The 288,358-nt window shown below is 44.2% G+C and overlaps 1 protein-coding gene across 1 annotated transcript; it reads left to right on the forward strand.

Annotated features, from left to right (window-relative positions):
- Window positions 1-8,457: 8,457 nt before the first annotated feature.
- On the forward strand, window positions 8,458-153,944 carry LOC139444463 (mucin-1-like). Its single transcript, XM_071225427.1, has 50 exons — window positions 8,458-8,588; window positions 9,302-9,361; window positions 11,944-12,003; window positions 14,586-14,645; window positions 17,228-17,287; window positions 38,341-38,400; window positions 40,983-41,042; window positions 43,625-43,684; window positions 46,267-46,326; window positions 48,909-48,968; window positions 51,573-51,632; window positions 54,215-54,274; window positions 56,857-56,916; window positions 59,499-59,558; window positions 62,131-62,190; window positions 64,763-64,822; window positions 67,395-67,454; window positions 70,037-70,096; window positions 72,669-72,728; window positions 75,311-75,370; window positions 77,951-78,010; window positions 80,593-80,652; window positions 83,235-83,294; window positions 85,877-85,936; window positions 88,519-88,578; window positions 91,161-91,220; window positions 93,794-93,853; window positions 96,436-96,495; window positions 99,078-99,137; window positions 101,711-101,770; window positions 104,354-104,413; window positions 106,996-107,055; window positions 109,638-109,697; window positions 112,271-112,330; window positions 114,609-114,668; window positions 117,242-117,301; window positions 119,883-119,942; window positions 122,525-122,584; window positions 125,167-125,226; window positions 127,799-127,858; window positions 130,440-130,499; window positions 133,072-133,131; window positions 135,710-135,769; window positions 138,352-138,411; window positions 140,994-141,053; window positions 143,627-143,686; window positions 145,965-146,024; window positions 148,598-148,657; window positions 151,239-151,298; window positions 153,881-153,944. The coding sequence occupies exons 1-50, from the start codon at window positions 8,458-8,460 to the stop codon at window positions 153,942-153,944; spliced, it is 3,075 nt and encodes a 1,024-aa protein (XP_071081528.1).
- The last annotated feature ends 134,414 nt before the right edge of the window (window positions 153,945-288,358 follow it).

Raw genomic sequence — 288,358 nt, forward strand, 5'->3', positions numbered from 1 at the left:
CTGCATTCCAAAGTCTCAATGATTCAAGTGAAACAGAAGAATCAATTTCTGATTCTGCATCAGATGAGCAAATACACCCCTGATACTGATGATGCAGATTTTGAGATTCCACATCCACCTGTTGAAACTTAAGTGATTTTGTAGGTCCACCAAATGCCACTCTGGGTGATAGTGGAAAGGTCGGTAGTGAAGAAGTCGAACCCGTGGAAAAAAAAAGGAGAGGCAACAGAAGTTTTTCTATGCATATTACGTGTTTATAGGAAGTAAAAGAGTCAGAGTGTGCAAAGAATTCTACCTGACTTACTCTAGGCATATCGGAAAGGCGAGTTTCCTATTTCCATGAGAAGAAATACAACCATGCTACTGACGTACCTTTAAGGGGGGGGAGACATGAGAGGGACAACATGCACGCATCACATAAACTCATTTCCAAGGATAGAGTCACATTACTGTAGATCAAAGACACAAAAAGAGTATCTGGATCAAAATTTAACCATGGCAGCCACGTATTTAAGACTGTATTGTGAGAGGTGTGATGCTGATGGACAAGAGCACATGTATCGAAATATTTTCAATTCGGACCTTAACATCGAATTTCACAAACCCAAGAAAGGTCGCTGCGACAGGTGTGAAGAATATATAGAATGAAAGAAAAACATGACTGTATTTGATGAGGAACTTCGGGAAGAATATCTGTCTCATTTCCAATCGAAGATGGCAACGCAGGAGGAAAGGAACAGGGACAGGCAGGACAAGACAAAAGCTGTTATATGTTTTGATTTGGAAAAGGTGTTGAGTTGTCCACAAATTTTCAAGTTTCTTTTATCGACTAAAGCTTAGCTTTTACAACCTTACAGCCCATTGTTCCCTGGATTCACAAGGGCATTGTGCTGTATGGAACGAAATCCAAGCAGGAAGAGGTGCCAATGAAATTGCCAGTGCACTGATTTTAATCCTTCAGAAAGTAGTAGAAAAACACAATCCAGATCACATCATACTTTGGTCAGACTCATGCGTGGCACAAAACCGGAATTCAGGAATTCATTTGCTGTAAAGGATTTCATGATGAAAGAGCAAATTTCTATCATCGAGCAGAAGTTTTGTGAACCTGCCCACTCCAGTATACAAGAGTGTGACAACATTCACAGCCAGATTGAACGAGAACTGAGAAAGTCTGATGTTCTTAGTCCTCTTGGAATTATGCGATATATGAAAAGGGTCAAACGCGAGATGATCACTTTCATAGATATATTGAAGGATCAATAAAACTTAATTTTACGATAGTGCCAAGGTCAAAAACTTGGTATACCACAAAAAGGATCCATACTCAATTGAGTTGAAGGACTCATTTGCTGATGCAGACCTGACCAGGGTATCAGTTCGTCCACGGGAGAACTTCCGGCGGATGTCATCACCCCCGCGTAGGCCAACTGTTATTTGAATGGCCTAAAGCCGTTATCTCATCAAAGAAACCTGAACTGTCACAAGAAAAATCAAAGGACATCGAGGCCATGTTAAAATTAATGACTCCTACAGACCAAAAGTTCAGGAGTGGACTAATCGACTTCTTAGACTTCTTAGTTATGTGCAACTTGATGGTCTATTGTGAAATGTTATGGGAATAATCTAAAGTTATAAAACTGATATTGTGCCCAGACCTGGACACTAAACTTTCAGTTAATAGTCTATTGTCCTTAAAATTGTTTCATGAACTGATGATCAGAGTAAGGTGTTTGGACTTAATATTACTTGTAGATTGATTGTTTTGCTCTGGGGCAGTTACAAAGTGTCAGTTACTACCAGGAAAGTGAAATTTATTTAGTTATGGTTGTATTGTTTAAGACTAAGTGATCTTTCTGTATTGATGATATGAGGAATTCATGTTTTGAAATTGTTCCTGGAACTGTTGAAGTGTTCATTTATGATGCTCTTACGAGTTTGTTTTGCTACGAGAATTATGTTGCTATGGACAAAATATATTTCTGCAACATCATACACATTCCGTGACAGGCACACTCAAGGGCTGCAAAGAGTTTTAGGTTGCTATCATATCTGTCCTTAAAATTAGGACAAAGCAAAGTGTCAGTTACAACCAGGATCGTGAACTTCGTTTTCTTTTGGTTGTTGAATGTTGATAAACGTTTCTTTTTAAATAAAATGTTACATGATATTGGTTGCTTTTGTTTTCAACGAAAAACTACAGTCAATTTCCACATATTTCTTCGCTTTTTGTACCAGACTGTCCTAACTCATAATGATTTAAACGCATAAAATAGAGTCACATTGAGATGAAACATTATGATTATGAAAATTTCACTTATTTCTTGACTGAAATTGTCCCATGTCAAAACAAAAATCGGCTCTTTCTGATATTTTATTAGTTATCACTGAAAATTAAACATATTATAAGTTACTTTTTAAAACCAGACAATAGTTCTTTTTATAATCAATAGCAAAATATAAGTAATAAACTAGATATCGATATGACAATGTTCAAATGGCAATATCTCGAAACTGAGTTTTGAGGACTTAGGACACTCTGGTTTTCAGGTGACGCCTTAATCACAAACACTGATGACGATGTTGAGATGGAGCCAAGTAATTGACTTTGATTCCCCTAAGGAGGCAACAGTTTCATTTACCACTGATGTTGATCTTCTGATTTAACTGCATTCCAAAGTCTCAATGATTCAAGTGAAACAGAAGAATCAATTTCTGATTCTGCATCAGATGAGCAAATACACCCCTGATACTGATGATGCAGATTTTGAGATTCCACATCCACCTGTTGAAACTTAAGTGATTTTGTAGGTCCACCAAATGCCACTCTGGGATATAGTGGAAAGGTCGGTAGAGAAGAAGTCGAACCCGTGGAAAAAAAAAGGAGAGGCAACAGAAGTTTTTCTATGCATATTACGTGTTTATAGGAAGTGAAAGAGTCAGAGTGTGCAAAGAATTCTACCTGACTTACTCTAGGCATATCGGAAAGGCGAGTTTCCTATTTCCATGAGAAGAAATACAACCATGCTACTGACGTACCTTTAAGGGGGGGAGACATGAGAGGGACGCGTACACGTAAACAACATGCACGCATCACATAAACTCATTTTCAAGGATAGAGTCACATTACTGTAGATCAAAGACACAAAAAGAGCATCTGGATCAAAATTTAACCATGGCAGCCACGTATTTAAGACTGTATTGTGAGAGGTGTGATGCTGATGGACAAGAGCACATGTATCGAAATATTTTCAATTCGGACCTTAACATCGAATTTCACAAACCAAAGAAAGGTCGCTGCGACAGGTGTGAAGAATATATAGAATGAAAGAAAAACATGACTGTATTTGATGAGGAACTTCGGGAAGAATATCTGTCTCATTTCCAATCGAAGATGGCAACGCAGGAGGAAAGGAACAGGGACAGGCAGGACAAGACAAAAGCTGTTATATGTTTTGATTTGGAAAAGGTGTTGAGTTGTCCACAAATTTTCAAGTTTCTTTTATCGACTAAAGCTTAGCTTTTACAACCTTCACAAGGGCATTGTGCTGTATGGAACGAAATCCAAGCAGGAAGAGGTGCCAATGAAATTGCCAGTGCACTGATTTTAATCCTTCAGAAAGTAGTAGAAAAACACAATCCAGATGACATCATACTTTGGTCAGACTCATGCGTGGCACAAAACCGGAATTCAGGAATTCATTTGCTGTAAAGGATTTCATGATGAAAGAGCAAATTTCTATCATCGAGCAGAAGTTTTGTGAACCTGCCCACTCCAGTATACAAGAGTGTGACAACATTCACAGCCAGATTGAACGAGAACTGAGAAAGTCTGATGTTCTTAGTCCTCTTGGAATTATGCGATATATGAAAAGGGCCAAACGCGAGATGATCACTTTCATAGATATATTGAAGGATCAATAAAACTTAATTTTACGATAGTGCCAAGGTCAAAAACTTGGTATACCACAAAAAGGATCCATACTCAATTGAGTTGAAGGACTCATTTGCTGATGCAGACCTGACCAGGGTATCAGTTCGTCCACGGGAGAACTTCCGGCGGATGTCATCACCCCCGCGTAGGCCAACTGTTATTTGAATGGCCTAAAGCCGTTATCTCATCAAAGAAACCTGAACTGTCACAAGAAAAATCAAAGGACATCGAGGCCATGTTAAAATTAATGACTCCTACAGACCAAAAGTTCACGAGTGGACTAATCGACTTCTTAGACTTCTTAGTTATGTGCAACTTGATGGTCTATTGTGAAATGTTATGGGAATAATCTAAAGTTATAAAACTGATATTGTGCCCAGACCTGGACACTAAACTTTCAGTTAATAGTCTATTGTCCTTAAAATTGTTTCATGAACTGATGATCAGAAAGGTGTTTGGACTTAATATTACTTGTAGATTGATTGTTTTGCTCTGGGGCAGTTACAAAGTGTCAGTTACTACCAGGAAAGTGAAATTTATTTAGTTATGGTTGTATTGTTTAAGACTAAGTGATCTTTCTGTATTGATTATCGGAATTCATGTTTTGAAATTGTTCCTGGAACTGTTGAAGTGTTCATTTATGATGCTCTTACGAGTTTGTTTTGCTACGAGAATTATGTTGCTATGGACAAAATATATTTCTGCAACATCATACACATTCCGTGACAGGCACACTCAAGGGCTGCAAAGAGTTTTAGGTTGCTATCATATCTGTCCTTAAAATTAGGACAAAGCAAAGTGTCAGTTACAACCAGGATCGTGAACTTCGTTTTCTTTTGGTTGTTGAATGTTGATAAACGTTTCTTTTTAAATAAAATGTTACATGATATTGGTTGCTTTTGTTTTCAACGAAAAACTACAGTCAATTTCCACATATTTCTTCGCTTTTTGTACCAGACTGTCCTAACTCATAATGATTTAAACGCATAAAATAGAGTCACATTGAGATGGAACATTATGATCATGAAAATTTCACTTATTTCTTGACTGAAATTGTCCCATGTCAAAACAAAAATCGGCTCTTTCTGATATTTTATTAGTTATCACTGAAAATTAAACATATTATAAGTTACTTTTTAAAACCAGACAATAGTTCTTTTTATAATCAATAGCAAAATATAAGTAATAAACTAGATATCGATATGACAATGTTCAAATGGCAATATCTCGAAACTGAGTTTTGAGGACTTAGGACACTCTGGTTTTCAGGTGACGCCTTAATCACAAACACTGATGACGATGTTGAGATGGAGCCAAGTAATTGACTTTGATTCCCCTAAGGAGGCAACAGTTTCATTTACCACTGATGTTGATCTTCTGATTTAACTGCATTCCAAAGTCTCAATGATTCAAGTGAAACAGAAGAATCAATTTCTGATTCTGCATCAGATGAGCAAATACACCCCTGATACTGATGATGCAGATTTTGAGATTCCACATCCACCTGTTGAAACTTAAGTGATTTTGTAGGTCCACCAAATGCCACTCTGGGTGATAGTGGAAAGGTCGGTAGTGAAGAAGTCGAACCCGTGGAAAAAAAAAGGAGATGCAACAGAAGTTTTTCTATGCATATTACGTGTTTATAGGAAGTGAAAGAGTCAGAGTGTGCAAAGAATTCTACCTGACTTACTCTAGGCATATCGGAAAGGCGAGTTTCCTATTTCCATGAGAAGAAATACAACCATGCTACTGACGTACCTTTAAGGGGGGGAGACATGAGAGGGACAACATGCACGCATCACATAAACTCATTTCCAAGGATAGAGTCACATTACTGTAGATCAAAGACACAAAAAGAGCATCTGGATCAAAATTTAACCATGGCAGCCACGTATTTAAGACTGTATTGTGAGAGGTGTGATGCTGATGGACAAGAGCACATGTATCGAAATATTTTCAATTCGGACCTTAACATCGAATTTCACAAACCAAAGAAAGGTCGCTGCGACAGGTGTGAAGAATATATAGAATGAAAGAAAAACATGACTGTATTTGATGAGGAACTTCGGGAAGAATATCTGTCTCATTTCCAATCGAAGATGGCAACGCAGGAGGAAAGGAACAGGGACAGGCAGGACAAGACAAAAGCTGTTATATGTTTTGATTTGGAAAAGGTGTTGAGTTGTCCACAAATTTTCAAGTTTCTTTTATCGACTAAAGCTTAGCTTTTACAACCTTCACAAGGGCATTGTGCTGTATGGAACGAAATCCAAGCAGGAAGAGGTGCCAATGAAATTGCCAGTGCACTGATTTTAATCCTCCAGAAAGTAGTAGAAAAACACAATCCAGATGACATCATACTTTGGTCAGACTCATGCGTGGCACAAAACCGGAATTCAGGAATTCATTTGCTGTAAAGGATTTCATGATGAAAGAGCAAATTTCTATCATCGAGCAGAAGTTTTGTGAACCTGCCCACTCCAGTATACAAGAGTGTGACAACATTCACAGCCAGATTGAACGAGAACTGAGAAAGTCTGATGTTCTTAGTCCTCTTGGAATTATGCGATATATGAAAAGGGCCAAACGCGAGATGATCACTTTCATAGATATATTGAAGGATCAATAAAACTTAATTTTACGATAGTGCCAAGGTCAAAAACTTGGTATACCACAAAAAGGATCCATACTCAATTGAGTTGAAGGACTCATTTGCTGATGCAGACCTGACCAGGGTATCAGTTCGTCCACGGGAGAACTTCCGGCGGATGTCATCACCCCCGCGTAGGCCAACTGTTATTTGAATGGCCTAAAGCCGTTATCTCATCAAAGAAACCTGAACTGTCACAAGAAAAATCAAAGGACATCGAGGCCATGTTAAAATTAATGACTCCTACAGACCAAAAGTTCACGAGTGGACTAATCGACTTCTTAGACTTCTTAGTTATGTGCAACTTGATGGTCTATTGTGAAATGTTATGGGAATAATCTAAAGTTATAAAACTGATATTGTGCCCAGACCTGGACACTAAACTTTCAGTTAATAGTCTATTGTCCTTAAAATTGTTTCATGAACTGATGATCAGAAAGGTGTTTGGACTTAATATTACTTGTAGATTGATTGTTTTGCTCTGGGGCAGTTACAAGGTGTCAGTTACTACCAGGAAAGTGAAATTTATTTAGTTATGGTTGTATTGTTTAAGACTAAGTGATCTTTCTGTATTGATGATATGAGGAATTCATGTTTTGAAATTGTTCCTGGAACTGTTGAAGTGTTCATTTATGATGCTCTTACGAGTTTGTTTTGCTACGAGAATTATGTTGCTATGGACAAAATATATTTCTGCAACATCATACACATTCCGTGACAGGCACACTCAAGGGCTGCAAAGAGTTTTAGGTTGCTATCATATCTGTCCTTAAAATTAGGACAAAGCAAAGTGTCAGTTACAACCAGGATCGTGAACTTCGTTTTCTTTTGGTTGTTGAATGTTGATAAACGTTTCTTTTTAAATAAAATGTTACATGATATTGGTTGCTTTTGTTTTCAACGAAAAACTACAGTCAATTTCCACATATTTCTTCGCTTTTTGTACCAGACTGTCCTAACTCATAATGATTTAAACGCATAAAATAGAGTCACATTGAGATGAAACATTATGATTATGAAAATTTCACTTATTTCTTGACTGAAATTGTCCCATGTCAAAACAAAAATCGGCTCTTTCTGATATTTTATTAGTTATCACTGAAAATTAAACATATTATAAGTTACTTTTTAAAACCAGACAATAGTTCTTTTTATAATCAATAGCAAAATATAAGTAATAAACTAGATATCGATATGACAATGTTCAAATGGCAATATCTCGAAACTGAGTTTTGAGGACTTAGGACACTCTGGTTTTCAGGTGACGCCTTAATCACAAACACTGATGACGATGTTGAGATGGAGCCAAGTAATTGACTTTGATTCCCCTAAGGAGGCAACAGTTTCATTTACCACTGATGTTGATCTTCTGATTTAACTGCATTCCAAAGTCTCAATGATTCAAGTGAAACAGAAGAATCAATTTCTGATTCTGCATCAGATGAGCAAATACACCCCTGATACTGATGATGCAGATTTTGAGATTCCACATCCACCTGTTGAAACTTAAGTGATTTTGTAGGTCAACCAAATGCCACTCTGGGTGATAGTGGAAAGGTCGGTAGTGAAGAAGTCGAACCCGTGGAAAAAAAAAGGAGAGGCAACAGAAGTTTTTCTATGCATATTACGTGTTTATAGGAAGTGAAAGAGTCAGAGTGTGCAAAGAATTCTACCTGACTTACTCTAGGCATATCGGAAAGGCGAGTTTCCTATTTCCATGAGAAGAAATACAACCATGCTACTGACGTACTTTTAAGGGGGGGGAGACATGAGAGGGACAACATGCACGCATCACATAAACTCATTTCCAAGGATAGAGTCACATTACTGTAGATCAAAGACACAAACAGAGCATCTGGATCAAAATTTAACCATGGCAGCCACGTATTTAAGACTGTATTGTGAGAGGTGTGATGCTGATGGACAAGAGCACATGTATCGAAATATTTTCAATTCGGACCTTAACATCGAATTTCACAAACCAAAGAAAGGTCGCTGCGACAGGTGTGAAGAATATATAGAATGAAAGAAAAACATGACTGTATTTGATGAGGAACTTCGGGAAGAATATCTGTCTCATTTCCAATCGAAGATGGCAACGCAGGAGGAAAGGAACAGGGACAGGCAGGACAAGACAAAAGCTGTTATATGTTTTGATTTGGAAAAGGTGTTGAGTTGTCCACAAATTTTCAAGTTTCTTTTATCGACTAAAGCTTAGCTTTTACAACCTTCACAAGGGCATTGTGCTGTATGGAACGAAATCCAAGCAGGAAGAGGTGCCAATGAAATTGCCAGTGCACTGATTTTAATCCTTCAGAAAGTAGTAGAAAAACACAATCCAGATGACATCATACTTTGGTCAGACTCATGCGTGGCACAAAACCGGAATTCAGGAATTCATTTGCTGTAAAGGATTTCATGATGAAAGAGCAAATTTCTATCATCGAGCAGAAGTTTTGTGAACCTGCCCACTCCAGTATACAAGAGTGTGACAACATTCACAGCCAGATTGAACGAGAACTGAGAAAGTCTGATGTTCTTAGTCCTCTTGGAATTATGCGATATATGAAAAGGGCCAAACGCGAGATGATCACTTTCATAGATATATTGAAGGATCAATAAAACTTAATTTTACGATAGTGCCAAGGTCAAAAACTTGGTATACCACAAAAAGGATCCATACTCAATTGAGTTGAAGGACTCATTTGCTGATGCAGACCTGACCAGGGTATCAGTTCGTCCACGGGAGAACTTCCGGCGGATGTCATCACCCCCGCGTAGGCCAACTGTTATTTGAATGGCCTAAAGCCGTTATCTCATCAAAGAAACCTGAACTGTCACAAGAAAAATCAAAGGACATCGAGGCCATGTTAAAATTAATGACTCCTACAGACCAAAAGTTCACGAGTGGACTAATCGACTTCTTAGACTTCTTAGTTATGTGCAACTTGATGGTCTATTGTGAAATGTTATGGGAATAATCTAAAGTTATAAAACTGATATTGTGCCCAGACCTGGACACTAAACTTTCAGTTAATAGTCTATTGTCCTTAAAATTGTTTCATGAACTGATGATCAGAAAGGTGTTTGGACTTAATATTACTTGTAGATTGATTGTTTTGCTCTGGGGCAGTTACAAGGTGTCAGTTACTACCAGGAAAGTGAAATTTATTTAGTTATGGTTGTGTTGTTTAAGACTAAGTGATCTTTCTGTATTGATGATATGAGGAATTCATGTTTTGAAATTGTTCCTGGAACTGTTGAAGTGTTCATTTATGATGCTCTTACGAGTTTGTTTTGCTACGAGAATTATGTTGCTATGGACAAAATATATTTCTGCAACATCATACACATTCCGTGACAGGCACACTCAAGGGCTGCAAAGAGTTTTAGGTTGCTATCATATCTGTCCTTAAAATTAGGACAAAGCAAAGTGTCAGTTACAACCAGGATCGTGAACTTCGTTTTCTTTTGGTTGTTGAATGTTGATAAACGTTTCTTTTTAAATAAAATGTTACATGATATTGGTTGCTTTTGTTTTCAACGAAAAACTACAGTCAATTTCCACATATTTCTTCGCTTTTTGTACCAGACTGTCCTAACTCATAATGATTTAAACGCATAAAATAGAGTCACATTGAGATGAAACATTATGATTATGAAAATTTCACTTATTTCTTGACTGAAATTGTCCCATGTCAAAACAAAAATCGGCTCTTTCTGATATTTTATTAGTTATCACTGAAAATTAAACATATTATAAGTTACTTTTTAAAACCAGACAATAGTTCTTTTTATAATCAATAGCAAAATATAAGTAATAAACTAGATATCGATATGACAATGTTCAAATGGCAATATCTCGAAACTGAGTTTTGAGGACTTAGGACACTCTGGTTTTCAGGTGACGCCTTAATCACAAACACTGATGACGATGTTGAGATGGAGCCAAGTAATTGACTTTGATTCCCCTAAGGAGGCAACAGTTTCATTTACCACTGATGTTGATCTTCTGATTTAACTGCATTCCAAAGTCTCAATGATTCAAGTGAAACAGAAGAATCAATTTCTGATTCTGCATCAGATGAGCAAATACACCCCTGATACTGATGATGCAGATTTTGAGATTCCACATCCACCTGTTGAAACTTAAGTGATTTTGTAGGTCCACCAAATGCCACTCTGGGATATAGTGGAAAGGTCGGTAGAGAAGAAGTCGAACCCGTGGAAAAAAAAAGGAGAGGCAACAGAAGTTTTTCTATGCATATTACGTGTTTATAGGAAGTGAAAGAGTCAGAGTGTGCAAAGAATTCTACCTGACTTACTCTAGGCATATCGGAAAGGCGAGTTTCCTATTTCCATGAGAAGAAATACAACCATGCTACTGACGTACTTTTAAGGGGGGGAGACATGAGAGGGACAACATGCACGCATCACATAAACTCATTTCCAAGGATAGAGTCACATTACTGTAGATCAAAGACACAAAAAGAGCATCTGGATCAAAATTTAACCATGGCAGCCACATATTTAAGACTGTATTGTGAGAGGTGTGATGCTGATGGACAAGAGCACATGTATCGAAATATTTTCAATTCGGACCTTAACATCGAATTTCACAAACCAAAGAAAGGTCGCTGCGACAGGTGTGAAGAATATATAGAATGAAAGAAAAACATGACTGTATTTGATGAGGAACTTCGGGAAGAATATCTGTCTCATTTCCAATCGAAGATGGCAACGCAGGAGGAAAGGAACAGGGACAGGCAGGACAAGACAAAAGCTGTTGTATGTTTTGATTTGGAAAAGGTGTTGAGTTGTCCACAAATTTTCAAGTTTCTTTTATCGACTAAAGCTTAGCTTTTACAACCTTCACAAGGGCATTGTGCTGTATGGAACGAAATCCAAGCAGGAAGAGGTGCCAATGAAATTGCCAGTGCACTGATTTTAATCCTTCAGAAAGTAGTAGAAAAACACAATCCAGATGACATCATACTTTGGTCAGACTCATGCGTGGCACAAAACCGGAATTCAGGAATTCATTTGCTGTAAAGGATTTCATGATGAAAGAGCAAATTTCTATCATCGAGCAGAAGTTTTGTGAACCTGCCCACTCCAGTATACAAGAGTGTGACAACATTCACAGCCAGATTGAACGAGAACTGAGAAAGTCTGATGTTCTTAGTCCTCTTGGAATTATGCGATATATGAAAAGGGCCAAACGCGAGATGATCACTTTCATAGATATATTGAAGGATCAATAAAACTTAATTTTACGATAGTGCCAAGGTCAAAAACTTGGTATACCACAAAAAGGATCCATACTCAATTGAGTTGAAGGACTCATTTGCTGATGCAGTCCTGACCAGGGCATCAGTTCGTCCACGGGAGAACTTCCGGCGGATGTCATCACCCCCGCGTAGGCCAACTGTTATTTGAATGGCCTAAAGCCGTTATCTCATCAAAGAAACCTGAACTGTCACAAGAAAAATCAAAGGACATCGAGGCCATGTTAAAATTAATGACTCCTACAGACCAAAAGTTCACGAGTGGACTAATCGACTTCTTAGACTTCTTAGTTATGTGCAACTTGATGGTCTATTGTGAAATGTTATGGGAATAATCTAAAGTTATAAAACTGATATTGTGCCCAGACCTGGACACTAAACTTTCAGTTAATAGTCTATTGTCCTTAAAATTGTTTCATGAACTGATGATCAGAAAGGTGTTTGGACTTAATATTACTTGTAGATTGATTGTTTTGCTCTGGGGCAGTTACAAGGTGTCAGTTACTACCAGGAAAGTGAAATTTATTTAGTTATGGTTGTATTGTTTAAGACTAAGTGATCTTTCTGTATTGATGATATGAGGAATTCATGTTTTGAAATTGTTCCTGGAACTGTTGAAGTGTTCATTTATGATGCTCTTACGAGTTTGTTTTGCTACGAGAATTATGTTGCTATGGACAAAATATATTTCTGCAACATCATACACATTCCGTGACAGGCACACTCAAGGGCTGCAAAGAGTTTTAGGTTGCTATCATATCTGTCCTTAAAATTAGGACAAAGCAAAGTGTCAGTTACAACCAGGATCGTGAACTTCGTTTTCTTTTGGTTGTTGAATGTTGATAAACGTTTCTTTTTAAATAAAATGTTACATGATATTGGTTGCTTTTGTTTTCAACGAAAAACTACAGTCAATTTCCACATATTTCTTCGCTTTTTGTACCAGACTGTCCTAACTCATAATGATTTAAACGCATAAAATAGAGTCACATTGAGATGAAACATTATGATTATGAAAATTTCACTTATTTCTTGACTGAAATTGTCCCATGTCAAAACAAAAATCGGCTCTTTCTGATATTTTATTAGTTATCACTGAAAATTAAACATATTATAAGTTACTTTTTAAAACCAGACAATAGTTCTTTTTATAATCAATAGCAAAATATAAGTAATAAACTAGATATCGATATGACAATGTTCAAATGGCAATATCTCGAAACTGAGTTTTGAGGACTTAGGACACTCTGGTTTTCAGGTGACGCCTTAATCACAAACACTGATGACGATGTTGAGATGGAGCCAAGTAATTGACTTTGATTCCCCTAAGGAGGCAACAGTTTCATTTACCACTGATGTTGATCTTCTGATTTAACTGCATTCCAAAGTCTCAATGATTCAAGTGAAACAGAAGAATCAATTTCTGATTCTGCATCAGATGAGCAAATACACCCCTGATACTGATGATGCAGATTTTGAGATTCCACATCCACCTGTTGAAACTTAAGTGATTTTGTAGGTCCACCAAATGCCACTCTGGGATATAGTGGAAAGGTCGGTAGAGAAGAAGTCGAACCCGTGGGAAAAAAAAGGAGAGGCAACAGAAGTTTTTCTATGCATATTACGTGTTTATAGGAAGTGAAAGAGTCAGAGTGTGCAAAGAATTCTACCTGACTTACTCTAGGCATATCGGAAAGGCGAGTTTCCTATTTCCATGAGAAGAAATACAACCATGCTACTGACGTACCTTTAAGGGGGGGAGACATGAGAGGGACAACATGCACGCATCACATAAAGTCATTTCCAAGGATAGAGTCACATTACTGTAGATCAAAGACACAAAAAGAGCATCTGGATCAAAATTTAACCATGGCAGCCACATATTTAAGACTGTATTGTGAGAGGTGTGATGCTGATGGACAAGAGCACATGTATCGAAATATTTTCAATTCGGACCTTAACATCGAATTTCACAAACCAAAGAAAGGTCGCTGCGACAGGTGTGAAGAATATATAGAATGAAAGAAAAACATGACTGTATTTGATGAGGAACTTCGGGAAGAATATCTGTCTCATTTCCAATCGAAGATGGCAACGCAGGAGGAAAGGAACAGGGACAGGCAGGACAAGACAAAAGCTGTTATATGTTTTGATTTGGAAAAGGTGTTGAGTTGTCCACAAATTTTCAAGTTTCTTTTATCGACTAAAGCTTAGCTTTTACAACCTTCACAAGGGCATTGTGCTGTATGGAACGAAATCCAAGCAGGAAGAGGTGCCAATGAAATTGCCAGTGCACTGATTTTAATCCTTCAGAAAGTAGTAGAAAAACACAATCCAGATGACATCATACTTTGGTCAGACTCATGCGTGGCACAAAACCGGAATTCAGGAATTCATTTGCTGTAAAGGATTTCATGATGAAAGAGCAAATTTCTATCATCGAGCAGAAGTTTTGTGAACCTGCCCACTCCAGTATACAAGAGTGTGACAACATTCACAGCCAGATTGAACGAGAACTGAGAAAGTCTGATGTTCTTAGTCCTCTTGGAATTATGCGATATATGAAAAGGGCCAAACGCGAGATGATCACTTTCATAGATATATTGAAGGATCAATAAAACTTAATTTTACGATAGTGCCAAGGTCAAAAACTTGGTATACCACAAAAAGGATCCATACTCAATTGAGTTGAAGGACTCATTTGCTGATGCAGACCTGACCAGGGTATCAGTTCGTCCACGGGAGAACTTCCGGCGGATGTCATCACCCCCGCGTAGGCCAACTGTTATTTGAATGGCCTAAAGCCGTTATCTCATCAAAGAAACCTGAACTGTCACAAGAAAAATCAAAGGACATCGAGGCCATGTTAAAATTAATGACTCCTACAGACCAAAAGTTCACGAGTGGACTAATCGACTTCTTAGACTTCTTAGTTATGTGCAACTTGATGGTCTATTGTGAAATGTTATGGGAATAATCTTAAGTTATAAAACTGATATTGTGCCCAGACCTGGACACTAAACTTTCAGTTAATAGTCTATTGTCCTTAAAATTGTTTCATGAACTGATGATCAGAAAGGTGTTTGGACTTAATATTACTTGTAGATTGATTGTTTTGCTCTGGGGCAGTTACAAAGTGTCAGTTACTACCAGGAAAGTGAAATTTATTTAGTTATGGTTGTATTGTTTAAGACTAAGTGATCTTTCTGTATTGATGATATGAGGAATTCATGTTTTGAAATTGTTCCTGGAACTGTTGAAGTGTTCATTTATGATGCTCTTACGAGTTTGTTTTGCTACGAGAATTATGTTGCTATGGACAAAATATATTTCTGCAACATCATACACATTCCGTGACAGGCACACTCAAGGGCTGCAAAGAGTTTTAGGTTGCTATCATATCTGTCCTTAAAATTAGGACAAAGCAAAGTGTCAGTTACAACCAGGATCGTGAACTTCGTTTTCTTTTGGTTGTTGAATGTTGATAAACGTTTCTTTTTAAATAAAATGTTACATGATATTGGTTGCTTTTGTTTTCAACGAAAAACTACAGTCAATTTCCACATATTTCTTCGCTTTTTGTACCAGACTGTCCTAACTCATAATGATTTAAACGCATAAAATAGAGTCACATTGAGATGAAACATTATGATTATGAAAATTTCACTTATTTCTTGACTGAAATTGTCCCATGTCAAAACAAAAATCGGCTCTTTCTGATATTTTATTAGTTATCACTGAAAATTAAACATATTATAAGTTACTTTTTAAAACCAGACAATAGTTCTTTTTATAATCAATAGCAAAATATAAGTAATAAACTAGATATCGATATGACAATGTTCAAATGGCAATATCTCGAAACTGAGTTTTGAGGACTTAGGACACTCTGGTTTTCAGGTGACGCCTTAATCACAAACACTGATGACGATGTTGAGATGGAGCCAAGTAATTGACTTTGATTCCCCTAAGGAGGCAACAGTTTCATTTACCACTGATGTTGATCTTCTGATTTAACTGCATTCCAAAGTCTCAATGATTCAAGTGAAACAGAAGAATCAATTTCTGATTCTGCATCAGATGAGCAAATACACCCCTGATACTGATGATGCAGATTTTGAGATTCCACATCCACCTGTTGAAACTTAAGTGATTTTGTAGGTCCACCAAATGCCACTCTGGGATATAGTGGAAAGGTCGGTAGTGAAGAAGTCGAACCCGTGGGGAAAAAAAGGAGAGGCAACAGAAGTTTTTCTATGCATATTACGTGTTTATAGGAAGTGAAAGAGTCAGAGTGTGCAAAGAATTCTACCTGACTTACTCTAGGCATATCGGAAAGGCGAGTTTCCTATTTCCATGAGAAGAAATACAACCATGCTACTGACGTACTTTTAAGGGGGGGAGACATGAGAGGGACAACATGCACGCATCACATAAACTCATTTCCAAGGATAGAGTCACATTACTGTAGATCAAAGACACAAAAAGAGCATCTGGATCAAAATTTAACCATGGCAGCCACATATTTAAGACTGTATTGTGAGAGGTGTGATGCTGATGGACAAGAGCACATGTATCGAAATATTTTCAATTCGGACCTTAACATCGAATTTCACAAACCAAAGAAAGGTCGCTGCGACAGGTGTGAAGAATATATAGAATGAAAGAAAAACATGACTGTATTTGATGAGGAACTTCGGGAAGAATATCTGTCTCATTTCCAATCGAAGATGGCAACGCAGGAGGAAAGGAACAGGGACAGGCAGGACAAGACAAAAGCTGTTATATGTTTTGATTTGGAAAAGGTGTTGAGTTGTCCACAAATTTTCAAGTTTCTTTTATCGACTAAAGCTTAGCTTTTACAACCTTCACAAGGGCATTGTGCTGTATGGAACGAAATCCAAGCAGGAAGAGGTGCCAATGAAATTGCCAGTGCACTGATTTTAATCCTTCAGAAAGTAGTAGAAAAACACAATCCAGATGACATCATACTTTGGTCAGACTCATGCGTGGCACAAAACCGGAATTCAGGAATTCATTTGCTGTAAAGGATTTCATGATGAAAGAGCAAATTTCTATCATCGAGCAGAAGTTTTGTGAACCTGCCCACTCCAGTATACAAGAGTGTGACAACATTCACAGCCAGATTGAACGAGAACTGAGAAAGTCTGATGTTCTTAGTCCTCTTGGAATTATGCGATATATGAAAAGGGCCAAACGCGAGATGATCACTTTCATAGATATATTGAAGGATCAATAAAACTTAATTTTACGATAGTGCCAAGGTCAAAAACTTGGTATACCACAAAAAGGATCCATACTCAATTGAGTTGAAGGACTCATTTGCTGATGCAGTCCTGACCAGGGCATCAGTTCGTCCACGGGAGAACTTCCGGCGGATGTCATCACCCCCGCGTAGGCCAACTGTTATTTGAATGGCCTAAAGCCGTTATCTCATCAAAGAAACCTGAACTGTCACAAGAAAAATCAAAGGACATCGAGGCCATGTTAAAATTAATGACTCCTACAGACCAAAAGTTCACGAGTGGACTAATCGACTTCTTAGACTTCTTAGTTATGTGCAACTTGATGGTCTATTGTGAAATGTTATGGGAATAATCTAAAGTTATAAAACTGATATTGTGCCCAGACCTGGACACTAAACTTTCAGTTAATAGTCTATTGTCCTTAAAATTGTTTCATGAACTGATGATCAGAAAGGTGTTTGGACTTAATATTACTTGTAGATTGATTGTTTTGCTCTGGGGCAGTTACAAGGTGTCAGTTACTACCAGGAAAGTGAAATTTATTTAGTTATGGTTGTATTGTTTAAGACTAAGTGATCTTTCTGTATTGATGATATGAGGAATTCATGTTTTGAAATTGTTCCTGGAACTGTTGAAGTGTTCATTTATGATGCTCTTACGAGTTTGTTTTGCTACGAGAATTATGTTGCTATGGACAAAATATATTTCTGCAACATCATACACATTCCGTGACAGGCACACTCAAGGGCTGCAAAGAGTTTTAGGTTGCTATCATATCTGTCCTTAAAATTAGGACAAAGCAAAGTGTCAGTTACAACCAGGATCGTGAACTTCGTTTTCTTTTGGTTGTTGAATGTTGATAAACGTTTCTTTTTAAATAAAATGTTACATGATATTGGTTGCTTTTGTTTTCAACGAAAAACTACAGTCAATTTCCACATATTTCTTCGCTTTTTGTACCAGACTGTCCTAACTCATAATGATTTAAACGCATAAAATAGAGTCACATTGAGATGAAACATTATGATTATGAAAATTTCACTTATTTCTTGACTGAAATTGTCCCATGTCAAAACAAAAATCGGCTCTTTCTGATATTTTATTAGTTATCACTGAAAATTAAACATATTATAAGTTACTTTTTAAAACCAGACAATAGTTCTTTTTATAATCAATAGCAAAATATAAGTAATAAACTAGATATCGATATGACAATGTTCAAATGGCAATATCTCGAAACTGAGTTTTGAGGACTTAGGACACTCTGGTTTTCAGGTGACGCCTTAATCACAAACACTGATGACGATGTTGAGATGGAGCCAAGTAATTGACTTTGATTCCCCTAAGGAGGCAACAGTTTCATTTACCACTGATGTTGATCTTCTGATTTAACTGCATTCCAAAGTCTCAATGATTCAAGTGAAACAGAAGAATCAATTTCTGATTCTGCATCAGATGAGCAAATACACCCCTGATACTGATGATGCAGATTTTGAGATTCCACATCCACCTGTTGAAACTTAAGTGATTTTGTAGGTCCACCAAATGCCACTCTGGGATATAGTGGAAAGGTCGGTAGTGAAGAAGTCGAACCCGTGGGAAAAAAAAGGAGAGGCAACAGAAGTTTTTCTATGCATATTACGTGTTTATAGGAAGTGAAAGAGTCAGAGTGTGCAAAGAATTCTACCTGACTTACTCTAGGCATATCGGAAAGGCGAGTTTCCTATTTCCATGAGAAGAAATACAACCATGCTACTGACGTACTTTTAAGGGGGGGAGACATGAGAGGGACAACATGCACGCATCACATAAACTCATTTCCAAGGATAGAGTCACATTACTGTAGATCAAAGACACAAAAAGAGCATCTGGATCAAAATTTAACCATGGCAGCCACATATTTAAGACTGTATTGTGAGAGGTGTGATGCTGATGGACAAGAGCACATGTATCGAAATATTTTCAATTCGGACCTTAACATCGAATTTCACAAACCCAAAAAAGGTCGCTGCGACAGGTGTGAAGAATATATAGAATGAAAGAAAAACATGACTGTATTTGATGAGGAACTTCGGGAAGAATATCTGTCTCATTTCCAATCGAAGATGGCAACGCAGGAGGAAAGGAACAGGGACAGGCAGGACAAGACAAAAGCTGTTATATGTTTTGATTTGGAAAAGGTGTTGAGTTGTCCACAAATTTTCAAGTTTCTTTTATCGACTAAAGCTTAGCTTTTACAACCTTCACAAGGGCATTGTGCTGTATGGAACGAAATCCAAGCAGGAAGAGGTGCCAATGAAATTGCCAGTGCACTGATTTTAATCCTTCAGAAAGTAGTAGAAAAACACAATCCAGATGACATCATACTTTGGTCAGACTCATGCGTGGCACAAAACCGGAATTCAGGAATTCATTTGCTGTAAAGGATTTCATGATGAAAGAGCAAATTTCTATCATCGAGCAGAAGTTTTGTGAACCTGCCCACTCCAGTATACAAGAGTGTGACAACATTCACAGCCAGATTTGAACGAGAACTGAGAAAGTCTGATGTTCTTAGTCCTCTTGGAATTATGCGATATATGAAAAGGGCCAAACGCGAGATGATCACTTTCATAGATATATTGAAGGATCAATAAAACTTAATTTTACGATAGTGCCAAGGTCAAAAACTTGGTATACCACAAAAAGGATCCATACTCAATTGAGTTGAAGGACTCATTTGCTGATGCAGTCCTGACCAGGGTATCTGTTCGTCCACGGGAGAACTTCCGGCGGATGTCATCACCCCCGCGTAGGCCAACTGTTATTTGAATGGCCTAAAGCCGTTATCTCATCAAAGAAACCTGAACTGTCACAAGAAAAATCAAAGGACATCGAGGCCATGTTAAAATTAATGACTCCTACAGACCAAAAGTTCACGAGTGGACTAATCGACTTCTTAGACTTCTTAGTTATGTGCAACTTGATGGTCTATTGTGAAATGTTATGGGAATAATCTTAAGTTATAAAACTGATATTGTGCCCAGACCTGGACACTAAACTTTCAGTTAATAGTCTATTGTCCTTAAAATTGTTTCATGAACTGATGATCAGAAAGGTGTTTGGACTTAATATTACTTGTAGATTGATTGTTTTGCTCTGGGGCAGTTACAAGGTGTCAGTTACTACCAGGAAAGTGAAATTTATTTAGTTATGGTTGTGTTGTTTAAGACTAAGTGATCTTTCTGTATTGATGATATGAGGAATTCATGTTTTGAAATTGTTCCTGGAACTGTTGAAGTGTTCATTTATGATGCTCTTACGAGTTTGTTTTGCTACGAGAATTATGTTGCTATGGACAAAATATATTTCTGCAACATCATACACATTCCGTGACAGGCACACTCAAGGGCTGCAAAGAGTTTTAGGTTGCTATCATATCTGTCCTTAAAATTAGGACAAAGCAAAGTGTCAGTTACAACCAGGATCGTGAACTTCGTTTTCTTTTGGTTGTTGAATGTTGATAAACGTTTCTTTTTAAATAAAATGTTACATGATATTGGTTGCTTTTGTTTTCAACGAAAAACTACAGTCAATTTCCACATATTTCTTCGCTTTTTGTACCAGACTGTCCTAACTCATAATGATTTAAACGCATAAAATAGAGTCACATTGAGATGAAACATTATGATTATGAAAATTTCACTTATTTCTTGACTGAAATTGTCCTATGTCAAAACAAAAATCGGCTCTTTCTGATATTTTATTAGTTATCACTGAAAATTAAACATATTATAAGTTACTTTTTAAAACCAGACAATAGTTCTTTTTATAATCAATAGCAAAATATAAGTAATAAACTAGATATCGATATGACAATGTTCAAATGGCAATATCTCGAAACTGAGTTTTGAGGACTTAGGACACTCTGGTTTTCAGGTGACGCCTTAATCACAAACACTGATGACGATGTTGAGATGGAGCCAAGTAATTGACTTTGATTCCCCTAAGGAGGCAACAGTTTCATTTACCACTGATGTTGATCTTCTGATTTAACTGCATTCCAAAGTCTCAATGATTCAAGTGAAACAGAAGAATCAATTTCTGATTCTGCATCAGATGAGCAAATACACCCCTGATACTGATGATGCAGATTTTGAGATTCCACATCCACCTGTTGAAACTTAAGTGATTTTGTAGGTCCACCAAATGCCACTCTGGGATATAGTGGAAAGGTCGGTAGAGAAGAAGTCGAACCCGTGGGAAAAAAAAGGAGAGGCAACAGAAGTTTTTCTATGCATATTACGTGTTTATAGGAAGTGAAAGAGTCAGAGTGTGCAAAGAATTCTACCTGACTTACTCTAGGCATATCGGAAAGGCGAGTTTCCTATTTCCATGAGAAGAAATACAACCATGCTACTGACGTACCTTTAAGGGGGGGAGACATGAGAGGGACAACATGCACGCATCACATAAACTCATTTCCAAGGATAGAGTCACATTACTGTAGATCAAAGACACAAAAAGAGCATCTGGATCAAAATTTAACCATGGCAGCCACATATTTAAGACTGTATTGTGAGAGGTGTGATGCTGATGGACAAGAGCACATGTATCGAAATATTTTCAATTCGGACCTTAACATCGAATTTCACAAACCCAAAAAAGGTCGCTGCGACAGGTGTGAAGAATATATAGAATGAAAGAAAAACATGACTGTATTTGATGAGGAACTTCGGGAAGAATATCTGTCTCATTTCCAATCGAAGATGGCAACGCAGGAGGAAAGGAACAGGGACAGGCAGGACAAGACAAAAGCTGTTATATGTTTTGATTTGGAAAAGGTGTTGAGTTGTCCACAAATTTTCAAGTTTCTTTTATCGACTAAAGCTTAGCTTTTACAACCTTCACAAGGGCATTGTGCTGTATGGAACGAAATCCAAGCAGGAAGAGGTGCCAATGAAATTGCCAGTGCACTGATTTTAATCCTTCAGAAAGTAGTAGAAAAACACAATCCAGATGACATCATACTTTGGTCAGACTCATGCGTGGCACAAAACCGGAATTCAGGAATTCATTTGCTGTAAAGGATTTCATGATGAAAGAGCAAATTTCTATCATCGAGCAGAAGTTTTGTGAACCTGCCCACTCCAGTATACAAGAGTGTGACAACATTCACAGCCAGATTGAACGAGAACTGAGAAAGTCCTCTTGGAATTATGCGATATATGAAAAGGGCCAAACGCGAGATGATCACTTTCATAGATATATTGAAGGATCAATAAAACTTAATTTTACGATAGTGCCAAGGTCAAAAACTTGGTATACCACAAAAAGGATCCATACTCAATTGAGTTGAAGGACTCATTTGCTGATGCAGTCCTGACCAGGGTATCTGTTCGTCCACGGGAGAACTTCCGGCGGATGTCATCACCCCCGCGTAGGCCAACTGTTATTTGAATGGCCTAAAGCCGTTATCTCATCAAAGAAACCTGAACTGTCACAAGAAAAATCAAAGGACATCGAGGCCATGTTAAAATTAATGACTCCTACAGACCAAAAGTTCACGAGTGGACTAATCGACTTCTTAGACTTCTTAGTTATGTGCAACTTGATGGTCTATTGTGAAATGTTATGGGAATAATCTTAAGTTATAAAACTGATATTGTGCCCAGACCTGGACACTAAACTTTCAGTTAATAGTCTATTGTCCTTAAAATTGTTTCATGAACTGATGATCAGAAAGGTGTTTGGACTTAATATTACTTGTAGATTGATTGTTTTGCTCTGGGGCAGTTACAAGGTGTCAGTTACTACCAGGAAAGTGAAATTTATTTAGTTATGGTTGTATTGTTTAAGACTAAGTGATCTTTCTGTATTGATGATATGAGGAATTCATGTTTTGAAATTGTTCCTGGAACTGTTGAAGTGTTCATTTATGATGCTCTTACGAGTTTGTTTTGCTACGAGAATTATGTTGCTATGGACAAAATATATTTCTGCAACATCATACACATTCCGTGACAGGCACACTCAAGGGCTGCAAAGAGTTTTAGGTTGCTATCATATCTGTCCTTAAAATTAGGACAAAGCAAAGTGTCAGTTACAACCAGGATCGTGAACTTCGTTTTCTTTTGGTTGTTGAATGTTGATAAACGTTTCTTTTTAAATAAAATGTTACATGATATTGGTTGCTTTTGTTTTCAACGAAAAACTACAGTCAATTTCCACATATTTCTTCGCTTTTTGTACCAGATTGTCCTAACTCATAATGATTTAAACGCATAAAATAGAGTCACATTGAGATGAAACATTATGATTATGAAAATTTCACTTATTTCTTGACTGAAATTGTCCCATGTCAAAACAAAAATCGGCTCTTTCTGATATTTTATTAGTTATCACTGAAAATTAAACATATTATAAGTTACTTTTTAAAACCAGACAATAGTTCTTTTTATAATCAATAGCAAAATATAAGTAATAAACTAGATATCGATATGACAATGTTCAAATGGCAATATCTCGAAACTGAGTTTTGAGGACTTAGGACACTCTGGTTTTCAGGTGACGCCTTAATCACAAACACTGATGACGATGTTGAGATGGAGCCAAGTAATTGACTTTGATTCCCCTAAGGAGGCAACAGTTTCATTTACCACTGATGTTGATCTTCTGATTTAACTGCATTCCAAAGTCTCAATGATTCAAGTGAAACAGAAGAATCAATTTCTGATTCTGCATCAGATGAGCAAATACACCCCTGATACTGATGATGCAGATTTTGAGATTCCACATCCACCTGTTGAAACTTAAGTGATTTTGTAGGTCCACCAAATGCCACTCTGGGATATAGTGGAAAGGTCGGTAGTGAAGAAGTCGAACCCGTGGGAAAAAAAAGGAGAGGCAACAGAAGTTTTTCTATGCATATTACGTGTTTATAGGAAGTGAAAGAGTCAGAGTGTGCAAAGAATTCTACCTGACTTACTCTAGGCATATCGGAAAGGCGAGTTTCCTATTTCCATGAGAAGAAATACAACCATGCTACTGACGTACCTTTAAGGGGGGGAGACATGAGAGGGACAACATGCACGCATCACATAAACTCATTTCCAAGGATAGAGTCACATTACTGTAGATCAAAGACACAAAAAGAGCATCTGGATCAAAATTTAACCATGGCAGCCACATATTTAAGACTGTATTGTGAGAGGTGTGATGCTGATGGACAAGAGCACATGTATCGAAATATTTTCAATTCGGACCTTAACATCGAATTTCACAAACCCAAGAAAGGTCGCTGCGACAGGTGTGAAGAATATATAGAATGAAAGAAAAACATGACTGTATTTGATGAGGAACTTCGGGAAGAATATCTGTCTCATTTCCAATCGAAGATGGCAACGCAGGAGGAAAGGAACAGGGACAGGCAGGACAAGACAAAAGCTGTTATATGTTTTGATTTGGAAAAGGTGTTGAGTTGTCCACAAATTTTCAAGTTTCTTTTATCGACTAAAGCTTAGCTTTTACAACCTTCACAAGGGCATTGTGCTGTATGGAACGAAATCCAAGCAGGAAGAGGTGCCAATGAAATTGCCAGTGCACTGATTTTAATCCTTCAGAAAGTAGTAGAAAAACACAATCCAGATGACATCATACTTTGGTCAGACTCATGCGTGGCACAAAACCGGAATTCAGGAATTCATTTGCTGTAAAGGATTTCATGATGAAAGAGCAAATTTCTATCATCGAGCAGAAGTTTTGTGAACCTGCCCACTCCAGTATACAAGAGTGTGACAACATTCACAGCCAGATTGAACGAGAACTGAGAAAGTCCTCTTGGAATTATGCGATATATGAAAAGGGCCAAACGCGAGATGATCACTTTCATAGATATATTGAAGGATCAATAAAACTTAATTTTACGATAGTGCCAAGGTCAAAAACTTGGTATACCACAAAAAGGATCCATACTCAATTGAGTTGAAGGACTCATTTGCTGATGCAGTCCTGACCAGGGTATCTGTTCGTCCACGGGAGAACTTCCGGCGGATGTCATCACCCCCGCGTAGGCCAACTGTTATTTGAATGGCCTAAAGCCGTTATCTCATCAAAGAAACCTGAACTGTCACAAGAAAAATCAAAGGACATCGAGGCCATGTTAAAATTAATGACTCCTACAGACCAAAAGTTCACGAGTGGACTAATCGACTTCTTAGACTTCTTAGTTATGTGCAACTTGATGGTCTATTGTGAAATGTTATGGGAATAATCTTAAGTTATAAAACTGATATTGTGCCCAGACCTGGACACTAAACTTTCAGTTAATAGTCTATTGTCCTTAAAATTGTTTCATGAACTGATGATCAGAAAGGTGTTTGGACTTAATATTACTTGTAGATTGATTGTTTTGCTCTGGGGCAGTTACAAGGTGTCAGTTACTACCAGGAAAGTGAAATTTATTTAGTTATGGTTGTATTGTTTAAGACTAAGTGATCTTTCTGTATTGATGATATGAGGAATTCATGTTTTGAAATTGTTCCTGGAACTGTTGAAGTGTTCATTTATGATGCTCTTACGAGTTTGTTTTGCTACGAGAATTATGTTGCTATGGACAAAATATATTTCTGCAACATCATACACATTCCGTGACAGGCACACTCAAGGGCTGCAAAGAGTTTTAGGTTGCTATCATATCTGTCCTTAAAATTAGGACAAAGCAAAGTGTCAGTTACAACCAGGATCGTGAACTTCGTTTTCTTTTGGTTGTTGAATGTTGATAAACGTTTCTTTTTAAATAAAATGTTACATGATATTGGTTGCTTTTGTTTTCAACGAAAAACTACAGTCAATTTCCACATATTTCTTCGCTTTTTGTACCAGACTGTCCTAACTCATAATGATTTAAACGCATAAAATAGAGTCACATTGAGATGAAACATTATGATTATGAAAATTTCACTTATTTCTTGACTGAAATTGTCCCATGTCAAAACAAAAATCGGCTCTTTCTGATATTTTATTAGTTATCACTGAAAATTAAACATATTATAAGTTACTTTTTAAAACCAGACAATAGTTCTTTTTATAATCAATAGCAAAATATAAGTAATAAACTAGATATCGATATGACAATGTTCAAATGGCAATATCTCGAAACTGAGTTTTGAGGACTTAGGACACTCTGGTTTTCAGGTGACGCCTTAATCACAAACACTGATGACGATGTTGAGATGGAGCCAAGTAATTGACTTTGATTCCCCTAAGGAGGCAACAGTTTCATTTACCACTGATGTTGATCTTCTGATTTAACTGCATTCCAAAGTCTCAATGATTCAAGTGAAACAGAAGAATCAATTTCTGATTCTGCATCAGATGAGCAAATACACCCCTGATACTGATGATGCAGATTTTGAGATTCCACATCCACCTGTTGAAACTTAAGTGATTTTGTAGGTCCACCAAATGCCACTCTGGGATATAGTGGAAAGGTCGGTAGAGAAGAAGTCGAACCCGTGGGAAAAAAAAGGAGAGGCAACAGAAGTTTTTCTATGCATATTACGTGTTTATAGGAAGTGAAAGAGTCAGAGTGTGCAAAGAATTCTACCTGACTTACTCTAGGCATATCGGAAAGGCGAGTTTCCTATTTCCATGAGAAGAAATACAACCATGCTACTGACGTACCTTTAAGGGGGGGAGACATGAGAGGGACAACATGCACGCATCACATAAACTCATTTCCAAGGATAGAGTCACATTACTGTAGATCAAAGACACAAAAAGAGCATCTGGATCAAAATTTAACCATGGCAGCCACATATTTAAGACTGTATTGTGAGAGGTGTGATGCTGATGGACAAGAGCACATGTATCGAAATATTTTCAATTCGGACCTTAACATCGAATTTCACAAACCCAAGAAAGGTCGCTGCGACAGGTGTGAAGAATATATAGAATGAAAGAAAAACATGACTGTATTTGATGAGGAACTTCGGGAAGAATATCTGTCTCATTTCCAATCGAAGATGGCAACGCAGGAGGAAAGGAACAGGGACAGGCAGGACAAGACAAAAGCTGTTATATGTTTTGATTTGGAAAAGGTGTTGAGTTGTCCACAAATTTTCAAGTTTCTTTTATCGACTAAAGCTTAGCTTTTACAACCTTCACAAGGGCATTGTGCTGTATGGAACGAAATCCAAGCAGGAAGAGGTGCCAATGAAATTGCCAGTGCACTGATTTTAATCCTTCAGAAAGTAGTAGAAAAACACAATCCAGATGACATCATACTTTGGTCAGACTCATGCGTGGCACAAAACCGGAATTCAGGAATTCATTTGCTGTAAAGGATTTCATGATGAAAGAGCAAATTTCTATCATCGAGCAGAAGTTTTGTGAACCTGCCCACTCCAGTATACAAGAGTGTGACAACATTCACAGCCAGATTTGAACGAGAACTGAGAAAGTCTGATGTTCTTAGTCCTCTTGGAATTATGCGATATATGAAAAGGGCCAAACGCGAGATGATCACTTTCATAGATATATTGAAGGATCAATAAAACTTAATTTTACGATAGTGCCAAGGTCAAAAACTTGGTATACCACAAAAAGGATCCATACTCAATTGAGTTGAAGGACTCATTTGCTGATGCAGTCCTGACCAGGGTATCTGTTCGTCCACGGGAGAACTTCCGGCGGATGTCATCACCCCCGCGTAGGCCAACTGTTATTTGAATGGCCTAAAGCCGTTATCTCATCAAAGAAACCTGAACTGTCACAAGAAAAATCAAAGGACATCGAGGCCATGTTAAAATTAATGACTCCTACAGACCAAAAGTTCACGAGTGGACTAATCGACTTCTTAGACTTCTTAGTTATGTGCAACTTGATGGTCTATTGTGAAATGTTATGGGAATAATCTTAAGTTATAAAACTGATATTGTGCCCAGACCTGGACACTAAACTTTCAGTTAATAGTCTATTGTCCTTAAAATTGTTTCATGAACTGATGATCAGAAAGGTGTTTGGACTTAATATTACTTGTAGATTGATTGTTTTGCTCTGGGGCAGTTACAAGGTGTCAGTTACTACCAGGAAAGTGAAATTTATTTAGTTATGGTTGTATTGTTTAAGACTAAGTGATCTTTCTGTATTGATGATATGAGGAATTCATGTTTTGAAATTGTTCCTGGAACTGTTGAAGTGTTCATTTATGATGCTCTTACGAGTTTGTTTTGCTACGAGAATTATGTTGCTATGGACAAAATATATTTCTGCAACATCATACACATTCCGTGACAGGCACACTCAAGGGCTGCAAAGAGTTTTAGGTTGCTATCATATCTGTCCTTAAAATTAGGACAAAGCAAAGTGTCAGTTACAACCAGGATCGTGAACTTCGTTTTCTTTTGGTTGTTGAATGTTGATAAACGTTTCTTTTTAAATAAAATGTTACATGATATTGGTTGCTTTTGTTTTCAACGAAAAACTACAGTCAATTTCCACATATTTCTTCGCTTTTTGTACCAGACTGTCCTAACTCATAATGATTTAAACGCATAAAATAGAGTCACATTGAGATGAAACATTATGATTATGAAAATTTCACTTATTTCTTGACTGAAATTGTCCCATGTCAAAACAAAAATCGGCTCTTTCTGATATTTTATTAGTTATCACTGAAAATTAAACATATTATAAGTTACTTTTTAAAACCAGACAATAGTTCTTTTTATAATCAATAGCAAAATATAAGTAATAAACTAGATATCGATATGACAATGTTCAAATGGCAATATCTCGAAACTGAGTTTTGAGGACTTAGGACACTCTGGTTTTCAGGTGACGCCTTAATCACAAACACTGATGACGATGTTGAGATGGAGCCAAGTAATTGACTTTGATTCCCCTAAGGAGGCAACAGTTTCATTTACCACTGATGTTGATCTTCTGATTTAACTGCATTCCAAAGTCTCAATGATTCAAGTGAAACAGAAGAATCAATTTCTGATTCTGCATCAGATGAGCAAATACACCCCTGATACTGATGATGCAGATTTTGAGATTCCACATCCACCTGTTGAAACTTAAGTGATTTTGTAGGTCCACCAAATGCCACTCTGGGATATAGTGGAAAGGTCGGTAGAGAAGAAGTCGAACCCGTGGGAAAAAAAAGGAGAGGCAACAGAAGTTTTTCTATGCATATTACGTGTTTATAGGAAGTGAAAGAGTCAGAGTGTGCAAAGAATTCTACCTGACTTACTCTAGGCATATCGGAAAGGCGAGTTTCCTATTTCCATGAGAAGAAATACAACCATGCTACTGACGTACCTTTAAGGGGGGGAGACATGAGAGGGACAACATGCACGCATCACATAAACTCATTTCCAAGGATAGAGTCACATTACTGTAGATCAAAGACACAAAAAGAGCATCTGGATCAAAATTTAACCATGGCAGCCACATATTTAAGACTGTATTGTGAGAGGTGTGATGCTGATGGACAAGAGCACATGTATCGAAATATTTTCAATTCGGACCTTAACATCGAATTTCACAAACCCAAGAAAGGTCGCTGCGACAGGTGTGAAGAATATATAGAATGAAAGAAAAACATGACTGTATTTGATGAGGAACTTCGGGAAGAATATCTGTCTCATTTCCAATCGAAGATGGCAACGCAGGAGGAAAGGAACAGGGACAGGCAGGACAAGACAAAAGCTGTTATATGTTTTGATTTGGAAAAGGTGTTGAGTTGTCCACAAATTTTCAAGTTTCTTTTATCGACTAAAGCTTAGCTTTTACAACCTTCACAAGGGCATTGTGCTGTATGGAACGAAATCCAAGCAGGAAGAGGTGCCAATGAAATTGCCAGTGCACTGATTTTAATCCTTCAGAAAGTAGTAGAAAAACACAATCCAGATGACATCATACTTTGGTCAGACTCATGCGTGGCACAAAACCGGAATTCAGGAATTCATTTGCTGTAAAGGATTTCATGATGAAAGAGCAAATTTCTATCATCGAGCAGAAGTTTTGTGAACCTGCCCACTCCAGTATACAAGAGTGTGACAACATTCACAGCCAGATTTGAACGAGAACTGAGAAAGTCTGATGTTCTTAGTCCTCTTGGAATTATGCGATATATGAAAAGGGCCAAACGCGAGATGATCACTTTCATAGATATATTGAAGGATCAATAAAACTTAATTTTACGATAGTGCCAAGGTCAAAAACTTGGTATACCACAAAAAGGATCCATACTCAATTGAGTTGAAGGACTCATTTGCTGATGCAGTCCTGACCAGGGTATCTGTTCGTCCACGGGAGAACTTCCGGCGGATGTCATCACCCCCGCGTAGGCCAACTGTTATTTGAATGGCCTAAAGCCGTTATCTCATCAAAGAAACCTGAACTGTCACAAGAAAAATCAAAGGACATCGAGGCCATGTTAAAATTAATGACTCCTACAGACCAAAAGTTCACGAGTGGACTAATCGACTTCTTAGACTTCTTAGTTATGTGCAACTTGATGGTCTATTGTGAAATGTTATGGGAATAATCTTAAGTTATAAAACTGATATTGTGCCCAGACCTGGACACTAAACTTTCAGTTAATAGTCTATTGTCCTTAAAATTGTTTCATGAACTGATGATCAGAAAGGTGTTTGGACTTAATATTACTTGTAGATTGATTGTTTTGCTCTGGGGCAGTTACAAGGTGTCAGTTACTACCAGGAAAGTGAAATTTATTTAGTTATGGTTGTATTGTTTAAGACTAAGTGATCTTTCTGTATTGATGATATGAGGAATTCATGTTTTGAAATTGTTCCTGGAACTGTTGAAGTGTTCATTTATGATGCTCTTTCGAGTTTGTTTTGCTACGAGAATTATGTTGCTATGGACAAAATATATTTCTGCAACATCATACACATTCCGTGACAGGCACACTCAAGGGCTGCAAAGAGTTTTAGGTTGCTATCATATCTGTCCTTAAAATTAGGACAAAGCAAAGTGTCAGTTACAACCAGGATCGTGAACTTCGTTTTCTTTTGGTTGTTGAATGTTGATAAACGTTTCTTTTTAAATAAAATGTTACATGATATTGGTTGCTTTTGTTTTCAACGAAAAACTACAGTCAATTTCCACATATTTCTTCGCTTTTTGTACCAGACTGTCCTAACTCATAATGATTTAAACGCATAAAATAGAGTCACATTGAGATGAAACATTATGATTATGAAAATTTCACTTATTTCTTGACTGAAATTGTCCCATGTCAAAACAAAAATCGGCTCTTTCTGATATTTTATTAGTTATCACTGAAAATTAAACATATTATAAGTTACTTTTTAAAACCAGACAATAGTTCTTTTTATAATCAATAGCAAAATATAAGTAATAAACTAGATATCGATATGACAATGTTCAAATGGCAATATCTCGAAACTGAGTTTTGAGGACTTAGGACACTCTGGTTTTCAGGTGACGCCTTAATCACAAACACTGATGACGATGTTGAGATGGAGCCAAGTAATTGACTTTGATTCCCCTAAGGAGGCAACAGTTTCATTTACCACTGATGTTGATCTTCTGATTTAACTGCATTCCAAAGTCTCAATGATTCAAGTGAAACAGAAGAATCAATTTCTGATTCTGCATCAGATGAGCAAATACACCCCTGATACTGATGATGCAGATTTTGAGATTCCACATCCACCTGTTGAAACTTAAGTGATTTTGTAGGTCCACCAAATGCCACTCTGGGATATAGTGGAAAGGTCGGTAGAGAAGAAGTCGAACCCGTGGGAAAAAAAAGGAGAGGCAACAGAAGTTTTTCTATGCATATTACGTGTTTATAGGAAGTGAAAGAGTCAGAGTGTGCAAAGAATTCTACCTGACTTACTCTAGGCATATCGGAAAGGCGAGTTTCCTATTTCCATGAGAAGAAATACAACCATGCTACTGACGTACCTTTAAGGGGGGGAGACATGAGAGGGACAACATGCACGCATCACATAAACTCATTTCCAAGGATAGAGTCACATTACTGTAGATCAAAGACACAAAAAGAGCATCTGGATCAAAATTTAACCATGGCAGCCACATATTTAAGACTGTATTGTGAGAGGTGTGATGCTGATGGACAAGAGCACATGTATCGAAATATTTTCAATTCGGACCTTAACATCGAATTTCACAAACCCAAGAAAGGTCGCTGCGACAGGTGTGAAGAATATATAGAATGAAAGAAAAACATGACTGTATTTGATGAGGAACTTCGGGAAGAATATCTGTCTCATTTCCAATCGAAGATGGCAACGCAGGAGGAAAGGAACAGGGACAGGCAGGACAAGACAAAAGCTGTTATATGTTTTGATTTGGAAAAGGTGTTGAGTTGTCCACAAATTTTCAAGTTTCTTTTATCGACTAAAGCTTAGCTTTTACAACCTTCACAAGGGCATTGTGCTGTATGGAACGAAATCCAAGCAGGAAGAGGTGCCAATGAAATTGCCAGTGCACTGATTTTAATCCTTCAGAAAGTAGTAGAAAAACACAATCCAGATGACATCATACTTTGGTCAGACTCATGCGTGGCACAAAACCGGAATTCAGGAATTCATTTGCTGTAAAGGATTTCATGATGAAAGAGCAAATTTCTATCATCGAGCAGAAGTTTTGTGAACCTGCCCACTCCAGTATACAAGAGTGTGACAACATTCACAGCCAGATTGAACGAGAACTGAGAAAGTCTGATGTTCTTAGTCCTCTTGGAATTATGCGATATATGAAAAGGGCCAAACGCGAGATGATCACTTTCATAGATATATTGAAGGATCAATAAAACTTAATTTTACGATAGTGCCAAGGTCAAAAACTTGGTATACCACAAAAAGGATCCATACTCAATTGAGTTGAAGGACTCATTTGCTGATGCAGTCCTGACCAGGGTATCTGTTCGTCCACGGGAGAACTTCCGGCGGATGTCATCACCCCCGCGTAGGCCAACTGTTATTTGAATGGCCTAAAGCCGTTATCTCATCAAAGAAACCTGAACTGTCACAAGAAAAATCAAAGGACATCGAGGCCATGTTAAAATTAATGACTCCTACAGACCAAAAGTTCACGAGTGGACTAATCGACTTCTTAGACTTCTTAGTTATGTGCAACTTGATGGTCTATTGTGAAATGTTATGGGAATAATCTTAAGTTATAAAACTGATATTGTGCCCAGACCTGGACACTAAACTTTCAGTTAATAGTCTATTGTCCTTAAAATTGTTTCATGAACTGATGATCAGAAAGGTGTTTGGACTTAATATTACTTGTAGATTGATTGTTTTGCTCTGGGGCAGTTACAAGGTGTCAGTTACTACCAGGAAAGTGAAATTTATTTAGTTATGGTTGTGTTGTTTAAGACTAAGTGATCTTTCTGTATTGTTGATATGAGGAATTCATGTTTTGAAATTGTTCCTGGAACTGTTGAAGTGTTCATTTATGATGCTCTTACGAGTTTGTTTTGCTACGAGAATTATGTTGCTATGGACAAAATATATTTCTGCAACATCATACACATTCCGTGACAGGCACACTCAAGGGCTGCAAAGAGTTTTAGGTTGCTATCATATCTGTCCTTAAAATTAGGACAAAGCAAAGTGTCAGTTACAACCAGGATCGTGAACTTCGTTTTCTTTTGGTTGTTGAATGTTGATAAACGTTTCTTTTTAAATAAAATGTTACATGATATTGGTTGCTTTTGTTTTCAACGAAAAACTACAGTCAATTTCCACATATTTCTTCGCTTTTTGTACCAGACTGTCCTAACTCATAATGATTTAAACGCATAAAATAGAGTCACATTGAGATGAAACATTATGATTATGAAAAGTTCACTTATTTCTTGACTGAAATTGTCCCATGTCAAAACAAAAATCGGCTCTTTCTGATATTTTATTAGTTATCACTGAAAATTAAACATATTATAAGTTACTTTTTAAAACCAGACAATAGTTCTTTTTATAATCAATAGCAAAATATAAGTAATAAACTAGATATCGATATGACAATGTTCAAATGGCAATATCTCGAAACTGAGTTTTGAGGACTTAGGACACTCTGGTTTTCAGGTGACGCCTTAATCACAAACACTGATGACGATGTTGAGATGGAGCCAAGTAATTGACTTTGATTCCCCTAAGGAGGCAACAGTTTCATTTACCACTGATGTTGATCTTCTGATTTAACTGCATTCCAAAGTCTCAATGATTCAAGTGAAACAGAAGAATCAATTTCTGATTCTGCATCAGATGAGCAAATACACCCCTGATACTGATGATGCAGATTTTGAGATTCCACATCCACCTGTTGAAACTTAAGTGATTTTGTAGGTCCACCAAATGCCACTCTGGGATATAGTGGAAAGGTCGGTAGAGAAGAAGTCGAACCCGTGGAAAAAAAAAGGAGAGGCAACAGAAGTTTTTCTATGCATATTACGTGTTTATAGGAAGTGAAAGAGTCAGAGTGTGCAAAGAATTCTACCTGACTTACTCTAGGCATATCGGAAAGGCGAGTTTCCTATTTCCATGAGAAGAAATACAACCATGCTACTGACGTACCTTTAAGGGGGGGAGACATGAGAGGGACAACATGCACGCATCACATAAACTCATTTCCAAGGATAGAGTCACATTACTGTAGATCAAAGACACAAAAAGAGCATCTGGATCAAAATTTAACCATGGCAGCCACATATTTAAGACTGTATTGTGAGAGGTGTGATGCTGATGGACAAGAGCACATGTATCGAAATATTTTCAATTCGGACCTTAACATCGAATTTCACAAACCCAAGAAAGGTCGCTGCGACAGGTGTGAAGAATATATAGAATGAAAGAAAAACATGACTGTATTTGATGAGGAACTTCGGGAAGAATATCTGTCTCATTTCCAATCGAAGATGGCAACGCAGGAGGAAAGGAACAGGGACAGGCAGGACAAGACAAAAGCTGTTATATGTTTTGATTTGGAAAAGGTGTTGAGTTGTCCACAAATTTTCAAGTTTCTTTTATCGACTAAAGCTTAGCTTTTACAACCTTCACAAGGGCATTGTGCTGTATGGAACGAAATCCAAGCAGGAAGAGGTGCCAATGAAATTGCCAGTGCACTGATTTTAATCCTTCAGAAAGTAGTAGAAAAACACAATCCAGATGACATCATACTTTGGTCAGACTCATGCGTGGCACAAAACCGGAATTCAGGAATTCATTTGCTGTAAAGGATTTCATGATGAAAGAGCAAATTTCTATCATCGAGCAGAAGTTTTGTGAACCTGCCCACTCCAGTATACAAGAGTGTGACAACATTCACAGCCAGATTGAACGAGAACTGAGAAAGTCTGATGTTCTTAGTCCTCTTGGAATTATGCGATATATGAAAAGGGCCAAACGCGAGATGATCACTTTCATAGATATATTGAAGGATCAATAAAACTTAATTTTACGATAGTGCCAAGGTCAAAAACTTGGTATACCACAAAAAGGATCCATACTCAATTGAGTTGAAGGACTCATTTGCTGATGCAGTCCTGACCAGGGTATCTGTTCGTCCACGGGAGAACTTCCGGCGGATGTCATCACCCCCGCGTAGGCCAACTGTTATTTGAATGGCCTAAAGCCGTTATCTCATCAAAGAAACCTGAACTGTCACAAGAAAAATCAAAGGACATCGAGGCCATGTTAAAATTAATGACTCCTACAGACCAAAAGTTCACGAGTGGACTAATCGACTTCTTAGACTTCTTAGTTATGTGCAACTTGATGGTCTATTGTGAAATGTTATGGGAATAATCTTAAGTTATAAAACTGATATTGTGCCCAGACCTGGACACTAAACTTTCAGTTAATAGTCTATTGTCCTTAAAATTGTTTCATGAACTGATGATCAGAAAGGTGTTTGGACTTAATATTACTTGTAGATTGATTGTTTTGCTCTGGGGCAGTTACAAGGTGTCAGTTACTACCAGGAAAGTGAAATTTATTTAGTTATGGTTGTGTTGTTTAAGACTAAGTGATCTTTCTGTATTGATGATATGAGGAATTCATGTTTTGAAATTGTTCCTGGAACTGTTGAAGTGTTCATTTATGATGCTCTTACGAGTTTGTTTTGCTACGAGAATTATGTTGCTATGGACAAAATATATTTCTGCAACATCATACACATTCCGTGACAGGCACACTCAAGGGCTGCAAAGAGTTTTAGGTTGCTATCATATCTGTCCTTAAAATTAGGACAAAGCAAAGTGTCAGTTACAACCAGGATCGTGAACTTCGTTTTCTTTTGGTTGTTGAATGTTGATAAACGTTTCTTTTTAAATAAAATGTTACATGATATTGGTTGCTTTTGTTTTCAACGAAAAACTACAGTCAATTTCCACATATTTCTTCGCTTTTTGTACCAGACTGTCCTAACTCATAATGATTTAAACGCATAAAATAGAGTCACATTGAGATGAAACATTATGATTATGAAAATTTCACTTATTTCTTGACTGAAATTGTCCCATGTCAAAACAAAAATCGGCTCTTTCTGATATTTTATTAGTTATCACTGAAAATTAAACATATTATAAGTTACTTTTTAAAACCAGACAATAGTTCTTTTTATAATCAATAGCAAAATATAAGTAATAAACTAGATATCGATATGACAATGTTCAAATGGCAATATCTCGAAACTGAGTTTTGAGGACTTAGGACACTCTGGTTTTCAGGTGACGCCTTAATCACAAACACTGATGACGATGTTGAGATGGAGCCAAGTAATTGACTTTGATTCCCCTAAGGAGGCAACAGTTTCATTTACCACTGAATGTTGATCTTCTGATTTAACTGCATTCCAAAGTCTCAATGATTCAAGTGAAACAGAAGAATCAATTTCTGATTCTGCATCAGATGAGCAAATACACCCCTGATACTGATGATGCAGATTTTGAGATTCCACATCCACCTGTTGAAACTTAAGTGATTTTGTAGGTCCACCAAATGCCACTCTGGGATATAGTGGAAAGGTCGGTAGAGAAGAAGTCGAACCCGTGGAAAAAAAAAGGAGAGGCAACAGAAGTTTTTCTATGCATATTACGTGTTTATAGGAAGTGAAAGAGTCAGAGTGTGCAAAGAATTCTACCTGACTTACTCTAGGCATATCGGAAAGGCGAGTTTCCTATTTCCATGAGAAGAAATACAACCATGCTACTGACGTACCTTTAAGGGGGGGGAGACATGAGAGGGACAACATGCACGCATCACATAAACTCATTTCCAAGGATAGAGTCACATTACTGTAGATCAAAGACACAAAAAGAGCATCTGGATCAAAATTTAACCATGGCAGCCACATATTTAAGACTGTATTGTGAGAGGTGTGATGCTGATGGACAAGAGCACATGTATCGAAATATTTTCAATTCGGACCTTAACATCGAATTTCACAAACCAAAGAAAGGTCGCTGCGACAGGTGTGAAGAATATATAGAATGAAAGAAAAACATGACTGTATTTGATGAGGAACTTCGGGAAGAATATCTGTCTCATTTCCAATCGAAGATGGCAACGCAGGAGGAAAGGAACAGGGACAGGCAGGACAAGACAAAAGCTGTTATATGTTTTGATTTGGAAAAGGTGTTGAGTTGTCCACAAACTTTCAAGTTTCTTTTATCGACTAAAGCTTAGCTTTTACAACCTTCACAAGGGCATTGTGCTGTATGGAACGAAATCCAAGCAGGAAGAGGTGCCAATGAAATTGCCAGTGCACTGATTTTAATCCTTCAGATAGTAGTAGAAAAACACAATCCAGATGACATCATACTTTGGTCAGACTCATGCGTGGCACAAAACCGGAATTCAGGAATTCATTTGCTGTAAAGGATTTCATGATGAAAGAGCAAATTTCTATCATCGAGCAGAAGTTTTGTGAACCTGCCCACTCCAGTATACAAGAGTGTGACAACATTCACAGCCAGATTGAACGAGAACTGAGAAAGTCTGATGTTCTTAGTCCTCTTGGAATTATGCGATATATGAAAAGGGCCAAACGCGAGATGATCACTTTCATAGATATATTGAAGGATCAATAAAACTTAATTTTACGATAGTGCCAAGGTCAAAAACTTGGTATACCACAAAAAGGATCCATACTCAATTGAGTTGAAGGACTCATTTGCTGATGCAGTCCTGACCAGGGCATCAGTTCGTCCACGGGAGAACTTCCGGCGGATGTCATCACCCCCGCGTAGGCCAACTGTTATTTGAATGGCCTAAAGCCGTTATCTCATCAAAGAAACCTGAACTGTCACAAGAAAAATCAAAGGACATCGAGGCCATGTTAAAATTAATGACTCCTACAGACCAAAAGTTCACGAGTGGACTAATCGACTTCTTAGACTTCTTAGTTATGTGCAACTTGATGGTCTATTGTGAAATGTTATGGGAATAATCTTAAGTTATAAAACTGATATTGTGCCCAGACCTGGACACTAAACTTTCAGTTAATAGTCTATTGTCCTTAAAATTGTTTCATGAACTGATGATCAGAAAGGTGTTTGGACTTAATATTACTTGTAGATTGATTGTTTTGCTCTGGGGCAGTTACAAGGTGTCAGTTACTACCAGGAAAGTGAAATTTATTTAGTTATGGTTGTATTGTTTAAGACTAAGTGATCTTTCTGTATTGATGATATGAGGAATTCATGTTTTGAAATTGTTCCTGGAACTGTTGAAGTGTTCATTTATGATGCTCTTACGAGTTTGTTTTGCTACGAGAATTATGTTGCTATGGACAAAATATATTTCTGCAACATCATACACATTCCGTGACAGGCACACTCAAGGGCTGCAAAGAGTTTTAGGTTGCTATCATATCTGTCCTTAAAATTAGGACAAAGCAAAGTGTCAGTTACAACCAGGATCGTGAACTTCGTTTTCTTTTGGTTGTTGAATGTTGATAAACGTTTCTTTTTAAATAAAATGTTACATGATATTGGTTGCTTTTGTTTTCAACGAAAAACTACAGTCAATTTCCACATATTTCTTCGCTTTTTGTACCAGACTGTCCTAACTCATAATGATTTAAACGCATAAAATAGAGTCACATTGAGATGAAACATTATGATTATGAAAATTTCACTTATTTCTTGACTGAAATTGTCCCATGTCAAAACAAAAATCGGCTCTTTCTGATATTTTATTAGTTATCACTGAAAATTAAACATATTATAAGTTACTTTTTAAAACCAGACAATAGTTCTTTTTATAATCAATAGCAAAATATAAGTAATAAACTAGATATCGATATGACAATGTTCAAATGGCAATATCTCGAAACTGAGTTTTGAGGACTTAGGACACTCTGGTTTTCAGGTGACGCCTTAATCACAAACACTGATGACGATGTTGAGATGGAGCCAAGTAATTGACTTTGATTCCCCTAAGGAGGCAACAGTTTCATTTACCACTGATGTTGATCTTCTGATTTAACTGCATTCCAAAGTCTCAATGATTCAAGTGAAACAGAAGAATCAATTTCTGATTCTGCATCAGATGAGCAAATACACCCCTGATACTGATGATGCAGATTTTGAGATTCCACATCCACCTGTTGAAACTTAAGTGATTTTGTAGGTCCACCAAATGCCACTCTGGGATATAGTGGAAAGGTCGGTAGAGAAGAAGTCGAACCCGTGGAAAAAAAAAGGAGAGGCAACAGAAGTTTTTCTATGCATATTACGTGTTTATAGGAAGTGAAAGAGTCAGAGTGTGCAAAGAATTCTACCTGACTTACTCTAGGCATATCGGAAAGGCGAGTTTCCTATTTCCATGAGAAGAAATACAACCATGCTACTGACGTACCTTTAAGGGGGGGAGACATGAGAGGGACAACATGCACGCATCACATAAACTCATTTCCAAGGATAGAGTCACATTACTGTAGATCAAAGACACAAAAAGAGCATCTGGATCAAAATTTAACCATGGCAGCCACATATTTAAGACTGTATTGTGAGAGGTGTGATGCTGATGGACAAGAGCACATGTATCGAAATATTTTCAATTCGGACCTTAACATCGAATTTCACAAACCAAAGAAAGGTCGCTGCGACAGGTGTGAAGAATATATAGAATGAAAGAAAAACATGACTGTATTTGATGAGGAACTTCGGGAAGAATATCTGTCTCATTTCCAATCGAAGATGGCAACGCAGGAGGAAAGGAACAGGGACAGGCAGGACAAGACAAAAGCTGTTATATGTTTTGATTTGGAAAAGGTGTTGAGTTGTCCACAAACTTTCAAGTTTCTTTTATCGACTAAAGCTTAGCTTTTACAACCTTCACAAGGGCATTGTGCTGTATGGAACGAAATCCAAGCAGGAAGAGGTGCCAATGAAATTGCCAGTGCACTGATTTTAATCCTTCAGAAAGTAGTAGAAAAACACAATCCAGATGACATCATACTTTGGTCAGACTCATGCGTGGCACAAAACCGGAATTCAGGAATTCATTTGCTGTAAAGGATTTCATGATGAAAGAGCAAATTTCTATCATCGAGCAGAAGTTTTGTGAACCTGCCCACTCCAGTATACAAGAGTGTGACAACATTCACAGCCAGATTGAACGAGAACTGAGAAAGTCTGATGTTCTTAGTCCTCTTGGAATTATGCGATATATGAAAAGGGCCAAACGCGAGATGATCACTTTCATAGATATATTGAAGGATCAATAAAACTTAATTTTACGATAGTGCCAAGGTCAAAAACTTGGTATACCACAAAAAGGATCCATACTCAATTGAGTTGAAGGACTCATTTGCTGATGCAGTCCTGACCAGGGCATCAGTTCGTCCACGGGAGAACTTCCGGCGGATGTCATCACCCCCGCGTAGGCCAACTGTTATTTGAATGGCCTAAAGCCGTTATCTCATCAAAGAAACCTGAACTGTCACAAGAAAAATCAAAGGACATCGAGGCCATGTTAAAATTAATGACTCCTACAGACCAAAAGTTCACGAGTGGACTAATCGACTTCTTAGACTTCTTAGTTATGTGCAACTTGATGGTCTATTGTGAAATGTTATGGGAATAATCTTAAGTTATAAAACTGATATTGTGCCCAGACCTGGACACTAAACTTTCAGTTAATAGTCTATTGTCCTTAAAATTGTTTCATGAACTGATGATCAGAAAGGTGTTTGGACTTAATATTACTTGTAGATTGATTGTTTTGCTCTGGGGCAGTTACAAGGTGTCAGTTACTGCCAGGAAAGTGAAATTTATTTAGTTATGGTTGTATTGTTTAAGACTAAGTGATCTTTCTGTATTGATGATATGAGGAATTCATGTTTTGAAATTGTTCCTGGAACTGTTGAAGTGTTCATTTATGATGCTCTTACGAGTTTGTTTTGCTACGAGAATTATGTTGCTATGGACAAAATATATTTCTGCAACATCATACACATTCCGTGACAGGCACACTCAAGGGCTGCAAAGAGTTTTAGGTTGCTATCATATCTGTCCTTAAAATTAGGACAAAGCAAAGTGTCAGTTACAACCAGGATCGTGAACTTCGTTTTCTTTTGGTTGTTGAATGTTGATAAACGTTTCTTTTTAAATAAAATGTTACATGATATTGGTTGCTTTTGTTTTCAACGAAAAACTACAGTCAATTTCCACATATTTCTTCGCTTTTTGTACCAGACTGTCCTAACTCATAATGATTTAAACGCATAAAATAGAGTCACATTGAGATGAAACATTATGATTATGAAAATTTCACTTATTTCTTGACTGAAATTGTCCCATGTCAAAACAAAAATCGGCTCTTTCTGATATTTTATTAGTTATCACTGAAAATTAAACATATTATAAGTTACTTTTTAAAACCAGACAATAGTTCTTTTTATAATCAATAGCAAAATATAAGTAATAAACTAGATATCGATATGACAATGTTCAAATGGCAATATCTCGAAACTGAGTTTTGAGGACTTAGGACACTCTGGTTTTCAGGTGACGCCTTAATCACAAACACTGATGACGATGTTGAGATGGAGCCAAGTAATTGACTTTGATTCCCCTAAGGAGGCAACAGTTTCATTTACCACTGATGTTGATCTTCTGATTTAACTGCATTCCAAAGTCTCAATGATTCAAGTGAAACAGAAGAATCAATTTCTGATTCTGCATCAGATGAGCAAATACACCCCTGATACTGATGATGCAGATTTTGAGATTCCACATCCACCTGTTGAAACTTAAGTGATTTTGTAGGTCCACCAAATGCCACTCTGGGATATAGTGGAAAGGTCGGTAGAGAAGAAGTCGAACCCGTGGAAAAAAAAAGGAGAGGCAACAGAAGTTTTTCTATGCATATTACGTGTTTATAGGAAGTGAAAGAGTCAGAGTGTGCAAAGAATTCTACCTGACTTACTCTAGGCATATCGGAAAGGCGAGTTTCCTATTTCCATGAGAAGAAATACAACCATGCTACTGACGTACCTTTAAGGGGGGGAGACATGAGAGGGACAACATGCACGCATCACATAAACTCATTTCCAAGGATAGAGTCACATTACTGTAGATCAAAGACACAAAAAGAGCATCTGGATCAAAATTTAACCATGGCAGCCACATATTTAAGACTGTATTGTGAGAGGTGTGATGCTGATGGACAAGAGCACATGTATCGAAATATTTTCAATTCGGACCTTAACATCGAATTTCACAAACCAAAGAAAGGTCGCTGCGACAGGTGTGAAGAATATATAGAATGAAAGAAAAACATGACTGTATTTGATGAGGAACTTCGGGAAGAATATCTGTCTCATTTCCAATCGAAGATGGCAACGCAGGAGGAAAGGAACAGGGACAGGCAGGACAAGACAAAAGCTGTTATATGTTTTGATTTGGAAAAGGTGTTGAGTTGTCCACAAACTTTCAAGTTTCTTTTATCGACTAAAGCTTAGCTTTTACAACCTTCACAAGGGCATTGTGCTGTATGGAACGAAATCCAAGCAGGAAGAGGTGCCAATGAAATTGCCAGTGCACTGATTTTAATCCTTCAGAAAGTAGTAGAAAAACACAATCCAGATGACATCATACTTTGGTCAGACTCATGCGTGGCACAAAACCGGAATTCAGGAATTCATTTGCTGTAAAGGATTTCATGATGAAAGAGCAAATTTCTATCATCGAGCAGAAGTTTTGTGAACCTGCCCACTCCAGTATACAAGAGTGTGACAACATTCACAGCCAGATTGAACGAGAACTGAGAAAGTCTGATGTTCTTAGTCCTCTTGGAATTATGCGATATATGAAAAGGGCCAAACGCGAGATGATCACTTTCATAGATATATTGAAGGATCAATAAAACTTAATTTTACGATAGTGCCAAGGTCAAAAACTTGGTATACCACAAAAAGGATCCATACTCAATTGAGTTGAAGGACTCATTTGCTGATGCAGTCCTGACCAGGGCATCAGTTCGTCCACGGGAGAACTTCCGGCGGATGTCATCACCCCCGCGTAGGCCAACTGTTATTTGAATGGCCTAAAGCCGTTATCTCATCAAAGAAACCTGAACTGTCACAAGAAAAATCAAAGGACATCGAGGCCATGTTAAAATTAATGACTCCTACAGACCAAAAGTTCACGAGTGGACTAATCGACTTCTTAGACTTCTTAGTTATGTGCAACTTGATGGTCTATTGTGAAATGTTATGGGAATAATCTTAAGTTATAAAACTGATATTGTGCCCAGACCTGGACACTAAACTTTCAGTTAATAGTCTATTGTCCTTAAAATTGTTTCATGAACTGATGATCAGAAAGGTGTTTGGACTTAATATTACTTGTAGATTGATTGTTTTGCTCTGGGGCAGTTACAAGGTGTCAGTTACTACCAGGAAAGTGAAATTTATTTAGTTATGGTTGTATTGTTTAAGACTAAGTGATCTTTCTGTATTGATGATATGAGGAATTCATGTTTTGAAATTGTTCCTGGAACTGTTGAAGTGTTCATTTATGATGCTATTACGAGTTTGTTTTGCTACGAGAATTATGTTGCTATGGACAAAATATATTTCTGCAACATCATACACATTCCGTGACAGGCACACTCAAGGGCTGCAAAGAGTTTTAGGTTGCTATCATATCTGTCCTTAAAATTAGGACAAAGCAAAGTGTCAGTTACAACCAGGATCGTGAACTTCGTTTTCTTTTGGTTGTTGAATGTTGATAAACGTTTCTTTTTAAATAAAATGTTACATGATATTGGTTGCTTTTGTTTTCAACGAAAAACTACAGTCAATTTCCACATATTTCTTCGCTTTTTGTACCAGACTGTCCTAACTCATAATGATTTAAACGCATAAAATAGAGTCACATTGAGATGAAACATTATGATTATGAAAATTTCACTTATTTCTTGACTGAAATTGTCCCATGTCAAAACAAAAATCGGCTCTTTCTGATATTTTATTAGTTATCACTGAAAATTAAACATATTATAAGTTACTTTTTAAAACCAGACAATAGTTCTTTTTATAATCAATAGCAAAATATAAGTAATAAACTAGATATCGATATGACAATGTTCAAATGGCAATATCTCGAAACTGAGTTTTGAGGACTTAGGACACTCTGGTTTTCAGGTGACGCCTTAATCACAAACACTGATGACGATGTTGAGATGGAGCCAAGTAATTGACTTTGATTCCCCTAAGGAGGCAACAGTTTCATTTACCACTGATGTTGATCTTCTGATTTAACTGCATTCCAAAGTCTCAATGATTCAAGTGAAACAGAAGAATCAATTTCTGATTCTGCATCAGATGAGCAAATACACCCCTGATACTGATGATGCAGATTTTGAGATTCCACATCCACCTGTTGAAACTTAAGTGATTTTGTAGGTCCACCAAATGCCACTCTGGGATATAGTGGAAAGGTCGGTAGAGAAGAAGTCGAACCCGTGGAAAAAAAAAGGAGAGGCAACAGAAGTTTTTCTATGCATATTACGTGTTTATAGGAAGTGAAAGAGTCAGAGTGTGCAAAGAATTCTACCTGACTTACTCTAGGCATATCGGAAAGGCGAGTTTCCTATTTCCATGAGAAGAAATACAACCATGCTACTGACGTACCTTTAAGGGGGGGAGACATGAGAGGGACAACATGCACGCATCACATAAACTCATTTCCAAGGATAGAGTCACATTACTGTAGATCAAAGACACAAAAAGAGCATCTGGATCAAAATTTAACCATGGCAGCCACATATTTAAGACTGTATTGTGAGAGGTGTGATGCTGATGGACAAGAGCACATGTATCGAAATATTTTCAATTCGGACCTTAACATCGAATTTCACAAACCAAAGAAAGGTCGCTGCGACAGGTGTGAAGAATATATAGAATGAAAGAAAAACATGACTGTATTTGATGAGGAACTTCGGGAAGAATATCTGTCTCATTTCCAATCGAAGATGGCAACGCAGGAGGAAAGGAACAGGGACAGGCAGGACAAGACAAAAGCTGTTATATGTTTTGATTTGGAAAAGGTGTTGAGTTGTCCACAAACTTTCAAGTTTCTTTTATCGACTAAAGCTTAGCTTTTACAACCTTCACAAGGGCATTGTGCTGTATGGAACGAAATCCAAGCAGGAAGAGGTGCCAATGAAATTGCCAGTGCACTGATTTTAATCCTTCAGAAAGTAGTAGAAAAACACAATCCAGATGACATCATACTTTGGTCAGACTCATGCGTGGCACAAAACCGGAATTCAGGAATTCATTTGCTGTAAAGGATTTCATGATGAAAGAGCAAATTTCTATCATCGAGCAGAAGTTTTGTGAACCTGCCCACTCCAGTATACAAGAGTGTGACAACATTCACAGCCAGATTGAACGAGAACTGAGAAAGTCTGATGTTCTTAGTCCTCTTGGAATTATGCGATATATGAAAAGGGCCAAACGCGAGATGATCACTTTCATAGATATATTGAAGGATCAATAAAACTTAATTTTACGATAGTGCCAAGGTCAAAAACTTGGTATACCACAAAAAGGATCCATACTCAATTGAGTTGAAGGACTCATTTGCTGATGCAGTCCTGACCAGGGCATCAGTTCGTCCACGGGAGAACTTCCGGCGGATGTCATCACCCCCGCGTAGGCCAACTGTTATTTGAATGGCCTAAAGCCGTTATCTCATCAAAGAAACCTGAACTGTCACAAGAAAAATCAAAGGACATCGAGGCCATGTTAAAATTAATGACTCCTACAGACCAAAAGTTCACGAGTGGACTAATCGACTTCTTAGACTTCTTAGTTATGTGCAACTTGATGGTCTATTGTGAAATGTTATGGGAATAATCTTAAGTTATAAAACTGATATTGTGCCCAGACCTGGACACTAAACTTTCAGTTAATAGTCTATTGTCCTTAAAATTGTTTCATGAACTGATGATCAGAAAGGTGTTTGGACTTAATATTACTTGTAGATTGATTGTTTTGCTCTGGGGCAGTTACAAGGTGTCAGTTACTACCAGGAAAGTGAAATTTATTTAGTTATGGTTGTATTGTTTAAGACTAAGTGATCTTTCTGTATTGATGATATGAGGAATTCATGTTTTGAAATTGTTCCTGGAACTGTTGAAGTGTTCATTTATGATGCTCTTACGAGTTTGTTTTGCTACGAGAATTATGTTGCTATGGACAAAATATATTTCTGCAACATCATACACATTCCGTGACAGGCACACTCAACGGCTGCAAAGAGTTTTAGGTTGCTATCATATCTGTCCTTAAAATTAGGACAAAGCAAAGTGTCAGTTACAACCAGGATCGTGAACTTCTTTTTCTTTTGGTTGTTGAATGTTGATAAACGTTTCTTTTTAAATAAAATGTTACATGATATTGGTTGCTTTTGTTTTCAACGAAAAACTACAGTCAATTTCCACATATTTCTTCGCTTTTTGTACCAGACTGTCCTAACTCATAATGATTTAAACGCATAAAATAGAGTCACATTGAGATGAAACATTATGATTATGAAAATTTCACTTATTTCTTGACTGAAATTGTCCCATGTCAAAACAAAAATCGGCTCTTTCTGATATTTTATTAGTTATCACTGAAAATTAAACATATTATAAGTTACTTTTTAAAACCAGACAATAGTTCTTTTTATAATCAATAGCAAAATATAAGTAATAAACTAGATATCGATATGACAATGTTCAAATGGCAATATCTCGAAACTGAGTTTTGAGGACTTAGGACACTCTGGTTTTCAGGTGACGCCTTAATCACAAACACTGATGACGATGTTGAGATGGAGCCAAGTAATTGACTTTGATTCCCCTAAGGAGGCAACAGTTTCATTTACCACTGATGTTGATCTTCTGATTTAACTGCATTCCAAAGTCTCAATGATTCAAGTGAAACAGAAGAATCAATTTCTGATTCTGCATCAGATGAGCAAATACACCCCTGATACTGATGATGCAGATTTTGAGATTCCACATCCACCTGTTGAAACTTAAGTGATTTTGTAGGTCCACCAAATGCCACTCTGGGATATAGTGGAAAGGTCGGTAGAGAAGAAGTCGAACCCGTGGAAAAAAAAAGGAGAGGCAACAGAAGTTTTTCTATGCATATTACGTGTTTATAGGAAGTGAAAGAGTCAGAGTGTGCAAAGAATTCTACCTGACTTACTCTAGGCATATCGGAAAGGCGAGTTTCCTATTTCCATGAGAAGAAATACAACCATGCTACTGACGTACCTTTAAGGGGGGGAGACATGAGAGGGACAACATGCACGCATCACATAAACTCATTTCCAAGGATAGAGTCACATTACTGTAGATCAAAGACACAAAAAGAGCATCTGGATCAAAATTTAACCATGGCAGCCACATATTTAAGACTGTATTGTGAGAGGTGTGATGCTGATGGACAAGAGCACATGTATCGAAATATTTTCAATTCGGACCTTAACATCGAATTTCACAAACCAAAGAAAGGTCGCTGCGACAGGTGTGAAGAATATATAGAATGAAAGAAAAACATGACTGTATTTGATGAGGAACTTCGGGAAGAATATCTGTCTCATTTCCAATCGAAGATGGCAACGCAGGAGGAAAGGAACAGGGACAGGCAGGACAAGACAAAAGCTGTTATATGTTTTGATTTGGAAAAGGTGTTGAGTTGTCCACAAACTTTCAAGTTTCTTTTATCGACTAAAGCTTAGCTTTTACAACCTTCACAAGGGCATTGTGCTGTATGGAACGAAATCCAAGCAGGAAGAGGTGCCAATGAAATTGCCAGTGCACTGATTTTAATCCTTCAGAAAGTAGTAGAAAAACACAATCCAGATGACATCATACTTTGGTCAGACTCATGCGTGGCACAAAACCGGAATTCAGGAATTCATTTGCTGTAAAGGATTTCATGATGAAAGAGCAAATTTCTATCATCGAGCAGAAGTTTTGTGAACCTGCCCACTCCAGTATACAAGAGTGTGACAACATTCACAGCCAGATTGAACGAGAACTGAGAAAGTCTGATGTTCTTAGTCCTCTTGGAATTATGCGATATATGAAAAGGGCCAAACGCGAGATGATCACTTTCATAGATATATTGAAGGATCAATAAAACTTAATTTTACGATAGTGCCAAGGTCAAAAACTTGGTATACCACAAAAAGGATCCATACTCAATTGAGTTGAAGGACTCATTTGCTGATGCAGTCCTGACCAGGGCATCAGTTCGTCCACGGGAGAACTTCCGGCGGATGTCATCACCCCCGCGTAGGCCAACTGTTATTTGAATGGCCTAAAGCCGTTATCTCATCAAAGAAACCTGAACTGTCACAAGAAAAATCAAAGGACATCGAGGCCATGTTAAAATTAATGACTCCTACAGACCAAAAGTTCACGAGTGGACTAATCGACTTCTTAGACTTCTTAGTTATGTGCAACTTGATGGTCTATTGTGAAATGTTATGGGAATAATCTTAAGTTATAAAACTGATATTGTGCCCAGACCTGGACACTAAACTTTCAGTTAATAGTCTATTGTCCTTAAAATTGTTTCATGAACTGATGATCAGAAAGGTGTTTGGACTTAATATTACTTGTAGATTGATTGTTTTGCTCTGGGGCAGTTACAAGGTGTCAGTTACTACCAGGAAAGTGAAATTTATTTAGTTATGGTTGTATTGTTTAAGACTAAGTGATCTTTCTGTATTGATGATATGAGGAATTCATGTTTTGAAATTGTTCCTGGAACTGTTGAAGTGTTCATTTATGATGCTCTTACGAGTTTGTTTTGCTACGAGAATTATGTTGCTATGGACAAAATATATTTCTGCAACATCATACACATTCCGTGACAGGCACACTCAAGGGCTGCAAAGAGTTTTAGGTTGCTATCATATCTGTCCTTAAAATTAGGACAAAGCAAAGTGTCAGTTACAACCAGGATCGTGAACTTCGTTTTCTTTTGGTTGTTGAATGTTGATAAACGTTTCTTTTTAAATAAAATGTTACATGATATTGGTTGCTTTTGTTTTCAACGAAAAACTACAGTCAATTTCCACATATTTCTTCGCTTTTTGTACCAGACTGTCCTAACTCATAATGATTTAAACGCATAAAATAGAGTCACATTGAGATGAAACATTATGATTATGAAAATTTCACTTATTTCTTGACTGAAATTGTCCCATGTCAAAACAAAAATCGGCTCTTTCTGATATTTTATTAGTTATCACTGAAAATTAAACATATTATAAGTTACTTTTTAAAACCAGACAATAGTTCTTTTTATAATCAATAGCAAAATATAAGTAATAAACTAGATATCGATATGACAATGTTCAAATGGCAATATCTCGAAACTGAGTTTTGAGGACTTAGGACACTCTGGTTTTCAGGTGACGCCTTAATCACAAACACTGATGACGATGTTGAGATGGAGCCAAGTAATTGACTTTGATTCCCCTAAGGAGGCAACAGTTTCATTTACCACTGATGTTGATCTTCTGATTTAACTGCATTCCAAAGTCTCAATGATTCAAGTGAAACAGAAGAATCAATTTCTGATTCTGCATCAGATGAGCAAATACACCCCTGATACTGATGATGCAGATTTTGAGATTCCACATCCACCTGTTGAAACTTAAGTGATTTTGTAGGTCCACCAAATGCCACTCTGGGATATAGTGGAAAGGTCGGTAGAGAAGAAGTCGAACCCGTGGAAAAAAAAAGGAGAGGCAACAGAAGTTTTTCTATGCATATTACGTGTTTATAGGAAGTGAAAGAGTCAGAGTGTGCAAAGAATTCTACCTGACTTACTCTAGGCATATCAGAAAGGCGAGTTTCCTATTTCCATGAGAAGAAATACAACCATGCTACTGACGTACCTTTAAGGGGGGGAGACATGAGAGGGACAACATGCACGCATCACATAAACTCATTTCCAAGGATAGAGTCACATTACTGTAGATCAAAGACACAAAAAGAGCATCTGGATCAAAATTTAACCATGGCAGCCACATATTTAAGACTGTATTGTGAGAGGTGTGATGCTGATGGACAAGAGCACATGTATCGAAATATTTTCAATTCGGACCTTAACATCGAATTTCTCAAACCCAAGAAAGGTCGCTGCGACAGGTGTGAAGAATATATAGAATGAAAGAAAAACATGACTGTATTTGATGAGGAACTTCGGGAAGAATATCTGTCTCATTTCCAATCGAAGATGGCAACGCAGGAGGAAAGGAACAGGGATAGGCAGGACAAGACAAAAGCTGTTATATGTTTTGATTTGGAAAAGGTGTTGAGTTGTCCACAAATTTTCAAGTTTCTTTTATCGACTAAAGCTTAGCTTTTACAACCTTACAGCCAATTGTTCCCTGGATTCACAAGGGCATTGTGCTGTATGGAACGAAATCCAAGCAGGAAGAGGTGCCAATGAAATTGCCAGTGCACTGATTTTAATCCTTCAGAAAGTAGTAGAAAAACACAATCCAGATGACATCATACTTTGGTCAGACTCATGCGTGGCACAAAACCGGAATTCAGGAATTCATTTGCTGTAAAGGATTTCATGATGAAAGAGCAAATTTCTATCATCGAGCAGAAGTTTTGTGAACCTGCCCACTCCAGTATACAAGAGTGTGACAACATTCACAGCCAGATTGAACGAGAACTGAGAAAGTCTGATGTTCTTAGTCCTCTTGGAATTATGCGATATATGAAAAGGGCCAAACGCGAGATGATCACTTACATAGATATATTGAAGGATCAATAAAACTTAATTTTACGATAGTGCCAAGGTCAAAAACTTGGTATACCACAAAAAGGATCCATACTCAATTGAGTTGAAGGACTCATTTGCTGATGCAGTCCTGACCAGGGCATCAGTTCGTCCACGGGAGAACTTCCGGCGGATGTCATCACCCCCGCGTAGGCCAACTGTTATTTGAATGGCCTAAAGCCGTTATCTCATCAAAGAAACCTGAACTGTCACAAGAAAAATCAAAGGACATCGAGGCCATGTTAAAATTAATGACTCCTACAGACCAAAAGTTCACGAGTGGACTAATCGACTTCTTAGACTTCTTAGTTATGTGCAACTTGATGGTCTATTGTGAAATGTTATGGGAATAATCTTAAGTTATAAAACTGATATTGTGCCCAGACCTGGACACTAAACTTTCAGTTAATAGTCTATTGTCCTTAAAATTGTTTCATGAACTGATGATCAGAAAGGTGTTTGGACTTAATATTACTTGTAGATTGATTGTTTTGCTCTGGGGCAGTTACAAGGTGTCAGTTACTACCAGGAAAGTGAAATTTATTTAGTTATGGTTGTATTGTTTAAGACTAAGTGATCTTTCTGTATTGATGATATGAGGAATTCATGTTTTGAAATTGTTCCTGGAACTGTTGAAGTGTTCATTTATGATGCTCTTACGAGTTTGTTTTGCTACGAGAATTATGTTGCTATGGACAAAATATATTTCTGCAACATCATACACATTCCGTGACAGGCACACTCAAGGGCTGCAAAGAGTTTTAGGTTGCTATCATATCTGTCCTTAAAATTAGGACAAAGCAAAGTGTCAGTTACAACCAGGATCGTGAACTTCGTTTTCTTTTGGTTGTTGAATGTTGATAAACGTTTCTTTTTAAATAAAATGTTACATGATATTGGTTGCTTTTGTTTTCAACGAAAAACTACAGTCAATTTCCACATATTTCTTCGCTTTTTGTACCAGACTGTCCTAACTCATAATGATTTAAACGCATAAAATAGAGTCACATTGAGATGAAACATTATGATTATGAAAATTTCACTTATTTCTTGACTGAAATTGTCCCATGTCAAAACAAAAATCGGCTCTTTCTGATATTTTATTAGTTATCACTGAAAATTAAACATATTATAAGTTACTTTTTAAAACCAGACAATAGTTCTTTTTATAATCAATAGCAAAATATAAGTAATAAACTAGATATCGATATGACAATGTTCAAATGGCAATATCTCGAAACTGAGTTTTGAGGACTTAGGACACTCTGGTTTTCAGGTGACGCCTTAATCACAAACACTGATGACGATGTTGAGATGGAGCCAAGTAATTGACTTTGATTCCCCTAAGGAGGCAACAGTTTCATTTACCACTGATGTTGATCTTCTGATTTAACTGCATTCCAAAGTCTCAATGATTCAAGTGAAACAGAAGAATCAATTTCTGATTCTGCATCAGATGAGCAAATACACCCCTGATACTGATGATGCAGATTTTGAGATTCCACATCCACCTGTTGAAACTTAAGTGATTTTGTAGGTCCACCAAATGCCACTCTGGGATATAGTGGAAAGGTCGGTAGAGAAGAAGTCGAACCCGTGGAAAAAAAAAGGAGAGGCAACAGAAGTTTTTCTATGCATATTACGTGTTTATAGGAAGTGAAAGAGTCAGAGTGTGCAAAGAATTCTACCTGACTTACTCTAGGCATATCGGAAAGGCGAGTTTCCTATTTCCATGAGAAGAAATACAACCATGCTACTGACGTACCTTTAAGGGGGGGAGACATGAGAGGGACAACATGCACGCATCACATAAACTCATTTCCAAGGATAGAGTCACATTACTGTAGATCAAAGACACAAAAAGAGCATCTGGATCAAAATTTAACCATGGCAGCCACATATTTAAGACTGTATTGTGAGAGGTGTGATGCTGATGGACAAGAGCACATGTATCGAAATATTTTCAATTCGGACCTTAACATCGAATTTCACAAACCAAAGAAAGGTCGCTGCGACAGGTGTGAAGAATATATAGAATGAAAGAAAAACATGACTGTATTTGATGAGGAACTTCGGGAAGAATATCTGTCTCATTTCCAATCGAAGATGGCAACGCAGGAGGAAAGGAACAGGGACAGGCAGGACAAGACAAAAGCTGTTATATGTTTTGATTTGGAAAAGGTGTTGAGTTGTCCACAAACTTTCAAGTTTCTTTTATCGACTAAAGCTTAGCTTTTACAACCTTCACAAGGGCATTGTGCTGTATGGAACGAAATCCAAGCAGGAAGAGGTGCCAATGAAATTGCCAGTGCACTGATTTTAATCCTTCAGAAAGTAGTAGAAAAACACAATCCAGATGACATCATACTTTGGTCAGACTCATGCGTGGCACAAAACCGGAATTCAGGAATTCATTTGCTGTAAAGGATTTCATGATGAAAGAGCAAATTTCTATCATCGAGCAGAAGTTTTGTGAACCTGCCCACTCCAGTATACAAGAGTGTGACAACATTCACAGCCAGATTGAACGAGAACTGAGAAAGTCTGATGTTCTTAGTCCTCTTGGAATTATGCGATATATGAAAAGGGCCAAACGCGAGATGATCACTTTCATAGATATATTGAAGGATCAATAAAACTTAATTTTACGATAGTGCCAAGGTCAAAAACTTGGTATACCACAAAAAGGATCCATACTCAATTGAGTTGAAGGACTCATTTGCTGATGCAGTCCTGACCAGGGCATCAGTTCGTCCACGGGAGAACTTCCGGCGGATGTCATCACCCCCGCGTAGGCCAACTGTTATTTGAATGGCCTAAAGCCGTTATCTCATCAAAGAAACCTGAACTGTCACAAGAAAAATCAAAGGACATCGAGGCCATGTTAAAATTAATGACTCCTACAGACCAAAAGTTCACGAGTGGACTAATCGACTTCTTAGACTTCTTAGTTATGTGCAACTTGATGGTCTATTGTGAAATGTTATGGGAATAATCTTAAGTTATAAAACTGATATTGTGCCCAGACCTGGACACTAAACTTTCAGTTAATAGTCTATTGTCCTTAAAATTGTTTCATGAACTGATGATCAGAAAGGTGTTTGGACTTAATATTACTTGTAGATTGATTGTTTTGCTCTGGGGCAGTTACAAGGTGTCAGTTACTACCAGGAAAGTGAAATTTATTTAGTTATGGTTGTATTGTTTAAGACTAAGTGATCTTTCTGTATTGATGATATGAGGAATTCATGTTTTGAAATTGTTCCTGGAACTGTTGAAGTGTTCATTTATGATGCTCTTACGAGTTTGTTTTGCTACGAGAATTATGTTGCTATGGACAAAATATATTTCTGCAACATCATACACATTCCGTGACAGGCACACTCAAGGGCTGCAAAGAGTTTTAGGTTGCTATCATATCTGTCCTTAAAATTAGGACAAAGCAAAGTGTCAGTTACAACCAGGATCGTGAACTTCGTTTTCTTTTGGTTGTTGAATGTTGATAAACGTTTCTTTTTAAATAAAATGTTACATGATATTGGTTGCTTTTGTTTTCAACGAAAAACTACAGTCAATTTCCACATATTTCTTCGCTTTTTGTACCAGACTGTCCTAACTCATAATGATTTAAACGCATAAAATAGAGTCACATTGAGATGAAACATTATGATTATGAAAATTTCACTTATTTCTTGACTGAAATTGTCCCATGTCAAAACAAAAATCGGCTCTTTCTGATATTTTATTAGTTATCACTGAAAATTAAACATATTATAAGTTACTTTTTAAAACCAGACAATAGTTCTTTTTATAATCAATAGCAAAATATAAGTAATAAACTAGATATCGATATGACAATGTTCAAATGGCAATATCTCGAAACTGAGTTTTGAGGACTTAGGACACTCTGGTTTTCAGGTGACGCCTTAATCACAAACACTGATGACGATGTTGAGATGGAGCCAAGTAATTGACTTTGATTCCCCTAAGGAGGCAACAGTTTCATTTACCACTGATGTTGATCTTCTGATTTAACTGCATTCCAAAGTCTCAATGATTCAAGTGAAACAGAAGAATCAATTTCTGATTCTGCATCAGATGAGCAAATACACCCCTGATACTGATGATGCAGATTTTGAGATTCCACATCCACCTGTTGAAACTTAAGTGATTTTGTAGGTCCACCAAATGCCACTCTGGGATATAGTGGAAAGGTCGGTAGAGAAGAAGTCGAACCCGTGGTAAAAAAAAGGAGAGGCAACAGAAGTTTTTCTATGCATATTACGTGTTTATAGGAAGTGAAAGAGTCAGAGTGTGCAAAGAATTCTACCTGACTTACTCTAGGCATATCGGAAAGGCGAGTTTCCTATTTCCATGAGAAGAAATACAACCATGCTACTGACGTACCTTTAAGGGGGGGAGACATGAGAGGGACAACATGCACGCATCACATAAACTCATTTCCAAGGATAGAGTCACATTACTGTAGATCAAAGACACAAAAAGAGCATCTGGATCAAAATTTAACCATGGCAGCCACATATTTAAGACTGTATTGTGAGAGGTGTGATGCTGATGGACAAGAGCACATGTATCGAAATATTTTCAATTCGGACCTTAACATCGAATTTCACAAACCAAAGAAAGGTCGCTGCGACAGGTGTGAAGAATATATAGAATGAAAGAAAAACATGACTGTATTTGATGAGGAACTTCGGGAAGAATATCTGTCTCATTTCCAATCGAAGATGGCAACGCAGGAGGAAAGGAACAGGGACAGGCAGGACAAGACAAAAGCTGTTATATGTTTTGATTTGGAAAAGGTGTTGAGTTGTCCACAAACTTTCAAGTTTCTTTTATCGACTAAAGCTTAGCTTTTACAACCTTCACAAGGGCATTGTGCTGTATGGAACGAAATCCAAGCAGGAAGAGGTGCCAATGAAATTGCCAGTGCACTGATTTTAATCCTTCAGAAAGTAGTAGAAAAACACAATCCAGATGACATCATACTTTGGTCAGACTCATGCGTGGCACAAAACCGGAATTCAGGAATTCATTTGCTGTAAAGGATTTCATGATGAAAGAGCAAATTTCTATCATCGAGCAGAAGTTTTGTGAACCTGCCCACTCCAGTATACAAGAGTGTGACAACATTCACAGCCAGATTGAACGAGAACTGAGAAAGTCTGATGTTCTTAGTCCTCTTGGAATTATGCGATATATGAAAAGGGCCAAACGCGAGATGATCACTTTCATAGATATATTGAAGGATCAATAAAACTTAATTTTACGATAGTGCCAAGGTCAAAAACTTGGTATACCACAAAAAGGATCCATACTCAATTGAGTTGAAGGACTCATTTGCTGATGCAGTCCTGACCAGGGCATCAGTTCGTCCACGGGAGAACTTCCGGCGGATGTCATCACCCCCGCGTAGGCCAACTGTTATTTGAATGGCCTAAAGCCGTTATCTCATCAAAGAAACCTGAACTGTCACAAGAAAAATCAAAGGACATCGAGGCCATGTTAAAATTAATGACTCCTACAGACCAAAAGTTCACGAGTGGACTAATCGACTTCTTAGACTTCTTAGTTATGTGCAACTTGATGGTCTATTGTGAAATGTTATGGGAATAATCTTAAGTTATAAAACTGATATTGTGCCCAGACCTGGACACTAAACTTTCAGTTAATAGTCTATTGTCCTTAAAATTGTTTCATGAACTGATGATCAGAAAGGTGTTTGGACTTAATATTACTTGTAGATTGATTGTTTTGCTCTGGGGCAGTTACAAGGTGTCAGTTACTACCAGGAAAGTGAAATTTATTTAGTTATGGTTGTATTGTTTAAGACTAAGTGATCTTTCTGTATTGATGATATGAGGAATTCATGTTTTGAAATTGTTCCTGGAACTGTTGAAGTGTTCATTTATGATGCTCTTACGAGTTTGTTTTGCTACGAGAATTATGTTGCTATGGACAAAATATATTTCTGCAACATCATACACATTCCGTGACAGGCACACTCAAGGGCTGCAAAGAGTTTTAGGTTGCTATCATATCTGTCCTTAAAATTAGGACAAAGCAAAGTGTCAGTTACAACCAGGATCGTGAACTTCGTTTTCTTTTGGTTGTTGAATGTTGATAAACGTTTCTTTTTAAATAAAATGTTACATGATATTGGTTGCTTTTGTTTTCAACGAAAAACTACAGTCAATTTCCACATATTTCTTCGCTTTTTGTACCAGACTGTCCTAACTCATAATGATTTAAACGCATAAAATAGAGTCACATTGAGATGAAACATTATGATTATGAAAATTTCACTTATTTCTTGACTGAAATTGTCCCATGTCAAAACAAAAATCGGCTCTTTCTGATATTTTATTAGTTATCACTGAAAATTAAACATATTATAAGTTACTTTTTAAAACCAGACAATAGTTCTTTTTATAATCAATAGCAAAATATAAGTAATAAACTAGATATCGATATGACAATGTTCAAATGGCAATATCTCGAAACTGAGTTTTGAGGACTTAGGACACTCTGGTTTTCAGGTGACGCCTTAATCACAAACACTGATGACGATGTTGAGATGGAGCCAAGTAATTGACTTTGATTCCCCTAAGGAGGCAACAGTTTCATTTACCACTGATGTTGATCTTCTGATTTAACTGCATTCCAAAGTCTCAATGATTCAAGTGAAACAGAAGAATCAATTTCTGATTCTGCATCAGATGAGCAAATACACCCCTGATACTGATGATGCAGATTTTGAGATTCCACATCCACCTGTTGAAACTTAAGTGATTTTGTAGGTCCACCAAATGCCACTCTGGGATATAGTGGAAAGGTCGGTAGAGAAGAAGTCGAACCCGTGGTAAAAAAAAGGAGAGGCAACAGAAGTTTTTCTATGCATATTACGTGTTTATAGGAAGTGAAAGAGTCAGAGTGTGCAAAGAATTCTACCTGACTTACTCTAGGCATATCGGAAAGGCGAGTTTCCTATTTCCATGAGAAGAAATACAACCATGCTACTGACGTACCTTTAAGGGGGGGAGACATGAGAGGGACAACATGCACGCATCACATAAACTCATTTCCAAGGATAGAGTCACATTACTGTAGATCAAAGACACAAAAAGAGCATCTGGATCAAAATTTAACCATGGCAGCCACATATTTAAGACTGTATTGTGAGAGGTGTGATGCTGATGGACAAGAGCACATGTATCGAAATATTTTCAATTCGGACCTTAACATCGAATTTCACAAACCAAAGAAAGGTCGCTGCGACAGGTGTGAAGAATATATAGAATGAAAGAAAAACATGACTGTATTTGATGAGGAACTTCGGGAAGAATATCTGTCTCATTTCCAATCGAAGATGGCAACGCAGGAGGAAAGGAACAGGGACAGGCAGGACAAGACAAAAGCTGTTATATGTTTTGATTTGGAAAAGGTGTTGAGTTGTCCACAAACTTTCAAGTTTCTTTTATCGACTAAAGCTTAGCTTTTACAACCTTCACAAGGGCATTGTGCTGTATGGAACGAAATCCAAGCAGGAAGAGGTGCCAATGAAATTGCCAGTGCACTGATTTTAATCCTTCAGAAAGTAGTAGAAAAACACAATCCAGATGACATCATACTTTGGTCAGACTCATGCGTGGCACAAAACCGGAATTCAGGAATTCATTTGCTGTAAAGGATTTCATGATGAAAGAGCAAATTTCTATCATCGAGCAGAAGTTTTGTGAACCTGCCCACTCCAGTATACAAGAGTGTGACAACATTCACAGCCAGATTAAACGAGAACTGAGAAAGTCTGATGTTCTTAGTCCTCTTGGAATTATGCGATATATGAAAAGGGCCAAACGCGAGATGATCACTTTCATAGATATATTGAAGGATCAATAAAACTTAATTTTACGATAGTGCCAAGGTCAAAAACTTGGTATACCACAAAAAGGATCCATACTCAATTGAGTTGAAGGACTCATTTGCTGATGCAGTCCTGACCAGGGCATCAGTTCGTCCACGGGAGAACTTCCGGCGGATGTCATCACCCCCGCGTAGGCCAACTGTTATTTGAATGGCCTAAAGCCGTTATCTCATCAAAGAAACCTGAACTGTCACAAGAAAAATCAAAGGACATCGAGGCCATGTTAAAATTAATGACTCCTACAGACCAAAAGTTCACGAGTGGACTAATCGACTTCTTAGACTTCTTAGTTATGTGCAACTTGATGGTCTATTGTGAAATGTTATGGGAATAATCTTAAGTTATAAAACTGATATTGTGCCCAGACCTGGACACTAAACTTTCAGTTAATAGTCTATTGTCCTTAAAATTGTTTCATGAACTGATGATCAGAAAGGTGTTTGGACTTGTAGATTGATTGTTTTGCTCTGGGGCAGTTACAAGGTGTCAGTTACTACCAGGAAAGTGAAATTTATTTAGTTATGGTTGTATTGTTTAAGACTAAGTGATCTTTCTGTATTGATGATATGAGGAATTCATGTTTTGAAATTGTTCCTGGAACTGTTGAAGTGTTCATTTATGATGCTCTTACGAGTTTGTTTTGCTACGAGAATTATGTTGCTATGGACAAAATATATTTCTGCAACATCATACACATTCCGTGACAGGCACACTCAAGGGCTGCAAAGAGTTTTAGGTTGCTATCATATCTGTCCTTAAAATTAGGACAAAGCAAAGTGTCAGTTACAACCAGGATCGTGAACTTCGTTTTCTTTTGGTTGTTGAATGTTGATAAACGTTTCTTTTTAAATAAAATGTTACATGATATTGGTTGCTTTTGTTTTCAACGAAAAACTACAGTCAATTTCCACATATTTCTTCGCTTTTTGTACCAGACTGTCCTAACTCATAATGATTTAAACGCATAAAATAGAGTCACATTGAGATGAAACATTATGATTATGAAAATTTCACTTATTTCTTGACTGAAATTGTCCCATGTCAAAACAAAAATCGGCTCTTTCTGATATTTTATTAGTTATCACTGAAAATTAAACATATTATAAGTTACTTTTTAAAACCAGACAATAGTTCTTTTTATAATCAATAGCAAAATATAAGTAATAAACTAGATATCGATATGACAATGTTCAAATGGCAATATCTCGAAACTGAGTTTTGAGGACTTAGGACACTCTGGTTTTCAGGTGACGCCTTAATCACAAACACTGATGACGATGTTGAGATGGAGCCAAGTAATTGACTTTGATTCCCCTAAGGAGGCAACAGTTTCATTTACCACTGATGTTGATCTTCTGATTTAACTGCATTCCAAAGTCTCAATGATTCAAGTGAAACAGAAGAATCAATTTCTGATTCTGCATCAGATGAGCAAATACACCCCTGATACTGATGATGCAGATTTTGAGATTCCACATCCACCTGTTGAAACTTAAGTGATTTTGTAGGTCCACCAAATGCCACTCTGGGATATAGTGGAAAGGTCGGTAGAGAAGAAGTCGAACCCGTGGTAAAAAAAAGGAGAGGCAACAGAAGTTTTTCTATGCATATTACGTGTTTATAGGAAGTGAAAGAGTCAGAGTGTGCAAAGAATTCTACCTGACTTACTCTAGGCATATCGGAAAGGCGAGTTTCCTATTTCCATGAGAAGAAATACAACCATGCTACTGACGTACCTTTAAGGGGGGGAGACATGAGAGGGACAACATGCACGCATCACATAAACTCATTTCCAAGGATAGAGTCACATTACTGTAGATCAAAGACACAAAAAGAGCATCTGGATCAAAATTTAACCATGGCAGCCACATATTTAAGACTGTATTGTGAGAGGTGTGATGCTGATGGACAAGAGCACATGTATCGAAATATTTTCAATTCGGACCTTAACATCGAATTTCACAAACCAAAGAAAGGTCGCTGCGACAGGTGTGAAGAATATATAGAATGAAAGAAAAACATGACTGTATTTGATGAGGAACTTCGGGAAGAATATCTGTCTCATTTCCAATCGAAGATGGCAACGCAGGAGGAAAGGAACAGGGACAGGCAGGACAAGACAAAAGCTGTTATATGTTTTGATTTGGAAAAGGTGTTGAGTTGTCCACAAACTTTCAAGTTTCTTTTATCGACTAAAGCTTAGCTTTTACAACCTTCACAAGGGCATTGTGCTGTATGGAACGAAATCCAAGCAGGAAGAGGTGCCAATGAAATTGCCAGTGCACTGATTTTAATCCTTCAGAAAGTAGTAGAAAAACACAATCCAGATGACATCATACTTTGGTCAGACTCATGCGTGGCACAAAACCGGAATTCAGGAATTCATTTGCTGTAAAGGATTTCATGATGAAAGAGCAAATTTCTATCATCGAGCAGAAGTTTTGTGAACCTGCCCACTCCAGTATACAAGAGTGTGACAACATTCACAGCCAGATTAAACGAGAACTGAGAAAGTCTGATGTTCTTAGTCCTCTTGGAATTATGCGATATATGAAAAGGGCCAAACGCGAGATGATCACTTTCATAGATATATTGAAGGATCAATAAAACTTAATTTTACGATAGTGCCAAGGTCAAAAACTTGGTATACCACAAAAAGGATCCATACTCAATTGAGTTGAAGGACTCATTTGCTGATGCAGTCCTGACCAGGGCATCAGTTCGTCCACGGGAGAACTTCCGGCGGATGTCATCACCCCCGCGTAGGCCAACTGTTATTTGAATGGCCTAAAGCCGTTATCTCATCAAAGAAACCTGAACTGTCACAAGAAAAATCAAAGGACATCGAGGCCATGTTAAAATTAATGACTCCTACAGACCAAAAGTTCACGAGTGGACTAATCGACTTCTTAGACTTCTTAGTTATGTGCAACTTGATGGTCTATTGTGAAATGTTATGGGAATAATCTTAAGTTATAAAACTGATATTGTGCCCAGACCTGGACACTAAACTTTCAGTTAATAGTCTATTGTCCTTAAAATTGTTTCATGAACTGATGATCAGAAAGGTGTTTGGACTTGTAGATTGATTGTTTTGCTCTGGGGCAGTTACAAGGTGTCAGTTACTACCAGGAAAGTGAAATTTATTTAGTTATGGTTGTATTGTTTAAGACTAAGTGATCTTTCTGTATTGATGATATGAGGAATTCATGTTTTGAAATTGTTCCTGGAACTGTTGAAGTGTTCATTTATGATGCTCTTACGAGTTTGTTTTGCTACGAGAATTATGTTGCTATGGACAAAATATATTTCTGCAACATCATACACATTCCGTGACAGGCACACTCAAGGGCTGCAAAGAGTTTTAGGTTGCTATCATATCTGTCCTTAAAATTAGGACAAAGCAAAGTGTCAGTTACAACCAGGATCGTGAACTTCGTTTTCTTTTGGTTGTTGAATGTTGATAAACGTTTCTTTTTAAATAAAATGTTACATGATATTGGTTGCTTTTGTTTTCAACGAAAAACTACAGTCAATTTCCACATATTTCTTCGCTTTTTGTACCAGACTGTCCTAACTCATAATGATTTAAACGCATAAAATAGAGTCACATTGAGATGAAACATTATGATTATGAAAATTTCACTTATTTCTTGACTGAAATTGTCCCATGTCAAAACAAAAATCGGCTCTTTCTGATATTTTATTAGTTATCACTGAAAATTAAACATATTATAAGTTACTTTTTAAAACCAGACAATAGTTCTTTTTATAATCAATAGCAAAATATAAGTAATAAACTAGATATCGATATGACAATGTTCAAATGGCAATATCTCGAAACTGAGTTTTGAGGACTTAGGACACTCTGGTTTTCAGGTGACGCCTTAATCACAAACACTGATGACGATGTTGAGATGGAGCCAAGTAATTGACTTTGATTCCCCTAAGGAGGCAACAGTTTCATTTACCACTGATGTTGATCTTCTGATTTAACTGCATTCCAAAGTCTCAATGATTCAAGTGAAACAGAAGAATCAATTTCTGATTCTGCATCAGATGAGCAAATACACCCCTGATACTGATGATGCAGATTTTGAGATTCCACATCCACCTGTTGAAACTTAAGTGATTTTGTAGGTCCACCAAATGCCACTCTGGGATATAGTGGAAAGGTCGGTAGAGAAGAAGTCGAACCCGTGGGAAAAAAAAGGAGAGGCAACAGAAGTTTTTCTATGCATATTACGTGTTTATAGGAAGTGAAAGAGTCAGAGTGTGCAAAGAATTCTACCTGACTTACTCTAGGCATATCGGAAAGGCGAGTTTCCTATTTCCATGAGAAGAAATACAACCATGCTACTGACGTACCTTTAAGGGGGGGAGACATGAGAGGGACAACATGCACGCATCACATAAACTCATTTCCAAGGATAGAGTCACATTACTGTAGATCAAAGACACAAAAAGAGCATCTGGATCAAAATTTAACCATGGCAGCCACATATTTAAGACTGTATTGTGAGAGGTGTGATGCTGATGGACAAGAGCACATGTATCGAAATATTTTCAATTCGGACCTTAACATCGAATTTCACAAACCAAAGAAAGGTCGCTGCGACAGGTGTGAAGAATATATAGAATGAAAGAAAAACATGACTGTATTTGATGAGGAACTTCGGGAAGAATATCTGTCTCATTTCCCATCGAAGATGGCAACGCAGGAGGAAAGGAACAGGGACAGGCAGGACAAGACAAAAGCTGTTATATGTTTTGATTTGGAAAAGGTGTTGAGTTGTCCACAAACTTTCAAGTTTCTTTTATCGACTAAAGCTTAGCTTTTACAACCTTCACAAGGGCATTGTGCTGTATGGAACGAAATCCAAGCAGGAAGAGGTGCCAATGAAATTGCCAGTGCACTGATTTTAATCCTTCAGAAAGTAGTAGAAAAACACAATCCAGATGACATCATACTTTGGTCAGACTCATGCGTGGCACAAAACCGGAATTCAGGAATTCATTTGCTGTAAAGGATTTCATGATGAAAGAGCAAATTTCTATCATCGAGCAGAAGTTTTGTGAACCTGCCCACTCCAGTATACAAGAGTGTGACAACATTCACAGCCAGATTGAACGAGAACTGAGAAAGTCTGATGTTCTTAGTCCTCTTGGAATTATGCGATATATGAAAAGGGCCAAACGCGAGATGATCACTTTCATAGATATATTGAAGGATCAATAAAACTTAATTTTACGATAGTGCCAAGGTCAAAAACTTGGTATACCACAAAAAGGATCCATACTCAATTGAGTTGAAGGACTCATTTGCTGATGCAGTCCTGACCAGGGCATCAGTTCGTCCACGGGAGAACTTCCGGCGGATGTCATCACCCCCGCGTAGGCCAACTGTTATTTGAATGGCCTAAAGCCGTTATCTCATCAAAGAAACCTGAACTGTCACAAGAAAAATCAAAGGACATCGAGGCCATGTTAAAATTAATGACTCCTACAGACCAAAAGTTCACGAGTGGACTAATCGACTTCTTAGACTTCTTAGTTATGTGCAACTTGATGGTCTATTGTGAAATGTTATGGGAATAATCTTAAGTTATAAAACTGATATTGTGCCCAGACCTGGACACTAAACTTTCAGTTAATAGTCTATTGTCCTTAAAATTGTTTCATGAACTGATGATCAGAAAGGTGTTTGGACTTGTAGATTGATTGTTTTGCTCTGGGGCAGTTACAAGGTGTCAGTTACTACCAGGAAAGTGAAATTTATTTAGTTATGGTTGTATTGTTTAAGACTAAGTGATCTTTCTGTATTGATGATATGAGGAATTCATGTTTTGAAATTGTTCCTGGAACTGTTGAAGTGTTCATTTATGATGCTCTTACGAGTTTGTTTTGCTACGAGAATTATGTTGCTATGGACAAAATATATTTCTGCAACATCATACACATTCCGTGACAGGCACACTCAAGGGCTGCAAAGAGTTTTAGGTTGTTATCATATCTGTCCTTAAAATTAGGACAAAGCAAAGTGTCAGTTACAACCAGGATCGTGAACTTCGTTTTCTTTTGGTTGTTGAATGTTGATAAACGTTTCTTTTTAAATAAAATGTTACATGATATTGGTTGCTTTTGTTTTCAACGAAAAACTACAGTCAATTTCCACATATTTCTTCGCTTTTTGTACCAGACTGTCCTAACTCATAATGATTTAAACGCATAAAATAGAGTCACATTGAGATGAAACATTATGATTATGAAAATTTCACTTATTTCTTGACTGAAATTGTCCCATGTCAAAACAAAAATCGGCTCTTTCTGATATTTTATTAGTTATCACTGAAAATTAAACATATTATAAGTTACTTTTTAAAACCAGACAATAGTTCTTTTTATAATCAATAGCAAAATATAAGTAATAAACTAGATATCGATATGACAATGTTCAAATGGCAATATCTCGAAACTGAGTTTTGAGGACTTAGGACACTCTGGTTTTCAGGTGACGCCTTAATCACAAACACTGATGACGATGTTGAGATGGAGCCAAGTAATTGACTTTGATTCCCCTAAGGAGGCAACAGTTTCATTTACCACTGATGTTGATCTTCTGATTTAACTGCATTCCAAAGTCTCAATGATTCAAGTGAAACAGAAGAATCAATTTCTGATTCTGCATCAGATGAGCAAATACACCCCTGATACTGATGATGCAGATTTTGAGATTCCACATCCACCTGTTGAAACTTAAGTGATTTTGTAGGTCCACCAAATGCCACTCTGGGATATAGTGGAAAGGTCGGTAGAGAAGAAGTCGAACCCGTGGAAAAAAAAAGGAGAGGCAACAGAAGTTTTTCTATGCATATTACGTGTTTATAGGAAGTGAAAGAGTCAGAGTGTGCAAAGAATTCTACCTGACTTACTCTAGGCATATCGGAAAGGCGAGTTTCCTATTTCCATGAGAAGAAATACAACCATGCTACTGACGTACCTTTAAGGGGGGGAGACATGAGAGGGACAACATGCACGCATCACATAAACTCATTTCCAAGGATAGAGTCACATTACTGTAGATCAAAGACACAAAAAGAGCATCTGGATCAAAATTTAACCATGGCAGCCACATATTTAAGACTGTATTGTGAGAGGTGTGATGCTGATGGACAAGAGCACATGTATCGAAATATTTTCAATTCGGACCTTAACATCGAATTTCACAAACCAAAGAAAGGTCGCTGCGACAGGTGTGAAGAATATATAGAATGAAAGAAAAACATGACTGTATTTGATGAGGAACTTCGGGAAGAATATCTGTCTCATTTCCAATCGAAGATGGCAACGCAGGAGGAAAGGAACAGGGACAGGCAGGACAAGACAAAAGCTGTTATATGTTTTGATTTGGAAAAGGTGTTGAGTTGTCCACAAACTTTCAAGTTTCTTTTATCGACTAAAGCTTAGCTTTTACAACCTTCACAAGGGCATTGTGCTGTATGGAACGAAATCCAAGCAGGAAGAGGTGCCAATGAAATTGCCAGTGCACTGATTTTAATCCTTCAGAAAGTAGTAGAAAAACACAATCCAGATGACATCATACTTTGGTCAGACTCATGCGTGGCACAAAACCGGAATTCAGGAATTCATTTGCTGTAAAGGATTTCATGATGAAAGAGCAAATTTCTATCATCGAGCAGAAGTTTTGTGAACCTGCCCACTCCAGTATACAAGAGTGTGACAACATTCACAGCCAGATTGAACGAGAACTGAGAAAGTCTGATGTTCTTAGTCCTCTTGGAATTATGCGATATATGAAAAGGGCCAAACGCGAGATGATCACTTTCATAGATATATTGAAGGATCAATAAAACTTAATTTTACGATAGTGCCAAGGTCAAAAACTTGGTATACCACAAAAAGGATCCATACTCAATTGAGTTGAAGGACTCATTTGCTGATGCAGTCCTGACCAGGGCATCAGTTCGTCCACGGGAGAACTTCCGGCGGATGTCATCACCCCCGCGTAGGCCAACTGTTATTTGAATGGCCTAAAGCCGTTATCTCATCAAAGAAACCTGAACTGTCACAAGAAAAATCAAAGGACATCGAGGCCATGTTAAAATTAATGACTCCTACAGACCAAAAGTTCACGAGTGGACTAATCGACTTCTTAGACTTCTTAGTTATGTGCAACTTGATGGTCTATTGTGAAATGTTATGGGAATAATCTTAAGTTATAAAACTGATATTGTGCCCAGACCTGGACACTAAACTTTCAGTTAATAGTCTATTGTCCTTAAAATTGTTTCATGAACTGATGATCAGAAAGGTGTTTGGACTTAATATTACTTGTAGATTGATTGTTTTGCTCTGGGGCAGTTACAAGGTGTCAGTTACTACCAGGAAAGTGAAATTTATTTAGTTATGGTTGTATTGTTTAAGACTAAGTGATCTTTCTGTATTGATGATATGAGGAATTCATGTTTTGAAATTGTTCCTGGAACTGTTGAAGTGTTCATTTATGATGCTCTTACGAGTTTGTTTTGCTACGAGAATTATGTTGCTATGGACAAAATATATTTCTGCAACATCATACACATTCCGTGACAGGCACACTCAAGGGCTGCAAAGAGTTTTAGGTTGCTATCATATCTGTCCTTAAAATTAGGACAAAGCAAAGTGTCAGTTACAACCAGGATCGTGAACTTCGTTTTCTTTTGGTTGTTGAATGTTGATAAACGTTTCTTTTTAAATAAAATGTTACATGATATTGGTTGCTTTTGTTTTCAACGAAAAACTACAGTCAATTTCCACATATTTCTTCGCTTTTTGTACCAGACTGTCCTAACTCATAATGATTTAAACGCATAAAATAGAGTCACATTGAGATGAAACATTATGATTATGAAAATTTCACTTATTTCTTGACTGAAATTGTCCCATGTCAAAACAAAAATCGGCTCTTTCTGATATTTTATTAGTTATCACTGAAAATTAAACATATTATAAGTTACTTTTTAAAACCAGACAATAGTTCTTTTTATAATCAATAGCAAAATATAAGTAATAAACTAGATATCGATATGACAATGTTCAAATGGCAATATCTCGAAACTGAGTTTTGAGGACTTAGGACACTCTGGTTTTCAGGTGACGCCTTAATCACAAACACTGATGACGATGTTGAGATGGAGCCAAGTAATTGACTTTGATTCCCCTAAGGAGGCAACAGTTTCATTTACCACTGATGTTGATCTTCTGATTTAACTGCATTCCAAAGTCTCAATGATTCAAGTGAAACAGAAGAATCAATTTCTGATTCTGCATCAGATGAGCAAATACACCCCTGATACTGATGATGCAGATTTTGAGATTCCACATCCACCTGTTGAAACTTAAGTGATTTTGTAGGTCCACCAAATGCCACTCTGGGATATAGTGGAAAGGTCGGTAGAGAAGAAGTCGAACCCGTGGAAAAAAAAAGGAGAGGCAACAGAAGTTTTTCTATGCATATTACGTGTTTATAGGAAGTGAAAGAGTCAGAGTGTGCAAAGAATTCTACCTGACTTACTCTAGGCATATCGGAAAGGCGAGTTTCCTATTTCCATGAGAAGAAATACAACCATGCTACTGACGTACCTTTAAGGGGGGGAGACATGAGAGGGACAACATGCACGCATCACATAAACTCATTTCCAAGGATAGAGTCACATTACTGTAGATCAAAGACACAAAAAGAGCATCTGGATCAAAATTTAACCATGGCAGCCACATATTTAAGACTGTATTGTGAGAGGTGTGATGCTGATGGACAAGAGCACATGTATCGAAATATTTTCAATTCGGACCTTAACATCGAATTTCACAAACCAAAGAAAGGTCGCTGCGACAGGTGTGAAGAATATATAGAATGAAAGAAAAACATGACTGTATTTGATGAGGAACTTCGGGAAGAATATCTGTCTCATTTCCAATCGAAGATGGCAACGCAGGAGGAAAGGAACAGGGACAGGCAGGACAAGACAAAAGCTGTTATATGTTTTGATTTGGAAAAGGTGTTGAGTTGTCCACAAACTTTCAAGTTTCTTTTATCGACTAAAGCTTAGCTTTTACAACCTTCACAAGGGCATTGTGCTGTATGGAACGAAATCCAAGCAGGAAGAGGTGCCAATGAAATTGCCAGTGCACTGATTTTAATCCTTCAGAAAGTAGTAGAAAAACACAATCCAGATGACATCATACTTTGGTCAGACTCATGCGTGGCACAAAACCGGAATTCAGGAATTCATTTGCTGTAAAGGATTTCATGATGAAAGAGCAAATTTCTATCATCGAGCAGAAGTTTTGTGAACCTGCCCACTCCAGTATACAAGAGTGTGACAACATTCACAGCCAGATTGAACGAGAACTGAGAAAGTCTGATGTTCTTAGTCCTCTTGGAATTATGCGATATATGAAAAGGGCCAAACGCGAGATGATCACTTTCATAGATATATTGAAGGATCAATAAAACTTAATTTTACGATAGTGCCAAGGTCAAAAACTTGGTATACCACAAAAAGGATCCATACTCAATTGAGTTGAAGGACTCATTTGCTGATGCAGTCCTGACCAGGGCATCAGTTCGTCCACGGGAGAACTTCCGGCGGATGTCATCACCCCCGCGTAGGCCAACTGTTATTTGAATGGCCTAAAGCCGTTATCTCATCAAAGAAACCTGAACTGTCACAAGAAAAATCAAAGGACATCGAGGCCATGTTAAAATTAATGACTCCTACAGACCAAAAGTTCACGAGTGGACTAATCGACTTCTTAGACTTCTTAGTTATGTGCAACTTGATGGTCTATTGTGAAATGTTATGGGAATAATCTTAAGTTATAAAACTGATATTGTGCCCAGACCTGGACACTAAACTTTCAGTTAATAGTCTATTGTCCTTAAAATTGTTTCATGAACTGATGATCAGAAAGGTGTTTGGACTTGTAGATTGATTGTTTTGCTCTGGGGCAGTTACAAGGTGTCAGTTACTACCAGGAAAGTGAAATTTATTTAGTTATGGTTGTATTGTTTAAGACTAAGTGATCTTTCTGTATTGATGATATGAGGAATTCATGTTTTGAAATTGTTCCTGGAACTGTTGAAGTGTTCATTTATGATGCTCTTACGAGTTTGTTTTGCTACGAGAATTATGTTGCTATGGACAAAATATATTTCTGCAACATCATACACATTCCGTGACAGGCACACTCAAGGGCTGCAAAGAGTTTTAGGTTGCTATCATATCTGTCCTTAAAATTAGGACAAAGCAAAGTGTCAGTTACAACCAGGATCGTGAACTTCGTTTTCTTTTGGTTGTTGAATGTTGATAAACGTTTCTTTTTAAATAAAATGTTACATGATATTGGTTGCTTTTGTTTTCAACGAAAAACTACAGTCAATTTCCACATATTTCTTCGCTTTTTGTACCAGACTGTCCTAACTCATAATGATTTAAACGCATAAAATAGAGTCACATTGAGATGAAACATTATGATTATGAAAATTTCACTTATTTCTTGACTGAAATTGTCCCATGTCAAAACAAAAATCGGCTCTTTCTGATATTTTATTAGTTATCACTGAAAATTAAACATATTATAAGTTACTTTTTAAAACCAGACAATAGTTCTTTTTATAATCAATAGCAAAATATAAGTAATAAACTAGATATCGATATGACAATGTTCAAATGGCAATATCTCGAAACTGAGTTTTGAGGACTTAGGACACTCTGGTTTTCAGGTGACGCCTTAATCACAAACACTGATGACGATGTTGAGATGGAGCCAAGTAATTGACTTTGATTCCCCTAAGGAGGCAACAGTTTCATTTACCACTGATGTTGATCTTCTGATTTAACTGCATTCCAAAGTCTCAATGATTCAAGTGAAACAGAAGAATCAATTTCTGATTCTGCATCAGATGAGCAAATACACCCCTGATACTGATGATGCAGATTTTGAGATTCCACATCCACCTGTTGAAACTTAAGTGATTTTGTAGGTCCACCAAATGCCACTCTGGGATATAGTGGAAAGGTCGGTAGAGAAGAAGTCGAACCCGTGGAAAAAAAAAGGAGAGGCAACAGAAGTTTTTCTATGCATATTACGTGTTTATAGGAAGTGAAAGAGTCAGAGTGTGCAAAGAATTCTACCTGACTTACTCTAGGCATATCGGAAAGGCGAGTTTCCTATTTCCATGAGAAGAAATACAACCATGCTACTGACGTACCTTTAAGGGGGGGAGACATGAGAGGGACAACATGCACGCATCACATAAACTCATTTCCAAGGATAGAGTCACATTACTGTAGATCAAAGACACAAAAAGAGCATCTGGATCAAAATTTAACCATGGCAGCCACATATTTAAGACTGTATTGTGAGAGGTGTGATGCTGATGGACAAGAGCACATGTATCGAAATATTTTCAATTCGGACCTTAACATCGAATTTCACAAACCAAAGAAAGGTCGCTGCGACAGGTGTGAAGAATATATAGAATGAAAGAAAAACATGACTGTATTTGATGAGGAACTTCGGGAAGAATATCTGTCTCATTTCCAATCGAAGATGGCAACGCAGGAGGAAAGGAACAGGGACAGGCAGGACAAGACAAAAGCTGTTATATGTTTTGATTTGGAAAAGGTGTTGAGTTGTCCACAAACTTTCAAGTTTCTTTTATCGACTAAAGCTTAGCTTTTACAACCTTCACAAGGGCATTGTGCTGTATGGAACGAAATCCAAGCAGGAAGAGGTGCCAATGAAATTGCCAGTGCACTGATTTTAATCCTTCAGAAAGTAGTAGAAAAACACAATCCAGATGACATCATACTTTGGTCAGACTCATGCGTGGCACAAAACCGGAATTCAGGAATTCATTTGCTGTAAAGGATTTCATGATGAAAGAGCAAATTTCTATCATCGAGCAGAAGTTTTGTGAACCTGCCCACTCCAGTATACAAGAGTGTGACAACATTCACAGCCAGATTGAACGAGAACTGAGAAAGTCTGATGTTCTTAGTCCTCTTGGAATTATGCGATATATGAAAAGGGCCAAACGCGAGATGATCACTTTCATAGATATATTGAAGGATCAATAAAACTTAATTTTACGATAGTGCCAAGGTCAAAAACTTGGTATACCACAAAAAGGATCCATACTCAATTGAGTTGAAGGACTCATTTGCTGATGCAGTCCTGACCAGGGCATCAGTTCGTCCACGGGAGAACTTCCGGCGGATGTCATCACCCCCGCGTAGGCCAACTGTTATTTGAATGGCCTAAAGCCGTTATCTCATCAAAGAAACCTGAACTGTCACAAGAAAAATCAAAGGACATCGAGGCCATGTTAAAATTAATGACTCCTACAGACCAAAAGTTCACGAGTGGACTAATCGACTTCTTAGACTTCTTAGTTATGTGCAACTTGATGGTCTATTGTGAAATGTTATGGGAATAATCTTAAGTTATAAAACTGATATTGTGCCCAGACCTGGACACTAAACTTTCAGTTAATAGTCTATTGTCCTTAAAATTGTTTCATGAACTGATGATCAGAAAGGTGTTTGGACTTAATATTACTTGTAGATTGATTGTTTTGCTCTGGGGCAGTTACAAGGTGTCAGTTACTACCAGGAAAGTGAAATTTATTTAGTTATGGTTGTATTGTTTAAGACTAAGTGATCTTTCTGTATTGATGATATGAGGAATTCATGTTTTGAAATTGTTCCTGGAACTGTTGAAGTGTTCATTTATGATGCTCTTACGAGTTTGTTTTGCTACGAGAATTATGTTGCTATGGACAAAATATATTTCTGCAACATCATACACATTCCGTGACAGGCACACTCAAGGGCTGCAAAGAGTTTTAGGTTGCTATCATATCTGTCCTTAAAATTAGGACAAAGCAAAGTGTCAGTTACAACCAGGATCGTGAACTTCGTTTTCTTTTGGTTGTTGAATGTTGATAAACGTTTCTTTTTAAATAAAATGTTACATGATATTGGTTGCTTTTGTTTTCAACGAAAAACTACAGTCAATTTCCACATATTTCTTCGCTTTTTGTACCAGACTGTCCTAACTCATAATGATTTAAACGCATAAAATAGAGTCACATTGAGATGAAACATTATGATTATGAAAATTTCACTTATTTCTTGACTGAAATTGTCCCATGTCAAAACAAAAATCGGCTCTTTCTGATATTTTATTAGTTATCACTGAAAATTAAACATATTATAAGTTACTTTTTAAAACCAGACAATAGTTCTTTTTATAATCAATAGCAAAATATAAGTAATAAACTAGATATCGATATGACAATGTTCAAATGGCAATATCTCGAAACTGAGTTTTGAGGACTTAGGACACTCTGGTTTTCTGGTGACGCCTTAATCACAAACACTGATGACGATGTTGAGATGGAGCCAAGTAATTGACTTTGATTCCCCTAAGGAGGCAACAGTTTCATTTACCACTGATGTTGATCTTCTGATTTAACTGCATTCCAAAGTCTCAATGATTCAAGTGAAACAGAAGAATCAATTTCTGATTCTGCATCAGATGAGCAAATACACCCCTGATACTGATGATGCAGATTTTGAGATTCCACATCCACCTGTTGAAACTTAAGTGATTTTGTAGGTCCACCAAATGCCACTCTGGGATATAGTGGAAAGGTCGGTAGAGAAGAAGTCGAACCCGTGGAAAAAAAAAGGAGAGGCAACAGAAGTTTTTCTATGCATATTACGTGTTTATAGGAAGTGAAAGAGTCAGAGTGTGCAAAGAATTCTACCTGACTTACTCTAGGCATATCGGAAAGGCGAGTTTCCTATTTCCATGAGAAGAAATACAACCATGCTACTGACGTACCTTTAAGGGGGGGAGACATGAGAGGGACAACATGCACGCATCACATAAACTCATTTCCAAGGATAGAGTCACATTACTGTAGATCAAAGACACAAAAAGAGCATCTGGATCAAAATTTAACCATGGCAGCCACATATTTAAGACTGTATTGTGAGAGGTGTGATGCTGATGGACAAGAGCACATGTATCGAAATATTTTCAATTCGGACCTTAACATCGAATTTCACAAACCAAAGAAAGGTCGCTGCGACAGGTGTGAAGAATATATAGAATGAAAGAAAAACATGACTGTATTTGATGAGGAACTTCGGGAAGAATATCTGTCTCATTTCCAATCGAAGATGGCAACGCAGGAGGAAAGGAACAGGGACAGGCAGGACAAGACAAAAGCTGTTATATGTTTTGATTTGGAAAAGGTGTTGAGTTGTCCACAAACTTTCAAGTTTCTTTTATCGACTAAAGCTTAGCTTTTACAACCTTCACAAGGGCATTGTGCTGTATGGAACGAAATCCAAGCAGGAAGAGGTGCCAATGAAATTGCCAGTGCACTGATTTTAATCCTTCAGAAAGTAGTAGAAAAACACAATCCAGATGACATCATACTTTGGTCAGACTCATGCGTGGCACAAAACCGGAATTCAGGAATTCATTTGCTGTAAAGGATTTCATGATGAAAGAGCAAATTTCTATCATCGAGCAGAAGTTTTGTGAACCTGCCCACTCCAGTATACAAGAGTGTGACAACATTCACAGCCAGATTGAACGAGAACTGAGAAAGTCTGATGTTCTTAGTCCTCTTGGAATTATGCGATATATGAAAAGGGCCAAACGCGAGATGATCACTTTCATAGATATATTGAAGGATCAATAAAACTTAATTTTACGATAGTGCCAAGGTCAAAAACTTGGTATACCACAAAAAGGATCCATACTCAATTGAGTTGAAGGACTCATTTGCTGATGCAGTCCTGACCAGGGCATCAGTTCGTCCACGGGAGAACTTCCGGCGGATGTCATCACCCCCGCGTAGGCCAACTGTTATTTGAATGGCCTAAAGCCGTTATCTCATCAAAGAAACCTGAACTGTCACAAGAAAAATCAAAGGACATCGAGGCCATGTTAAAATTAATGACTCCTACAGACCAAAAGTTCACGAGTGGACTAATCGACTTCTTAGACTTCTTAGTTATGTGCAACTTGATGGTCTATTGTGAAATGTTATGGGAATAATCTTAAGTTATAAAACTGATATTGTGCCCAGACCTGGACACTAAACTTTCAGTTAATAGTCTATTGTCCTTAAAATTGTTTCATGAACTGATGATCAGAAAGGTGTTTGGACTTAATATTACTTGTAGATTGATTGTTTTGCTCTGGGGCAGTTACAAGGTGTCAGTTACTACCAGGAAAGTGAAATTTATTTAGTTATGGTTGTATTGTTTAAGACTAAGTGATCTTTCTGTATTGATGATATGAGGAATTCATGTTTTGAAATTGTTCCTGGAACTGTTGAAGTGTTCATTTATGATGCTCTTACGAGTTTGTTTTGCTACGAGAATTATGTTGCTATGGACAAAATATATTTCTGCAACATCATACACATTCCGTGACAGGCACACTCAAGGGCTGCAAAGAGTTTTAGGTTGCTATCATATCTGTCCTTAAAATTAGGACAAAGCAAAGTGTCAGTTACAACCAGGATCGTGAACTTCGTTTTCTTTTGGTTGTTGAATGTTGATAAACGTTTCTTTTTAAATAAAATGTTACATGATATTGGTTGCTTTTGTTTTCAACGAAAAACTACAGTCAATTTCCACATATTTCTTCGCTTTTTGTACCAGACTGTCCTAACTCATAATGATTTAAACGCATAAAATAGAGTCACATTGAGATGAAACATTATGATTATGAAAATTTCACTTATTTCTTGACTGAAATTGTCCCATGTCAAAACAAAAATCGGCTCTTTCTGATATTTTATTAGTTATCACTGAAAATTAAACATATTATAAGTTACTTTTTAAAACCAGACAATAGTTCTTTTTATAATCAATAGCAAAATATAAGTAATAAACTAGATATCGATATGACAATGTTCAAATGGCAATATCTCGAAACTGAGTTTTGAGGACTTAGGACACTCTGGTTTTCTGGTGACGCCTTAATCACAAACACTGATGACGATGTTGAGATGGAGCCAAGTAATTGACTTTGATTCCCCTAAGGAGGCAACAGTTTCATTTACCACTGATGTTGATCTTCTGATTTAACTGCATTCCAAAGTCTCAATGATTCAAGTGAAACAGAAGAATCAATTTCTGATTCTGCATCAGATGAGCAAATACACCCCTGATACTGATGATGCAGATTTTGAGATTCCACATCCACCTGTTGAAACTTAAGTGATTTTGTAGGTCCACCAAATGCCACTCTGGGATATAGTGGAAAGGTCGGTAGAGAAGAAGTCGAACCCGTGGAAAAAAAAAGGAGAGGCAACAGAAGTTTTTCTATGCATATTACGTGTTTATAGGAAGTGAAAGAGTCAGAGTGTGCAAAGAATTCTACCTGACTTACTCTAGGCATATCGGAAAGGCGAGTTTCCTATTTCCATGAGAAGAAATACAACCATGCTACTGACGTACCTTTAAGGGGGGGAGACATGAGAGGGACAACATGCACGCATCACATAAACTCATTTCCAAGGATAGAGTCACATTACTGTAGATCAAAGACACAAAAAGAGCATCTGGATCAAAATTTAACCATGGCAGCCACATATTTAAGACTGTATTGTGAGAGGTGTGATGCTGATGGACAAGAGCACATGTATCGAAATATTTTCAATTCGGACCTTAACATCGAATTTCACAAACCAAAGAAAGGTCGCTGCGACAGGTGTGAAGAATATATAGAATGAAAGAAAAACATGACTGTATTTGATGAGGAACTTCGGGAAGAATATCTGTCTCATTTCCAATCGAAGATGGCAACGCAGGAGGAAAGGAACAGGGACAGGCAGGACAAGACAAAAGCTGTTATATGTTTTGATTTGGAAAAGGTGTTGAGTTGTCCACAAACTTTCAAGTTTCTTTTATCGACTAAAGCTTAGCTTTTACAACCTTCACAAGGGCATTGTGCTGTATGGAACGAAATCCAAGCAGGAAGAGGTGCCAATGAAATTGCCAGTGCACTGATTTTAATCCTTCAGAAAGTAGTAGAAAAACACAATCCAGATGACATCATACTTTGGTCAGACTCATGCGTGGCACAAAACCGGAATTCAGGAATTCATTTGCTGTAAAGGATTTCATGATGAAAGAGCAAATTTCTATCATCGAAGAAGTTTTGTGAACCTGCCCACTCCAGTATACAAGAGTGTGACAACATTCACAGCCAGATTGAACGAGAACTGAGAAAGTCTGATGTTCTTAGTCCTCTTGGAATTATGCGATATATGAAAAGGGCCAAACGCGAGATGATCACTTTCATAGATATATTGAAGGATCAATAAAACTTAATTTTACGATAGTGCCAAGGTCAAAAACTTGGTATACCACAAAAAGGATCCATACTCAATTGAGTTGAAGGACTCATTTGCTGATGCAGTCCTGACCAGGGCATCAGTTCGTCCACGGGAGAACTTCCGGCGGATGTCATCACCCCCGCGTAGGCCAACTGTTATTTGAATGGCCTAAAGCCGTTATCTCATCAAAGAAACCTGAACTGTCACAAGAAAAATCAAAGGACATCGAGGCCATGTTAAAATTAATGACTCCTACAGACCAAAAGTTCACGAGTGGACTAATCGACTTCTTAGACTTCTTAGTTATGTGCAACTTGATGGTCTATTGTGAAATGTTATGGGAATAATCTTAAGTTATAAAACTGATATTGTGCCCAGACCTGGACACTAAACTTTCAGTTAATAGTCTATTGTCCTTAAAATTGTTTCATGAACTGATGATCAGAAAGGTGTTTGGACTTAATATATCTTGTAGATTGATTGTTTTGCTCTGGGGCAGTTACAAGGTGTCAGTTACTACCAGGAAAGTGAAATTTATTTAGTTATGGTTGTATTGTTTAAGACTAAGTGATCTTTCTGTATTGATGATATGAGGAATTCATGTTTTGAAATTGTTCCTGGAACTGTTGAAGTGTTCATTTATGATGCTCTTACGAGTTTGTTTTGCTACGAGAATTATGTTGCTATGGACAAAATATATTTCTGCAACATCATACACATTCCGTGACAGGCACACTCAAGGGCTGCAAAGAGTTTTAGGTTGCTATCATATCTGTCCTTAAAATTAGGACAAAGCAAAGTGTCAGTTACAACCAGGATCGTGAACTTCGTTTTCTTTTGGTTGTTGAATGTTGATAAACGTTTCTTTTTAAATAAAATGTTACATGATATTGGTTGCTTTTGTTTTCAACGAAAAACTACAGTCAATTTCCACATATTTCTTCGCTTTTTGTACCAGACTGTCCTAACTCATAATGATTTAAACGCATAAAATAGAGTCACATTGAGATGAAACATTATGATTATGAAAATTTCACTTATTTCTTGACTGAAATTGTCCCATGTCAAAACAAAAATCGGCTCTTTCTGATATTTTATTAGTTATCACTGAAAATTAAACATATTATAAGTTACTTTTTAAAACCAGACAATAGTTCTTTTTATAATCAATAGCAAAATATAAGTAATAAACTAGATATCGATATGACAATGTTCAAATGGCAATATCTCGAAACTGAGTTTTGAGGACTTAGGACACTCTGGTTTTCTGGTGACGCCTTAATCACAAACACTGATGACGATGTTGAGATGGAGCCAAGTAATTGACTTTGATTCCCCTAAGAAGGCAACAGTTTCATTTACCACTGATGTTGATCTTCTGATTTAACTGCATTCCAAAGTCTCAATGATTCAAGTGAAACAGAAGAATCAATTTCTGATTCTGCATCAGATGAGTAAATACACCCCTGATACTGATGATGCAGATTTTGAGATTCCACATCCACCTGTTGAAACTTAAGTGATTTTGTAGGTCCACCAAATGCCACTCTGGGATATAGTGGAAAGGTCGGTAGAGAAGAAGTCGAACCCGTGGAAAAAAAAAGGAGAGGCAACAGAAGTTTTTCTATGCATATTACGTGTTTATAGGAAGTGAAAGAGTCAGAGTGTGCAAAGAATTCTACCTGACTTACTCTAGGCATATCGGAAAGGCGAGTTTCCTATTTCCATGAGAAGAAATACAACCATGCTACTGACGTACCTTTAAGGGGGGGAGACATGAGAGGGACAACATGCACGCATCACATAAACTCATTTCCAAGGATAGAGTCACATTACTGTAGATCAAAGACACAAAAAGAGCATCTGGATCAAAATTTAACCATGGCAGCCACATATTTAAGACTGTATTGTGAGAGGTGTGATGCTGATGGACAAGAGCACATGTATCGAAATATTTTCAATTCGGACCTTAACATCGAATTTCACAAACCAAAGAAAGGTCGCTGCGACAGGTGTGAAGAATATATAGAATGAAAGAAAAACATGACTGTATTTGATGAGGAACTTCGGGAAGAATATCTGTCTCATTTCCAATCGAAGATGGCAACGCAGGAGGAAAGGAACAGGGACAGGCAGGACAAGACAAAAGCTGTTATATGTTTTGATTTGGAAAAGGTGTTGAGTTGTCCACAAACTTTCAAGTTTCTTTTATCGACTAAAGCTTAGCTTTTACAACCTTCACAAGGGCATTGTGCTGTATGGAACGAAATCCAAGCAGGAAGAGGTGCCAATGAAATTGCCAGTGCACTGATTTTAATCCTTCAGAAAGTAGTAGAAAAACACAATCCAGATGACATCATACTTTGGTCAGACTCATGCGTGGCACAAAACCGGAATTCAGGAATTCATTTGCTGTAAAGGATTTCATGATGAAAGAGCAAATTTTTATCATCGAGCAGAAGTTTTGTGAACCTGCCCACTCCAGTATACAAGAGTGTGACAACATTCACAGCCAGATTGAACGAGAACTGAGAAAGTCTGATGTTCTTAGTCCTCTTGGAATTATGCGATATATGAAAAGGGCCAAACGCGAGATGATCACTTTCATAGATATATTGAAGGATCAATAAAACTTAATTTTACGATAGTGCCAAGGTCAAAAACTTGGTATACCACAAAAAGGATCCATACTCAATTGAGTTGAAGGACTCATTTGCTGATGCAGTCCTGACCAGGGCATCAGTTCGTCCACGGGAGAACTTCCGGCGGATGTCATCACCCCCGCGTAGGCCAACTGTTATTTGAATGGCCTAAAGCCGTTATCTCATCAAAGAAACCTGAACTGTCACAAGAAAAATCAAAGGACATCGAGGCCATGTTAAAATTAATGACTCCTACAGACCAAAAGTTCACGAGTGGACTAATCGACTTCTTAGACTTCTTAGTTATGTGCAACTTGATGGTCTATTGTGAAATGTTATGGGAATAATCTTAAGTTATAAAACTGATATTGTGCCCAGACCTGGACACTAAACTTTCAGTTAATAGTCTATTGTCCTTAAAATTGTTTCATGAACTGATGATCAGAAAGGTGTTTGGACTTAATATTACTTGTAGATTGATTGTTTTGCTCTGGGGCAGTTACAAGGTGTCAGTTACTACCAGGAAAGTGAAATTTATTTAGTTATGGTTGTATTGTTTAAGACTAAGTGATCTTTCTGTATTGATGATATGAGGAATTCATGTTTTGAAATTGTTCCTGGAACTGTTGAAGTGTTCATTTATGATGCTCTTACGAGTTTGTTTTGCTACGAGAATTATGTTGCTATGGACAAAATATATTTCTGCAACATCATACACATTCCGTGACAGGCACACTCAAGGGCTGCAAAGAGTTTTAGGTTGCTATCATATCTGTCCTTAAAATTAGGACAAAGCAAAGTGTCAGTTACAACCAGGATCGTGAACTTCGTTTTCTTTTGGTTGTTGAATGTTGATAAACGTTTCTTTTTAAATAAAATGTTACATGATATTGGTTGCTTTTGTTTTCAACGAAAAACTACAGTCAATTTCCACATATTTCTTCGCTTTTTGTACCAGACTGTCCTAACTCATAATGATTTAAACGCATAAAATAGAGTCACATTGAGATGAAACATTATGATTATGAAAATTTCACTTATTTCTTGACTGAAATTGTCCCATGTCAAAACAAAAATCGGCTCTTTCTGATATTTTATTAGTTATCACTGAAAATTAAACATATTATAAGTTACTTTTTAAAACCAGACAATAGTTCTTTTTATAATCAATAGCAAAATATAAGTAATAAACTAGATATCGATATGACAATGTTCAAATGGCAATATCTCGAAACTGAGTTTTGAGGACTTAGGACACTCTGGTTTTCAGGTGACGCCTTAATCACAAACACTGATGACGATGTTGAGATGGAGCCAAGTAATTGACTTTGATTCCCCTAAGGAGGCAACAGTTTCATTTACCACTGATGTTGATCTTCTGATTTAACTGCATTCCAAAGTCTCAATGATTCAAGTGAAACAGAAGAATCAATTTCTGATTCTGCATCAGATGAGCAAATACACCCCTGATACTGATGATGCAGATTTTGAGATTCCACATCCACCTGTTGAAACTTAAGTGATTTTGTAGGTCCACCAAATGCCACTCTGGGATATAGTGGAAAGGTCGGTAGAGAAGAAGTCGAACCCGTGGAAAAAAAAAGGAGAGGCAACAGAAGTTTTTCTATGCATATTACGTGTTTATAGGAAGTGAAAGAGTCAGAGTGTGCAAAGAATTCTACCTGACTTACTCTAGGCATATCGGAAAGGCGAGTTTCCTATTTCCATGAGAAGAAATACAACCATGCTACTGACGTACCTTTAAGGGGGGGAGACATGAGAGGGACAACATGCACGCATCACATAAACTCATTTCCAAGGATAGAGTCACATTACTGTAGATCAAAGACACAAAAAGAGCATCTGGATCAAAATTTAACCATGGCAGCCACATATTTAAGACTGTATTGTGAGAGGTGTGATGCTGATGGACAAGAGCACATGTATCGAAATATTTTCAATTCGGACCTTAACATCGAATTTCACAAACCAAAGAAAGGTCGCTGCGACAGGTGTGAAGAATATATAGAATGAAAGAAAAACATGACTGTATTTGATGAGGAACTTCGGGAAGAATATCTGTCTCATTTCCAATCGAAGATGGCAACGCAGGAGGAAAGGAACAGGGTCAGGCAGGACAAGACAAAAGCTGTTATATGTTTTGATTTGGAAAAGGTGTTGAGTTGTCCACAAACTTTCAAGTTTCTTTTATCGACTAAAGCTTAGCTTTTACAACCTTCACAAGGGCATTGTGCTGTATGGAACGAAATCCAAGCAGGAAGAGGTGCCAATGAAATTGCCAGTGCACTGATTTTAATCCTTCAGAAAGTAGTAGAAAAACACAATCCAGATGACATCATACTTTGGTCAGACTCATGCGTGGCACAAAACCGGAATTCAGGAATTCATTTGCTGTAAAGGATTTCATGATGAAAGAGCAAATTTCTATCATCGAGCAGAAGTTTTGTGAACCTGCCCACTCCAGTATACAAGAGTGTGACAACATTCACAGCCAGATTGAACGAGAACTGAGAAAGTCTGATGTTCTTAGTCCTCTTGGAATTATGCGATATATGAAAAGGGCCAAACGCGAGATGATCACTTTCATAGATATATTGAAGGATCAATAAAACTTAATTTTACGATAGTGCCAAGGTCAAAAACTTGGTATACCACAAAAAGGATCCATACTCAATTGAGTTGAAGGACTCATTTGCTGATGCAGTCCTGACCAGGGCATCAGTTCGTCCACGGGAGAACTTCCGGCGGATGTCATCACCCCCGCGTAGGCCAACTGTTATTTGAATGGCCTAAAGCCGTTATCTCATCAAAGAAACCTGAACTGTCACAAGAAAAATCAAAGGACATCGAGGCCATGTTAAAATTAATGACTCCTACAGACCAAAAGTTCACGAGTGGACTAATCGACTTCTTAGACTTCTTAGTTATGTGCAACTTGATGGTCTATTGTGAAATGTTATGGGAATAATCTTAAGTTATAAAACTGATATTGTGCCCAGACCTGGACACTAAACTTTCAGTTAATAGTCTATTGTCCTTAAAATTGTTTCATGAACTGATGATCAGAAAGGTGTTTGGACTTAATATTACTTGTAGATTGATTGTTTTGCTCTGGGGCAGTTACAAGGTGTCAGTTACTACCAGGAAAGTGAAATTTATTTAGTTATGGTTGTATTGTTTAAGACTAAGTGATCTTTCTGTATTGATGATATGAGGAATTCATGTTTTGAAATTGTTCCTGGAACTGTTGAAGTGTTCATTTATGATGCTCTTACGAGTTTGTTTTGCTACGAGAATTATGTTGCTATGGACAAAATATATTTCTGCAACATCATACACATTCCGTGACAGGCACACTCAAGGGCTGCAAAGAGTTTTAGGTTGCTATCATATCTGTCCTTAAAATTAGGACAAAGCAAAGTGTCAGTTACAACCAGGATCGTGAACTTCGTTTTCTTTTGGTTGTTGAATGTTGATAAACGTTTCTTTTTAAATAAAATGTTACATGATATTGGTTGCTTTTGTTTTCAACGAAAAACTACAGTCAATTTCCACATATTTCTTCGCTTTTTGTACCAGACTGTCCTAACTCATAATGATTTAAACGCATAAAATAGAGTCACATTGAGATGAAACATTATGATTATGAAAATTTCACTTATTTCTTGACTGAAATTGTCCCATGTCAAAACAAAAATCGGCTCTTTCTGATATTTTATTAGTTATCACTGAAAATTAAACATATTATAAGTTACTTTTTAAAACCAGACAATAGTTCTTTTTATAATCAATAGCAAAATATAAGTAATAAACTAGATATCGATATGACAATGTTCAAATGGCAATATCTCGAAACTGAGTTTTGAGGACTTAGGACACTCTGGTTTTCTGGTGACGCCTTAATCACAAACACTGATGACGATGTTGAGATGGAGCCAAGTAATTGACTTTGATTCCCCTAAGAAGGCAACAGTTTCATTTACCACTGATGTTGATCTTCTGATTTAACTGCATTCCAAAGTCTCAATGATTCAAGTGAAACAGAAGAATCAATTTCTGATTCTGCATCAGATGAGCAAATACACCCCTGATACTGATGATGCAGATTTTGAGATTCCACATCCACCTGTTGAAACTTAAGTGATTTTGTAGGTCCACCAAATGCCACTCTGGGATATAGTGGAAAGGTCGGTAGAGAAGAAGTCGAACCCGTGGAAAAAAAAAGGAGAGGCAACAGAAGTTTTTCTATGCATATTACGTGTTTATAGGAAGTGAAAGAGTCAGAGTGTGCAAAGAATTCTACCTGACTTACTCTAGGCATATCGGAAAGGCGAGTTTCCTATTTCCATGAGAAGAAATACAACCATGCTACTGACGTACCTTTAAGGGGGGGAGACATGAGAGGGACAACATGCACGCATCACATAAACTCATTTCCAAGGATAGAGTCACATTACTGTAGATCAAAGACACAAAAAGAGCATCTGGATCAAAATTTAACCATGGCAGCCACATATTTAAGACTGTATTGTGAGAGGTGTGATGCTGATGGACAAGAGCACATGTATCGAAATATTTTCAATTCGGACCTTAACATCGAATTTCACAAACCAAAGAAAGGTCGCTGCGACAGGTGTGAAGAATATATAGAATGAAAGAAAAACATGACTGTATTTGATGAGGAACTTCGGGAAGAATATCTGTCTCATTTCCAATCGAAGATGGCAACGCAGGAGGAAAGGAACAGGGACAGGCAGGACAAGACAAAAGCTGTTATATGTTTTGATTTGGAAAAGGTGTTGAGTTGTCCACAAACTTTCAAGTTTCTTTTATCGACTAAAGCTTAGCTTTTACAACCTTCACAAGGGCATTGTGCTGTATGGAACGAAATCCAAGCAGGAAGAGGTGCCAATGAAATTGCCAGTGCACTGATTTTAATCCTTCAGAAAGTAGTAGAAAAACACAATCCAGATGACATCATACTTTGGTCAGACTCATGCGTGGCACAAAACCGGAATTCAGGAATTCATTTGCTGTAAAGGATTTCATGATGAAAGAGCAAATTTTTATCATCGAGCAGAAGTTTTGTGAACCTGCCCACTCCAGTATACAAGAGTGTGACAACATTCACAGCCAGATTGAACGAGAACTGAGAAAGTCTGATGTTCTTAGTCCTCTTGGAATTATGCGATATATGAAAAGGGCCAAACGCGAGATGATCACTTTCATAGATATATTGAAGGATCAATAAAACTTAATTTTACGATAGTGCCAAGGTCAAAAACTTGGTATACCACAAAAAGGATCCATACTCAATTGAGTTGAAGGACTCATTTGCTGATGCAGTCCTGACCAGGGCATCAGTTCGTCCACGGGAGAACTTCCGGCGGATGTCATCACCCCCGCGTAGGCCAACTGTTATTTGAATGGCCTAAAGCCGTTATCTCATCAAAGAAACCTGAACTGTCACAAGAAAAATCAAAGGACATCGAGGCCATGTTAAAATTAATGACTCCTACAGACCAAAAGTTCACGAGTGGACTAATCGACTTCTTAGACTTCTTAGTTATGTGCAACTTGATGGTCTATTGTGAAATGTTATGGGAATAATCTTAAGTTATAAAACTGATATTGTGCCCAGACCTGGACACTAAACTTTCAGTTAATAGTCTATTGTCCTTAAAATTGTTTCATGAACTGATGATCAGAAAGGTGTTTGGACTTAATATTACTTGTAGATTGATTGTTTTGCTCTGGGGCAGTTACAAGGTGTCAGTTACTACCAGGAAAGTGAAATTTATTTAGTTATGGTTGTATTGTTTAAGACTAAGTGATCTTTCTGTATTGATGATATGAGGAATTCATGTTTTGAAATTGTTCCTGGAACTGTTGAAGTGTTCATTTATGATGCTCTTACGAGTTTGTTTTGCTACGAGAATTATGTTGCTATGGACAAAATATATTTCTGCAACATCATACACATTCCGTGACAGGCACACTCAAGGGCTGCAAAGAGTTTTAGGTTGCTATCATATCTGTCCTTAAAATTAGGACAAAGCAAAGTGTCAGTTACAACCAGGATCGTGAACTTCGTTTTCTTTTGGTTGTTGAATGTTGATAAACGTTTCTTTTTAAATAAAATGTTACATGATATTGGTTGCTTTTGTTTTCAACGAAAAACTACAGTCAATTTCCACATATTTCTTCGCTTTTTGTACCAGACTGTCCTAACTCATAATGATTTAAACGCATAAAATAGAGTCACATTGAGATGAAACATTATGATTATGAAAATTTCACTTATTTCTTGACTGAAATTGTCCCATGTCAAAACAAAAATCGGCTCTTTCTGATATTTTATTAGTTATCACTGAAAATTAAACATATTATAAGTTACTTTTTAAAACCAGACAATAGTTCTTTTTATAATCAATAGCAAAATATAAGTAATAAACTAGATATCGATATGACAATGTTCAAATGGCAATATCTCGAAACTGAGTTTTGAGGACTTAGGACACTCTGGTTTTCAGGTGACGCCTTAATCACAAACACTGATGACGATGTTGAGATGGAGCCAAGTAATTGACTTTGATTCCCCTAAGGAGGCAACAGTTTCATTTACCACTGATGTTGATCTTCTGATTTAACTGCATTCCAAAGTCTCAATGATTCAAGTGAAACAGAAGAATCAATTTCTGATTCTGCATCAGATGAGCAAATACACCCCTGATACTGATGATGCAGATTTTGAGATTCCACATCCACCTGTTGAAACTTAAGTGATTTTGTAGGTCCACCAAATGCCACTCTGGGATATAGTGGAAAGGTCGGTAGAGAAGAAGTCGAACCCGTGGAAAAAAAAAGGAGAGGCAACAGAAGTTTTTCTATGCATATTACGTGTTTATAGGAAGTGAAAGAGTCAGAGTGTGCAAAGAATTCTACCTGACTTACTCTAGGCATATCGGAAAGGCGAGTTTCCTATTTCCATGAGAAGAAATACAACCATGCTACTGACGTACCTTTAAGGGGGGGAGACATGAGAGGGACAACATGCACGCATCACATAAACTCATTTCCAAGGATAGAGTCACATTACTGTAGATCAAAGACACAAAAAGAGCATCTGGATCAAAATTTAACCATGGCAGCCACATATTTAAGACTGTATTGTGAGAGGTGTGATGCTGATGGACAAGAGCACATGTATCGAAATATTTTCAATTCGGACCTTAACATCGAATTTCACAAACCAAAGAAAGGTCGCTGCGACAGGTGTGAAGAATATATAGAATGAAAGAAAAACATGACTGTATTTGATGAGGAACTTCGGGAAGAATATCTGTCTCATTTCCAATCGAAGATGGCAACGCAGGAGGAAAGGAACAGGGTCAGGCAGGACAAGACAAAAGCTGTTATATGTTTTGATTTGGAAAAGGTGTTGAGTTGTCCACAAACTTTCAAGTTTCTTTTATCGACTAAAGCTTAGCTTTTACAACCTTCACAAGGGCATTGTGCTGTATGGAACGAAATCCAAGCAGGAAGAGGTGCCAATGAAATTGCCAGTGCACTGATTTTAATCCTTCAGAAAGTAGTAGAAAAACACAATCCAGATGACATCATACTTTGGTCAGACTCATGCGTGGCACAAAACCGGAATTCAGGAATTCATTTGCTGTAAAGGATTTCATGATGAAAGAGCAAATTTCTATCATCGAGCAGAAGTTTTGTGAACCTGCCCACTCCAGTATACAAGAGTGTGACAACATTCACAGCCAGATTGAACGAGAACTGAGAAAGTCTGATGTTCTTAGTCCTCTTGGAATTATGCGATATATGAAAAGGGCCAAACGCGAGATGATCACTTTCATAGATATATTGAAGGATCAATAAAACTTAATTTTACGATAGTGCCAAGGTCAAAAACTTGGTATACCACAAAAAGGATCCATACTCAATTGAGTTGAAGGACTCATTTGCTGATGCAGTCCTGACCAGGGCATCAGTTCGTCCACGGGAGAACTTCCGGCGGATGTCATCACCCCCGCGTAGGCCAACTGTTATTTGAATGGCCTAAAGCCGTTATCTCATCAAAGAAACCTGAACTGTCACAAGAAAAATCAAAGGACATCGAGGCCATGTTAAAATTAATGACTCCTACAGACCAAAAGTTCACGAGTGGACTAATCGACTTCTTAGACTTCTTAGTTATGTGCAACTTGATGGTCTATTGTGAAATGTTATGGGAATAATCTTAAGTTATAAAACTGATATTGTGCCCAGACCTGGACACTAAACTTTCAGTTAATAGTCTATTGTCCTTAAAATTGTTTCATGAACTGATGATCAGAAAGGTGTTTGGACTTAATATTACTTGTAGATTGATTGTTTTGCTCTGGGGCAGTTACAAGGTGTCAGTTACTACCAGGAAAGTGAAATTTATTTAGTTATGGTTGTATTGTTTAAGACTAAGTGATCTTTCTGTATTGATGATATGAGGAATTCATGTTTTGAAATTGTTCCTGGAACTGTTGAAGTGTTCATTTATGATGCTCTTACGAGTTTGTTTTGCTACGAGAATTATGTTGCTATGGACAAAATATATTTCTGCAACATCATACACATTCCGTGACAGGCACACTCAAGGGCTGCAAAGAGTTTTAGGTTGCTATCATATCTGTCCTTAAAATTAGGACAAAGCAAAGTGTCAGTTACAACCAGGATCGTGAACTTCGTTTTCTTTTGGTTGTTGAATGTTGATAAACGTTTCTTTTTAAATAAAATGTTACATGATATTGGTTGCTTTTGTTTTCAACGAAAAACTACAGTCAATTTCCACATATTTCTTCGCTTTTTGTACCAGACTGTCCTAACTCATAATGATTTAAACGCATAAAATAGAGTCACATTGAGATGAAACATTATGATTATGAAAATTTCACTTATTTCTTGACTGAAATTGTCCCATGTCAAAACAAAAATCGGCTCTTTCTGATATTTTATTAGTTATCACTGAAAATTAAACATATTATAAGTTACTTTTTAAAACCAGACAATAGTTCTTTTTATAATCAATAGCAAAATATAAGTAATAAACTAGATATCGATATGACAATGTTCAAATGGCAATATCTCGAAACTGAGTTTTGAGGACTTAGGACACTCTGGTTTTCTGGTGACGCCTTAATCACAAACACTGATGACGATGTTGAGATGGAGCCAAGTAATTGACTTTGATTCCCCTAAGAAGGCAACAGTTTCATTTACCACTGATGTTGATCTTCTGATTTAACTGCATTCCAAAGTCTCAATGATTCAAGTGAAACAGAAGAATCAATTTCTGATTCTGCATCAGATGAGCAAATACACCCCTGATACTGATGATGCAGATTTTGAGATTCCACATCCACCTGTTGAAACTTAAGTGATTTTGTAGGTCCACCAAATGCCACTCTGGGATATAGTGGAAAGGTCGGTAGAGAAGAAGTCGAACCCGTGGAAAAAAAAAGGAGAGGCAACAGAAGTTTTTCTATGCATATTACGTGTTTATAGGAAGTGAAAGAGTCAGAGTGTGCAAAGAATTCTACCTGACTTACTCTAGGCATATCGGAAAGGCGAGTTTCCTATTTCCATGAGAAGAAATACAACCATGCTACTGACGTACCTTTAAGGGGGGGAGACATGAGAGGGACAACATGCACGCATCACATAAACTCATTTCCAAGGATAGAGTCACATTACTGTAGATCAAAGACACAAAAAGAGCATCTGGATCAAAATTTAACCATGGCAGCCACATATTTAAGACTGTATTGTGAGAGGTGTGATGCTGATGGACAAGAGCACATGTATCGAAATATTTTCAATTCGGACCTTAACATCGAATTTCACAAACCAAAGAAAGGTCGCTGCGACAGGTGTGAAGAATATATAGAATGAAAGAAAAACATGACTGTATTTGATGAGGAACTTCGGGAAGAATATCTGTCTCATTTCCAATCGAAGATGGCAACGCAGGAGGAAAGGAACAGGGACAGGCAGGACAAGACAAAAGCTGTTATATGTTTTGATTTGGAAAAGGTGTTGAGTTGTCCACAAACTTTCAAGTTTCTTTTATCGACTAAAGCTTAGCTTTTACAACCTTCACAAGGGCATTGTGCTGTATGGAACGAAATCCAAGCAGGAAGAGGTGCCAATGAAATTGCCAGTGCACTGATTTTAATCCTTCAGAAAGTAGTAGAAAAACACAATCCAGATGACATCATACTTTGGTCAGACTCATGCGTGGCACAAAACCGGAATTCAGGAATTCATTTGCTGTAAAGGATTTCATGATGAAAGAGCAAATTTCTATCATCGAGCAGAAGTTTTGTGAACCTGCCCACTCCAGTATACAAGAGTGTGACAACATTCACAGCCAGATTGAACGAGAACTGAGAAAGTCTGATGTTCTTAGTCCTCTTGGAATTATGCGATATATGAAAAGGGCCAAACGCGAGATGATCACTTTCATAGATATATTGAAGGATCAATAAAACTTAATTTTACGATAGTGCCAAGGTCAAAAACTTGGTATACCACAAAAAGGATCCATACTCAATTGAGTTGAAGGACTCATTTGCTGATGCAGTCCTGACCAGGGCATCAGTTCGTCCACGGGAGAACTTCCGGCGGATGTCATCACCCCCGCGTAGGCCAACTGTTATTTGAATGGCCTAAAGCCGTTATCTCATCAAAGAAACCTGAACTGTCACAAGAAAAATCAAAGGACATCGAGGCCATGTTAAAATTAATGACTCCTACAGACCAAAAGTTCACGAGTGGACTAATCGACTTCTTAGACTTCTTAGTTATGTGCAACTTGATGGTCTATTGTGAAATGTTATGGGAATAATCTTAAGTTATAAAACTGATATTGTGCCCAGACCTGGACACTAAACTTTCAGTTAATAGTCTATTGTCCTTAAAATTGTTTCATGAACTGATGATCAGAAAGGTGTTTGGACTTGTAGATTGATTGTTTTGCTCTGGGGCAGTTACAAGGTGTCAGTTACTACCAGGAAAGTGAAATTTATTTAGTTATGGTTGTATTGTTTAAGACTAAGTGATCTTTCTGTATTGATGATATGAGGAATTCATGTTTTGAAATTGTTCCTGGAACTGTTGAAGTGTTCATTTATGATGCTCTTACGAGTTTGTTTTGCTACGAGAATTATGTTGCTATGGACAAAATATATTTCTGCAACATCATACACATTCCGTGACAGGCACACTCAAGGGCTGCAAAGAGTTTTAGGTTGCTATCATATCTGTCCTTAAAATTAGGACAAAGCAAAGTGTCAGTTACAACCAGGATCGTGAACTTCGTTTTCTTTTGGTTGTTGAATGTTGATAAACGTTTCTTTTTAAATAAAATGTTACATGATATTGGTTGCTTTTGTTTTCAACGAAAAACTACAGTCAATTTCCACATATTTCTTCGCTTTTTGTACCAGACTGTCCTAACTCATAATGATTTAAACGCATAAAATAGAGTCACATTGAGATGAAACATTATGATTATGAAAATTTCACTTATTTCTTGACTGAAATTGTCCCATGTCAAAACAAAAATCGGCTCTTTCTGATATTTTATTAGTTATCACTGAAAATTAAACATATTATAAGTTACTTTTTAAAACCAGACAATAGTTCTTTTTATAATCAATAGCAAAATATAAGTAATAAACTAGATATCGATATGACAATGTTCAAATGGCAATATCTCGAAACTGAGTTTTGAGGACTTAGGACACTCTGGTTTTCAGGTGACGCCTTAATCACAAACACTGATGACGATGTTGAGATGGAGCCAAGTAATTGACTTTGATTCCCCTAAGGAGGCAACAGTTTCATTTACCACTGATGTTGATCTTCTGATTTAACTGCATTCCAAAGTCTCAATGATTCAAGTGAAACAGAAGAATCAATTTCTGATTCTGCATCAGATGAGCAAATACACCCCTGATACTGATGATGCAGATTTTGAGATTCCACATCCACCTGTTGAAACTTAAGTGATTTTGTAGGTCCACCAAATGCCACTCTGGGATATAGTGGAAAGGTCGGTAGAGAAGAAGTCGAACCCGTGGAAAAAAAAAGGAGAGGCAACAGAAGTTTTTCTATGCATATTACGTGTTTATAGGAAGTGAAAGAGTCAGAGTGTGCAAAGAATTCTACCTGACTTACTCTAGGCATATCGGAAAGGCGAGTTTCCTATTTCCATGAGAAGAAATACAACCATGCTACTGACGTACCTTTAAGGGGGGGAGACATGAGAGGGACAACATGCACGCATCACATAAACTCATTTCCAAGGATAGAGTCACATTACTGTAGATCAAAGACACAAAAAGAGCATCTGGATCAAAATTTAACCATGGCAGCCACATATTTAAGACTGTATTGTGAGAGGTGTGATGCTGATGGACAAGAGCACATGTATCGAAATATTTTCAATTCGGACCTTAACATCGAATTTCACAAACCAAAGAAAGGTCGCTGCGACAGGTGTGAAGAATATATAGAATGAAAGAAAAACATGACTGTATTTGATGAGGAACTTCGGGAAGAATATCTGTCTCATTTCCAATCGAAGATGGCAACGCAGGAGGAAAGGAACAGGGACAGGCAGGACAAGACAAAAGCTGTTATATGTTTTGATTTGGAAAAGGTGTTGAGTTGTCCACAAACTTTCAAGTTTCTTTTATCGACTAAAGCTTAGCTTTTACAACCTTCACAAGGGCATTGTGCTGTATGGAACGAAATCCAAGCAGGAAGAGGTGCCAATGAAATTGCCAGTGCACTGATTTTAATCCTTCAGAAAGTAGTAGAAAAACACAATCCAGATGACATCATACTTTGGTCAGACTCATGCGTGGCACAAAACCGGAATTCAGGAATTCATTTGCTGTAAAGGATTTCATGATGAAAGAGCAAATTTCTATCATCGAGCAGAAGTTTTGTGAACCTGCCCACTCCAGTATACAAGAGTGTGACAACATTCACAGCCAGATTGAACGAGAACTGAGAAAGTCTGATGTTCTTAGTCCTCTTGGAATTATGCGATATATGAAAAGGGCCAAACGCGAGATGATCACTTTCATAGATATATTGAAGGATCAATAAAACTTAATTTTACGATAGTGCCAAGGGTCAAAAACTTGGTATACCACAAAAAGGATCCATACTCAATTGAGTTGAAGGACTCATTTGCTGATGCAGTCCTGACCAGGGCATCAGTTCGTCCACGGGAGAACTTCCGGCGGATGTCATCACCCCCGCGTAGGCCAACTGTTATTTGAATGGCCTAAAGCCGTTATCTCATCAAAGAAACCTGAACTGTCACAAGAAAAATCAAAGGACATCGAGGCCATGTTAAAATTAATGACTCCTACAGACCAAAAGTTCACGAGTGGACTAATCGACTTCTTAGACTTCTTAGTTTTGTGCAACTTGATGGTCTATTGTGAAATGTTATGGGAATAATCTTAAGTTATAAAACTGATATTGTGCCCAGACCTGGACACTAAACTTTCAGTTAATAGTCTATTGTCCTTAAAATTGTTTCATGAACTGATGATCAGAAAGGTGTTTGGACTTAATATTACTTGTAGATTGATTGTTTTGCTCTGGGGCAGTTACAAGGTGTCAGTTACTACCAGGAAAGTGAAATTTATTTAGTTATGGTTGTATTGTTTAAGACTAAGTGATCTTTCTGTATTGATGATATGAGGAATTCATGTTTTGAAATTGTTCCTGGAACTGTTGAAGTGTTCATTTATGATGCTCTTACGAGTTTGTTTTGCTACGAGAATTATGTTGCTATGGACAAAATATATTTCTGCAACATCATACACATTCCGTGACAGGCACACTCAAGGGCTGCAAAGAGTTTTAGGTTGCTATCATATCTGTCCTTAAAATTAGGACAAAGCAAAGTGTCAGTTACAACCAGGATCGTGAACTTCGTTTTCTTTTGGTTGTTGAATGTTGATAAACGTTTCTTTTTAAATAAAATGTTACATGATATTGGTTGCTTTTGTTTTCAACGAAAAACTACAGTCAATTTCCACATATTTCTTCGCTTTTTGTACCAGACTGTCCTAACTCATAATGATTTAAACGCATAAAATAGAGTCACATTGAGATGAAACATTATGATTATGAAAATTTCACTTATTTCTTGACTGAAATTGTCCCATGTCAAAACAAAAATCGGCTCTTTCTGATATTTTATTAGTTATCACTGAAAATTAAACATATTATAAGTTACTTTTTAAAACCAGACAATAGTTCTTTTTATAATCAATAGCAAAATATAAGTAATAAACTAGATATCGATATGACAATGTTCAAATGGCAATATCTCGAAACTGAGTTTTGAGGACTTAGGACACTCTGGTTTTCAGGTGACGCCTTAATCACAAACACTGATGACGATGTTGAGATGGAGCCAAGTAATTGACTTTGATTCCCCTAAGGAGGCAACAGTTTCATTTACCACTGATGTTGATCTTCTGATTTAACTGCATTCCAAAGTCTCAATGATTCAAGTGAAACAGAAGAATCAATTTCTGATTCTGCATCAGATGAGCAAATACACCCCTGATACTGATGATGCAGATTTTGAGATTCCACATCCACCTGTTGAAACTTAAGTGATTTTGTAGGTCCACCAAATGCCACTCTGGGATATAGTGGAAAGGTCGGTAGAGAAGAAGTCGAACCCGTGGAAAAAAAAAGGAGAGGCAACAGAAGTTTTTCTATGCATATTACGTGTTTATAGGAAGTGAAAGAGTCAGAGTGTGCAAAGAATTCTACCTGACTTACTCTAGGCATATCGGAAAGGCGAGTTTCCTATTTCCATGAGAAGAAATACAACCATGCTACTGACGTACCTTTAAGGGGGGGAGACATGAGAGGGACAACATGCACGCATCACATAAACTCATTTCCAAGGATAGAGTCACATTACTGTAGATCAAAGACACAAAAAGAGCATCTGGATCAAAATTTAACCATGGCAGCCACATATTTAAGACTGTATTGTGAGAGGTGTGATGCTGATGGACAAGAGCACATGTATCGAAATATTTTCAATTCGGACCTTAACATCGAATTTCACAAACCAAAGAAAGGTCGCTGCGACAGGTGTGAAGAATATATAGAATGAAAGAAAAACATGACTGTATTTGATGAGGAACTTCGGGAAGAATATCTGTCTCATTTCCAATCGAAGATGGCAACGCAGGAGGAAAGGAACAGGGACAGGCAGGACAAGACAAAAGCTGTTATATGTTTTGATTTGGAAAAGGTGTTGAGTTGTCCACAAACTTTCAAGTTTCTTTTATCGACTAAAGCTTAGCTTTTACAACCTTCACAAGGGCATTGTGCTGTATGGAACGAAATCCAAGCAGGAAGAGGTGCCAATGAAATTGCCAGTGCACTGATTTTAATCCTTCAGAAAGTAGTAGAAAAACACAATCCAGATGACATCATACTTTGGTCAGACTCATGCGTGGCACAAAACCGGAATTCAGGAATTCATTTGCTGTAAAGGATTTCATGATGAAAGAGCAAATTTCTATCATCGAGCAGAAGTTTTGTGAACCTGCCCACTCCAGTATACAAGAGTGTGACAACATTCACAGCCAGATTGAACGAGAACTGAGAAAGTCTGATGTTCTTAGTCCTCTTGGAATTATGCGATATATGAAAAGGGCCAAACGCGAGATGATCACTTTCATAGATATATTGAAGGATCAATAAAACTTAATTTTACGATAGTGCCAAGGTCAAAAACTTGGTATACCACAAAAAGGATCCATACTCAATTGAGTTGAAGGACTCATTTGCTGATGCAGTCCTGACCAGGGCATCAGTTCGTCCACGGGAGAACTTCCGGCGGATGTCATCACCCCCGCGTAGGCCAACTGTTATTTGAATGGCCTAAAGCCGTTATCTCATCAAAGAAACCTGAACTGTCACAAGAAAAATCAAAGGACATCGAGGCCATGTTAAAATTAATGACTCCTACAGACCAAAAGTTCACGAGTGGACTAATCGACTTCTTAGACTTCTTAGTTATGTGCAACTTGATGGTCTATTGTGAAATGTTATGGGAATAATCTTAAGTTATAAAACTGATATTGTGCCCAGACCTGGACACTAAACTTTCAGTTAATAGTCTATTGTCCTTAAAATTGTTTCATGAACTGATGATCAGAAAGGTGTTTGGACTTAATATTACTTGTAGATTGATTGTTTTGCTCTGGGGCAGTTACAAGGTGTCAGTTACTACCAGGAAAGTGAAATTTATTTAGTTATGGTTGTATTGTTTAAGACTAAGTGATCTTTCTGTATTGATGATATGAGGAATTCATGTTTTGAAATTGTTCCTGGAACTGTTGAAGTGTTCATTTATGATGCTCTTACGAGTTTGTTTTGCTACGAGAATTATGTTGCTATGGACAAAATATATTTCTGCAACATCATACACATTCCGTGACAGGCACACTCAAGGGCTGCAAAGAGTTTTAGGTTGCTATCATATCTGTCCTTAAAATTAGGACAAAGCAAAGTGTCAGTTACAACCAGGATCGTGAACTTCGTTTTCTTTTGGTTGTTGAATGTTGATAAACGTTTCTTTTTAAATAAAATGTTACATGATATTGGTTGCTTTTGTTTTCAACGAAAAACTACAGTCAATTTCCACATATTTCTTCGCTTTTTGTACCAGACTGTCCTAACTCATAATGATTTAAACGCATAAAATAGAGTCACATTGAGATGAAACATTATGATTATGAAAATTTCACTTATTTCTTGACTGAAATTGTCCCATGTCAAAACAAAAATCGGCTCTTTCTGATATTTTATTAGTTATCACTGAAAATTAAACATATTATAAGTTACTTTTTAAAACCAGACAATAGTTCTTTTTATAATCAATAGCAAAATATAAGTAATAAACTAGATATCGATATGACAATGTTCAAATGGCAATATCTCGAAACTGAGTTTTGAGGACTTAGGACACTCTGGTTTTCTGGTGACGCCTTAATCACAAACACTGATGACGATGTTGAGATGGAGCCAAGTAATTGACTTTGATTCCCCTAAGGAGGCAACAGTTTCATTTACCACTGATGTTGATCTTCTGATTTAACTGCATTCCAAAGTCTCAATGATTCAAGTGAAACAGAAGAATCAATTTCTGATTCTGCATCAGATGAGCAAATACACCCCTGATACTGATGATGCAGATTTTGAGATTCCACATCCACCTGTTGAAACTTAAGTGATTTTGTAGGTCCACCAAATGCCACTCTGGGATATAGTGGAAAGGTCGGTAGAGAAGAAGTCGAACCCGTGGAAAAAAAAAGGAGAGGCAACAGAAGTTTTTCTATGCATATTACGTGTTTATAGGAAGTGAAAGAGTCAGAGTGTGCAAAGAATTCTACCTGACTTACTCTAGGCATATCGGAAAGGCGAGTTTCCTATTTCCATGAGAAGAAATACAACCATGCTACTGACGTACCTTTAAGGGGGGGAGACATGAGAGGGACAACATGCACGCATCACATAAACTCATTTCCAAGGATAGAGTCACATTACTGTAGATCAAAGACACAAAAAGAGCATCTGGATCAAAATTTAACCATGGCAGCCACATATTTAAGACTGTATTGTGAGAGGTGTGATGCTGATGGACAAGAGCACATGTATCGAAATATTTTCAATTCGGACCTTAACATCGAATTTCACAAACCAAAGAAAGGTCGCTGCGACAGGTGTGAAGAATATATAGAATGAAAGAAAAACATGACTGTATTTGATGAGGAACTTCGGGAAGAATATCTGTCTCATTTCCAATCGAAGATGGCAACGCAGGAGGAAAGGAACAGGGACAGGCAGGACAAGACAAAAGCTGTTATATGTTTTGATTTGGAAAAGGTGTTGAGTTGTCCACAAACTTTCAAGTTTCTTTTATCGACTAAAGCTTAGCTTTTACAACCTTCACAAGGGCATTGTGCTGTATGGAACGAAATCCAAGCAGGAAGAGGTGCCAATGAAATTGCCAGTGCACTGATTTTAATCCTTCAGAAAGTAGTAGAAAAACACAATCCAGATGACATCATACTTTGGTCAGACTCATGCGTGGCACAAAACCGGAATTCAGGAATTCATTTGCTGTAAAGGATTTCATGATGAAAGAGCAAATTTCTATCATCGAGCAGAAGTTTTGTGAACCTGCCCACTCCAGTATACAAGAGTGTGACAACATTCACAGCCAGATTGAACGAGAACTGAGAAAGTCTGATGTTCTTAGTCCTCTTGGAATTATGCGATATATGAAAAGGGCCAAACGCGAGATGATCACTTTCATAGATATATTGAAGGATCAATAAAACTTAATTTTACGATAGTGCCAAGGTCAAAAACTTGGTATACCACAAAAAGGATCCATACTCAATTGAGTTGAAGGACTCATTTGCTGATGCAGTCCTGACCAGGGCATCAGTTCGTCCACGGGAGAACTTCCGGCGGATGTCATCACCCCCGCGTAGGCCAACTGTTATTTGAATGGCCTAAAGCCGTTATCTCATCAAAGAAACCTGAACTGTCACAAGAAAAATCAAAGGACATCGAGGCCATGTTAAAATTAATGACTCCTACAGACCAAAAGTTCACGAGTGGACTAATCGACTTCTTAGACTTCTTAGTTATGTGCAACTTGATGGTCTATTGTGAAATGTTATGGGAATAATCTTAAGTTATAAAACTGATATTGTGCCCAGACCTGGACACTAAACTTTCAGTTAATAGTCTATTGTCCTTAAAATTGTTTCATGAACTGATGATCAGAAAGGTGTTTGGACTTGTAGATTGATTGTTTTGCTCTGGGGCAGTTACAAGGTGTCAGTTACTACCAGGAAAGTGAAATTTATTTAGTTATGGTTGTATTGTTTAAGACTAAGTGATCTTTCTGTATTGATGATATGAGGAATTCATGTTTTGAAATTGTTCCTGGAACTGTTGAAGTGTTCATTTATGATGCTCTTACGAGTTTGTTTTGCTACGAGAATTATGTTGCTATGGACAAAATATATTTCTGCAACATCATACACATTCCGTGACAGGCACACTCAAGGGCTGCAAAGAGTTTTAGGTTGCTATCATATCTGTCCTTAAAATTAGGACAAAGCAAAGTGTCAGTTACAACCAGGATCGTGAACTTCGTTTTCTTTTGGTTGTTGAATGTTGATAAACGTTTCTTTTTAAATAAAATGTTACATGATATTGGTTGCTTTTGTTTTCAACGAAAAACTACAGTCAATTTCCACATATTTCTTCGCTTTTTGTACCAGACTGTCCTAACTCATAATGATTTAAACGCATAAAATAGAGTCACATTGAGATGAAACATTATGATTATGAAAATTTCACTTATTTCTTGACTGAAATTGTCCCATGTCAAAACAAAAATCGGCTCTTTCTGATATTTTATTAGTTATCACTGAAAATTAAACATATTATAAGTTACTTTTTAAAACCAGACAATAGTTCTTTTTATAATCAATAGCAAAATATAAGTAATAAACTAGATATCGATATGACAATGTTCAAATGGCAATATCTCGAAACTGAGTTTTGAGGACTTAGGACACTCTGGTTTTCAGGTGACGCCTTAATCACAAACACTGATGACGATGTTGAGATGGAGCCAAGTAATTGACTTTGATTCCCCTAAGGAGGCAACAGTTTCATTTACCACTGATGTTGATCTTCTGATTTAACTGCATTCCAAAGTCTCAATGATTCAAGTGAAACAGAAGAATCAATTTCTGATTCTGCATCAGATGAGCAAATACACCCCTGATACTGATGATGCAGATTTTGAGATTCCACATCCACCTGTTGAAACTTAAGTGATTTTGTAGGTCCACCAAATGCCACTCTGGGATATAGTGGAAAGGTCGGTAGAGAAGAAGTCGAACCCGTGGAAAAAAAAAGGAGAGGCAACAGAAGTTTTTCTATGCATATTACGTGTTTATAGGAAGTGAAAGAGTCAGAGTGTGCAAAGAATTCTACCTGACTTACTCTAGGCATATCGGAAAGGCGAGTTTCCTATTTCCATGAGAAGAAATACAACCATGCTACTGACGTACCTTTAAGGGGGGGAGACATGAGAGGGACAACATGCACGCATCACATAAACTCATTTCCAAGGATAGAGTCACATTACTGTAGATCAAAGACACAAAAAGAGCATCTGGATCAAAATTTAACCATGGCAGCCACATATTTAAGACTGTATTGTGAGAGGTGTGATGCTGATGGACAAGAGCACATGTATCGAAATATTTTCAATTCGGACCTTAACATCGAATTTCACAAACCAAAGAAAGGTCGCTGCGACAGGTGTGAAGAATATATAGAATGAAAGAAAAACATGACTGTATTTGATGAGGAACTTCGGGAAGAATATCTGTCTCATTTCCAATCGAAGATGGCAACGCAGGAGGAAAGGAACAGGGACAGGCAGGACAAGACAAAAGCTGTTATATGTTTTGATTTGGAAAAGGTGTTGAGTTGTCCACAAACTTTCAAGTTTCTTTTATCGACTAAAGCTTAGCTTTTACAACCTTCACAAGGGCATTGTGCTGTATGGAACGAAATCCAAGCAGGAAGAGGTGCCAATGAAATTGCCAGTGCACTGATTTTAATCCTTCAGAAAGTAGTAGAAAAACACAATCCAGATGACATCATACTTTGGTCAGACTCATGCGTGGCACAAAACCGGAATTCAGGAATTCATTTGCTGTAAAGGATTTCATGATGAAAGAGCAAATTTCTATCATCGAGCAGAAGTTTTGTGAACCTGCCCACTCCAGTATACAAGAGTGTGACAACATTCACAGCCAGATTGAACGAGAACTGAGAAAGTCTGATGTTCTTAGTCCTCTTGGAATTATGCGATATATGAAAAGGGCCAAACGCGAGATGATCACTTTCATAGATATATTGAAGGATCAATAAAACTTAATTTTACGATAGTGCCAAGGGTCAAAAACTTGGTATACCACAAAAAGGATCCATACTCAATTGAGTTGAAGGACTCATTTGCTGATGCAGTCCTGACCAGGGCATCAGTTCGTCCACGGGAGAACTTCCGGCGGATGTCATCACCCCCGCGTAGGCCAACTGTTATTTGAATGGCCTAAAGCCGTTATCTCATCAAAGAAACCTGAACTGTCACAAGAAAAATCAAAGGACATCGAGGCCATGTTAAAATTAATGACTCCTACAGACCAAAAGTTCACGAGTGGACTAATCGACTTCTTAGACTTCTTAGTTTTGTGCAACTTGATGGTCTATTGTGAAATGTTATGGGAATAATCTTAAGTTATAAAACTGATATTGTGCCCAGACCTGGACACTAAACTTTCAGTTAATAGTCTATTGTCCTTAAAATTGTTTCATGAACTGATGATCAGAAAGGTGTTTGGACTTAATATTACTTGTAGATTGATTGTTTTGCTCTGGGGCAGTTACAAGGTGTCAGTTACTACCAGGAAAGTGAAATTTATTTAGTTATGGTTGTATTGTTTAAGACTAAGTGATCTTTCTGTATTGATGATATGAGGAATTCATGTTTTGAAATTGTTCCTGGAACTGTTGAAGTGTTCATTTATGATGCTCTTACGAGTTTGTTTTGCTACGAGAATTATGTTGCTATGGACAAAATATATTTCTGCAACATCATACACATTCCGTGACAGGCACACTCAAGGGCTGCAAAGAGTTTTAGGTTGCTATCATATCTGTCCTTAAAATTAGGACAAAGCAAAGTGTCAGTTACAACCAGGATCGTGAACTTCGTTTTCTTTTGGTTGTTGAATGTTGATAAACGTTTCTTTTTAAATAAAATGTTACATGATATTGGTTGCTTTTGTTTTCAACGAAAAACTACAGTCAATTTCCACATATTTCTTCGCTTTTTGTACCAGACTGTCCTAACTCATAATGATTTAAACGCATAAAATAGAGTCACATTGAGATGAAACATTATGATTATGAAAATTTCACTTATTTCTTGACTGAAATTGTCCCATGTCAAAACAAAAATCGGCTCTTTCTGATATTTTATTAGTTATCACTGAAAATTAAACATATTATAAGTTACTTTTTAAAACCAGACAATAGTTCTTTTTATAATCAATAGCAAAATATAAGTAATAAACTAGATATCGATATGACAATGTTCAAATGGCAATATCTCGAAACTGAGTTTTGAGGACTTAGGACACTCTGGTTTTCTGGTGACGCCTTAATCACAAACACTGATGACGATGTTGAGATGGAGCCAAGTAATTGACTTTGATTCCCCTAAGGAGGCAACAGTTTCATTTACCACTGATGTTGATCTTCTGATTTAACTGCATTCCAAAGTCTCAATGATTCAAGTGAAACAGAAGAATCAATTTCTGATTCTGCATCAGATGAGCAAATACACCCCTGATACTGATGATGCAGATTTTGAGATTCCACATCCACCTGTTGAAACTTAAGTGATTTTGTAGGTCCACCAAATGCCACTCTGGGATATAGTGGAAAGGTCGGTAGAGAAGAAGTCGAACCCGTGGAAAAAAAAAGGAGAGGCAACAGAAGTTTTTCTATGCATATTACGTGTTTATAGGAAGTGAAAGAGTCAGAGTGTGCAAAGAATTCTACCTGACTTACTCTAGGCATATCGGAAAGGCGAGTTTCCTATTTCCATGAGAAGAAATACAACCATGCTACTGACGTACCTTTAAGGGGGGGAGACATGAGAGGGACAACATGCACGCATCACATAAACTCATTTCCAAGGATAGAGTCACATTACTGTAGATCAAAGACACAAAAAGAGCATCTGGATCAAAATTTAACCATGGCAGCCACATATTTAAGACTGTATTGTGAGAGGTGTGATGCTGATGGACAAGAGCACATGTATCGAAATATTTTCAATTCGGACCTTAACATCGAATTTCACAAACCAAAGAAAGGTCGCTGCGACAGGTGTGAAGAATATATAGAATGAAAGAAAAACATGACTGTATTTGATGAGGAACTTCGGGAAGAATATCTGTCTCATTTCCAATCGAAGATGGCAACGCAGGAGGAAAGGAACAGGGACAGGCAGGACAAGACAAAAGCTGTTATATGTTTTGATTTGGAAAAGGTGTTGAGTTGTCCACAAACTTTCAAGTTTCTTTTATCGACTAAAGCTTAGCTTTTACAACCTTCACAAGGGCATTGTGCTGTATGGAACGAAATCCAAGCAGGAAGAGGTGCCAATGAAATTGCCAGTGCACTGATTTTAATCCTTCAGAAAGTAGTAGAAAAACACAATCCAGATGACATCATACTTTGGTCAGACTCATGCGTGGCACAAAACCGGAATTCAGGAATTCATTTGCTGTAAAGGATTTCATGATGAAAGAGCAAATTTCTATCATCGAGCAGAAGTTTTGTGAACCTGCCCACTCCAGTATACAAGAGTGTGACAACATTCACAGCCAGATTGAACGAGAACTGAGAAAGTCTGATGTTCTTAGTCCTCTTGGAATTATGCGATATATGAAAAGGGCCAAACGCGAGATGATCACTTTCATAGATATATTGAAGGATCAATAAAACTTAATTTTACGATAGTGCCAAGGGTCAAAAACTTGGTATACCACAAAAAGGATCCATACTCAATTGAGTTGAAGGACTCATTTGCTGATGCAGTCCTGACCAGGGCATCAGTTCGTCCACGGGAGAACTTCCGGCGGATGTCATCACCCCCGCGTAGGCCAACTGTTATTTGAATGGCCTAAAGCCGTTATCTCATCAAAGAAACCTGAACTGTCACAAGAAAAATCAAAGGACATCGAGGCCATGTTAAAATTAATGACTCCTACAGACCAAAAGTTCACGAGTGGACTAATCGACTTCTTAGACTTCTTAGTTTTGTGCAACTTGATGGTCTATTGTGAAATGTTATGGGAATAATCTTAAGTTATAAAACTGATATTGTGCCCAGACCTGGACACTAAACTTTCAGTTAATAGTCTATTGTCCTTAAAATTGTTTCATGAACTGATGATCAGAAAGGTGTTTGGACTTAATATTACTTGTAGATTGATTGTTTTGCTCTGGGGCAGTTACAAGGTGTCAGTTACTACCAGGAAAGTGAAATTTATTTAGTTATGGTTGTATTGTTTAAGACTAAGTGATCTTTCTGTATTGATGATATGAGGAATTCATGTTTTGAAATTGTTCCTGGAACTGTTGAAGTGTTCATTTATGATGCTCTTACGAGTTTGTTTTGCTACGAGAATTATGTTGCTATGGACAAAATATATTTCTGCAACATCATACACATTCCGTGACAGGCACACTCAAGGGCTGCAAAGAGTTTTAGGTTGCTATCATATCTGTCCTTAAAATTAGGACAAAGCAAAGTGTCAGTTACAACCAGGATCGTGAACTTCGTTTTCTTTTGGTTGTTGAATGTTGATAAACGTTTCTTTTTAAATAAAATGTTACATGATATTGGTTGCTTTTGTTTTCAACGAAAAACTACAGTCAATTTCCACATATTTCTTCGCTTTTTGTACCAGACTGTCCTAACTCATAATGATTTAAACGCATAAAATAGAGTCACATTGAGATGAAACATTATGATTATGAAAATTTCACTTATTTCTTGACTGAAATTGTCCCATGTCAAAACAAAAATCGGCTCTTTCTGATATTTTATTAGTTATCACTGAAAATTAAACATATTATAAGTTACTTTTTAAAACCAGACAATAGTTCTTTTTATAATCAATAGCAAAATATAAGTAATAAACTAGATATCGATATGACAATGTTCAAATGGCAATATCTCGAAACTGAGTTTTGAGGACTTAGGACACTCTGGTTTTCTGGTGACGCCTTAATCACAAACACTGATGACGATGTTGAGATGGAGCCAAGTAATTGACTTTGATTCCCCTAAGGAGGCAACAGTTTCATTTACCACTGATGTTGATCTTCTGATTTAACTGCATTCCAAAGTCTCAATGATTCAAGTGAAACAGAAGAATCAATTTCTGATTCTGCATCAGATGAGCAAATACACCCCTGATACTGATGATGCAGATTTTGAGATTCCACATCCACCTGTTGAAACTTAAGTGATTTTGTAGGTCCACCAAATGCCACTCTGGGATATAGTGGAAAGGTCGGTAGAGAAGAAGTCGAACCCGTGGAAAAAAAAAGGAGAGGCAACAGAAGTTTTTCTATGCATATTACGTGTTTATAGGAAGTGAAAGAGTCAGAGTGTGCAAAGAATTCTACCTGACTTACTCTAGGCATATCGGAAAGGCGAGTTTCCTATTTCCATGAGAAGAAATACAACCATGCTACTGACGTACCTTTAAGGGGGGGAGACATGAGAGGGACAACATGCACGCATCACATAAACTCATTTCCAAGGATAGAGTCACATTACTGTAGATCAAAGACACAAAAAGAGCATCTGGATCAAAATTTAACCATGGCAGCCACATATTTAAGACTGTATTGTGAGAGGTGTGATGCTGATGGACAAGAGCACATGTATCGAAATATTTTCAATTCGGACCTTAACATCGAATTTCACAAACCAAAGAAAGGTCGCTGCGACAGGTGTGAAGAATATATAGAATGAAAGAAAAACATGACTGTATTTGATGAGGAACTTCGGGAAGAATATCTGTCTCATTTCCAATCGAAGATGGCAACGCAGGAGGAAAGGAACAGGGACAGGCAGGACAAGACAAAAGCTGTTATATGTTTTGATTTGGAAAAGGTGTTGAGTTGTCCACAAACTTTCAAGTTTCTTTTATCGACTAAAGCTTAGCTTTTACAACCTTCACAAGGGCATTGTGCTGTATGGAACGAAATCCAAGCAGGAAGAGGTGCCAATGAAATTGCCAGTGCACTGATTTTAATCCTTCAGAAAGTAGTAGAAAAACACAATCCAGATGACATCATACTTTGGTCAGACTCATGCGTGGCACAAAACCGGAATTCAGGAATTCATTTGCTGTAAAGGATTTCATGATGAAAGAGCAAATTTCTATCATCGAGCAGAAGTTTTGTGAACCTGCCCACTCCAGTATACAAGAGTGTGACAACATTCACAGCCAGATTGAACGAGAACTGAGAAAGTCTGATGTTCTTAGTCCTCTTGGAATTATGCGATATATGAAAAGGGCCAAACGCGAGATGATCACTTTCATAGATATATTGAAGGATCAATAAAACTTAATTTTACGATAGTGCCAAGGTCAAAAACTTGGTATACCACAAAAAGGATCCATACTCAATTGAGTTGAAGGACTCATTTGCTGATGCAGTCCTGACCAGGGCATCAGTTCGTCCACGGGAGAACTTCCGGCGGATGTCATCACCCCCGCGTAGGCCAACTGTTATTTGAATGGCCTAAAGCCGTTATCTCATCAAAGAAACCTGAACTGTCACAAGAAAAATCAAAGGACATCGAGGCCATGTTAAAATTAATGACTCCTACAGACCAAAAGTTCACGAGTGGACTAATCGACTTCTTAGACTTCTTAGTTATGTGCAACTTGATGGTCTATTGTGAAATGTTATGGGAATAATCTTAAGTTATAAAACTGATATTGTGCCCAGACCTGGACACTAAACTTTCAGTTAATAGTCTATTGTCCTTAAAATTGTTTCATGAACTGATGATCAGAAAGGTGTTTGGACTTAATATTACTTGTAGATTGATTGTTTTGCTCTGGGGCAGTTACAAGGTGTCAGTTACTACCAGGAAAGTGAAATTTATTTAGTTATGGTTGTATTGTTTAAGACTAAGTGATCTTTCTGTATTGATGATATGAGGAATTCATGTTTTGAAATTGTTCCTGGAACTGTTGAAGTGTTCATTTATGATGCTCTTACGAGTTTGTTTTGCTACGAGAATTATGTTGCTATGGACAAAATATATTTCTGCAACATCATACACATTCCGTGACAGGCACACTCAAGGGCTGCAAAGAGTTTTAGGTTGCTATCATATCTGTCCTTAAAATTAGGACAAAGCAAAGTGTCAGTTACAACCAGGATCGTGAACTTCGTTTTCTTTTGGTTGTTGAATGTTGATAAACGTTTCTTTTTAAATAAAATGTTACATGATATTGGTTGCTTTTGTTTTCAACGAAAAACTACAGTCAATTTCCACATATTTCTTCGCTTTTTGTACCAGACTGTCCTAACTCATAATGATTTAAACGCATAAAATAGAGTCACATTGAGATGAAACATTATGATTATGAAAATTTCACTTATTTCTTGACTGAAATTGTCCCATGTCAAAACAAAAATCGGCTCTTTCTGATATTTTATTAGTTATCACTGAAAATTAAACATATTATAAGTTACTTTTTAAAACCAGACAATAGTTCTTTTTATAATCAATAGCAAAATATAAGTAATAAACTAGATATCGATATGACAATGTTCAAATGGCAATATCTCGAAACTGAGTTTTGAGGACTTAGGACACTCTGGTTTTCAGGTGACGCCTTAATCACAAACACTGATGACGATGTTGAGATGGAGCCAAGTAATTGACTTTGATTCCCCTAAGGAGGCAACAGTTTCATTTACCACTGATGTTGATCTTCTGATTTAACTGCATTCCAAAGTCTCAATGATTCAAGTGAAACAGAAGAATCAATTTCTGATTCTGCATCAGATGAGCAAATACACCCCTGATACTGATGATGCAGATTTTGAGATTCCACATCCACCTGTTGAAACTTAAGTGATTTTGTAGGTCCACCAAATGCCACTCTGGGATATAGTGGAAAGGTCGGTAGAGAAGAAGTCGAACCCGTGGAAAAAAAAAGGAGAGGCAACAGAAGTTTTTCTATGCATATTACGTGTTTATAGGAAGTGAAAGAGTCAGAGTGTGCAAAGAATTCTACCTGACTTACTCTAGGCATATCGGAAAGGCGAGTTTCCTATTTCCATGAGAAGAAATACAACCATGCTACTGACGTACCTTTAAGGGGGGGAGACATGAGAGGGACAACATGCACGCATCACATAAACTCATTTCCAAGGATAGAGTCACATTACTGTAGATCAAAGACACAAAAAGAGCATCTGGATCAAAATTTAACCATGGCAGCCACATATTTAAGACTGTATTGTGAGAGGTGTGATGCTGATGGACAAGAGCACATGTATCGAAATATTTTCAATTCGGACCTTAACATCGAATTTCACAAACCAAAGAAAGGTCGCTGCGACAGGTGTGAAGAATATATAGAATGAAAGAAAAACATGACTGTATTTGATGAGGAACTTCGGGAAGAATATCTGTCTCATTTCCAATCGAAGATGGCAACGCAGGAGGAAAGGAACAGGGACAGGCAGGACAAGACAAAAGCTGTTATATGTTTTGATTTGGAAAAGGTGTTGAGTTGTCCACAAACTTTCAAGTTTCTTTTATCGACTAAAGCTTAGCTTTTACAACCTTCACAAGGGCATTGTGCTGTATGGAACGAAATCCAAGCAGGAAGAGGTGCCAATGAAATTGCCAGTGCACTGATTTTAATCCTTCAGAAAGTAGTAGAAAAACACAATCCAGATGACATCATACTTTGGTCAGACTCATGCGTGGCACAAAACCGGAATTCAGGAATTCATTTGCTGTAAAGGATTTCATGATGAAAGAGCAAATTTCTATCATCGAGCAGAAGTTTTGTGAACCTGCCCACTCCAGTATACAAGAGTGTGACAACATTCACAGCCAGATTGAACGAGAACTGAGAAAGTCTGATGTTCTTAGTCCTCTTGGAATTATGCGATATATGAAAAGGGCCAAACGCGAGATGATCACTTTCATAGATATATTGAAGGATCAATAAAACTTAATTTTACGATAGTGCCAAGGTCAAAAACTTGGTATACCACAAAAAGGATCCATACTCAATTGAGTTGAAGGACTCATTTGCTGATGCAGTCCTGACCAGGGCATCAGTTCGTCCACGGGAGAACTTCCGGCGGATGTCATCACCCCCGCGTAGGCCAACTGTTATTTGAATGGCCTAAAGCCGTTATCTCATCAAAGAAACCTGAACTGTCACAAGAAAAATCAAAGGACATCGAGGCCATGTTAAAATTAATGACTCCTACAGACCAAAAGTTCACGAGTGGACTAATCGACTTCTTAGACTTCTTAGTTATGTGCAACTTGATGGTCTATTGTGAAATGTTATGGGAATAATCTTAAGTTATAAAACTGATATTGTGCCCAGACCTGGACACTAAACTTTCAGTTAATAGTCTATTGTCCTTAAAATTGTTTCATGAACTGATGATCAGAAAGGTGTTTGGACTTGTAGATTGATTGTTTTGCTCTGGGGCAGTTACAAGGTGTCAGTTACTACCAGGAAAGTGAAATTTATTTAGTTATGGTTGTATTGTTTAAGACTAAGTGATCTTTCTGTATTGATGATATGAGGAATTCATGTTTTGAAATTGTTCCTGGAACTGTTGAAGTGTTCATTTATGATGCTCTTACGAGTTTGTTTTGCTACGAGAATTATGTTGCTATGGACAAAATATATTTCTGCAACATCATACACATTCCGTGACAGGCACACTCAAGGGCTGCAAAGAGTTTTAGGTTGCTATCATATCTGTCCTTAAAATTAGGACAAAGCAAAGTGTCAGTTACAACCAGGATCGTGAACTTCGTTTTCTTTTGGTTGTTGAATGTTGATAAACGTTTCTTTTTAAATAAAATGTTACATGATATTGGTTGCTTTTGTTTTCAACGAAAAACTACAGTCAATTTCCACATATTTCTTCGCTTTTTGTACCAGACTGTCCTAACTCATAATGATTTAAACGCATAAAATAGAGTCACATTGAGATGAAACATTATGATTATGAAAATTTCACTTATTTCTTGACTGAAATTGTCCCATGTCAAAACAAAAATCGGCTCTTTCTGATATTTTATTAGTTATCACTGAAAATTAAACATATTATAAGTTACTTTTTAAAACCAGACAATAGTTCTTTTTATAATCAATAGCAAAATATAAGTAATAAACTAGATATCGATATGACAATGTTCAAATGGCAATATCTCGAAACTGAGTTTTGAGGACTTAGGACACTCTGGTTTTCAGGTGACGCCTTAATCACAAACACTGATGACGATGTTGAGATGGAGCCAAGTAATTGACTTTGATTCCCCTAAGGAGGCAACAGTTTCATTTACCACTGATGTTGATCTTCTGATTTAACTGCATTCCAAAGTCTCAATGATTCAAGTGAAACAGAAGAATCAATTTCTGATTCTGCATCAGATGAGCAAATACACCCCTGATACTGATGATGCAGATTTTGAGATTCCACATCCACCTGTTGAAACTTAAGTGATTTTGTAGGTCCACCAAATGCCACTCTGGGATATAGTGGAAAGGTCGGTAGAGAAGAAGTCGAACCCGTGGAAAAAAAAAGGAGAGGCAACAGAAGTTTTTCTATGCATATTACGTGTTTATAGGAAGTGAAAGAGTCAGAGTGTGCAAAGAATTCTACCTGACTTACTCTAGGCATATCGGAAAGGCGAGTTTCCTATTTCCATGAGAAGAAATACAACCATGCTACTGACGTACCTTTAAGGGGGGGAGACATGAGAGGGACAACATGCACGCATCACATAAACTCATTTCCAAGGATAGAGTCACATTACTGTAGATCAAAGACACAAAAAGAGCATCTGGATCAAAATTTAACCATGGCAGCCACATATTTAAGACTGTATTGTGAGAGGTGTGATGCTGATGGACAAGAGCACATGTATCGAAATATTTTCAATTCGGACCTTAACATCGAATTTCACAAACCAAAGAAAGGTCGCTGCGACAGGTGTGAAGAATATATAGAATGAAAGAAAAACATGACTGTATTTGATGAGGAACTTCGGGAAGAATATCTGTCTCATTTCCAATCGAAGATGGCAACGCAGGAGGAAAGGAACAGGGACAGGCAGGACAAGACAAAAGCTGTTATATGTTTTGATTTGGAAAAGGTGTTGAGTTGTCCACAAACTTTCAAGTTTCTTTTATCGACTAAAGCTTAGCTTTTACAACCTTCACAAGGGCATTGTGCTGTATGGAACGAAATCCAAGCAGGAAGAGGTGCCAATGAAATTGCCAGTGCACTGATTTTAATCCTTCAGAAAGTAGTAGAAAAACACAATCCAGATGACATCATACTTTGGTCAGACTCATGCGTGGCACAAAACCGGAATTCAGGAATTCATTTGCTGTAAAGGATTTCATGATGAAAGAGCAAATTTCTATCATCGAGCAGAAGTTTTGTGAACCTGCCCACTCCAGTATACAAGAGTGTGACAACATTCACAGCCAGATTGAACGAGAACTGAGAAAGTCTGATGTTCTTAGTCCTCTTGGAATTATGCGATATATGAAAAGGGCCAAACGCGAGATGATCACTTTCATAGATATATTGAAGGATCAATAAAACTTAATTTTACGATAGTGCCAAGGGTCAAAAACTTGGTATACCACAAAAAGGATCCATACTCAATTGAGTTGAAGGACTCATTTGCTGATGCAGTCCTGACCAGGGCATCAGTTCGTCCACGGGAGAACTTCCGGCGGATGTCATCACCCCCGCGTAGGCCAACTGTTATTTGAATGGCCTAAAGCCGTTATCTCATCAAAGAAACCTGAACTGTCACAAGAAAAATCAAAGGACATCGAGGCCATGTTAAAATTAATGACTCCTACAGACCAAAAGTTCACGAGTGGACTAATCGACTTCTTAGACTTCTTAGTTTTGTGCAACTTGATGGTCTATTGTGAAATGTTATGGGAATAATCTTAAGTTATAAAACTGATAGAATTATGTTGCTATGGACAAAATATATTTCTGCAACATCATACACATTCCGTGACAGGCACACTCAAGGGCTGCAAAGAGTTTTAGGTTGCTATCATATCTGTCCTTAAAATTAGGACAAAGCAAAGTGTCAGTTACAACCAGGATCGTGAACTTCGTTTTCTTTTGGTTGTTGAATGTTGATAAACGTTTCTTTTTAAATAAAATGTTACATGATATTGGTTGCTTTTGTTTTCAACGAAAAACTACAGTCAATTTCCACATATTTCTTCGCTTTTTGTACCAGACTGTCCTAACTCATAATGATTTAAACGCATAAAATAGAGTCACATTGAGATGAAACATTATGATTATGAAAATTTCACTTATTTCTTGACTGAAATTGTCCCATGTCAAAACAAAAATCGGCTCTTTCTGATATTTTATTAGTTATCACTGAAAATTAAACATATTATAAGTTACTTTTTAAAACCAGACAATAGTTCTTTTTATAATCAATAGCAAAATATAAGTAATAAACTAGATATCGATATGACAATGTTCAAATGGCAATATCTCGAAACTGAGTTTTGAGGACTTAGGACACTCTGGTTTTCAGGTGACGCCTTAATCACAAACACTGATGACGATGTTGAGATGGAGCCAAGTAATTGACTTTGATTCCCCTAAGGAGGCAACAGTTTCATTTACCACTGATGTTGATCTTCTGATTTAACTGCATTCCAAAGTCTCAATGATTCAAGTGAAACAGAAGAATCAATTTCTGATTCTGCATCAGATGAGCAAATACACCCCTGATACTGATGATGCAGATTTTGAGATTCCACATCCACCTGTTGAAACTTAAGTGATTTTGTAGGTCCACCAAATGCCACTCTGGGATATAGTGGAAAGGTCGGTAGAGAAGAAGTCGAACCCGTGGAAAAAAAAAGGAGAGGCAACAGAAGTTTTTCTATGCATATTACGTGTTTATAGGAAGTGAAAGAGTCAGAGTGTGCAAAGAATTCTACCTGACTTACTCTAGGCATATCGGAAAGGCGAGTTTCCTATTTCCATGAGAAGAAATACAACCATGCTACTGACGTACCTTTAAGGGGGGGAGACATGAGAGGGACAACATGCACGCATCACATAAACTCATTTCCAAGGATAGAGTCACATTACTGTAGATCAAAGACACAAAAAGAGCATCTGGATCAAAATTTAACCATGGCAGCCACATATTTAAGACTGTATTGTGAGAGGTGTGATGCTGATGGACAAGAGCACATGTATCGAAATATTTTCAATTCGGACCTTAACATCGAATTTCACAAACCAAAGAAAGGTCGCTGCGACAGGTGTGAAGAATATATAGAATGAAAGAAAAACATGACTGTATTTGATGAGGAACTTCGGGAAGAATATCTGTCTCATTTCCAATCGAAGATGGCAACGCAGGAGGAAAGGAACAGGGACAGGCAGGACAAGACAAAAGCTGTTATATGTTTTGATTTGGAAAAGGTGTTGAGTTGTCCACAAACTTTCAAGTTTCTTTTATCGACTAAAGCTTAGCTTTTACAACCTTCACAAGGGCATTGTGCTGTATGGAACGAAATCCAAGCAGGAAGAGGTGCCAATGAAATTGCCAGTGCACTGATTTTAATCCTTCAGAAAGTAGTAGAAAAACACAATCCAGATGACATCATACTTTGGTCAGACTCATGCGTGGCACAAAACCGGAATTCAGGAATTCATTTGCTGTAAAGGATTTCATGATGAAAGAGCAAATTTCTATCATCGAGCAGAAGTTTTGTGAACCTGCCCACTCCAGTATACAAGAGTGTGACAACATTCACAGCCAGATTGAACGAGAACTGAGAAAGTCTGATGTTCTTAGTCCTCTTGGAATTATGCGATATATGAAAAGGGCCAAACGCGAGATGATCACTTTCATAGATATATTGAAGGATCAATAAAACTTAATTTTACGATAGTGCCAAGGTCAAAAACTTGGTATACCACAAAAAGGATCCATACTCAATTGAGTTGAAGGACTCATTTGCTGATGCAGTCCTGACCAGGGCATCAGTTCGTCCACGGGAGAACTTCCGGCGGATGTCATCACCCCCGCGTAGGCCAACTGTTATTTGAATGGCCTAAAGCCGTTATCTCATCAAAGAAACCTGAACTGTCACAAGAAAAATCAAAGGACATCGAGGCCATGTTAAAATTAATGACTCCTACAGACCAAAAGTTCACGAGTGGACTAATCGACTTCTTAGACTTCTTAGTTATGTGCAACTTGATGGTCTATTGTGAAATGTTATGGGAATAATCTTAAGTTATAAAACTGATATTGTGCCCAGACCTGGACACTAAACTTTCAGTTAATAGTCTATTGTCCTTAAAATTGTTTCATGAACTGATGATCAGAAAGGTGTTTGGACTTGTAGATTGATTGTTTTGCTCTGGGGCAGTTACAAGGTGTCAGTTACTACCAGGAAAGTGAAATTTATTTAGTTATGGTTGTATTGTTTAAGACTAAGTGATCTTTCTGTATTGATGATATGAGGAATTCATGTTTTGAAATTGTTCCTGGAACTGTTGAAGTGTTCATTTATGATGCTCTTACGAGTTTGTTTTGCTACGAGAATTATGTTGCTATGGACAAAATATATTTCTGCAACATCATACACATTCCGTGACAGGCACACTCAAGGGCTGCAAAGAGTTTTAGGTTGCTATCATATCTGTCCTTAAAATTAGGACAAAGCAAAGTGTCAGTTACAACCAGGATCGTGAACTTCGTTTTCTTTTGGTTGTTGAATGTTGATAAACGTTTCTTTTTAAATAAAATGTTACATGATATTGGTTGCTTTTGTTTTCAACGAAAAACTACAGTCAATTTCCACATATTTCTTCGCTTTTTGTACCAGACTGTCCTAACTCATAATGATTTAAACGCATAAAATAGAGTCACATTGAGATGAAACATTATGATTATGAAAATTTCACTTATTTCTTGACTGAAATTGTCCCATGTCAAAACAAAAATCGGCTCTTTCTGATATTTTATTAGTTATCACTGAAAATTAAACATATTATAAGTTACTTTTTAAAACCAGACAATAGTTCTTTTTATAATCAATAGCAAAATATAAGTAATAAACTAGATATCGATATGACAATGTTCAAATGGCAATATCTCGAAACTGAGTTTTGAGGACTTAGGACACTCTGGTTTTCAGGTGACGCCTTAATCACAAACACTGATGACGATGTTGAGATGGAGCCAAGTAATTGACTTTGATTCCCCTAAGGAGGCAACAGTTTCATTTACCACTGATGTTGATCTTCTGATTTAACTGCATTCCAAAGTCTCAATGATTCAAGTGAAACAGAAGAATCAATTTCTGATTCTGCATCAGATGAGCAAATACACCCCTGATACTGATGATGCAGATTTTGAGATTCCACATCCACCTGTTGAAACTTAAGTGATTTTGTAGGTCCACCAAATGCCACTCTGGGATATAGTGGAAAGGTCGGTAGAGAAGAAGTCGAACCCGTGGAAAAAAAAAGGAGAGGCAACAGAAGTTTTTCTATGCATATTACGTGTTTATAGGAAGTGAAAGAGTCAGAGTGTGCAAAGAATTCTACCTGACTTACTCTAGGCATATCGGAAAGGCGAGTTTCCTATTTCCATGAGAAGAAATACAACCATGCTACTGACGTACCTTTAAGGGGGGGAGACATGAGAGGGACAACATGCACGCATCACATAAACTCATTTCCAAGGATAGAGTCACATTACTGTAGATCAAAGACACAAAAAGAGCATCTGGATCAAAATTTAACCATGGCAGCCACATATTTAAGACTGTATTGTGAGAGGTGTGATGCTGATGGACAAGAGCACATGTATCGAAATATTTTCAATTCGGACCTTAACATCGAATTTCACAAACCAAAGAAAGGTCGCTGCGACAGGTGTGAAGAATATATAGAATGAAAGAAAAACATGACTGTATTTGATGAGGAACTTCGGGAAGAATATCTGTCTCATTTCCAATCGAAGATGGCAACGCAGGAGGAAAGGAACAGGGACAGGCAGGACAAGACAAAAGCTGTTATATGTTTTGATTTGGAAAAGGTGTTGAGTTGTCCACAAACTTTCAAGTTTCTTTTATCGACTAAAGCTTAGCTTTTACAACCTTCACAAGGGCATTGTGCTGTATGGAACGAAATCCAAGCAGGAAGAGGTGCCAATGAAATTGCCAGTGCACTGATTTTAATCCTTCAGAAAGTAGTAGAAAAACACAATCCAGATGACATCATACTTTGGTCAGACTCATGCGTGGCACAAAACCGGAATTCAGGAATTCATTTGCTGTAAAGGATTTCATGATGAAAGAGCAAATTTCTATCATCGAGCAGAAGTTTTGTGAACCTGCCCACTCCAGTATACAAGAGTGTGACAACATTCACAGCCAGATTGAACGAGAACTGAGAAAGTCTGATGTTCTTAGTCCTCTTGGAATTATGCGATATATGAAAAGGGCCAAACGCGAGATGATCACTTTCATAGATATATTGAAGGATCAATAAAACTTAATTTTACGATAGTGCCAAGGGTCAAAAACTTGGTATACCACAAAAAGGATCCATACTCAATTGAGTTGAAGGACTCATTTGCTGATGCAGTCCTGACCAGGGCATCAGTTCGTCCACGGGAGAACTTCCGGCGGATGTCATCACCCCCGCGTAGGCCAACTGTTATTTGAATGGCCTAAAGCCGTTATCTCATCAAAGAAACCTGAACTGTCACAAGAAAAATCAAAGGACATCGAGGCCATGTTAAAATTAATGACTCCTACAGACCAAAAGTTCACGAGTGGACTAATCGACTTCTTAGACTTCTTAGTTTTGTGCAACTTGATGGTCTATTGTGAAATGTTATGGGAATAATCTTAAGTTATAAAACTGATATTGTGCCCAGACCTGGACACTAAACTTTCAGTTAATAGTCTATTGTCCTTAAAATTGTTTCATGAACTGATGATCAGAAAGGTGTTTGGACTTAATATTACTTGTAGATTGATTGTTTTGCTCTGGGGCAGTTACAAGGTGTCAGTTACTACCAGGAAAGTGAAATTTATTTAGTTATGGTTGTATTGTTTAAGACTAAGTGATCTTTCTGTATTGATGATATGAGGAATTCATGTTTTGAAATTGTTCCTGGAACTGTTGAAGTGTTCATTTATGATGCTCTTACGAGTTTGTTTTGCTACGAGAATTATGTTGCTATGGACAAAATATATTTCTGCAACATCATACACATTCCGTGACAGGCACACTCAAGGGCTGCAAAGAGTTTTAGGTTGCTATCATATCTGTCCTTAAAATTAGGACAAAGCAAAGTGTCAGTTACAACCAGGATCGTGAACTTCGTTTTCTTTTGGTTGTTGAATGTTGATAAACGTTTCTTTTTAAATAAAATGTTACATGATATTGGTTGCTTTTGTTTTCAACGAAAAACTACAGTCAATTTCCACATATTTCTTCGCTTTTTGTACCAGACTGTCCTAACTCATAATGATTTAAACGCATAAAATAGAGTCACATTGAGATGAAACATTATGATTATGAAAATTTCACTTATTTCTTGACTGAAATTGTCCCATGTCAAAACAAAAATCGGCTCTTTCTGATATTTTATTAGTTATCACTGAAAATTAAACATATTATAAGTTACTTTTTAAAACCAGACAATAGTTCTTTTTATAATCAATAGCAAAATATAAGTAATAAACTAGATATCGATATGACAATGTTCAAATGGCAATATCTCGAAACTGAGTTTTGAGGACTTAGGACACTCTGGTTTTCTGGTGACGCCTTAATCACAAACACTGATGACGATGTTGAGATGGAGCCAAGTAATTGACTTTGATTCCCCTAAGGAGGCAACAGTTTCATTTACCACTGATGTTGATCTTCTGATTTAACTGCATTCCAAAGTCTCAATGATTCAAGTGAAACAGAAGAATCAATTTCTGATTCTGCATCAGATGAGCAAATACACCCCTGATACTGATGATGCAGATTTTGAGATTCCACATCCACCTGTTGAAACTTAAGTGATTTTGTAGGTCCACCAAATGCCACTCTGGGATATAGTGGAAAGGTCGGTAGAGAAGAAGTCGAACCCGTGGAAAAAAAAGGAGAGGCAACAGAAGTTTTTCTATGCATATTACGTGTTTATAGGAAGTGAAAGAGTCAGAGTGTGCAAAGAATTCTACCTGACTTACTCTAGGCATATCGGAAAGGCGAGTTTCCTATTTCCATGAGAAGAAATACAACCATGCTACTGACGTACCTTTAAGGGGGGGAGACATGAGAGGGACAACATGCACGCATCACATAAACTCATTTCCAAGGATAGAGTCACATTACTGTAGATCAAAGACACAAAAAGAGCATCTGGATCAAAATTTAACCATGGCAGCCACATATTTAAGACTGTATTGTGAGAGGTGTGATGCTGATGGACAAGAGCACATGTATCGAAATATTTTCAATTCGGACCTTAACATCGAATTTCACAAACCAAAGAAAGGTCGCTGCGACAGGTGTGAAGAATATATAGAATGAAAGAAAAACATGACTGTATTTGATGAGGAACTTCGGGAAGAATATCTGTCTCATTTCCAATCGAAGATGGCAACGCAGGAGGAAAGGAACAGGGACAGGCAGGACAAGACAAAAGCTGTTATATGTTTTGATTTGGAAAAGGTGTTGAGTTGTCCACAAACTTTCAAGTTTCTTTTATCGACTAAAGCTTAGCTTTTACAACCTTCACAAGGGCATTGTGCTGTATGGAACGAAATCCAAGCAGGAAGAGGTGCCAATGAAATTGCCAGTGCACTGATTTTAATCCTTCAGAAAGTAGTAGAAAAACACAATCCAGATGACATCATACTTTGGTCAGACTCATGCGTGGCACAAAACCGGAATTCAGGAATTCATTTGCTGTAAAGGATTTCATGATGAAAGAGCAAATTTCTATCATCGAGCAGAAGTTTTGTGAACCTGCCCACTCCAGTATACAAGAGTGTGACAACATTCACAGCCAGATTGAACGAGAACTGAGAAAGTCTGATGTTCTTAGTCCTCTTGGAATTATGCGATATATGAAAAGGGCCAAACGCGAGATGATCACTTTCATAGATATATTGAAGGATCAATAAAACTTAATTTTACGATAGTGCCAAGGTCAAAAACTTGGTATACCACAAAAAGGATCCATACTCAATTGAGTTGAAGGACTCATTTGCTGATGCAGTCCTGACCAGGGCATCAGTTCGTCCACGGGAGAACTTCCGGCGGATGTCATCACCCCCGCGTAGGCCAACTGTTATTTGAATGGCCTAAAGCCGTTATCTCATCAAAGAAACCTGAACTGTCACAAGAAAAATCAAAGGACATCGAGGCCATGTTAAAATTAATGACTCCTACAGACCAAAAGTTCACGAGTGGACTAATCGACTTCTTAGACTTCTTAGTTATGTGCAACTTGATGGTCTATTGTGAAATGTTATGGGAATAATCTTAAGTTATAAAACTGATATTGTGCCCAGACCTGGACACTAAACTTTCAGTTAATAGTCTATTGTCCTTAAAATTGTTTCATGAACTGATGATCAGAAAGGTGTTTGGACTTAATATTACTTGTAGATTGATTGTTTTGCTCTGGGGCAGTTACAAGGTGTCAGTTACTACCAGGAAAGTGAAATTTATTTAGTTATGGTTGTATTGTTTAAGACTAAGTGATCTTTCTGTATTGATGATATGAGGAATTCATGTTTTGAAATTGTTCCTGGAACTGTTGAAGTGTTCATTTATGATGCTCTTACGAGTTTGTTTTGCTACGAGAATTATGTTGCTATGGACAAAATATATTTCTGCAACATCATACACATTCCGTGACAGGCACACTCAAGGGCTGCAAAGAGTTTTAGGTTGCTATCATATCTGTCCTTAAAATTAGGACAAAGCAAAGTGTCAGTTACAACCAGGATCGTGAACTTCGTTTTCTTTTGGTTGTTGAATGTTGATAAACGTTTCTTTTTAAATAAAATGTTACATGATATTGGTTGCTTTTGTTTTCAACGAAAAACTACAGTCAATTTCCACATATTTCTTCGCTTTTTGTACCAGACTGTCCTAACTCATAATGATTTAAACGCATAAAATAGAGTCACATTGAGATGAAACATTATGATTATGAAAATTTCACTTATTTCTTGACTGAAATTGTCCCATGTCAAAACAAAAATCGGCTCTTTCTGATATTTTATTAGTTATCACTGAAAATTAAACATATTATAAGTTACTTTTTAAAACCAGACAATAGTTCTTTTTATAATCAATAGCAAAATATAAGTAATAAACTAGATATCGATATGACAATGTTCAAATGGCAATATCTCGAAACTGAGTTTTGAGGACTTAGGACACTCTGGTTTTCAGGTGACGCCTTAATCACAAACACTGATGACGATGTTGAGATGGAGCCAAGTAATTGACTTTGATTCCCCTAAGGAGGCAACAGTTTCATTTACCACTGATGTTGATCTTCTGATTTAACTGCATTCCAAAGTCTCAATGATTCAAGTGAAACAGAAGAATCAATTTCTGATTCTGCATCAGATGAGCAAATACACCCCTGATACTGATGATGCAGATTTTGAGATTCCACATCCACCTGTTGAAACTTAAGTGATTTTGTAGGTCCACCAAATGCCACTCTGGGATATAGTGGAAAGGTCGGTAGAGAAGAAGTCGAACCCGTGGAAAAAAAAAGGAGAGGCAACAGAAGTTTTTCTATGCATATTACGTGTTTATAGGAAGTGAAAGAGTCAGAGTGTGCAAAGAATTCTACCTGACTTACTCTAGGCATATCGGAAAGGCGAGTTTCCTATTTCCATGAGAAGAAATACAACCATGCTACTGACGTACCTTTAAGGGGGGGAGACATGAGAGGGACAACATGCACGCATCACATAAACTCATTTCCAAGGATAGAGTCACATTACTGTAGATCAAAGACACAAAAAGAGCATCTGGATCAAAATTTAACCATGGCAGCCACATATTTAAGACTGTATTGTGAGAGGTGTGATGCTGATGGACAAGAGCACATGTATCGAAATATTTTCAATTCGGACCTTAACATCGAATTTCACAAACCAAAGAAAGGTCGCTGCGACAGGTGTGAAGAATATATAGAATGAAAGAAAAACATGACTGTATTTGATGAGGAACTTCGGGAAGAATATCTGTCTCATTTCCAATCGAAGATGGCAACGCAGGAGGAAAGGAACAGGGACAGGCAGGACAAGACAAAAGCTGTTATATGTTTTGATTTGGAAAAGGTGTTGAGTTGTCCACAAACTTTCAAGTTTCTTTTATCGACTAAAGCTTAGCTTTTACAACCTTCACAAGGGCATTGTGCTGTATGGAACGAAATCCAAGCAGGAAGAGGTGCCAATGAAATTGCCAGTGCACTGATTTTAATCCTTCAGAAAGTAGTAGAAAAACACAATCCAGATGACATCATACTTTGGTCAGACTCATGCGTGGCACAAAACCGGAATTCAGGAATTCATTTGCTGTAAAGGATTTCATGATGAAAGAGCAAATTTCTATCATCGAGCAGAAGTTTTGTGAACCTGCCCACTCCAGTATACAAGAGTGTGACAACATTCACAGCCAGATTGAACGAGAACTGAGAAAGTCTGATGTTCTTAGTCCTCTTGGAATTATGCGATATATGAAAAGGGCCAAACGCGAGATGATCACTTTCATAGATATATTGAAGGATCAATAAAACTTAATTTTACGATAGTGCCAAGGTCAAAAACTTGGTATACCACAAAAAGGATCCATACTCAATTGAGTTGAAGGACTCATTTGCTGATGCAGTCCTGACCAGGGCATCAGTTCGTCCACGGGAGAACTTCCGGCGGATGTCATCACCCCCGCGTAGGCCAACTGTTATTTGAATGGCCTAAAGCCGTTATCTCATCAAAGAAACCTGAACTGTCACAAGAAAAATCAAAGGACATCGAGGCCATGTTAAAATTAATGACTCCTACAGACCAAAAGTTCACGAGTGGACTAATCGACTTCTTAGACTTCTTAGTTATGTGCAACTTGATGGTCTATTGTGAAATGTTATGGGAATAATCTTAAGTTATAAAACTGATATTGTGCCCAGACCTGGACACTAAACTTTCAGTTAATAGTCTATTGTCCTTAAAATTGTTTCATGAACTGATGATCAGAAAGGTGTTTGGACTTAATATTACTTGTAGATTGATTGTTTTGCTCTGGGGCAGTTACAAGGTGTCAGTTACTACCAGGAAAGTGAAATTTATTTAGTTATGGTTGTATTGTTTAAGACTAAGTGATCTTTCTGTATTGATGATATGAGGAATTCATGTTTTGAAATTGTTCCTGGAACTGTTGAAGTGTTCATTTATGATGCTCTTACGAGTTTGTTTTGCTACGAGAATTATGTTGCTATGGACAAAATATATTTCTGCAACATCATACACATTCCGTGACAGGCACACTCAAGGGCTGCAAAGAGTTTTAGGTTGCTATCATATCTGTCCTTAAAATTAGGACAAAGCAAAGTGTCAGTTACAACCAGGATCGTGAACTTCGTTTTCTTTTGGTTGTTGAATGTTGATAAACGTTTCTTTTTAAATAAAATGTTACATGATATTGGTTGCTTTTGTTTTCAACGAAAAACTACAGTCAATTTCCACATATTTCTTCGCTTTTTGTACCAGACTGTCCTAACTCATAATGATTTAAACGCATAAAATAGAGTCACATTGAGATGAAACATTATGATTATGAAAATTTCACTTATTTCTTGACTGAAATTGTCCCATGTCAAAACAAAAATCGGCTCTTTCTGATATTTTATTAGTTATCACTGAAAATTAAACATATTATAAGTTACTTTTTAAAACCAGACAATAGTTCTTTTTATAATCAATAGCAAAATATAAGTAATAAACTAGATATCGATATGACAATGTTCAAATGGCAATATCTCGAAACTGAGTTTTGAGGACTTAGGACACTCTGGTTTTCAGGTGACGCCTTAATCACAAACACTGATGACGATGTTGAGATGGAGCCAAGTAATTGACTTTGATTCCCCTAAGGAGGCAACAGTTTCATTTACCACTGATGTTGATCTTCTGATTTAACTGCATTCCAAAGTCTCAATGATTCAAGTGAAACAGAAGAATCAATTTCTGATTCTGCATCAGATGAGCAAATACACCCCTGATACTGATGATGCAGATTTTGAGATTCCACATCCACCTGTTGAAACTTAAGTGATTTTGTAGGTCCACCAAATGCCACTCTGGGATATAGTGGAAAGGTCAGTAGAGAAGAAGTCGAACCCGTGGAAAAAAAAAGGAGAGGCAACAGAAGTTTTTCTATGCATATTACGTGTTTATAGGAAGTGAAAGAGTCAGAGTGTGCAAAGAATTCTACCTGACTTACTCTAGGCATATCGGAAAGGCGAGTTTCCTATTTCCATGAGAAGAAATACAACCATGCTACTGACGTACCTTTAAGGGGGGGAGACATGAGAGGGACAACATGCACGCATCACATAAACTCATTTCCAAGGATAGAGTCACATTACTGTAGATCAAAGACACAAAAAGAGCATCTGGATCAAAATTTAACCATGGCAGCCACATATTTAAGACTGTATTGTGAGAGGTGTGATGCTGATGGACAAGAGCACATGTATCGAAATATTTTCAATTCGGACCTTAACATCGAATTTCACAAACCAAAGAAAGGTCGCTGCGACAGGTGTGAAGAATATATAGAATGAAAGAAAAACATGACTGTATTTGATGAGGAACTTCGGGAAGAATATCTGTCTCATTTCCAATCGAAGATGGCAACGCAGGAGGAAAGGAACAGGGTCAGGCAGGACAAGACAAAAGCTGTTATATGTTTTGATTTGGAAAAGGTGTTGAGTTGTCCACAAACTTTCAAGTTTCTTTTATCGACTAAAGCTTAGCTTTTACAACCTTCACAAGGGCATTGTGCTGTATGGAACGAAATCCAAGCAGGAAGAGGTGCCAATGAAATTGCCAGTGCACTGATTTTAATCCTTCAGAAAGTAGTAGAAAAACACAATCCAGATGACATCATACTTTGGTCAGACTCATGCGTGGCACAAAACCGGAATTCAGGAATTCATTTGCTGTAAAGGATTTCATGATGAAAGAGCAAATTTCTATCATCGAGCAGAAGTTTTGTGAACCTGCCCACTCCAGTATACAAGAGTGTGACAACATTCACAGCCAGATTGAACGAGAACTGAGAAAGTCTGATGTTCTTAGTCCTCTTGGAATTATGCGATATATGAAAAGGGCCAAACGCGAGATGATCACTTTCATAGATATATTGAAGGATCAATAAAACTTAATTTTACGATAGTGCCAAGGTCAAAAACTTGGTATACCACAAAAAGGATCCATACTCAATTGAGTTGAAGGACTCATTTGCTGATGCAGTCCTGACCAGGGCATCAGTTCGTCCACGGGAGAACTTCCGGCGGATGTCATCACCCCCGCGTAGGCCAACTGTTATTTGAATGGCCTAAAGCCGTTATCTCATCAAAGAAACCTGAACTGTCACAAGAAAAATCAAAGGACATCGAGGCCATGTTAAAATTAATGACTCCTACAGACCAAAAGTTCACGAGTGGACTAATCGACTTCTTAGACTTCTTAGTTATGTGCAACTTGATGGTCTATTGTGAAATGTTATGGGAATAATCTTAAGTTATAAAACTGATATTGTGCCCAGACCTGGACACTAAACTTTCAGTTAATAGTCTATTGTCCTTAAAATTGTTTCATGAACTGATGATCAGAAAGGTGTTTGGACTTGTAGATTGATTGTTTTGCTCTGGGGCAGTTACAAGGTGTCAGTTACTACCAGGAAAGTGAAATTTATTTAGTTATGGTTGTATTGTTTAAGACTAAGTGATCTTTCTGTATTGATGATATGAGGAATTCATGTTTTGAAATTGTTCCTGGAACTGTTGAAGTGTTCATTTATGATGCTCTTACGAGTTTGTTTTGCTACGAGAATTATGTTGCTATGGACAAAATATATTTCTGCAACATCATACACATTCCGTGACAGGCACACTCAAGGGCTGCAAAGAGTTTTAGGTTGCTATCATATCTGTCCTTAAAATTAGGACAAAGCAAAGTGTCAGTTACAACCAGGATCGTGAACTTCGTTTTCTTTTGGTTGTTGAATGTTGATAAACGTTTCTTTTTAAATAAAATGTTACATGATATTGGTTGCTTTTGTTTTCAACGAAAAACTACAGTCAATTTCCACATATTTCTTCGCTTTTTGTACCAGACTGTCCTAACTCATAATGATTTAAACGCATAAAATAGAGTCACATTGAGATGAAACATTATGATTATGAAAATTTCACTTATTTCTTGACTGAAATTGTCCCATGTCAAAACAAAAATCGGCTCTTTCTGATATTTTATTAGTTATCACTGAAAATTAAACATATTATAAGTTACTTTTTAAAACCAGACAATAGTTCTTTTTATAATCAATAGCAAAATATAAGTAATAAACTAGATATCGATATGACAATGTTCAAATGGCAATATCTCGAAACTGAGTTTTGAGGACTTAGGACACTCTGGTTTTCAGGTGACGCCTTAATCACAAACACTGATGACGATGTTGAGATGGAGCCAAGTAATTGACTTTGATTCCCCTAAGGAGGCAACAGTTTCATTTACCACTGATGTTGATCTTCTGATTTAACTGCATTCCAAAGTCTCAATGATTCAAGTGAAACAGAAGAATCAATTTCTGATTCTGCATCAGATGAGCAAATACACCCCTGATACTGATGATGCAGATTTTGAGATTCCACATCCACCTGTTGAAACTTAAGTGATTTTGTAGGTCCACCAAATGCCACTCTGGGATATAGTGGAAAGGTCGGTAGAGAAGAAGTCGAACCCGTGGAAAAAAAAAGGAGAGGCAACAGAAGTTTTTCTATGCATATTACGTGTTTATAGGAAGTGAAAGAGTCAGAGTGTGCAAAGAATTCTACCTGACTTACTCTAGGCATATCGGAAAGGCGAGTTTCCTATTTCCATGAGAAGAAATACAACCATGCTACTGACGTACCTTTAAGGGGGGGAGACATGAGAGGGACAACATGCACGCATCACATAAACTCATTTCCAAGGATAGAGTCACATTACTGTAGATCAAAGACACAAAAAGAGCATCTGGATCAAAATTTAACCATGGCAGCCACATATTTAAGACTGTATTGTGAGAGGTGTGATGCTGATGGACAAGAGCACATGTATCGAAATATTTTCAATTCGGACCTTAACATCGAATTTCACAAACCAAAGAAAGGTCGCTGCGACAGGTGTGAAGAATATATAGAATGAAAGAAAAACATGACTGTATTTGATGAGGAACTTCGGGAAGAATATCTGTCTCATTTCCAATCGAAGATGGCAACGCAGGAGGAAAGGAACAGGGACAGGCAGGACAAGACAAAAGCTGTTATATGTTTTGATTTGGAAAAGGTGTTGAGTTGTCCACAAACTTTCAAGTTTCTTTTATCGACTAAAGCTTAGCTTTTACAACCTTCACAAGGGCATTGTGCTGTATGGAACGAAATCCAAGCAGGAAGAGGTGCCAATGAAATTGCCAGTGCACTGATTTTAATCCTTCAGAAAGTAGTAGAAAAACACAATCCAGATGACATCATACTTTGGTCAGACTCATGCGTGGCACAAAACCGGAATTCAGGAATTCATTTGCTGTAAAGGATTTCATGATGAAAGAGCAAATTTCTATCATCGAGCAGAAGTTTTGTGAACCTGCCCACTCCAGTATACAAGAGTGTGACAACATTCACAGCCAGATTGAACGAGAACTGAGAAAGTCTGATGTTCTTAGTCCTCTTGGAATTATGCGATATATGAAAAGGGCCAAACGCGAGATGATCACTTTCATAGATATATTGAAGGATCAATAAAACTTAATTTTACGATAGTGCCAAGGTCAAAAACTTGGTATACCACAAAAAGGATCCATACTCAATTGAGTTGAAGGACTCATTTGCTGATGCAGTCCTGACCAGGGCATCAGTTCGTCCACGGGAGAACTTCCGGCGGATGTCATCACCCCCGCGTAGGCCAACTGTTATTTGAATGGCCTAAAGCCGTTATCTCATCAAAGAAACCTGAACTGTCACAAGAAAAATCAAAGGACATCGAGGCCATGTTAAAATTAATGACTCCTACAGACCAAAAGTTCACGAGTGGACTAATCGACTTCTTAGACTTCTTAGTTATGTGCAACTTGATGGTCTATTGTGAAATGTTATGGGAATAATCTTAAGTTATAAAACTGATATTGTGCCCAGACCTGGACACTAAACTTTCAGTTAATAGTCTATTGTCCTTAAAATTGTTTCATGAACTGATGATCAGAAAGGTGTTTGGACTTAATATTACTTGTAGATTGATTGTTTTGCTCTGGGGCAGTTACAAGGTGTCAGTTACTACCAGGAAAGTGAAATTTATTTAGTTATGGTTGTATTGTTTAAGACTAAGTGATCTTTCTGTATTGATGATATGAGGAATTCATGTTTTGAAATTGTTCCTGGAACTGTTGAAGTGTTCATTTATGATGCTCTTACGAGTTTGTTTTGCTACGAGAATTATGTTGCTATGGACAAAATATATTTCTGCAACATCATACACATTCCGTGACAGGCACACTCAAGGGCTGCAAAGAGTTTTAGGTTGCTATCATATCTGTCCTTAAAATTAGGACAAAGCAAAGTGTCAGTTACAACCAGGATCGTGAACTTCGTTTTCTTTTGGTTGTTGAATGTTGATAAACGTTTCTTTTTAAATAAAATGTTACATGATATTGGTTGCTTTTGTTTTCAACGAAAAACTACAGTCAATTTCCACATATTTCTTCGCTTTTTGTACCAGACTGTCCTAACTCATAATGATTTAAACGCATAAAATAGAGTCACATTGAGATGAAACATTATGATTATGAAAATTTCACTTATTTCTTGACTGAAATTGTCCCATGTCAAAACAAAAATCGGCTCTTTCTGATATTTTATTAGTTATCACTGAAAATTAAACATATTATAAGTTACTTTTTAAAACCAGACAATAGTTCTTTTTATAATCAATAGCAAAATATAAGTAATAAACTAGATATCGATATGACAATGTTCAAATGGCAATATCTCGAAACTGAGTTTTGAGGACTTAGGACACTCTGGTTTTCAGGTGACGCCTTAATCACAAACACTGATGACGATGTTGAGGTGGAGCCAAGTAATTGACTTTGATTCCCCTAAGGAGGCAACAGTTTCATTTACCACTGATGTTGATCTTCTGATTTAACTGCATTCCAAAGTCTCAATGATTCAAGTGAAACAGAAGAATCAATTTCTGATTCTGCATCAGATGAGCAAATACACCCCTGATACTGATGATGCAGATTTTGAGATTCCACATCCACCTGTTGAAACTTAAGTGATTTTGTAGGTCCACCAAATGCCACTCTGGGTGATAGTGGAAAGGTCGGTAGTGAAGAAGTCGAACCCGTGGGAAAAAAAGGAGAGGCAACAGAAGTTTTTCTATGCATATTACGTGTTTATAGGAAGTGAAAGAGTCAGAGTGTGCAAAGAATTCTACCTGACTTACTCTAGGCATATCGGAAAGGCGAGTTTCCTATTTCCATGAGAAGAAATACAACCATGCTACTGACGTACCTTTAAGGGGGGGAGACATGAGAGGGACAACATGCACGCATCACATAAACTCATTTCCAAGGATAGAGTCACATTACTGTAGATCAAAGACACAAAAAGAGCATCTGGATCAAAATTTAACCATGGCAGCCACATATTTAAGACTGTATTGTGAGAGGTGTGATGCTGATGGACAAGAGCACATGTATCGAAATATTTTCAATTCGGACCTTAACATCGAATTTCACAAACCAAAGAAAGGTCGCTGCGACAGGTGTGAAGAATATATAGAATGAAAGAAAAACATGACTGTATTTGATGAGGAACTTCGGGAAGAATATCTGTCTCATTTCCAATCGAAGATGGCAACGCAGGAGGAAAGGAACAGGGTCAGGCAGGACAAGACAAAAGCTGTTATATGTTTTGATTTGGAAAAGGTGTTGAGTTGTCCACAAACTTTCAAGTTTCTTTTATCGACTAAAGCTTAGCTTTTACAACCTTCACAAGGGCATTGTGCTGTATGGAACGAAATCCAAGCAGGAAGAGGTGCCAATGAAATTGCCAGTGCACTGATTTTAATCCTTCAGAAAGTAGTAGAAAAACACAATCCAGATGACATCATACTTTGGTCAGACTCATGCGTGGCACAAAACCGGAATTCAGGAATTCATTTGCTGTAAAGGATTTCATGATGAAAGAGCAAATTTCTATCATCGAGCAGAAGTTTTGTGAACCTGCCCACTCCAGTATACAAGAGTGTGACAACATTCACAGCCAGATTGAACGAGAACTGAGAAAGTCTGATGTTCTTAGTCCTCTTGGAATTATGCGATATATGAAAAGGGCCAAACGCGAGATGATCACTTTCATAGATATATTGAAGGATCAATAAAACTTAATTTTACGATAGTGCCAAGGTCAAAAACTTGGTATACCACAAAAAGGATCCATACTCAATTGAGTTGAAGGACTCATTTGCTGATGCAGTCCTGACCAGGGCATCAGTTCGTCCACGGGAGAACTTCCGGCGGATGTCATCACCCCCGCGTAGGCCAACTGTTATTTGAATGGCCTAAAGCCGTTATCTCATCAAAGAAACCTGAACTGTCACAAGAAAAATCAAAGGACATCGAGGCCATGTTAAAATTAATGACTCCTACAGACCAAAAGTTCACGAGTGGACTAATCGACTTCTTAGACTTCTTAGTTATGTGCAACTTGATGGTCTATTGTGAAATGTTATGGGAATAATCTTAAGTTATAAAACTGATATTGTGCCCAGACCTGGACACTAAACTTTCAGTTAATAGTCTATTGTCCTTAAAATTGTTTCATGAACTGATGATCAGAAAGGTGTTTGGACTTGTAGATTGATTGTTTTGCTCTGGGGCAGTTACAAGGTGTCAGTTACTACCAGGAAAGTGAAATTTATTTAGTTATGGTTGTATTGTTTAAGACTAAGTGATCTTTCTGTATTGATGATATGAGGAATTCATGTTTTGAAATTGTTCCTGGAACTGTTGAAGTGTTCATTTATGATGCTCTTACGAGTTTGTTTTGCTACGAGAATTATGTTGCTATGGACAAAATATATTTCTGCAACATCATACACATTCCGTGACAGGCACACTCAAGGGCTGCAAAGAGTTTTAGGTTGCTATCATATCTGTCCTTAAAATTAGGACAAAGCAAAGTGTCAGTTACAACCAGGATCGTGAACTTCGTTTTCTTTTGGTTGTTGAATGTTGATAAACGTTTCTTTTTAAATAAAATGTTACATGATATTGGTTGCTTTTGTTTTCAACGAAAAACTACAGTCAATTTCCACATATTTCTTCGCTTTTTGTACCAGACTGTCCTAACTCATAATGATTTAAACGCATAAAATAGAGTCACATTGAGATGAAACATTATGATTATGAAAATTTCACTTATTTCTTGACTGAAATTGTCCCATGTCAAAACAAAAATCGGCTCTTTCTGATATTTTATTAGTTATCACTGAAAATTAAACATATTATAAGTTACTTTTTAAAACCAGACAATAGTTCTTTTTATAATCAATAGCAAAATATAAGTAATAAACTAGATATCGATATGACAATGTTCAAATGGCAATATCTCGAAACTGAGTTTTGAGGACTTAGGACACTCTGGTTTTCAGGTGACGCCTTAATCACAAACACTGATGACGATGTTGAGATGGAGCCAAGTAATTGACTTTGATTCCCCTAAGGAGGCAACAGTTTCATTTACCACTGATGTTGATCTTCTGATTTAACTGCATTCCAAAGTCTCAATGATTCAAGTGAAACAGAAGAATCAATTTCTGATTCTGCATCAGATGAGCAAATACACCCCTGATACTGATGATGCAGATTTTGAGATTCCACATCCACCTGTTGAAACTTAAGTGATTTTGTAGGTCCACCAAATGCCACTCTGGGATATAGTGGAAAGGTCGGTAGAGAAGAAGTCGAACCCGTGGAAAAAAAAAGGAGAGGCAACAGAAGTTTTTCTATGCATATTACGTGTTTATAGGAAGTGAAAGAGTCAGAGTGTGCAAAGAATTCTACCTGACTTACTCTAGGCATATCGGAAAGGCGAGTTTCCTATTTCCATGAGAAGAAATACAACCATGCTACTGACGTACCTTTAAGGGGGGGAGACATGAGAGGGACAACATGCACGCATCACATAAACTCATTTCCAAGGATAGAGTCACATTACTGTAGATCAAAGACACAAAAAGAGCATCTGGATCAAAATTTAACCATGGCAGCCACATATTTAAGACTGTATTGTGAGAGGTGTGATGCTGATGGACAAGAGCACATGTATCGAAATATTTTCAATTCGGACCTTAACATCGAATTTCACAAACCAAAGAAAGGTCGCTGCGACAGGTGTGAAGAATATATAGAATGAAAGAAAAACATGACTGTATTTGATGAGGAACTTCGGGAAGAATATCTGTCTCATTTCCAATCGAAGATGGCAACGCAGGAGGAAAGGAACAGGGACAGGCAGGACAAGACAAAAGCTGTTATATGTTTTGATTTGGAAAAGGTGTTGAGTTGTCCACAAACTTTCAAGTTTCTTTTATCGACTAAAGCTTAGCTTTTACAACCTTCACAAGGGCATTGTGCTGTATGGAACGAAATCCAAGCAGGAAGAGGTGCCAATGAAATTGCCAGTGCACTGATTTTAATCCTTCAGAAAGTAGTAGAAAAACACAATCCAGATGACATCATACTTTGGTCAGACTCATGCGTGGCACAAAACCGGAATTCAGGAATTCATTTGCTGTAAAGGATTTCATGATGAAAGAGCAAATTTCTATCATCGAGCAGAAGTTTTGTGAACCTGCCCACTCCAGTATACAAGAGTGTGACAACATTCACAGCCAGATTGAACGAGAACTGAGAAAGTCTGATGTTCTTAGTCCTCTTGGAATTATGCGATATATGAAAAGGGCCAAACGCGAGATGATCACTTTCATAGATATATTGAAGGATCAATAAAACTTAATTTTACGATAGTGCCAAGGTCAAAAACTTGGTATACCACAAAAAGGATCCATACTCAATTGAGTTGAAGGACTCATTTGCTGATGCAGTCCTGACCAGGGCATCAGTTCGTCCACGGGAGAACTTCCGGCGGATGTCATCACCCCCGCGTAGGCCGTTATTTGAATGGCCTAAAGCCGTTATCTCATCAAAGAAACCTGAACTGTCACAAGAAAAATCAAAGGACATCGAGGCCATGTTAAAATTAATGACTCCTACAGACCAAAAGTTCACGAGTGGACTAATCGACTTCTTAGACTTCTTAGTTATGTGCAACTTGATGGTCTATTGTGAAATGTTATGGGAATAATCTTAAGTTATAAAACTGATATTGTGCCCAGACCTGGACACTAAACTTTCAGTTAATAGTCTATTGTCCTTAAAATTGTTTCATGAACTGATGATCAGAAAGGTGTTTGGACTTAATATTACTTGTAGATTGATTGTTTTGCTCTGGGGCAGTTACAAGGTGTCAGTTACTACCAGGAAAGTGAAATTTATTTAGTTATGGTTGTATTGTTTAAGACTAAGTGATCTTTCTGTATTGATGATATGAGGAATTCATGTTTTGAAATTGTTCCTGGAACTGTTGAAGTGTTCATTTATGATGCTCTTACGAGTTTGTTTTGCTACGAGAATTATGTTGCTATGGACAAAATATATTTCTGCAACATCATACACATTCCGTGACAGGCACACTCAAGGGCTGCAAAGAGTTTTAGGTTGCTATCATATCTGTCCTTAAAATTAGGACAAAGCAAAGTGTCAGTTACAACCAGGATCGTGAACTTCGTTTTCTTTTGGTTGTTGAATGTTGATAAACGTTTCTTTTTAAATAAAATGTTACATGATATTGGTTGCTTTTGTTTTCAACGAAAAACTACAGTCAATTTCCACATATTTCTTCGCTTTTTGTACCAGACTGTCCTAACTCATAATGATTTAAACGCATAAAATAGAGTCACATTGAGATGAAACATTATGATTATGAAAATTTCACTTATTTCTTGACTGAAATTGTCCCATGTCAAAACAAAAATCGGCTCTTTCTGATATTTTATTAGTTATCACTGAAAATTAAACATATTATAAGTTACTTTTTAAAACCAGACAATAGTTCTTTTTATAATCAATAGCAAAATATAAGTAATAAACTAGATATCGATATGACAATGTTCAAATGGCAATATCTCGAAACTGAGTTTTGAGGACTTAGGACACTCTGGTTTTCAGGTGACGCCTTAATCACAAACACTGATGACGATGTTGAGATGGAGCCAAGTAATTGACTTTGATTCCCCTAAGGAGGCAACAGTTTCATTTACCACTGATGTTGATCTTCTGATTTAACTGCATTCCAAAGTCTCAATGATTCAAGTGAAACAGAAGAATCAATTTCTGATTCTGCATCAGATGAGCAAATACACCCCTGATACTGATGATGCAGATTTTGAGATTCCACATCCACCTGTTGAAACTTAAGTGATTTTGTAGGTCCACCAAATGCCACTCTGGGATATAGTGGAAAGGTCGGTAGAGAAGAAGTCGAACCCGTGGAAAAAAAAAGGAGAGGCAACAGAAGTTTTTCTATGCATATTACGTGTTTATAGGAAGTGAAAGAGTCAGAGTGTGCAAAGAATTCTACCTGACTTACTCTAGGCATATCGGAAAGGCGAGTTTCCTATTTCCATGAGAAGAAATACAACCATGCTACTGACGTACCTTTAAGGGGGGGAGACATGAGAGGGACAACATGCACGCATCACATAAACTCATTTCCAAGGATAGAGTCACATTACTGTAGATCAAAGACACAAAAAGAGCATCTGGATCAAAATTTAACCATGGCAGCCACATATTTAAGACTGTATTGTGAGAGGTGTGATGCTGATGGACAAGAGCACATGTATCGAAATATTTTCAATTCGGACCTTAACATCGAATTTCACAAACCAAAGAAAGGTCGCTGCGACAGGTGTGAAGAATATATAGAATGAAAGAAAAACATGACTGTATTTGATGAGGAACTTCGGGAAGAATATCTGTCTCATTTCCAATCGAAGATGGCAACGCAGGAGGAAAGGAACAGGGACAGGCAGGACAAGACAAAAGCTGTTATATGTTTTGATTTGGAAAAGGTGTTGAGTTGTCCACAAACTTTCAAGTTTCTTTTATCGACTAAAGCTTAGCTTTTACAACCTTCACAAGGGCATTGTGCTGTATGGAACGAAATCCAAGCAGGAAGAGGTGCCAATGAAATTGCCAGTGCACTGATTTTAATCCTTCAGAAAGTAGTAGAAAAACACAATCCAGATGACATCATACTTTGGTCAGACTCATGCGTGGCACAAAACCGGAATTCAGGAATTCATTTGCTGTAAAGGATTTCATGATGAAAGAGCAAATTTCTATCATCGAGCAGAAGTTTTGTGAACCTGCCCACTCCAGTATACAAGAGTGTGACAACATTCACAGCCAGATTGAACGAGAACTGAGAAAGTCTGATGTTCTTAGTCCTCTTGGAATTATGCGATATATGAAAAGGGCCAAACGCGAGATGATCACTTTCATAGATATATTGAAGGATCAATAAAACTTAATTTTACGATAGTGCCAAGGTCAAAAACTTGGTATACCACAAAAAGGATCCATACTCAATTGAGTTGAAGGACTCATTTGCTGATGCAGTCCTGACCAGGGCATCAGTTCGTCCACGGGAGAACTTCCGGCGGATGTCATCACCCCCGCGTAGGCCAACTGTTATTTGAATGGCCTAAAGCCGTTATCTCATCAAAGAAACCTGAACTGTCACAAGAAAAATCAAAGGACATCGAGGCCATGTTAAAATTAATGACTCCTACAGACCAAAAGTTCACGAGTGGACTAATCGACTTCTTAGACTTCTTAGTTATGTGCAACTTGATGGTCTATTGTGAAATGTTATGGGAATAATCTTAAGTTATAAAACTGATATTGTGCCCAGACCTGGACACTAAACTTTCAGTTAATAGTCTATTGTCCTTAAAATTGTTTCATGAACTGATGATCAGAAAGGTGTTTGGACTTAATATTACTTGTAGATTGATTGTTTTGCTCTGGGGCAGTTACAAGGTGTCAGTTACTACCAGGAAAGTGAAATTTATTTAGTTATGGTTGTATTGTTTAAGACTAAGTGATCTTTCTGTATTGATGATATGAGGAATTCATGTTTTGAAATTGTTCCTGGAACTGTTGAAGTGTTCATTTATGATGCTCTTACGAGTTTGTTTTGCTACGAGAATTATGTTGCTATGGACAAAATATATTTCTGCAACATCATACACATTCCGTGACAGGCACACTCAAGGGCTGCAAAGAGTTTTAGGTTGCTATCATATCTGTCCTTAAAATTAGGACAAAGCAAAGTGTCAGTTACAACCAGGATCGTGAACTTCGTTTTCTTTTGGTTGTTGAATGTTGATAAACGTTTCTTTTTAAATAAAATGTTACATGATATTGGTTGCTTTTGTTTTCAACGAAAAACTACAGTCAATTTCCACATATTTCTTCGCTTTTTGTACCAGACTGTCCTAACTCATAATGATTTAAACGCATAAAATAGAGTCACATTGAGATGAAACATTATGATTATGAAAATTTCACTTATTTCTTGACTGAAATTGTCCCATGTCAAAACAAAAATCGGCTCTTTCTGATATTTTATTAGTTATCACTGAAAATTAAACATATTATAAGTTACTTTTTAAAACCAGACAATAGTTCTTTTTATAATCAATAGCAAAATATAAGTAATAAACTAGATATCGATATGACAATGTTCAAATGGCAATATCTCGAAACTGAGTTTTGAGGACTTAGGACACTCTGGTTTTCTGGTGACGCCTTAATCACAAACACTGATGACGATGTTGAGATGGAGCCAAGTAATTGACTTTGATTCCCCTAAGGAGGCAACAGTTTCATTTACCACTGATGTTGATCTTCTGATTTAACTGCATTCCAAAGTCTCAATGATTCAAGTGAAACAGAAGAATCAATTTCTGATTCTGCATCAGATGAGCAAATACACCCCTGATACTGATGATGCAGATTTTGAGATTCCACATCCACCTGTTGAAACTTAAGTGATTTTGTAGGTCCACCAAATGCCACTCTGGGATATAGTGGAAAGGTCGGTAGAGAAGAAGTCGAACCCGTGGAAAAAAAAAGGAGAGGCAACAGAAGTTTTTCTATGCATATTACGTGTTTATAGGAAGTGAAAGAGTCAGAGTGTGCAAAGAATTCTACCTGACTTACTCTAGGCATATCGGAAAGGCGAGTTTCCTATTTCCATGAGAAGAAATACAACCATGCTACTGACGTACCTTTAAGGGGGGGAGACATGAGAGGGACAACATGCACGCATCACATAAACTCATTTCCAAGGATAGAGTCACATTACTGTAGATCAAAGACACAAAAAGAGCATCTGGATCAAAATTTAACCATGGCAGCCACATATTTAAGACTGTATTGTGAGAGGTGTGATGCTGATGGACAAGAGCACATGTATCGAAATATTTTCAATTCGGACCTTAACATCGAATTTCACAAACCAAAGAAAGGTCGCTGCGACAGGTGTGAAGAATATATAGAATGAAAGAAAAACATGACTGTATTTGATGAGGAACTTCGGGAAGAATATCTGTCTCATTTCCAATCGAAGATGGCAACGCAGGAGGAAAGGAACAGGGACAGGCAGGACAAGACAAAAGCTGTTATATGTTTTGATTTGGAAAAGGTGTTGAGTTGTCCACAAACTTTCAAGTTTCTTTTATCGACTAAAGCTTAGCTTTTACAACCTTCACAAGGGCATTGTGCTGTATGGAACGAAATCCAAGCAGGAAGAGGTGCCAATGAAATTGCCAGTGCACTGATTTTAATCCTTCAGAAAGTAGTAGAAAAACACAATCCAGATGACATCATACTTTGGTCAGACTCATGCGTGGCACAAAACCGGAATTCAGGAATTCATTTGCTGTAAAGGATTTCATGATGAAAGAGCAAATTTCTATCATCGAGCAGAAGTTTTGTGAACCTGCCCACTCCAGTATACAAGAGTGTGACAACATTCACAGCCAGATTGAACGAGAACTGAGAAAGTCTGATGTTCTTAGTCCTCTTGGAATTATGCGATATATGAAAAGGGCCAAACGCGAGATGATCACTTTCATAGATATATTGAAGGATCAATAAAACTTAATTTTACGATAGTGCCAAGGTCAAAAACTTGGTATACCACAAAAAGGATCCATACTCAATTGAGTTGAAGGACTCATTTGCTGATGCAGTCCTGACCAGGGCATCAGTTCGTCCACGGGAGAACTTCCGGCGGATGTCATCACCCCCGCGTAGGCCAACTGTTATTTGAATGGCCTAAAGCCGTTATCTCATCAAAGAAACCTGAACTGTCACAAGAAAAATCAAAGGACATCGAGGCCATGTTAAAATTAATGACTCCTACAGACCAAAAGTTCACGAGTGGACTAATCGACTTCTTAGACTTCTTAGTTATGTGCAACTTGATGGTCTATTGTGAAATGTTATGGGAATAATCTTAAGTTATAAAACTGATATTGTGCCCAGACCTGGACACTAAACTTTCAGTTAATAGTCTATTGTCCTTAAAATTGTTTCATGAACTGATGATCAGAAAGGTGTTTGGACTTAATATTACTTGTAGATTGATTGTTTTGCTCTGGGGCAGTTACAAGGTGTCAGTTACTACCAGGAAAGTGAAATTTATTTAGTTATGGTTGTATTGTTTAAGACTAAGTGATCTTTCTGTATTGATGATATGAGGAATTCATGTTTTGAAATTGTTCCTGGAACTGTTGAAGTGTTCATTTATGATGCTCTTACGAGTTTGTTTTGCTACGAGAATTATGTTGCTATGGACAAAATATATTTCTGCAACATCATACACATTCCGTGACAGGCACACTCAAGGGCTGCAAAGAGTTTTAGGTTGCTATCATATCTGTCCTTAAAATTAGGACAAAGCAAAGTGTCAGTTACAACCAGGATCGTGAACTTCGTTTTCTTTTGGTTGTTGAATGTTGATAAACGTTTCTTTTTAAATAAAATGTTACATGATATTGGTTGCTTTTGTTTTCAACGAAAAACTACAGTCAATTTCCACATATTTCTTCGCTTTTTGTACCAGACTGTCCTAACTCATAATGATTTAAACGCATAAAATAGAGTCACATTGAGATGAAACATTATGATTATGAAAATTTCACTTATTTCTTGACTGAAATTGTCCCATGTCAAAACAAAAATCGGCTCTTTCTGATATTTTATTAGTTATCACTGAAAATTAAACATATTATAAGTTACTTTTTAAAACCAGACAATAGTTCTTTTTATAATCAATAGCAAAATATAAGTAATAAACTAGATATCGATATGACAATGTTCAAATGGCAATATCTCGAAACTGAGTTTTGAGGACTTAGGACACTCTGGTTTTCAGGTGACGCCTTAATCACAAACACTGATGACGATGTTGAGATGGAGCCAAGTAATTGACTTTGATTCCCCTAAGGAGGCAACAGTTTCATTTACCACTGATGTTGATCTTCTGATTTAACTGCATTCCAAAGTCTCAATGATTCAAGTGAAACAGAAGAATCAATTTCTGATTCTGCATCAGATGAGCAAATACACCCCTGATACTGATGATGCAGATTTTGAGATTCCACATCCACCTGTTGAAACTTAAGTGATTTTGTAGGTCCACCAAATGCCACTCTGGGATATAGTGGAAAGGTCGGTAGAGAAGAAGTCGAACCCGTGGAAAAAAAAAGGAGAGGCAACAGAAGTTTTTCTATGCATATTACGTGTTTATAGGAAGTGAAAGAGTCAGAGTGTGCAAAGAATTCTACCTGACTTACTCTAGGCATATCGGAAAGGCGAGTTTCCTATTTCCATGAGAAGAAATACAACCATGCTACTGACGTACCTTTAAGGGGGGGAGACATGAGAGGGACAACATGCACGCATCACATAAACTCATTTCCAAGGATAGAGTCACATTACTGTAGATCAAAGACACAAAAAGAGCATCTGGATCAAAATTTAACCATGGCAGCCACATATTTAAGACTGTATTGTGAGAGGTGTGATGCTGATGGACAAGAGCACATGTATCGAAATATTTTCAATTCGGACCTTAACATCGAATTTCACAAACCAAAGAAAGGTCGCTGCGACAGGTGTGAAGAATATATAGAATGAAAGAAAAACATGACTGTATTTGATGAGGAACTTCGGGAAGAATATCTGTCTCATTTCCAATCGAAGATGGCAACGCAGGAGGAAAGGAACAGGGACAGGCAGGACAAGACAAAAGCTGTTATATGTTTTGATTTGGAAAAGGTGTTGAGTTGTCCACAAACTTTCAAGTTTCTTTTATCGACTAAAGCTTAGCTTTTACAACCTTCACAAGGGCATTGTGCTGTATGGAACGAAATCCAAGCAGGAAGAGGTGCCAATGAAATTGCCAGTGCACTGATTTTAATCCTTCAGAAAGTAGTAGAAAAACACAATCCAGATGACATCATACTTTGGTCAGACTCATGCGTGGCACAAAACCGGAATTCAGGAATTCATTTGCTGTAAAGGATTTCATGATGAAAGAGCAAATTTCTATCATCGAGCAGAAGTTTTGTGAACCTGCCCACTCCAGTATACAAGAGTGTGACAACATTCACAGCCAGATTGAACGAGAACTGAGAAAGTCTGATGTTCTTAGTCCTCTTGGAATTATGCGATATATGAAAAGGGCCAAACGCGAGATGATCACTTTCATAGATATATTGAAGGATCAATAAAACTTAATTTTACGATAGTGCCAAGGTCAAAAACTTGGTATACCACAAAAAGGATCCATACTCAATTGAGTTGAAGGACTCATTTGCTGATGCAGTCCTGACCAGGGCATCAGTTCGTCCACGGGAGAACTTCCGGCGGATGTCATCACCCCCGCGTAGGCCAACTGTTATTTGAATGGCCTAAAGCCGTTATCTCATCAAAGAAACCTGAACTGTCACAAGAAAAATCAAAGGACATCGAGGCCATGTTAAAATTAATGACTCCTACAGACCAAAAGTTCACGAGTGGACTAATCGACTTCTTAGACTTCTTAGTTATGTGCAACTTGATGGTCTATTGTGAAATGTTATGGGAATAATCTTAAGTTATAAAACTGATATTGTGCCCAGACCTGGACACTAAACTTTCAGTTAATAGTCTATTGTCCTTAAAATTGTTTCATGAACTGATGATCAGAAAGGTGTTTGGACTTGTAGATTGATTGTTTTGCTCTGGGGCAGTTACAAGGTGTCAGTTACTACCAGGAAAGTGAAATTTATTTAGTTATGGTTGTATTGTTTAAGACTAAGTGATCTTTCTGTATTGATGATATGAGGAATTCATGTTTTGAAATTGTTCCTGGAACTGTTGAAGTGTTCATTTATGATGCTCTTACGAGTTTGTTTTGCTACGAGAATTATGTTGCTATGGACAAAATATATTTCTGCAACATCATACACATTCCGTGACAGGCACACTCAAGGGCTGCAAAGAGTTTTAGGTTGCTATCATATCTGTCCTTAAAATTAGGACAAAGCAAAGTGTCAGTTACAACCAGGATCGTGAACTTCGTTTTCTTTTGGTTGTTGAATGTTGATAAACGTTTCTTTTTAAATAAAATGTTACATGATATTGGTTGCTTTTGTTTTCAACGAAAAACTACAGTCAATTTCCACATATTTCTTCGCTTTTTGTACCAGACTGTCCTAACTCATAATGATTTAAACGCATAAAATAGAGTCACATTGAGATGAAACATTATGATTATGAAAATTTCACTTATTTCTTGACTGAAATTGTCCCATGTCAAAACAAAAATCGGCTCTTTCTGATATTTTATTAGTTATCACTGAAAATTAAACATATTATAAGTTACTTTTTAAAACCAGACAATAGTTCTTTTTATAATCAATAGCAAAATATAAGTAATAAACTAGATATCGATATGACAATGTTCAAATGGCAATATCTCGAAACTGAGTTTTGAGGACTTAGGACACTCTGGTTTTCAGGTGACGCCTTAATCACAAACACTGATGACGATGTTGAGATGGAGCCAAGTAATTGACTTTGATTCCCCTAAGGAGGCAACAGTTTCATTTACCACTGATGTTGATCTTCTGATTTAACTGCATTCCAAAGTCTCAATGATTCAAGTGAAACAGAAGAATCAATTTCTGATTCTGCATCAGATGAGCAAATACACCCCTGATACTGATGATGCAGATTTTGAGATTCCACATCCACCTGTTGAAACTTAAGTGATTTTGTAGGTCCACCAAATGCCACTCTGGGATATAGTGGAAAGGTCGGTAGAGAAGAAGTCGAACCCGTGGAAAAAAAAAGGAGAGGCAACAGAAGTTTTTCTATGCATATTACGTGTTTATAGGAAGTGAAAGAGTCAGAGTGTGCAAAGAATTCTACCTGACTTACTCTAGGCATATCGGAAAGGCGAGTTTCCTATTTCCATGAGAAGAAATACAACCATGCTACTGACGTACCTTTAAGGGGGGGAGACATGAGAGGGACAACATGCACGCATCACATAAACTCATTTCCAAGGATAGAGTCACATTACTGTAGATCAAAGACACAAAAAGAGCATCTGGATCAAAATTTAACCATGGCAGCCACATATTTAAGACTGTATTGTGAGAGGTGTGATGCTGATGGACAAGAGCACATGTATCGAAATATTTTCAATTCGGACCTTAACATCGAATTTCACAAACCAAAGAAAGGTCGCTGCGACAGGTGTGAAGAATATATAGAATGAAAGAAAAACATGACTGTATTTGATGAGGAACTTCGGGAAGAATATCTGTCTCATTTCCAATCGAAGATGGCAACGCAGGAGGAAAGGAACAGGGACAGGCAGGACAAGACAAAAGCTGTTATATGTTTTGATTTGGAAAAGGTGTTGAGTTGTCCACAAACTTTCAAGTTTCTTTTATCGACTAAAGCTTAGCTTTTACAACCTTCACAAGGGCATTGTGCTGTATGGAACGAAATCCAAGCAGGAAGAGGTGCCAATGAAATTGCCAGTGCACTGATTTTAATCCTTCAGAAAGTAGTAGAAAAACACAATCCAGATGACATCATACTTTGGTCAGACTCATGCGTGGCACAAAACCGGAATTCAGGAATTCATTTGCTGTAAAGGATTTCATGATGAAAGAGCAAATTTCTATCATCGAGCAGAAGTTTTGTGAACCTGCCCACTCCAGTATACAAGAGTGTGACAACATTCACAGCCAGATTGAACGAGAACTGAGAAAGTCTGATGTTCTTAGTCCTCTTGGAATTATGCGATATATGAAAAGGGCCAAACGCGAGATGATCACTTTCATAGATATATTGAAGGATCAATAAAACTTAATTTTACGATAGTGCCAAGGGTCAAAAACTTGGTATACCACAAAAAGGATCCATACTCAATTGAGTTGAAGGACTCATTTGCTGATGCAGTCCTGACCAGGGCATCAGTTCGTCCACGGGAGAACTTCCGGCGGATGTCATCACCCCCGCGTAGGCCAACTGTTATTTGAATGGCCTAAAGCCGTTATCTCATCAAAGAAACCTGAACTGTCACAAGAAAAATCAAAGGACATCGAGGCCATGTTAAAATTAATGACTCCTACAGACCAAAAGTTCACGAGTGGACTAATCGACTTCTTAGACTTCTTAGTTTTGTGCAACTTGATGGTCTATTGTGAAATGTTATGGGAATAATCTTAAGTTATAAAACTGATAGAATTATGTTGCTATGGACAAAATATATTTCTGCAACATCATACACATTCCGTGACAGGCACACTCAAGGGCTGCAAAGAGTTTTAGGTTGCTATCATATCTGTCCTTAAAATTAGGACAAAGCAAAGTGTCAGTTACAACCAGGATCGTGAACTTCGTTTTCTTTTGGTTGTTGAATGTTGATAAACGTTTCTTTTTAAATAAAATGTTACATGATATTGGTTGCTTTTGTTTTCAACGAAAAACTACAGTCAATTTCCACATATTTCTTCGCTTTTTGTACCAGACTGTCCTAACTCATAATGATTTAAACGCATAAAATAGAGTCACATTGAGATGAAACATTATGATTATGAAAATTTCACTTATTTCTTGACTGAAATTGTCCCATGTCAAAACAAAAATCGGCTCTTTCTGATATTTTATTAGTTATCACTGAAAATTAAACATATTATAAGTTACTTTTTAAAACCAGACAATAGTTCTTTTTATAATCAATAGCAAAATATAAGTAATAAACTAGATATCGATATGACAATGTTCAAATGGCAATATCTCGAAACTGAGTTTTGAGGACTTAGGACACTCTGGTTTTCAGGTGACGCCTTAATCACAAACACTGATGACGATGTTGAGATGGAGCCAAGTAATTGACTTTGATTCCCCTAAGGAGGCAACAGTTTCATTTACCACTGATGTTGATCTTCTGATTTAACTGCATTCCAAAGTCTCAATGATTCAAGTGAAACAGAAGAATCAATTTCTGATTCTGCATCAGATGAGCAAATACACCCCTGATACTGATGATGCAGATTTTGAGATTCCACATCCACCTGTTGAAACTTAAGTGATTTTGTAGGTCCACCAAATGCCACTCTGGGATATAGTGGAAAGGTCGGTAGAGAAGAAGTCGAACCCGTGGAAAAAAAAAGGAGAGGCAACAGAAGTTTTTCTATGCATATTACGTGTTTATAGGAAGTGAAAGAGTCAGAGTGTGCAAAGAATTCTACCTGACTTACTCTAGGCATATCGGAAAGGCGAGTTTCCTATTTCCATGAGAAGAAATACAACCATGCTACTGACGTACCTTTAAGGGGGGGAGACATGAGAGGGACAACATGCACGCATCACATAAACTCATTTCCAAGGATAGAGTCACATTACTGTAGATCAAAGACACAAAAAGAGCATCTGGATCAAAATTTAACCATGGCAGCCACATATTTAAGACTGTATTGTGAGAGGTGTGATGCTGATGGACAAGAGCACATGTATCGAAATATTTTCAATTCGGACCTTAACATCGAATTTCACAAACCAAAGAAAGGTCGCTGCGACAGGTGTGAAGAATATATAGAATGAAAGAAAAACATGACTGTATTTGATGAGGAACTTCGGGAAGAATATCTGTCTCATTTCCAATCGAAGATGGCAACGCAGGAGGAAAGGAACAGGGACAGGCAGGACAAGACAAAAGCTGTTATATGTTTTGATTTGGAAAAGGTGTTGAGTTGTCCACAAACTTTCAAGTTTCTTTTATCGACTAAAGCTTAGCTTTTACAACCTTCACAAGGGCATTGTGCTGTATGGAACGAAATCCAAGCAGGAAGAGGTGCCAATGAAATTGCCAGTGCACTGATTTTAATCCTTCAGAAAGTAGTAGAAAAACACAATCCAGATGACATCATACTTTGGTCAGACTCATGCGTGGCACAAAACCGGAATTCAGGAATTCATTTGCTGTAAAGGATTTCATGATGAAAGAGCAAATTTCTATCATCGAGCAGAAGTTTTGTGAACCTGCCCACTCCAGTATACAAGAGTGTGACAACATTCACAGCCAGATTGAACGAGAACTGAGAAAGTCTGATGTTCTTAGTCCTCTTGGAATTATGCGATATATGAAAAGGGCCAAACGCGAGATGATCACTTTCATAGATATATTGAAGGATCAATAAAACTTAATTTTACGATAGTGCCAAGGTCAAAAACTTGGTATACCACAAAAAGGATCCATACTCAATTGAGTTGAAGGACTCATTTGCTGATGCAGTCCTGACCAGGGCATCAGTTCGTCCACGGGAGAACTTCCGGCGGATGTCATCACCCCCGCGTAGGCCAACTGTTATTTGAATGGCCTAAAGCCGTTATCTCATCAAAGAAACCTGAACTGTCACAAGAAAAATCAAAGGACATCGAGGCCATGTTAAAATTAATGACTCCTACAGACCAAAAGTTCACGAGTGGACTAATCGACTTCTTAGACTTCTTAGTTATGTGCAACTTGATGGTCTATTGTGAAATGTTATGGGAATAATCTTAAGTTATAAAACTGATATTGTGCCCAGACCTGGACACTAAACTTTCAGTTAATAGTCTATTGTCCTTAAAATTGTTTCATGAACTGATGATCAGAAAGGTGTTTGGACTTGTAGATTGATTGTTTTGCTCTGGGGCAGTTACAAGGTGTCAGTTACTACCAGGAAAGTGAAATTTATTTAGTTATGGTTGTATTGTTTAAGACTAAGTGATCTTTCTGTATTGATGATATGAGGAATTCATGTTTTGAAATTGTTCCTGGAACTGTTGAAGTGTTCATTTATGATGCTCTTACGAGTTTGTTTTGCTACGAGAATTATGTTGCTATGGACAAAATATATTTCTGCAACATCATACACATTCCGTGACAGGCACACTCAAGGGCTGCAAAGAGTTTTAGGTTGCTATCATATCTGTCCTTAAAATTAGGACAAAGCAAAGTGTCAGTTACAACCAGGATCGTGAACTTCGTTTTCTTTTGGTTGTTGAATGTTGATAAACGTTTCTTTTTAAATAAAATGTTACATGATATTGGTTGCTTTTGTTTTCAACGAAAAACTACAGTCAATTTCCACATATTTCTTCGCTTTTTGTACCAGACTGTCCTAACTCATAATGATTTAAACGCATAAAATAGAGTCACATTGAGATGAAACATTATGATTATGAAAATTTCACTTATTTCTTGACTGAAATTGTCCCATGTCAAAACAAAAATCGGCTCTTTCTGATATTTTATTAGTTATCACTGAAAATTAAACATATTATAAGTTACTTTTTAAAACCAGACAATAGTTCTTTTTATAATCAATAGCAAAATATAAGTAATAAACTAGATATCGATATGACAATGTTCAAATGGCAATATCTCGAAACTGAGTTTTGAGGACTTAGGACACTCTGGTTTTCAGGTGACGCCTTAATCACAAACACTGATGACGATGTTGAGATGGAGCCAAGTAATTGACTTTGATTCCCCTAAGGAGGCAACAGTTTCATTTACCACTGATGTTGATCTTCTGATTTAACTGCATTCCAAAGTCTCAATGATTCAAGTGAAACAGAAGAATCAATTTCTGATTCTGCATCAGATGAGCAAATACACCCCTGATACTGATGATGCAGATTTTGAGATTCCACATCCACCTGTTGAAACTTAAGTGATTTTGTAGGTCCACCAAATGCCACTCTGGGATATAGTGGAAAGGTCGGTAGAGAAGAAGTCGAACCCGTGGAAAAAAAAAGGAGAGGCAACAGAAGTTTTTCTATGCATATTACGTGTTTATAGGAAGTGAAAGAGTCAGAGTGTGCAAAGAATTCTACCTGACTTACTCTAGGCATATCGGAAAGGCGAGTTTCCTATTTCCATGAGAAGAAATACAACCATGCTACTGACGTACCTTTAAGGGGGGGAGACATGAGAGGGACAACATGCACGCATCACATAAACTCATTTCCAAGGATAGAGTCACATTACTGTAGATCAAAGACACAAAAAGAGCATCTGGATCAAAATTTAACCATGGCAGCCACATATTTAAGACTGTATTGTGAGAGGTGTGATGCTGATGGACAAGAGCACATGTATCGAAATATTTTCAATTCGGACCTTAACATCGAATTTCACAAACCAAAGAAAGGTCGCTGCGACAGGTGTGAAGAATATATAGAATGAAAGAAAAACATGACTGTATTTGATGAGGAACTTCGGGAAGAATATCTGTCTCATTTCCAATCGAAGATGGCAACGCAGGAGGAAAGGAACAGGGACAGGCAGGACAAGACAAAAGCTGTTATATGTTTTGATTTGGAAAAGGTGTTGAGTTGTCCACAAACTTTCAAGTTTCTTTTATCGACTAAAGCTTAGCTTTTACAACCTTCACAAGGGCATTGTGCTGTATGGAACGAAATCCAAGCAGGAAGAGGTGCCAATGAAATTGCCAGTGCACTGATTTTAATCCTTCAGAAAGTAGTAGAAAAACACAATCCAGATGACATCATACTTTGGTCAGACTCATGCGTGGCACAAAACCGGAATTCAGGAATTCATTTGCTGTAAAGGATTTCATGATGAAAGAGCAAATTTCTATCATCGAGCAGAAGTTTTGTGAACCTGCCCACTCCAGTATACAAGAGTGTGACAACATTCACAGCCAGATTGAACGAGAACTGAGAAAGTCTGATGTTCTTAGTCCTCTTGGAATTATGCGATATATGAAAAGGGCCAAACGCGAGATGATCACTTTCATAGATATATTGAAGGATCAATAAAACTTAATTTTACGATAGTGCCAAGGGTCAAAAACTTGGTATACCACAAAAAGGATCCATACTCAATTGAGTTGAAGGACTCATTTGCTGATGCAGTCCTGACCAGGGCATCAGTTCGTCCACGGGAGAACTTCCGGCGGATGTCATCACCCCCGCGTAGGCCAACTGTTATTTGAATGGCCTAAAGCCGTTATCTCATCAAAGAAACCTGAACTGTCACAAGAAAAATCAAAGGACATCGAGGCCATGTTAAAATTAATGACTCCTACAGACCAAAAGTTCACGAGTGGACTAATCGACTTCTTAGACTTCTTAGTTTTGTGCAACTTGATGGTCTATTGTGAAATGTTATGGGAATAATCTTAAGTTATAAAACTGATATTGTGCCCAGACCTGGACACTAAACTTTCAGTTAATAGTCTATTGTCCTTAAAATTGTTTCATGAACTGATGATCAGAAAGGTGTTTGGACTTAATATTACTTGTAGATTGATTGTTTTGCTCTGGGGCAGTTACAAGGTGTCAGTTACTACCAGGAAAGTGAAATTTATTTAGTTATGGTTGTATTGTTTAAGACTAAGTGATCTTTCTGTATTGATGATATGAGGAATTCATGTTTTGAAATTGTTCCTGGAACTGTTGAAGTGTTCATTTATGATGCTCTTACGAGTTTGTTTTGCTACGAGAATTATGTTGCTATGGACAAAATATATTTCTGCAACATCATACACATTCCGTGACAGGCACACTCAAGGGCTGCAAAGAGTTTTAGGTTGCTATCATATCTGTCCTTAAAATTAGGACAAAGCAAAGTGTCAGTTACAACCAGGATCGTGAACTTCGTTTTCTTTTGGTTGTTGAATGTTGATAAACGTTTCTTTTTAAATAAAATGTTACATGATATTGGTTGCTTTTGTTTTCAACGAAAAACTACAGTCAATTTCCACATATTTCTTCGCTTTTTGTACCAGACTGTCCTAACTCATAATGATTTAAACGCATAAAATAGAGTCACATTGAGATGAAACATTATGATTATGAAAATTTCACTTATTTCTTGACTGAAATTGTCCCATGTCAAAACAAAAATCGGCTCTTTCTGATATTTTATTAGTTATCACTGAAAATTAAACATATTATAAGTTACTTTTTAAAACCAGACAATAGTTCTTTTTATAATCAATAGCAAAATATAAGTAATAAACTAGATATCGATATGACAATGTTCAAATGGCAATATCTCGAAACTGAGTTTTGAGGACTTAGGACACTCTGGTTTTCTGGTGACGCCTTAATCACAAACACTGATGACGATGTTGAGATGGAGCCAAGTAATTGACTTTGATTCCCCTAAGGAGGCAACAGTTTCATTTACCACTGATGTTGATCTTCTGATTTAACTGCATTCCAAAGTCTCAATGATTCAAGTGAAACAGAAGAATCAATTTCTGATTCTGCATCAGATGAGCAAATACACCCCTGATACTGATGATGCAGATTTTGAGATTCCACATCCACCTGTTGAAACTTAAGTGATTTTGTAGGTCCACCAAATGCCACTCTGGGATATAGTGGAAAGGTCGGTAGAGAAGAAGTCGAACCCGTGGAAAAAAAAGGAGAGGCAACAGAAGTTTTTCTATGCATATTACGTGTTTATAGGAAGTGAAAGAGTCAGAGTGTGCAAAGAATTCTACCTGACTTACTCTAGGCATATCGGAAAGGCGAGTTTCCTATTTCCATGAGAAGAAATACAACCATGCTACTGACGTACCTTTAAGGGGGGGAGACATGAGAGGGACAACATGCACGCATCACATAAACTCATTTCCAAGGATAGAGTCACATTACTGTAGATCAAAGACACAAAAAGAGCATCTGGATCAAAATTTAACCATGGCAGCCACATATTTAAGACTGTATTGTGAGAGGTGTGATGCTGATGGACAAGAGCACATGTATCGAAATATTTTCAATTCGGACCTTAACATCGAATTTCACAAACCAAAGAAAGGTCGCTGCGACAGGTGTGAAGAATATATAGAATGAAAGAAAAACATGACTGTATTTGATGAGGAACTTCGGGAAGAATATCTGTCTCATTTCCAATCGAAGATGGCAACGCAGGAGGAAAGGAACAGGGACAGGCAGGACAAGACAAAAGCTGTTATATGTTTTGATTTGGAAAAGGTGTTGAGTTGTCCACAAACTTTCAAGTTTCTTTTATCGACTAAAGCTTAGCTTTTACAACCTTCACAAGGGCATTGTGCTGTATGGAACGAAATCCAAGCAGGAAGAGGTGCCAATGAAATTGCCAGTGCACTGATTTTAATCCTTCAGAAAGTAGTAGAAAAACACAATCCAGATGACATCATACTTTGGTCAGACTCATGCGTGGCACAAAACCGGAATTCAGGAATTCATTTGCTGTAAAGGATTTCATGATGAAAGAGCAAATTTCTATCATCGAGCAGAAGTTTTGTGAACCTGCCCACTCCAGTATACAAGAGTGTGACAACATTCACAGCCAGATTGAACGAGAACTGAGAAAGTCTGATGTTCTTAGTCCTCTTGGAATTATGCGATATATGAAAAGGGCCAAACGCGAGATGATCACTTTCATAGATATATTGAAGGATCAATAAAACTTAATTTTACGATAGTGCCAAGGTCAAAAACTTGGTATACCACAAAAAGGATCCATACTCAATTGAGTTGAAGGACTCATTTGCTGATGCAGTCCTGACCAGGGCATCAGTTCGTCCACGGGAGAACTTCCGGCGGATGTCATCACCCCCGCGTAGGCCAACTGTTATTTGAATGGCCTAAAGCCGTTATCTCATCAAAGAAACCTGAACTGTCACAAGAAAAATCAAAGGACATCGAGGCCATGTTAAAATTAATGACTCCTACAGACCAAAAGTTCACGAGTGGACTAATCGACTTCTTAGACTTCTTAGTTATGTGCAACTTGATGGTCTATTGTGAAATGTTATGGGAATAATCTTAAGTTATAAAACTGATATTGTGCCCAGACCTGGACACTAAACTTTCAGTTAATAGTCTATTGTCCTTAAAATTGTTTCATGAACTGATGATCAGAAAGGTGTTTGGACTTAATATTACTTGTAGATTGATTGTTTTGCTCTGGGGCAGTTACAAGGTGTCAGTTACTACCAGGAAAGTGAAATTTATTTAGTTATGGTTGTATTGTTTAAGACTAAGTGATCTTTCTGTATTGATGATATGAGGAATTCATGTTTTGAAATTGTTCCTGGAACTGTTGAAGTGTTCATTTATGATGCTCTTACGAGTTTGTTTTGCTACGAGAATTATGTTGCTATGGACAAAATATATTTCTGCAACATCATACACATTCCGTGACAGGCACACTCAAGGGCTGCAAAGAGTTTTAGGTTGCTATCATATCTGTCCTTAAAATTAGGACAAAGCAAAGTGTCAGTTACAACCAGGATCGTGAACTTCGTTTTCTTTTGGTTGTTGAATGTTGATAAACGTTTCTTTTTAAATAAAATGTTACATGATATTGGTTGCTTTTGTTTTCAACGAAAAACTACAGTCAATTTCCACATATTTCTTCGCTTTTTGTACCAGACTGTCCTAACTCATAATGATTTAAACGCATAAAATAGAGTCACATTGAGATGAAACATTATGATTATGAAAATTTCACTTATTTCTTGACTGAAATTGTCCCATGTCAAAACAAAAATCGGCTCTTTCTGATATTTTATTAGTTATCACTGAAAATTAAACATATTATAAGTTACTTTTTAAAACCAGACAATAGTTCTTTTTATAATCAATAGCAAAATATAAGTAATAAACTAGATATCGATATGACAATGTTCAAATGGCAATATCTCGAAACTGAGTTTTGAGGACTTAGGACACTCTGGTTTTCAGGTGACGCCTTAATCACAAACACTGATGACGATGTTGAGATGGAGCCAAGTAATTGACTTTGATTCCCCTAAGGAGGCAACAGTTTCATTTACCACTGATGTTGATCTTCTGATTTAACTGCATTCCAAAGTCTCAATGATTCAAGTGAAACAGAAGAATCAATTTCTGATTCTGCATCAGATGAGCAAATACACCCCTGATACTGATGATGCAGATTTTGAGATTCCACATCCACCTGTTGAAACTTAAGTGATTTTGTAGGTCCACCAAATGCCACTCTGGGATATAGTGGAAAGGTCGGTAGAGAAGAAGTCGAACCCGTGGAAAAAAAAAGGAGAGGCAACAGAAGTTTTTCTATGCATATTACGTGTTTATAGGAAGTGAAAGAGTCAGAGTGTGCAAAGAATTCTACCTGACTTACTCTAGGCATATCGGAAAGGCGAGTTTCCTATTTCCATGAGAAGAAATACAACCATGCTACTGACGTACCTTTAAGGGGGGGAGACATGAGAGGGACAACATGCACGCATCACATAAACTCATTTCCAAGGATAGAGTCACATTACTGTAGATCAAAGACACAAAAAGAGCATCTGGATCAAAATTTAACCATGGCAGCCACATATTTAAGACTGTATTGTGAGAGGTGTGATGCTGATGGACAAGAGCACATGTATCGAAATATTTTCAATTCGGACCTTAACATCGAATTTCACAAACCAAAGAAAGGTCGCTGCGACAGGTGTGAAGAATATATAGAATGAAAGAAAAACATGACTGTATTTGATGAGGAACTTCGGGAAGAATATCTGTCTCATTTCCAATCGAAGATGGCAACGCAGGAGGAAAGGAACAGGGACAGGCAGGACAAGACAAAAGCTGTTATATGTTTTGATTTGGAAAAGGTGTTGAGTTGTCCACAAACTTTCAAGTTTCTTTTATCGACTAAAGCTTAGCTTTTACAACCTTCACAAGGGCATTGTGCTGTATGGAACGAAATCCAAGCAGGAAGAGGTGCCAATGAAATTGCCAGTGCACTGATTTTAATCCTTCAGAAAGTAGTAGAAAAACACAATCCAGATGACATCATACTTTGGTCAGACTCATGCGTGGCACAAAACCGGAATTCAGGAATTCATTTGCTGTAAAGGATTTCATGATGAAAGAGCAAATTTCTATCATCGAGCAGAAGTTTTGTGAACCTGCCCACTCCAGTATACAAGAGTGTGACAACATTCACAGCCAGATTGAACGAGAACTGAGAAAGTCTGATGTTCTTAGTCCTCTTGGAATTATGCGATATATGAAAAGGGCCAAACGCGAGATGATCACTTTCATAGATATATTGAAGGATCAATAAAACTTAATTTTACGATAGTGCCAAGGTCAAAAACTTGGTATACCACAAAAAGGATCCATACTCAATTGAGTTGAAGGACTCATTTGCTGATGCAGTCCTGACCAGGGCATCAGTTCGTCCACGGGAGAACTTCCGGCGGATGTCATCACCCCCGCGTAGGCCAACTGTTATTTGAATGGCCTAAAGCCGTTATCTCATCAAAGAAACCTGAACTGTCACAAGAAAAATCAAAGGACATCGAGGCCATGTTAAAATTAATGACTCCTACAGACCAAAAGTTCACGAGTGGACTAATCGACTTCTTAGACTTCTTAGTTATGTGCAACTTTTCTGTAGATTGATTGTTTTTATCTGGGGTAGTTACAAGGTGTCAGTTACTGCCAGGAAAGTGGAATTTATTACGCAATTTCGACCAAAAAGGTCATATCTGAAAGTTTAGAGTCTAGGTCAGGGCACAATATCAGTTATATCAGTCTAGACTTTGCAGGACGTCTGCTCAGGTCACGTGGAGCATTCTGAAAGGAACATTTTCCGATTTGGAGCCAATGTTACAGTCGAAGTTGGCGGCCCATAGCTCTGCCCCCAGAAGTAATGGGGGGTCAAGCACGGTGAAATCGTGTCCACAAGGTCAAGGTGTACCCGCATGCAAAGTTTCAATGCGCTGCGACGAGTTTGACATCCGAGTTGCATTTGGCCTGCATGGGTTGGATTTAGGCGCAATTTCGACCAAAAAGGTCATATCGCCGTAGGAGTCTCAGACTTTGCAGGACGACTCCTTAGGTCACGTGGAGCATTCTGAACCTAACATTTTTGGATTTGGAGCCATTGTTACAGTCGACTTTGGCGGCCCATAGGTCCGCCCCCAGAAATAATGGGGGGTCAAGGACGGTGAAAACGTGTCCGTGAGGTGAAGGCCTACCCGCATGCAAAGTTTCAATGCGCTGCGACGAGCTTGACATCCGAGTCGCATTTGGCTGCATGGGTTGGACTTAGGCGCAATTTCGACAGAAAAGGTCATATCGCCGTAGGAGTCTCAGACTTTGAAGGACTACTCCTCAGGTCACGTGGAGGATTTTGAACCGAACATTTTTCGATATGGTGCCATTGTTACAGTCGACTTTGGCGGCCCATAGCTCCGCCCCCAGAAGTGATGGGGGGTCAAGGACGGTGAAAACGTGTCCGCGAGGTCAAGGTCTACCCGCGTGGAAAGTTTCAATGCGCTCCGACGAGTTCGACATCCGAGTCGCATTTGGCCTGCATGTGTTGGACTTAAGCGCAATTTGGACCAAAAAGGTCATATCGCCGTAGGAGTCTCAGACTTTGCAGGACGACTCCTTAGGTCACGTGGAGCATTCTGAACCTAAGATTTTTGGATTTGGAGCCAATGTTACAGTCGACTTTGGCGGCCCATAGCTCCGCCCCCAGAAATAATGGGGGGTCAAAGACGGTGAAAACGTGTCCGTGAGGTCAAGGTCTACCCGCGTGGAAAGTTTCAATGCGCTGCGACGAGTTTGACATCCGAGTCGCATTTGGCCTGCATGGGTTGGACTTAGGCGCAATTTGGACCAAAAAGGTCATATCGCCGTAGGAGTCTCAGACTTTGCAGGACGACTCCTTAGGTCACGGGGATCATTCTGAACCTAACATTTTTGGATTTGGAGCCAATGTTACAGTCGACTTTGGCGGCCCATAGCTCCACCCCCAGAAGTGATGGGGGGTCAAGGACGGTGAAAACGTGTCCGCGAGGTCAAGGTCTACCCGCGTGGAAAGTTTCAATGCGCTCCGACGAGTTCGACATACGAGTCGCATTTGGCCTGCATGTGTTGTCCTGCAAAGTCTGAGACTCCTTCGGCGATATGACCTTTTTGGTCCAAATTGCGCCTAAGTCCAACACATGCAGGCCAAATGCGACTCGGATGTCGAACTCGTCGGAACGCATTGAAACTTTGCATGCGGGTAGACCTTGACCCCGCGGACACGTTTTCACCGTCCTTGACCCCCCATCACTTTTGGGGGCGGAGCTATGGGCCGCCAAAGTCGGCTGTAACATTGGCTCCAAATCCAAAAATGTTAGGTTCAGAATGATCCTCGTGACCTAAGGAGTCGTCCTGCAAAATCTGAGACTCCTACGGCGATATGACCTTTTTGGTCCAAATTGCGCCTAAGTCCAACACATGCAGGCCAAATGCGACTCGGATGTCGAACTCGTCGGAACGCATTGAAACTTTGCATGCGGGTAGACCTTGACCCCGCGGACACGTTTTCACCGTCCTTGACCCCCCATCACTTTTGGGGGCGGAGCTATGGGCCGCCAAAGTCGGCTGTAACATTGGCTCCAAATCCAAAAATGTTAGGTTCAGAATGATCCTCGTGACCTAAGGAGTCGTCCTGCAAAATCTGAGACTCCTACGGCGATATGACCTTTTTGGTCCAAATTGCGCCTAAGTCCAACACATGCAGGCCAAATGCGACTCGGATGTCGAACTCGTCGGAACGCATTGAAACTTTGCATGCGGGTAGACCTTGACCCCGCGGACACGTTTTCACCGTCCTTGACCCCCCATCACTTTTGGGGGCGGAGCTATGGGCCGCCAAAGTCGGCTGTAACATTGGCTCCAAATCCAAAAATGTTAGGTTCAGAATGATCCTCGTGACCTAAGGAGTCGTCCTGCAAAATCTGAGACTCCTACGGCGATATGACCTTTTTGGTCCAAATTGCGCCTAAGTCCAACACATGCAGGCCAAATGCGACTCGGATGTCGAACTCGTCGGAACGCATTGAAACTTTGCATGCGGGTAGACCTTGACCCCGCGGACACGTTTTCACCGTCCTTGACCCCCCATCACTTTTGGGGGCGGAGCTATGGGCCGCCAAAGTCGGCTGTAACATTGGCTCCAAATCCAAAAATGTTAGGTTCAGAATGATCCTCGTGACCTAAGGAGTCGTCCTGCAAAATCTGAGACTCCTACGGCGATATGACTTTTTTGGTCCAAATTGCGCCTAAGTCCAACACATGCAGGCCAAATGCGACTCGGATGTCGAACTCGTCGGAACGCATTGAAACTTTGCATGCGGGTAGACCTTGACCCCGCGGACACGTTTTCACCGTCCTTGACCCCCCATCACTTTTGGGGGCGGAGCTATGGGCCGCCAAAGTCGGCTGTAACATTGGCTCCAAATCCAAAAATGTTAGGTTCAGAATGATCCTCGTGACCTAAGGAGTCGTCCTGCAAAATCTGAGACAAAATCTGAGACCTTTTTGGTCCAAATTGCGCCTAAGTCCAACACATGCAGGCCAAATGCGACTCGGATGTCGAACTCGTCGGAACGCATTGAAACTTTGCATGCGGGTAGACCTTGACCCCGCGGACACGTTTTCACCGTCCTTGACCCCCCATCACTTTTGGGGGCGGAGCTATGGGCCGCCAAAGTCGGCTGTAACATTGGCTCCAAATCCAAAAATGTTAGGTTCAGAATGATCCTCGTGACCTAAGGAGTCGTCCTGCAAAATCTGAGACTCCTACGGCGATATGACCTTTTTGGTCCAAATTGCGCCTAAGTCCAACACATGCAGGCCAAATGCGACTCGGATGTCGAACTCGTCGGAACGCATTGAAACTTTGCATGCGGGTAGACCTTGACCCCGCGGACACGTTTTCACCGTCCTTGACCCCCCATCACTTTTGGGGGCGGAGCTATGGGCCGCCAAAGTCGGCTGTAACATTGGCTCCAAATCCAAAAATGTTAGGTTCAGAATGATCCTCGTGACCTAAGGAGTCGTCCTGCAAAATCTGAGACAAAATCTGAGACCTTTTTGGTCCAAATTGCGCCTAAGTCCAACACATGCAGGCCAAATGCGACTCGGATGTCGAACTCGTCGGAACGCATTGAAACTTTGCATGCGGGTAGACCTTGACCCCGCGGACACGTTTTCACCGTCCTTGACCCCCCATCACTTTTGGGGGCGGAGCTATGGGCCGCCAAAGTCGGCTGTAACATTGGCTCCAAATCCAAAAATGTTAGGTTCAGAATGATCCTCGTGACCTAAGGAGTCGTCCTGCAAAATCTGAGACTCCTACGGCGATATGACCTTTTTGGTCCAAATTGCGCCTAAGTCCAACACATGCAGGCCAAATGCGACTCGGATGTCGAACTCGTCGGAACGCATTGAAACTTTGCATGCGGGTAGACCTTGACCCCGCGGACACGTTTTCACCGTCCTTGACCCCCCATCACTTTTGGGGGCGGAGCTATGGGCCGCCAAAGTCGGCTGTAACATTGGCTCCAAATCCAAAAATGTTAGGTTCAGAATGATCCTCGTGACCTAAGGAGTCGTCCTGCAAAATCTGAGACTCCTACGGCGATATGACCTTTTTGGTCCAAATTGCGCCTAAGTCCAACACATGCAGGCCAAATGCGACTCGGATGTCGAACTCGTCGGAACGCATTGAAACTTTGCATGCGGGTAGACCTTGACCCCGCGGACACGTTTTCACCGTCCTTGACCCCCCATCACTTTTGGGGGCGGAGCTATGGGCCGCCAAAGTCGGCTGTAACATTGGCTCCAAATCCAAAAATGTTAGGTTCAGAATGATCCTCGTGACCTAAGGAGTCGTCCTGCAAAATCTGAGACTCCTACGGCGATATGACCTTTTTGGTCCAAATTGCGCCTAAGTCCAACACATGCAGGCCAAATGCGACTCGGATGTCGAACTCGTCGGAACGCATTGAAACTTTGCATGCGGGTAGACCTTGACCCCGCGGACACGTTTTCACCGTCCTTGACCCCCCATCACTTTTGGGGGCGGAGCTATGGGCCGCCAAAGTCGGCTGTAACATTGGCTCCAAATCCAAAAATGTTAGGTTCAGAATGATCCTCGTGACCTAAGGAGTCGTCCTGCAAAATCTGAGACTCCTACGGCGATATGACCTTTTTGGTCCAAATTGCGCCTAAGTCCAACACATGCAGGCCAAATGCGACTCGGATGTCGAACTCGTCGGAACGCATTGAAACTTTGCATGCGGGTAGACCTTGACCCCGCGGACACGTTTTCACCGTCCTTGACCCCCCATCACTTTTGGGGGCGGAGCTATGGGCCGCCAAAGTCGGCTGTAACATTGGCTCCAAATCCAAAAATGTTAGGTTCAGAATGATCCTCGTGACCTAAGGAGTCGTCCTGCAAAATCTGAGACTCCTACGGCGATATGACCTTTTTGGTCCAAATTGCGCCTAAGTCCAACACATGCAGGCCAAATGCGACTCGGATGTCGAACTCGTCGGAACGCATTGAAACTTTGCATGCGGGTAGACCTTGACCCCGCGGACACGTTTTCACCGTCCTTGACCCCCCATCACTTTTGGGGGCGGAGCTATGGGCCGCCAAAGTCGGCTGTAACATTGGCTCCAAATCCAAAAATGTTAGGTTCAGAATGATCCTCGTGACCTAAGGAGTCGTCCTGCAAAATCTGAGACTCCTACGGCGATATGACCTTTTTGGTCCAAATTGCGCCTAAGTCCAACACATGCAGGCCAAATGCGACTCGGATGTCGAACTCGTCGGAACGCATTGAAACTTTGCATGCGGGTAGACCTTGACCCCGCGGACACGTTTTCACCGTCCTTGACCCCCCATCACTTTTGGGGGCGGAGCTATGGGCCGCCAAAGTCGTCTGTAACATTGGCTCCAAATCCAAAAATGTTAGGTTCAGAATGATCCTCGTGACCTAAGGAGTCGTCCTGCAAAATCTGAGACTCCTACGGCGATATGACCTTTTTGGTCCAAATTGCGCCTAAGTCCAACACATGCAGGCCAAATGCGACTCGGATGTCGAACTCGTCGGAACGCATTGAAACTTTGCATGCGGGTAGACCTTGACCCCGCGGACACGTTTTCACCGTCCTTGACCCCCCATCACTTTTGGGGGCGGAGCTATGGGCCGCCAAAGTCGGCTGTAACATTGGCTCCAAATCCAAAAATGTTAGGTTCAGAATGATCCTCGTGACCTAAGGAGTCGTCCTGCAAAATCTGAGACTCCTACGGCGATATGACCTTTTTGGTCCAAATTGCGCCTAAGTCCAACACATGCAGGCCAAATGCGACTCGGATGTCGAACTCGTCGGAACGCATTGAAACTTTGCATGCGGGTAGACCTTGACCCCGCGGACACGTTTTCACCGTCCTTGACCCCCCATCACTTTTGGGGGCGGAGCTATGGGCCGCCAAAGTCGGCTGTAACATTGGCTCCAAATCCAAAAATGTTAGGTTCAGAATGATCCTCGTGACCTAAGGAGTCGTCCTGCAAAATCTGAGACTCCTACGACGATATGACCTTTTTGGTCCAAATTGCGCCTAAGTCCAACACATGCAGGCCAAATGCGACTCGGATGTCGAACTCGTCGGAACGCATTGAAACTTTGCATGCGGGTAGACCTTGACCCCGCGGACACGTTTTCACCGTCCTTGACCCCCCATCACTTTTGGGGGCGGAGCTATGGGCCGCCAAAGTCGGCTGTAACATTGGCTCCAAATCCAAAAATGTTAGGTTCAGAATGATCCTCGTGACCTAAGGAGTCGTCCTGCAAAATCTGAGACTCCTACGGCGATATGACCTTTTTGGTCCAAATTGCGCCTAAGTCCAACACATGCAGGCCAAATGCGACTCGGATGTCGAACTCGTCGGAACGCATTGAAACTTTGCATGCGGGTAGACCTTGACCCCGCGGACACGTTTTCACCGTCCTTGACCCCCCATCACTTTTGGGGGCGGAGCTATGGGCCGCCAAAGTCGGCTGTAACATTGGCTCCAAATCCAAAAATGTTAGGTTCAGAATGATCCTCGTGACCTAAGGAGTCGTCCTGCAAAATCTGAGACTCCTACGGCGATATGACCTTTTTGGTCCAAATTGCGCCTAAGTCCAACACATGCAGGCCAAATGCGACTCGGATGTCGAACTCGTCGGAACGCATTGAAACTTTGCATGCGGGTAGACCTTGACCCCGCGGACACGTTTTCACCGTCCTTGACCCCCCATCACTTTTGGGGGCGGAGCTATGGGCCGCCAAAGTCGGCTGTAACATTGGCTCCAAATCCAAAAATGTTAGGTTCAGAATGATCCTCGTGACCTAAGGAGTCGTCCTGCAAAATCTGAGACTCCTACGGCGATATGACCTTTTTGGTCCAAATTGCGCCTAAGTCCAACACATGCAGGCCAAATGCGACTCGGATGTCGAACTCGTCGGAACGCATTGAAACTTTGCATGCGGGTAGACCTTGACCCCGCGGACACGTTTTCACCGTCCTTGACCCCCCATCACTTTTGGGGGCGGAGCTATGGGCCGCCAAAGTCGGCTGTAACATTGGCTCCAAATCCAAAAATGTTAGGTTCAGAATGATCCTCGTGACCTAAGGAGTCGTCCTGCAAAATCTGAGACTCCTACGGCGATATGACCTTTTTGGTCCAAATTGCGCCTAAGTCCAACACATGCAGGCCAAATGCGACTCGGATGTCGAACTCGTCGGAACGCATTGAAACTTTGCATGCGGGTAGACCTTGACCCCGCGGACACGTTTTCACCGTCCTTGACCCCCCATCACTTTTGGGGGCGGAGCTATGGGCCGCCAAAGTCGGCTGTAACATTGGCTCCAAATCCAAAAATGTTAGGTTCAGAATGATCCTCGTGACCTAAGGAGTCGTCCTGCAAAATCTGAGACTCCTACGGCGATATGACCTTTTTGGTCCAAATTGCGCCTAAGTCCAACACATGCAGGCCAAATGCGACTCGGATGTCGAACTCGTCGGAACGCATTGAAACTTTGCATGCGGGTAGACCTTGACCCCGCGGACACGTTTTCACCGTCCTTGACCCCCCATCACTTTTGGGGGCGGAGCTATGGGCCGCCAAAGTCGGCTGTAACATTGGCTCCAAATCCAAAAATGTTAGGTTCAGAATGATCCTCGTGACCTAAGGAGTCGTCCTGCAAAATCTGAGACTCCTACGGCGATATGACCTTTTTGGTCCAAATTGCGCCTAAGTCCAACACATGCAGGCCAAATGCGACTCGGATGTCGAACTCGTCGGAACGCATTGAAACTTTGCATGCGGGTAGACCTTGACCCCGCGGACACGTTTTCACCGTCCTTGACCCCCCATCACTTTTGGGGGCGGAGCTATGGGCCGCCAAAGTCGGCTGTAACATTGGCTCCAAATCCAAAAATGTTAGGTTCAGAATGATCCTCGTGACCTAAGGAGTCGTCCTGCAAAATCTGAGACTCCTACGGCGATATGACCTTTTTGGTCCAAATTGCGCCTAAGTCCAACACATGCAGGCCAAATGCGACTCGGATGTCGAACTCGTCGGAACGCATTGAAACTTTGCATGCGGGTAGACCTTGACCCCGCGGACACGTTTTCACCGTCCTTGACCCCCCATCACTTTTGGGGGCGGAGCTATGGGCCGCCAAAGTCGGCTGTAACATTGGCTCCAAATCCAAAAATGTTAGGTTCAGAATGATCCTCGTGACCTAAGGAGTCGTCCTGCAAAATCTGAGACTCCTACGGCGATATGACCTTTTTGGTCCAAATTGCGCCTAAGTCCAACACATGCAGGCCAAATGCGACTCGGATGTCGAACTCGTCGGAACGCATTGAAACTTTGCATGCGGGTAGACCTTGACCCCGCGGACACGTTTTCACCGTCCTTGACCCCCCATCACTTTTGGGGGCGGAGCTATGGGCCGCCAAAGTCGGCTGTAACATTGGCTCCAAATCCAAAAATGTTAGGTTCAGAATGATCCTCGTGACCTAAGGAGTCGTCCTGCAAAATCTGAGACTCCTACGGCGATATGACCTTTTTGGTCCAAATTGCGCCTAAGTCCAACACATGCAGGCCAAATGCGACTCGGATGTCGAACTCGTCGGAACGCATTGAAACTTTGCATGCGGGTAGACCTTGACCCCGCGGACACGTTTTCACCGTCCTTGACCCCCCATCACTTTTGGGGGCGGAGCTATGGGCCGCCAAAGTCGGCTGTAACATTGGCTCCAAATCCAAAAATGTTAGGTTCAGAATGATCCTCGTGACCTAAGGAGTCGTCCTGCAAAATCTGAGACTCCTACGGCGATATGACCTTTTTGGTCCAAATTGCGCCTAAGTCCAACACATGCAGGCCAAATGCGACTCGGATGTCGAACTCGTCGGAACGCATTGAAACTTTGCATGCGGGTAGACCTTGACCCCGCGGACACGTTTTCACCGTCCTTGACCCCCCATCACTTTTGGGGGCGGAGCTATGGGCCGCCAAAGTCGGCTGTAACATTGGCTCCAAATCCAAAAATGTTAGGTTCAGAATGATCCTCGTGACCTAAGGAGTCGTCCTGCAAAATCTGAGACTCCTACGGCGATATGACCTTTTTGGTCCAAATTGCGCCTAAGTCCAACACATGCAGGCCAAATGCGACTCGGATGTCGAACTCGTCGGAACGCATTGAAACTTTGCATGCGGGTAGACCTTGACCCCGCGGACACGTTTTCACCGTCCTTGACCCCCCATCACTTTTGGGGGCGGAGCTATGGGCCGCCAAAGTCGGCTGTAACATTGGCTCCAAATCCAAAAATGTTAGGTTCAGAATGATCCTCGTGACCTAAGGAGTCGTCCTGCAAAATCTGAGACTCCTACGGCGATATGACCTTTTTGGTCCAAATTGCGCCTAAGTCCAACACATGCAGGCCAAATGCGACTCGGATGTCGAACTCGTCGGAACGCATTGAAACTTTGCATGCGGGTAGACCTTGACCCCGCGGACACGTTTTCACCGTCCTTGACCCCCCATCACTTTTGGGGGCGGAGCTATGGGCCGCCAAAGTCGGCTGTAACATTGGCTCCAAATCCAAAAATGTTAGGTTCAGAATGATCCTCGTGACCTAAGGAGTCGTCCTGCAAAATCTGAGACTCCTACGGCGATATGACCTTTTTGGTCCAAATTGCGCCTAAGTCCAACACATGCAGGCCAAATGCGACTCGGATGTCGAACTCGTCGGAACGCATTGAAACTTTGCATGCGGGTAGACCTTGACCCCGCGGACACGTTTTCACCGTCCTTGACCCCCCATCACTTTTGGGGGCGGAGCTATGGGCCGCCAAAGTCGGCTGTAACATTGGCTCCAAATCCAAAAATGTTAGGTTCAGAATGATCCTCGTGACCTAAGGAGTCGTCCTGCAAAATCTGAGACTCCTACGGCGATATGACCTTTTTGGTCCAAATTGCGCCTAAGTCCAACACATGCAGGCCAAATGCGACTCGGATGTCGAACTCGTCGGAACGCATTGAAACTTTGCATGCGGGTAGACCTTGACCCCGCGGACACGTTTTCACCGTCCTTGACCCCCCATCACTTTTGGGGGCGGAGCTATGGGCCGCCAAAGTCGGCTGTAACATTGGCTCCAAATCCAAAAATGTTAGGTTCAGAATGATCCTCGTGACCTAAGGAGTCGTCCTGCAAAATCTGAGACTCCTACGGCGATATGACCTTTTTGGTCCAAATTGCGCCTAAGTCCAACACATGCAGGCCAAATGCGACTCGGATGTCGAACTCGTCGGAACGCATTGAAACTTTGCATGCGGGTAGACCTTGACCCCGCGGACACGTTTTCACCGTCCTTGACCCCCCATCACTTTTGGGGGCGGAGCTATGGGCCGCCAAAGTCGGCTGTAACATTGGCTCCAAATCCAAAAATGTTAGGTTCAGAATGATCCTCGTGACCTAAGGAGTCGTCCTGCAAAATCTGAGACTCCTACGGCGATATGACCTTTTTGGTCCAAATTGCGCCTAAGTCCAACACATGCAGGCCAAATGCGACTCGGATGTCGAACTCGTCGGAACGCATTGAAACTTTGCATGCGGGTAGACCTTGACCCCGCGGACACGTTTTCACCGTCCTTGACCCCCCATCACTTTTGGGGGCGGAGCTATGGGCCGCCAAAGTCGGCTGTAACATTGGCTCCAAATCCAAAAATGTTAGGTTCAGAATGATCCTCGTGACCTAAGGAGTCGTCCTGCAAAATCTGAGACTCCTACGGCGATATGACCTTTTTGGTCCAAATTGCGCCTAAGTCCAACACATGCAGGCCAAATGCGACTCGGATGTCGAACTCGTCGGAACGCATTGAAACTTTGCATGCGGGTAGACCTTGACCCCGCGGACACGTTTTCACCGTCCTTGACCCCCCATCACTTTTGGGGGCGGAGCTATGGGCCGCCAAAGTCGGCTGTAACATTGGCTCCAAATCCAAAAATGTTAGGTTCAGAATGATCCTCGTGACCTAAGGAGTCGTCCTGCAAAATCTGAGACTCCTACGGCGATATGACCTTTTTGGTCCAAATTGCGCCTAAGTCCAACACATGCAGGCCAAATGCGACTCGGATGTCGAACTCGTCGGAACGCATTGAAACTTTGCATGCGGGTAGACCTTGACCCCGCGGACACGTTTTCACCATCCTTGACCCCCCATCACTTTTGGGGGCGGAGCTATGGGCCGCCAAAGTCGGCTGTAACATTGGCTCCAAATCCAAAAATGTTAGGTTCAGAATGATCCTCGTGACCTAAGGAGTCGTCCTGCAAAATCTGAGACTCCTACGGCGATATGACCTTTTTGGTCCAAATTGCGCCTAAGTCCAACACATGCAGGCCAAATGCGACTCGGATGTCGAACTCGTCGGAACGCATTGAAACTTTGCATGCGGGTAGACCTTGACCCCGCGGACACGTTTTCACCGTCCTTGACCCCCCATCACTTTTGGGGGCGGAGCTATGGGCCGCCAAAGTCGGCTGTAACATTGGCTCCAAATCCAAAAATGTTAGGTTCAGAATGATCCTCGTGACCTAAGGAGTCGTCCTGCAAAATCTGAGACTCCTACGACGATATGACCTTTTTGGTCCAAATTGCGCCTAAGTCCAACACATGCAGGCCAAATGCGACTCGGATGTCGAACTCGTCGGAACGCATTGAAACTTTGCATGCGGGTAGACCTTGACCCCGCGGACACGTTTTCACCGTCCTTGACCCCCCATCACTTTTGGGGGCGGAGCTATGGGCCGCCAAAGTCGGCTGTAACATTGGCTCCAAATCCAAAAATGTTAGGTTCAGAATGATCCTCGTGACCTAAGGAGTCGTCCTGCAAAATCTGAGACTCCTACGGCGATATGACCTTTTTGGTCCAAATTGCGCCTAAGTCCAACACATGCAGGCCAAATGCGACTCGGATGTCGAACTCGTCGGAACGCATTGAAACTTTGCATGCGGGTAGACCTTGACCCCGCGGACACGTTTTCACCGTCCTTGACCCCCCATCACTTTTGGGGGCGGAGCTATGGGCCGCCAAAGTCGGCTGTAACATTGGCTCCAAATCCAAAAATGTTAGGTTCAGAATGATCCTCGTGACCTAAGGAGTCGTCCTGCAAAATCTGAGACTCCTACGGCGATATGACCTTTTTGGTCCAAATTGCGCCTAAGTCCAACACATGCAGGCCAAATGCGACTCGGATGTCGAACTCGTCGGAACGCATTGAAACTTTGCATGCGGGTAGACCTTGACCCCGCGGACACGTTTTCACCGTCCTTGACCCCCCATCACTTTTGGGGGCGGAGCTATGGGCCGCCAAAGTCGGCTGTAACATTGGCTCCAAATCCAAAAATGTTAGGTTCAGAATGATCCTCGTGACCTAAGGAGTCGTCCTGCAAAATCTGAGACTCCTACGGCGATATGACCTTTTTGGTCCAAATTGCGCCTAAGTCCAACACATGCAGGCCAAATGCGACTCGGATGTCGAACTCGTCGGAACGCATTGAAACTTTGCATGCGGGTAGACCTTGACCCCGCGGACACGTTTTCACCGTCCTTGACCCCCCATCACTTTTGGGGGCGGAGCTATGGGCCGCCAAAGTCGGCTGTAACATTGGCTCCAAATCCAAAAATGTTAGGTTCAGAATGATCCTCGTGACCTAAGGAGTCGTCCTGCAAAATCTGAGACTCCTACGGCGATATGACCTTTTTGGTCCAAATTGCGCCTAAGTCCAACACATGCAGGCCAAATGCGACTCGGATGTCGAACTCGTCGGAACGCATTGAAACTTTGCATGCGGGTAGACCTTGACCCCGCGGACACGTTTTCACCGTCCTTGACCCCCCATCACTTTTGGGGGCGGAGCTATGGGCCGCCAAAGTCGGCTGTAACATTGGCTCCAAATCCAAAAATGTTAGGTTCAGAATGATCCTCGTGACCTAAGGAGTCGTCCTGCAAAATCTGAGACTCCTACGGCGATATGACCTTTTTGGTCCAAATTGCGCCTAAGTCCAACACATGCAGGCCAAATGCGACTCGGATGTCGAACTCGTCGGAACGCATTGAAACTTTGCATGCGGGTAGACCTTGACCCCGCGGACACGTTTTCACCGTCCTTGACCCCCCATCACTTTTGGGGGCGGAGCTATGGGCCGCCAAAGTCGGCTGTAACATTGGCTCCAAATCCAAAAATGTTAGGTTCAGAATGATCCTCGTGACCTAAGGAGTCGTCCTGCAAAATCTGAGACTCCTACGGCGATATGACCTTTTTGGTCCAAATTGCGCCTAAGTCCAACACATGCAGGCCAAATGCGACTCGGATGTCGAACTCGTCGGAACGCATTGAAACTTTGCATGCGGGTAGACCTTGACCCCGCGGACACGTTTTCACCGTCCTTGACCCCCCATCACTTTTGGGGGCGGAGCTATGGGCCGCCAAAGTCGGCTGTAACATTGGCTCCAAATCCAAAAATGTTAGGTTCAGAATGATCCTCGTGACCTAAGGAGTCGTCCTGCAAAATCTGAGACTCCTACGGCGATATGACCTTTTTGGTCCAAATTGCGCCTAAGTCCAACACATGCAGGCCAAATGCGACTCGGATGTCGAACTCGTCGGAACGCATTGAAACTTTGCATGCGGGTAGACCTTGACCCCGCGGACACGTTTTCACCGTCCTTGACCCCCCATCACTTTTGGGGGCGGAGCTATGGGCCGCCAAAGTCGGCTGTAACATTGGCTCCAAATCCAAAAATGTTAGGTTCAGAATGATCCTCGTGACCTAAGGAGTCGTCCTGCAAAATCTGAGACTCCTACGGCGATATGACCTTTTTGGTCCAAATTGCGCCTAAGTCCAACACATGCAGGCCAAATGCGACTCGGATGTCGAACTCGTCGGAACGCATTGAAACTTTGCATGCGGGTAGACCTTGACCCCGCGGACACGTTTTCACCGTCCTTGACCCCCCATCACTTTTGGGGGCGGAGCTATGGGCCGCCAAAGTCGGCTGTAACATTGGCTCCAAATCCAAAAATGTTAGGTTCAGAATGATCCTCGTGACCTAAGGAGTCGTCCTGCAAAATCTGAGACTCCTACGGCGATATGACCTTTTTGGTCCAAATTGCGCCTAAGTCCAACACATGCAGGCCAAATGCGACTCGGATGTCGAACTCGTCGGAACGCATTGAAACTTTGCATGCGGGTAGACCTTGACCCCGCGGACACGTTTTCACCGTCCTTGACCCCCCATCACTTTTGGGGGCGGAGCTATGGGCCGCCAAAGTCGGCTGTAACATTGGCTCCAAATCCAAAAATGTTAGGTTCAGAATGATCCTCGTGACCTAAGGAGTCGTCCTGCAAAATCTGAGACTCCTACGACGATATGACCTTTTTGGTCCAAATTGCGCCTAAGTCCAACACATGCAGGCCAAATGCGACTCGGATGTCGAACTCGTCGGAACGCATTGAAACTTTGCATGCGGGTAGACCTTGACCCCGCGGACACGTTTTCACCGTCCTTGACCCCCCATCACTTTTGGGGGCGGAGCTATGGGCCGCCAAAGTCGGCTGTAACATTGGCTCCAAATCCAAAAATGTTAGGTTCAGAATGATCCTCGTGACCTAAGGAGTCGTCCTGCAAAATCTGAGACTCCTACGGCGATATGACCTTTTTGGTCCAAATTGCGCCTAAGTCCAACACATGCAGGCCAAATGCGACTCGGATGTCGAACTCGTCGGAACGCATTGAAACTTTGCATGCGGGTAGACCTTGACCCCGCGGACACGTTTTCACCGTCCTTGACCCCCCATCACTTTTGGGGGCGGAGCTATGGGCCGCCAAAGTCGGCTGTAACATTGGCTCCAAATCCAAAAATGTTAGGTTCAGAATGATCCTCGTGACCTAAGGAGTCGTCCTGCAAAATCTGAGACTCCTACGGCGATATGACCTTTTTGGTCCAAATTGCGCCTAAGTCCAACACATGCAGGCCAAATGCGACTCGGATGTCGAACTCGTCGGAACGCATTGAAACTTTGCATGCGGGTAGACCTTGACCCCGCGGACACGTTTTCACCGTCCTTGACCCCCCATCACTTTTGGGGGCGGAGCTATGGGCCGCCAAAGTCGGCTGTAACATTGGCTCCAAATCCAAAAATGTTAGGTTCAGAATGATCCTCGTGACCTAAGGAGTCGTCCTGCAAAATCTGAGACTCCTACGGCGATATGACCTTTTTGGTCCAAATTGCGCCTAAGTCCAACACATGCAGGCCAAATGCGACTCGGATGTCGAACTCGTCGGAACGCATTGAAACTTTGCATGCGGGTAGACCTTGACCCCGCGGACACGTTTTCACCGTCCTTGACCCCCCATCACTTTTGGGGGCGGAGCTATGGGCCGCCAAAGTCGGCTGTAACATTGGCTCCAAATCCAAAAATGTTAGGTTCAGAATGATCCTCGTGACCTAAGGAGTCGTCCTGCAAAATCTGAGACTCCTACGGCGATATGACCTTTTTGGTCCAAATTGCGCCTAAGTCCAACACATGCAGGCCAAATGCGACTCGGATGTCGAACTCGTCGGAACGCATTGAAACTTTGCATGCGGGTAGACCTTGACCCCGCGGACACGTTTTCACCGTCCTTGACCCCCCATCACTTTTGGGGGCGGAGCTATGGGCCGCCAAAGTCGGCTGTAACATTGGCTCCAAATCCAAAAATGTTAGGTTCAGAATGATCCTCGTGACCTAAGGAGTCGTCCTGCAAAATCTGAGACTCCTACGGCGATATGACCTTTTTGGTCCAAATTGCGCCTAAGTCCAACACATGCAGGCCAAATGCGACTCGGATGTCGAACTCGTCGGAACGCATTGAAACTTTGCATGCGGGTAGACCTTGACCCCGCGGACACGTTTTCACCGTCCTTGACCCCCCATCACTTTTGGGGGCGGAGCTATGGGCCGCCAAAGTCGGCTGTAACATTGGCTCCAAATCCAAAAATGTTAGGTTCAGAATGATCCTCGTGACCTAAGGAGTCGTCCTGCAAAATCTGAGACTCCTACGGCGATATGACCTTTTTGGTCCAAATTGCGCCTAAGTCCAACACATGCAGGCCAAATGCGACTCGGATGTCGAACTCGTCGGAACGCATTGAAACTTTGCATGCGGGTAGACCTTGACCCCGCGGACACGTTTTCACCGTCCTTGACCCCCCATCACTTTTGGGGGCGGAGCTATGGGCCGCCAAAGTCGGCTGTAACATTGGCTCCAAATCCAAAAATGTTAGGTTCAGAATGATCCTCGTGACCTAAGGAGTCGTCCTGCAAAATCTGAGACTCCTACGGCGATATGACCTTTTTGGTCCAAATTGCGCCTAAGTCCAACACATGCAGGCCAAATGCGACTCGGATGTCGAACTCGTCGGAACGCATTGAAACTTTGCATGCGGGTAGACCTTGACCCCGCGGACACGTTTTCACCGTCCTTGACCCCCCATCACTTTTGGGGGCGGAGCTATGGGCCGCCAAAGTCGGCTGTAACATTGGCTCCAAATCCAAAAATGTTAGGTTCAGAATGATCCTCGTGACCTAAGGAGTCGTCCTGCAAAATCTGAGACTCCTACGGCGATATGACCTTTTTGGTCCAAATTGCGCCTAAGTCCAACACATGCAGGCCAAATGCGACTCGGATGTCGAACTCGTCGGAACGCATTGAAACTTTGCATGCGGGTAGACCTTGACCCCGCGGACACGTTTTCACCGTCCTTGACCCCCCATCACTTTTGGGGGCGGAGCTATGGGCCGCCAAAGTCGGCTGTAACATTGGCTCCAAATCCAAAAATGTTAGGTTCAGAATGATCCTCGTGACCTAAGGAGTCGTCCTGCAAAATCTGAGACTCCTACGGCGATATGACCTTTTTGGTCCAAATTGCGCCTAAGTCCAACACATGCAGGCCAAATGCGACTCGGATGTCGAACTCGTCGGAACGCATTGAAACTTTGCATGCGGGTAGACCTTGACCCCGCGGACACGTTTTCACCGTCCTTGACCCCCCATCACTTTTGGGGGCGGAGCTATGGGCCGCCAAAGTCGGCTGTAACATTGGCTCCAAATCCAAAAATGTTAGGTTCAGAATGATCCTCGTGACCTAAGGAGTCGTCCTGCAAAATCTGAGACTCCTACGGCGATATGACCTTTTTGGTCCAAATTGCGCCTAAGTCCAACACATGCAGGCCAAATGCGACTCGGATGTCGAACTCGTCGGAACGCATTGAAACTTTGCATGCGGGTAGACCTTGACCCCGCGGACACGTTTTCACCGTCCTTGACCCCCCATCACTTTTGGGGGCGGAGCTATGGGCCGCCAAAGTCGGCTGTAACATTGGCTCCAAATCCAAAAATGTTAGGTTCAGAATGATCCTCGTGACCTAAGGAGTCGTCCTGCAAAATCTGAGACTCCTACGGCGATATGACCTTTTTGGTCCAAATTGCGCCTAAGTCCAACACATGCAGGCCAAATGCGACTCGGATGTCGAACTCGTCGGAACGCATTGAAACTTTGCATGCGGGTAGACCTTGACCCCGCGGACACGTTTTCACCGTCCTTGACCCCCCATCACTTTTGGGGGCGGAGCTATGGGCCGCCAAAGTCGGCTGTAACATTGGCTCCAAATCCAAAAATGTTAGGTTCAGAATGATCCTCGTGACCTAAGGAGTCGTCCTGCAAAATCTGAGACTCCTACGGTGATATGACCTTTTTGGTCCAAATTGCGCCTAAGTCCAACACATGCAGGCCAAATGCGACTCGGATGTCGAACTCGTCGGAACGCATTGAAACTTTGCATGCGGGTAGACCTTGACCCCGCGGACACGTTTTCACCGTCCTTGACCCCCCATCACTTTTGGGGGCGGAGCTATGGGCCGCCAAAGTCGGCTGTAACATTGGCTCCAAATCCAAAAATGTTAGGTTCAGAATGATCCTCGTGACCTAAGGAGTCGTCCTGCAAAATCTGAGACTCCTACGGCGATATGACCTTTTTGGTCCAAATTGCGCCTAAGTCCAACACATGCAGGCCAAATGCGACTCGGATGTCGAACTCGTCGGAACGCATTGAAACTTTGCATGCGGGTAGACCTTGACCCCGCGGACACGTTTTCACCGTCCTTGACCCCCCATCACTTTTGGGGGCGGAGCTATGGGCCGCCAAAGTCGTCTGTAACATTGGCTCCAAATCCAAAAATGTTAGGTTCAGAATGATCCTCGTGACCTAAGGAGTCGTCCTGCAAAATCTGAGACTCCTACGGCGATATGACCTTTTTGGTCCAAATTGCGCCTAAGTCCAACACATGCAGGCCAAATGCGACTCGGATGTCGAACTCGTCGGAACGCATTGAAACTTTGCATGCGGGTAGACCTTGACCCCGCGGACACGTTTTCACCGTCCTTGACCCCCCATCACTTTTGGGGGCGGAGCTATGGGCCGCCAAAGTCGGCTGTAACATTGGCTCCAAATCCAAAAATGTTAGGTTCAGAATGATCCTCGTGACCTAAGGAGTCGTCCTGCAAAATCTGAGACTCCTACGGCGATATGACCTTTTTGGTCCAAATTGCGCCTAAGTCCAACACATGCAGGCCAAATGCGACTCGGATGTCGAACTCGTCGGAACGCATTGAAACTTTGCATGCGGGTAGACCTTGACCCCGCGGACACGTTTTCACCGTCCTTGACCCCCCATCACTTTTGGGGGCGGAGCTATGGGCCGCCAAAGTCGGCTGTAACATTGGCTCCAAATCCAAAAATGTTAGGTTCAGAATGATCCTCGTGACCTAAGGAGTCGTCCTGCAAAATCTGAGACTCCTACGGCGATATGACCTTTTTGGTCCAAATTGCGCCTAAGTCCAACACATGCAGGCCAAATGCGACTCGGATGTCGAACTCGTCGGAACGCATTGAAACTTTGCATGCGGGTAGACCTTGACCCCGCGGACACGTTTTCACCGTCCTTGACCCCCCATCACTTTTGGGGGCGGAGCTATGGGCCGCCAAAGTCGGCTGTAACATTGGCTCCAAATCCAAAAATGTTAGGTTCAGAATGATCCTCGTGACCTAAGGAGTCGTCCTGCAAAATCTGAGACTCCTACGGCGATATGACCTTTTTGGTCCAAATTGCGCCTAAGTCCAACACATGCAGGCCAAATGCGACTCGGATGTCGAACTCGTCGGAACGCATTGAAACTTTGCATGCGGGTAGACCTTGACCCCGCGGACACGTTTTCACCGTCCTTGACCCCCCATCACTTTTGGGGGCGGAGCTATGGGCCGCCAAAGTCGGCTGTAACATTGGCTCCAAATCCAAAAATGTTAGGTTCAGAATGATCCTCGTGACCTAAGGAGTCGTCCTGCAAAATCTGAGACTCCTACGGCGATATGACCTTTTTGGTCCAAATTGCGCCTAAGTCCAACACATGCAGGCCAAATGCGACTCGGATGTCGAACTCGTCGGAACGCATTGAAACTTTGCATGCGGGTAGACCTTGACCCCGCGGACACGTTTTCACCGTCCTTGACCCCCCATCACTTTTGGGGGCGGAGCTATGGGCCGCCAAAGTCGGCTGTAACATTGGCTCCAAATCCAAAAATGTTAGGTTCAGAATGATCCTCGTGACCTAAGGAGTCGTCCTGCAAAATCTGAGACTCCTACGGCGATATGACCTTTTTGGTCCAAATTGCGCCTAAGTCCAACACATGCAGGCCAAATGCGACTCGGATGTCGAACTCGTCGGAACGCATTGAAACTTTGCATGCGGGTAGACCTTGACCCCGCGGACACGTTTTCACCGTCCTTGACCCCCCATCACTTTTGGGGGCGGAGCTATGGGCCGCCAAAGTCGGCTGTAACATTGGCTCCAAATCCAAAAATGTTAGGTTCAGAATGATCCTCGTGACCTAAGGAGTCGTCCTGCAAAATCTGAGACTCCTACGGCGATATGACCTTTTTGGTCCAAATTGCGCCTAAGTCCAACACATGCAGGCCAAATGCGACTCGGATGTCGAACTCGTCGGAACGCATTGAAACTTTGCATGCGGGTAGACCTTGACCCCGCGGACACGTTTTCACCGTCCTTGACCCCCCATCACTTTTGGGGGCGGAGCTATGGGCCGCCAAAGTCGGCTGTAACATTGGCTCCAAATCCAAAAATGTTAGGTTCAGAATGATCCTCGTGACCTAAGGAGTCGTCCTGCAAAATCTGAGACTCCTACGGCGATATGACCTTTTTGGTCCAAATTGCGCCTAAGTCCAACACATGCAGGCCAAATGCGACTCGGATGTCGAACTCGTCGGAACGCATTGAAACTTTGCATGCGGGTAGACCTTGACCCCGCGGACACGTTTTCACCGTCCTTGACCCCCCATCACTTTTGGGGGCGGAGCTATGGGCCGCCAAAGTCGGCTGTAACATTGGCTCCAAATCCAAAAATGTTAGGTTCAGAATGATCCTCGTGACCTAAGGAGTCGTCCTGCAAAATCTGAGACTCCTACGGCGATATGACCTTTTTGGTCCAAATTGCGCCTAAGTCCAACACATGCAGGCCAAATGCGACTCGGATGTCGAACTCGTCGGAACGCATTGAAACTTTGCATGCGGGTAGACCTTGACCCCGCGGACACGTTTTCACCGTCCTTGACCCCCCATCACTTTTGGGGGCGGAGCTATGGGCCGCCAAAGTCGGCTGTAACATTGGCTCCAAATCCAAAAATGTTAGGTTCAGAATGATCCTCGTGACCTAAGGAGTCGTCCTGCAAAATCTGAGACTCCTACGGCGATATGACCTTTTTGGTCCAAATTGCGCCTAAGTCCAACACATGCAGGCCAAATGCGACTCGGATGTCGAACTCGTCGGAACGCATTGAAACTTTGCATGCGGGTAGACCTTGACCCCGCGGACACGTTTTCACCGTCCTTGACCCCCCATCACTTTTGGGGGCGGAGCTATGGGCCGCCAAAGTCGTCTGTAACATTGGCTCCAAATCCAAAAATGTTAGGTTCAGAATGATCCTCGTGACCTAAGGAGTCGTCCTGCAAAATCTGAGACTCCTACGGCGATATGACCTTTTTGGTCCAAATTGCGCCTAAGTCCAACACATGCAGGCCAAATGCGACTCGGATGTCGAACTCGTCGGAACGCATTGAAACTTTGCATGCGGGTAGACCTTGACCCCGCGGACACGTTTTCACCGTCCTTGACCCCCCATCACTTTTGGGGGCGGAGCTATGGGCCGCCAAAGTCGGCTGTAACATTGGCTCCAAATCCAAAAATGTTAGGTTCAGAATGATCCTCGTGACCTAAGGAGTCGTCCTGCAAAATCTGAGACTCCTACGGCGATATGACCTTTTTGGTCCAAATTGCGCCTAAGTCCAACACATGCAGGCCAAATGCGACTCGGATGTCGAACTCGTCGGAACGCATTGAAACTTTGCATGCGGGTAGACCTTGACCCCGCGGACACGTTTTCACCGTCCTTGACCCCCCATCACTTTTGGGGGCGGAGCTATGGGCCGCCAAAGTCGGCTGTAACATTGGCTCCAAATCCAAAAATGTTAGGTTCAGAATGATCCTCGTGACCTAAGGAGTCGTCCTGCAAAATCTGAGACTCCTACGACGATATGACCTTTTTGGTCCAAATTGCGCCTAAGTCCAACACATGCAGGCCAAATGCGACTCGGATGTCGAACTCGTCGGAACGCATTGAAACTTTGCATGCGGGTAGACCTTGACCCCGCGGACACGTTTTCACCGTCCTTGACCCCCCATCACTTTTGGGGGCGGAGCTATGGGCCGCCAAAGTCGGCTGTAACATTGGCTCCAAATCCAAAAATGTTAGGTTCAGAATGATCCTCGTGACCTAAGGAGTCGTCCTGCAAAATCTGAGACTCCTACGACGATATGACCTTTTTGGTCCAAATTGCGCCTAAGTCCAACACATGCAGGCCAAATGCGACTCGGATGTCGAACTCGTCGGAACGCATTGAAACTTTGCATGCGGGTAGACCTTGACCCCGCGGACACGTTTTCACCGTCCTTGACCCCCCATCACTTTTGGGGGCGGAGCTATGGGCCGCCAAAGTCGGCTGTAACATTGGCTCCAAATCCAAAAATGTTAGGTTCAGAATGATCCTCGTGACCTAAGGAGTCGTCCTGCAAAATCTGAGACTCCTACGGCGATATGACCTTTTTGGTCCAAATTGCGCCTAAGTCCAACACATGCAGGCCAAATGCGACTCGGATGTCGAACTCGTCGGAACGCATTGAAACTTTGCATGCGGGTAGACCTTGACCCCGCGGACACGTTTTCACCGTCCTTGACCCCCCATCACTTTTGGGGGCGGAGCTATGGGCCGCCAAAGTCGGCTGTAACATTGGCTCCAAATCCAAAAATGTTAGGTTCAGAATGATCCTCGTGACCTAAGGAGTCGTCCTGCAAAATCTGAGACTCCTACGGCGATATGACCTTTTTGGTCCAAATTGCGCCTAAGTCCAACACATGCAGGCCAAATGCGACTCGGATGTCGAACTCGTCGGAACGCATTGAAACTTTGCATGCGGGTAGACCTTGACCCCGCGGACACGTTTTCACCGTCCTTGACCCCCCATCACTTTTGGGGGCGGAGCTATGGGCCGCCAAAGTCGGCTGTAACATTGGCTCCAAATCCAAAAATGTTAGGTTCAGAATGATCCTCGTGACCTAAGGAGTCGTCCTGCAAAATCTGAGACTCCTACGGCGATATGACCTTTTTGGTCCAAATTGCGCCTAAGTCCAACACATGCAGGCCAAATGCGACTCGGATGTCGAACTCGTCGGAACGCATTGAAACTTTGCATGCGGGTAGACCTTGACCCCGCGGACACGTTTTCACCGTCCTTGACCCCCCATCACTTTTGGGGGCGGAGCTATGGGCCGCCAAAGTCGGCTGTAACATTGGCTCCAAATCCAAAAATGTTAGGTTCAGAATGATCCTCGTGACCTAAGGAGTCGTCCTGCAAAATCTGAGACTCCTACGGCGATATGACCTTTTTGGTCCAAATTGCGCCTAAGTCCAACACATGCAGGCCAAATGCGACTCGGATGTCGAACTCGTCGGAACGCATTGAAACTTTGCATGCGGGTAGACCTTGACCCCGCGGACACGTTTTCACCGTCCTTGACCCCCCATCACTTTTGGGGGCGGAGCTATGGGCCGCCAAAGTCGGCTGTAACATTGGCTCCAAATCCAAAAATGTTAGGTTCAGAATGATCCTCGTGACCTAAGGAGTCGTCCTGCAAAATCTGAGACTCCTACGGCGATATGACCTTTTTGGTCCAAATTGCGCCTAAGTCCAACACATGCAGGCCAAATGCGACTCGGATGTCGAACTCGTCGGAACGCATTGAAACTTTGCATGCGGGTAGACCTTGACCCCGCGGACACGTTTTCACCGTCCTTGACCCCCCATCACTTTTGGGGGCGGAGCTATGGGCCGCCAAAGTCGGCTGTAACATTGGCTCCAAATCCAAAAATGTTAGGTTCAGAATGATCCTCGTGACCTAAGGAGTCGTCCTGCAAAATCTGAGACTCCTACGGCGATATGACCTTTTTGGTCCAAATTGCGCCTAAGTCCAACACATGCAGGCCAAATGCGACTCGGATGTCGAACTCGTCGGAACGCATTGAAACTTTGCATGCGGGTAGACCTTGACCCCGCGGACACGTTTTCACCGTCCTTGACCCCCCATCACTTTTGGGGGCGGAGCTATGGGCCGCCAAAGTCGGCTGTAACATTGGCTCCAAATCCAAAAATGTTAGGTTCAGAATGATCCTCGTGACCTAAGGAGTCGTCCTGCAAAATCTGAGACTCCTACGGCGATATGACCTTTTTGGTCCAAATTGCGCCTAAGTCCAACACATGCAGGCCAAATGCGACTCGGATGTCGAACTCGTCGGAACGCATTGAAACTTTGCATGCGGGTAGACCTTGACCCCGCGGACACGTTTTCACCGTCCTTGACCCCCCATCACTTTTGGGGGCGGAGCTATGGGCCGCCAAAGTCGGCTGTAACATTGGCTCCAAATCCAAAAATGTTAGGTTCAGAATGATCCTCGTGACCTAAGGAGTCGTCCTGCAAAATCTGAGACTCCTACGGCGATATGACCTTTTTGGTCCAAATTGCGCCTAAGTCCAACACATGCAGGCCAAATGCGACTCGGATGTCGAACTCGTCGGAACGCATTGAAACTTTGCATGCGGGTAGACCTTGACCCCGCGGACACGTTTTCACCGTCCTTGACCCCCCATCACTTTTGGGGGCGGAGCTATGGGCCGCCAAAGTCGGCTGTAACATTGGCTCCAAATCCAAAAATGTTAGGTTCAGAATGATCCTCGTGACCTAAGGAGTCGTCCTGCAAAATCTGAGACTCCTACGGCGATATGACCTTTTTGGTCCAAATTGCGCCTAAGTCCAACACATGCAGGCCAAATGCGACTCGGATGTCGAACTCGTCGGAACGCATTGAAACTTTGCATGCGGGTAGACCTTGACCCCGCGGACACGTTTTCACCGTCCTTGACCCCCCATCACTTTTGGGGGCGGAGCTATGGGCCGCCAAAGTCGGCTGTAACATTGGCTCCAAATCCAAAAATGTTAGGTTCAGAATGATCCTCGTGACCTAAGGAGTCGTCCTGCAAAATCTGAGACTCCTACGGCGATATGACCTTTTTGGTCCAAATTGCGCCTAAGTCCAACACATGCAGGCCAAATGCGACTCGGATGTCGAACTCGTCGGAACGCATTGAAACTTTGCATGCGGGTAGACCTTGACCCCGCGGACACGTTTTCACCGTCCTTGACCCCCCATCACTTTTGGGGGCGGAGCTATGGGCCGCCAAAGTCGGCTGTAACATTGGCTCCAAATCCAAAAATGTTAGGTTCAGAATGATCCTCGTGACCTAAGGAGTCGTCCTGCAAAATCTGAGACTCCTACGGCGATATGACCTTTTTGGTCCAAATTGCGCCTAAGTCCAACACATGCAGGCCAAATGCGACTCGGATGTCGAACTCGTCGGAACGCATTGAAACTTTGCATGCGGGTAGACCTTGACCCCGCGGACACGTTTTCACCGTCCTTGACCCCCCATCACTTTTGGGGGCGGAGCTATGGGCCGCCAAAGTCGGCTGTAACATTGGCTCCAAATCCAAAAATGTTAGGTTCAGAATGATCCTCGTGACCTAAGGAGTCGTCCTGCAAAATCTGAGACTCCTACGGCGATATGACCTTTTTGGTCCAAATTGCGCCTAAGTCCAACACATGCAGGCCAAATGCGACTCGGATGTCGAACTCGTCGGAACGCATTGAAACTTTGCATGCGGGTAGACCTTGACCCCGCGGACACGTTTTCACCGTCCTTGACCCCCCATCACTTTTGGGGGCGGAGCTATGGGCCGCCAAAGTCGGCTGTAACATTGGCTCCAAATCCAAAAATGTTAGGTTCAGAATGATCCTCGTGACCTAAGGAGTCGTCCTGCAAAATCTGAGACTCCTACGGCGATATGACCTTTTTGGTCCAAATTGCGCCTAAGTCCAACACATGCAGGCCAAATGCGACTCGGATGTCGAACTCGTCGGAACGCATTGAAACTTTGCATGCGGGTAGACCTTGACCCCGCGGACACGTTTTCACCGTCCTTGACCCCCCATCACTTTTGGGGGCGGAGCTATGGGCCGCCAAAGTCGGCTGTAACATTGGCTCCAAATCCAAAAATGTTAGGTTCAGAATGATCCTCGTGACCTAAGGAGTCGTCCTGCAAAATCTGAGACTCCTACGGCGATATGACCTTTTTGGTCCAAATTGCGCCTAAGTCCAACACATGCAGGCCAAATGCGACTCGGATGTCGAACTCGTCGGAACGCATTGAAACTTTGCATGCGGGTAGACCTTGACCCCGCGGACACGTTTTCACCGTCCTTGACCCCCCATCACTTTTGGGGGCGGAGCTATGGGCCGCCAAAGTCGGCTGTAACATTGGCTCCAAATCCAAAAATGTTAGGTTCAGAATGATCCTCGTGACCTAAGGAGTCGTCCTGCAAAATCTGAGACTCCTACGGCGATATGACCTTTTTGGTCCAAATTGCGCCTAAGTCCAACACATGCAGGCCAAATGCGACTCGGATGTCGAACTCGTCGGAACGCATTGAAACTTTGCATGCGGGTAGACCTTGACCCCGCGGACACGTTTTCACCGTCCTTGACCCCCCATCACTTTTGGGGGCGGAGCTATGGGCCGCCAAAGTCGGCTGTAACATTGGCTCCAAATCCAAAAATGTTAGGTTCAGAATGATCCTCGTGACCTAAGGAGTCGTCCTGCAAAATCTGAGACTCCTACGGCGATATGACCTTTTTGGTCCAAATTGCGCCTAAGTCCAACACATGCAGGCCAAATGCGACTCGGATGTCGAACTCGTCGGAACGCATTGAAACTTTGCATGCGGGTAGACCTTGACCCCGCGGACACGTTTTCACCGTCCTTGACCCCCCATCACTTTTGGGGGCGGAGCTATGGGCCGCCAAAGTCGGCTGTAACATTGGCTCCAAATCCAAAAATGTTAGGTTCAGAATGATCCTCGTGACCTAAGGAGTCGTCCTGCAAAATCTGAGACTCCTACGGCGATATGACCTTTTTGGTCCAAATTGCGCCTAAGTCCAACACATGCAGGCCAAATGCGACTCGGATGTCGAACTCGTCGGAACGCATTGAAACTTTGCATGCGGGTAGACCTTGACCCCGCGGACACGTTTTCACCGTCCTTGACCCCCCATCACTTTTGGGGGCGGAGCTATGGGCCGCCAAAGTCGGCTGTAACATTGGCTCCAAATCCAAAAATGTTAGGTTCAGAATGATCCTCGTGACCTAAGGAGTCGTCCTGCAAAATCTGAGACTCCTACGGCGATATGACCTTTTTGGTCCAAATTGCGCCTAAGTCCAACACATGCAGGCCAAATGCGACTCGGATGTCGAACTCGTCGGAACGCATTGAAACTTTGCATGCGGGTAGACCTTGACCCCGCGGACACGTTTTCACCGTCCTTGACCCCCCATCACTTTTGGGGGCGGAGCTATGGGCCGCCAAAGTCGGCTGTAACATTGGCTCCAAATCCAAAAATGTTAGGTTCAGAATGATCCTCGTGACCTAAGGAGTCGTCCTGCAAAATCTGAGACTCCTACGACGATATGACCTTTTTGGTCCAAATTGCGCCTAAGTCCAACACATGCAGGCCAAATGCGACTCGGATGTCGAACTCGTCGGAACGCATTGAAACTTTGCATGCGGGTAGACCTTGACCCCGCGGACACGTTTTCACCGTCCTTGACCCCCCATCACTTTTGGGGGCGGAGCTATGGGCCGCCAAAGTCGGCTGTAACATTGGCTCCAAATCCAAAAATGTTAGGTTCAGAATGATCCTCGTGACCTAAGGAGTCGTCCTGCAAAATCTGAGACTCCTACGGCGATATGACCTTTTTGGTCCAAATTGCGCCTAAGTCCAACACATGCAGGCCAAATGCGACTCGGATGTCGAACTCGTCGGAACGCATTGAAACTTTGCATGCGGGTAGACCTTGACCCCGCGGACACGTTTTCACCGTCCTTGACCCCCCATCACTTTTGGGGGCGGAGCTATGGGCCGCCAAAGTCGGCTGTAACATTGGCTCCAAATCCAAAAATGTTAGGTTCAGAATGATCCTCGTGACCTAAGGAGTCGTCCTGCAAAATCTGAGACTCCTACGGCGATATGACCTTTTTGGTCCAAATTGCGCCTAAGTCCAACACATGCAGGCCAAATGCGACTCGGATGTCGAACTCGTCGGAACGCATTGAAACTTTGCATGCGGGTAGACCTTGACCCCGCGGACACGTTTTCACCGTCCTTGACCCCCCATCACTTTTGGGGGCGGAGCTATGGGCCGCCAAAGTCGGCTGTAACATTGGCTCCAAATCCAAAAATGTTAGGTTCAGAATGATCCTCGTGACCTAAGGAGTCGTCCTGCAAAATCTGAGACTCCTACGGCGATATGACCTTTTTGGTCCAAATTGCGCCTAAGTCCAACACATGCAGGCCAAATGCGACTCGGATGTCGAACTCGTCGGAACGCATTGAAACTTTGCATGCGGGTAGACCTTGACCCCGCGGACACGTTTTCACCGTCCTTGACCCCCCATCACTTTTGGGGGCGGAGCTATGGGCCGCCAAAGTCGGCTGTAACATTGGCTCCAAATCCAAAAATGTTAGGTTCAGAATGATCCTCGTGACCTAAGGAGTCGTCCTGCAAAATCTGAGACTCCTACGGCGATATGACCTTTTTGGTCCAAATTGCGCCTAAGTCCAACACATGCAGGCCAAATGCGACTCGGATGTCGAACTCGTCGGAACGCATTGAAACTTTGCATGCGGGTAGACCTTGACCCCGCGGACACGTTTTCACCGTCCTTGACCCCCCATCACTTTTGGGGGCGGAGCTATGGGCCGCCAAAGTCGGCTGTAACATTGGCTCCAAATCCAAAAATGTTAGGTTCAGAATGATCCTCGTGACCTAAGGAGTCGTCCTGCAAAATCTGAGACTCCTACGGCGATATGACCTTTTTGGTCCAAATTGCGCCTAAGTCCAACACATGCAGGCCAAATGCGACTCGGATGTCGAACTCGTCGGAACGCATTGAAACTTTGCATGCGGGTAGACCTTGACCCCGCGGACACGTTTTCACCGTCCTTGACCCCCCATCACTTTTGGGGGCGGAGCTATGGGCCGCCAAAGTCGGCTGTAACATTGGCTCCAAATCCAAAAATGTTAGGTTCAGAATGATCCTCGTGACCTAAGGAGTCGTCCTGCAAAATCTGAGACTCCTACGGCGATATGACCTTTTTGGTCCAAATTGCGCCTAAGTCCAACACATGCAGGCCAAATGCGACTCGGATGTCGAACTCGTCGGAACGCATTGAAACTTTGCATGCGGGTAGACCTTGACCCCGCGGACACGTTTTCACCGTCCTTGACCCCCCATCACTTTTGGGGGCGGAGCTATGGGCCGCCAAAGTCGGCTGTAACATTGGCTCCAAATCCAAAAATGTTAGGTTCAGAATGATCCTCGTGACCTAAGGAGTCGTCCTGCAAAATCTGAGACTCCTACGGCGATATGACCTTTTTGGTCCAAATTGCGCCTAAGTCCAACACATGCAGGCCAAATGCGACTCGGATGTCGAACTCGTCGGAACGCATTGAAACTTTGCATGCGGGTAGACCTTGACCCCGCGGACACGTTTTCACCGTCCTTGACCCCCCATCACTTTTGGGGGCGGAGCTATGGGCCGCCAAAGTCGGCTGTAACATTGGCTCCAAATCCAAAAATGTTAGGTTCAGAATGATCCTCGTGACCTAAGGAGTCGTCCTGCAAAATCTGAGACTCCTACGGCGATATGACCTTTTTGGTCCAAATTGCGCCTAAGTCCAACACATGCAGGCCAAATGCGACTCGGATGTCGAACTCGTCGGAACGCATTGAAACTTTGCATGCGGGTAGACCTTGACCCCGCGGACACGTTTTCACCGTCCTTGACCCCCCATCACTTTTGGGGGCGGAGCTATGGGCCGCCAAAGTCGGCTGTAACATTGGCTCCAAATCCAAAAATGTTAGGTTCAGAATGATCCTCGTGACCTAAGGAGTCGTCCTGCAAAATCTGAGACTCCTACGGCGATATGACCTTTTTGGTCCAAATTGCGCCTAAGTCCAACACATGCAGGCCAAATGCGACTCGGATGTCGAACTCGTCGGAACGCATTGAAACTTTGCATGCGGGTAGACCTTGACCCCGCGGACACGTTTTCACCGTCCTTGACCCCCCATCACTTTTGGGGGCGGAGCTATGGGCCGCCAAAGTCGGCTGTAACATTGGCTCCAAATCCAAAAATGTTAGGTTCAGAATGATCCTCGTGACCTAAGGAGTCGTCCTGCAAAATCTGAGACTCCTACGGCGATATGACCTTTTTGGTCCAAATTGCGCCTAAGTCCAACACATGCAGGCCAAATGCGACTCGGATGTCGAACTCGTCGGAACGCATTGAAACTTTGCATGCGGGTAGACCTTGACCCCGCGGACACGTTTTCACCGTCCTTGACCCCCCATCACTTTTGGGGGCGGAGCTATGGGCCGCCAAAGTCGGCTGTAACATTGGCTCCAAATCCAAAAATGTTAGGTTCAGAATGATCCTCGTGACCTAAGGAGTCGTCCTGCAAAATCTGAGACTCCTACGGCGATATGACCTTTTTGGTCCAAATTGCGCCTAAGTCCAACACATGCAGGCCAAATGCGACTCGGATGTCGAACTCGTCGGAACGCATTGAAACTTTGCATGCGGGTAGACCTTGACCCCGCGGACACGTTTTCACCGTTCTTGACCCCCCATCACTTTTGGGGGCGGAGCTATGGGCCGCCAAAGTCGGCTGTAACATTGGCTCCAAATCCAAAAATGTTAGGTTCAGAATGATCCTCGTGACCTAAGGAGTCGTCCTGCAAAATCTGAGACTCCTACGGCGATATGACCTTTTTGGTCCAAATTGCGCCTAAGTCCAACACATGCAGGCCAAATGCGACTCGGATGTCGAACTCGTCGGAACGCATTGAAACTTTGCATGCGGGTAGACCTTGACCCCGCGGACACGTTTTCACCGTCCTTGACCCCCCATCACTTTTGGGGGCGGAGCTATGGGCCGCCAAAGTCGGCTGTAACATTGGCTCCAAATCCAAAAATGTTAGGTTCAGAATGATCCTCGTGACCTAAGGAGTCGTCCTGCAAAATCTGAGACTCCTACGGCGATATGACCTTTTTGGTCCAAATTGCGCCTAAGTCCAACACATGCAGGCCAAATGCGACTCGGATGTCGAACTCGTCGGAACGCATTGAAACTTTGCATGCGGGTAGACCTTGACCCCGCGGACACGTTTTCACCGTCCTTGACCCCCCATCACTTTTGGGGGCGGAGCTATGGGCCGCCAAAGTCGGCTGTAACATTGGCTCCAAATCCAAAAATGTTAGGTTCAGAATGATCCTCGTGACCTAAGGAGTCGTCCTGCAAAATCTGAGACTCCTACGGCGATATGACCTTTTTGGTCCAAATTGCGCCTAAGTCCAACACATGCAGGCCAAATGCGACTCGGATGTCGAACTCGTCGGAACGCATTGAAACTTTGCATGCGGGTAGACCTTGACCCCGCGGACACGTTTTCACCGTCCTTGACCCCCCATCACTTTTGGGGGCGGAGCTATGGGCCGCCAAAGTCGGCTGTAACATTGGCTCCAAATCCAAAAATGTTAGGTTCAGAATGATCCTCGTGACCTAAGGAGTCGTCCTGCAAAATCTGAGACTCCTACGGCGATATGACCTTTTTGGTCCAAATTGCGCCTAAGTCCAACACATGCAGGCCAAATGCGACTCGGATGTCGAACTCGTCGGAACGCATTGAAACTTTGCATGCGGGTAGACCTTGACCCCGCGGACACGTTTTCACCGTCCTTGACCCCCCATCACTTTTGGGGGCGGAGCTATGGGCCGCCAAAGTCGGCTGTAACATTGGCTCCAAATCCAAAAATGTTAGGTTCAGAATGATCCTCGTGACCTAAGGAGTCGTCCTGCAAAATCTGAGACTCCTACGGCGATATGACCTTTTTGGTCCAAATTGCGCCTAAGTCCAACACATGCAGGCCAAATGCGACTCGGATGTCGAACTCGTCGGAACGCATTGAAACTTTGCATGCGGGTAGACCTTGACCCCGCGGACACGTTTTCACCGTCCTTGACCCCCCATCACTTTTGGGGGCGGAGCTATGGGCCGCCAAAGTCGGCTGTAACATTGGCTCCAAATCCAAAAATGTTAGGTTCAGAATGATCCTCGTGACCTAAGGAGTCGTCCTGCAAAATCTGAGACTCCTACGGCGATATGACCTTTTTGGTCCAAATTGCGCCTAAGTCCAACACATGCAGGCCAAATGCGACTCGGATGTCGAACTCGTCGGAACGCATTGAAACTTTGCATGCGGGTAGACCTTGACCCCGCGGACACGTTTTCACCGTCCTTGACCCCCCATCACTTTTGGGGGCGGAGCTATGGGCCGCCAAAGTCGGCTGTAACATTGGCTCCAAATCCAAAAATGTTAGGTTCAGAATGATCCTCGTGACCTAAGGAGTCGTCCTGCAAAATCTGAGACTCCTACGACGATATGACCTTTTTGGTCCAAATTGCGCCTAAGTCCAACACATGCAGGCCAAATGCGACTCGGATGTCGAACTCGTCGGAACGCATTGAAACTTTGCATGCGGGTAGACCTTGACCCCGCGGACACGTTTTCACCGTCCTTGACCCCCCATCACTTTTGGGGGCGGAGCTATGGGCCGCCAAAGTCGGCTGTAACATTGGCTCCAAATCCAAAAATGTTAGGTTCAGAATGATCCTCGTGACCTAAGGAGTCGTCCTGCAAAATCTGAGACTCCTACGGCGATATGACCTTTTTGGTCCAAATTGCGCCTAAGTCCAACACATGCAGGCCAAATGCGACTCGGATGTCGAACTCGTCGGAACGCATTGAAACTTTGCATGCGGGTAGACCTTGACCCCGCGGACACGTTTTCACCGTCCTTGACCCCCCATCACTTTTGGGGGCGGAGCTATGGGCCGCCAAAGTCGGCTGTAACATTGGCTCCAAATCCAAAAATGTTAGGTTCAGAATGATCCTCGTGACCTAAGGAGTCGTCCTGCAAAATCTGAGACTCCTACGGCGATATGACCTTTTTGGTCCAAATTGCGCCTAAGTCCAACACATGCAGGCCAAATGCGACTCGGATGTCGAACTCGTCGGAACGCATTGAAACTTTGCATGCGGGTAGACCTTGACCCCGCGGACACGTTTTCACCGTCCTTGACCCCCCATCACTTTTGGGGGCGGAGCTATGGGCCGCCAAAGTCGGCTGTAACATTGGCTCCAAATCCAAAAATGTTAGGTTCAGAATGATCCTCGTGACCTAAGGAGTCGTCCTGCAAAATCTGAGACTCCTACGGCGATATGACCTTTTTGGTCCAAATTGCGCCTAAGTCCAACACATGCAGGCCAAATGCGACTCGGATGTCGAACTCGTCGGAACGCATTGAAACTTTGCATGCGGGTAGACCTTGACCCCGCGGACACGTTTTCACCGTCCTTGACCCCCCATCACTTTTGGGGGCGGAGCTATGGGCCGCCAAAGTCGGCTGTAACATTGGCTCCAAATCCAAAAATGTTAGGTTCAGAATGATCCTCGTGACCTAAGGAGTCGTCCTGCAAAATCTGAGACTCCTACGGCGATATGACCTTTTTGGTCCAAATTGCGCCTAAGTCCAACACATGCAGGCCAAATGCGACTCGGATGTCGAACTCGTCGGAACGCATTGAAACTTTGCATGCGGGTAGACCTTGACCCCGCGGACACGTTTTCACCGTCCTTGACCCCCCATCACTTTTGGGGGCGGAGCTATGGGCCGCCAAAGTCGGCTGTAACATTGGCTCCAAATCCAAAAATGTTAGGTTCAGAATGATCCTCCGTGACCTAAGGAGTCGTCCTGCAAAATCTGAGACTCCTACGGCGATATGACCTTTTTGGTCCAAATTGCGCCTAAGTCCAACACATGCAGGCCAAATGCGACTCGGATGTCGAACTCGTCGGAACGCATTGAAACTTTGCATGCGGGTAGACCTTGACCCCGCGGACACGTTTTCACCGTCCTTGACCCCCCATCACTTTTGGGGGCGGAGCTATGGGCCGCCAAAGTCGGCTGTAACATTGGCTCCAAATCCAAAAATGTTAGGTTCAGAATGATCCTCGTGACCTAAGGAGTCGTCCTGCAAAATCTGAGACTCCTACGGCGATATGACCTTTTTGGTCCAAATTGCGCCTAAGTCCAACACATGCAGGCCAAATGCGACTCGGATGTCGAACTCGTCGGAACGCATTGAAACTTTGCATGCGGGTAGACCTTGACCCCGCGGACACGTTTTCACCGTCCTTGACCCCCCATCACTTTTGGGGGCGGAGCTATGGGCCGCCAAAGTCGGCTGTAACATTGGCTCCAAATCCAAAAATGTTAGGTTCAGAATGATCCTCGTGACCTAAGGAGTCGTCCTGCAAAATCTGAGACTCCTACGGCGATATGACCTTTTTGGTCCAAATTGCGCCTAAGTCCAACACATGCAGGCCAAATGCGACTCGGATGTCGAACTCGTCGGAACGCATTGAAACTTTGCATGCGGGTAGACCTTGACCCCGCGGACACGTTTTCACCGTCCTTGACCCCCCATCACTTTTGGGGGCGGAGCTATGGGCCGCCAAAGTCGGCTGTAACATTGGCTCCAAATCCAAAAATGTTAGGTTCAGAATGATCCTCGTGACCTAAGGAGTCGTCCTGCAAAATCTGAGACTCCTACGGCGATATGACCTTTTTGGTCCAAATTGCGCCTAAGTCCAACACATGCAGGCCAAATGCGACTCGGATGTCGAACTCGTCGGAACGCATTGAAACTTTGCATGCGGGTAGACCTTGACCCCGCGGACACGTTTTCACCGTCCTTGACCCCCCATCACTTTTGGGGGCGGAGCTATGGGCCGCCAAAGTCGGCTGTAACATTGGCTCCAAATCCAAAAATGTTAGGTTCAGAATGATCCTCGTGACCTAAGGAGTCGTCCTGCAAAATCTGAGACTCCTACGGCGATATGACCTTTTTGGTCCAAATTGCGCCTAAGTCCAACACATGCAGGCCAAATGCGACTCGGATGTCGAACTCGTCGGAACGCATTGAAACTTTGCATGCGGGTAGACCTTGACCCCGCGGACACGTTTTCACCGTCCTTGACCCCCCATCACTTTTGGGGGCGGAGCTATGGGCCGCCAAAGTCGGCTGTAACATTGGCTCCAAATCCAAAAATGTTAGGTTCAGAATGATCCTCGTGACCTAAGGAGTCGTCCTGCAAAATCTGAGACTCCTACGGCGATATGACCTTTTTGGTCCAAATTGCGCCTAAGTCCAACACATGCAGGCCAAATGCGACTCGGATGTCGAACTCGTCGGAACGCATTGAAACTTTGCATGCGGGTAGACCTTGACCCCGCGGACACGTTTTCACCGTCCTTGACCCCCCATCACTTTTGGGGGCGGAGCTATGGGCCGCCAAAGTCGGCTGTAACATTGGCTCCAAATCCAAAAATGTTAGGTTCAGAATGATCCTCGTGACCTAAGGAGTCGTCCTGCAAAATCTGAGACTCCTACGGCGATATGACCTTTTTGGTCCAAATTGCGCCTAAGTCCAACACATGCAGGCCAAATGCGACTCGGATGTCGAACTCGTCGGAACGCATTGAAACTTTGCATGCGGGTAGACCTTGACCCCGCGGACACGTTTTCACCGTCCTTGACCCCCCATCACTTTTGGGGGCGGAGCTATGGGCCGCCAAAGTCGGCTGTAACATTGGCTCCAAATCCAAAAATGTTAGGTTCAGAATGATCCTCGTGACCTAAGGAGTCGTCCTGCAAAATCTGAGACTCCTACGACGATATGACCTTTTTGGTCCAAATTGCGCCTAAGTCCAACACATGCAGGCCAAATGCGACTCGGATGTCGAACTCGTCGGAACGCATTGAAACTTTGCATGCGGGTAGACCTTGACCCCGCGGACACGTTTTCACCGTCCTTGACCCCCCATCACTTTTGGGGGCGGAGCTATGGGCCGCCAAAGTCGGCTGTAACATTGGCTCCAAATCCAAAAATGTTAGGTTCAGAATGATCCTCGTGACCTAAGGAGTCGTCCTGCAAAATCTGAGACTCCTACGGCGATATGACCTTTTTGGTCCAAATTGCGCCTAAGTCCAACACATGCAGGCCAAATGCGACTCGGATGTCGAACTCGTCGGAACGCATTGAAACTTTGCATGCGGGTAGACCTTGACCCCGCGGACACGTTTTCACCGTCCTTGACCCCCCATCACTTTTGGGGGCGGAGCTATGGGCCGCCAAAGTCGGCTGTAACATTGGCTCCAAATCCAAAAATGTTAGGTTCAGAATGATCCTCGTGACCTAAGGAGTCGTCCTGCAAAATCTGAGACTCCTACGGCGATATGACCTTTTTGGTCCAAATTGCGCCTAAGTCCAACACATGCAGGCCAAATGCGACTCGGATGTCGAACTCGTCGGAACGCATTGAAACTTTGCATGCGGGTAGACCTTGACCCCGCGGACACGTTTTCACCGTCCTTGACCCCCCATCACTTTTGGGGGCGGAGCTATGGGCCGCCAAAGTCGGCTGTAACATTGGCTCCAAATCCAAAAATGTTAGGTTCAGAATGATCCTCGTGACCTAAGGAGTCGTCCTGCAAAATCTGAGACTCCTACGGCGATATGACCTTTTTGGTCCAAATTGCGCCTAAGTCCAACACATGCAGGCCAAATGCGACTCGGATGTCGAACTCGTCGGAACGCATTGAAACTTTGCATGCGGGTAGACCTTGACCCCGCGGACACGTTTTCACCGTCCTTGACCCCCCATCACTTTTGGGGGCGGAGCTATGGGCCGCCAAAGTCGGCTGTAACATTGGCTCCAAATCCAAAAATGTTAGGTTCAGAATGATCCTCGTGACCTAAGGAGTCGTCCTGCAAAATCTGAGACTCCTACGGCGATATGACCTTTTTGGTCCAAATTGCGCCTAAGTCCAACACATGCAGGCCAAATGCGACTCGGATGTCGAACTCGTCGGAACGCATTGAAACTTTGCATGCGGGTAGACCTTGACCCCGCGGACACGTTTTCACCGTCCTTGACCCCCCATCACTTTTGGGGGCGGAGCTATGGGCCGCCAAAGTCGGCTGTAACATTGGCTCCAAATCCAAAAATGTTAGGTTCAGAATGATCCTCGTGACCTAAGGAGTCGTCCTGCAAAATCTGAGACTCCTACGGCGATATGACCTTTTTGGTCCAAATTGCGCCTAAGTCCAACACATGCAGGCCAAATGCGACTCGGATGTCGAACTCGTCGGAACGCATTGAAACTTTGCATGCGGGTAGACCTTGACCCCGCGGACACGTTTTCACCGTCCTTGACCCCCCATCACTTTTGGGGGCGGAGCTATGGGCCGCCAAAGTCGGCTGTAACATTGGCTCCAAATCCAAAAATGTTAGGTTCAGAATGATCCTCGTGACCTAAGGAGTCGTCCTGCAAAATCTGAGACTCCTACGGCGATATGACCTTTTTGGTCCAAATTGCGCCTAAGTCCAACACATGCAGGCCAAATGCGACTCGGATGTCGAACTCGTCGGAACGCATTGAAACTTTGCATGCGGGTAGACCTTGACCCCGCGGACACGTTTTCACCGTCCTTGACCCCCCATCACTTTTGGGGGCGGAGCTATGGGCCGCCAAAGTCGGCTGTAACATTGGCTCCAAATCCAAAAATGTTAGGTTCAGAATGATCCTCGTGACCTAAGGAGTCGTCCTGCAAAATCTGAGACTCCTACGGCGATATGACCTTTTTGGTCCAAATTGCGCCTAAGTCCAACACATGCAGGCCAAATGCGACTCGGATGTCGAACTCGTCGGAACGCATTGAAACTTTGCATGCGGGTAGACCTTGACCCCGCGGACACGTTTTCACCGTCCTTGACCCCCCATCACTTTTGGGGGCGGAGCTATGGGCCGCCAAAGTCGGCTGTAACATTGGCTCCAAATCCAAAAATGTTAGGTTCAGAATGATCCTCGTGACCTAAGGAGTCGTCCTGCAAAATCTGAGACTCCTACGGCGATATGACCTTTTTGGTCCAAATTGCGCCTAAGTCCAACACATGCAGGCCAAATGCGACTCGGATGTCGAACTCGTCGGAACGCATTGAAACTTTGCATGCGGGTAGACCTTGACCCCGCGGACACGTTTTCACCGTCCTTGACCCCCCATCACTTTTGGGGGCGGAGCTATGGGCCGCCAAAGTCGGCTGTAACATTGGCTCCAAATCCAAAAATGTTAGGTTCAGAATGATCCTCGCCTCGTGACCTAAGGAGTCGTCCTGCAAAATCTGAGACTCCTACGGCGATATGACCTTTTTGGTCCAAATTGCGCCTAAGTCCAACACATGCAGGCCAAATGCGACTCGGATGTCGAACTCGTCGGAACGCATTGAAACTTTGCATGCGGGTAGACCTTGACCCCGCGGACACGTTTTCACCGTCCTTGACCCCCCATCACTTTTGGGGGCGGAGCTATGGGCCGCCAAAGTCGGCTGTAACATTGGCTCCAAATCCAAAAATGTTAGGTTCAGAATGATCCTCGTGACCTAAGGAGTCGTCCTGCAAAATCTGAGACTCCTACGGCGATATGACCTTTTTGGTCCAAATTGCGCCTAAGTCCAACACATGCAGGCCAAATGCGACTCGGATGTCGAACTCGTCGGAACGCATTGAAACTTTGCATGCGGGTAGACCTTGACCCCGCGGACACGTTTTCACCGTCCTTGACCCCCCATCACTTTTGGGGGCGGAGCTATGGGCCGCCAAAGTCGGCTGTAACATTGGCTCCAAATCCAAAAATGTTAGGTTCAGAATGATCCTCGTGACCTAAGGAGTCGTCCTGCAAAATCTGAGACTCCTACGGCGATATGACCTTTTTGGTCCAAATTGCGCCTAAGTCCAACACATGCAGGCCAAATGCGACTCGGATGTCGAACTCGTCGGAACGCATTGAAACTTTGCATGCGGGTAGACCTTGACCCCGCGGACACGTTTTCACCGTCCTTGACCCCCCATCACTTTTGGGGGCGGAGCTATGGGCCGCCAAAGTCGGCTGTAACATTGGCTCCAAATCCAAAAATGTTAGGTTCAGAATGATCCTCGTGACCTAAGGAGTCGTCCTGCAAAATCTGAGACTCCTACGGCGATATGACCTTTTTGGTCCAAATTGCGCCTAAGTCCAACACATGCAGGCCAAATGCGACTCGGATGTCGAACTCGTCGGAACGCATTGAAACTTTGCATGCGGGTAGACCTTGACCCCGCGGACACGTTTTCACCGTCCTTGACCCCCCATCACTTTTGGGGGCGGAGCTATGGGCCGCCAAAGTCGGCTGTAACATTGGCTCCAAATCCAAAAATGTTAGGTTCAGAATGATCCTCGTGACCTAAGGAGTCGTCCTGCAAAATCTGAGACTCCTACGGCGATATGACCTTTTTGGTCCAAATTGCGCCTAAGTCCAACACATGCAGGCCAAATGCGACTCGGATGTCGAACTCGTCGGAACGCATTGAAACTTTGCATGCGGGTAGACCTTGACCCCGCGGACACGTTTTCACCGTCCTTGACCCCCCATCACTTTTGGGGGCGGAGCTATGGGCCGCCAAAGTCGGCTGTAACATTGGCTCCAAATCCAAAAATGTTAGGTTCAGAATGATCCTCGTGACCTAAGGAGTCGTCCTGCAAAATCTGAGACTCCTACGGCGATATGACCTTTTTGGTCCAAATTGCGCCTAAGTCCAACACATGCAGGCCAAATGCGACTCGGATGTCGAACTCGTCGGAACGCATTGAAACTTTGCATGCGGGTAGACCTTGACCCCGCGGACACGTTTTCACCGTCCTTGACCCCCCATCACTTTTGGGGGCGGAGCTATGGGCCGCCAAAGTCGGCTGTAACATTGGCTCCAAATCCAAAAATGTTAGGTTCAGAATGATCCTCGTGACCTAAGGAGTCGTCCTGCAAAATCTGAGACTCCTACGGCGATATGACCTTTTTGGTCCAAATTGCGCCTAAGTCCAACACATGCAGGCCAAATGCGACTCGGATGTCGAACTCGTCGGAACGCATTGAAACTTTGCATGCGGGTAGACCTTGACCCCGCGGACACGTTTTCACCGTCCTTGACCCCCCATCACTTTTGGGGGCGGAGCTATGGGCCGCCAAAGTCGGCTGTAACATTGGCTCCAAATCCAAAAATGTTAGGTTCAGAATGATCCTCGTGACCTAAGGAGTCGTCCTGCAAAATCTGAGACTCCTACGGCGATATGACCTTTTTGGTCCAAATTGCGCCTAAGTCCAACACATGCAGGCCAAATGCGACTCGGATGTCGAACTCGTCGGAACGCATTGAAACTTTGCATGCGGGTAGACCTTGACCCCGCGGACACGTTTTCACCGTCCTTGACCCCCCATCACTTTTGGGGGCGGAGCTATGGGCCGCCAAAGTCGGCTGTAACATTGGCTCCAAATCCAAAAATGTTAGGTTCAGAATGATCCTCGTGACCTAAGGAGTCGTCCTGCAAAATCTGAGACTCCTACGGCGATATGACCTTTTTGGTCCAAATTGCGCCTAAGTCCAACACATGCAGGCCAAATGCGACTCGGATGTCGAACTCGTCGGAACGCATTGAAACTTTGCATGCGGGTAGACCTTGACCCCGCGGACACGTTTTCACCGTCCTTGACCCCCCATCACTTTTGGGGGCGGAGCTATGGGCCGCCAAAGTCGGCTGTAACATTGGCTCCAAATCCAAAAATGTTAGGTTCAGAATGATCCTCGTGACCTAAGGAGTCGTCCTGCAAAATCTGAGACTCCTACGGCGATATGACCTTTTTGGTCCAAATTGCGCCTAAGTCCAACACATGCAGGCCAAATGCGACTCGGATGTCGAACTCGTCGGAACGCATTGAAACTTTGCATGCGGGTAGACCTTGACCCCGCGGACACGTTTTCACCGTCCTTGACCCCCCATCACTTTTGGGGGCGGAGCTATGGGCCGCCAAAGTCGGCTGTAACATTGGCTCCAAATCCAAAAATGTTAGGTTCAGAATGATCCTCGTGACCTAAGGAGTCGTCCTGCAAAATCTGAGACTCCTACGGCGATATGACCTTTTTGGTCCAAATTGCGCCTAAGTCCAACACATGCAGGCCAAATGCGACTCGGATGTCGAACTCGTCGGAACGCATTGAAACTTTGCATGCGGGTAGACCTTGACCCCGCGGACACGTTTTCACCGTCCTTGACCCCCCATCACTTTTGGGGGCGGAGCTATGGGCCGCCAAAGTCGGCTGTAACATTGGCTCCAAATCCAAAAATGTTAGGTTCAGAATGATCCTCGTGACCTAAGGAGTCGTCCTGCAAAATCTGAGACTCCTACGGCGATATGACCTTTTTGGTCCAAATTGCGCCTAAGTCCAACACATGCAGGCCAAATGCGACTCGGATGTCGAACTCGTCGGAACGCATTGAAACTTTGCATGCGGGTAGACCTTGACCCCGCGGACACGTTTTCACCGTCCTTGACCCCCCATCACTTTTGGGGGCGGAGCTATGGGCCGCCAAAGTCGGCTGTAACATTGGCTCCAAATCCAAAAATGTTAGGTTCAGAATGATCCTCGTGACCTAAGGAGTCGTCCTGCAAAATCTGAGACTCCTACGGCGATATGACCTTTTTGGTCCAAATTGCGCCTAAGTCCAACACATGCAGGCCAAATGCGACTCGGATGTCGAACTCGTCGGAACGCATTGAAACTTTGCATGCGGGTAGACCTTGACCCCGCGGACACGTTTTCACCGTCCTTGACCCCCCATCACTTTTGGGGGCGGAGCTATGGGCCGCCAAAGTCGGCTGTAACATTGGCTCCAAATCCAAAAATGTTAGGTTCAGAATGATCCTCGTGACCTAAGGAGTCGTCCTGCAAAATCTGAGACTCCTACGGCGATATGACCTTTTTGGTCCAAATTGCGCCTAAGTCCAACACATGCAGGCCAAATGCGACTCGGATGTCGAACTCGTCGGAACGCATTGAAACTTTGCATGCGGGTAGACCTTGACCCCGCGGACACGTTTTCACCGTCCTTGACCCCCCATCACTTTTGGGGGCGGAGCTATGGGCCGCCAAAGTCGGCTGTAACATTGGCTCCAAATCCAAAAATGTTAGGTTCAGAATGATCCTCGTGACCTAAGGAGTCGTCCTGCAAAATCTGAGACTCCTACGGCGATATGACCTTTTTGGTCCAAATTGCGCCTAAGTCCAACACATGCAGGCCAAATGCGACTCGGATGTCGAACTCGTCGGAACGCATTGAAACTTTGCATGCGGGTAGACCTTGACCCCGCGGACACGTTTTCACCGTCCTTGACCCCCCATCACTTTTGGGGGCGGAGCTATGGGCCGCCAAAGTCGGCTGTAACATTGGCTCCAAATCCAAAAATGTTAGGTTCAGAATGATCCTCGTGACCTAAGGAGTCGTCCTGCAAAATCTGAGACTCCTACGGCGATATGACCTTTTTGGTCCAAATTGCGCCTAAGTCCAACACATGCAGGCCAAATGCGACTCGGATGTCGAACTCGTCGGAACGCATTGAAACTTTGCATGCGGGTAGACCTTGACCCCGCGGACACGTTTTCACCGTCCTTGACCCCCCATCACTTTTGGGGGCGGAGCTATGGGCCGCCAAAGTCGGCTGTAACATTGGCTCCAAATCCAAAAATGTTAGGTTCAGAATGATCCTCGTGACCTAAGGAGTCGTCCTGCAAAATCTGAGACTCCTACGGCGATATGACCTTTTTGGTCCAAATTGCGCCTAAGTCCAACACATGCAGGCCAAATGCGACTCGGATGTCGAACTCGTCGGAACGCATTGAAACTTTGCATGCGGGTAGACCTTGACCCCGCGGACACGTTTTCACCGTCCTTGACCCCCCATCACTTTTGGGGGCGGAGCTATGGGCCGCCAAAGTCGGCTGTAACATTGGCTCCAAATCCAAAAATGTTAGGTTCAGAATGATCCTCGTGACCTAAGGAGTCGTCCTGCAAAATCTGAGACTCCTACGGCGATATGACCTTTTTGGTCCAAATTGCGCCTAAGTCCAACACATGCAGGCCAAATGCGACTCGGATGTCGAACTCGTCGGAACGCATTGAAACTTTGCATGCGGGTAGACCTTGACCCCGCGGACACGTTTTCACCGTCCTTGACCCCCCATCACTTTTGGGGGCGGAGCTATGGGCCGCCAAAGTCGGCTGTAACATTGGCTCCAAATCCAAAAATGTTAGGTTCAGAATGATCCTCGTGACCTAAGGAGTCGTCCTGCAAAATCTGAGACTCCTACGGCGATATGACCTTTTTGGTCCAAATTGCGCCTAAGTCCAACACATGCAGGCCAAATGCGACTCGGATGTCGAACTCGTCGGAACGCATTGAAACTTTGCATGCGGGTAGACCTTGACCCCGCGGACACGTTTTCACCGTCCTTGACCCCCCATCACTTTTGGGGGCGGAGCTATGGGCCGCCAAAGTCGGCTGTAACATTGGCTCCAAATCCAAAAATGTTAGGTTCAGAATGATCCTCGTGACCTAAGGAGTCGTCCTGCAAAATCTGAGACTCCTACGGCGATATGACCTTTTTGGTCCAAATTGCGCCTAAGTCCAACACATGCAGGCCAAATGCGACTCGGATGTCGAACTCGTCGGAACGCATTGAAACTTTGCATGCGGGTAGACCTTGACCCCGCGGACACGTTTTCACCGTCCTTGACCCCCCATCACTTTTGGGGGCGGAGCTATGGGCCGCCAAAGTCGGCTGTAACATTGGCTCCAAATCCAAAAATGTTAGGTTCAGAATGATCCTCGTGACCTAAGGAGTCGTCCTGCAAAATCTGAGACTCCTACGGCGATATGACCTTTTTGGTCCAAATTGCGCCTAAGTCCAACACATGCAGGCCAAATGCGACTCGGATGTCGAACTCGTCGGAACGCATTGAAACTTTGCATGCGGGTAGACCTTGACCCCGCGGACACGTTTTCACCGTCCTTGACCCCCCATCACTTTTGGGGGCGGAGCTATGGGCCGCCAAAGTCGGCTGTAACATTGGCTCCAAATCCAAAAATGTTAGGTTCAGAATGATCCTCGTGACCTAAGGAGTCGTCCTGCAAAATCTGAGACTCCTACGGCGATATGACCTTTTTGGTCCAAATTGCGCCTAAGTCCAACACATGCAGGCCAAATGCGACTCGGATGTCGAACTCGTCGGAACGCATTGAAACTTTGCATGCGGGTAGACCTTGACCCCGCGGACACGTTTTCACCGTCCTTGACCCCCCATCACTTTTGGGGGCGGAGCTATGGGCCGCCAAAGTCGGCTGTAACATTGGCTCCAAATCCAAAAATGTTAGGTTCAGAATGATCCTCGTGACCTAAGGAGTCGTCCTGCAAAATCTGAGACTCCTACGGCGATATGACCTTTTTGGTCCAAATTGCGCCTAAGTCCAACACATGCAGGCCAAATGCGACTCGGATGTCGAACTCGTCGGAACGCATTGAAACTTTGCATGCGGGTAGACCTTGACCCCGCGGACACGTTTTCACCGTCCTTGACCCCCCATCACTTTTGGGGGCGGAGCTATGGGCCGCCAAAGTCGGCTGTAACATTGGCTCCAAATCCAAAAATGTTAGGTTCAGAATGATCCTCGTGACCTAAGGAGTCGTCCTGCAAAATCTGAGACTCCTACGGCGATATGACCTTTTTGGTCCAAATTGCGCCTAAGTCCAACACATGCAGGCCAAATGCGACTCGGATGTCGAACTCGTCGGAACGCATTGAAACTTTGCATGCGGGTAGACCTTGACCCCGCGGACACGTTTTCACCGTCCTTGACCCCCCATCACTTTTGGGGGCGGAGCTATGGGCCGCCAAAGTCGGCTGTAACATTGGCTCCAAATCCAAAAATGTTAGGTTCAGAATGATCCTCGTGACCTAAGGAGTCGTCCTGCAAAATCTGAGACTCCTACGGCGATATGACCTTTTTGGTCCAAATTGCGCCTAAGTCCAACACATGCAGGCCAAATGCGACTCGGATGTCGAACTCGTCGGAACGCATTGAAACTTTGCATGCGGGTAGACCTTGACCCCGCGGACACGTTTTCACCGTCCTTGACCCCCCATCACTTTTGGGGGCGGAGCTATGGGCCGCCAAAGTCGGCTGTAACATTGGCTCCAAATCCAAAAATGTTAGGTTCAGAATGATCCTCGTGACCTAAGGAGTCGTCCTGCAAAATCTGAGACTCCTACGGCGATATGACCTTTTTGGTCCAAATTGCGCCTAAGTCCAACACATGCAGGCCAAATGCGACTCGGATGTCGAACTCGTCGGAACGCATTGAAACTTTGCATGCGGGTAGACCTTGACCCCGCGGACACGTTTTCACCGTCCTTGACCCCCCATCACTTTTGGGGGCGGAGCTATGGGCCGCCAAAGTCGGCTGTAACATTGGCTCCAAATCCAAAAATGTTAGGTTCAGAATGATCCTCGTGACCTAAGGAGTCGTCCTGCAAAATCTGAGACTCCTACGGCGATATGACCTTTTTGGTCCAAATTGCGCCTAAGTCCAACACATGCAGGCCAAATGCGACTCGGATGTCGAACTCGTCGGAACGCATTGAAACTTTGCATGCGGGTAGACCTTGACCCCGCGGACACGTTTTCACCGTCCTTGACCCCCCATCACTTTTGGGGGCGGAGCTATGGGCCGCCAAAGTCGGCTGTAACATTGGCTCCAAATCCAAAAATGTTAGGTTCAGAATGATCCTCGTGACCTAAGGAGTCGTCCTGCAAAATCTGAGACTCCTACGGCGATATGACCTTTTTGGTCCAAATTGCGCCTAAGTCCAACACATGCAGGCCAAATGCGACTCGGATGTCGAACTCGTCGGAACGCATTGAAACTTTGCATGCGGGTAGACCTTGACCCCGCGGACACGTTTTCACCGTCCTTGACCCCCCATCACTTTTGGGGGCGGAGCTATGGGCCGCCAAAGTCGGCTGTAACATTGGCTCCAAATCCAAAAATGTTAGGTTCAGAATGATCCTCGTGACCTAAGGAGTCGTCCTGCAAAATCTGAGACTCCTACGGCGATATGACCTTTTTGGTCCAAATTGCGCCTAAGTCCAACACATGCAGGCCAAATGCGACTCGGATGTCGAACTCGTCGGAACGCATTGAAACTTTGCATGCGGGTAGACCTTGACCCCGCGGACACGTTTTCACCGTCCTTGACCCCCCATCACTTTTGGGGGCGGAGCTATGGGCCGCCAAAGTCGGCTGTAACATTGGCTCCAAATCCAAAAATGTTAGGTTCAGAATGATCCTCGTGACCTAAGGAGTCGTCCTGCAAAATCTGAGACTCCTACGGCGATATGACCTTTTTGGTCCAAATTGCGCCTAAGTCCAACACATGCAGGCCAAATGCGACTCGGATGTCGAACTCGTCGGAACGCATTGAAACTTTGCATGCGGGTAGACCTTGACCCCGCGGACACGTTTTCACCGTCCTTGACCCCCCATCACTTTTGGGGGCGGAGCTATGGGCCGCCAAAGTCGGCTGTAACATTGGCTCCAAATCCAAAAATGTTAGGTTCAGAATGATCCTCGTGACCTAAGGAGTCGTCCTGCAAAATCTGAGACTCCTACGGCGATATGACCTTTTTGGTCCAAATTGCGCCTAAGTCCAACACATGCAGGCCAAATGCGACTCGGATGTCGAACTCGTCGGAACGCATTGAAACTTTGCATGCGGGTAGACCTTGACCCCGCGGACACGTTTTCACACGTCCTTGACCCCCCATCACTTTTGGGGGCGGAGCTATGGGCCGCCAAAGTCGGCTGTAACATTGGCTCCAAATCCAAAAATGTTAGGTTCAGAATGATCCTCGTGACCTAAGGAGTCGTCCTGCAAAATCTGAGACTCCTACGGCGATATGACCTTTTTGGTCCAAATTGCGCCTAAGTCCAACACATGCAGGCCAAATGCGACTCGGATGTCGAACTCGTCGGAACGCATTGAAACTTTGCATGCGGGTAGACCTTGACCCCGCGGACACGTTTTCACCGTCCTTGACCCCCCATCACTTTTGGGGGCGGAGCTATGGGCCGCCAAAGTCGGCTGTAACATTGGCTCCAAATCCAAAAATGTTAGGTTCAGAATGATCCTCGTGACCTAAGGAGTCGTCCTGCAAAATCTGAGACTCCTACGGCGATATGACCTTTTTGGTCCAAATTGCGCCTAAGTCCAACACATGCAGGCCAAATGCGACTCGGATGTCGAACTCGTCGGAACGCATTGAAACTTTGCATGCGGGTAGACCTTGACCCCGCGGACACGTTTTCACCGTCCTTGACCCCCCATCACTTTTGGGGGCGGAGCTATGGGCCGCCAAAGTCGGCTGTAACATTGGCTCCAAATCCAAAAATGTTAGGTTCAGAATGATCCTCGTGACCTAAGGAGTCGTCCTGCAAAATCTGAGACTCCTACGGCGATATGACCTTTTTGGTCCAAATTGCGCCTAAGTCCAACACATGCAGGCCAAATGCGACTCGGATGTCGAACTCGTCGGAACGCATTGAAACTTTGCATGCGGGTAGACCTTGACCCCGCGGACACGTTTTCACCGTCCTTGACCCCCCATCACTTTTGGGGGCGGAGCTATGGGCCGCCAAAGTCGGCTGTAACATTGGCTCCAAATCCAAAAATGTTAGGTTCAGAATGATCCTCGTGACCTAAGGAGTCGTCCTGCAAAATCTGAGACTCCTACGGCGATATGACCTTTTTGGTCCAAATTGCGCCTAAGTCCAACACATGCAGGCCAAATGCGACTCGGATGTCGAACTCGTCGGAACGCATTGAAACTTTGCATGCGGGTAGACCTTGACCCCGCGGACACGTTTTCACCGTCCTTGACCCCCCATCACTTTTGGGGGCGGAGCTATGGGCCGCCAAAGTCGGCTGTAACATTGGCTCCAAATCCAAAAATGTTAGGTTCAGAATGATCCTCGTGACCTAAGGAGTCGTCCTGCAAAATCTGAGACTCCTACGGCGATATGACCTTTTTGGTCCAAATTGCGCCTAAGTCCAACACATGCAGGCCAAATGCGACTCGGATGTCGAACTCGTCGGAACGCATTGAAACTTTGCATGCGGGTAGACCTTGACCCCGCGGACACGTTTTCACCGTCCTTGACCCCCCATCACTTTTGGGGGCGGAGCTATGGGCCGCCAAAGTCGGCTGTAACATTGGCTCCAAATCCAAAAATGTTAGGTTCAGAATGATCCTCGTGACCTAAGGAGTCGTCCTGCAAAATCTGAGACTCCTACGGCGATATGACCTTTTTGGTCCAAATTGCGCCTAAGTCCAACACATGCAGGCCAAATGCGACTCGGATGTCGAACTCGTCGGAACGCATTGAAACTTTGCATGCGGGTAGACCTTGACCCCGCGGACACGTTTTCACCGTCCTTGACCCCCCATCACTTTTGGGGGCGGAGCTATGGGCCGCCAAAGTCGGCTGTAACATTGGCTCCAAATCCAAAAATGTTAGGTTCAGAATGATCCTCGTGACCTAAGGAGTCGTCCTGCAAAATCTGAGACTCCTACGGCGATATGACCTTTTTGGTCCAAATTGCGCCTAAGTCCAACACATGCAGGCCAAATGCGACTCGGATGTCGAACTCGTCGGAACGCATTGAAACTTTGCATGCGGGTAGACCTTGACCCCGCGGACACGTTTTCACCGTCCTTGACCCCCCATCACTTTTGGGGGCGGAGCTATGGGCCGCCAAAGTCGGCTGTAACATTGGCTCCAAATCCAAAAGTGTTAGGTTCAGAATGATCCTTGTGACCTAAGGAGTCGTCCTGCAAAATCTGAGACTCCTACGGCGATATGACCTTTTTGGTCCAAATTGCGCCTAAGTCCAACACATGCAGGCCAAATGCGACTCGGATGTCGAACTCGTCGGAACGCATTGAAACTTTGCATGCGGGTAGACCTTGACCCCGCGGACACGTTTTCACCGTCCTTGACCCCCCATCACTTTTGGGGGCGGAGCTATGGGCCGCCAAAGTCGGCTGTAACATTGGCTCCAAATCCAAAAATGTTAGGTTCAGAATGATCCTCGTGACCTAAGGAGTCGTCCTGCAAAATCTGAGACTCCTACGGCGATATGACCTTTTTGGTCCAAATTGCGCCTAAGTCCAACACATGCAGGCCAAATGCGACTCGGATGTCGAACTCGTCGGAACGCATTGAAACTTTGCATGCGGGTAGACCTTGACCCCGCGGACACGTTTTCACCGTCCTTGACCCCCCATCACTTTTGGGGGCGGAGCTATGGGCCGCCAAAGTCGGCTGTAACATTGGCTCCAAATCCAAAAATGTTAGGTTCAGAATGATCCTCGTGACCTAAGGAGTCGTCCTGCAAAATCTGAGACTCCTACGGCGATATGACCTTTTTGGTCCAAATTGCGCCTAAGTCCAACACATGCAGGCCAAATGCGACTCGGATGTCGAACTCGTCGGAACGCATTGAAACTTTGCATGCGGGTAGACCTTGACCCCGCGGACACGTTTTCACCGTCCTTGACCCCCCATCACTTTTGGGGGCGGAGCTATGGGCCGCCAAAGTCGGCTGTAACATTGGCTCCAAATCCAAAAATGTTAGGTTCAGAATGATCCTCGTGACCTAAGGAGTCGTCCTGCAAAATCTGAGACTCCTACGGCGATATGACCTTTTTGGTCCAAATTGCGCCTAAGTCCAACACATGCAGGCCAAATGCGACTCGGATGTCGAACTCGTCGGAACGCATTGAAACTTTGCATGCGGGTAGACCTTGACCCCGCGGACACGTTTTCACCGTCCTTGACCCCCCATCACTTTTGGGGGCGGAGCTATGGGCCGCCAAAGTCGGCTGTAACATTGGCTCCAAATCCAAAAATGTTAGGTTCAGAATGATCCTCGTGACCTAAGGAGTCGTCCTGCAAAATCTGAGACTCCTACGGCGATATGACCTTTTTGGTCCAAATTGCGCCTAAGTCCAACACATGCAGGCCAAATGCGACTCGGATGTCGAACTCGTCGGAACGCATTGAAACTTTGCATGCGGGTAGACCTTGACCCCGCGGACACGTTTTCACCGTCCTTGACCCCCCATCACTTTTGGGGGCGGAGCTATGGGCCGCCAAAGTCGGCTGTAACATTGGCTCCAAATCCAAAAATGTTAGGTTCAGAATGATCCTCGTGACCTAAGGAGTCGTCCTGCAAAATCTGAGACTCCTACGGCGATATGACCTTTTTGGTCCAAATTGCGCCTAAGTCCAACACATGCAGGCCAAATGCGACTCGGATGTCGAACTCGTCGGAACGCATTGAAACTTTGCATGCGGGTAGACCTTGACCCCGCGGACACGTTTTCACCGTCCTTGACCCCCCATCACTTTTGGGGGCGGAGCTATGGGCCGCCAAAGTCGGCTGTAACATTGGCTCCAAATCCAAAAATGTTAGGTTCAGAATGATCCTCGTGACCTAAGGAGTCGTCCTGCAAAATCTGAGACTCCTACGGCGATATGACCTTTTTGGTCCAAATTGCGCCTAAGTCCAACACATGCAGGCCAAATGCGACTCGGATGTCGAACTCGTCGGAACGCATTGAAACTTTGCATGCGGGTAGACCTTGACCCCGCGGACACGTTTTCACCGTCCTTGACCCCCCATCACTTTTGGGGGCGGAGCTATGGGCCGCCAAAGTCGGCTGTAACATTGGCTCCAAATCCAAAAATGTTAGGTTCAGAATGATCCTCGTGACCTAAGGAGTCGTCCTGCAAAATCTGAGACTCCTACGGCGATATGACCTTTTTGGTCCAAATTGCGCCTAAGTCCAACACATGCAGGCCAAATGCGACTCGGATGTCGAACTCGTCGGAACGCATTGAAACTTTGCATGCGGGTAGACCTTGACCCCGCGGACACGTTTTCACCGTCCTTGACCCCCCATCACTTTTGGGGGCGGAGCTATGGGCCGCCAAAGTCGGCTGTAACATTGGCTCCAAATCCAAAAATGTTAGGTTCAGAATGATCCTCGTGACCTAAGGAGTCGTCCTGCAAAATCTGAGACTCCTACGGCGATATGACCTTTTTGGTCCAAATTGCGCCTAAGTCCAACACATGCAGGCCAAATGCGACTCGGATGTCGAACTCGTCGGAACGCATTGAAACTTTGCATGCGGGTAGACCTTGACCCCGCGGACACGTTTTCACCGTCCTTGACCCCCCATCACTTTTGGGGGCGGAGCTATGGGCCGCCAAAGTCGGCTGTAACATTGGCTCCAAATCCAAAAATGTTAGGTTCAGAATGATCCTCGTGACCTAAGGAGTCGTCCTGCAAAATCTGAGACTCCTACGGCGATATGACCTTTTTGGTCCAAATTGCGCCTAAGTCCAACACATGCAGGCCAAATGCGACTCGGATGTCGAACTCGTCGGAACGCATTGAAACTTTGCATGCGGGTAGACCTTGACCCCGCGGACACGTTTTCACCGTCCTTGACCCCCCATCACTTTTGGGGGCGGAGCTATGGGCCGCCAAAGTCGGCTGTAACATTGGCTCCAAATCCAAAAATGTTAGGTTCAGAATGATCCTCGTGACCTAAGGAGTCGTCCTGCAAAATCTGAGACTCCTACGGCGATATGACCTTTTTGGTCCAAATTGCGCCTAAGTCCAACACATGCAGGCCAAATGCGACTCGGATGTCGAACTCGTCGGAACGCATTGAAACTTTGCATGCGGGTAGACCTTGACCCCGCGGACACGTTTTCACCGTCCTTGACCCCCCATCACTTTTGGGGGCGGAGCTATGGGCCGCCAAAGTCGGCTGTAACATTGGCTCCAAATCCAAAAATGTTAGGTTCAGAATGATCCTCGTGACCTAAGGAGTCGTCCTGCAAAATCTGAGACTCCTACGGCGATATGACCTTTTTGGTCCAAATTGCGCCTAAGTCCAACACATGCAGGCCAAATGCGACTCGGATGTCGAACTCGTCGGAACGCATTGAAACTTTGCATGCGGGTAGACCTTGACCCCGCGGACACGTTTTCACCGTCCTTGACCCCCCATCACTTTTGGGGGCGGAGCTATGGGCCGCCAAAGTCGGCTGTAACATTGGCTCCAAATCCAAAAATGTTAGGTTCAGAATGATCCTCGTGACCTAAGGAGTCGTCCTGCAAAATCTGAGACTCCTACGGCGATATGACCTTTTTGGTCCAAATTGCGCCTAAGTCCAACACATGCAGGCCAAATGCGACTCGGATGTCGAACTCGTCGGAACGCATTGAAACTTTGCATGCGGGTAGACCTTGACCCCGCGGACACGTTTTCACCGTCCTTGACCCCCCATCACTTTTGGGGGCGGAGCTATGGGCCGCCAAAGTCGGCTGTAACATTGGCTCCAAATCCAAAAATGTTAGGTTCAGAATGATCCTCGTGACCTAAGGAGTCGTCCTGCAAAATCTGAGACTCCTACGGCGATATGACCTTTTTGGTCCAAATTGCGCCTAAGTCCAACACATGCAGGCCAAATGCGACTCGGATGTCGAACTCGTCGGAACGCATTGAAACTTTGCATGCGGGTAGACCTTGACCCCGCGGACACGTTTTCACCGTCCTTGACCCCCCATCACTTTTGGGGGCGGAGCTATGGGCCGCCAAAGTCGGCTGTAACATTGGCTCCAAATCCAAAAATGTTAGGTTCAGAATGATCCTCGTGACCTAAGGAGTCGTCCTGCAAAATCTGAGACTCCTACGGCGATATGACCTTTTTGGTCCAAATTGCGCCTAAGTCCAACACATGCAGGCCAAATGCGACTCGGATGTCGAACTCGTCGGAACGCATTGAAACTTTGCATGCGGGTAGACCTTGACCCCGCGGACACGTTTTCACCGTCCTTGACCCCCCATCACTTTTGGGGGCGGAGCTATGGGCCGCCAAAGTCGGCTGTAACATTGGCTCCAAATCCAAAAATGTTAGGTTCAGAATGATCCTCGTGACCTAAGGAGTCGTCCTGCAAAATCTGAGACTCCTACGGCGATATGACCTTTTTGGTCCAAATTGCGCCTAAGTCCAACACATGCAGGCCAAATGCGACTCGGATGTCGAACTCGTCGGAACGCATTGAAACTTTGCATGCGGGTAGACCTTGACCCCGCGGACACGTTTTCACCGTCCTTGACCCCCCATCACTTTTGGGGGCGGAGCTATGGGCCGCCAAAGTCGGCTGTAACATTGGCTCCAAATCCAAAAGTGTTAGGTTCAGAATGATCCTCGTGACCTAAGGAGTCGTCCTGCAAAATCTGAGACTCCTACGGCGATATGACCTTTTTGGTCCAAATTGCGCCTAAGTCCAACACATGCAGGCCAAATGCGACTCGGATGTCGAACTCGTCGGAACGCATTGAAACTTTGCATGCGGGTAGACCTTGACCCCGCGGACACGTTTTCACCGTCCTTGACCCCCCATCACTTTTGGGGGCGGAGCTATGGGCCGCCAAAGTCGGCTGTAACATTGGCTCCAAATCCAAAAATGTTAGGTTCAGAATGATCCTCGTGACCTAAGGAGTCGTCCTGCAAAATCTGAGACTCCTACGGCGATATGACCTTTTTGGTCCAAATTGCGCCTAAGTCCAACACATGCAGGCCAAATGCGACTCGGATGTCGAACTCGTCGGAACGCATTGAAACTTTGCATGCGGGTAGACCTTGACCCCGCGGACACGTTTTCACCGTCCTTGACCCCCCATCACTTTTGGGGGCGGAGCTATGGGCCGCCAAAGTCGGCTGTAACATTGGCTCCAAATCCAAAAATGTTAGGTTCAGAATGATCCTCGTGACCTAAGGAGTCGTCCTGCAAAATCTGAGACTCCTACGGCGATATGACCTTTTTGGTCCAAATTGCGCCTAAGTCCAACACATGCAGGCCAAATGCGACTCGGATGTCGAACTCGTCGGAACGCATTGAAACTTTGCATGCGGGTAGACCTTGACCCCGCGGACACGTTTTCACCGTCCTTGACCCCCCATCACTTTTGGGGGCGGAGCTATGGGCCGCCAAAGTCGGCTGTAACATTGGCTCCAAATCCAAAAATGTTAGGTTCAGAATGATCCTCGTGACCTAAGGAGTCGTCCTGCAAAATCTGAGACTCCTACGGCGATATGACCTTTTTGGTCCAAATTGCGCCTAAGTCCAACACATGCAGGCCAAATGCGACTCGGATGTCGAACTCGTCGGAACGCATTGAAACTTTGCATGCGGGTAGACCTTGACCCCGCGGACACGTTTTCACCGTCCTTGACCCCCCATCACTTTTGGGGGCGGAGCTATGGGCCGCCAAAGTCGGCTGTAACATTGGCTCCAAATCCAAAAATGTTAGGTTCAGAATGATCCTCGTGACCTAAGGAGTCGTCCTGCAAAATCTGAGACTCCTACGGCGATATGACCTTTTTGGTCCAAATTGCGCCTAAGTCCAACACATGCAGGCCAAATGCGACTCGGATGTCGAACTCGTCGGAACGCATTGAAACTTTGCATGCGGGTAGACCTTGACCCCGCGGACACGTTTTCACCGTCCTTGACCCCCCATCACTTTTGGGGGCGGAGCTATGGGCCGCCAAAGTCGGCTGTAACATTGGCTCCAAATCCAAAAATGTTAGGTTCAGAATGATCCTCGTGACCTAAGGAGTCGTCCTGCAAAATCTGAGACTCCTACGGCGATATGACCTTTTTGGTCCAAATTGCGCCTAAGTCCAACACATGCAGGCCAAATGCGACTCGGATGTCGAACTCGTCGGAACGCATTGAAACTTTGCATGCGGGTAGACCTTGACCCCGCGGACACGTTTTCACCGTCCTTGACCCCCCATCACTTTTGGGGGCGGAGCTATGGGCCGCCAAAGTCGGCTGTAACATTGGCTCCAAATCCAAAAATGTTAGGTTCAGAATGATCCTCGTGACCTAAGGAGTCGTCCTGCAAAATCTGAGACTCCTACGGCGATATGACCTTTTTGGTCCAAATTGCGCCTAAGTCCAACACATGCAGGCCAAATGCGACTCGGATGTCGAACTCGTCGGAACGCATTGAAACTTTGCATGCGGGTAGACCTTGACCCCGCGGACACGTTTTCACCGTCCTTGACCCCCCATCACTTTTGGGGGCGGAGCTATGGGCCGCCAAAGTCGGCTGTAACATTGGCTCCAAATCCAAAAATGTTAGGTTCAGAATGATCCTCGTGACCTAAGGAGTCGTCCTGCAAAATCTGAGACTCCTACGGCGATATGACCTTTTTGGTCCAAATTGCGCCTAAGTCCAACACATGCAGGCCAAATGCGACTCGGATGTCGAACTCGTCGGAACGCATTGAAACTTTGCATGCGGGTAGACCTTGACCCCGCGGACACGTTTTCACCGTCCTTGACCCCCCATCACTTTTGGGGGCGGAGCTATGGGCCGCCAAAGTCGGCTGTAACATTGGCTCCAAATCCAAAAATGTTAGGTTCAGAATGATCCTCGTGACCTAAGGAGTCGTCCTGCAAAATCTGAGACTCCTACGGCGATATGACCTTTTTGGTCCAAATTGCGCCTAAGTCCAACACATGCAGGCCAAATGCGACTCGGATGTCGAACTCGTCGGAACGCATTGAAACTTTGCATGCGGGTAGACCTTGACCCCGCGGACACGTTTTCACCGTCCTTGACCCCCCATCACTTTTGGGGGCGGAGCTATGGGCCGCCAAAGTCGGCTGTAACATTGGCTCCAAATCCAAAAATGTTAGGTTCAGAATGATCCTCGTGACCTAAGGAGTCGTCCTGCAAAATCTGAGACTCCTACGGCGATATGACCTTTTTGGTCCAAATTGCGCCTAAGTCCAACACATGCAGGCCAAATGCGACTCGGATGTCGAACTCGTCGGAACGCATTGAAACTTTGCATGCGGGTAGACCTTGACCCCGCGGACACGTTTTCACCGTCCTTGACCCCCCATCACTTTTGGGGGCGGAGCTATGGGCCGCCAAAGTCGGCTGTAACATTGGCTCCAAATCCAAAAATGTTAGGTTCAGAATGATCCTCGTGACCTAAGGAGTCGTCCTGCAAAATCTGAGACTCCTACGGCGATATGACCTTTTTGGTCCAAATTGCGCCTAAGTCCAACACATGCAGGCCAAATGCGACTCGGATGTCGAACTCGTCGGAACGCATTGAAACTTTGCATGCGGGTAGACCTTGACCCCGCGGACACGTTTTCACCGTCCTTGACCCCCCATCACTTTTGGGGGCGGAGCTATGGGCCGCCAAAGTCGGCTGTAACATTGGCTCCAAATCCAAAAATGTTAGGTTCAGAATGATCCTCGTGACCTAAGGAGTCGTCCTGCAAAATCTGAGACTCCTACGGCGATATGACCTTTTTGGTCCAAATTGCGCCTAAGTCCAACACATGCAGGCCAAATGCGACTCGGATGTCGAACTCGTCGGAACGCATTGAAACTTTGCATGCGGGTAGACCTTGACCCCGCGGACACGTTTTCACCGTCCTTGACCCCCCATCACTTTTGGGGGCGGAGCTATGGGCCGCCAAAGTCGGCTGTAACATTGGCTCCAAATCCAAAAATGTTAGGTTCAGAATGATCCTCGTGACCTAAGGAGTCGTCCTGCAAAATCTGAGACTCCTACGGCGATATGACCTTTTTGGTCCAAATTGCGCCTAAGTCCAACACATGCAGGCCAAATGCGACTCGGATGTCGAACTCGTCGGAACGCATTGAAACTTTGCATGCGGGTAGACCTTGACCCCGCGGACACGTTTTCACCGTCCTTGACCCCCCATCACTTTTGGGGGCGGAGCTATGGGCCGCCAAAGTCGGCTGTAACATTGGCTCCAAATCCAAAAATGTTAGGTTCAGAATGATCCTCGTGACCTAAGGAGTCGTCCTGCAAAATCTGAGACTCCTACGGCGATATGACCTTTTTGGTCCAAATTGCGCCTAAGTCCAACACATGCAGGCCAAATGCGACTCGGATGTCGAACTCGTCGGAACGCATTGAAACTTTGCATGCGGGTAGACCTTGACCCCGCGGACACGTTTTCACCGTCCTTGACCCCCCATCACTTTTGGGGGCGGAGCTATGGGCCGCCAAAGTCGGCTGTAACATTGGCTCCAAATCCAAAAATGTTAGGTTCAGAATGATCCTCGTGACCTAAGGAGTCGTCCTGCAAAATCTGAGACTCCTACGGCGATATGACCTTTTTGGTCCAAATTGCGCCTAAGTCCAACACATGCAGGCCAAATGCGACTCGGATGTCGAACTCGTCGGAACGCATTGAAACTTTGCATGCGGGTAGACCTTGACCCCGCGGACACGTTTTCACCGTCCTTGACCCCCCATCACTTTTGGGGGCGGAGCTATGGGCCGCCAAAGTCGGCTGTAACATTGGCTCCAAATCCAAAAATGTTAGGTTCAGAATGATCCTCGTGACCTAAGGAGTCGTCCTGCAAAATCTGAGACTCCTACGGCGATATGACCTTTTTGGTCCAAATTGCGCCTAAGTCCAACACATGCAGGCCAAATGCGACTCGGATGTCGAACTCGTCGGAACGCATTGAAACTTTGCATGCGGGTAGACCTTGACCCCGCGGACACGTTTTCACCGTCCTTGACCCCCCATCACTTTTGGGGGCGGAGCTATGGGCCGCCAAAGTCGGCTGTAACATTGGCTCCAAATCCAAAAATGTTAGGTTCAGAATGATCCTCGTGACCTAAGGAGTCGTCCTGCAAAATCTGAGACTCCTACGGCGATATGACCTTTTTGGTCCAAATTGCGCCTAAGTCCAACACATGCAGGCCAAATGCGACTCGGATGTCGAACTCGTCGGAACGCATTGAAACTTTGCATGCGGGTAGACCTTGACCCCGCGGACACGTTTTCACCGTCCTTGACCCCCCATCACTTTTGGGGGCGGAGCTATGGGCCGCCAAAGTCGGCTGTAACATTGGCTCCAAATCCAAAAATGTTAGGTTCAGAATGATCCTCGTGACCTAAGGAGTCGTCCTGCAAAATCTGAGACTCCTACGGCGATATGACCTTTTTGGTCCAAATTGCGCCTAAGTCCAACACATGCAGGCCAAATGCGACTCGGATGTCGAACTCGTCGGAACGCATTGAAACTTTGCATGCGGGTAGACCTTGACCCCGCGGACACGTTTTCACCGTCCTTGACCCCCCATCACTTTTGGGGGCGGAGCTATGGGCCGCCAAAGTCGGCTGTAACATTGGCTCCAAATCCAAAAATGTTAGGTTCAGAATGATCCTCGTGACCTAAGGAGTCGTCCTGCAAAATCTGAGACTCCTACGGCGATATGACCTTTTTGGTCCAAATTGCGCCTAAGTCCAACACATGCAGGCCAAATGCGACTCGGATGTCGAACTCGTCGGAACGCATTGAAACTTTGCATGCGGGTAGACCTTGACCCCGCGGACACGTTTTCACCGTCCTTGACCCCCCATCACTTTTGGGGGCGGAGCTATGGGCCGCCAAAGTCGGCTGTAACATTGGCTCCAAATCCAAAAATGTTAGGTTCAGAATGATCCTCGTGACCTAAGGAGTCGTCCTGCAAAATCTGAGACTCCTACGGCGATATGACCTTTTTGGTCCAAATTGCGCCTAAGTCCAACACATGCAGGCCAAATGCGACTCGGATGTCGAACTCGTCGGAACGCATTGAAACTTTGCATGCGGGTAGACCTTGACCCCGCGGACACGTTTTCACCGTCCTTGACCCCCCATCACTTTTGGGGGCGGAGCTATGGGCCGCCAAAGTCGGCTGTAACATTGGCTCCAAATCCAAAAATGTTAGGTTCAGAATGATCCTCGTGACCTAAGGAGTCGTCCTGCAAAATCTGAGACTCCTACGGCGATATGACCTTTTTGGTCCAAATTGCGCCTAAGTCCAACACATGCAGGCCAAATGCGACTCGGATGTCGAACTCGTCGGAACGCATTGAAACTTTGCATGCGGGTAGACCTTGACCCCGCGGACACGTTTTCACCGTCCTTGACCCCCCATCACTTTTGGGGGCGGAGCTATGGGCCGCCAAAGTCGGCTGTAACATTGGCTCCAAATCCAAAAATGTTAGGTTCAGAATGATCCTCGTGACCTAAGGAGTCGTCCTGCAAAATCTGAGACTCCTACGGCGATATGACCTTTTTGGTCCAAATTGCGCCTAAGTCCAACACATGCAGGCCAAATGCGACTCGGATGTCGAACTCGTCGGAACGCATTGAAACTTTGCATGCGGGTAGACCTTGACCCCGCGGACACGTTTTCACCGTCCTTGACCCCCCATCACTTTTGGGGGCGGAGCTATGGGCCGCCAAAGTCGGCTGTAACATTGGCTCCAAATCCAAAAAGTGTTAGGTTCAGAATGATCCTCGTGACCTAAGGAGTCGTCCTGCAAAATCTGAGACTCCTACGGCGATATGACCTTTTTGGTCCAAATTGCGCCTAAGTCCAACACATGCAGGCCAAATGCGACTCGGATGTCGAACTCGTCGGAACGCATTGAAACTTTGCATGCGGGTAGACCTTGACCCCGCGGACACGTTTTCACCGTCCTTGACCCCCCATCACTTTTGGGGGCGGAGCTATGGGCCGCCAAAGTCGGCTGTAACATTGGCTCCAAATCCAAAAATGTTAGGTTCAGAATGATCCTCGTGACCTAAGGAGTCGTCCTGCAAAATCTGAGACTCCTACGGCGATATGACCTTTTTGGTCCAAATTGCGCCTAAGTCCAACACATGCAGGCCAAATGCGACTCGGATGTCGAACTCGTCGGAACGCATTGAAACTTTGCATGCGGGTAGACCTTGACCCCGCGGACACGTTTTCACCGTCCTTGACCCCCCATCACTTTTGGGGGCGGAGCTATGGGCCGCCAAAGTCGGCTGTAACATTGGCTCCAAATCCAAAAATGTTAGGTTCAGAATGATCCTCGTGACCTAAGGAGTCGTCCTGCAAAATCTGAGACTCCTACGGCGATATGACCTTTTTGGTCCAAATTGCGCCTAAGTCCAACACATGCAGGCCAAATGCGACTCGGATGTCGAACTCGTCGGAACGCATTGAAACTTTGCATGCGGGTAGACCTTGACCCCGCGGACACGTTTTCACCGTCCTTGACCCCCCATCACTTTTGGGGGCGGAGCTATGGGCCGCCAAAGTCGGCTGTAACATTGGCTCCAAATCCAAAAATGTTAGGTTCAGAATGATCCTCGTGACCTAAGGAGTCGTCCTGCAAAATCTGAGACTCCTACGGCGATATGACCTTTTTGGTCCAAATTGCGCCTAAGTCCAACACATGCAGGCCAAATGCGACTCGGATGTCGAACTCGTCGGAACGCATTGAAACTTTGCATGCGGGTAGACCTTGACCCCCGCGGACACGTTTTCACCGTCCTTGACCCCCCATCACTTTTGGGGGCGGAGCTATGGGCCGCCAAAGTCGGCTGTAACATTGGCTCCAAATCCAAAAATGTTAGGTTCAGAATGATCCTCGTGACCTAAGGAGTCGTCCTGCAAAATCTGAGACTCCTACGGCGATATGACCTTTTTGGTCCAAATTGCGCCTAAGTCCAACACATGCAGGCCAAATGCGACTCGGATGTCGAACTCGTCGGAACGCATTGAAACTTTGCATGCGGGTAGACCTTGACCCCGCGGACACGTTTTCACCGTCCTTGACCCCCCATCACTTTTGGGGGCGGAGCTATGGGCCGCCAAAGTCGGCTGTAACATTGGCTCCAAATCCAAAAATGTTAGGTTCAGAATGATCCTCGTGACCTAAGGAGTCGTCCTGCAAAATCTGAGACTCCTACGGCGATATGACCTTTTTGGTCCAAATTGCGCCTAAGTCCAACACATGCAGGCCAAATGCGACTCGGATGTCGAACTCGTCGGAACGCATTGAAACTTTGCATGCGGGTAGACCTTGACCCCGCGGACACGTTTTCACCGTCCTTGACCCCCCATCACTTTGGGGGCGGAGCTATGGGCCGCCAAAGTCGGCTGTAACATTGGCTCCAAATCCAAAAATGTTAGGTTCAGAATGATCCTCGTGACCTAAGGAGTCGTCCTGCAAAATCTGAGACTCCTACGGCGATATGACCTTTTTGGTCCAAATTGCGCCTAAGTCCAACACATGCAGGCCAAATGCGACTCGGATGTCGAACTCGTCGGAACGCATTGAAACTTTGCATGCGGGTAGACCTTGACCCCGCGGACACGTTTTCACCGTCCTTGACCCCCCATCACTTTTGGGGGCGGAGCTATGGGCCGCCAAAGTCGGCTGTAACATTGGCTCCAAATCCAAAAATGTTAGGTTCAGAATGATCCTCGTGACCAAGGAGTCGTCCTGCAAAATCTGAGACTCCTACGGCGATATGACCTTTTTGGTCCAAATTGCGCCTAAGTCCAACACATGCAGGCCAAATGCGACTCGGATGTCGAACTCGTCGGAACGCATTGAAACTTTGCATGCGGGTAGACCTTGACCCCGCGGACACGTTTTCACCGTCCTTGACCCCCCATCACTTTTGGGGGCGGAGCTATGGGCCGCCAAAGTCGGCTGTAACATTGGCTCCAAATCCAAAAATGTTAGGTTCAGAATGATCCTCGTGACCTAAGGAGTCGTCCTGCAAAATCTGAGACTCCTACGGCGATATGACCTTTTTGGTCCAAATTGCGCCTAAGTCCAACACATGCAGGCCAAATGCGACTCGGATGTCGAACTCGTCGGAACGCATTGAAACTTTGCATGCGGGTAGACCTTGACCCCGCGGACACGTTTTCACCGTCCTTGACCCCCCATCACTTTTGGGGGCGGAGCTATGGGCCGCCAAAGTCGGCTGTAACATTGGCTCCAAATCCAAAAATGTTAGGTTCAGAATGATCCTCGTGACCTAAGGAGTCGTCCTGCAAAATCTGAGACTCCTACGGCGATATGACCTTTTTGGTCCAAATTGCGCCTAAGTCCAACACATGCAGGCCAAATGCGACTCGGATGTCGAACTCGTCGGAACGCATTGAAACTTTGCATGCGGGTAGACCTTGACCCCGCGGACACGTTTTCACCGTCCTTGACCCCCCCATCACTTTTGGGGGCGGAGCTATGGGCCGCCAAAGTCGGCTGTAACATTGGCTCCAAATCCAAAAGTGTTAGGTTCAGAATGATCCTCGTGACCTAAGGAGTCGTCCTGCAAAATCTGAGACTCCTACGGCGATATGACCTTTTTGGTCCAAATTGCGCCTAAGTCCAACACATGCAGGCCAAATGCGACTCGGATGTCGAACTCGTCGGAACGCATTGAAACTTTGCATGCGGGTAGACCTTGACCCCGCGGACACGTTTTCACCGTCCTTGACCCCCCATCACTTTTGGGGGCGGAGCTATGGGCCGCCAAAGTCGGCTGTAACATTGGCTCCAAATCCAAAAATGTTAGGTTCAGAATGATCCTCGTGACCTAAGGAGTCGTCCTGCAAAATCTGAGACTCCTACGGCGATATGACCTTTTTGGTCCAAATTGCGCTTAAGTCCAACACATGCAGGCCAAATGCGACTCGGATGTCGAACTCGTCGGAACGCATTGAAACTTTGCATGCGGGTAGACCTTGACCCCGCGGACACGTTTTCACCGTCCTTGACCCCCCATCACTTTTGGGGGCGGAGCTATGGGCCGCCAAAGTCGGCTGTAACATTGGCTCCAAATCCAAAAATGTTAGGTTCAGAATGATCCTCGTGACCTAAGGAGTCGTCCTGCAAAATCTGAGACTCCTACGGCGATATGACCTTTTTGGTCCAAATTGCGCCTAAGTCCAACACATGCAGGCCAAATGCGACTCGGATGTCGAACTCGTCGGAACGCATTGAAACTTTGCATGCGGGTAGACCTTGACCCCGCGGACACGTTTTCACCGTCCTTGACCCCCCATCACTTTTGGGGGCGGAGCTATGGGCCGCCAAAGTCGGCTGTAACATTGGCTCCAAATCCAAAAATGTTAGGTTCAGAATGATCCTCGTGACCTAAGGAGTCGTCCTGCAAAATCTGAGACTCCTACGGCGATATGACCTTTTTGGTCCAAATTGCGCCTAAGTCCAACACATGCAGGCCAAATGCGACTCGGATGTCGAACTCGTCGGAACGCATTGAAACTTTGCATGCGGGTAGACCTTGACCCCGCGGACACGTTTTCACCGTCCTTGACCCCCCATCACTTTTGGGGGCGGAGCTATGGGCCGCCAAAGTCGGCTGTAACATTGGCTCCAAATCCAAAAATGTTAGGTTCAGAATGATCCTCGTGACCTAAGGAGTCGTCCTGCAAAATCTGAGACTCCTACGGCGATATGACCTTTTTGGTCCAAATTGCGCCTAAGTCCAACACATGCAGGCCAAATGCGACTCGGATGTCGAACTCGTCGGAACGCATTGAAACTTTGCATGCGGGTAGACCTTGACCCCGCGGACACGTTTTCACCGTCCTTGACCCCCCATCACTTTTGGGGGCGGAGCTATGGGCCGCCAAAGTCGGCTGTAACATTGGCTCCAAATCCAAAAATGTTAGGTTCAGAATGATCCTCGTGACCTAAGGAGTCGTCCTGCAAAATCTGAGACTCCTACGGCGATATGACCTTTTTGGTCCAAATTGCGCCTAAGTCCAACACATGCAGGCCAAATGCGACTCGGATGTCGAACTCGTCGGAACGCATTGAAACTTTGCATGCGGGTAGACCTTGACCCCGCGGACACGTTTTCACCGTCCTTGACCCCCCATCACTTTTGGGGGCGGAGCTATGGGCCGCCAAAGTCGGCTGTAACATTGGCTCCAAATCCAAAAATGTTAGGTTCAGAATGATCCTCGTGACCTAAGGAGTCGTCCTGCAAAATCTGAGACTCCTACGGCGATATGACCTTTTTGGTCCAAATTGCGCCTAAGTCCAACACATGCAGGCCAAATGCGACTCGGATGTCGAACTCGTCGGAACGCATTGAAACTTTGCATGCGGGTAGACCTTGACCCCGCGGACACGTTTTCACCGTCCTTGACCCCCCCATCACTTTTGGGGGCGGAGCTATGGGCCGCCAAAGTCGGCTGTAACATTGGCTCCAAATCCAAAAGTGTTAGGTTCAGAATGATCCTCGTGACCTAAGGAGTCGTCCTGCAAAATCTGAGACTCCTACGGCGATATGACCTTTTTGGTCCAAATTGCGCCTAAGTCCAACACATGCAGGCCAAATGCGACTCGGATGTCGAACTCGTCGGAACGCATTGAAACTTTGCATGCGGGTAGACCTTGACCCCGCGGACACGTTTTCACCGTCCTTGACCCCCCATCACTTTTGGGGGCGGAGCTATGGGCCGCCAAAGTCGGCTGTAACATTGGCTCCAAATCCAAAAGTGTTAGGTTCAGAATGATCCTCGTGACCTAAGGAGTCGTCCTGCAAAATCTGAGACTCCTACGGCGATATGACCTTTTTGGTCCAAATTGCGCCTAAGTCCAACACATGCAGGCCAAATGCGACTCGGATGTCGAACTCGTCGGAACGCATTGAAACTTTGCATGCGGGTAGACCTTGACCCCGCGGACACGTTTTCACCGTCCTTGACCCCCCATCACTTTTGGGGGCGGAGCTATGGGCCGCCAAAGTCGGCTGTAACATTGGCTCCAAATCCAAAAATGTTAGGTTCAGAATGATCCTCGTGACCTAAGGAGTCGTCCTGCAAAATCTGAGACTCCTACGGCGATATGACCTTTTTGGTCCAAATTGCGCCTAAGTCCAACACATGCAGGCCAAATGCGACTCGGATGTCGAACTCGTCGGAACGCATTGAAACTTTGCATGCGGGTAGACCTTGACCCCGCGGACACGTTTTCACCGTCCTTGACCCCCCATCACTTTTGGGGGCGGAGCTATGGGCCGCCAAAGTCGGCTGTAACATTGGCTCCAAATCCAAAAATGTTAGGTTCAGAATGATCCTCGTGACCTAAGGAGTCGTCCTGCAAAATCTGAGACTCCTACGGCGATATGACCTTTTTGGTCCAAATTGCGCCTAAGTCCAACACATGCAGGCCAAATGCGACTCGGATGTCGAACTCGTCGGAACGCATTGAAACTTTGCATGCGGGTAGACCTTGACCCCGCGGACACGTTTTCACCGTCCTTGACCCCCCATCACTTTTGGGGGCGGAGCTATGGGCCGCCAAAGTCGGCTGTAACATTGGCTCCAAATCCAAAAATGTTAGGTTCAGAATGATCCTCGTGACCTAAGGAGTCGTCCTGCAAAATCTGAGACTCCTACGGCGATATGACCTTTTTGGTCCAAATTGCGCCTAAGTCCAACACATGCAGGCCAAATGCGACTCGGATGTCGAACTCGTCGGAACGCATTGAAACTTTGCATGCGGGTAGACCTTGACCCCGCGGACACGTTTTCACCGTCCTTGACCCCCCATCACTTTTGGGGGCGGAGCTATGGGCCGCCAAAGTCGGCTGTAACATTGGCTCCAAATCCAAAAATGTTAGGTTCAGAATGATCCTCGTGACCTAAGGAGTCGTCCTGCAAAATCTGAGACTCCTACGGCGATATGACCTTTTTGGTCCAAATTGCGCCTAAGTCCAACACATGCAGGCCAAATGCGACTCGGATGTCGAACTCGTCGGAACGCATTGAAACTTTGCATGCGGGTAGACCTTGACCCCGCGGACACGTTTTCACCGTCCTTGACCCCCCATCACTTTTGGGGGCGGAGCTATGGGCCGCCAAAGTCGGCTGTAACATTGGCTCCAAATCCAAAAATGTTAGGTTCAGAATGATCCTCGTGACCTAAGGAGTCGTCCTGCAAAATCTGAGACTCCTACGGCGATATGACCTTTTTGGTCCAAATTGCGCCTAAGTCCAACACATGCAGGCCAAATGCGACTCGGATGTCGAACTCGTCGGAACGCATTGAAACTTTGCATGCGGGTAGACCTTGACCCCGCGGACACGTTTTCACCGTCCTTGACCCCCCATCACTTTTGGGGGCGGAGCTATGGGCCGCCAAAGTCAACTGTAACATTGGCTCCAAATCCAAAAATGTTAGGTTCAGAATGATCCTCGTGACCTAAGGAGTCGTCCTGCAAAATCTGAGACTCCTACGGCGATATGACCTTTTTGGTCCAAATTGCGCCTAAGTCCAACACATGCAGGCCAAATGCGACTCGGATGTCGAACTCGTCGGAACGCATTGAAACTTTGCATGCGGGTAGACCTTGACCCCGCGGACACGTTTTCACCGTCCTTGACCCCCCATCACTTTTGGGGGCGGAGCTATGGGCCGCCAAAGTCGGCTGTAACATTGGCTCCAAATCCAAAAATGTTAGGTTCAGAATGATCCTCGTGACCTAAGGAGTCGTCCTGCAAAATCTGAGACTCCTACGGCGATATGACCTTTTTGGTCCAAATTGCGCCTAAGTCCAACACATGCAGGCCAAATGCGACTCGGATGTCGAACTCGTCGGAACGCATTGAAACTTTGCATGCGGGTAGACCTTGACCCCGCGGACACGTTTTCACCGTCCTTGACCCCCCATCACTTTTGGGGGCGGAGCTATGGGCCGCCAAAGTCGGCTGTAACATTGGCTCCAAATCCAAAAATGTTAGGTTCAGAATGATCCTCGTGACCTAAGGAGTCGTCCTGCAAAATCTGAGACTCCTACGGCGATATGACCTTTTTGGTCCAAATTGCGCCTAAGTCCAACACATGCAGGCCAAATGCGACTCGGATGTCGAACTCGTCGGAACGCATTGAAACTTTGCATGCGGGTAGACCTTGACCCCGCGGACACGTTTTCACCGTCCTTGACCCCCCATCACTTTTGGGGGCGGAGCTATGGGCCGCCAAAGTCGGCTGTAACATTGGCTCCAAATCCAAAAATGTTAGGTTCAGAATGATCCTCGTGACCTAAGGAGTCGTCCTGCAAAATCTGAGACTCCTACGGCGATATGACCTTTTTGGTCCAAATTGCGCCTAAGTCCAACACATGCAGGCCAAATGCGACTCGGATGTCGAACTCGTCGGAACGCATTGAAACTTTGCATGCGGGTAGACCTTGACCCCGCGGACACGTTTTCACCGTCCTTGACCCCCCATCACTTTTGGGGGCGGAGCTATGGGCCGCCAAAGTCGGCTGTAACATTGGCTCCAAATCCAAAAATGTTAGGTTCAGAATGATCCTCGTGACCTAAGGAGTCGTCCTGCAAAATCTGAGACTCCTACGGCGATATGACCTTTTTGGTCCAAATTGCGCCTAAGTCCAACACATGCAGGCCAAATGCGACTCGGATGTCGAACTCGTCGGAACGCATTGAAACTTTGCATGCGGGTAGACCTTGACCCCGCGGACACGTTTTCACCGTCCTTGACCCCCCATCACTTTTGGGGGCGGAGCTATGGGCCGCCAAAGTCGGCTGTAACATTGGCTCCAAATCCAAAAATGTTAGGTTCAGAATGATCCTCGTGACCTAAGGAGTCGTCCTGCAAAATCTGAGACTCCTACGGCGATATGACCTTTTTGGTCCAAATTGCGCCTAAGTCCAACACATGCAGGCCAAATGCGACTCGGATGTCGAACTCGTCGGAACGCATTGAAACTTTGCATGCGGGTAGACCTTGACCCCGCGGACACGTTTTCACCGTCCTTGACCCCCCATCACTTTTGGGGGCGGAGCTATGGGCCGCCAAAGTCGGCTGTAACATTGGCTCCAAATCCAAAAATGTTAGGTTCAGAATGATCCTCGTGACCTAAGGAGTCGTCCTGCAAAATCTGAGACTCCTACGGCGATATGACCTTTTTGGTCCAAATTGCGCCTAAGTCCAACACATGCAGGCCAAATGCGACTCGGATGTCGAACTCGTCGGAACGCATTGAAACTTTGCATGCGGGTAGACCTTGACCCCGCGGACACGTTTTCACCGTCCTTGACCCCCCATCACTTTTGGGGGCGGAGCTATGGGCCGCCAAAGTCGGCTGTAACATTGGCTCCAAATCCAAAAATGTTAGGTTCAGAATGATCCTCGTGACCTAAGGAGTCGTCCTGCAAAATCTGAGACTCCTACGGCGATATGACCTTTTTGGTCCAAATTGCGCCTAAGTCCAACACATGCAGGCCAAATGCGACTCGGATGTCGAACTCGTCGGAACGCATTGAAACTTTGCATGCGGGTAGACCTTGACCCCGCGGACACGTTTTCACCGTCCTTGACCCCCCATCACTTTTGGGGGCGGAGCTATGGGCCGCCAAAGTCGGCTGTAACATTGGCTCCAAATCCAAAAATGTTAGGTTCAGAATGATCCTCGTGACCTAAGGAGTCGTCCTGCAAAATCTGAGACTCCTACGGCGATATGACCTTTTTGGTCCAAATTGCGCCTAAGTCCAACACATGCAGGCCAAATGCGACTCGGATGTCGAACTCGTCGGAACGCATTGAAACTTTGCATGCGGGTAGACCTTGACCCCGCGGACACGTTTTCACCGTCCTTGACCCCCCATCACTTTTGGGGGCGGAGCTATGGGCCGCCAAAGTCGGCTGTAACATTGGCTCCAAATCCAAAAATGTTAGGTTCAGAATGATCCTCGTGACCTAAGGAGTCGTCCTGCAAAATCTGAGACTCCTACGGCGATATGACCTTTTTGGTCCAAATTGCGCCTAAGTCCAACACATGCAGGCCAAATGCGACTCGGATGTCGAACTCGTCGGAACGCATTGAAACTTTGCATGCGGGTAGACCTTGACCCCGCGGACACGTTTTCACCGTCCTTGACCCCCCATCACTTTTGGGGGCGGAGCTATGGGCCGCCAAAGTCGGCTGTAACATTGGCTCCAAATCCAAAAATGTTAGGTTCAGAATGATCCTCGTGACCTAAGGAGTCGTCCTGCAAAATCTGAGACTCCTACGGCGATATGACCTTTTTGGTCCAAATTGCGCCTAAGTCCAACACATGCAGGCCAAATGCGACTCGGATGTCGAACTCGTCGGAACGCATTGAAACTTTGCATGCGGGTAGACCTTGACCCCGCGGACACGTTTTCACCGTCCTTGACCCCCCATCACTTTTGGGGGCGGAGCTATGGGCCGCCAAAGTCGGCTGTAACATTGGCTCCAAATCCAAAAATGTTAGGTTCAGAATGATCCTCGTGACCTAAGGAGTCGTCCTGCAAAATCTGAGACTCCTACGGCGATATGACCTTTTTGGTCCAAATTGCGCCTAAGTCCAACACATGCAGGCCAAATGCGACTCGGATGTCGAACTCGTCGGAACGCATTGAAACTTTGCATGCGGGTAGACCTTGACCCCGCGGACACGTTTTCACCGTCCTTGACCCCCCATCACTTTTGGGGGCGGAGCTATGGGCCGCCAAAGTCGGCTGTAACATTGGCTCCAAATCCAAAAATGTTAGGTTCAGAATGATCCTCGTGACCTAAGGAGTCGTCCTGCAAAATCTGAGACTCCTACGGCGATATGACCTTTTTGGTCCAAATTGCGCCTAAGTCCAACACATGCAGGCCAAATGCGACTCGGATGTCGAACTCGTCGGAACGCATTGAAACTTTGCATGCGGGTAGACCTTGACCCCGCGGACACGTTTTCACCGTCCTTGACCCCCCATCACTTTTGGGGGCGGAGCTATGGGCCGCCAAAGTCGGCTGTAACATTGGCTCCAAATCCAAAAATGTTAGGTTCAGAATGATCCTCGTGACCTAAGGAGTCGTCCTGCAAAATCTGAGACTCCTACGGCGATATGACCTTTTTGGTCCAAATTGCGCCTAAGTCCAACACATGCAGGCCAAATGCGACTCGGATGTCGAACTCGTCGGAACGCATTGAAACTTTGCATGCGGGTAGACCTTGACCCCGCGGACACGTTTTCACCGTCCTTGACCCCCCATCACTTTTGGGGGCGGAGCTATGGGCCGCCAAAGTCGGCTGTAACATTGGCTCCAAATCCAAAAATGTTAGGTTCAGAATGATCCTCGTGACCTAAGGAGTCGTCCTGCAAAATCTGAGACTCCTACGGCGATATGACCTTTTTGGTCCAAATTGCGCCTAAGTCCAACACATGCAGGCCAAATGCGACTCGGATGTCGAACTCGTCGGAACGCATTGAAACTTTGCATGCGGGTAGACCTTGACCCCGCGGACACGTTTTCACCGTCCTTGACCCCCCATCACTTTTGGGGGCGGAGCTATGGGCCGCCAAAGTCGGCTGTAACATTGGCTCCAAATCCAAAAATGTTAGGTTCAGAATGATCCTCGTGACCTAAGGAGTCGTCCTGCAAAATCTGAGACTCCTACGGCGATATGACCTTTTTGGTCCAAATTGCGCCTAAGTCCAACACATGCAGGCCAAATGCGACTCGGATGTCGAACTCGTCGGAACGCATTGAAACTTTGCATGCGGGTAGACCTTGACCCCGCGGACACGTTTTCACCGTCCTTGACCCCCCATCACTTTTGGGGGCGGAGCTATGGGCCGCCAAAGTCGGCTGTAACATTGGCTCCAAATCCAAAAATGTTAGGTTCAGAATGATCCTCGTGACCTAAGGAGTCGTCCTGCAAAATCTGAGACTCCTACGGCGATATGACCTTTTTGGTCCAAATTGCGCCTAAGTCCAACACATGCAGGCCAAATGCGACTCGGATGTCGAACTCGTCGGAACGCATTGAAACTTTGCATGCGGGTAGACCTTGACCCCGCGGACACGTTTTCACCGTCCTTGACCCCCCATCACTTTTGGGGGCGGAGCTATGGGCCGCCAAAGTCGGCTGTAACATTGGCTCCAAATCCAAAAATGTTAGGTTCAGAATGATCCTCGTGACCTAAGGAGTCGTCCTGCAAAATCTGAGACTCCTACGGCGATATGACCTTTTTGGTCCAAATTGCGCCTAAGTCCAACACATGCAGGCCAAATGCGACTCGGATGTCGAACTCGTCGGAACGCATTGAAACTTTGCATGCGGGTAGACCTTGACCCCGCGGACACGTTTTCACCGTCCTTGACCCCCCATCACTTTTGGGGGCGGAGCTATGGGCCGCCAAAGTCGGCTGTAACATTGGCTCCAAATCCAAAAATGTTAGGTTCAGAATGATCCTCGTGACCTAAGGAGTCGTCCTGCAAAATCTGAGACTCCTACGGCGATATGACCTTTTTGGTCCAAATTGCGCCTAAGTCCAACACATGCAGGCCAAATGCGACTCGGATGTCGAACTCGTCGGAACGCATTGAAACTTTGCATGCGGGTAGACCTTGACCCCGCGGACACGTTTTCACCGTCCTTGACCCCCCATCACTTTTGGGGGCGGAGCTATGGGCCGCCAAAGTCGGCTGTAACATTGGCTCCAAATCCAAAAATGTTAGGTTCAGAATGATCCTCGTGACCTAAGGAGTCGTCCTGCAAAATCTGAGACTCCTACGGCGATATGACCTTTTTGGTCCAAATTGCGCCTAAGTCCAACACATGCAGGCCAAATGCGACTCGGATGTCGAACTCGTCGGAACGCATTGAAACTTTGCATGCGGGTAGACCTTGACCCCGCGGACACGTTTTCACCGTCCTTGACCCCCCATCACTTTTGGGGGCGGAGCTATGGGCCGCCAAAGTCGGCTGTAACATTGGCTCCAAATCCAAAAATGTTAGGTTCAGAATGATCCTCGTGACCTAAGGAGTCGTCCTGCAAAATCTGAGACTCCTACGGCGATATGACCTTTTTGGTCCAAATTGCGCCTAAGTCCAACACATGCAGGCCAAATGCGACTCGGATGTCGAACTCGTCGGAACGCATTGAAACTTTGCATGCGGGTAGACCTTGACCCCGCGGACACGTTTTCACCGTCCTTGACCCCCCATCACTTTTGGGGGCGGAGCTATGGGCCGCCAAAGTCGGCTGTAACATTGGCTCCAAATCCAAAAATGTTAGGTTCAGAATGATCCTCGTGACCTAAGGAGTCGTCCTGCAAAATCTGAGACTCCTACGGCGATATGACCTTTTTGGTCCAAATTGCGCCTAAGTCCAACACATGCAGGCCAAATGCGACTCGGATGTCGAACTCGTCGGAACGCATTGAAACTTTGCATGCGGGTAGACCTTGACCCCGCGGACACGTTTTCACCGTCCTTGACCCCCCATCACTTTTGGGGGCGGAGCTATGGGCCGCCAAAGTCGGCTGTAACATTGGCTCCAAATCCAAAAGTGTTAGGTTCAGAATGATCCTCGTGACCTAAGGAGTCGTCCTGCAAAATCTGAGACTCCTACGGCGATATGACCTTTTTGGTCCAAATTGCGCCTAAGTCCAACACATGCAGGCCAAATGCGACTCGGATGTCGAACTCGTCGGAACGCATTGAAACTTTGCATGCGGGTAGACCTTGACCCCGCGGACACGTTTTCACCGTCCTTGACCCCCCATCACTTTTGGGGGCGGAGCTATGGGCCGCCAAAGTCGGCTGTAACATTGGCTCCAAATCCAAAAGTGTTAGGTTCAGAATGATCCTCGTGACCTAAGGAGTCGTCCTGCAAAATCTGAGACTCCTACGGCGATATGACCTTTTTGGTCCAAATTGCGCCTAAGTCCAACACATGCAGGCCAAATGCGACTCGGATGTCGAACTCGTCGGAACGCATTGAAACTTTGCATGCGGGTAGACCTTGACCCCGCGGACACGTTTTCACCGTCCTTGACCCCCCATCACTTTTGGGGGCGGAGCTATGGGCCGCCAAAGTCGGCTGTAACATTGGCTCCAAATCCAAAAATGTTAGGTTCAGAATGATCCTCGTGACCTAAGGAGTCGTCCTGCAAAATCTGAGACTCCTACGGCGATATGACCTTTTTGGTCCAAATTGCGCCTAAGTCCAACACATGCAGGCCAAATGCGACTCGGATGTCGAACTCGTCGGAACGCATTGAAACTTTGCATGCGGGTAGACCTTGACCCCGCGGACACGTTTTCACCGTCCTTGACCCCCCATCACTTTTGGGGGCGGAGCTATGGGCCGCCAAAGTCGGCTGTAACATTGGCTCCAAATCCAAAAATGTTAGGTTCAGAATGATCCTCGTGACCTAAGGAGTCGTCCTGCAAAATCTGAGACTCCTACGGCGATATGACCTTTTTGGTCCAAATTGCGCCTAAGTCCAACACATGCAGGCCAAATGCGACTCGGATGTCGAACTCGTCGGAACGCATTGAAACTTTGCATGCGGGTAGACCTTGACCCCGCGGACACGTTTTCACCGTCCTTGACCCCCCATCACTTTTGGGGGCGGAGCTATGGGCCGCCAAAGTCGGCTGTAACATTGGCTCCAAATCCAAAAATGTTAGGTTCAGAATGATCCTCGTGACCTAAGGAGTCGTCCTGCAAAATCTGAGACTCCTACGGCGATATGACCTTTTTGGTCCAAATTGCGCCTAAGTCCAACACATGCAGGCCAAATGCGACTCGGATGTCGAACTCGTCGGAACGCATTGAAACTTTGCATGCGGGTAGACCTTGACCCCGCGGACACGTTTTCACCGTCCTTGACCCCCCATCACTTTTGGGGGCGGAGCTATGGGCCGCCAAAGTCGGCTGTAACATTGGCTCCAAATCCAAAAATGTTAGGTTCAGAATGATCCTCGTGACCTAAGGAGTCGTCCTGCAAAATCTGAGACTCCTACGGCGATATGACCTTTTTGGTCCAAATTGCGCCTAAGTCCAACACATGCAGGCCAAATGCGACTCGGATGTCGAACTCGTCGGAACGCATTGAAACTTTGCATGCGGGTAGACCTTGACCCCGCGGACACGTTTTCACCGTCCTTGACCCCCCATCACTTTTGGGGGCGGAGCTATGGGCCGCCAAAGTCGGCTGTAACATTGGCTCCAAATCCAAAAATGTTAGGTTCAGAATGATCCTCGTGACCTAAGGAGTCGTCCTGCAAAATCTGAGACTCCTACGGCGATATGACCTTTTTGGTCCAAATTGCGCCTAAGTCCAACACATGCAGGCCAAATGCGACTCGGATGTCGAACTCGTCGGAACGCATTGAAACTTTGCATGCGGGTAGACCTTGACCCCGCGGACACGTTTTCACCGTCCTTGACCCCCCATCACTTTTGGGGGCGGAGCTATGGGCCGCCAAAGTCGGCTGTAACATTGGCTCCAAATCCAAAAATGTTAGGTTCAGAATGATCCTCGTGACCTAAGGAGTCGTCCTGCAAAATCTGAGACTCCTACGGCGATATGACCTTTTTGGTCCAAATTGCGCCTAAGTCCAACACATGCAGGCCAAATGCGACTCGGATGTCGAACTCGTCGGAACGCATTGAAACTTTGCATGCGGGTAGACCTTGACCCCGCGGACACGTTTTCACCGTCCTTGACCCCCCATCACTTTTGGGGGCGGAGCTATGGGCCGCCAAAGTCGGCTGTAACATTGGCTCCAAATCCAAAAGTGTTAGGTTCAGAATGATCCTCGTGACCTAAGGAGTCGTCCTGCAAAATCTGAGACTCCTACGGCGATATGACCTTTTTGGTCCAAATTGCGCCTAAGTCCAACACATGCAGGCCAAATGCGACTCGGATGTCGAACTCGTCGGAACGCATTGAAACTTTGCATGCGGGTAGACCTTGACCCCGCGGACACGTTTTCACCGTCCTTGACCCCCCATCACTTTTGGGGGCGGAGCTATGGGCCGCCAAAGTCGGCTGTAACATTGGCTCCAAATCCAAAAATGTTAGGTTCAGAATGATCCTCGTGACCTAAGGAGTCGTCCTGCAAAATCTGAGACTCCTACGGCGATATGACCTTTTTGGTCCAAATTGCGCCTAAGTCCAACACATGCAGGCCAAATGCGACTCGGATGTCGAACTCGTCGGAACGCATTGAAACTTTGCATGCGGGTAGACCTTGACCCCGCGGACACGTTTTCACCGTCCTTGACCCCCCATCACTTTTGGGGGCGGAGCTATGGGCCGCCAAAGTCGGCTGTAACATTGGCTCCAAATCCAAAAATGTTAGGTTCAGAATGATCCTCGTGACCTAAGGAGTCGTCCTGCAAAATCTGAGACTCCTACGGCGATATGACCTTTTTGGTCCAAATTGCGCCTAAGTCCAACACATGCAGGCCAAATGCGACTCGGATGTCGAACTCGTCGGAACGCATTGAAACTTTGCATGCGGGTAGACCTTGACCCCGCGGACACGTTTTCACCGTCCTTGACCCCCCATCACTTTTGGGGGCGGAGCTATGGGCCGCCAAAGTCGGCTGTAACATTGGCTCCAAATCCAAAAATGTTAGGTTCAGAATGATCCTCGTGACCTAAGGAGTCGTCCTGCAAAATCTGAGACTCCTACGGCGATATGACCTTTTTGGTCCAAATTGCGCCTAAGTCCAACACATGCAGGCCAAATGCGACTCGGATGTCGAACTCGTCGGAACGCATTGAAACTTTGCATGCGGGTAGACCTTGACCCCGCGGACACGTTTTCACCGTCCTTGACCCCCCATCACTTTTGGGGGCGGAGCTATGGGCCGCCAAAGTCGGCTGTAACATTGGCTCCAAATCCAAAAATGTTAGGTTCAGAATGATCCTCGTGACCTAAGGAGTCGTCCTGCAAAATCTGAGACTCCTACGGCGATATGACCTTTTTGGTCCAAATTGCGCCTAAGTCCAACACATGCAGGCCAAATGCGACTCGGATGTCGAACTCGTCGGAACGCATTGAAACTTTGCATGCGGGTAGACCTTGACCCCGCGGACACGTTTTCACCGTCCTTGACCCCCCATCACTTTTGGGGGCGGAGCTATGGGCCGCCAAAGTCGGCTGTAACATTGGCTCCAAATCCAAAAATGTTAGGTTCAGAATGATCCTCGTGACCTAAGGAGTCGTCCTGCAAAATCTGAGACTCCTACGGCGATATGACCTTTTTGGTCCAAATTGCGCCTAAGTCCAACACATGCAGGCCAAATGCGACTCGGATGTCGAACTCGTCGGAACGCATTGAAACTTTGCATGCGGGTAGACCTTGACCCCGCGGACACGTTTTCACCGTCCTTGACCCCCCATCACTTTTGGGGGCGGAGCTATGGGCCGCCAAAGTCGGCTGTAACATTGGCTCCAAATCCAAAAATGTTAGGTTCAGAATGATCCTCGTGACCTAAGGAGTCGTCCTGCAAAATCTGAGACTCCTACGGCGATATGACCTTTTTGGTCCAAATTGCGCCTAAGTCCAACACATGCAGGCCAAATGCGACTCGGATGTCGAACTCGTCGGAACGCATTGAAACTTTGCATGCGGGTAGACCTTGACCCCGCGGACACGTTTTCACCGTCCTTGACCCCCCATCACTTTTGGGGGCGGAGCTATGGGCCGCCAAAGTCGGCTGTAACATTGGCTCCAAATCCAAAAATGTTAGGTTCAGAATGATCCTCGTGACCTAAGGAGTCGTCCTGCAAAATCTGAGACTCCTACGGCGATATGACCTTTTTGGTCCAAATTGCGCCTAAGTCCAACACATGCAGGCCAAATGCGACTCGGATGTCGAACTCGTCGGAACGCATTGAAACTTTGCATGCGGGTAGACCTTGACCCCGCGGACACGTTTTCACCGTCCTTGACCCCCCATCACTTTTGGGGGCGGAGCTATGGGCCGCCAAAGTCGGCTGTAACATTGGCTCCAAATCCAAAAATGTTAGGTTCAGAATGATCCTCGTGACCTAAGGAGTCGTCCTGCAAAATCTGAGACTCCTACGGCGATATGACCTTTTTGGTCCAAATTGCGCCTAAGTCCAACACATGCAGGCCAAATGCGACTCGGATGTCGAACTCGTCGGAACGCATTGAAACTTTGCATGCGGGTAGACCTTGACCCCGCGGACACGTTTTCACCGTCCTTGACCCCCCATCACTTTTGGGGGCGGAGCTATGGGCCGCCAAAGTCGGCTGTAACATTGGCTCCAAATCCAAAAATGTTAGGTTCAGAATGATCCTCGTGACCTAAGGAGTCGTCCTGCAAAATCTGAGACTCCTACGGCGATATGACCTTTTTGGTCCAAATTGCGCCTAAGTCCAACACATGCAGGCCAAATGCGACTCGGATGTCGAACTCGTCGGAACGCATTGAAACTTTGCATGCGGGTAGACCTTGACCCCGCGGACACGTTTTCACCGTCCTTGACCCCCCATCACTTTTGGGGGCGGAGCTATGGGCCGCCAAAGTCGGCTGTAACATTGGCTCCAAATCCAAAAATGTTAGGTTCAGAATGATCCTCGTGACCTAAGGAGTCGTCCTGCAAAATCTGAGACTCCTACGGCGATATGACCTTTTTGGTCCAAATTGCGCCTAAGTCCAACACATGCAGGCCAAATGCGACTCGGATGTCGAACTCGTCGGAACGCATTGAAACTTTGCATGCGGGTAGACCTTGACCCCGCGGACACGTTTTCACCGTCCTTGACCCCCCATCACTTTTGGGGGCGGAGCTATGGGCCGCCAAAGTCGGCTGTAACATTGGCTCCAAATCCAAAAATGTTAGGTTCAGAATGATCCTCGTGACCTAAGGAGTCGTCCTGCAAAATCTGAGACTCCTACGGCGATATGACCTTTTTGGTCCAAATTGCGCCTAAGTCCAACACATGCAGGCCAAATGCGACTCGGATGTCGAACTCGTCGGAACGCATTGAAACTTTGCATGCGGGTAGACCTTGACCCCGCGGACACGTTTTCACCGTCCTTGACCCCCCATCACTTTTGGGGGCGGAGCTATGGGCCGCCAAAGTCGGCTGTAACATTGGCTCCAAATCCAAAAATGTTAGGTTCAGAATGATCCTCGTGACCTAAGGAGTCGTCCTGCAAAATCTGAGACTCCTACGGCGATATGACCTTTTTGGTCCAAATTGCGCCTAAGTCCAACACATGCAGGCCAAATGCGACTCGGATGTCGAACTCGTCGGAACGCATTGAAACTTTGCATGCGGGTAGACCTTGACCCCGCGGACACGTTTTCACCGTCCTTGACCCCCCATCACTTTTGGGGGCGGAGCTATGGGCCGCCAAAGTCGGCTGTAACATTGGCTCCAAATCCAAAAATGTTAGGTTCAGAATGATCCTCGTGACCTAAGGAGTCGTCCTGCAAAATCTGAGACTCCTACGGCGATATGACCTTTTTGGTCCAAATTGCGCCTAAGTCCAACACATGCAGGCCAAATGCGACTCGGATGTCGAACTCGTCGGAACGCATTGAAACTTTGCATGCGGGTAGACCTTGACCCCGCGGACACGTTTTCACCGTCCTTGACCCCCCATCACTTTTGGGGGCGGAGCTATGGGCCGCCAAAGTCGGCTGTAACATTGGCTCCAAATCCAAAAATGTTAGGTTCAGAATGATCCTCGTGACCTAAGGAGTCGTCCTGCAAAATCTGAGACTCCTACGGCGATATGACCTTTTTGGTCCAAATTGCGCCTAAGTCCAACACATGCAGGCCAAATGCGACTCGGATGTCGAACTCGTCGGAACGCATTGAAACTTTGCATGCGGGTAGACCTTGACCCCGCGGACACGTTTTCACCGTCCTTGACCCCCCATCACTTTTGGGGGCGGAGCTATGGGCCGCCAAAGTCGGCTGTAACATTGGCTCCAAATCCAAAAGTGTTAGGTTCAGAATGATCCTCGTGACCTAAGGAGTCGTCCTGCAAAATCTGAGACTCCTACGGCGATATGACCTTTTTGGTCCAAATTGCGCCTAAGTCCAACACATGCAGGCCAAATGCGACTCGGATGTCGAACTCGTCGGAACGCATTGAAACTTTGCATGCGGGTAGACCTTGACCCCGCGGACACGTTTTCACCGTCCTTGACCCCCCATCACTTTTGGGGGCGGAGCTATGGGCCGCCAAAGTCGGCTGTAACATTGGCTCCAAATCCAAAAATGTTAGGTTCAGAATGATCCTCGTGACCTAAGGAGTCGTCCTGCAAAATCTGAGACTCCTACGGCGATATGACCTTTTTGGTCCAAATTGCGCCTAAGTCCAACACATGCAGGCCAAATGCGACTCGGATGTCGAACTCGTCGGAACGCATTGAAACTTTGCATGCGGGTAGACCTTGACCCCGCGGACACGTTTTCACCGTCCTTGACCCCCCATCACTTTTGGGGGCGGAGCTATGGGCCGCCAAAGTCGGCTGTAACATTGGCTCCAAATCCAAAAATGTTAGGTTCAGAATGATCCTCGTGACCTAAGGAGTCGTCCTGCAAAATCTGAGACTCCTACGGCGATATGACCTTTTTGGTCCAAATTGCGCCTAAGTCCAACACATGCAGGCCAAATGCGACTCGGATGTCGAACTCGTCGGAACGCATTGAAACTTTGCATGCGGGTAGACCTTGACCCCGCGGACACGTTTTCACCGTCCTTGACCCCCCATCACTTTTGGGGGCGGAGCTATGGGCCGCCAAAGTCGGCTGTAACATTGGCTCCAAATCCAAAAATGTTAGGTTCAGAATGATCCTCGTGACCTAAGGAGTCGTCCTGCAAAATCTGAGACTCCTACGGCGATATGACCTTTTTGGTCCAAATTGCGCCTAAGTCCAACACATGCAGGCCAAATGCGACTCGGATGTCGAACTCGTCGGAACGCATTGAAACTTTGCATGCGGGTAGACCTTGACCCCGCGGACACGTTTTCACCGTCCTTGACCCCCCATCACTTTTGGGGGCGGAGCTATGGGCCGCCAAAGTCGGCTGTAACATTGGCTCCAAATCCAAAAATGTTAGGTTCAGAATGATCCTCGTGACCTAAGGAGTCGTCCTGCAAAATCTGAGACTCCTACGGCGATATGACCTTTTTGGTCCAAATTGCGCCTAAGTCCAACACATGCAGGCCAAATGCGACTCGGATGTCGAACTCGTCGGAACGCATTGAAACTTTGCATGCGGGTAGACCTTGACCCCGCGGACACGTTTTCACCGTCCTTGACCCCCCATCACTTTTGGGGGCGGAGCTATGGGCCGCCAAAGTCGGCTGTAACATTGGCTCCAAATCCAAAAATGTTAGGTTCAGAATGATCCTCGTGACCTAAGGAGTCGTCCTGCAAAATCTGAGACTCCTACGGCGATATGACCTTTTTGGTCCAAATTGCGCCTAAGTCCAACACATGCAGGCCAAATGCGACTCGGATGTCGAACTCGTCGGAACGCATTGAAACTTTGCATGCGGGTAGACCTTGACCCCGCGGACACGTTTTCACCGTCCTTGACCCCCCATCACTTTTGGGGGCGGAGCTATGGGCCGCCAAAGTCGGCTGTAACATTGGCTCCAAATCCAAAAATGTTAGGTTCAGAATGATCCTCGTGACCTAAGGAGTCGTCCTGCAAAATCTGAGACTCCTACGGCGATATGACCTTTTTGGTCCAAATTGCGCCTAAGTCCAACACATGCAGGCCAAATGCGACTCGGATGTCGAACTCGTCGGAACGCATTGAAACTTTGCATGCGGGTAGACCTTGACCCCGCGGACACGTTTTCACCGTCCTTGACCCCCCATCACTTTTGGGGGCGGAGCTATGGGCCGCCAAAGTCGGCTGTAACATTGGCTCCAAATCCAAAAATGTTAGGTTCAGAATGATCCTCGTGACCTAAGGAGTCGTCCTGCAAAATCTGAGACTCCTACGGCGATATGACCTTTTTGGTCCAAATTGCGCCTAAGTCCAACACATGCAGGCCAAATGCGACTCGGATGTCGAACTCGTCGGAACGCATTGAAACTTTGCATGCGGGTAGACCTTGACCCCGCGGACACGTTTTCACCGTCCTTGACCCCCCATCACTTTTGGGGGCGGAGCTATGGGCCGCCAAAGTCGGCTGTAACATTGGCTCCAAATCCAAAAATGTTAGGTTCAGAATGATCCTCGTGACCTAAGGAGTCGTCCTGCAAAATCTGAGACTCCTACGGCGATATGACCTTTTTGGTCCAAATTGCGCCTAAGTCCAACACATGCAGGCCAAATGCGACTCGGATGTCGAACTCGTCGGAACGCATTGAAACTTTGCATGCGGGTAGACCTTGACCCCGCGGACACGTTTTCACCGTCCTTGACCCCCCATCACTTTTGGGGGCGGAGCTATGGGCCGCCAAAGTCGGCTGTAACATTGGCTCCAAATCCAAAAATGTTAGGTTCAGAATGATCCTCGTGACCTAAGGAGTCGTCCTGCAAAATCTGAGACTCCTACGGCGATATGACCTTTTTGGTCCAAATTGCGCCTAAGTCCAACACATGCAGGCCAAATGCGACTCGGATGTCGAACTCGTCGGAACGCATTGAAACTTTGCATGCGGGTAGACCTTGACCCCGCGGACACGTTTTCACCGTCCTTGACCCCCCATCACTTTTGGGGGCGGAGCTATGGGCCGCCAAAGTCGGCTGTAACATTGGCTCCAAATCCAAAAATGTTAGGTTCAGAATGATCCTCGTGACCTAAGGAGTCGTCCTGCAAAATCTGAGACTCCTACGGCGATATGACCTTTTTGGTCCAAATTGCGCCTAAGTCCAACACATGCAGGCCAAATGCGACTCGGATGTCGAACTCGTCGGAACGCATTGAAACTTTGCATGCGGGTAGACCTTGACCCCGCGGACACGTTTTCACCGTCCTTGACCCCCCATCACTTTTGGGGGCGGAGCTATGGGCCGCCAAAGTCGGCTGTAACATTGGCTCCAAATCCAAAAGTGTTAGGTTCAGAATGATCCTCGTGACCTAAGGAGTCGTCCTGCAAAATCTGAGACTCCTACGGCGATATGACCTTTTTGGTCCAAATTGCGCCTAAGTCCAACACATGCAGGCCAAATGCGACTCGGATGTCGAACTCGTCGGAACGCATTGAAACTTTGCATGCGGGTAGACCTTGACCCCGCGGACACGTTTTCACCGTCCTTGACCCCCCATCACTTTTGGGGGCGGAGCTATGGGCCGCCAAAGTCGGCTGTAACATTGGCTCCAAATCCAAAAATGTTAGGTTCAGAATGATCCTCGTGACCTAAGGAGTCGTCCTGCAAAATCTGAGACTCCTACGGCGATATGACCTTTTTGGTCCAAATTGCGCCTAAGTCCAACACATGCAGGCCAAATGCGACTCGGATGTCGAACTCGTCGGAACGCATTGAAACTTTGCATGCGGGTAGACCTTGACCCCGCGGACACGTTTTCACCGTCCTTGACCCCCCATCACTTTTGGGGGCGGAGCTATGGGCCGCCAAAGTCGGCTGTAACATTGGCTCCAAATCCAAAAATGTTAGGTTCAGAATGATCCTCGTGACCTAAGGAGTCGTCCTGCAAAATCTGAGACTCCTACGGCGATATGACCTTTTTGGTCCAAATTGCGCCTAAGTCCAACACATGCAGGCCAAATGCGACTCGGATGTCGAACTCGTCGGAACGCATTGAAACTTTGCATGCGGGTAGACCTTGACCCCGCGGACACGTTTTCACCGTCCTTGACCCCCCATCACTTTTGGGGGCGGAGCTATGGGCCGCCAAAGTCGGCTGTAACATTGGCTCCAAATCCAAAAATGTTAGGTTCAGAATGATCCTCGTGACCTAAGGAGTCGTCCTGCAAAATCTGAGACTCCTACGGCGATATGACCTTTTTGGTCCAAATTGCGCCTAAGTCCAACACATGCAGGCCAAATGCGACTCGGATGTCGAACTCGTCGGAACGCATTGAAACTTTGCATGCGGGTAGACCTTGACCCCGCGGACACGTTTTCACCGTCCTTGACCCCCCATCACTTTTGGGGGCGGAGCTATGGGCCGCCAAAGTCGGCTGTAACATTGGCTCCAAATCCAAAAATGTTAGGTTCAGAATGATCCTCGTGACCTAAGGAGTCGTCCTGCAAAATCTGAGACTCCTACGGCGATATGACCTTTTTGGTCCAAATTGCGCCTAAGTCCAACACATGCAGGCCAAATGCGACTCGGATGTCGAACTCGTCGGAACGCATTGAAACTTTGCATGCGGGTAGACCTTGACCCCGCGGACACGTTTTCACCGTCCTTGACCCCCCATCACTTTTGGGGGCGGAGCTATGGGCCGCCAAAGTCGGCTGTAACATTGGCTCCAAATCCAAAAATGTTAGGTTCAGAATGATCCTCGTGACCTAAGGAGTCGTCCTGCAAAATCTGAGACTCCTACGGCGATATGACCTTTTTGGTCCAAATTGCGCCTAAGTCCAACACATGCAGGCCAAATGCGACTCGGATGTCGAACTCGTCGGAACGCATTGAAACTTTGCATGCGGGTAGACCTTGACCCCGCGGACACGTTTTCACCGTCCTTGACCCCCCATCACTTTTGGGGGCGGAGCTATGGGCCGCCAAAGTCGGCTGTAACATTGGCTCCAAATCCAAAAATGTTAGGTTCAGAATGATCCTCGTGACCTAAGGAGTCGTCCTGCAAAATCTGAGACTCCTACGGCGATATGACCTTTTTGGTCCAAATTGCGCCTAAGTCCAACACATGCAGGCCAAATGCGACTCGGATGTCGAACTCGTCGGAACGCATTGAAACTTTGCATGCGGGTAGACCTTGACCCCGCGGACACGTTTTCACCGTCCTTGACCCCCCATCACTTTTGGGGGCGGAGCTATGGGCCGCCAAAGTCGGCTGTAACATTGGCTCCAAATCCAAAAATGTTAGGTTCAGAATGATCCTCGTGACCTAAGGAGTCGTCCTGCAAAATCTGAGACTCCTACGGCGATATGACCTTTTTGGTCCAAATTGCGCCTAAGTCCAACACATGCAGGCCAAATGCGACTCGGATGTCGAACTCGTCGGAACGCATTGAAACTTTGCATGCGGGTAGACCTTGACCCCGCGGACACGTTTTCACCGTCCTTGACCCCCCATCACTTTTGGGGGCGGAGCTATGGGCCGCCAAAGTCGGCTGTAACATTGGCTCCAAATCCAAAAATGTTAGGTTCAGAATGATCCTCGTGACCTAAGGAGTCGTCCTGCAAAATCTGAGACTCCTACGGCGATATGACCTTTTTGGTCCAAATTGCGCCTAAGTCCAACACATGCAGGCCAAATGCGACTCGGATGTCGAACTCGTCGGAACGCATTGAAACTTTGCATGCGGGTAGACCTTGACCCCGCGGACACGTTTTCACCGTCCTTGACCCCCCATCACTTTTGGGGGCGGAGCTATGGGCCGCCAAAGTCGGCTGTAACATTGGCTCCAAATCCAAAAATGTTAGGTTCAGAATGATCCTCGTGACCTAAGGAGTCGTCCTGCAAAATCTGAGACTCCTACGGCGATATGACCTTTTTGGTCCAAATTGCGCCTAAGTCCAACACATGCAGGCCAAATGCGACTCGGATGTCGAACTCGTCGGAACGCATTGAAACTTTGCATGCGGGTAGACCTTGACCCCGCGGACACGTTTTCACCGTCCTTGACCCCCCATCACTTTTGGGGGCGGAGCTATGGGCCGCCAAAGTCGGCTGTAACATTGGCTCCAAATCCAAAAATGTTAGGTTCAGAATGATCCTCGTGACCTAAGGAGTCGTCCTGCAAAATCTGAGACTCCTACGGCGATATGACCTTTTTGGTCCAAATTGCGCCTAAGTCCAACACATGCAGGCCAAATGCGACTCGGATGTCGAACTCGTCGGAACGCATTGAAACTTTGCATGCGGGTAGACCTTGACCCCGCGGACACGTTTTCACCGTCCTTGACCCCCCATCACTTTTGGGGGCGGAGCTATGGGCCGCCAAAGTCGGCTGTAACATTGGCTCCAAATCCAAAAATGTTAGGTTCAGAATGATCCTCGTGACCTAAGGAGTCGTCCTGCAAAATCTGAGACTCCTACGGCGATATGACCTTTTTGGTCCAAATTGCGCCTAAGTCCAACACATGCAGGCCAAATGCGACTCGGATGTCGAACTCGTCGGAACGCATTGAAACTTTGCATGCGGGTAGACCTTGACCCCGCGGACACGTTTTCACCGTCCTTGACCCCCCATCACTTTTGGGGGCGGAGCTATGGGCCGCCAAAGTCGGCTGTAACATTGGCTCCAAATCCAAAAATGTTAGGTTCAGAATGATCCTCGTGACCTAAGGAGTCGTCCTGCAAAATCTGAGACTCCTACGGCGATATGACCTTTTTGGTCCAAATTGCGCCTAAGTCCAACACATGCAGGCCAAATGCGACTCGGATGTCGAACTCGTCGGAACGCATTGAAACTTTGCATGCGGGTAGACCTTGACCCCGCGGACACGTTTTCACCGTCCTTGACCCCCCATCACTTTTGGGGGCGGAGCTATGGGCCGCCAAAGTCGGCTGTAACATTGGCTCCAAATCCAAAAATGCTAGGTTCAGAATGATCCTCGTGACCTAAGGAGTCGTCCTGCAAAATCTGAGACTCCTACGGCGATATGACCTTTTTGGTCCAAATTGCGCCTAAGTCCAACACATGCAGGCCAAATGCGACTCGGATGTCGAACTCGTCGGAACGCATTGAAACTTTGCATGCGGGTAGACCTTGACCCCGCGGACACGTTTTCACCGTCCTTGACCCCCCATCACTTTTGGGGGCGGAGCTATGGGCCGCCAAAGTCGGCTGTAACATTGGCTCCAAATCCAAAAATGTTAGGTTCAGAATGATCCTCGTGACCTAAGGAGTCGTCCTGCAAAATCTGAGACTCCTACGGCGATATGACCTTTTTGGTCCAAATTGCGCCTAAGTCCAACACATGCAGGCCAAATGCGACTCGGATGTCGAACTCGTCGGAACGCATTGAAACTTTGCATGCGGGTAGACCTTGACCCCGCGGACACGTTTTCACCGTCCTTGACCCCCCATCACTTTTGGGGGCGGAGCTATGGGCCGCCAAAGTCGGCTGTAACATTGGCTCCAAATCCAAAAATGTTAGGTTCAGAATGATCCTCGTGACCTAAGGAGTCGTCCTGCAAAATCTGAGACTCCTACGGCGATATGACCTTTTTGGTCCAAATTGCGCCTAAGTCCAACACATGCAGGCCAAATGCGACTCGGATGTCGAACTCGTCGGAACGCATTGAAACTTTGCATGCGGGTAGACCTTGACCCCGCGGACACGTTTTCACCGTCCTTGACCCCCCATCACTTTTGGGGGCGGAGCTATGGGCCGCCAAAGTCGGCTGTAACATTGGCTCCAAATCCAAAAATGTTAGGTTCAGAATGATCCTCGTGACCTAAGGAGTCGTCCTGCAAAATCTGAGACTCCTACGGCGATATGACCTTTTTGGTCCAAATTGCGCCTAAGTCCAACACATGCAGGCCAAATGCGACTCGGATGTCGAACTCGTCGGAACGCATTGAAACTTTGCATGCGGGTAGACCTTGACCCCGCGGACACGTTTTCACCGTCCTTGACCCCCCATCACTTTTGGGGGCGGAGCTATGGGCCGCCAAAGTCGGCTGTAACATTGGCTCCAAATCCAAAAATGTTAGGTTCAGAATGATCCTCGTGACCTAAGGAGTCGTCCTGCAAAATCTGAGACTCCTACGGCGATATGACCTTTTTGGTCCAAATTGCGCCTAAGTCCAACACATGCAGGCCAAATGCGACTCGGATGTCGAACTCGTCGGAACGCATTGAAACTTTGCATGCGGGTAGACCTTGACCCCGCGGACACGTTTTCACCGTCCTTGACCCCCCATCACTTTTGGGGGCGGAGCTATGGGCCGCCAAAGTCGGCTGTAACATTGGCTCCAAATCCAAAAATGTTAGGTTCAGAATGATCCTCGTGACCTAAGGAGTCGTCCTGCAAAATCTGAGACTCCTACGGCGATATGACCTTTTTGGTCCAAATTGCGCCTAAGTCCAACACATGCAGGCCAAATGCGACTCGGATGTCGAACTCGTCGGAACGCATTGAAACTTTGCATGCGGGTAGACCTTGACCCCGCGGACACGTTTTCACCGTCCTTGACCCCCCATCACTTTTGGGGGCGGAGCTATGGGCCGCCAAAGTCGGCTGTAACATTGGCTCCAAATCCAAAAATGTTAGGTTCAGAATGATCCTCGTGACCTAAGGAGTCGTCCTGCAAAATCTGAGACTCCTACGGCGATATGACCTTTTTGGTCCAAATTGCGCCTAAGTCCAACACATGCAGGCCAAATGCGACTCGGATGTCGAACTCGTCGGAACGCATTGAAACTTTGCATGCGGGTAGACCTTGACCCCGCGGACACGTTTTCACCGTCCTTGACCCCCCATCACTTTTGGGGGCGGAGCTATGGGCCGCCAAAGTCGGCTGTAACATTGGCTCCAAATCCAAAAATGTTAGGTTCAGAATGATCCTCGTGACCTAAGGAGTCGTCCTGCAAAATCTGAGACTCCTACGGCGATATGACCTTTTTGGTCCAAATTGCGCCTAAGTCCAACACATGCAGGCCAAATGCGACTCGGATGTCGAACTCGTCGGAACGCATTGAAACTTTGCATGCGGGTAGACCTTGACCCCGCGGACACGTTTTCACCGTCCTTGACCCCCCATCACTTTTGGGGGCGGAGCTATGGGCCGCCAAAGTCGGCTGTAACATTGGCTCCAAATCCAAAAATGTTAGGTTCAGAATGATCCTCGTGACCTAAGGAGTCGTCCTGCAAAATCTGAGACTCCTACGGCGATATGACCTTTTTGGTCCAAATTGCGCCTAAGTCCAACACATGCAGGCCAAATGCGACTCGGATGTCGAACTCGTCGGAACGCATTGAAACTTTGCATGCGGGTAGACCTTGACCCCGCGGACACGTTTTCACCGTCCTTGACCCCCCATCACTTTTGGGGGCGGAGCTATGGGCCGCCAAAGTCGGCTGTAACATTGGCTCCAAATCCAAAAATGTTAGGTTCAGAATGATCCTCGTGACCTAAGGAGTCGTCCTGCAAAATCTGAGACTCCTACGGCGATATGACCTGTTTGGTCCAAATTGCGCCTAAGTCCAACACATGCAGGCCAAATGCGACTCGGATGTCGAACTCGTCGGAACGCATTGAAACTTTGCATGCGGGTAGACCTTGACCCCGCGGACACGTTTTCACCGTCCTTGACCCCCCATCACTTTTGGGGGCGGAGCTATGGGCCGCCAAAGTCGGCTGTAACATTGGCTCCAAATCCAAAAATGTTAGGTTCAGAATGATCCTCGTGACCTAAGGAGTCGTCCTGCAAAATCTGAGACTCCTACGGCGATATGACCTTTTTGGTCCAAATTGCGCCTAAGTCCAACACATGCAGGCCAAATGCGACTCGGATGTCGAACTCGTCGGAACGCATTGAAACTTTGCATGCGGGTAGACCTTGACCCCGCGGACACGTTTTCACCGTCCTTGACCCCCCATCACTTTTGGGGGCGGAGCTATGGGCCGCCAAAGTCGGCTGTAACATTGGCTCCAAATCCAAAAATGTTAGGTTCAGAATGATCCTCGTGACCTAAGGAGTCGTCCTGCAAAATCTGAGACTCCTACGGCGATATGACCTTTTTGGTCCAAATTGCGCCTAAGTCCAACACATGCAGGCCAAATGCGACTCGGATGTCGAACTCGTCGGAACGCATTGAAACTTTGCATGCGGGTAGACCTTGACCCCGCGGACACGTTTTCACCGTCCTTGACCCCCCATCACTTTTGGGGGCGGAGCTATGGGCCGCCAAAGTCGGCTGTAACATTGGCTCCAAATCCAAAAATGTTAGGTTCAGAATGATCCTCGTGACCTAAGGAGTCGTCCTGCAAAATCTGAGACTCCTACGGCGATATGACCTTTTTGGTCCAAATTGCGCCTAAGTCCAACACATGCAGGCCAAATGCGACTCGGATGTCGAACTCGTCGGAACGCATTGAAACTTTGCATGCGGGTAGACCTTGACCCCGCGGACACGTTTTCACCGTCCTTGACCCCCCATCACTTTTGGGGGCGGAGCTATGGGCCGCCAAAGTCGGCTGTAACATTGGCTCCAAATCCAAAAATGTTAGGTTCAGAATGATCCTCGTGACCTAAGGAGTCGTCCTGCAAAATCTGAGACTCCTACGGCGATATGACCTGTTTGGTCCAAATTGCGCCTAAGTCCAACACATGCAGGCCAAATGCGACTCGGATGTCGAACTCGTCGGAACGCATTGAAACTTTGCATGCGGGTAGACCTTGACCCCGCGGACACGTTTTCACCGTCCTTGACCCCCCATCACTTTTGGGGGCGGAGCTATGGGCCGCCAAAGTCGGCTGTAACATTGGCTCCAAATCCAAAAATGTTAGGTTCAGAATGATCCTCGTGACCTAAGGAGTCGTCCTGCAAAATCTGAGACTCCTACGGCGATATGACCTTTTTGGTCCAAATTGCGCCTAAGTCCAACACATGCAGGCCAAATGCGACTCGGATGTCGAACTCGTCGGAACGCATTGAAACTTTGCATGCGGGTAGACCTTGACCCCGCGGACACGTTTTCACCGTCCTTGACCCCCCATCACTTTTGGGGGCGGAGCTATGGGCCGCCAAAGTCGGCTGTAACATTGGCTCCAAATCCAAAAATGTTAGGTTCAGAATGATCCTCGTGACCTAAGGAGTCGTCCTGCAAAATCTGAGACTCCTACGGCGATATGACCTTTTTGGTCCAAATTGCGCCTAAGTCCAACACATGCAGGCCAAATGCGACTCGGATGTCGAACTCGTCGGAACGCATTGAAACTTTGCATGCGGGTAGACCTTGACCCCGCGGACACGTTTTCACCGTCCTTGACCCCCCATCACTTTTGGGGGCGGAGCTATGGGCCGCCAAAGTCGGCTGTAACATTGGCTCCAAATCCAAAAATGTTAGGTTCAGAATGATCCGTGACCTAAGGAGTCGTCCTGCAAAATCTGAGACTCCTACGGCGATATGACCTTTTTGGTCCAAATTGCGCCTAAGTCCAACACATGCAGGCCAAATGCGACTCGGATGTCGAACTCGTCGGAACGCATTGAAACTTTGCATGCGGGTAGACCTTGACCCCCGCGGACACGTTTTCACCGTCCTTGACCCCCCATCACTTTTGGGGGCGGAGCTATGGGCCGCCAAAGTCGGCTGTAACATTGGCTCCAAATCCAAAAATGTTAGGTTCAGAATGATCCTCGTGACCTAAGGAGTCGTCCTGCAAAATCTGAGACTCCTACGGCGATATGACCTTTTTGGTCCAAATTGCGCCTAAGTCCAACACATGCAGGCCAAATGCGACTCGGATGTCGAACTCGTCGGAACGCATTGAAACTTTGCATGCGGGTAGACCTTGACCCCGCGGACACGTTTTCACCGTCCTTGACCCCCCATCACTTTTGGGGGCGGAGCTATGGGCCGCCAAAGTCGGCTGTAACATTGGCTCCAAATCCAAAAATGTTAGGTTCAGAATGATCCTCGTGACCTAAGGAGTCGTCCTGCAAAATCTGAGACTCCTACGGCGATATGACCTTTTTGGTCCAAATTGCGCCTAAGTCCAACACATGCAGGCCAAATGCGACTCGGATGTCGAACTCGTCGGAACGCATTGAAACTTTGCATGCGGGTAGACCTTGACCCCGCGGACACGTTTTCACCGTCCTTGACCCCCCATCACTTTTGGGGGCGGAGCTATGGGCCGCCAAAGTCGGCTGTAACATTGGCTCCAAATCCAAAAATGTTAGGTTCAGAATGATCCTCGTGACCTAAGGAGTCGTCCTGCAAAATCTGAGGACTCCTACGGCGATATGACCTTTTTGGTCCAAATTGCGCCTAAGTCCAACACATGCAGGCCAAATGCGACTCGGATGTCGAACTCGTCGGAACGCATTGAAACTTTGCATGCGGGTAGACCTTGACCCCGCGGACACGTTTTCACCGTCCTTGACCCCCCATCACTTTTGGGGGCGGAGCTATGGGCCGCCAAAGTCGGCTGTAACATTGGCTCCAAATCCAAAAATGTTAGGTTCAGAATGATCCTCGTGACCTAAGGAGTCGTCCTGCAAAATCTGAGACTCCTACGGCGATATGACCTTTTTGGTCCAAATTGCGCCTAAGTCCAACACATGCAGGCCAAATGCGACTCGGATGTCGAACTCGTCGGAACGCATTGAAACTTTGCATGCGGGTAGACCTTGACCCCGCGGACACGTTTTCACCGTCCTTGACCCCCCATCACTTTTGGGGGCGGAGCTATGGGCCGCCAAAGTCGGCTGTAACATTGGCTCCAAATCCAAAAATGTTAGGTTCAGAATGATCCTCGTGACCTAAGGAGTCGTCCTGCAAAATCTGAGACTCCTACGGCGATATGACCTTTTTGGTCCAAATTGCGCCTAAGTCCAACACATGCAGGCCAAATGCGACTCGGATGTCGAACTCGTCGGAACGCATTGAAACTTTGCATGCGGGTAGACCTTGACCCCGCGGACACGTTTTCACCGTCCTTGACCCCCCATCACTTTTGGGGGCGGAGCTATGGGCCGCCAAAGTCGGCTGTAACATTGGCTCCAAATCCAAAAATGTTAGGTTCAGAATGATCCTCGTGACCTAAGGAGTCGTCCTGCAAAATCTGAGACTCCTACGGCGATATGACCTTTTTGGTCCAAATTGCGCCTAAGTCCAACACATGCAGGCCAAATGCGACTCGGATGTCGAACTCGTCGGAACGCATTGAAACTTTGCATGCGGGTAGACCTTGACCCCGCGGACACGTTTTCACCGTCCTTGACCCCCCATCACTTTTGGGGGCGGAGCTATGGGCCGCCAAAGTCGGCTGTAACATTGGCTCCAAATCCAAAAATGTTAGGTTCAGAATGATCCTCGTGACCTAAGGAGTCGTCCTGCAAAATCTGAGACTCCTACGGCGATATGACCTTTTTGGTCCAAATTGCGCCTAAGTCCAACACATGCAGGCCAAATGCGACTCGGATGTCGAACTCGTCGGAACGCATTGAAACTTTGCATGCGGGTAGACCTTGACCCCGCGGACACGTTTTCACCGTCCTTGACCCCCCATCACTTTTGGGGGCGGAGCTATGGGCCGCCAAAGTCGGCTGTAACATTGGCTCCAAATCCAAAAATGTTAGGTTCAGAATGATCCTCGTGACCTAAGGAGTCGTCCTGCAAAATCTGAGACTCCTACGGCGATATGACCTTTTTGGTCCAAATTGCGCCTAAGTCCAACACATGCAGGCCAAATGCGACTCGGATGTCGAACTCGTCGGAACGCATTGAAACTTTGCATGCGGGTAGACCTTGACCCCGCGGACACGTTTTCACCGTCCTTGACCCCCCATCACTTTTGGGGGCGGAGCTATGGGCCGCCAAAGTCGACTGTAACATTGGCTCCAAATCCAAAAATGTTAGGTTCAGAATGATCCTCGTGACCTAAGGAGTCGTCCTGCAAAATCTGAGACTCCTACGGCGATATGACCTTTTTGGTCCAAATTGCGCCTAAGTCCAACACATGCAGGCCAAATGCGACTCGGATGTCGAACTCGTCGGAACGCATTGAAACTTTGCATGCGGGTAGACCTTGACCCCGCGGACACGTTTTCACCGTCCTTGACCCCCCATCACTTTTGGGGGCGGAGCTATGGGCCGCCAAAGTCGGCTGTAACATTGGCTCCAAATCCAAAAATGTTAGGTTCAGAATGATCCTCGTGACCTATGGAGTCGTCCTGCAAAATCTGAGACTCCTACGGCGATATGACCTTTTTGGTCCAAATTGCGCCTAAGTCCAACACATGCAGGCCAAATGCGACTCGGATGTCGAACTCGTCGGAACGCATTGAAACTTTGCATGCGGGTAGACCTTGACCCCGCGGACACGTTTTCACCGTCCTTGACCCCCCATCACTTTTGGGGGCGGAGCTATGGGCCGCCAAAGTCGGCTGTAACATTGGCTCCAAATCCAAAAATGTTAGGTTCAGAATGATCCTCGTGACCTAAGGAGTCGTCCTGCAAAATCTGAGACTCCTACGGCGATATGACCTTTTTGGTCCAAATTGCGCCTAAGTCCAACACATGCAGGCCAAATGCGACTCGGATGTCGAACTCGTCGGAACGCATTGAAACTTTGCATGCGGGTAGACCTTGACCCCGCGGACACGTTTTCACCGTCCTTGACCCCCCATCACTTTTGGGGGCGGAGCTATGGGCCGCCAAAGTCGACTGTAACATTGGCTCCAAATCCAAAAATGTTAGGTTCAGAATGATCCTCGTGACCTAAGGAGTCGTCCTGCAAAATCTGAGACTCCTACGGCGATATGACCTTTTTGGTCCAAATTGCGCCTAAGTCCAACACATGCAGGCCAAATGCGACTCGGATGTCGAACTCGTCGGAACGCATTGAAACTTTGCATGCGGGTAGACCTTGACCCCGCGGACACGTTTTCACCGTCCTTGACCCCCCATCACTTTTGGGGGCGGAGCTATGGGCCGCCAAAGTCGGCTGTAACATTGGCTCCAAATCCAAAAATGTTAGGTTCAGAATGATCCTCGTGACCTAAGGAGTCGTCCTGCAAAATCTGAGACTCCTACGGCGATATGACCTTTTTGGTCCAAATTGCGCCTAAGTCCAACACATGCAGGCCAAATGCGACTCGGATGTCGAACTCGTCGGAACGCATTGAAACTTTGCATGCGGGTAGACCTTGACCCCGCGGACACGTTTTCACCGTCCTTGACCCCCCATCACTTTTGGGGGCGGAGCTATGGGCCGCCAAAGTCGGCTGTAACATTGGCTCCAAATCCAAAAATGTTAGGTTCAGAATGATCCTCGTGACCTAAGGAGTCGTCCTGCAAAATCTGAGACTCCTACGGCGATATGACCTTTTTGGTCCAAATTGCGCCTAAGTCCAACACATGCAGGCCAAATGCGACTCGGATGTCGAACTCGTCGGAACGCATTGAAACTTTGCATGCGGGTAGACCTTGACCCCGCGGACACGTTTTCACCGTCCTTGACCCCCCATCACTTTTGGGGGCGGAGCTATGGGCCGCCAAAGTCGGCTGTAACATTGGCTCCAAATCCAAAAATGTTAGGTTCAGAATGATCCTCGTGACCTAAGGAGTCGTCCTGCAAAATCTGAGACTCCTACGGCGATATGACCTTTTTGGTCCAAATTGCGCCTAAGTCCAACACATGCAGGCCAAATGCGACTCGGATGTCGAACTCGTCGGAACGCATTGAAACTTTGCATGCGGGTAGACCTTGACCCCGCGGACACGTTTTCACCGTCCTTGACCCCCCATCACTTTTGGGGGCGGAGCTATGGGCCGCCAAAGTCGGCTGTAACATTGGCTCCAAATCCAAAAATGTTAGTTTCTGAATGATCCTCGTGACCTAAGGAGTCGTCCTGCAAAATCTGAGACTCCTACGGCGATATGACCTTTTTGGTCCAAATTGCGCCTAAGTCCAACACATGCAGGCCAAATGCGACTCGGATGTCGAACTCGTCGGAACGCATTGAAACTTTGCATGCGGGTAGACCTTGACCCCGCGGACACGTTTTCACCGTCCTTGACCCCCCATCACTTTTGGGGGCGGAGCTATGGGCCGCCAAAGTCGGCTGTAACATTGGCTCCAAATCCAAAAATGTTAGGTTCAGAATGATCCTCGTGACCTAAGGAGTCGTCCTGCAAAATCTGAGACTCCTACGGCGATATGACCTTTTTGGTCCAAATTGCGCCTAAGTCCAACACATGCAGGCCAAATGCGACTCGGATGTCGAACTCGTCGGAACGCATTGAAACTTTGCATGCGGGTAGACCTTGACCCCGCGGACACGTTTTCACCGTCCTTGACCCCCCATCACTTTTGGGGGCGGAGCTATGGGCCGCCAAAGTCGGCTGTAACATTGGCTCCAAATCCAAAAATGTTAGGTTCAGAATGATCCTCGTGACCTAAGGAGTCGTCCTGCAAAATCTGAGACTCCTACGGCGATATGACCTTTTTGGTCCAAATTGCGCCTAAGTCCAACACATGCAGGCCAAATGCGACTCGGATGTCGAACTCGTCGGAACGCATTGAAACTTTGCATGCGGGTAGACCTTGACCCCGCGGACACGTTTTCACCGTCCTTGACCCCCCATCACTTTTGGGGGCGGAGCTATGGGCCGCCAAAGTCGGCTGTAACATTGGCTCCAAATCCAAAAATGTTAGGTTCAGAATGATCCTCGTGACCTAAGGAGTCGTCCTGCAAAATCTGAGACTCCTACGGCGATATGACCTTTTTGGTCCAAATTGCGCCTAAGTCCAACACATGCAGGCCAAATGCGACTCGGATGTCGAACTCGTCGGAACGCATTGAAACTTTGCATGCGGGTAGACCTTGACCCCGCGGACACGTTTTCACCGTCCTTGACCCCCCATCACTTTTGGGGGCGGAGCTATGGGCCGCCAAAGTCGGCTGTAACATTGGCTCCAAATCCAAAAATGTTAGGTTCAGAATGATCCTCGTGACCTAAGGAGTCGTGCTGCAAAATCTGAGACTCCTACGGCGATATGACCTTTTTGGTCCAAATTGCGCCTAAGTCCAACACATGCAGGCCAAATGCGACTCGGATGTCGAACTCGTCGGAACGCATTGAAACTTTGCATGCGGGTAGACCTTGACCCCGCGGACACGTTTTCACCGTCCTTGACCCCCCATCACTTTTGGGGGCGGAGCTATGGGCCGCCAAAGTCGGCTGTAACATTGGCTCCAAATCCAAAAATGTTAGGTTCAGAATGATCCTCGTGACCTAAGGAGTCGTCCTGCAAAATCTGAGACTCCTACGGCGATATGACCTTTTTGGTCCAAATTGCGCCTAAGTCCAACACATGCAGGCCAAATGCGACTCGGATGTCGAACTCGTCGGAACGCATTGAAACTTTGCATGCGGGTAGACCTTGACCCCGCGGACACGTTTTCACCGTCCTTGACCCCCCATCACTTTTGGGGGCGGAGCTATGGGCCGCCAAAGTCGGCTGTAACATTGGCTCCAAATCCAAAAATGTTAGTTTCTGAATGATCCTCGTGACCTAAGGAGTCGTCCTGCAAAATCTGAGACTCCTACGGCGATATGACCTTTTTGGTCCAAATTGCGCCTAAGTCCAACACATGCAGGCCAAATGCGACTCGGATGTCGAACTCGTCGGAACGCATTGAAACTTTGCATGCGGGTAGACCTTGACCCCGCGGACACGTTTTCACCGTCCTTGACCCCCCATCACTTTTGGGGGCGGAGCTATGGGCCGCCAAAGTCGGCTGTAACATTGGCTCCAAATCCAAAAATGTTAGGTTCAGAATGATCCTCGTGACCTAAGGAGTCGTCCTGCAAAATCTGAGACTCCTACGGCGATATGACCTTTTTGGTCCAAATTGCGCCTAAGTCCAACACATGCAGGCCAAATGCGACTCGGATGTCGAACTCGTCGGAACGCATTGAAACTTTGCATGCGGGTAGACCTTGACCCCGCGGACACGTTTTCACCGTCCTTGACCCCCCATCACTTTTGGGGGCGGAGCTATGGGCCGCCAAAGTCGGCTGTAACATTGGCTCCAAATCCAAAAATGTTAGGTTCAGAATGATCCTCGTGACCTAAGGAGTCGTCCTGCAAAATCTGAGACTCCTACGGCGATATGACCTTTTTGGTCCAAATTGCGCCTAAGTCCAACACATGCAGGCCAAATGCGACTCGGATGTCGAACTCGTCGGAACGCATTGAAACTTTGCATGCGGGTAGACCTTGACCCCGCGGACACGTTTTCACCGTCCTTGACCCCCCATCACTTTTGGGGGCGGAGCTATGGGCCGCCAAAGTCGGCTGTAACATTGGCTCCAAATCCAAAAATGTTAGGTTCAGAATGATCCTCGTGACCTAAGGAGTCGTCCTGCAAAATCTGAGACTCCTACGGCGATATGACCTTTTTGGTCCAAATTGCGCCTAAGTCCAACACATGCAGGCCAAATGCGACTCGGATGTCGAACTCGTCGGAACGCATTGAAACTTTGCATGCGGGTAGACCTTGACCCCGCGGACACGTTTTCACCGTCCTTGACCCCCCATCACTTTTGGGGGCGGAGCTATGGGCCGCCAAAGTCGGCTGTAACATTGGCTCCAAATCCAAAAATGTTAGGTTCAGAATGATCCTCGTGACCTAAGGAGTCGTCCTGCAAAATCTGAGACTCCTACGGCGATATGACCTTTTTGGTCCAAATTGCGCCTAAGTCCAACACATGCAGGCCAAATGCGACTCGGATGTCGAACTCGTCGGAACGCATTGAAACTTTGCATGCGGGTAGACCTTGACCCCGCGGACACGTTTTCACCGTCCTTGACCCCCCATCACTTTTGGGGGCGGAGCTATGGGCCGCCAAAGTCGGCTGTAACATTGGCTCCAAATCCAAAAATGTTAGGTTCAGAATGATCCTCGTGACCTAAGGAGTCGTCCTGCAAAATCTGAGACTCCTACGGCGATATGACCTTTTTGGTCCAAATTGCGCCTAAGTCCAACACATGCAGGCCAAATGCGACTCGGATGTCGAACTCGTCGGAACGCATTGAAACTTTGCATGCGGGTAGACCTTGACCCCGCGGACACGTTTTCACCGTCCTTGACCCCCCATCACTTCTGGGGGCGGAGCTATGGGCCGCCAAAGTCGGCTGTAACATTGGCTCCAAATCCAAAAATGTTAGTTTCTGAATGATCCTCGTGACCTAAGGAGTCGTCCTGCAAAATCTGAGACTCCTACGGCGATATGACCTTTTTGGTCCAAATTGCGCCTAAGTCCAACACATGCAGGCCAAATGCGACTCGGATGTCGAACTCGTCGGAACGCATTGAAACTTTGCATGCGGGTAGACCTTGACCCCGCGGACACGTTTTCACCGTCCTTGACCCCCCATCACTTTTGGGGGCGGAGCTATGGGCCGCCAAAGTCGGCTGTAACATTGGCTCCAAATCCAAAAATGTTAGGTTCAGAATGATCCTCGTGACCTAAGGAGTCGTCCTGCAAAATCTGAGACTCCTACGGCGATATGACCTTTTTGGTCCAAATTGCGCCTAAGTCCAACACATGCAGGCCAAATGCGACTCGGATGTCGAACTCGTCGGAACGCATTGAAACTTTGCATGCGGGTAGACCTTGACCCCGCGGACACGTTTTCACCGTCCTTGACCCCCCATCACTTTTGGGGGCGGAGCTATGGGCCGCCAAAGTCGGCTGTAACATTGGCTCCAAATCCAAAAATGTTAGGTTCAGAATGATCCTCGTGACCTAAGGAGTCGTCCTGCAAAATCTGAGACTCCTACGGCGATATGACCTTTTTGGTCCAAATTGCGCCTAAGTCCAACACATGCAGGCCAAATGCGACTCGGATGTCGAACTCGTCGGAACGCATTGAAACTTTGCATGCGGGTAGACCTTGACCCCGCGGACACGTTTTCACCGTCCTTGACCCCCCATCACTTTTGGGGGCGGAGCTATGGGCCGCCAAAGTCGGCTGTAACATTGGCTCCAAATCCAAAAATGTTAGGTTCAGAATGATCCTCGTGACCTAAGGAGTCGTCCTGCAAAATCTGAGACTCCTACGGCGATATGACCTTTTTGGTCCAAATTGCGCCTAAGTCCAACACATGCAGGCCAAATGCGACTCGGATGTCGAACTCGTCGGAACGCATTGAAACTTTGCATGCGGGTAGACCTTGACCCCGCGGACACGTTTTCACCGTCCTTGACCCCCCATCACTTCTGGGGGCGGAGCTATGGGCCGCCAAAGTCGGCTGTAACATTGGCTCCAAATCCAAAAATGTTAGGTTCAGAATGATCCTCGTGACCTAAGGAGTCGTCCTGCAAAATCTGAGACTCCTACGGCGATATGACCTTTTTGGTCCAAATTGCGCCTAAGTCCAACACATGCAGGCCAAATGCGACTCGGATGTCGAACTCGTCGGAACGCATTGAAACTTTGCATGCGGGTAGACCTTGACCCCGCGGACACGTTTTCACCGTCCTTGACCCCCCATCACTTTTGGGGGCGGAGCTATGGGCCGCCAAAGTCGGCTGTAACATTGGCTCCAAATCCAAAAATGTTAGGTTCAGAATGATCCTCGTGACCTAAGGAGTCGTCCTGCAAAATCTGAGACTCCTACGGCGATATGACCTTTTTGGTCCAAATTGCGCCTAAGTCCAACACATGCAGGCCAAATGCGACTCGGATGTCGAACTCGTCGGAACGCATTGAAACTTTGCATGCGGGTAGACCTTGACCCCGCGGACACGTTTTCACCGTCCTTGACCCCCCATCACTTTTGGGGGCGGAGCTATGGGCCGCCAAAGTCGGCTGTAACATTGGCTCCAAATCCAAAAATGTTAGGTTCAGAATGATCCTCGTGACCTAAGGAGTCGTCCTGCAAAATCTGAGACTCCTACGGCGATATGACCTTTTTGGTCCAAATTGCGCCTAAGTCCAACACATGCAGGCCAAATGCGACTCGGATGTCGAACTCGTCGGAACGCATTGAAACTTTGCATGCGGGTAGACCTTGACCCCGCGGACACGTTTTCACCGTCCTTGACCCCCCATCACTTTTGGGGGCGGAGCTATGGGCCGCCAAAGTCGGCTGTAACATTGGCTCCAAATCCAAAAATGTTAGGTTCAGAATGATCCTCGTGACCTAAGGAGTCGTCCTGCAAAATCTGAGACTCCTACGGCGATATGACCTTTTTGGTCCAAATTGCGCCTAAGTCCAACACATGCAGGCCAAATGCGACTCGGATGTCGAACTCGTCGGAACGCATTGAAACTTTGCATGCGGGTAGACCTTGACCCCGCGGACACGTTTTCACCGTCCTTGACCCCCCATCACTTTTGGGGGCGGAGCTATGGGCCGCCAAAGTCGGCTGTAACATTGGCTCCAAATCCAAAAATGTTAGTTTCTGAATGATCCTCGTGACCTAAGGAGTCGTCCTGCAAAATCTGAGACTCCTACGGCGATATGACCTTTTTGGTCCAAATTGCGCCTAAGTCCAACACATGCAGGCCAAATGCGACTCGGATGTCGAACTCGTCGGAACGCATTGAAACTTTGCATGCGGGTAGACCTTGACCCCGCGGACACGTTTTCACCGTCCTTGACCCCCCATCACTTTTGGGGGCGGAGCTATGGGCCGCCAAAGTCGGCTGTAACATTGGCTCCAAATCCAAAAATGTTAGGTTCAGAATGATCCTCGTGACCTAAGGAGTCGTCCTGCAAAATCTGAGACTCCTACGGCGATATGACCTTTTTGGTCCAAATTGCGCCTAAGTCCAACACATGCAGGCCAAATGCGACTCGGATGTCGAACTCGTCGGAACGCATTGAAACTTTGCATGCGGGTAGACCTTGACCCCGCGGACACGTTTTCACCGTCCTTGACCCCCCATCACTTTTGGGGGCGGAGCTATGGGCCGCCAAAGTCGGCTGTAACATTGGCTCCAAATCCAAAAATGTTAGGTTCAGAATGATCCTCGTGACCTAAGGAGTCGTCCTGCAAAATCTGAGACTCCTACGGCGATATGACCTTTTTGGTCCAAATTGCGCCTAAGTCCAACACATGCAGGCCAAATGCGACTCGGATGTCGAACTCGTCGGAACGCATTGAAACTTTGCATGCGGGTAGACCTTGACCCCGCGGACACGTTTTCACCGTCCTTGACCCCCCATCACTTTTGGGGGCGGAGCTATGGGCCGCCAAAGTCGGCTGTAACATTGGCTCCAAATCCAAAAATGTTAGGTTCAGAATGATCCTCGTGACCTAAGGAGTCGTCCTGCAAAATCTGAGACTCCTACGGCGATATGACCTTTTTGGTCCAAATTGCGCCTAAGTCCAACACATGCAGGCCAAATGCGACTCGGATGTCGAACTCGTCGGAACGCATTGAAACTTTGCATGCGGGTAGACCTTGACCCCGCGGACACGTTTTCACCGTCCTTGACCCCCCATCACTTTTGGGGGCGGAGCTATGGGCCGCCAAAGTCGGCTGTAACATTGGCTCCAAATCCAAAAATGTTAGGTTCAGAATGATCCTCGTGACCTAAGGAGTCGTGCTGCAAAATCTGAGACTCCTACGGCGATATGACCTTTTTGGTCCAAATTGCGCCTAAGTCCAACACATGCAGGCCAAATGCGACTCGGATGTCGAACTCGTCGGAACGCATTGAAACTTTGCATGCGGGTAGACCTTGACCCCGCGGACACGTTTTCACCGTCCTTGACCCCCCATCACTTTTGGGGGCGGAGCTATGGGCCGCCAAAGTCGGCTGTAACATTGGCTCCAAATCCAAAAATGTTAGGTTCAGAATGATCCTCGTGACCTAAGGAGTCGTGCTGCAAAATCTGAGACTCCTACGGCGATATGACCTTTTTGGTCCAAATTGCGCCTAAGTCCAACACATGCAGGCCAAATGCGACTCGGATGTCGAACTCGTCGGAACGCATTGAAACTTTGCATGCGGGTAGACCTTGACCCCGCGGACACGTTTTCACCGTCCTTGACCCCCCATCACTTTTGGGGGCGGAGCTATGGGCCGCCAAAGTCGGCTGTAACATTGGCTCCAAATCCAAAAATGTTAGGTTCAGAATGATCCTCGTGACCTAAGGAGTCGTCCTGCAAAATCTGAGACTCCTACGGCGATATGACCTTTTTGGTCCAAATTGCGCCTAAGTCCAACACATGCAGGCCAAATGCGACTCGGATGTCGAACTCGTCGGAACGCATTGAAACTTTGCATGCGGGTAGACCTTGACCCCGCGGACACGTTTTCACCGTCCTTGACCCCCCATCACTTTTGGGGGCGGAGCTATGGGCCGCCAAAGTCGGCTGTAACATTGGCTCCAAATCCAAAAATGTTAGGTTCAGAATGATCCTCGTGACCTAAGGAGTCGTCCTGCAAAATCTGAGACTCCTACGGCGATATGACCTTTTTGGTCCAAATTGCGCCTAAGTCCAACACATGCAGGCCAAATGCGACTCGGATGTCGAACTCGTCGGAACGCATTGAAACTTTGCATGCGGGTAGACCTTGACCCCGCGGACACGTTTTCACCGTCCTTGACCCCCCATCACTTTTGGGGGCGGAGCTATGGGCCGCCAAAGTCGGCTGTAACATTGGCTCCAAATCCAAAAATGTTAGTTTCTGAATGATCCTCGTGACCTAAGGAGTCGTCCTGCAAAATCTGAGACTCCTACGGCGATATGACCTTTTTGGTCCAAATTGCGCCTAAGTCCAACACATGCAGGCCAAATGCGACTCGGATGTCGAACTCGTCGGAACGCATTGAAACTTTGCATGCGGGTAGACCTTGACCCCGCGGACACGTTTTCACCGTCCTTGACCCCCCATCACTTTTGGGGGCGGAGCTATGGGCCGCCAAAGTCGGCTGTAACATTGGCTCCAAATCCAAAAATGTTAGGTTCAGAATGATCCTCGTGACCTAAGGAGTCGTCCTGCAAAATCTGAGACTCCTACGGCGATATGACCTTTTTGGTCCAAATTGCGCCTAAGTCCAACACATGCAGGCCAAATGCGACTCGGATGTCGAACTCGTCGGAACGCATTGAAACTTTGCATGCGGGTAGACCTTGACCCCGCGGACACGTTTTCACCGTCCTTGACCCCCCATCACTTTTGGGGGCGGAGCTATGGGCCGCCAAAGTCGGCTGTAACATTGGCTCCAAATCCAAAAATGTTAGGTTCAGAATGATCCTCGTGACCTAAGGAGTCGTCCTGCAAAATCTGAGACTCCTACGGCGATATGACCTTTTTGGTCCAAATTGCGCCTAAGTCCAACACATGCAGGCCAAATGCGACTCGGATGTCGAACTCGTCGGAACGCATTGAAACTTTGCATGCGGGTAGACCTTGACCCCGCGGACACGTTTTCACCGTCCTTGACCCCCCATCACTTTTGGGGGCGGAGCTATGGGCCGCCAAAGTCGGCTGTAACATTGGCTCCAAATCCAAAAATGTTAGGTTCAGAATGATCCTCGTGACCTAAGGAGTCGTCCTGCAAAATCTGAGACTCCTACGGCGATATGACCTTTTTGGTCCAAATTGCGCCTAAGTCCAACACATGCAGGCCAAATGCGACTCGGATGTCGAACTCGTCGGAACGCATTGAAACTTTGCATGCGGGTAGACCTTGACCCCGCGGACACGTTTTCACCGTCCTTGACCCCCCATCACTTTTGGGGGCGGAGCTATGGGCCGCCAAAGTCGGCTGTAACATTGGCTCCAAATCCAAAAATGTTAGGTTCAGAATGATCCTCGTGACCTAAGGAGTCGTGCTGCAAAATCTGAGACTCCTACGGCGATATGACCTTTTTGGTCCAAATTGCGCCTAAGTCCAACACATGCAGGCCAAATGCGACTCGGATGTCGAACTCGTCGGAACGCATTGAAACTTTGCATGCGGGTAGACCTTGACCCCGCGGACACGTTTTCACCGTCCTTGACCCCCCATCACTTTTGGGGGCGGAGCTATGGGCCGCCAAAGTCGGCTGTAACATTGGCTCCAAATCCAAAAATGTTAGGTTCAGAATGATCCTCGTGACCTAAGGAGTCGTGCTGCAAAATCTGAGACTCCTACGGCGATATGACCTTTTTGGTCCAAATTGCGCCTAAGTCCAACACATGCAGGCCAAATGCGACTCGGATGTCGAACTCGTCGGAACGCATTGAAACTTTGCATGCGGGTAGACCTTGACCCCGCGGACACGTTTTCACCGTCCTTGACCCCCCATCACTTTTGGGGGCGGAGCTATGGGCCGCCAAAGTCGGCTGTAACATTGGCTCCAAATCCAAAAATGTTAGGTTCAGAATGATCCTCGTGACCTAAGGAGTCGTCCTGCAAAATCTGAGACTCCTACGGCGATATGACCTTTTTGGTCCAAATTGCGCCTAAGTCCAACACATGCAGGCCAAATGCGACTCGGATGTCGAACTCGTCGGAACGCATTGAAACTTTGCATGCGGGTAGACCTTGACCCCGCGGACACGTTTTCACCGTCCTTGACCCCCCATCACTTTTGGGGGCGGAGCTATGGGCCGCCAAAGTCGGCTGTAACATTGGCTCCAAATCCAAAAATGTTAGTTTCTGAATGATCCTCGTGACCTAAGGAGTCGTCCTGCAAAATCTGAGACTCCTACGGCGATATGACCTTTTTGGTCCAAATTGCGCCTAAGTCCAACACATGCAGGCCAAATGCGACTCGGATGTCGAACTCGTCGGAACGCATTGAAACTTTGCATGCGGGTAGACCTTGACCCCGCGGACACGTTTTCACCGTCCTTGACCCCCCATCACTTTTGGGGGCGGAGCTATGGGCCGCCAAAGTCGGCTGTAACATTGGCTCCAAATCCAAAAATGTTAGGTTCAGAATGATCCTCGTGACCTAAGGAGTCGTCCTGCAAAATCTGAGACTCCTACGGCGATATGACCTTTTTGGTCCAAATTGCGCCTAAGTCCAACACATGCAGGCCAAATGCGACTCGGATGTCGAACTCGTCGGAACGCATTGAAACTTTGCATGCGGGTAGACCTTGACCCCGCGGACACGTTTTCACCGTCCTTGACCCCCCATCACTTTTGGGGGCGGAGCTATGGGCCGCCAAAGTCGGCTGTAACATTGGCTCCAAATCCAAAAATGTTAGGTTCAGAATGATCCTCGTGACCTAAGGAGTCGTCCTGCAAAATCTGAGACTCCTACGGCGATATGACCTTTTTGGTCCAAATTGCGCCTAAGTCCAACACATGCAGGCCAAATGCGACTCGGATGTCGAACTCGTCGGAACGCATTGAAACTTTGCATGCGGGTAGACCTTGACCCCGCGGACACGTTTTCACCGTCCTTGACCCCCCATCACTTTTGGGGGCGGAGCTATGGGCCGCCAAAGTCGGCTGTAACATTGGCTCCAAATCCAAAAATGTTAGGTTCAGAATGATCCTCGTGACCTAAGGAGTCGTCCTGCAAAATCTGAGACTCCTACGGCGATATGACCTTTTTGGTCCAAATTGCGCCTAAGTCCAACACATGCAGGCCAAATGCGACTCGGATGTCGAACTCGTCGGAACGCATTGAAACTTTGCATGCGGGTAGACCTTGACCCCGCGGACACGTTTTCACCGTCCTTGACCCCCCATCACTTTTGGGGGCGGAGCTATGGGCCGCCAAAGTCGGCTGTAACATTGGCTCCAAATCCAAAAATGTTAGGTTCAGAATGATCCTCGTGACCTAAGGAGTCGTCCTGCAAAATCTGAGACTCCTACGGCGATATGACCTTTTTGGTCCAAATTGCGCCTAAGTCCAACACATGCAGGCCAAATGCGACTCGGATGTCGAACTCGTCGGAACGCATTGAAACTTTGCATGCGGGTAGACCTTGACCCCGCGGACACGTTTTCACCGTCCTTGACCCCCCATCACTTTTGGGGGCGGAGCTATGGGCCGCCAAAGTCGGCTGTAACATTGGCTCCAAATCCAAAAATGTTAGTTTCTGAATGATCCTCGTGACCTAAGGAGTCGTCCTGCAAAATCTGAGACTCCTACGGCGATATGACCTTTTTGGTCCAAATTGCGCCTAAGTCCAACACATGCAGGCCAAATGCGACTCGGATGTCGAACTCGTCGGAACGCATTGAAACTTTGCATGCGGGTAGACCTTGACCCCGCGGACACGTTTTCACCGTCCTTGACCCCCCATCACTTTTGGGGGCGGAGCTATGGGCCGCCAAAGTCGGCTGTAACATTGGCTCCAAATCCAAAAATGTTAGGTTCAGAATGATCCTCGTGACCTAAGGAGTCGTCCTGCAAAATCTGAGACTCCTACGGCGATATGACCTTTTTGGTCCAAATTGCGCCTAAGTCCAACACATGCAGGCCAAATGCGACTCGGATGTCGAACTCGTCGGAACGCATTGAAACTTTGCATGCGGGTAGACCTTGACCCCGCGGACACGTTTTCACCGTCCTTGACCCCCCATCACTTTTGGGGGCGGAGCTATGGGCCGCCAAAGTCGGCTGTAACATTGGCTCCAAATCCAAAAATGTTAGGTTCAGAATGATCCTCGTGACCTAAGGAGTCGTCCTGCAAAATCTGAGACTCCTACGGCGATATGACCTTTTTGGTCCAAATTGCGCCTAAGTCCAACACATGCAGGCCAAATGCGACTCGGATGTCGAACTCGTCGGAACGCATTGAAACTTTGCATGCGGGTAGACCTTGACCCCGCGGACACGTTTTCACCGTCCTTGACCCCCCATCACTTTTGGGGGCGGAGCTATGGGCCGCCAAAGTCGGCTGTAACATTGGCTCCAAATCCAAAAATGTTAGGTTCAGAATGATCCTCGTGACCTAAGGAGTCGTCCTGCAAAATCTGAGACTCCTACGGCGATATGACCTTTTTGGTCCAAATTGCGCCTAAGTCCAACACATGCAGGCCAAATGCGACTCGGATGTCGAACTCGTCGGAACGCATTGAAACTTTGCATGCGGGTAGACCTTGACCCCGCGGACACGTTTTCACCGTCCTTGACCCCCCATCACTTCTGGGGGCGGAGCTATGGGCCGCCAAAGTCGGCTGTAACATTGGCTCCAAATCCAAAAATGTTAGGTTCAGAATGATCCTCGTGACCTAAGGAGTCGTCCTGCAAAATCTGAGACTCCTACGGCGATATGACCTTTTTGGTCCAAATTGCGCCTAAGTCCAACACATGCAGGCCAAATGCGACTCGGATGTCGAACTCGTCGGAACGCATTGAAACTTTGCATGCGGGTAGACCTTGACCCCGCGGACACGTTTTCACCGTCCTTGACCCCCCATCACTTTTGGGGGCGGAGCTATGGGCCGCCAAAGTCGGCTGTAACATTGGCTCCAAATCCAAAAATGTTAGGTTCAGAATGATCCTCGTGACCTAAGGAGTCGTCCTGCAAAATCTGAGACTCCTACGGCGATATGACCTTTTTGGTCCAAATTGCGCCTAAGTCCAACACATGCAGGCCAAATGCGACTCGGATGTCGAACTCGTCGGAACGCATTGAAACTTTGCATGCGGGTAGACCTTGACCCCGCGGACACGTTTTCACCGTCCTTGACCCCCCATCACTTTTGGGGGCGGAGCTATGGGCCGCCAAAGTCGGCTGTAACATTGGCTCCAAATCCAAAAATGTTAGGTTCAGAATGATCCTCGTGACCTAAGGAGTCGTCCTGCAAAATCTGAGACTCCTACGGCGATATGACCTTTTTGGTCCAAATTGCGCCTAAGTCCAACACATGCAGGCCAAATGCGACTCGGATGTCGAACTCGTCGGAACGCATTGAAACTTTGCATGCGGGTAGACCTTGACCCCGCGGACACGTTTTCACCGTCCTTGACCCCCCATCACTTTTGGGGGCGGAGCTATGGGCCGCCAAAGTCGGCTGTAACATTGGCTCCAAATCCAAAAATGTTAGGTTCAGAATGATCCTCGTGACCTAAGGAGTCGTCCTGCAAAATCTGAGACTCCTACGGCGATATGACCTTTTTGGTCCAAATTGCGCCTAAGTCCAACACATGCAGGCCAAATGCGACTCGGATGTCGAACTCGTCGGAACGCATTGAAACTTTGCATGCGGGTAGACCTTGACCCCGCGGACACGTTTTCACCGTCCTTGACCCCCCATCACTTTTGGGGGCGGAGCTATGGGCCGCCAAAGTCGGCTGTAACATTGGCTCCAAATCCAAAAATGTTAGTTTCTGAATGATCCTCGTGACCTAAGGAGTCGTCCTGCAAAATCTGAGACTCCTACGGCGATATGACCTTTTTGGTCCAAATTGCGCCTAAGTCCAACACATGCAGGCCAAATGCGACTCGGATGTCGAACTCGTCGGAACGCATTGAAACTTTGCATGCGGGTAGACCTTGACCCCGCGGACACGTTTTCACCGTCCTTGACCCCCCATCACTTTTGGGGGCGGAGCTATGGGCCGCCAAAGTCGGCTGTAACATTGGCTCCAAATCCAAAAATGTTAGGTTCAGAATGATCCTCGTGACCTAAGGAGTCGTCCTGCAAAATCTGAGACTCCTACGGCGATATGACCTTTTTGGTCCAAATTGCGCCTAAGTCCAACACATGCAGGCCAAATGCGACTCGGATGTCGAACTCGTCGGAACGCATTGAAACTTTGCATGCGGGTAGACCTTGACCCCGCGGACACGTTTTCACCGTCCTTGACCCCCCATCACTTTTGGGGGCGGAGCTATGGGCCGCCAAAGTCGGCTGTAACATTGGCTCCAAATCCAAAAATGTTAGGTTCAGAATGATCCTCGTGACCTAAGGAGTCGTCCTGCAAAATCTGAGACTCCTACGGCGATATGACCTTTTTGGTCCAAATTGCGCCTAAGTCCAACACATGCAGGCCAAATGCGACTCGGATGTCGAACTCGTCGGAACGCATTGAAACTTTGCATGCGGGTAGACCTTGACCCCGCGGACACGTTTTCACCGTCCTTGACCCCCCATCACTTCTGGGGGCGGAGCTATGGGCCGCCAAAGTCGGCTGTAACATTGGCTCCAAATCCAAAAATGTTAGGTTCAGAATGATCCTCGTGACCTAAGGAGTCGTCCTGCAAAATCTGAGACTCCTACGGCGATATGACCTTTTTGGTCCAAATTGCGCCTAAGTCCAACACATGCAGGCCAAATGCGACTCGGATGTCGAACTCGTCGGAACGCATTGAAACTTTGCATGCGGGTAGACCTTGACCCCGCGGACACGTTTTCACCGTCCTTGACCCCCCATCACTTTTGGGGGCGGAGCTATGGGCCGCCAAAGTCGGCTGTAACATTGGCTCCAAATCCAAAAATGTTAGGTTCAGAATGATCCTCGTGACCTAAGGAGTCGTCCTGCAAAATCTGAGACTCCTACGGCGATATGACCTTTTTGGTCCAAATTGCGCCTAAGTCCAACACATGCAGGCCAAATGCGACTCGGATGTCGAACTCGTCGGAACGCATTGAAACTTTGCATGCGGGTAGACCTTGACCCCGCGGACACGTTTTCACCGTCCTTGACCCCCCATCACTTTTGGGGGCGGAGCTATGGGCCGCCAAAGTCGGCTGTAACATTGGCTCCAAATCCAAAAATGTTAGGTTCAGAATGATCCTCGTGACCTAAGGAGTCGTCCTGCAAAATCTGAGACTCCTACGGCGATATGACCTTTTTGGTCCAAATTGCGCCTAAGTCCAACACATGCAGGCCAAATGCGACTCGGATGTCGAACTCGTCGGAACGCATTGAAACTTTGCATGCGGGTAGACCTTGACCCCGCGGACACGTTTTCACCGTCCTTGACCCCCCATCACTTTTGGGGGCGGAGCTATGGGCCGCCAAAGTCGGCTGTAACATTGGCTCCAAATCCAAAAATGTTAGGTTCAGAATGATCCTCGTGACCTAAGGAGTCGTCCTGCAAAATCTGAGACTCCTACGGCGATATGACCTTTTTGGTCCAAATTGCGCCTAAGTCCAACACATGCAGGCCAAATGCGACTCGGATGTCGAACTCGTCGGAACGCATTGAAACTTTGCATGCGGGTAGACCTTGACCCCGCGGACACGTTTTCACCGTCCTTGACCCCCCATCACTTTTGGGGGCGGAGCTATGGGCCGCCAAAGTCGGCTGTAACATTGGCTCCAAATCCAAAAATGTTAGTTTCTGAATGATCCTCGTGACCTAAGGAGTCGTCCTGCAAAATCTGAGACTCCTACGGCGATATGACCTTTTTGGTCCAAATTGCGCCTAAGTCCAACACATGCAGGCCAAATGCGACTCGGATGTCGAACTCGTCGGAACGCATTGAACTTTGCATGCGGGTAGACCTTGACCCCGCGGACACGTTTTCACCGTCCTTGACCCCCCATCACTTTTGGGGGCGGAGCTATGGGCCGCCAAAGTCGGCTGTAACATTGGCTCCAAATCCAAAAATGTTAGGTTCAGAATGATCCTCGTGACCTAAGGAGTCGTCCTGCAAAATCTGAGACTCCTACGGCGATATGACCTTTTTGGTCCAAATTGCGCCTAAGTCCAACACATGCAGGCCAAATGCGACTCGGATGTCGAACTCGTCGGAACGCATTGAAACTTTGCATGCGGGTAGACCTTGACCCCGCGGACACGTTTTCACCGTCCTTGACCCCCCATCACTTTTGGGGGCGGAGCTATGGGCCGCCAAAGTCGGCTGTAACATTGGCTCCAAATCCAAAAATGTTAGGTTCAGAATGATCCTCGTGACCTAAGGAGTCGTCCTGCAAAATCTGAGACTCCTACGGCGATATGACCTTTTTGGTCCAAATTGCGCCTAAGTCCAACACATGCAGGCCAAATGCGACTCGGATGTCGAACTCGTCGGAACGCATTGAAACTTTGCATGCGGGTAGACCTTGACCCCGCGGACACGTTTTCACCGTCCTTGACCCCCCCATCACTTTTGGGGGCGGAGCTATGGGCCGCCAAAGTCGGCTGTAACATTGGCTCCAAATCCAAAAATGTTAGGTTCAGAATGATCCTCGTGACCTAAGGAGTCGTCCTGCAAAATCTGAGACTCCTACGGCGATATGACCTTTTTGGTCCAAATTGCGCCTAAGTCCAACACATGCAGGCCAAATGCGACTCGGATGTCGAACTCGTCGGAACGCATTGAAACTTTGCATGCGGGTAGACCTTGACCCCGCGGACACGTTTTCACCGTCCTTGACCCCCCATCACTTTTGGGGGCGGAGCTATGGGCCGCCAAAGTCGGCTGTAACATTGGCTCCAAATCCAAAAATGTTAGGTTCAGAATGATCCTCGTGACCTAAGGAGTCGTCCTGCAAAATCTGAGACTCCTACGGCGATATGACCTTTTTGGTCCAAATTGCGCCTAAGTCCAACACATGCAGGCCAAATGCGACTCGGATGTCGAACTCGTCGGAACGCATTGAAACTTTGCATGCGGGTAGACCTTGACCCCGCGGACACGTTTTCACCGTCCTTGACCCCCCATCACTTTTGGGGGCGGAGCTATGGGCCGCCAAAGTCGGCTGTAACATTGGCTCCAAATCCAAAAATGTTAGGTTCAGAATGATCCTCGTGACCTAAGGAGTCGTCCTGCAAAATCTGAGACTCCTACGGCGATATGACCTTTTTGGTCCAAATTGCGCCTAAGTCCAACACATGCAGGCCAAATGCGACTCGGATGTCGAACTCGTCGGAACGCATTGAAACTTTGCATGCGGGTAGACCTTGACCCCGCGGACACGTTTTCACCGTCCTTGACCCCCCATCACTTTTGGGGGCGGAGCTATGGGCCGCCAAAGTCGGCTGTAACATTGGCTCCAAATCCAAAAATGTTAGGTTCAGAATGATCCTCGTGACCTAAGGAGTCGTCCTGCAAAATCTGAGACTCCTACGGCGATATGACCTTTTTGGTCCAAATTGCGCCTAAGTCCAACACATGCAGGCCAAATGCGACTCGGATGTCGAACTCGTCGGAACGCATTGAAACTTTGCATGCGGGTAGACCTTGACCCCGCGGACACGTTTTCACCGTCCTTGACCCCCCATCACTTTTGGGGGCGGAGCTATGGGCCGCCAAAGTCGGCTGTAACATTGGCTCCAAATCCAAAAATGTTAGTTTCTGAATGATCCTCGTGACCTAAGGAGTCGTCCTGCAAAATCTGAGACTCCTACGGCGATATGACCTTTTTGGTCCAAATTGCGCCTAAGTCCAACACATGCAGGCCAAATGCGACTCGGATGTCGAACTCGTCGGAACGCATTGAAACTTTGCATGCGGGTAGACCTTGACCCCGCGGACACGTTTTCACCGTCCTTGACCCCCCATCACTTTTGGGGGCGGAGCTATGGGCCGCCAAAGTCGGCTGTAACATTGGCTCCAAATCCAAAAATGTTAGGTTCAGAATGATCCTCGTGACCTAAGGAGTCGTCCTGCAAAATCTGAGACTCCTACGGCGATATGACCTTTTTGGTCCAAATTGCGCCTAAGTCCAACACATGCAGGCCAAATGCGACTCGGATGTCGAACTCGTCGGAACGCATTGAAACTTTGCATGCGGGTAGACCTTGACCCCGCGGACACGTTTTCACCGTCCTTGACCCCCCATCACTTTTGGGGGCGGAGCTATGGGCCGCCAAAGTCGGCTGTAACATTGGCTCCAAATCCAAAAATGTTAGGTTCAGAATGATCCTCGTGACCTAAGGAGTCGTCCTGCAAAATCTGAGACTCCTACGGCGATATGACCTTTTTGGTCCAAATTGCGCCTAAGTCCAACACATGCAGGCCAAATGCGACTCGGATGTCGAACTCGTCGGAACGCATTGAAACTTTGCATGCGGGTAGACCTTGACCCCGCGGACACGTTTTCACCGTCCTTGACCCCCCATCACTTTTGGGGGCGGAGCTATGGGCCGCCAAAGTCGGCTGTAACATTGGCTCCAAATCCAAAAATGTTAGGTTCAGAATGATCCTCGTGACCTAAGGAGTCGTCCTGCAAAATCTGAGACTCCTACGGCGATATGACCTTTTTGGTCCAAATTGCGCCTAAGTCCAACACATGCAGGCCAAATGCGACTCGGATGTCGAACTCGTCGGAACGCATTGAAACTTTGCATGCGGGTAGACCTTGACCCCGCGGACACGTTTTCACCGTCCTTGACCCCCCATCACTTTTGGGGGCGGAGCTATGGGCCGCCAAAGTCGGCTGTAACATTGGCTCCAAATCCAAAAATGTTAGGTTCAGAATGATCCTCGTGACCTAAGGAGTCGTCCTGCAAAATCTGAGACTCCTACGGCGATATGACCTTTTTGGTCCAAATTGCGCCTAAGTCCAACACATGCAGGCCAAATGCGACTCGGATGTCGAACTCGTCGGAACGCATTGAAACTTTGCATGCGGGTAGACCTTGACCCCGCGGACACGTTTTCACCGTCCTTGACCCCCCATCACTTCTGGGGGCGGAGCTATGGGCCGCCAAAGTCGGCTGTAACATTGGCTCCAAATCCAAAAATGTTAGGTTCAGAATGATCCTCGTGACCTAAGGAGTCGTCCTGCAAAATCTGAGACTCCTACGGCGATATGACCTTTTTGGTCCAAATTGCGCCTAAGTCCAACACATGCAGGCCAAATGCGACTCGGATGTCGAACTCGTCGGAACGCATTGAAACTTTGCATGCGGGTAGACCTTGACCCCGCGGACACGTTTTCACCGTCCTTGACCCCCCATCACTTTTGGGGGCGGAGCTATGGGCCGCCAAAGTCGGCTGTAACATTGGCTCCAAATCCAAAAATGTTAGTTTCTGAATGATCCTCGTGACCTAAGGAGTCGTCCTGCAAAATCTGAGACTCCTACGGCGATATGACCTTTTTGGTCCAAATTGCGCCTAAGTCCAACACATGCAGGCCAAATGCGACTCTGCGACTCGGATGTCGAACTCGTCGGAACGCATTGAAACTTTGCATGCGGGTAGACCTTGACCCCGCGGACACGTTTTCACCGTCCTTGACCCCCCATCACTTTTGGGGGCGGAGCTATGGGCCGCCAAAGTCGGCTGTAACATTGGCTCCAAATCCAAAAATGTTAGGTTCAGAATGATCCTCGTGACCTAAGGAGTCGTCCTGCAAAATCTGAGACTCCTACGGCGATATGACCTTTTTGGTCCAAATTGCGCCTAAGTCCAACACATGCAGGCCAAATGCGACTCGGATGTCGAACTCGTCGGAACGCATTGAAACTTTGCATGCGGGTAGACCTTGACCCCGCGGACACGTTTTCACCGTCCTTGACCCCCCATCACTTTTGGGGGCGGAGCTATGGGCCGCCAAAGTCGGCTGTAACATTGGCTCCAAATCCAAAAATGTTAGGTTCAGAATGATCCTCGTGACCTAAGGAGTCGTCCTGCAAAATCTGAGACTCCTACGGCGATATGACCTTTTTGGTCCAAATTGCGCCTAAGTCCAACACATGCAGGCCAAATGCGACTCGGATGTCGAACTCGTCGGAACGCATTGAAACTTTGCATGCGGGTAGACCTTGACCCCGCGGACACGTTTTCACCGTCCTTGACCCCCCATCACTTTTGGGGGCGGAGCTATGGGCCGCCAAAGTCGGCTGTAACATTGGCTCCAAATCCAAAAATGTTAGGTTCAGAATGATCCTCGTGACCTAAGGAGTCGTCCTGCAAAATCTGAGACTCCTACGGCGATATGACCTTTTTGGTCCAAATTGCGCCTAAGTCCAACACATGCAGGCCAAATGCGACTCGGATGTCGAACTCGTCGGAACGCATTGAAACTTTGCATGCGGGTAGACCTTGACCCCGCGGACACGTTTTCACCGTCCTTGACCCCCCATCACTTTTGGGGGCGGAGCTATGGGCCGCCAAAGTCGGCTGTAACATTGGCTCCAAATCCAAAAATGTTAGGTTCAGAATGATCCTCGTGACCTAAGGAGTCGTCCTGCAAAATCTGAGACTCCTACGGCGATATGACCTTTTTGGTCCAAATTGCGCCTAAGTCCAACACATGCAGGCCAAATGCGACTCGGATGTCGAACTCGTCGGAACGCATTGAAACTTTGCATGCGGGTAGACCTTGACCCCGCGGACACGTTTTCACCGTCCTTGACCCCCCATCACTTTTGGGGGCGGAGCTATGGGCCGCCAAAGTCGGCTGTAACATTGGCTCCAAATCCAAAAATGTTAGGTTCAGAATGATCCTCGTGACCTAAGGAGTCGTCCTGCAAAATCTGAGACTCCTACGGCGATATGACCTTTTTGGTCCAAATTGCGCCTAAGTCCAACACATGCAGGCCAAATGCGACTCGGATGTCGAACTCGTCGGAACGCATTGAAACTTTGCATGCGGGTAGACCTTGACCCCGCGGACACGTTTTCACCGTCCTTGACCCCCCATCACTTTTGGGGGCGGAGCTATGGGCCGCCAAAGTCGGCTGTAACATTGGCTCCAAATCCAAAAATGTTAGGTTCAGAATGATCCTCGTGACCTAAGGAGTCGTCCTGCAAAATCTGAGACTCCTACGGCGATATGACCTTTTTGGTCCAAATTGCGCCTAAGTCCAACACATGCAGGCCAAATGCGACTCGGATGTCGAACTCGTCGGAACGCATTGAAACTTTGCATGCGGGTAGACCTTGACCCCGCGGACACGTTTTCACCGTCCTTGACCCCCCATCACTTTTGGGGGCGGAGCTATGGGCCGCCAAAGTCGGCTGTAACATTGGCTCCAAATCCAAAAATGTTAGGTTCAGAATGATCCTCGTGACCTAAGGAGTCGTCCTGCAAAATCTGAGACTCCTACGGCGATATGACCTTTTTGGTCCAAATTGCGCCTAAGTCCAACACATGCAGGCCAAATGCGACTCGGATGTCGAACTCGTCGGAACGCATTGAAACTTTGCATGCGGGTAGACCTTGACCCCGCGGACACGTTTTCACCGTCCTTGACCCCCCATCACTTTTGGGGGCGGAGCTATGGGCCGCCAAAGTCGGCTGTAACATTGGCTCCAAATCCAAAAATGTTAGGTTCAGAATGATCCTCGTGACCTAAGGAGTCGTCCTGCAAAATCTGAGACTCCTACGGCGATATGACCTTTTTGGTCCAAATTGCGCCTAAGTCCAACACATGCAGGCCAAATGCGACTCGGATGTCGAACTCGTCGGAACGCATTGAAACTTTGCATGCGGGTAGACCTTGACCCCGCGGACACGTTTTCACCGTCCTTGACCCCCCATCACTTTTGGGGGCGGAGCTATGGGCCGCCAAAGTCGGCTGTAACATTGGCTCCAAATCCAAAAATGTTAGGTTCAGAATGATCCTCGTGACCTAAGGAGTCGTCCTGCAAAATCTGAGACTCCTACGGCGATATGACCTTTTTGGTCCAAATTGCGCCTAAGTCCAACACATGCAGGCCAAATGCGACTCGGATGTCGAACTCGTCGGAACGCATTGAAACTTTGCATGCGGGTAGACCTTGACCCCGCGGACACGTTTTCACCGTCCTTGACCCCCCATCACTTTTGGGGGCGGAGCTATGGGCCGCCAAAGTCGGCTGTAACATTGGCTCCAAATCCAAAAATGTTAGGTTCAGAATGATCCTCGTGACCTAAGGAGTCGTCCTGCAAAATCTGAGACTCCTACGGCGATATGACCTTTTTGGTCCAAATTGCGCCTAAGTCCAACACATGCAGGCCAAATGCGACTCGGATGTCGAACTCGTCGGAACGCATTGAAACTTTGCATGCGGGTAGACCTTGACCCCGCGGACACGTTTTCACCGTCCTTGACCCCCCATCACTTTTGGGGGCGGAGCTATGGGCCGCCAAAGTCGGCTGTAACATTGGCTCCAAATCCAAAAATGTTAGGTTCAGAATGATCCTCGTGACCTAAGGAGTCGTCCTGCAAAATCTGAGACTCCTACGGCGATATGACCTTTTTGGTCCAAATTGCGCCTAAGTCCAACACATGCAGGCCAAATGCGACTCGGATGTCGAACTCGTCGGAACGCATTGAAACTTTGCATGCGGGTAGACCTTGACCCCGCGGACACGTTTTCACCGTCCTTGACCCCCCATCACTTTTGGGGGCGGAGCTATGGGCCGCCAAAGTCGGCTGTAACATTGGCTCCAAATCCAAAAATGTTAGGTTCAGAATGATCCTCGTGACCTAAGGAGTCGTCCTGCAAAATCTGAGACTCCTACGGCGATATGACCTTTTTGGTCCAAATTGCGCCTAAGTCCAACACATGCAGGCCAAATGCGACTCGGATGTCGAACTCGTCGGAACGCATTGAAACTTTGCATGCGGGTAGACCTTGACCCCGCGGACACGTTTTCACCGTCCTTGACCCCCCATCACTTTTGGGGGCGGAGCTATGGGCCGCCAAAGTCGGCTGTAACATTGGCTCCAAATCCAAAAATGTTAGGTTCAGAATGATCCTCGTGACCTAAGGAGTCGTCCTGCAAAATCTGAGACTCCTACGGCGATATGACCTTTTTGGTCCAAATTGCGCCTAAGTCCAACACATGCAGGCCAAATGCGACTCGGATGTCGAACTCGTCGGAACGCATTGAAACTTTGCATGCGGGTAGACCTTGACCCCGCGGACACGTTTTCACCGTCCTTGACCCCCCATCACTTTTGGGGGCGGAGCTATGGGCCGCCAAAGTCGGCTGTAACATTGGCTCCAAATCCAAAAATGTTAGGTTCAGAATGATCCTCGTGACCTAAGGAGTCGTCCTGCAAAATCTGAGACTCCTACGGCGATATGACCTTTTTGGTCCAAATTGCGCCTAAGTCCAACACATGCAGGCCAAATGCGACTCGGATGTCGAACTCGTCGGAACGCATTGAAACTTTGCATGCGGGTAGACCTTGACCCCGCGGACACGTTTTCACCGTCCTTGACCCCCCATCACTTTTGGGGGCGGAGCTATGGGCCGCCAAAGTCGGCTGTAACATTGGCTCCAAATCCAAAAATGTTAGGTTCAGAATGATCCTCGTGACCTAAGGAGTCGTCCTGCAAAATCTGAGACTCCTACGGCGATATGACCTTTTTGGTCCAAATTGCGCCTAAGTCCAACACATGCAGGCCAAATGCGACTCGGATGTCGAACTCGTCGGAACGCATTGAAACTTTGCATGCGGGTAGACCTTGACCCCGCGGACACGTTTTCACCGTCCTTGACCCCCCATCACTTTTGGGGGCGGAGCTATGGGCCGCCAAAGTCGGCTGTAACATTGGCTCCAAATCCAAAAATGTTAGGTTCAGAATGATCCTCGTGACCTAAGGAGTCGTCCTGCAAAATCTGAGACTCCTACGGCGATATGACCTTTTTGGTCCAAATTGCGCCTAAGTCCAACACATGCAGGCCAAATGCGACTCGGATGTCGAACTCGTCGGAACGCATTGAAACTTTGCATGCGGGTAGACCTTGACCCCGCGGACACGTTTTCACCGTCCTTGACCCCCCATCACTTTTGGGGGCGGAGCTATGGGCCGCCAAAGTCGGCTGTAACATTGGCTCCAAATCCAAAAATGTTAGGTTCAGAATGATCCTCGTGACCTAAGGAGTCGTCCTGCAAAATCTGAGACTCCTACGGCGATATGACCTTTTTGGTCCAAATTGCGCCTAAGTCCAACACATGCAGGCCAAATGCGACTCGGATGTCGAACTCGTCGGAACGCATTGAAACTTTGCATGCGGGTAGACCTTGACCCCGCGGACACGTTTTCACCGTCCTTGACCCCCCATCACTTTTGGGGGCGGAGCTATGGGCCGCCAAAGTCGGCTGTAACATTGGCTCCAAATCCAAAAATGTTAGGTTCAGAATGATCCTCGTGACCTAAGGAGTCGTCCTGCAAAATCTGAGACTCCTACGGCGATATGACCTTTTTGGTCCAAATTGCGCCTAAGTCCAACACATGCAGGCCAAATGCGACTCGGATGTCGAACTCGTCGGAACGCATTGAAACTTTGCATGCGGGTAGACCTTGACCCCGCGGACACGTTTTCACCGTCCTTGACCCCCCATCACTTTTGGGGGCGGAGCTATGGGCCGCCAAAGTCGGCTGTAACATTGGCTCCAAATCCAAAAATGTTAGGTTCAGAATGATCCTCGTGACCTAAGGAGTCGTCCTGCAAAATCTGAGACTCCTACGGCGATATGACCTTTTTGGTCCAAATTGCGCCTAAGTCCAACACATGCAGGCCAAATGCGACTCGGATGTCGAACTCGTCGGAACGCATTGAAACTTTGCATGCGGGTAGACCTTGACCCCGCGGACACGTTTTCACCGTCCTTGACCCCCCATCACTTTTGGGGGCGGAGCTATGGGCCGCCAAAGTCGGCTGTAACATTGGCTCCAAATCCAAAAATGTTAGGTTCAGAATGATCCTCGTGACCTAAGGAGTCGTCCTGCAAAATCTGAGACTCCTACGGCGATATGACCTTTTTGGTCCAAATTGCGCCTAAGTCCAACACATGCAGGCCAAATGCGACTCGGATGTCGAACTCGTCGGAACGCATTGAAACTTTGCATGCGGGTAGACCTTGACCCCGCGGACACGTTTTCACCGTCCTTGACCCCCCATCACTTTTGGGGGCGGAGCTATGGGCCGCCAAAGTCGGCTGTAACATTGGCTCCAAATCCAAAAATGTTAGGTTCAGAATGATCCTCGTGACCTAAGGAGTCGTCCTGCAAAATCTGAGACTCCTACGGCGATATGACCTTTTTGGTCCAAATTGCGCCTAAGTCCAACACATGCAGGCCAAATGCGACTCGGATGTCGAACTCGTCGGAACGCATTGAAACTTTGCATGCGGGTAGACCTTGACCCCGCGGACACGTTTTCACCGTCCTTGACCCCCCATCACTTTTGGGGGCGGAGCTATGGGCCGCCAAAGTCGGCTGTAACATTGGCTCCAAATCCAAAAATGTTAGGTTCAGAATGATCCTCGTGACCTAAGGAGTCGTCCTGCAAAATCTGAGACTCCTACGGCGATATGACCTTTTTGGTCCAAATTGCGCCTAAGTCCAACACATGCAGGCCAAATGCGACTCGGATGTCGAACTCGTCGGAACGCATTGAAACTTTGCATGCGGGTAGACCTTGACCCCGCGGACACGTTTTCACCGTCCTTGACCCCCCATCACTTTTGGGGGCGGAGCTATGGGCCGCCAAAGTCGGCTGTAACATTGGCTCCAAATCCAAAAATGTTAGGTTCAGAATGATCCTCGTGACCTAAGGAGTCGTCCTGCAAAATCTGAGACTCCTACGGCGATATGACCTTTTTGGTCCAAATTGCGCCTAAGTCCAACACATGCAGGCCAAATGCGACTCGGATGTCGAACTCGTCGGAACGCATTGAAACTTTGCATGCGGGTAGACCTTGACCCCGCGGACACGTTTTCACCGTCCTTGACCCCCCATCACTTTTGGGGGCGGAGCTATGGGCCGCCAAAGTCGGCTGTAACATTGGCTCCAAATCCAAAAATGTTAGGTTCAGAATGATCCTCGTGACCTAAGGAGTCGTCCTGCAAAATCTGAGACTCCTACGGCGATATGACCTTTTTGGTCCAAATTGCGCCTAAGTCCAACACATGCAGGCCAAATGCGACTCGGATGTCGAACTCGTCGGAACGCATTGAAACTTTGCATGCGGGTAGACCTTGACCCCGCGGACACGTTTTCACCGTCCTTGACCCCCCATCACTTTTGGGGGCGGAGCTATGGGCCGCCAAAGTCGGCTGTAACATTGGCTCCAAATCCAAAAATGTTAGGTTCAGAATGATCCTCGTGACCTAAGGAGTCGTCCTGCAAAATCTGAGACTCCTACGGCGATATGACCTTTTTGGTCCAAATTGCGCCTAAGTCCAACACATGCAGGCCAAATGCGACTCGGATGTCGAACTCGTCGGAACGCATTGAAACTTTGCATGCGGGTAGACCTTGACCCCGCGGACACGTTTTCACCGTCCTTGACCCCCCATCACTTTTGGGGGCGGAGCTATGGGCCGCCAAAGTCGGCTGTAACATTGGCTCCAAATCCAAAAATGTTAGGTTCAGAATGATCCTCGTGACCTAAGGAGTCGTCCTGCAAAATCTGAGACTCCTACGGCGATATGACCTTTTTGGTCCAAATTGCGCCTAAGTCCAACACATGCAGGCCAAATGCGACTCGGATGTCGAACTCGTCGGAACGCATTGAAACTTTGCATGCGGGTAGACCTTGACCCCGCGGACACGTTTTCACCGTCCTTGACCCCCCATCACTTTTGGGGGCGGAGCTATGGGCCGCCAAAGTCGGCTGTAACATTGGCTCCAAATCCAAAAATGTTAGGTTCAGAATGATCCTCGTGACCTAAGGAGTCGTCCTGCAAAATCTGAGACTCCTACGGCGATATGACCTTTTTGGTCCAAATTGCGCCTAAGTCCAACACATGCAGGCCAAATGCGACTCGGATGTCGAACTCGTCGGAACGCATTGAAACTTTGCATGCGGGTAGACCTTGACCCCGCGGACACGTTTTCACCGTCCTTGACCCCCCATCACTTTTGGGGGCGGAGCTATGGGCCGCCAAAGTCGGCTGTAACATTGGCTCCAAATCCAAAAATGTTAGGTTCAGAATGATCCTCGTGACCTAAGGAGTCGTCCTGCAAAATCTGAGACTCCTACGGCGATATGACCTTTTTGGTCCAAATTGCGCCTAAGTCCAACACATGCAGGCCAAATGCGACTCGGATGTCGAACTCGTCGGAACGCATTGAAACTTTGCATGCGGGTAGACCTTGACCCCGCGGACACGTTTTCACCGTCCTTGACCCCCCATCACTTTTGGGGGCGGAGCTATGGGCCGCCAAAGTCGGCTGTAACATTGGCTCCAAATCCAAAAATGTTAGGTTCAGAATGATCCTCGTGACCTAAGGAGTCGTCCTGCAAAATCTGAGACTCCTACGGCGATATGACCTTTTTGGTCCAAATTGCGCCTAAGTCCAACACATGCAGGCCAAATGCGACTCGGATGTCGAACTCGTCGGAACGCATTGAAACTTTGCATGCGGGTAGACCTTGACCCCGCGGACACGTTTTCACCGTCCTTGACCCCCCATCACTTTTGGGGGCGGAGCTATGGGCCGCCAAAGTCGGCTGTAACATTGGCTCCAAATCCAAAAATGTTAGGTTCAGAATGATCCTCGTGACCTAAGGAGTCGTCCTGCAAAATCTGAGACTCCTACGGCGATATGACCTTTTTGGTCCAAATTGCGCCTAAGTCCAACACATGCAGGCCAAATGCGACTCGGATGTCGAACTCGTCGGAACGCATTGAAACTTTGCATGCGGGTAGACCTTGACCCCGCGGACACGTTTTCACCGTCCTTGACCCCCCATCACTTTTGGGGGCGGAGCTATGGGCCGCCAAAGTCGGCTGTAACATTGGCTCCAAATCCAAAAATGTTAGGTTCAGAATGATCCTCGTGACCTAAGGAGTCGTCCTGCAAAATCTGAGACTCCTACGGCGATATGACCTTTTTGGTCCAAATTGCGCCTAAGTCCAACACATGCAGGCCAAATGCGACTCGGATGTCGAACTCGTCGGAACGCATTGAAACTTTGCATGCGGGTAGACCTTGACCCCGCGGACACGTTTTCACCGTCCTTGACCCCCCATCACTTTTGGGGGCGGAGCTATGGGCCGCCAAAGTCGGCTGTAACATTGGCTCCAAATCCAAAAATGTTAGGTTCAGAATGATCCTCGTGACCTAAGGAGTCGTCCTGCAAAATCTGAGACTCCTACGGCGATATGACCTTTTTGGTCCAAATTGCGCCTAAGTCCAACACATGCAGGCCAAATGCGACTCGGATGTCGAACTCGTCGGAACGCATTGAAACTTTGCATGCGGGTAGACCTTGACCCCGCGGACACGTTTTCACCGTCCTTGACCCCCCATCACTTTTGGGGGCGGAGCTATGGGCCGCCAAAGTCGGCTGTAACATTGGCTCCAAATCCAAAAATGTTAGGTTCAGAATGATCCTCGTGACCTAAGGAGTCGTCCTGCAAAATCTGAGACTCCTACGGCGATATGACCTTTTTGGTCCAAATTGCGCCTAAGTCCAACACATGCAGGCCAAATGCGACTCGGATGTCGAACTCGTCGGAACGCATTGAAACTTTGCATGCGGGTAGACCTTGACCCCGCGGACACGTTTTCACCGTCCTTGACCCCCCATCACTTTTGGGGGCGGAGCTATGGGCCGCCAAAGTCGGCTGTAACATTGGCTCCAAATCCAAAAATGTTAGGTTCAGAATGATCCTCGTGACCTAAGGAGTCGTCCTGCAAAATCTGAGACTCCTACGGCGATATGACCTTTTTGGTCCAAATTGCGCCTAAGTCCAACACATGCAGGCCAAATGCGACTCGGATGTCGAACTCGTCGGAACGCATTGAAACTTTGCATGCGGGTAGACCTTGACCCCGCGGACACGTTTTCACCGTCCTTGACCCCCCATCACTTTTGGGGGCGGAGCTATGGGCCGCCAAAGTCGGCTGTAACATTGGCTCCAAATCCAAAAATGTTAGGTTCAGAATGATCCTCGTGACCTAAGGAGTCGTCCTGCAAAATCTGAGACTCCTACGGCGATATGACCTTTTTGGTCCAAATTGCGCCTAAGTCCAACACATGCAGGCCAAATGCGACTCGGATGTCGAACTCGTCGGAACGCATTGAAACTTTGCATGCGGGTAGACCTTGACCCCGCGGACACGTTTTCACCGTCCTTGACCCCCCATCACTTTTGGGGGCGGAGCTATGGGCCGCCAAAGTCGGCTGTAACATTGGCTCCAAATCCAAAAATGTTAGGTTCAGAATGATCCTCGTGACCTAAGGAGTCGTCCTGCAAAATCTGAGACTCCTACGGCGATATGACCTTTTTGGTCCAAATTGCGCCTAAGTCCAACACATGCAGGCCAAATGCGACTCGGATGTCGAACTCGTCGGAACGCATTGAAACTTTGCATGCGGGTAGACCTTGACCCCGCGGACACGTTTTCACCGTCCTTGACCCCCCATCACTTTTGGGGGCGGAGCTATGGGCCGCCAAAGTCGGCTGTAACATTGGCTCCAAATCCAAAAATGTTAGGTTCAGAATGATCCTCGTGACCTAAGGAGTCGTCCTGCAAAATCTGAGACTCCTACGGCGATATGACCTTTTTGGTCCAAATTGCGCCTAAGTCCAACACATGCAGGCCAAATGCGACTCGGATGTCGAACTCGTCGGAACGCATTGAAACTTTGCATGCGGGTAGACCTTGACCCCGCGGACACGTTTTCACCGTCCTTGACCCCCCATCACTTTTGGGGGCGGAGCTATGGGCCGCCAAAGTCGGCTGTAACATTGGCTCCAAATCCAAAAATGTTAGGTTCAGAATGATCCTCGTGACCTAAGGAGTCGTCCTGCAAAATCTGAGACTCCTACGGCGATATGACCTTTTTGGTCCAAATTGCGCCTAAGTCCAACACATGCAGGCCAAATGCGACTCGGATGTCGAACTCGTCGGAACGCATTGAAACTTTGCATGCGGGTAGACCTTGACCCCGCGGACACGTTTTCACCGTCCTTGACCCCCCATCACTTTTGGGGGCGGAGCTATGGGCCGCCAAAGTCGGCTGTAACATTGGCTCCAAATCCAAAAATGTTAGGTTCAGAATGATCCTCGTGACCTAAGGAGTCGTCCTGCAAAATCTGAGACTCCTACGGCGATATGACCTTTTTGGTCCAAATTGCGCCTAAGTCCAACACATGCAGGCCAAATGCGACTCGGATGTCGAACTCGTCGGAACGCATTGAAACTTTGCATGCGGGTAGACCTTGACCCCGCGGACACGTTTTCACCGTCCTTGACCCCCCATCACTTTTGGGGGCGGAGCTATGGGCCGCCAAAGTCGGCTGTAACATTGGCTCCAAATCCAAAAATGTTAGGTTCAGAATGATCCTCGTGACCTAAGGAGTCGTCCTGCAAAATCTGAGACTCCTACGGCGATATGACCTTTTTGGTCCAAATTGCGCCTAAGTCCAACACATGCAGGCCAAATGCGACTCGGATGTCGAACTCGTCGGAACGCATTGAAACTTTGCATGCGGGTAGACCTTGACCCCGCGGACACGTTTTCACCGTCCTTGACCCCCCATCACTTTTGGGGGCGGAGCTATGGGCCGCCAAAGTCGGCTGTAACATTGGCTCCAAATCCAAAAATGTTAGGTTCAGAATGATCCTCGTGACCTAAGGAGTCGTCCTGCAAAATCTGAGACTCCTACGGCGATATGACCTTTTTGGTCCAAATTGCGCCTAAGTCCAACACATGCAGGCCAAATGCGACTCGGATGTCGAACTCGTCGGAACGCATTGAAACTTTGCATGCGGGTAGACCTTGACCCCGCGGACACGTTTTCACCGTCCTTGACCCCCCATCACTTTTGGGGGCGGAGCTATGGGCCGCCAAAGTCGGCTGTAACATTGGCTCCAAATCCAAAAATGTTAGGTTCAGAATGATCCTCGTGACCTAAGGAGTCGTCCTGCAAAATCTGAGACTCCTACGGCGATATGACCTTTTTGGTCCAAATTGCGCCTAAGTCCAACACATGCAGGCCAAATGCGACTCGGATGTCGAACTCGTCGGAACGCATTGAAACTTTGCATGCGGGTAGACCTTGACCCCGCGGACACGTTTTCACCGTCCTTGACCCCCCATCACTTTTGGGGGCGGAGCTATGGGCCGCCAAAGTCGGCTGTAACATTGGCTCCAAATCCAAAAATGTTAGGTTCAGAATGATCCTCGTGACCTAAGGAGTCGTCCTGCAAAATCTGAGACTCCTACGGCGATATGACCTTTTTGGTCCAAATTGCGCCTAAGTCCAACACATGCAGGCCAAATGCGACTCGGATGTCGAACTCGTCGGAACGCATTGAAACTTTGCATGCGGGTAGACCTTGACCCCGCGGACACGTTTTCACCGTCCTTGACCCCCCATCACTTTTGGGGGCGGAGCTATGGGCCGCCAAAGTCGGCTGTAACATTGGCTCCAAATCCAAAAATGTTAGGTTCAGAATGATCCTCGTGACCTAAGGAGTCGTCCTGCAAAATCTGAGACTCCTACGGCGATATGACCTTTTTGGTCCAAATTGCGCCTAAGTCCAACACATGCAGGCCAAATGCGACTCGGATGTCGAACTCGTCGGAACGCATTGAAACTTTGCATGCGGGTAGACCTTGACCCCGCGGACACGTTTTCACCGTCCTTGACCCCCCATCACTTTTGGGGGCGGAGCTATGGGCCGCCAAAGTCGGCTGTAACATTGGCTCCAAATCCAAAAATGTTAGGTTCAGAATGATCCTCGTGACCTAAGGAGTCGTCCTGCAAAATCTGAGACTCCTACGGCGATATGACCTTTTTGGTCCAAATTGCGCCTAAGTCCAACACATGCAGGCCAAATGCGACTCGGATGTCGAACTCGTCGGAACGCATTGAAACTTTGCATGCGGGTAGACCTTGACCCCGCGGACACGTTTTCACCGTCCTTGACCCCCCATCACTTTTGGGGGCGGAGCTATGGGCCGCCAAAGTCGGCTGTAACATTGGCTCCAAATCCAAAAATGTTAGGTTCAGAATGATCCTCGTGACCTAAGGAGTCGTCCTGCAAAATCTGAGACTCCTACGGCGATATGACCTTTTTGGTCCAAATTGCGCCTAAGTCCAACACATGCAGGCCAAATGCGACTCGGATGTCGAACTCGTCGGAACGCATTGAAACTTTGCATGCGGGTAGACCTTGACCCCGCGGACACGTTTTCACCGTCCTTGACCCCCCATCACTTTTGGGGGCGGAGCTATGGGCCGCCAAAGTCGGCTGTAACATTGGCTCCAAATCCAAAAATGTTAGGTTCAGAATGATCCTCGTGACCTAAGGAGTCGTCCTGCAAAATCTGAGACTCCTACGGCGATATGACCTTTTTGGTCCAAATTGCGCCTAAGTCCAACACATGCAGGCCAAATGCGACTCGGATGTCGAACTCGTCGGAACGCATTGAAACTTTGCATGCGGGTAGACCTTGACCCCGCGGACACGTTTTCACCGTCCTTGACCCCCCATCACTTTTGGGGGCGGAGCTATGGGCCGCCAAAGTCGGCTGTAACATTGGCTCCAAATCCAAAAATGTTAGGTTCAGAATGATCCTCGTGACCTAAGGAGTCGTCCTGCAAAATCTGAGACTCCTACGGCGATATGACCTTTTTGGTCCAAATTGCGCCTAAGTCCAACACATGCAGGCCAAATGCGACTCGGATGTCGAACTCGTCGGAACGCATTGAAACTTTGCATGCGGGTAGACCTTGACCCCGCGGACACGTTTTCACCGTCCTTGACCCCCCATCACTTTTGGGGGCGGAGCTATGGGCCGCCAAAGTCGGCTGTAACATTGGCTCCAAATCCAAAAATGTTAGGTTCAGAATGATCCTCGTGACCTAAGGAGTCGTCCTGCAAAATCTGAGACTCCTACGGCGATATGACCTTTTTGGTCCAAATTGCGCCTAAGTCCAACACATGCAGGCCAAATGCGACTCGGATGTCGAACTCGTCGGAACGCATTGAAACTTTGCATGCGGGTAGACCTTGACCCCGCGGACACGTTTTCACCGTCCTTGACCCCCCATCACTTTTGGGGGCGGAGCTATGGGCCGCCAAAGTCGGCTGTAACATTGGCTCCAAATCCAAAAATGTTAGGTTCAGAATGATCCTCGTGACCTAAGGAGTCGTCCTGCAAAATCTGAGACTCCTACGGCGATATGACCTTTTTGGTCCAAATTGCGCCTAAGTCCAACACATGCAGGCCAAATGCGACTCGGATGTCGAACTCGTCGGAACGCATTGAAACTTTGCATGCGGGTAGACCTTGACCCCGCGGACACGTTTTCACCGTCCTTGACCCCCCATCACTTTTGGGGGCGGAGCTATGGGCCGCCAAAGTCGGCTGTAACATTGGCTCCAAATCCAAAAATGTTAGGTTCAGAATGATCCTCGTGACCTAAGGAGTCGTCCTGCAAAATCTGAGACTCCTACGGCGATATGACCTTTTTGGTCCAAATTGCGCCTAAGTCCAACACATGCAGGCCAAATGCGACTCGGATGTCGAACTCGTCGGAACGCATTGAAACTTTGCATGCGGGTAGACCTTGACCCCGCGGACACGTTTTCACCGTCCTTGACCCCCCATCACTTTTGGGGGCGGAGCTATGGGCCGCCAAAGTCGGCTGTAACATTGGCTCCAAATCCAAAAATGTTAGGTTCAGAATGATCCTCGTGACCTAAGGAGTCGTCCTGCAAAATCTGAGACTCCTACGGCGATATGACCTTTTTGGTCCAAATTGCGCCTAAGTCCAACACATGCAGGCCAAATGCGACTCGGATGTCGAACTCGTCGGAACGCATTGAAACTTTGCATGCGGGTAGACCTTGACCCCGCGGACACGTTTTCACCGTCCTTGACCCCCCATCACTTTTGGGGGCGGAGCTATGGGCCGCCAAAGTCGGCTGTAACATTGGCTCCAAATCCAAAAATGTTAGGTTCAGAATGATCCTCGTGACCTAAGGAGTCGTCCTGCAAAATCTGAGACTCCTACGGCGATATGACCTTTTTGGTCCAAATTGCGCCTAAGTCCAACACATGCAGGCCAAATGCGACTCGGATGTCGAACTCGTCGGAACGCATTGAAACTTTGCATGCGGGTAGACCTTGACCCCGCGGACACGTTTTCACCGTCCTTGACCCCCCATCACTTTTGGGGGCGGAGCTATGGGCCGCCAAAGTCGGCTGTAACATTGGCTCCAAATCCAAAAATGTTAGGTTCAGAATGATCCTCGTGACCTAAGGAGTCGTCCTGCAAAATCTGAGACTCCTACGGCGATATGACCTTTTTGGTCCAAATTGCGCCTAAGTCCAACACATGCAGGCCAAATGCGACTCGGATGTCGAACTCGTCGGAACGCATTGAAACTTTGCATGCGGGTAGACCTTGACCCCGCGGACACGTTTTCACCGTCCTTGACCCCCCATCACTTTTGGGGGCGGAGCTATGGGCCGCCAAAGTCGGCTGTAACATTGGCTCCAAATCCAAAAATGTTAGGTTCAGAATGATCCTCGTGACCTAAGGAGTCGTCCTGCAAAATCTGAGACTCCTACGGCGATATGACCTTTTTGGTCCAAATTGCGCCTAAGTCCAACACATGCAGGCCAAATGCGACTCGGATGTCGAACTCGTCGGAACGCATTGAAACTTTGCATGCGGGTAGACCTTGACCCCGCGGACACGTTTTCACCGTCCTTGACCCCCCATCACTTTTGGGGGCGGAGCTATGGGCCGCCAAAGTCGGCTGTAACATTGGCTCCAAATCCAAAAATGTTAGGTTCAGAATGATCCTCGTGACCTAAGGAGTCGTCCTGCAAAATCTGAGACTCCTACGGCGATATGACCTTTTTGGTCCAAATTGCGCCTAAGTCCAACACATGCAGGCCAAATGCGACTCGGATGTCGAACTCGTCGGAACGCATTGAAACTTTGCATGCGGGTAGACCTTGACCCCGCGGACACGTTTTCACCGTCCTTGACCCCCCATCACTTTTGGGGGCGGAGCTATGGGCCGCCAAAGTCGGCTGTAACATTGGCTCCAAATCCAAAAATGTTAGGTTCAGAATGATCCTCGTGACCTAAGGAGTCGTCCTGCAAAATCTGAGACTCCTACGGCGATATGACCTTTTTGGTCCAAATTGCGCCTAAGTCCAACACATGCAGGCCAAATGCGACTCGGATGTCGAACTCGTCGGAACGCATTGAAACTTTGCATGCGGGTAGACCTTGACCCCGCGGACACGTTTTCACCGTCCTTGACCCCCCATCACTTTTGGGGGCGGAGCTATGGGCCGCCAAAGTCGGCTGTAACATTGGCTCCAAATCCAAAAATGTTAGGTTCAGAATGATCCTCGTGACCTAAGGAGTCGTCCTGCAAAATCTGAGACTCCTACGGCGATATGACCTTTTTGGTCCAAATTGCGCCTAAGTCCAACACATGCAGGCCAAATGCGACTCGGATGTCGAACTCGTCGGAACGCATTGAAACTTTGCATGCGGGTAGACCTTGACCCCGCGGACACGTTTTCACCGTCCTTGACCCCCCATCACTTTTGGGGGCGGAGCTATGGGCCGCCAAAGTCGGCTGTAACATTGGCTCCAAATCCAAAAATGTTAGGTTCAGAATGATCCTCGTGACCTAATGGAGTCGTCCTGCAAAATCTGAGACTCCTACGGCGATATGACCTTTTTGGTCCAAATTGCGCCTAAGTCCAACACATGCAGGCCAAATGCGACTCGGATGTCGAACTCGTCGGAACGCATTGAAACTTTGCATGCGGGTAGACCTTGACCCCGCGGACACGTTTTCACCGTCCTTGACCCCCCATCACTTTTGGGGGCGGAGCTATGGGCCGCCAAAGTCGGCTGTAACATTGGCTCCAAATCCAAAAATGTTAGGTTCAGAATGATCCTCGTGACCTAAGGAGTCGTCCTGCAAAATCTGAGACTCCTACGGCGATATGACCTTTTTGGTCCAAATTGCGCCTAAGTCCAACACATGCAGGCCAAATGCGACTCGGATGTCGAACTCGTCGGAACGCATTGAAACTTTGCATGCGGGTAGACCTTGACCCCGCGGACACGTTTTCACCGTCCTTGACCCCCCATCACTTTTGGGGGCGGAGCTATGGGCCGCCAAAGTCGGCTGTAACATTGGCTCCAAATCCAAAAATGTTAGGTTCAGAATGATCCTCGTGACCTAAGGAGTCGTCCTGCAAAATCTGAGACTCCTACGGCGATATGACCTTTTTGGTCCAAATTGCGCCTAAGTCCAACACATGCAGGCCAAATGCGACTCGGATGTCGAACTCGTCGGAACGCATTGAAACTTTGCATGCGGGTAGACCTTGACCCCGCGGACACGTTTTCACCGTCCTTGACCCCCCATCACTTTTGGGGGCGGAGCTATGGGCCGCCAAAGTCGGCTGTAACATTGGCTCCAAATCCAAAAATGTTAGGTTCAGAATGATCCTCGTGACCTAAGGAGTCGTCCTGCAAAATCTGAGACTCCTACGGCGATATGACCTTTTTGGTCCAAATTGCGCCTAAGTCCAACACATGCAGGCCAAATGCGACTCGGATGTCGAACTCGTCGGAACGCATTGAAACTTTGCATGCGGGTAGACCTTGACCCCGCGGACACGTTTTCACCGTCCTTGACCCCCCATCACTTTTGGGGGCGGAGCTATGGGCCGCCAAAGTCGGCTGTAACATTGGCTCCAAATCCAAAAATGTTAGGTTCAGAATGATCCTCGTGACCTAAGGAGTCGTCCTGCAAAATCTGAGACTCCTACGGCGATATGACCTTTTTGGTCCAAATTGCGCCTAAGTCCAACACATGCAGGCCAAATGCGACTCGGATGTCGAACTCGTCGGAACGCATTGAAACTTTGCATGCGGGTAGACCTTGACCCCGCGGACACGTTTTCACCGTCCTTGACCCCCCATCACTTTTGGGGGCGGAGCTATGGGCCGCCAAAGTCGGCTGTAACATTGGCTCCAAATCCAAAAATGTTAGGTTCAGAATGATCCTCGTGACCTAAGGAGTCGTCCTGCAAAATCTGAGACTCCTACGGCGATATGACCTTTTTGGTCCAAATTGCGCCTAAGTCCAACACATGCAGGCCAAATGCGACTCGGATGTCGAACTCGTCGGAACGCATTGAAACTTTGCATGCGGGTAGACCTTGACCCCGCGGACACGTTTTCACCGTCCTTGACCCCCCATCACTTTTGGGGGCGGAGCTATGGGCCGCCAAAGTCGGCTGTAACATTGGCTCCAAATCCAAAAATGTTAGGTTCAGAATGATCCTCGTGACCTAAGGAGTCGTCCTGCAAAATCTGAGACTCCTACGGCGATATGACCTTTTTGGTCCAAATTGCGCCTAAGTCCAACACATGCAGGCCAAATGCGACTCGGATGTCGAACTCGTCGGAACGCATTGAAACTTTGCATGCGGGTAGACCTTGACCCCGCGGACACGTTTTCACCGTCCTTGACCCCCCATCACTTTTGGGGGCGGAGCTATGGGCCGCCAAAGTCGGCTGTAACATTGGCTCCAAATCCAAAAATGTTAGGTTCAGAATGATCCTCGTGACCTAAGGAGTCGTCCTGCAAAATCTGAGACTCCTACGGCGATATGACCTTTTTGGTCCAAATTGCGCCTAAGTCCAACACATGCAGGCCAAATGCGACTCGGATGTCGAACTCGTCGGAACGCATTGAAACTTTGCATGCGGGTAGACCTTGACCCCGCGGACACGTTTTCACCGTCCTTGACCCCCCATCACTTTTGGGGGCGGAGCTATGGGCCGCCAAAGTCGGCTGTAACATTGGCTCCAAATCCAAAAATGTTAGGTTCAGAATGATCCTCGTGACCTAAGGAGTCGTCCTGCAAAATCTGAGACTCCTACGGCGATATGACCTTTTTGGTCCAAATTGCGCCTAAGTCCAACACATGCAGGCCAAATGCGACTCGGATGTCGAACTCGTCGGAACGCATTGAAACTTTGCATGCGGGTAGACCTTGACCCCGCGGACACGTTTTCACCGTCCTTGACCCCCCATCACTTTTGGGGGCGGAGCTATGGGCCGCCAAAGTCGGCTGTAACATTGGCTCCAAATCCAAAAATGTTAGGTTCAGAATGATCCTCGTGACCTAAGGAGTCGTCCTGCAAAATCTGAGACTCCTACGGCGATATGACCTTTTTGGTCCAAATTGCGCCTAAGTCCAACACATGCAGGCCAAATGCGACTCGGATGTCGAACTCGTCGGAACGCATTGAAACTTTGCATGCGGGTAGACCTTGACCCCGCGGACACGTTTTCACCGTCCTTGACCCCCCATCACTTTTGGGGGCGGAGCTATGGGCCGCCAAAGTCGGCTGTAACATTGGCTCCAAATCCAAAAATGTTAGGTTCAGAATGATCCTCGTGACCTAAGGAGTCGTCCTGCAAAATCTGAGACTCCTACGGCGATATGACCTTTTTGGTCCAAATTGCGCCTAAGTCCAACACATGCAGGCCAAATGCGACTCGGATGTCGAACTCGTCGGAACGCATTGAAACTTTGCATGCGGGTAGACCTTGACCCCGCGGACACGTTTTCACCGTCCTTGACCCCCCATCACTTTTGGGGGCGGAGCTATGGGCCGCCAAAGTCGGCTGTAACATTGGCTCCAAATCCAAAAATGTTAGGTTCAGAATGATCCTCGTGACCTAAGGAGTCGTCCTGCAAAATCTGAGACTCCTACGGCGATATGACCTTTTTGGTCCAAATTGCGCCTAAGTCCAACACATGCAGGCCAAATGCGACTCGGATGTCGAACTCGTCGGAACGCATTGAAACTTTGCATGCGGGTAGACCTTGACCCCGCGGACACGTTTTCACCGTCCTTGACCCCCCATCACTTTTGGGGGCGGAGCTATGGGCCGCCAAAGTCGGCTGTAACATTGGCTCCAAATCCAAAAATGTTAGGTTCAGAATGATCCTCGTGACCTAAGGAGTCGTCCTGCAAAATCTGAGACTCCTACGGCGATATGACCTTTTTGGTCCAAATTGCGCCTAAGTCCAACACATGCAGGCCAAATGCGACTCGGATGTCGAACTCGTCGGAACGCATTGAAACTTTGCATGCGGGTAGACCTTGACCCCGCGGACACGTTTTCACCGTCCTTGACCCCCCATCACTTTTGGGGGCGGAGCTATGGGCCGCCAAAGTCGGCTGTAACATTGGCTCCAAATCCAAAAATGTTAGGTTCAGAATGATCCTCGTGACCTAAGGAGTCGTCCTGCAAAATCTGAGACTCCTACGGCGATATGACCTTTTTGGTCCAAATTGCGCCTAAGTCCAACACATGCAGGCCAAATGCGACTCGGATGTCGAACTCGTCGGAACGCATTGAAACTTTGCATGCGGGTAGACCTTGACCCCGCGGACACGTTTTCACCGTCCTTGACCCCCCATCACTTTTGGGGGCGGAGCTATGGGCCGCCAAAGTCGGCTGTAACATTGGCTCCAAATCCAAAAATGTTAGGTTCAGAATGATCCTCGTGACCTAAGGAGTCGTCCTGCAAAATCTGAGACTCCTACGGCGATATGACCTTTTTGGTCCAAATTGCGCCTAAGTCCAACACATGCAGGCCAAATGCGACTCGGATGTCGAACTCGTCGGAACGCATTGAAACTTTGCATGCGGGTAGACCTTGACCCCGCGGACACGTTTTCACCGTCCTTGACCCCCCATCACTTTTGGGGGCGGAGCTATGGGCCGCCAAAGTCGGCTGTAACATTGGCTCCAAATCCAAAAATGTTAGGTTCAGAATGATCCTCGTGACCTAAGGAGTCGTCCTGCAAAATCTGAGACT

Source organism: Haliotis cracherodii, unplaced genomic scaffold (assembly GCF_022045235.1).
Source record: "Haliotis cracherodii isolate W230 unplaced genomic scaffold, xgHalCrac1.p SCAF_51, whole genome shotgun sequence".
Lineage (NCBI taxonomy): Eukaryota > Metazoa > Mollusca > Gastropoda > Lepetellida > Haliotidae > Haliotis > Haliotis cracherodii.

Bases quoted from the DNA above. Each gene is read 5' to 3' on its own strand.
- LOC139444463 (XM_071225427.1), top strand. From the start codon at position 8,458: ATGGCAGCCACGTATTTAAGACTGTATTGTGAGAGGTGTGATGCTGAT. The intron at 38,401-40,982 runs GTAGGCCAACTG...TTGCTGATGCAG, and splicing joins GCGGATGTCATCACCCCCGC to TCCTGACCAGGGCATCAGTT. The intron at 117,302-119,882 runs GTAGGCCAACTG...TTGCTGATGCAG, and splicing joins GCGGATGTCATCACCCCCGC to TCCTGACCAGGGCATCAGTT.